The following is a 288,358-nucleotide window of genomic DNA, read 5'->3' as shown; positions in this document are numbered from 1 at the left end:
GTTTTTTCTGTTTCTGCACTAAATAAGCTACATAAGCCCATTGCCTTTCTCTGTCATCTAAATTTCAAAATTAATTAAAAATGGCAATTATTTCAACGTTACTAATTTTCCAAGAACATTTTTGTCTACACTTCTCCAAACACAACGGTTTTATTGTTTTCGCATGCCTAGTGGTACCATCTCGACTCTTATATTCTTGGCCTAAATTTCTTAACGTCTTCCGCTTATTATTAATCCAATCTGTAACATGCCGACGTACCTACGATATTACCTACATCCTTTCGAGAAATCTTCTTTCTTTTTCTGGAACAACTTGGCGTTGATTCGGAAAATGAAGACAACGGAGTGTGACAATGAATGCTTGTGATGTGGTTAGTAGATAGGTAGTCGGAAATGACTGATAAGGGTTCCTGTAAAGCATTCTCAATATACCAAGGACAGAAGTAATTTTCACAATCGTAGTCTAAATGGTTTGTAGCCCAGTTTGGGGAAGAAATAGGTGTAATATTACTATTTGGTATTAGTTTCGGATGAATCTAAAACAATAAATTGTAAAATTAATAATTAAGCACTTATAAATAATATAATTTACTAATGCATTACCAAGGAATTGGCATAGGTTCACCTTCTTGTGTACCATTTACTTTTAAATTAATAAATGTAAGTGCGTCGTCAGGGTGTGCATCAAATTTTTTATTGATTTCCGATATAGGACATAAAAATAAAAGTAACTTAAAAAATCTTCGTTAAATATTCTTTTTATAAGAACAGTCCACAAACTGCAAGAAAATGGTAAATAACAATAGGAGTACCAAAAATCAATTTGTTTAAAGAAATAAATTTACTATTCCGCGATGTACATTCTTGGACGTTGTTCTCCACCTCTATGTCAGAATCTGATAAAAAACACATCATTTGCTCAATTGCATCTAAATTTATATTTAAATGCAAAGGTAAAAATGCTGAAAAAAAAATTTGACGATTTTTTGACACGTATAATGTGGTAAGTCACATGCCTTACCGAAGTAATCTATAGGATGTAGTACATACGATAAAAAAACAAAATTAAACGCCGACGTAAAGCATCGTATGTACATGTTCCGATATAATACATTTTTATTTTTCCGGTGTAAAATATTGTATGTTACATATACGACATTTATTTTCTAAGTGAAAACGATGTAAAATATAGTAAGTATGAAATACTGTATTTTACATCGGCAAAGATAGAGAATTTTACTTTTATTTAAAAAAACCATTAATTTTACTAAGAAAGTACACAACTTATATATAGTACAAAATACATACCTTCATTTCTTTCTGATTCTTCAATCACAGGTGTTGTTTTAACTTGATTTTTTTTCCGTAATTTGAATTTTCAACTGTGTCTTCATTACGTACCGCATCATTTGTTTTGTCTTTTATAATAAAATCAAGGATTCTTTGTTCTCTAGACGACATTTTGATTATACTTTAACGAAAAACATGCAAATCAATGTAAAAAAGAACAATAATAATGAATTTAATTGCTGCGTGACGAACGTGCACTCCCCCCGCGTACTGTATGGTAACTGAAACATACGATGCGCCTGCGCGTGCCTTACGTCCCCGCACCCCCGCGTATTGTGTCGATAGTACAACATACGATTTTATACACGGGCAACATTTATTATACGATATTTTGTAGTCTGATTATCTAGACCTTCTAATAAAAATGTAACATTTTTTATTCTTGCAGTCATTAGTTGTTATGTTTAGAAGTACGAAAATGAAGAAAAGTTAAAAACCGCAAAATGTTGGTTACGACACTTTACGTAGGAGGTATCGATATACGCTCGTCTCAATATCATTAGCTGGATGAAAATCATCTTCAATAAACTAAAGAAATACTGAAAAAGTATTTTATGATGCGAAATAAAATATGCTATTTCTTTAAATTTAGAGTGAAAAATAAGATGGAATTTTATTATAAAATAAATAAATATATTAGGAGAAATCACACAGATTGAGCTAGCCCCAAAGTAAGTTCTAGACTTGTGTTATGGGATACTAACTTAACCATATTATATTTTATAACATATAAATGAACATCCAAGACCCGGGCCAATCAGAAAAATATCATATTCCATCATGACCCGACCGGGGATCCAACCCGGGACCTCTCGGTTCACAGGCAAGCACTTTACCACTGCGACACCCAGGTTGTCGTCAAAATACCCCGGTAGAATAAACAAAAGTAAGAAAATCATTATAATACTGGCTGGTATATAGTAAAAAATAATAATAATTACTGGCCAGTATCAAAGTATAAGTAAAACAACAATAAACACATACCTAGTCATCCGCGCCTCATCAAAATATCGCGTTTCACAAATTCGTTCCGGGGTGCCAATTATCTCGTGCCCAATTCCGAGATTCATTCCCGGGTGTAATCACGTGGAGATTTGACAGTTCATCTGTGTTCCTGACGTCATAATAACCATTTCCGGGCAAATTGAGATTATGTTCACAGATGAGATATTTTGTATATCGAATGTTTACGCTTTTAAATAATCATCTTTATAAAATGTTCCGCTCCTCTTTGGTGGACTGTCAATGTTAAAACGTGATAATGAGTAATTATATTCCTTCTATATTCTATGAATATATTACAGACTTATGAAGTAATCCAAATCGAGGTACCCATAAGGAACCTCGATTTGGCCATACATTTGATATGACTAACGTCGCTTCGCAGTTAGTGTCCGCTAACATATAGAGAAGCCATTTTGTCGAAAGGCAGAAGAGTTGCGATGCAAATATTTGAATAAAAATACCCTCATTTAAGTTGTGATTGTAGTACTTGAAGACAACTATTTCTATTTAATTATTCAGTAGGGTAGGTGTAGGTAATGTATCGCGGTACAAGGAGCACATTCTATATATTTGCAGTTCTTTTCTATAGCCATTCAAAGAAAATAGTTCATTCTTCCAACTATTTAAAATATAGAAAAATATTTATTTCAAAGCCGGGGCTGGGAAGTTAAATTAAAATAAACAACAATACAAAGACTACACAATTTTCCATTGTTAGAGTGTTTTACTACGTCTAGTGAATAAATAGTTTTGCCTTTTTACCCCAGCGTTCTGGGTGAGCGACTGAATGCTGCACGACGCTTTCTCTGCAGTATCTCTGAAATGAGAGTTCAATTATTTCGGCGGCAACACACGCAACACAAAATAGCAAACTCATTTTATATTCCATCACACCACATCACATTACCTTGTCACATTCGTAGCTCTTTTAAGACGCTGGGTAAATGAGGATTTTCGGTAATAATATTCGATAGCATTTAGCCACTTGACTAGTTAAATATAATATTGTCACGCTGCCTTATCCCATTCGTCACTTACCTAGGACGATAGTTTTATGCTAGTCTGGGCAACCATCTTTACTATAATGGTGTGTTTATAATATTTTGTTTGCATGCTGAAATTGCACTTTATTCCTGTGGGATATTATACCTCCCGTGGAGTCCCGGTTTCCGGGAGGAAAACGACTTTTTTCCTGTTTATCGAATATGGTTATTTTACGCTTGTATCAAGTCTTTATTGAAATGAAAATACACACAATGTTAAGTTTGTATTTTACAGTATATGGTTTATATTACGTTGACTTTTTATTTCCAGGTATATTCTATTGAGGTTAAGGTCTATTGAAAACAGACCTGAAAATACCTAAAGAAAATAGAAAAACACAAAGCTAAAATCTATATAATTGTTTATCTTCAGTAATTTATTCTAAAGAAGGCTTGCAGCTTTTCTGTATTGAATTGAAACAATGAATATACTTGTGCGAAAAATAATCAAATCTTGAACTTTATTCAAGACTTATTTTTGCACAAAATCGGCTACGCGTCAATGATTCTTATTAGTAAACATCTTGGAAGTATACAATTGCAAACTAAAAAAAAAATAATTTAAATAATCGGTCCAGCAGTCTTTGTGTAATCGAGTAACATACATAAAAAATAATAAAATTGAGAATTTTCTCCTTCTTGTTGGAGTCTGTTAAAAATGGCGATCTGTTAGGTAACTTCACTTCTGAATATTAATTAGTTTTTTTAAAGTTCCACTAACGCTACACGTGTGAACGTGTCAGCGAGTAGAACTCTCAGCCTGATGTTAATAGCTGATAGGCAACAATATAATTGACTAGATGTTGTCCGGGGCTTCGCTCCCGTGGGAATTTTGAGATGTACTAATTCCAAGCTCGCAGCGTAATTTTGACACGATTGTCAAAAGTCCGCCGCAGATGGCAGTTTGGACCGCTGCGGCGACGGCGCTGTCATCACGATCCGTCAATTTTCTTGACCAACGAATCATTTCCAAAATCAATCATTCATAAAATTTACATTACTATTACATTACAGATTAATTATTTGAAAGTCAGATACTAAAACTAATTCTTTTCTAACCGCAGCGGTTGAAACGTTCTGAGAAACACCCATATAAAACCGCTTATCTGCCTTCCTATCCTTACAAAATTCTAATGGAGTATTTAAAATATTTAACATTTAATTTGTTAACATCAAATTTACATGCCAGCGAAAACAAATGCGCCCGACCTGCAAACTGGAACCGAAATCAATCCCTCTCCCTCGGGAGTCGTCCCTAGCATTAATGTCATTGCATCTATTTATTAAATAGCTCTTTGTACATTTAGATTGTCCGTCTGGTGTCCTGCGGGGATGCCGAGATAGACTGAGTAATATAGTCTCAACGAAATTTTATGTGGATACCACGTGATTAATGTTTTATGTTGAATTATTTCTTTTCGAATGTGTTAAATTGCTAATACTGGTGTCAGATTTTATTTTATACGTCTATTTAAATATCCGTCTCTATTATCATAGAAATAACTATTTTTTCAGATTTTAGCAGACCCTAGGCTCCAACAATCAAAGGTAGAAGAAAGAGGAAGCAACCGGGTAAAATACTCCGATAAGAGAGAGATGTATTAGAGACAGTTTGACCAATGGGATGCCGAAATATTGACCTCTCTTTTCTTGTCAAAAAAATGTCTGATTTGAAAGAACCTTAATAATAACATACGGGTTCGATTGCCTACTCCAATTTAATTTTGAATCGTAACCACTTATATTATGAGAGAAGTTCATTACACAGGCATATGCCTGCCAACAGTATAATAAAAACCGCCTTTGTAGGCTACCCCTTCTCCACGTGGATGTACCGCGTTGAATTGCTCTTTTACAATTGAAGAGGTGTACAGTCACTAACAAAAGTTGTTAAAAATATTTCCTTATAGTCGAAAATATATTTTTTTTTAATAATTGATTGTGGTGTTATCAATTTTAAATTTTCTTCAATATTATATTATTATATATTATAGATATTTAGGATACCCGATTGTCCCCATAGTAGGTAAAATAAATTTGCCAAATTTCAAAACAAAATTAATCATGTTAAGAAATAAGGAATATAAATAACTTGGCGACTTTAATAAAATCTAACACATATATTAGGGATAACAAATGTATTAGCAACAACACACTCGAGAAGAAGAAAAATTAAAAAAAAAAAGAATTATGGCACATGGTTGCAAAATGCATTTTTTATTATTATATTTAAAACAAAAATAATTTGTTTATCATCAGTTATTATTAGGTACCACAATTGGGCAAAAGTTCCTTAACAATTTCAGATAAAATATTCCGAAATTAGTTTGCGACTGTACGTATAGTACGTATCGTCAAAAACAGACTGGTTCTATATAACCAGATATCTCTCTTCACAATACCTGTTTTGATAAATATAACGCTTTCCGATGTGGGTTCACTGCAGATTATAGAAATGAGAAAATATGGCCTTTTTTTTTTGTTTACCCAGGGGAATGCTTGTTACGCACTGAGTGTGGGACTCCTGGGCCGCTAGTCGGCCCAGCCTACCCACTAAACCCCTGGGGCGTTTTCACGCTGCCGTTATGGGGGACGTCACGGGGTCGCTAGGCATTCGACCGCACACCAGTCAGAAAGCTGACGGGGGAGCGGGCATCACCGACGGCTGGTCCTGAAGGGACCAACGGTCACAACACACACACAAAATCTTGGGTGCCACAGGGCACCCAAGTCTGCCTCTGTACGGGCGCAAGAGGTGATAGGCAGGTGACACCCACACATTGCACCCGATACAGAGGCAGCCACCCTTCGGCCGCAGAGGACAGGGGGATCGTCGAGAGACATACCGACTCTCCTCTTCCCCTGCGGCCCCACCGCACCGTGTTCAGCGCCACGGCCGCGCTGTGGTCGCGGAGGACAAACCCCCGCGACCCCACCTCTGGTCCCCTCTAGTTTCCACATCCAAAGGCTGGTGGCAGGTCACCAGCCAATGGCAGTACTACTGAGGGGACCGTCCTCCAGGCCCAGAGCACCCACCAAAGTCTTTGGGCCTTGGGTTCCTCTTGGTTCACCGGGGTGGCTGGTTGTGTCAGACCAACCCCCCCGGTTACTAAGCCCCACCATCGCGACAAGATGGGAACCCGTCGGGGGGGTGGCCTTACTATAACCTAACCTAACTTACTTAAGTGACTAAAGTACTATTTTAACTTATTATGAAGGTTATATCAATACTTTTAAAGTAGGCAATATAGATCTTAGAGAATCTCTCTTTGTATTTACTAGCCTAGAGACGTTTTTAAAACTAATAACGTGTCCTCGTCTCTACATATTACATGGTAACATGGAACTAGGCTTCAATAAGTTTTTCCGTTGGATTTATGGCATTTGGAAGCGACATCTCTCATCTGAAGTGAAAAGGCGGAACGTTTAAAACTTTGCTAATTTTTTTAATATCAAATGTTTTCATATTGGTAAATATCGTTTTGGGATATTTATATAGATATTTTTCCCCCTTTTTCCCCTTTAAATCTGAATTTGGATGGCTTTGTCCGTAAATCGGGTAAATTTTGTATCATTTTGGTGTATAAGTTTGTGGAATTTTTGCATTGCGCCTTTTGGCATTACTTTCTAATCTTCTATGTGTGTCGATGGCTATGAAAACTAAGCTAGTTCCATGCCGTAATTTATATTGTCTGAGTAATAATTTCTTATTGAATTGATGTGATGTGTAATGGGTACCTTTATGGGATTTTACATAATCTCCATACATCAAAGCGCACTATTCAAACTGACCCTAACATTTTCCATATCCAATCAAAGAGGTTTATGATATTACGTAGAAATTTACATCGTAAACAAACTTCCTATCAGAATTTCCCGAATAGTTCCTAAGGATTACCTTTCGTAAACTAAAATGGGACGCAATCAACATCTTGCGTACTAGGATTACATGAGGGCAAAGGATTATAGGAACTATCTTTGTATGTCACAGATAGGGTTGCTACTTCATTGTTTTTCCTTCAGCGTTCGACAGTTTTGCTTAAAAATATAATTCATATTAACGTCAGATCGACATTAATATGAACCATGGCGCGTCGCCTATAAGCATCTGATAAAACTTACTATAATTATTGTAAGTTGTAAAAAAAAACAGTACAAGTTTTGATTTTCTTTTAGCATCTAAAAATACGATTTCATCTATTGTTGAAACTTACCAAGGGACAAAAACTAATTATTTTATAAGCCTGGCATGACTTCACTATTAATTAAATTGGACTTTTACTGAAATTGAATTTTATGAAAAGCCAATTTATAGCAGAAATTCCAAACTGTCTGGCAATTTTGTACTAGAAATTATATTAACGCGGCAATTATGAAACTCAATCAAGATGTAGGTAGGTACTTAAAATGATATGATTGTAATGACTATGACCTGCAATATTTAATGTAAGAAAAATGATTGATGTTAGCCAGCAGAAGTTAGTCCCACTGGGCAAAAACTAAAAATATAGGCTTACCAAAAATGTCATTGTTGTCTTGAGTTGCGGTTCATAAGCAGACATTTTCTCACTTCTGACAACCCTAGCTTATTTGAGCCGCCTGAGGCCAGATGCGACCCTTCGGTCCTTAACAAATATTCCTCATAATGATTCGCTTTTAATTATTATTGCAGTGGCTAAGTTTTGTTTGAAGTATTGATTAAAAGCATGTTTGCGTTCAACCAATGCAACGTCTCTCGCGTTAATGTAAACTCCCTGAGGGTTTTTGATGTCTGGTCTTAAAAACGTTAGTTTCAATATTGAGATAGGATGTTTGTTAACCTAACTTTAAGTAGCACGCAGCGGTAAACCAAATCCAACCTAATCCATTTAGGTATAAATGGATCAATTTCTGTGATACACATGCGAACTAAAAATACATAAACATATTTTATAAAAGCCTGGAAGAAATGGCTTTTAGCGATAAGGCCGCCTATTGCATATTTTCGTGTACATTTGTTTAGTTTTAAGTTAAATGTATTATATTATTAAATTTTTGTATGCATAGAAATAAAGGATTATTGTATTGTAAAAATTATAGATAATATACAAAGATTTTGTAAAACGTAAACTAGAGATACTTAGCATACAAATAAATATTAACATATTTTTAAAAAAATATTATTGTGTATATATGAAATCACGGTGAGTTGTTGTAAGTACACCTACTATATTATTTTCTAAATTTATTCCAAGGACTTTAGAAAATAATTCATAACTTTAGTTCAAATAGTGTAGTATTCCTATGTAATAAATTCCTAACCAAATGGAAAAAAAGAAAAGAAAATTTTAATCACAATTTGGGCGTGAAAATGTTATTCTTATCGATATCATGTCTCGACTATAAACACCGTCCATTACATTGAAAAATATTCAATAAACACTTACATTGTTGGAACAAACGATCCTATTTTACTGCCACATAAACATAAAAAACTCATCGGGCCGAAATATGAAAACAGGAATACAACATATTGTCACCGAACGGCAGAAAGACGCAACTGTTTTTTTTTATATAATAACTAGTTGTATACATATTCTGAATCGGGAAAATTTGACGATTCCGAATATGTAAATAACTCAATTTCGAAAAAAATGTCAGATACGTCATTTTTCCAGAAGACGACAGCTATGTGTGTGAAAGTTTTTCCATTTACGGCCGCCGTTGTGGTATTTCCCTATAGATGTCATAAACACTGTAGTTAGTTTGTAGCACAGAATTTAGAATAAAATTACGCAAATAGAAGTGGCGTAGACGGGTGATATTAGACATTCAAGCTATTTAATCATCGCGCACTGAATCGATTAGAATTCACTTTCTTATTTGAATTTTGAATTACGAATTGTTTTGTACCGTTGCTTTCTTTTGCGATGAGGTATCAACTGCAGATTTAGCTAGGTCATAATGTGGTTAGTTGACGCGGTCGGGAAATATACCTACAGCAAATTCAACATTCTTTATTCATGATATACATCACTTATTGACGTCAAAAAAAATTACTTAAGTCTACTGCAGACTTCCAAAGCGCAGGTGAAGAAGAAGCGGCGCAACAAACTTCACCGAAGTCTTTTCTCCAAGGACGTCAATTAACAAATATAGGTTTTATACATATATTAAAAATTATATGCAGCTATTTATAAGATTATATGCAGCTATAATTTATATTATTAAAAATTATAAGCTGCTGATTTTTTTTTGCAAAAAGGTGTCAGATAAATGAAAATGAATGTGGACATAAAGTAAAGCTTTTACGTAGGTTCACTTATTTTAATGAGCTACAAAACTCCAGGATTTTTTTATAAGGCAGTACCTATATCGTTCTTTCTCATCTGAGCGCTTTTCAGATTGCATCTTCTGCAATGAAGCGTCTCGTTGGAGCCCGAGTCCACTTTCCAACTTTTCCATCTCCCTTTTGCTTGGTAGCATATAGCAGATAGAACTTCTATTGGCTTGCAATTCCAAATTCTGTGGTCTGCCGTCTGCCACGCTCTTACTACTTTAACGGCTTAAGTTCAATTGAATCCAGTCTTAAAGAGTGAGTTGCACCAGTCAACTATGACGTTAACTTAAACCTGATCGCCGCCCATAAGACAAATTGGTGTATTTTGCGTATTTCTGCGCAGGTTAAAGTTACCGTCAAAATTGATTGGTGCAGCTGACCCGGATTATGAGCTAAGTAAACAAACGTCTAGTACCTACGCTCGGGAGGATTTATAGATACTAAATAATATAATTTTTCGTACATAATAAATATTTATTTTTGCATTTTCAACAATTAAAATAATCCTCACAATGTTTTAGGTGTGTGGTCCCCGCCCTATACTAGATCCATATTCCTCCGGTGCATGCCATACAATGTGATTTGAGGATAAAATTAACCTTTATACATTAATAGCTTTAAATACAACAGCAGAATTCACAAAGAGAAGTGACGTCAGACAGGTAGCCGGTCGTAAAATTGAATATCAAAATTTCGTTTATTTTATTAACTAAAAGTGTTATAGAAAATTACAACCGAATCTTCAATATTATCAGCCTATTTTTTGGGATTCAAAGCAACAAAGCCGAGAAAGAAACCGGAATCTAGCTCAAAAAGATAGGGAGATTACCAATATGAACTAAGCAAAGTGTAACTGTGATTCCAGTATTCAAAGTCTGTGATCTGAACAATGTAGCTCGTTCCTGTCCATTAACACTTACAATTAGGGTTTTAATATTTAAAAAGAATTTATCTCAAGCGGATTCTGCTAAGTAACCTTTTTTAAACAAAAATAATGTTTTCACATTCTTTATACTTAAGAAGTATATTTTTTTATAAAAAGCCTTGTCAGAGTGTTTTATTTTGCATTTAATACGTGATAAAAAAAATCATGTCATTGCAGTAAACCGTTGAGGAGTTCCCTCGTCGGCAGCCGAACAATGCACTATTATAATAAGCACCATCAAGCGATGTGCTTATTATAATAGTGCATTGTCATTCAAATTAAACGTGTGTAGAAAAGTTCAGCTCAATCAGTTTGAAATATCTGCTTCAAAATTTAGCTGCAATATTCCACCTGAACATACATACTTACTTACGTGCAGTGCAATTTCAATAAACGCTTGTAAAAATGGATTAAATTACAAAGAAAAATACGGCGTAAAAATATATTTAAAACAAAAATTGAATTCATAAATCACTAAATTAGATAGAAAAACGTTTTGGGCTTTATTGGAAGCAATTTTTAATAATTACATTGTGGGGTGGAATGGAGCTCCATATTGTCTATTAGGGATATCAAGAGGCTGGTAGCAAGCAAATAAACTTAGTCCAAAACGCACAGTAATGAGAGTCCATTGGATTAGGCTCGGGGTTCCGTAAGCCCCAATAATAATAACCAAAAATGCACGTGGAAATCCGAACATCAAATAACTCAGTCAATATAGCGTAATTTAGAGCTCATGTGGTTTGATCCTTCTCGTCCCGATGAGTTTCGACCCTATTTAGGTAGTTAGTTTAAAAATGTAGAAGACTGATTTAAAATATATTGTAAGATATATTGTTACCTATCGATAGTTTCCTTAGATATTGGTAGTTTTAACTTTTTTTTTTAACTTGGTACGTATTAATTTGGTATCGAAGTGGTTTTTTAAAACTTTGTAGAACAGTTTTTGTTACATTTATAGTTTGAGAGGAATGTAAAAAATAAAAGTCGCTGTTTAGAATTTGATTATTTACTTATTGCGTTATGGGGATTAGTGATTTATATGAGTTTATGTAGTTTGCTAAGTGCTGACTAGCTCAAAACTCATATATATAATGTAATAAAAGAAATATATATTTCAATTTAATTATAAATCAATCTGAGATGTAATTACCTAAGCACAACAAACTGTTTATGCTCAAATACATTGTGATACGAAATAAATAAAGTTAATAAATTACATTTTCGATAGGGTCGAACCATTGTGCCTAACCGGAATACACTAGGGTTAGGCTGAATTCCGAACAAAGTAGGGATGGACTTGTACCGTTTGCGGAGCCTTTGTTTACGATTATTCCCATTACCATTTATCTCGAGTATATTTTTTACTTATTTTACCCTAATTTTTCCCCCCATTTACAATTTTATTTTGGTTTTGAATTATTTTAACGCTTTTTAATCTTAATTGCATGCTGTTTTAAATATTAACTTTTGTTCGCGATTTTTACCAAGTTTAATTTGAAATATAATGTCATAGAGTGATCCTATTTTAGGGCGGGACCACACGCTACTATTGCTAACACTGGTGCCCGATTTTGTTCAAGTCGCCTAAAGGCATCTGACATGACTTTTACGACTGCCTACCGTCATCTAGTGAGAAGTAGTCGAATACACAAATAGTGAACTGAACTTTCCGCCAATGTGCAGGTTTCCAATGTTCAGAGTCTAGAATAGTATTTACAAAGCTATAGAATGAGCTCAGGTGCCGTATCAGAACAATTTCTTGTCATTTGTCCCAGGCGAGAGCACAGAAATTACAGTAAATACCCAATAACAGAAGATTAACTTTAAATGCAATCTAAGTATTTCATTTTAGATGTAAATCAAGTAAGATAAGAATTATGTGTAGGTTGCACCGTCAACTTTGACGTTAATTCAAACGTGCGCAGAAAAACGCAAAGCACGTTATTTTGACTAAACATCAGTGCATTCACCCTTATAAGTAAGTGTAAGTGAACATTAAAGGTAATAGAATATTCACATCAAATTCAATTATTATTCATATTTAGATAATTATTCGTTTTAGCGTAAAATTAAACAGCAGTTTGTACAACACACAGTCTGTAAAACTTTTTCTTTGAAACTAATACACAAACCATACAATACGTTTTACCACTCAGGGATTTACGGTTCTTCTTTTTAATTTCAGATAGCCTATGAATGAATAGAATGAATTTGGCTATCATACACAGAAATCATTTTTCAATTCCAACTGTATAGAACCGGAGATTATTGCTTTCAAATAAATTAAACATTTCACCTTTTTATTTTTTGTAATAATAATAGGATTTTTATATTTACGTTACTAGCTTAGCTATTGCCCGTTACATCGCTCGCGGTATTAACCTATAGTATATAGTAGACCCTGGGTCATGAACTATATCTATTCGAAATTTCATCAAAATCGGCCCACCGGTTTAGCCGTGAAAGTATGACGGTAAAATTATAGCAATATAACATTGAGTTGACCAGATACAATTTTTTTTTCCAAATTAATCCTTGTAATGAAGTTTACCTTCTGGAAGCGTATATTTTTGTAACAATAACGTCAGCACGCGCCATTTGCACCTACAGCAATTTATTTTAAATTCACATGCATTTTCGCGACGCGCACTATCTTTTTCACTTCACTTGAGCAATTTAAAAGAGATTTCACATTTGTTTTGCCCGAAATAGACAATTCTGACTTTCCCTTACCTAACTAATGTTCTGCAAATTTTTTTTTGTTAAAAATTACTTCATTTAAAAGTAAAGTGTATTTTCATTAAGCGAAATTTGCAATGTTAATGATGTTTGCTTCTAAAACTGCATCTAAAATGAATCTGAACAGCTGTTTAAAATAATAATTGATAAAACTAGAAGGAGATTAAGACCTTTTTTAAAAATATATAACATAAACATAATAAAACGCACACATACATGTCACGAAGTCGATTGTAAGTTATCACAATTATTTGAGAAATGAACGGAATATCCCATATCGATTTATTATTTAAAATTGCCAACATAAAAGATTTTCAAAAAAAATACGCCGCCCACAAACTTAATAAAACGCACGATCCAAAGAATATATTACAAAAACGAGTCGATTGTAAACAATCTGGATTCGCAACATTAAATAAAGATATTCGGCACGTCGTTGGTTTATATCTTATGTTTCCGTCTGTAAAATTTCGCCCCATAACATTATGTTGATGGCGGCAATAACCGTTGAAATATTTACGAATAGTCTAACAAACGAGCCGGCGTTTGATAAAGTGGCGATACACGCCGAATTGACCGAGGAATAGTGAAACACCATTTTTCACGTAAACCTGTTCGGTACACAACCTTTTTTGTTTGAATGTTTGTTTCTTTGCCTGTCTGACCATAGGGTATGACAATTGATTGCTTCTCTGGCAATAGGGAATATTTATTTCCCAAACAAATTGCGATCTTACAACCCTTTGTTTAATGAATGATATGTTTCTGTTTCAAATCGAAGTTGAAATGTTATATTTTGTTTAAAATAGTTAATATTTTTCTTATGGGTTGGCTAAATGATCCTTGGCAGAATATTAACATAGACATACAACAGTGTCTGTCTGTCCGAGGAATTATCTTTATTACAAACTGTGCTCAATTTCATAAGTCCTTTTTTACATTTTCGTTTCAAAATATCTCTTTCATCGTTTTACCGATTTCATCCTCAGCCATTGAGCGTTGAAGACCAGGGTACGATTTTCTAAATTTTCGTCTCCACTTCGCTCAGTCATTGACATTACAAGTCAAAGCATAGGTACTACGGAGTACCTACTAATTCCATAGGCACGCATTTCAACATGACAAAACAAAAAATCTTTTTCAGACTTTCATATTCAAGAAAGACACGCAATACGAAAACGCAAGCTTTCATAATAATAATAGAATACGGTTCACACGTCCGTCGGTCACGGCTCTCATTAACATTGGATTTGGTCCGGCGCGAGCCCCTCATTCGGATTATATCGGATTCGAATCCCAGACCTAACAATGCCGTCCACTTGCCCCACCTTGCAGATGCTCATTTTGCAATTTCTTCGTGTCACACACTGCCTCTGAAAATGGGCAACAAAGTAAAATAATTATCAAAAAACCGTTAACAAATTTTCATCTCATTAAAAAAGAAAAAAAAATAATAAATTATTGTATATGATAGGAACACTTATTACTTCAAACTTCAGAAAACTGAAAATAAAATAAATGAAAAAAATAAAAACATATACTGAAAAATATATAAAAATATACTGAAAAAAATATATACAGATAAAGTTTATATAACTATTTCCTTAACTAAAATATTAATCAATTACAAAAAAAAAATCAATCATTCATATAAAATCGACGCCTAGTGATTCATCTGAAATTTAATAATGTCTCTAAATCAATCAGTGCGTAATGTTGTTAATATTATTTGTCCGTGTGTCCCAAACTGGTCAGTTCCAATACGATCGCCCTAGGAGGAGTCAATAGAACCCCAATTAGCTGGACATTCCCTTCATAACTGGACCCAATTAAAATTTTGAATAGTTACACTAATAAATGAGGATATGTTCTTTTGTACTTTACGTTGAGATGCGCTTGGTTGGGTTAACTAATTGGTAAAGGCGGACCATAATTTTAGTAGGTACCTATATAGCATAATATGCTTATGTATTTTATTATTACTGCGTAGTAACTGATCAATGTTACGCAACGGACATGTCAGACATTTACTAACAAAATGACAAATCTTATCCTCGCGTGTTCCCGTTTACATTCTCGATTATGACGCCCTGAAACCTAAAGTTATTGAAGATTTGAACTGTGATGATACGACCTTTGTGTCTGTCGTCAACCCTCTTAGAGAATTACTATAGCTCATCGTATCGCATATCAACGCTCTTAGGCCGACAACCTATATTTTTAACCACCAGACTTTTTAAACATATGCTATTCTTTGCGTTGTAGGTTTTTTTTTTAAATTTTAATTAAATTTTTATAGTTAATGCTCTTAGAGAAATACTAGTTGTTGCCCGCAGCTCCACCTATGGTAGCCTTTGTTTGAATCCGGATCATTAACCAATTAAAGCATTTATCACATTAGTTACTCCACATTGCAGATGCCCATTTTGCAATTTCTTCGTGTCACACACACTGCCTCTGAAAATGGGGAACAAAGTAAAATATTTATCAAAAAACTTTAACAGATAATATGTAGATTATAACAAGTGCTTTACTCCTTACTCGCCTCGTAAATAATATCGGAGGATATTAAATGGTTTTATTCTAGGGCGGGAGACATACGCCACATTAAGTGTACCAAGTCATTTGTAATTTATGCCGAGTCACGGTCCCAGACACAATTTCCCCGAGGACCGGGAGATATCTAATTACAAATTCGATCTTCTCAATAAATATTCCACTGTTTCGGATTTACATAGCATTAATATCTCAATATCGTCAAGTTATTGGTTGAGTTGACTCGAGATTGACAGTTAAACATTGTTATATTAACTTGGGTGTACTTCATTTATTATTTAATAGCAATTTGGTTTCGAAATTAAGTGACAAATTACAGTTAACGAAACATATTAAAGAAATACAACTTAGGTAGATAGTTAACTACCAAGTATTTTTATTTTATTTTAGAATTTTTTCGGTGAAATTTAGCTTTAATCATAAACAGATCACGTCATTATCGCTTACGGGATAGACATAGCCAAGAGTTGCGAATCTCAAAGGCAACATTTAGCTGTGGCTGTGTTTGAATAATATTTATTTTTTATTTTTTTAAAGGGATATTAATTTTCAACTAGTATTTTTGATTTTATTAAGTTTTTAATTTTTTTTATTTTATAGATACTGCATGGTAAAAGATATACCTTTCGGTATATCGTATATAACTTGATACATAATATAAATAAGTGAAAAATGTTTAGACTTTTACGACGGCCATAACTGTAAAAGGTAAATGGAAAATAGTAAATTGAAGTTTGTATACAAAACTCTGGCAACGAAGCGAGAAGATATCAAACATGTCAATACTTTATACATCAAAGAGCACAAAGACTCAATTACCAGTCAAATTGATAGTTGGAGGCGGCCCTTATTGTAGGAGCACCACGAAATAAGGTAATTTTGCGGACAAAAGCCCCTCGGCTGTCGGCGATTCAAAGTTTCCAGATGATGGACAAGGGGGGCTTCATGTCCGAATTTATTGAATTTTGTCCAAGTATGACCACATGCTTATTGCACTGTCTGGCTGTGATTAGGGTTACACGTTCCAGACATATTGTAATAGATTATGTCTTTGAAGAAAGTAAGGAGTGTGGAACCTAGGACAGAAACACTGTTCAGCGATTTCTTTTTATATCTCAAGTTACTAAGTTTTTTCTTTCCTAACCTAACCTAATTATGTCAAGCAATGTCTAAATTATGAGCAAATTTACCGATCATTTAAATTCAAACTTATCTAGATTTTGAGAAACAAAAAAAAATTCGGCCATACGTGCTTTCGGTGAAGATTGTTTATGTGAACTGTAGACACCCGGAAATATCCATACAATCCGTCAAATTCAAATTCGTTAATCAAAATCGCGTCTCAATAATACTCCTTACTGCATTTAAATAAGAACTACTATCGGGAAGCGACTTTGACTTAACGTCTACACTAAATTGCCAATCCCTGGACACAATTTGTGCGCGTCCCAGGGACCTTTTCAATAATAATTCCTCTATAAATTCTACGGTCACAACGGACAGACAATTAATTATTATATAGCTTTTTGAGCGCATTCCCAGAATAGTTGCCTTATTGGAGTAATAGAGGTGTAGGGGTAGTTTCGGGGATGAGATTTACGACATTTTTTTTATTTTATTTACCTTATGTTTGCTTTATATATGATGAAATATTTTGACAATTTGTTATGTTTTCGTAACTACACATATTAATCAAAATACTTTGAATGGAATATAAAGTATTGCATTATAAATTTTCTAAGCAAATTTTTATTTTTAAAAACAAATATTTAAAATGAGACTTCAAAAACTTGACATTTGAAACTGTTCAAAATCTAATGAATACGTACCTATGTATATAGAAAACTAATTACTTTGAAAATTCAATAAAGGCAACTAACTCGATTGGATTGCTTGTCGCTCCCAGGTAATTTCAATAATAAATAGATTGAAGATCAAACTCGTCTATAGACTAACTGCATTATTGTTCAGAGTGCATTCACCTCTTGTCTACAGCAATTCGTTATTGTAATGTTGGCAATATGTCCTTAAACCTTTGTTATAACTCAAGACAATATAAATGTCGCTCTTGTCAAATGAGCATTTTATATGAAAGGTTATATTGCAAAATTATAGTTGATATGATATATCTTCTGAATGCATATTGTATATTTTTTATACATACATCAATGTTTAAAACAAATAATTTAAAGACCTATGTCATATCTGCCACGGTTTTCATATATTTATTCAAATCATGATCATAGATAAATAATTCCCTTGTATCAAAGCCATGGAATTAGTAGTTGTACGAAGTACTTAATAATCCATGATCCAAGCATACCTTCTATCTCAGACTTAACGTTCTAAATTTAAATCGACTGTGGTTTGAAATTAAAAAGAAACATAAAACACATTCACAACGACCAGCACCGGGTGAAAATTTAAAAAGTTTCACGCGTTCTTCATACTCGAAGCATTATGGAGGACCTTATTAAAGTTTAAAGGTTTCGACCATTATTCATGAGTCGGGGTAGCTTCGGTTGATTCCCCACACGTAATAGTTGCAATAAATTGGGATAACTTTATTGGCTATTAAAATAGGTAATGAAACTGTGTGTCTTCCTATATGGTATGAGAGGATAAGGTAACTGTTATTTAACGCAAAAAAATGCATTGAAAAAAGGTAAATATGTTTTTTACGACTCAAATTTCATTCTCTACGACATGACACAATTACTTCTACGCGAGTTTCAAACATCGAAATCGGTCCAGTGGATTTAAGACAGTTAATAATATTTCACATCGAAACTTTATATTATAACCTGATGAAAATAGGTATTTCGAAAAAAATTAAGTCTATACGCAAGTTACAGAGAAATTTTAAGCTTTAAACATTCATTTTTATTGTCCTTTAAAAACTCTTTCATAATAACTAAGGTAGAAACTTGGCAATGTATTGTATGAAACAAACTAATTTAAAACCTTATTTACCATCATCTACTTTTTGCATAATGCTCTCAAAGTACTTATGTTTGCCGTAGCAAAATTAATACAACAGAATGTTAACTCGTTTAATTTTTTTCTTTGTTTGATAATTCAAATATCCAATACATGTATACAAAATTATCACGATTACAGAATCTTGACAAACTAACAAGATTTGAAAGAAAACCCATCATTAAATTCAATTAAAATACAAAGCAAATAACATTTATCCTTATTGAATAACATTTTCAAAAGCTGTTGTAAGGTAAACATAATGCCAAAGTGACTGGGAGCTGGTAAACACAGGATTAGACCAGATATGACCTTGAGCATCATAAAACATTTGCAACTGTTTCAACATTTTGGACGACCTCGGTGGCGCGTGGTGTGTAAGTGCTTGCACCTGTGATAAAATGCTTGCCTCTGAGCCGAGAGGTCCCGGGTTCGATCTCCGGTCGGATCATGATGGAAAATGATATTTTTTTGATTGGCCCGGGTCTTGGATGTTTATCTATAAATGTGTATTTGTTATAAAGCAGTATCATTGAGTTAGTATCCTATAACACAAGTCTCGAACTTACTTTGGGGCTTGTGTGATTTGTCCTAATATATTTACTTATATTTATTTTCATTATAAGTTTCTGATTAACTTTTGAATTGGTCATCTCAGGACCGGCAAAGTGCTCGCTACAAGCAATCTTCATGTACCCCTCTTTATTTACGTTTCACTATTCTGCACTATTAGTGAATTGTAGTTATGTCTTATTTAATTTTGAACTAAATTTGTGTTGTTGTTATTTTTAAGTTACAGTTTAGACCAATGAAGTTGTTTTGCTATATATATCGTGGTATTTTACGATTCGTTTTCACACATTATTTAGAATTTTGTTTTTAAAATATTCTTGAAAGTGTCCTATTATTAAGATGTTAAAATATATTGTTATGATATCATCACTATATAGTATAAATCAAAGTCGCCCTTCGCGTCTGACGCACGTTTGATTGGTATTTAGACAATTTATTCCCTAATACATAAAGAACCCCGTGTGAAGCCGGACCAGGTCGCTAGTACTATTTGTAAAATATATAGGTAAATAATATAGGTATTATAATTAGCAGTATCATCGACTGAGATATCGACTATAGTTTCGATATTATCAACTAAAGTTTTAATTAAATAAAAACAATATACTATTTGATGAAAAAAGTGGTTATTTAAATATAGTAAATTAAAACACGGATTGGCTTATGTTCATGTGATTTAACTAAGGTTTCATAGTCAATAAAGCCGAACGTATATCGCTTCTAATACGCTTATACTACAACATATATATGCTAATATATCTATAGAAGCTAACAATCAATCTCAATCGCATTAAGACTCAATTAAATCAAGCGTCGAACTTCAACCCGCTGAGTTTCCGGAATGCATTCAGGATTTCCATCAAATTAAGCAGCCTCTTCTTACAACTATTTGTAAAGATTCCCCGACTGGGGAAGCCATTCAGAATGTGAAATTTGACGTGTGAACCCCGACAGGATCAAATAAGTCTACTCTATAAGTCTCCGAAGTCTATTGTGAGATCGGAGGTGACACGCACCTATCGTTGCTTTACGAGAATCGCGTCCTATTATTCTGGATGTTTTCTTTCGATGAATAAAACCTGGGGAATTATATAGAGATGTTTGTCATATATGTAATTTAAGACGCATTTCGTATATACATTTTTCGAGATGAAATAGGTAGTAATATGGTGAGTAAAAATAATAAAAAGCGGTTGACCATTGTGTACAACACACTAACTAAAATTAAAAATCAGTTGGTGATATTTAATTTCGTGGACGTGTCAAATTATCGTGGCGATTATCTTAACCAGATCCCAAATGTAAATGAAACGAATTCAAAATAAATTTATTTAGAAGGTTAAACACTGGTGGATACATCGAAGTCAAACGAACGACACATACCTATTTTATTTATAAATATTTATTTTAAAACTAATCAAAAATATAGAAATAGGTAAATTTCGTTGTCTAAAGTATTATGTCCATTATTTTTTTTTGTGGAGATTCATTGTACCTCATATCGGTATTATTTACTCGATACACTTCATCAGCAAATCGTATCTCATTGCTTTTGAATAATACACATAAAGAACGCGCACACGACCCCGTATCTCGAACCAGAATACAATGACCCCTTTCATTCCCATAAAAAAATACTTTGATATCGAGACATTGGCATTATAAAGATCTTTTTACGCTGGTATCTTGGAAGGACAATCGGGAATGTGATTCACATTTATAAAGATTGAAAAGGTATCCCACAAATGAATACAATTTAAAGATAGATGCGTTTCTGTATTTGCAATTTGGATGAACATTGGATCCCTATTTCTCTGTAATGACGCAATATTTTACATATGCCTGGAATTGCGTTTCAAATAGACATCGTTTAGAAGAACTTGCTTTCCGTATCAATAATATTAAGGGACATACAAAAGAAAGGCTTTGTGATTGGAATAAACTCCTTTTGGTTTTTATTACGCTAGTTCGTGTATCGACTTAGTGAAGTGAGAAAAATAAACGCCGATATTCACCCTTATTCGAAAAATAGTTCCTGTATACCAATTCTTGGATAAATACTTATAATCTAAGCCATATGCACATACAGTAATATGTGTATGGTTAGTATTAAATTATACACATACACACACATCTGTAATACCCATCAAACTTCTAACAGACAAATTCCCATCAACCATGTTCCTCAATCGGCGAAATTAATTCAATATTTGATTCAGAACACGCAAGGGTGGATACGTTAAGCCGAAAAGCTATATTCCAAAATTTGCATGAAGTGGATACCATACACTCATAGGATTAATTCCCATACTTATTAACTATGCATCAAAGGGCCCAAATAGCATTGTTGAGTGCCCTTGTGATTTAAACTCGCAATACCGAGAAATTATAAGCAATCGCTACTACTGAGCACATCTTGACCTATTTCAAAGCTCCAGTCAAACGAATGTATACTTTATCCTCCTGCTTATAAGTCATAAATCCGTTCAAAACGGTTTTAAATTACGCAGTCAGATTCGAAATGTACTTATAACGGTTGTGCGCATGTAAAAGACTAACTTAAGAACATTCTAATTTAAGAGACGCTTTTTGATGTTCCGTTTTACAATGTTTGACGTCGTAAGTCATTGATTAAAACAAAAAAGAAAATAAAAATTAAATTTAAAACTTAAAAAAACCCCGACTCCGAAGTTGCTGGCATCATCTCGTTAACTATACAAATGCCCTCGCAATACGCCGATTAACTACATAATGTCCGTCCCCACTGCTCAGTCGTGCACTGTCGTATTGACGTCCGTCAACGGATCAACGCAAAAGTACGTAGAAATACGTCAACGCATGTCAGTGTCAAAACCTATAGAACAAGGGAGCTCGTCGGAGCTGCAACGTACTCAACGGACGGTGCAACGAACCCCGACTGAACAATGGGTACACGCTCTAACTCAAATTACAGGCCGCATATTATCCTTAGATGTAGTAATATTGAACTACATATAAATACATGTTTAGCAACTTAGTTAAATACATAATTATAAACTACAATCGTTTGATGTTACTCTAACCAATCAATGCAAGGTAATTATTTACAGGTTATTTTTTTTAAACCGCTTTACACATTTCGATTTTCAACATTCATTTTTATTAGACATGTCCCACTGTTGGGCAAAGTAGTCCTCCTTTAACCTCAATAATCTGTCGAGAGCATCTTGTTGGTAAACCCTTATGTTCCATATACTAAAGTTTATTTTTTGTTCTATTATTGTGTCGAAATTCATTAAAAGCAGCTGAGCGGTTGAGTAACAATAATGCAGTTACGTATTATGTATACACAAAATGTAGTTTTGTTATGCGTGTGGGCGCCGGACATAAGTATTTATATTTTAGGGCGAAAACTACACACCACACACTGGTATTTCACAAGATACGCTGTATCAGGAACATCGTATCATATGAAATATCTTTTCATAGAAAATCGCGAAAGACTTCATTCGCATTAAATATGTCGGACGCAACATACAAGCTTGTGAAACACGAGTTTATCCTAGAATTGGATTATCTAAGCTACATCGGACGAAAAATATTCATACATCCTTTCCTTAATCGGTCTAAAACTTCAGTAACATGTTACGCAATTATAACTGTACTTATTTCATTGACAGCCCTTCAGTTGTTTATAACTCTGTGTGTGACAGCCTTAACGACAACTAATTGGTTTGAACTCATAAACATAGCTCCGAATTTAGGTGTCGTCCTAATGACATTGACAAAATATTACAAAATCCATCAACACAGAAGTCTCTACGAGGAAATATTTGAACATTATCGCAAAGATATATGGACTGTTGAGATGGCCGATAAAGATTATCAAAATATCATTTCGCAGTATACGAAAATTACCAAAATTGTTACAAGGTTTTTGTTTTACTACTGTATACCATTGATAATAGTTGTCAACTCATTCCCGAGAATTATGATGTACTATGAAGTTAACGTCGCTAAAAAGGAGAAAGAATATCTATTGCCTTACGATGGCTGGTATCCGTTTGATAAAATTAATTGGTATTATATCGCTTATTTGTGGGAAGGAAGTATGACAGTCCTAGTCATTGGTATAGTATCAATAAGCAATTCAATCCATGTGGCTTATACTTATTTCATTTGTATGGAATTGAAAGTTTTAGGACAAAGCATTGAAAATCTTATTACAGTCGATAATGTGAATGATTTAATAGAAAATATCGATGTGAGAAATACGCTTAGAGTGATAAATAATGAGCTAAAAGACATTGCAAGGAGGCACCAGGTGCTTGCTGGGTAAGTTTTATAAAACACTTAAAAAATCATATTGTGAACAACTCAAAGACGAAGCATTTATTCAGAAATTCGACCTTTACAGGCAATTTTCGCCTATAATATTTATCAAAAAGCTATAAATTAAGTAAAAATATTCCAGAATGATCACTGCAGAAAAGAAATGCCAAAAATTATGATTGTGATCGAGTGCTGCTAAAATAAATAAATATGAAATACGATTAACCGAACAAAAAATATCATGATAGATGAACAATTCCCAAACCCGCGCAACTCGCAAACAATTCGCAAACTCCATTGCTCTTTGCTTTTCAGATTATCATCTCGATTAAATACAGTATTGGGTGACACCATGCTACTTACATATTTTTTCGGATCCGTGTTTATGGGTCTTACATTCTTTACTGCAACGGTAAGTTTTTAGTCTATAATTATATATTATAAAGAGATGTTTGAACTTAAAATCTTAAGTAATGTTGGCTCAAAGAATGAAACTTTATTATTTCAAGTTTTGATACCTTAAATTTTGTAGACGTAGCTTCACCCCGAGGTACACTTTAATAGGATTTTTGGAAAAGAAAGTATTTTATGAACTACTTCAGTTTCTACTGCCTGTTATACATGTACGGTATATAGTAGAACAGGTAGTGGAATCATCAAATTAATTTTGCGGTTTAGTCGTGAAATGTAACTAAATTCCAATAAATCAATATTTTTGCGTCTATCATATGTAGTCTCTCTCATCCTTGTGTGTTCTCGATTTCTTTTGGGCCTGTGACGTCTCAAAGTCCGGGGTATAGTAAAAAGCTTTAACATTTAGATAATTCGATTATAATTTTACAAGCAGTTGCTGCTTGAAGTAAACTCCCTTGTGAAATACTGTTGTTACCTTATTATCGTCATCTGCCAGTCCTCCGTGACCCACTGTTGGATGTAGGCCTCCTTCCGCCAACTATCTCTATCTTGGGTCCATAACATCCTTATCCAGGTTGTTGCCCGAATTTTCCACTACATAGTCAACTTATCTATACTATTTCTATAAAGAGGTAAGCGTTTGTGAGTTTATATATTTGAGGCGGGTAATCTCCAAAACTACCGAACCGATTTCAAAAATTATGTCACCATTAGAAAGGTACATTATCCAAGATTGCTATAGGCCATATTTTATCTCAAAATTCCCACGGAAGCGAAGCCCCGGGCAACATCTATTCAATTATATTGTTGCCTATCAGCTATTAACATTATGTGTCCTATTCTGGGGGAGAATATTGAGGGGTCCTATTCTAGGACGGCACCACACGTCAATATATATATCTATTTTTTATGTACCTCTCAGCTCCCACTGCTGGGTCTCCCCTCTTTGTTTCCAACCACATCTATTCCCCCTTAGTTGTTACCATTCCTTGTCGAAGGCCGACAGTTCGTCGGACCATCGCACCTTTGGCTTGCCTTGCGATCTTTTCTTCATCTTTCAATATATAAGTATATTATTAATGTATATTTTTACAGGTTGAAGATAATATTTACAAAGCTCTTAGATACTTCTTTATGTGTTGCTCGTTGGTGGTGGACAGTTTCTACCAATGTATGATCGGACAGGTCTTGATCAACCATGTAAGTTTCTATCATCAATATTTCCATAATATCTTTTTGTTATTTTTGGATGAATCTGTCCAGTATATAAGCTAAATTAATTTATATATTTCATAACAATTAATTTAGAGAAAAATATACTACCTATATTAATTAGGTAGGTATATGTTTACAGAGTGAAAACCTAGCACATTCGATTTATTCCGCCGACTGGACGTACGCAGACTCAAATACTAAAAGCAGTTTGTTGATTTTGATGATAAGAGCTCAGAAACCTTTTCAATACACGGCCAAAGGTTACTTGAGTATGAATCTGAATACTTTTAGTGCTGTAAGTACTTTTTATTAGCATGGCTTCATATTTTTATGTTATCTGGAGCTCTGACTTGCTCCCACCAAGATTAGTCAGCAAGGCCTCAACGCAAACGCAATTAAAGGAGACGCCGTATTTTCATTTTAAAAAAATAATGATACGCGGGGCAGACGCAGACGAGAGGGGAAACCGTTCGAACATGGCCACGAAACTTTCCGATAAGCCCCGCCTCTTTACGTGCGCTATTGTAGCCATGTTGATACACCGGGTTCTTCTCTATATTATTATTTATTATTGTTTATGTATGGAATAAATAAATAAATAAATAATAATATCTCCTCTGAATCATAACTTTCTTCTTCTTCACTTCCTTTTATGCTGATTACGTTTGGCCACAAGCCCGCGTAAACAGTAATTACCAAGATCGTGCTTGGAAGACTTAAAAACAAGATAAATATATAACAATATTTTATAGAACAAGATAAATATATTATAATATTTTATTTAGTTTATGGAAACAAGATTCACAATTTCAAAAACTTAAGATTACATAAAAATATTTTTGGTGTATTCATATTTTTGTAATAATTAGTTATGTTTGATTTCAGATTTGCAGTTTATCATTTCAATTGTTCAACTTGGTACGACGAGTGTACGAATAAAATGCAATACACCACAGAATCCACTCTAAACCTATTAATAATTGCATAATAAAATTATTTATAGACTCTGAGAAATGCCTTATTTGTCAGATCAATGGGCTTCGTTGATCTGAATATTAAATAAAACAAATGTCAGTGACCCTAACCTAAATAAAACAGCTGGAATTACACATAAATAAAACAGCTATTACTGACCCAGTGGAAATAGCTAATAAGTTTAATGATTTCTTTGCAAGTATAGGCGAACAACGCACGGGAATTAAAACGTCACGTACTGTATACTGCCCTACAGAAAATAGCATATTTCTCCGCCCTGTAGATGCCGAAGAAATATATAAAATTATTAAAAACCTAAAAAATAAAAGAAGTCGCGGTATAGATGAACTGCCCCCAAATTTGTTTAGGGAATGCGCGGAAGAATTAACTTTACCATTTACTATTCTAATCAATCAGTCATTAAACGAAGGAATATTTCCCGACCTTCTGAAAATCAGTGTCATCAAACCCGTTCACAAGAAGAACAAAAAGACTGACCTTAACAATTACCGCCCCATCGCACTTCTACCGACGGCTTCTAAGATCTTTGAAAAGGCTGTGGCTGATCGCGTATATGGTTTCTGCGAAAAATACAAACTCTTTGATGAGTGTCAGAATGGCTTCCGAAAAAACCGCTCGACCATTTTGGCAGTGTTTAAATACGTCCAAGAAATATTAAAAACGCTAGACGAGGGTAGATATGGCATTGGAATATTGTTGGATATGACCAAAGCATACGACAAGGTTCAGTATGATGTCCTACTGGACAAACTGTATGGCATAGGTATACGAGGAATCGCCCACAAATGGTTTCATTCTTACCTCAAAGATAGGAAACAGTACGTGGAAATTGAGTATTTTAACCACCAAACAAGCACGGTCCAAATTATCCGATCAAAATGTAAACCAGTCAATTTCTCAATACCACAAGGTAGCGTTCTCGGGTGTTTATTGTTCCTCGTATATATAAACGATCTTCCAAAAATAATCAAAGAGCACTGTGTCCTATTTGCCGATGATGTTTCGATCCTAACATCTGCTCAAGATAATACAAATCTACACGAACAACTTATTAACATTCTTACAAAAACGTCAAACTGGTTGAATGAGCACAACTTAGAAATAAATTATTTGAAAACAAAATTAATGGTCTTCCATCCATACCAAAAACAATCATTAAATGTTAAAATAAGTTTCAATGGGATGAACTTGGAGGTAGTAAATGAATTTACTCTTCTGGGTTTAAACATAGATAGCCATATAAACTGGAAGTCGCATATCCAAAAGCTATGTGCTAAACTATCTAAGTTCGCGTATGCTCTCAGAGAGGTAAAAAAATCCACTGACGCTGAAACGGCAATTATCACGTACTACGCCTATGCCTACTCATGGCTTAGTTATGGTACATTTTTGTGGGGCAACGGAACCGACTGTGATAGAATATTTACCCTACAAAAGAAACTTGTGCGCATAATTACAAATACACAACAAACGGACAGCTGCAAACCTTATTTTAAAAAGCACAAACTCCTAACTCTGCCGTGTATATACATCCTACAAGCATGCAAATTTACCCGAAAATATCCCGAGTTTTTCAAATCGCGGAAAGATATGGTAACCAAATACACACTCAGACATCAAAATAAGTTGCAGCTGCCTATTTCACGCCTCCGACTCCACTCAACTAGCCCCCTAGTAATGTCTATAAAAATCTATAATCAACTCCCAAACGCCGTTAGAGAAATAGAAAATATCAAAACGTTTTTACAAAAAGTTAAGGAAATCTTGATTAATAAATGTTATTACACAATTAATGAATATTTAGAAGATAAATTTACACAATAAAAATTAATTCAAATAATTAAAATACTTACTTGAGGATGAACTTTTGACATTAATTTTATTAATATTATTATTATTATTGACTTATCAAAAATGTATGACTGATAATAGATTATGCCTAAAGATGAAACATGAAGTAATTTATACTTATCAAAAATGATTAAATTTAATAGATAAAATTTATTCATGTTAATAATGTCACTTTACACTGACAAAGGTTCTCTAACATCGACAAATGTGGCCCTTCTCCCATTGCAGCGCCCGTCAGGGTCCTTAATTGCTACTATTTTTATAATGAAGACCTGTATTTGACATTAAGGAAGCAATAAACAATTTGAATTTGAATTTAAAAAGAAAACTATAACTTTATAAGCAAAAAGAAGTCCATCCCGGCTTACAAAGTAGCCTGTCTCTTGAATCTTTTATAGTAATAGTGAATCTTTTCTCTTTATACAAATTTTAGTATGTATATTATGGATATGAATAGACGGACAGATTGAACGGACGAATTTTTTGTATTTTGTGTTTTCACCAACGATTCCTGGGGACTTATAATTGACTTGATTAGATTTATAATTGACTATCTATTGGTGAAATCCGCATGAAAATTTATCTCGAACAGACGACGCAGCGGAGAACTTTATTTTATAACATGTAGAATAGATTATAATGGTAAACAAACATTGAATACTTCAACCAAAGATAAAAATATGTACCTCTATTTCCGACGTTGAAAAATGTGGAGTTATGATTGCTGCGACGGCGAAATGGACCTGCAAATGACAATAGGCAAGAATATTGAAATCGTTCACTCCACTTGTAGCCATAAAACCAAGATGTCTACATTCATATTGAGAGCTCGTATAAAACGAAAAAGTAAAAACTGACGGTAGAAAATTTGTCAACTTGGAATGTAATAAATACTATGGAAGAAAAATATATAGACTTTGTAAATATTTTGGTAAACGTCTTTGACAATTATATTATTTACGTATTGTATGTCTAAAAAATTACACATTTAATTTTATAATATTAACTAATTATATATTGAATTTTATATCACTCGATTTAATTTTATGAAATAGTTCGAAATGTAAAAAGATAGTTTTTTTTTTTAATTAGGTAGGATTTTTTTTATTAAACTTAAAATTTCATCGATTTCTTCAATGTATGGATATATTTTGGTAGTAGTAGTAGATGCCGCGTCTTAAATTTTTTTTCTGCGATATTGTGAATGCGAAGTGTAAAAAAGTAACTGTTATGGTCCTTAATATGCCAAGAAAGGCTTTTCTCGTGCTATGCGTTTTGTTGACAATTCAATAAGTATATTTTAAAATTCGAATTCGAAATTATAACTAATCCACTTTTCTTTTTCTTTCTCGTTGTTACACGTGTGTTTTTATTTTATGACTTTCTAAGACATGATCACGAAAAACTGGCGATATAAAACGGACACTATAAAACGTTTTACACCGTGTTTCGTATATAAACTGTATATTTTTAGTCAATCTTGTGTCACCTGCGCACACATGGCTCCAGCAAAATGGATTATAATACCAACAATATGGCTCGTAACACAATCTATATATGCATTCCAGTTTCGTAAGTTATTATTTCAAGCTTTTATTTAACTTGGCCTAAAGATTATAAATCAAATCTGACGCACGGTATTTGTACAGTCAACAGCACATCAGATCAGCACATCAGTTACCCTGCATGAACCTCTGTGGTGTTAATAGGGTGGTAAATAGGAAGAACCTCTGTGGCACGGTAATAGCGGCGAGTTTGCAATGAATTTGGGTAGGTTGATGTGCTGTTGACTGTACCAATATATTATCTATTTTTGTTGTTCATAATTAATATAATTTAAACTACTGCCCGGATTTTCATGCGGTTTTCACTAATAGTGTGATTCCTGGGGAAGGTGTATAATTTATTATGTTTTTACGCGAGCAACGCCGGGACGAACCGCTGCTAGTACCACGCTAACAACGCATGTGCATATTGTGGATGCTGTGTGCACCAAATTTAGGCACTTTATTTGTTCAGTAATGTATAGCTCTGAAGTATAAAAATGCGAAATTGTAATTTGTATGTGTAACTTAATAAATAAATAAAATATAAGTAATTATACACTTTTGAAAAAAATTCTGAAAATTTACAGGTAATTATAAAATCGGTCCAATACCTTCTGCGTTATCTTTTATTTTAATATAGAAACGATTTCTTGTTTTCATTAAAATATTGTTAAAATTAAAAAATATGTGATCCAGTCTAAGGTTCTTATGTTGCTTTTCCAGCATTCATCGGTTCGTCTTTTCCCGATTTTTCTTCTGAATGTAAGATTTTTTTCATATTTTATTTAAAACCTTGTCTTTCTTCTTTGTATCTATATATTTTTTAAAATCGATACCATTCAGCTAATGATTATTGTACGTCTTGGTGTCGATATCTTAAGCAGAATGGTGGATGTTTTTAATTTAATACAAATAATGTTAAGGTGAAAAAATGTCTAGAATATTACTGTAAACGATCACAATTTTGTGAATTCTCAAATTAGTTTCTAATAATTTGTGTTTGTTTTAGTTGACTCACTTGGTATGTATTTACTTCAATTATAGTTTTTAGGGTTCCTTACCTTAAAAGGTAATAACGGAACCCTTACAGGATCACTTCGTGGTCCGCCGGTCTGTCTGTCTGTACGTCTGTCAAGAACCTTTTTCTCAGGAACGCGTAAAGGTATCAAGTTAAAATAAATTTATACCAATTACCCAGGTCTATGGTCTCTTTCAGCTGTAAAAAAATCAAACTTATACGTTAACGCGATAAAAAAATATGACCGTTTATTTCGCACATTTCACAAGGGTAAAACCTATAGGGTACTTCCTGTAGACCAAGAATCGTGAAATTTGGCAAAAAGTTAAAACTAATATAGGAAAAAATCCAACAATTGCTAATTAATAGTTACATCACAGAAAAAAGTTGTATTTGTAATTAGTTTCGTACAAAATGAGTGCATAAATTTATTTACGGCCGCTTTTCAGTATTCCCCACTAGATGGCACTGTGCCGTTTTTAGATCGCGCTATGGAAATTTTTTAGCGACGTATTAATTAAGATAGCAAAGTATTTTGATGGTTTTCACATTTTCACTAGGATATGATTTCTTTCTCGATGTGATAATAATTTTGCTCCTATATTCCGATTCCCTCCTCCTAGGTTCCGATATTAGGAAATTTCGATTTCGACTAGGCTGCATAGCCTAGTTGAAATCAAAATTCACTTATAATTAAATAAAATAAATAAATTCTCTTCTTTCTGCTTATTCAAATTTAGAAAACAATGTCTAATTTGTAATTTTAATGAGATAAAAAATGTCTTGAGTGTGTTAAAAACATGTTCCATAAACAATGTCTTGTGTGCCTTTTGTTGAATGTCTTCAAAATTTTTTTGCTGGAGACCCTGGGCTTTACGAGACGACTAAGGGATTAATAGGCAACTATAGTATTCCCAAAGAGGGTTGACGTTAGGGTTACGAATCTTCAAAATGTTGTACGGAACCCTCTATGCGCGAATCTAACTCGCACTTGACTGGTTTTTTATTTTAAAAAACCGAATTTTCAAATTCAATACAATGTTAGTAATTAATATATATGTAATATATTTTTAGAACCACTAGCATAAATTAGAACCTTTTTACTGTTATTCTATCTGCTGGACTCCAACATCTCGAGTAGAAATATTTTACTCTATGAAAAGTTATGTGTAATCTAATGACAAGAGTGATATCAAAGAGAGCCAAGAGTGATATCAAAAATTAATGAATTTTTTACAACGTTATTACTTTTTAACAGTTCCTAAAGGCATTATTTTTCTATATTTTAGAATCAGAAGCCCAAAGTTCTGCGTCGGCAAATGCTGGTAATAATAAGAATAAAGTTTTATATTTATACTTACATTTAAATAATCTTCTATTAAATACAACAAACAAATATGAGATCTCTGAAGTCAAAGAATTTATTCATTTAAAAGGTATTTGCCACCAAGTCGAATCATTTACTTTTTAAAAATGATTAATTAAGTAATGTGTCATTTGATTATCGTGTGTCATTATGTGAATAACATTTATGCATTTAATTTATACACAGGCAACTTTGACCTTCGCGGACACTTTTTACGCCAATTTAAAATGATATTCAGAGTTATGACATAAACCTATATTTTAGAAACAGAATTTTTAGTTTCGTAATTTAGTTCTTCTTTATTGTACCATCCTTTTTTTAATAGCATTCGGCCAAGCATCAGCAATATCAGAAGCTGGTAAGGAACATTATTATATTATTCTAAAATAGTTTTTCGTACTTAAAATAAGTATGATTAATCATTTACCAATTTTAAGTGAAATGATGTTTATTTTAATTTAATTTCTTTAACATTATCAACGTAACAATTCCTAATAGTGTAGATGACTAATTTTTTTTTATTTTGATTTCTATGACCACACAAAGGCCCATATATTAATAAAAACACCGATGTAAAATTTACAGTGATAATGACAATGCTTTCATGGATATGAAAAACTAAAATACAAAATGAGCCGTAGAAATGACGTCACAATTTGGTAATATGTTAGCAAAAAAAGCTATGCTAGGTTTACGTAATATTCGCTGTTTTTGTGTCTAAATCTCAATTCTTTTTTTTCTTTTTTTTTCATTCAATCTCCAATGGAGGAGGTTCTTCAACAGCTATATCTGAATCTGGCGGTAATTATTTTTATTTAATTTGAAATATGTAATATAAAGAAACACTTTTCTTCAAGTTTACTAAAAAACTAAAAAATAAATAAATAAAACAAACAGAGTTATAACTCAAAGGGTTTTTTCCTACAGCGTCCGGCGGAGGCTCTGCATCGTCGGAGGCATTGTCTGAAGGTGATTACAAATTGACTGGTGCAACTGTGATTCTACAACAGATACAAATTTATTTACTTGCACTTGCACACTTGCACCTGGGGCATAGGATTACACCATCATGCAAATTTTCTTATAATTTGCTCCAGTAGATTCAGAGCGAATTGGCGGTGACAGATGGACGGACAGACGTATACACACTATTACATAGTAAGATCAGGCACGAAAACATTATAAATATTAAAGTTAATGCCCACAATTATCATTGTCTTTCTCTCTCATCTCTTTTGAAAATATGTCTCTTATTTACGTTAAATCGCAATACTCAGGAAGTGGCAGCTCAACTGGGTCAGGAGGTGGCAGCTCCAGTGGCTCAGGAAATAGTAAGCCCAGTGGGACAGCAACTGCCAGCTCTAATGGGTCAACAAATAGCAGCTCTAGCGGCGTCTCAGGAAATAGCAGCACTAGCGGCACAGGTAGTGGCAGCTCGAATAGCTCGGGAAGTGCCAGTTCAAGTGGGTCAGAAAGTGGCAGCTCTAGTGGTTCAACTGCCAGCTCTAGTAGGTTAGCAAGTGGCAGCTCTAACAGTACAGGTAGTGGCAGAATTAACGGTTCAGCAAGTAGCGAGCCCAGTATGTCAGGAAGTGGCAGCTTTAATAGTTCAGCAAGTAGCAAGCCCAGTGAGTCAGGAAGTGGCAGCTCTAATGGTTCAGAAAGTAGCAAGCCTAGCGGTACAGGAAGTGGCAACTCGAACACCTCAGGAAGTGGCAGCTCAAGTGGGACAGCAAGTGGCACATCTAGCGGTTTATCAAGTAACAGCTCTAACAGCATAGTTAGTGGCAACTCAAGTGTGACAGCAGCTACTAGCTCTAGTGGGATAGGAAATAGCAGCTCAAGTGGGATAGGAAGTGGCAGTTCAAGTGGGACAGCAACTGTCAGCTCTAATGGGTCAACAAATGGTAGGTCTAGCGGCGGCTTAGGAAGTAGCAGCTCTAGCGACACAGGTAGTAACAGTTCGAACAGCTCACAAAGTGCCAGTTCCAGTGGGTCAGGAAGTGACATCTCAAGTGGGACAGCAAGTGCCACATCTAGCGGTTCAGCAAATAGCAGCTCTAACAGCACAGGTAGTGGCAGCTCAAGTGTGACAGCAACTGCTAGTTCTAGTGGGTCAGGAAGTGACAGCTCTAACGGTTCAGCAAGTAGCAAGCCCAGTGGATCAGGAAGTGGCAGCTCTAACGGCTCAGCAAGTAGCAAGCTCAGTGGGTCAGGAAGTGGTAGCTTTAATGGTTCAGCAAGTAGCAAGCCCAGTGGGTCAGAAAGTGGCAGTTCTAATGGTTCAGCAAGTAGCAAGCCCAGTGGGTCAGGAAGTGGAAGCTCTAAAGTTTCAGCAAGTAGCAAGCCCAGTGGGTCAGGAAGTGGCAGCTCTAATGGTTCAGCAAGTAGCAAGCCCAGTGAGTCAGGAAGTGGCAGCTCTAATGGTTCAGCAAGTAGCAAGCCCAGTGAGTCAGGAAGTGGCAGCTCTAATGGTTCAGCAAGTAGCAAGCCCAGTGAGTCAGGAAGTGGCAGCTCTAATGATTCAGCAAGTAGCAAGCCCAGTGGGTCAGAAAGTGGCAGTTCTAATGGTTCAGCAAGTAGCAAGCCCAGTGGGTCAGGAAGTGGTAGCTTTAATGGTTCAGCAAGTAGCAAGCCCAGTGGGTCAGAAAGTGGCAGTTCTAATGGTTCAGCAAGTAGCAAGCCCAGTGGGTCAGGAAGTGGAAGCTCTAAAGTTTCAGCAAGTAGCAAGCCCAGTGGGTCAGGAAGTGGCAGCTCTAATGGTTCAGCAAGTAGCAAGCCCAGTGAGTCAGGAAGTGGCAGCTCTAATGGTTCAGCAAGTAGCAAGCCCAGTGAGTCAGGAAGTGGAAGCTCTAAAGTTTCAGCAAGTAGCAAGCCCAGTGGATCAGGAAGTGGAAGCTCTAAAGTTTCAGCAAGTAGCAAGCCCAGTGAGTCAGGAAGTGGCAGCTCTAATGGTTCAGCAAGTAGCAAGCCCAGTGAGTCAGGAAGTGGCAGCTCTAATGGTTCAGCAAGTAGCAAGCCCAGTGGATCAGAAAGTGGAAGCTCTAAAGTTTCAGCAAGTAGCAAGCCCAGTGAGTCAGGAAGTGGCAGCTCTAATGGTTCAGCAAGTAGCAAGCCCAGTGAGTCAGGAAGTGGCAGCTCTAATGGTTCAGCAAGTAGCAAGCCCAGTGAGTCAGGAAGTGGCAGCTCTAATGGTTCAGCAAGTAGCAAGCCCAGTGAGTCAGGAAGTGGCAGCTCTAATGGTTCAGCAAGTAGCAAGCCCAGTGGATCAGGAAGTGGAAGCTCTAAAGTTTCAGCAAGTAGCAAGCCCAGTGGATCAGGAAGTGGCAGCTCTAATGGTTCAGCAAGTAGCAAGCCCAGTGGATCAGGAAGTGGCAGCTCTAATGGTTCAGCAAGTAGCAAGCCCAGTGGATCAGGAAGTGGAAGCTCTAAAGTTTCAGCAAGTAGCAAGCCCAGTGAATCAGGAAGTGGCAGCTCTAATGGTTCAGCAAGTAGCAAGCCCAGTGGATCAGGAAGTGGAAGCTCTAAAGTTTCAGCAAGTAGCAAGCCCAGTGAGTCAGGAAGTGGCAGCTCTAATGGTTCAGCAAGTAGCAAGCCCAGTGAGTCAGGAAGTGGCAGCTCTAATGGTTCAGCAAGTAGCAAGCCCAGTGAGTCAGGAAGTGGCAGCTCTAATGGTTCAGCAAGTAGCAAGCCCAGTGGATCAGGAAGTGGAAGCTCTAAAGTTTCAGCAAGTAGCAAGCCCAGTGGATCAGGAAGTGGCAGCTCTAATGGTTCAGCAAGTAGCAAGCCCAGTGGATCAGGAAGTGGAAGCTCTAAAGTTTCAGCAAGTAGCAAGCCCAGTGAGTCAGGAAGTGGCAGCTCTAATGGTTCAGCAAGTAGCAAGCCCAGTGAGTCAGGAAGTGGCAGCTCTAATGGTTCAGCAAGTAGCAAGCCCAGTGGATCAGGAAGTGGAAGCTCTAAAGTTTCAGCAAGTAGCAAGCCCAGTGAGTCAGGAAGTGGCAGCTCTAATGGTTCAGCAAGTAGCAAGTCCAGTGAGTCAGGAAGGAGCAGCTCTAATGGTTCAGCAAGTAGCAAGCCCAGTGGATCAGGAAGTGGAAGCTCTAAAGTTTCAGCAAGTAGCAAGCCCAGTGAGTCAGGAAGTGGCAGCTCTAATGGTTCAGCAAGTAGCAAGCCCAGTGAGTCAGGAAGTGGCAGCTCTAATGGTTCAGCAAGTAGCAAGCCCAGTGAGTCAGGAAGTGGCAGCTCTAATGGTTCAGCAAGCAGCAAGCCCAGTGGATCAGGAAGTGGAAGCTCTAAAGTTTCAGCAAGTAGCAAGCCCAGTGGGTCAGGAAGTGGAAGCTCAATTAGGTCAGCAAATGGCAGTTCAAGTCGGACAGCAACTGCCAGCTCAAGTGGGTCAGGAAGTGGCATCTCAAGTGTGATAGCAATAGTAAGCTCTAGTGTGTCAGCAAGTGGGATAGGAAGTGGCAGCTCAAGTAGGACAGTAACTGCCAGCTCTAATTGCTCAAGAAATGCAAGCTCGAGCGGCGGCTCAGGAAGTAGCAGCACTAGCGGAACAAGCAGTGGCAGCTCGAACAGCTCAGGAAGTGCCAGCTCAAGTGGGATAGGAAGTGGCAGTTCAAGTGGGACAGCAACTGCCAGCTCTAATGGGTCAACAAATGGCAGGTCTAGCGGCAGCTTAGGAAGTAGCAGCTCTAGCGACACAGGTAGTGACAGTTCGAACAGCTCACGTAGTGCCAGCTCCAGTAGGTCAGGAAGTAACAGCTCAAGCGGGACAGCAAGTGCCACATCTAGCGGTTCAGCAAATAGCAGCTCTAACAGCACAGGTAGTGGCAGCTCAAGTGTGATAGCAACTGCTAGTTCTAGTGGGTCAGGAAGTGACAGCTCTAACGGTTCAGCAAGTAGCAAGCTCAGTGGGTCAGGAAGTGGTAGCTCTAACGGCTCAGCAAGTAGCAAGCTCAGTGGGTCAGAAAGTGGCAGCTCTAATGGTTTAGCAAGTAGCAAGTCCAGTGAGTCAGGAAATGGCAGCTCTAATGGTTCAGCAAGTAGCAAGGCCAGTGGGCCAGGAAGTGGAAGCTCAATTGGGTCAGCAAATGGCAGTTCAAGTCGGACAGCAACTGCCAGCTCAAGTGGGTCAGGAAGTGGCAGCTCAAGTGTGATAGCAATTGCCAGCTCTAGTGTGTCAGCAAGTGGGATAGGAAGTGGCAGCTCAAGTACGACAGTAACTGCCAGCTCTAATTGCTCAAGAAATGCAAGCTCTAGCGGCGGCTCAGGAAGTAGCAGCACTAGCGGAACAAGTAATGGCAGCTCGAACAGCTCAGGAAGTGCCAGCTCAAGTGGGTCAGGAAGTGGCAGCTCAAGTGGGACAGCAACTGCCACCTCTACTGGTTCAACAAATGGAAGCTCTAGCGGCACAGGAAGTGGCAGCTCGAACAGCTCAGGAAGTGCCAGCTCAAGTGGGTCTGTAAGTGGCAGCTCAAGTGGGACAGCAAGTGCCACATCTAGCGGTTCAGAAAATAGCAGCTCTAACAGCACAGGTAGTGGCAGCTCAAGTACGATAGCAACTGCTAGTTCTAGTGGATCAGCAAGTGGGATAAGAAGTGGCAGGTCAAGTGGGACAGCAAGTAGCAGCTCAAGTGGGACAGCAACTGCCAGCTCTACTTGTTCAACAAATGGCAGTTCTAGCAGCGGCTCAAAAAGTAACAGCTCTAGCGGCACAGGAAGTGGCAGCTCGAACAGCTCAGGAAGTGCCAGCTCAAGTGGGTCAGTAAGTGGCAGCTCAAGTGGGACAGCAAGTTCCACATCTAGCGGTTCAGCAAGTAACTGCTCTAACAGAACAGGTAGTGGCTACTCTAGTACATCAGCAAGTGGCAGCTCTAGTGGGATAGAAAGTGGCAGCTTAAGTGGGTCAGCAAGTGGCATCTCTAACAGCACAGGTAGTGGCAGCTCTAACGGGTCAGCAAGTAGCGAGCCCAGTGGGTCAGGAAGTGACAGTTCTAATGGTTCAGTAAGTAGCAAGCCCAATGGGTCAGGAAGTGGCAGCTCTAACGGTTCAGCAAGTAGTAAGCCCAGTGTGTCAGGAAGTGGCAGCTATAACGGTTCAGCAACTAGCAAGCCCAGTGGGTCAGCAAATATCAGTTCAAATGTGACAGCAACTGCCAGCTCTAATGGGTCAACAAGTGGCAGCTCTAGCGGCAGCTCAGAAAGTAGCAGCTCTAGCGGCATAGGAAGTGGCAGCTCAAGTGGGTCAAGAAATGCCACATCTAGGTGTTCAGCAAGTAGCAGTTCTAACAGCACAGGTTGTGGCAGCTCTAACGGTTCAGCAAGTAGTGAGCCCAGTAGGTCAGGAAGTGGCAGCTATAGTGGTTCAGCAAGTAGCAAGCCCAATGGGTCAAGAAGTGGCAGCTCTAACAGTTCAGCAAGTAATAAGCCCAGTGGGTCAGGATGTGGCAACTCTAACGGTTCAGCAAGTAGCAAGTATAGTGGCACAGGAAGTGGCAACTCGAACAGCTCAGGAAGTGGCAGCTCAAGTGGGACAGCAAGTGCCTCATCTAGCGCTTCAGCAAATAGCAGCTCTAACAGCACAGGTAGTGGCAGCTCAAGTGTGACAGCAACTGCTAGTTCTAGTGGGGCAGGAAGTAGCAGCTCTAACGGTTCAGCAAGTAGCAAGCCCAGTGGGTCAGGAAGTGGCAGCTCTAACGGCTCAGCAAGTAGCAAGCTCAGTGGGTCAGGAAGTGGTAGCTTTAATGGTTCAGCAAGTAGCAAGCCCAGTGGGTCAGGAAGTGGCAGCTCTAATGGGTCAACAAATGACAGCTCTAGCGGCGGCTCAGAAAGAAGCAGCTCTAGCGGCACAGGAAGTGGCAGCTCGAACAGCTCAGGAAGTGCCAGCTCAAGTGGGTCAGTAAGTGGCAGCTCAAGTGGGACAGCAAGTGCCACATCTAGCGGTTCAGCAAGTAACTGCTCGAACAGCACAGGTAGTGGCAGCTCAAGTGTGATAGCAACTGCTAGTTCTAGTGAGACAGCAAGTGGCAGCTCTAGTGGGATAGCAACTGCCAGCTCAAGTGGGTCAGCAAGTGCCAGCTCTAACAGAGATAGTGTTAGCTCTAGTGGGACAGCAACTACTAGCTCAAGTGTGTCAGGGAGTGGCAGCTCAAGTGTGATTGCAACTGCCAGCTCTAGTGGATCAGCAAGTGGGACAGATGGTGGCAGCTCTAGTGGGATAGCAACTGCCAGCTCAAATGGGTCAGGAAGTGGCAGCTCAAGTGTGATAGCAACTGCCAGCTCTAGTGGATCAGCAAGTGGGACAGGAAGTGACAGCTCAAATAGGGCAGCAAGTGGCAGCTTAAATGGAACAGCAAGTGGCAGTTCTATCGTTTCAGGTAGTACTAGCTCTAGCGGCAGCTTAGGAACTAGCAGCTGTAGCGACACTGGTAGTGGCAGCTCGAGTGGATCAGGAAATGGTAGCACCAGTGTGTCAGGAAGTGCCAGCTCAAGTGGGTCAGGAAGTGGCAGCACAGGAAGTAGCTCTGCAAGCTCCTCTAGTAGTAACAACTCTAGAGGATCGTCGTCGACTTCAGGTAATACTCAAATCTATACAGGGTTACTTATATCTATCGCATAATCTTCCATAACGCATAACATTTTTTGTTCTACGACTTTTGTCTAAACTTAATAAGTACAAAAAAATCCTTTTTTTAGTTTCAATGTCATTTTTATAACTATAAAACGTTAACTATATTCTATTCCGCTACTTAACGCTACTGCACTGTGTCGTGTTGCTTTGCTATTACACAGAGTTAAGATGTGTAGAATCGCAAATTAGATTGTATTTTTTTATATGAAAAGAAAACTACGAATCACGAAAAGTCGAATAAAAGTTGCTTGTTTTGATGTGCCCAAGTAGTCTTTACGAGGTTTCGCATCTGATACCAGTATGTTTTTCGTTTTTATATACAGGGTATATAAAAACGAAAAACACTCATTCACTCATCACGAAATCTCGAAAACTACTAAGCCCATGAAGATGACATTTGGCAGGTTGATAGATTGTGACTAGGAAACGTCCTCTAAGAAAGGATATATCGAAGTTCCATCCCTAAGGGGGTAAAATAGGTGTTGCCAGTTTGATGAAACTTCGTCATTCTTGAAGTGCCGCACTTCCGCTTCCCGTAACACATGCCGAAAAAACTTGCAAACTTTATTTAAATTAAAAATTTCATGTGAACTCAATACATGAAATTTTTAATTTTACATCCTTCTAGGTTTGAAATAGGGATTGCAAGTTTGTTCGGCACGCGTTACGGGAAGCGGGAGTGGGACACGTAGCGGGAAACGACATGGGACAATTTGTAGGAAACCGGATAGGACAAGTTTCGAAACGAGACACGTAGCGGAAATCGTAGCGGGAAACAGGGAATCAAACTAAAGATGACAAAAAATACGAATTTTAATCATAGTAAATTTTACCAGTCTTAGAATACGCGATAAAAGAATAACTGAAATTTCACATCAATGAAATTTACGGGTGCGAAGCCGCGGGCAAAAGCTAAGATTTGTTTACACACGCGCATAGTGGTGGTTAGTGGTTAGTATCACTTCATTGCTATACTAGTTGGATCAGAATTTTTGAACGAATTCACAATCATACTTTATTTTTATTTTCCAAAGACAGAAAAATAATTGTAGGCTGTAAGACAAAAGAAGAGAGACAAAAACTGAAGGAGAGGCTCAAGAAGTCCAAGCACTTCCAGGAGGAGATCAAAAACAAGGATTCTCTACCAATCCTAAAAAATGTCCTAAAGAAGAACAATGACGAAGAAATTGTTAATATAATAAGAAACCAAAACAAGGGCATTTTCGAAAATATTGAAGAGGAAGAACGGAGAATAGAGGTTAAATTTTGTAAAAGAGCAAGAAATCAACACCTCGATCACGAGATAGTTAAAGTGGCACCGAAAATATGGAACCTTGTATCGCACCCAGGATCGGATCCCGATCAGGGAACTCCACAATGGTTTTTTGCACGGACATAATTTTTTCTCACGCGATGAATGCAACAAGATCTCTTTGATGACAATAAAAGTTTGTTTCAGTTATGTAATTTTGGGTATTTACTCGTTTCGTACCACAAGGGATTCGAATATATATAGGATAGGTTCTTTCACATCACGGTGTGAATAGCCCAAAACTTTTTTAATGGGTGATATCTGACAAAAGTAATGTAGTTTAATTACAATCTCATTAGTACAGCCAGGCGCAAAATAATAGAACAACAAAAATAATATTCAAGTTACATTTTAATGTCATAAGCCCAATAAGTTTTTTTTACTTTATGAACATCGCCGCCGCCTTAAGTGGACGTAAAAAGATGCTAATATGCGCAAATACATTACAAGAAATTATCTATTGTTCAAAATTAATTTTACCGGTCATATAACAATAGAGTATTTTTTACTATGTGTATATATTGATCAAAATTTACCCATTATATAAACTTGATTGGTTAAAGTTTATTTTTTTATCACTATCTTCTTTTCTTCTTATCTGTACAAATAAATAATTCGAATCCTTAAAGTTTTGTTATGAGTTCAATTCGTTTTGCCCCGTGGTCCCAATCCCTCCATTCCAAAAGGTACCTTGGCTATTCACACCGCTCCTGCAGCTGCGGTGCGAAAGAACCTATTCAAAATAGGCTCTTGGCGACACACCATGGTACGAATCGCTTGTGGTGCGAAACGACTTAAGACCCGTAATTTTTTACACTACTTATTGTATATAGTGTATGTTTATTATGTGTGTGTGATATACATTTATATAAAAATAGACATATTTTTCTTCCAGCTGGCAAGTAAACTGCACTGTAAGTAATCTATCGAACAAATTATAATTTCTATGATCGCAAACAGCATTTGATGCCCGTACTATAAGGTGATTGTAAATAGCCTGACTATTATGTAGGTGGGTGGTTCCCGCCTGGAGTGGGACCAATTAATATCTTCCAGTAAATAACGTACAAGGCCACTAAGGTAGCCTTAATAGTTGAAAATACGACAACATCATGCCCGAAGATAATTGTTGTCAGGCATTCGACTGATCGTTAAATCAGAATTTGTTTAAAATGTATAGGATTTTTAACGGACCCTGGGCTTTGGGCACCACAGCCGTGAATGCAACTGGAAACATACGTATGAGAGAGGTTATGTGGTATAAAACTAGTTACCTACTGGTACAATTGCAGACGGATAAAACTATTGGCCTACTATCTACAACCCCAATAGTTCACAATCACTTCAAAAACTTTTGTATTAAAAAGGCATTTTATTTTATTCCAGGTGCGATCAGTTTCCCCATTTTCTTCACTTCACCGAAACACGGCTATGAATAAAGTTACACAAAAATATGAACAAGTATAAATTTGGTTCATTGTAATTGTATTCTAAAATTTCTATTTTAATAAACAAGCATCACTAAAATTTGTTTTGTTTCTTTATTTATTTCTTTATGTACACAACATAACAGTGTAAATATAAAACTTACAAATAGTAAATTAAGTGCAAAGGTACTATTTATTTCTATAGAAATTTCTTCCGGTAGACCCGCGAAAGAAAAATGGAAAAATGAAGTACTTTATACTACTGGATAAAGCATATTAAATCCACACAAATAAATTAAAGTATCCGAGCTGAGAGATAGCTAAACGTGGTCTGCAAATTTCACAACTCTTGGCCCTTTTTATCCCGTTATGGAAAAAGACGTCGTATAGCACCCATATGGGATGAAAGGGTTATATGAAACTCTAGGGTAAAACTACCTCGGAAATCACCCTATGTATATTACCAAACCTAATTACCAATTTCCATCAAGATATCATGCACTAAAGATATAGTAATATAGTCCAATGTTAATTTCATTTCATCTTTACATATTATTAAAATTACCGTCTGTCTGTATGTAAGTGATAAGTATGTTTAGATAGTTGGGATGGGACCTTATATTCCTGGCATAATGTCATGTCATAAAGGTAAAAACGGAACACTTTGTTATCCGTCTGTCGAGGCCCTATTTCTCCAGAATGCGTACACGACAAAGATGAAATGAATACCGCAGAAATTGTATGAAGTTTCGACGTACACGCACGTCAGTGTCAAAACCAATAGAAAACAATGGAGCAAACATGACTGAGCAATGGGTCATGGCTCATTAAAATCGAAAACCAAACTAGCACGCTATACGCTTTATTTTCAGACAGCACCATCTAAATTAACAATGGGAACTCTTATAATTTTATTATTAAAGTCGAATAGCACGTTTTATTTTCAGAGAGCGCCATCTAAATTTCAACGATGTAACTACTCTCACGGGTCCGTGCATGTCTGGATATATTTTATTGAATAAATCATGCAAGGGTGAGTTGCACCGACTGATGCAACTCACCCTTGACTGACTGACAGAAGTCGACTGACTTTGACGTTGATTTTAAACCGCACGCCGCTGACGTTTAGACAAAATGGTGTACTTCGTTTTTCTACTCAGGTTAAAGTTATAATTGTCTGGTGCAACCCAAGTAGGTAATGGACAGAACGATAATGTAGTAAAAATCATATTATATACAATTTAATACTATGTATGTCCTGCTAAAAGGTTTCTATATCAATTTTATTGTAAATACTTACATTGTTTCCAAATTTGCCTCACGATCTGAAATATTTTTTCATGGACAACTTTAACCGAAATTCGTCAGCAATTTTATTGGTAATAATTATCTTTACAACACCTCTGCCGTATTATAAACTAGCTGCGCCCCGGGGCTTCGCTCCCGTAAGAATTTCGGGATACAAATTACCTTATGTGTTATTACTACCATGTAATTTCATATCAATCGGTCCAGTAGATTTTCCTCGAAAGAGTAACAGACAGACATACATACATACACACATCCTCACAAACTTTCACATTTATGCACTTACCAGAGTAGAATAAGTTTATTTGTTAGACAAATTAAAAAAACCCCCAACTTTCAATATTCATTTCTACAACTTTTGAAAGGCTGAACCGATTTTAATCGTATACATGTCTAAGAACCACCGCATAAAAATTAGCTATCATATAAAAAAACTGCATCCAAATCGGTTCACCTGTTGATGAGCTACGGTGCCACATATACAGAGAGGCATACAGACAGATAGACACAATTGAAATGGTAAATACGATGAAGAAGAATCTAGGATTGGTACCCTAAGGGCCCAGCTCCGTTGCTCCAGCTCGTGCTCCGTTGCCGGATCAACGCAGAATTATATGGTGTGTCCACAAAATTCAATTGAAATTCTTGAAAAAATGCATACCTCTCTGAAAAAATTATTATTATTTATAAAGTCTCGGGAATTCCCGGGATTTTTATTGCTAGCTGTATCGTGTCCCGAGACTGAAATTGTCGAGAATTCCGAAACCAATAACCCAAGCGGCAACGCTGCTTTGATGATGCTGCTGCCGAGGTCGGCGGAGCAATGGGCTATGCTCTAAGAATTTGCTCTAAGATAAATGCTCTAAGAAAACCCAATCAGGAATTGTACTAGGTACTAGCGGCACGTCCCGGCTTCGCCCGGTAAAAACCATAGCAAATAGTACACTTCAACCTTCCTCAGGTATGACGCTATTTTAAAAAATCGCTTCAAATCCGTTGCGTAGTTTTAAAGATCTAAGCATACATAGGGACAGGCAGATGGAAGCAACTTCGTTTTATACGAGTACTATGTAGTGAAGTGGGTTAGCTCTAGTATCCATAACTAGTCATTCAACAATACAAAAATCTTTACCAAATATTGTGAAATTAGTTGTATTTTTGTATGACGTAAATTGTCACTTGGCACAAGTATCAATTTTATTATTCACTCACGACTCAAATTAAAACACTTTGTTTATTTTATGTAGGTATTCACACTTGTTTAATTCTGGATACCTTTACTTTGCAAATAACAAAATTTTAGTTGTTCACTTGAAACCCGTGAAGGTTTGGTAAAAACGTTTGTACTTACCTGTAGTACGATGAAACCACTACTAGGTTGAACTGGTTGAAAAATTAAAAACTATTAGACTATAAGATTATTTATTACACTTTCAAACACCTGTTAAATCACAAAAAGAACTAGAAAAATCAAGCATTACACATGAGGCTGTATTAGGTAGACCTACCTGGCCACTAAAACTTGATTAAAAAAATAAAGAGTGCTAAATTGATTCATTCATTGAAAAAAACAAGTCAAAATATCAGAGCAAATTTGATGAGACTGTACTTGTTTGTTTTGTAATAATGTAATAATTATTAATTTTTATGTCAAAAAGCATTACGTGTTGAATTAATATTAGAACAGGATAGTGATTTGATTGTAGTGCAATTCCAATTCAGCCGTTCTTTTTTTTTAAACCTACGTTTTAAACCTCCCATTTCATTTACCTAATTTTTGAACACAACGATTATCGAGAATTTAAAATTCCTCTGTTTACGTCGGAGGTTAAAAAGTGAAAAATACCTAATCAACAGTCAATTATAGCAAAAAGTTGTACGATTTTTATTATCAAATAGATACTTACTTACATTGTTTCTAAATTTGACTCACGATCTCAAATATTTTTTCACGAACAGCGATTGCCATTTCGGAAATCCCTGTGATTATACATTTTTATTGGTAATTATGATTTTTACGACATTTCTCAAATTATAAATAGTGAAGTACTGTCAAAATAATTATCATTCGTGTGTTATCGGACATAACTGATTCCTAGCCATGCTTCCCCTGTTTATTCTGGTTGTGCTTTCCTTGACGCCTCGGGTGACCATTGGTAAGAATTCATAAATACTATCATAATTATTGATTCCGTGTGGATAGGCAATAGAGATTCCACTTGCACTCTAATTAGTGAAGTGCGAGTGTTAGGTACAAGAGAAAAGAACACAATCTGGAACTCAGCTTAACTTTTTTCAACTTTGTTCAATGTTGTAGTTCAATGTCGAGGAATCCATAGTTATTTATTTATTTTATTTATTTATTTAGTTCACCTTGTGAATCATCTAGTCTATGATACGAAAATTTTAATTTTTTTAAAATCATTTTTTAACAAAACTTAGCCCTTATATTTTGAAATAAAACTTGTCAAGTGCGAGTTGAGTTCCGTGCCGTTTCTTTTTGTGTTTGTCGTTACAAATGTTTTTCTAAATGTATATTTATTAAAATTAAATTTACATATTTCATTTTAAGTTTACTTACTTCTTTACTTTGTTTTTCCAGGGACAGTCATCCCAACGGGTGAGACTTAGAACTAACTACAATTAATTTTAATACATAACATAGTAGTACTACTCACATACATCTCACCATCGAGTTGAGTCGCAGTGGGACGGAGCTAACCAATGACAGTGCGCAATTGTGACGCATGTTGATTTGCTCGCTGCGTCTCATTTCGAATTGATTGGACAGCGAGAAGTGAGATACAAAACCGCACTTCGTCCTCTCGCGCCTTCGGCAAACAGTTTGCAGAACATTAGGCTATTTCAACGTACATTGCTAATTTTTCCTTGCGAATCCTCATTGACCTTTCCTTCATTGTCCGATAGAGTGTAGGAGCGATGGAGTAAATACCTTTACTTCTTATTTTTTGCGAGTGGTAAAGATCAATAAGACTCTACCGATATAACAGTAAGGTATCTGTAGCGTCATATAGGTGAATAATAAAATAAAACCAGGGGCGGTTGATGAGATCGATTTTGTTACAGTCGTTTTGTTTCGTTACCAGGTGTTACTTCAACGAATTCTGCGTCAGCATCTAATGAACGTAAATATTGAATTAACATACCGAGCCATCTCCGTGTCAAAATTTAGTTAAATGTGACAGCCAAATAAACAAAACACATTCTTCAACTCCTTTTTTGTTCTTCAACTCAAAAACTATTTTTTGCCCATAAAACAATCCGAATACAACAATTCTTTATTTTGGTGACTATTCAAAGGTCCTTATATTATTAGAAACTCCAGTAAAAAAAGTGATAATAAAGATGATTTCGAAGATTTTGCACTCGTCCAAACGCTCCGTACTAAATGACACTAAAACGTAACGTTACTACTGAGTAATATATCTTAGCCAAAAAGTTTGTTTGCTTGAAAGCTACCATAAATATTGCATTTATGGTGACGACATTTTCATAATAAGTTAATAAGTACAAAATCCAAGTTTTTTACGACGGTTGAGTTTATATTTATTATTTTTTTAAATGGACTTTCTAACCAACTATAAATATTCGTAATGATCTAGCTATTTTCTTACAGTCTATGAATTATTACAATGATCTTAGATATGTCTATTTTCTCTGGAGTGTATAATATTTGTACCTTGTGAACCTTTTCATCTACCCTAGTATATCAGAATATTTAAGCATGTCAAATCAACATCAAATCGAATGTCTGAAAACAAAATGTAAAAATAATATATCTATAGTATTTTAGAGTTCCTATAGATTGAGATAAATGTTCCTATAGATTGATAACAATAGACTGATTGTATCCTTTAAATACAAATTATCCTTTATTCATTGAGAAATTAGACCATCGCAAACACTGTTTCATGTTATATTCTAAATTGAATAATATTTATTATAGCTACAAGTTACTAGCATAAAAATACTTAGTTTTATTATATGTCTAACTTGATGTTTATTTATTTCCAGGCGTTACACAACCAGTAGCGGCTCAACCACAACAAGCAGTAGTTGAACAACCACAACAAACAGTAGTTGAACAACCACAACAAACAGTAGCTAAACAACCACAACAAGCAGTAGTTGAACAACCACAACAAACAGTAGTTGAACAACCACAACAAACAGTAGTTAAACAACCACAACAAACAGTAGTTGAACAACCACAACAAACAGTCGTTAAACAACCACAACAAACAGTAGTTGAACAACCACAACAAGTAGTTCAACAGCCACAACAAACAGTAGTTAAACAACCACAACAAGTAGTTCAACAGCCAGTGGCACGTAAGTTATTTTTTATTTTATTTGGAATAAAGCAGATACACATAAAGTTTTAATATTAAACAAACCAATCAAGTTTCCATTTATATCAAAAATACGTTCAAATAAATATGTGAAATTGTTTTTTATTTGAACTATAATATAACTGAATTATTTGTAAGAATAGACTGGTATATCGGTATCACTTATTTGTAATGAAGGCTTTTTAATTTTGGAATTGAAATCTTGTAACAATAGCATATATATCCAAGGAGGGCTAACGTCAAGCAGGTTGTAAAAACACAGACGAAACATCAAAATTTTAAGTTTTGTTTTTTGCACTGACACCCGCGTAAATCGCGCGTGTTCTGCGTCCCAGTGTACCTACTCGAGCCTGTTCACAGGCTCGAGTAGGTACACTCATAGTTATGAGTTGATACACGCGTAGATGAGAGGGATATTATAATCTAGAAAGGATTTGCAGAACGTTCGCGGATTCGGAATACATTGCTGGTTTTTCATTGCTGTAAATAAAAGCTCTCATAGAAACAAAGCAAATAAAAAAGAGTACCTATATAAGAGCATAAAAAAATAGTCACAAATGAATAAGCTTGAAAGCGTGAAATGAGAATTGGGATTTACCCTTTATATTAGTTACTTCTTTCCTCGGTAGGTACATAATCTTTTTCTTGACACACCACAGCGTAACTCCTTACATTTAACTCTGTCGCTTCCCATTTCACTCAATCATCATCACTCAATCATCATCATTCAATCATCATCATCAATCATTCATCCGTGTTATTCATACTTTCTGTGATGAAATCCATATCTTTTTTGGGTTTACTCTATTCCTGATACCTACAACTTCAGTGTATGATTAATTTTTATTTTCATTATAGCTACAGGAGCACAAAAATCTGGCGAAGGTAAGCAAATAATTTCAAGTAATTATCGAATGAAATATGTCACGGTATTATAATTTAAAAGATTATTTAGAAATTATTTGAATTCAATTTTATCTTGGCACTTATAACGAAATGCGGATTCCTCGTGCTATTTTCGTACTTATACTGTAGATACCTAAAATATAGGAGTCGCGTGCGCCCTAGAATAGGATCACTCCATATCGTGGATGTCATACGAGGTGATTAAGGAACACATAGCCTTAACGTAGCCTATCAGTGAGATGGGAAAGAATAGCATTCCCAAAAAGGGTTCACGTCAAGCATGCGGCTGATTGTAAAACCATAGCCAATCCTTTTTACGCGAACCCTGGGCTTTGGGGCATCACAGCTCCAAATGTAACCGGAAACACACAAAAGTGAGAGAGAAACTGTACCTAAAATATAGGTATAATATTCGTAGGTAAAGCTGTTTGAGTCCCACTGCTGGGCAAAAGCCTCCACTAACTTCTTCCACGCAATCCTATCCTTTGTGTTCTCTTGCCATGTGGGACTCAAACAGGTAATAAATAAAAAAAAAGTAGGAATTATTTTATCAATATACAGTTCCCAACAAATAAACTAAGTAGGTACCTACCTACTTCTCTAAAATAAGTGAATCTCTTTTCAACTATGAATTAACGTTTTGATACAAAACACAATACAAAGTGATAGCTATCCAATCGGGTCGGACGAGAAGTGAGGGGTCAAATGATAGTTATTTTTTTTCGCCTTGATTTTTATATTTTAATTTTTTATATTTTACAGCCGGCTATGGATGTAAGTAGAAGCACTTATTTATAGGAAAATGAACTTACGTCTTCTATCGGACTTACGTTTAACATCTACTATAGGTATCAAGATACGCACTAGAAGATTCTACCAGTAATAGCGGAACACATTTTTTTTATTAATGCGCCATATTTGTTGTCAAAACTCATTGCTTTATCTATGAAATTATGTCTCTTATATAATTTTGGCCGTTTTTTTCATTCACATTTTGTACAGTGTAATACATAAATACAACTATTCGGAGAAATAGAACCTTGGACCAGGGACCGAACCGCTATCCCTTTCACGGGTTTTGAAGGGGTTTGCTTTCGAAAGCCATTCGGTGCTGTAACCCGTTCAATGTGCTTTGGTAAGCGCTATATCAACGACTACAAAACCCTTTCTTTGAGGTAAGTCATACGAAGGGGTTACCCGTTCAGATAGCAGGCTAAATTATGCTTTAAGCTCAGACCATACGGTCTTAATTTAAATAAATTGCAATGCACAACAAATACCTACTAAGCGCGTGCGGTAAAGCGGTGCATTATTATTTACACGATTCAATGTGTCGTTTCGTGTCTTTTAGGCTCTTCACACACGGAGCTACGCAATCTCTCCCCCCGCAGGCATTTAAGGGGAAAGCCAAACAGGGTAAGCGCTATAACGAACGGGTTGCCCCTTCTAAAGAGTTAGCCATATCATATGGGAAATCCTTTGAAAGGGTTAGCCTCACCATATGGGATAGTCGTTGGATTGGGTTAGCCATTGAACAGGTTACACAAGAATATGGGAAAGCTTTTCAAAGGATTAAGCAAACGAACGGCTTGTCCGGTCCCTGCCTTGGACTCCCATTGGTGAGTTAGTCCAAACACACGTATACATTTCTGTGGCCCCGTTGTCATTAGGATTTTTCCAATTTTAACAAAGACAAGAATTAGTTTTACTATCTGACTTTAAAAATATAATTAATCTGTATTGTGGTAATGTAAATTTTATGAATAATCGATTTCGGAAATGATTCCTTCCTCAAGAAAATTTACGGATCGTAATGGCAGCGCGGCCGCAGCGATCGAAACGCTCTAAGAAACCCCCTAAGTACCTTTACCCGGAATAAAGAATGATTATTATAATTGCAGCATGTGAATCAGGAGCAATAACTTCGGTACGTATTCTTATACAGAATATAAATATCTTAATGATAAGTGAATTGACCGGTTATTTGGTCAAGTGCGTGGCCACACACGCACTGTGTTGAGTTCCGTAATGGATAATAAGTAGTGGGTTAAATTTTCCATGGAGTTTTTCGAAGAATACAGTTAGCCGACTATTACTCGTAAACTTATAAATGCAACTTAGGTGTGATAGTTTTTCTTCTAATTTCGTTATATATAAGTAGTAGGTACCAATTCCGTAACGTTTGAATTCCTAACAACAACCGTTTCATTTTGACTTGACTCTAACTCTGACTGAGCATCTATTACAAGCTTTTATTTGGTTTTGCCTGCCCGATGTTTGTCTGTCTGTAATTAAAAGTAGGTGAAATTTAATTTGCAAGATTTGTCCACATTTTGCAAGATTTATACAGAGTTGAAATTTCAGTTCAGTTTTCATTGTCGCATCAGTGTCCATGACGTATTATTTTTATAATGTAGTTCGGATGGTTCGCACCCAGAATCGGCTCCCAACAAGGAAACCCACCCAATGGTTTACTGCACGAACATGATTTTTTGTCACATATTGAATGCAAATCTCTGACGACAATAAAATGTGTGTCCTAAGCCTATTTAGGCTGTGCTCTGAGAGAGAGGAAGTACGAGTACAGTCGGCTGAACTTTACAATAACATATTAACTTCACAAATGCATTGCAAATTCACCGGTATCACCACTGTACAGATAATTATTTTTAAATTAAGTACTTTTTTCATATAATTTATGTATACAATATAACATTTTCAGTTATTCTTTGGTATTAGTGGAAGTGTAAGTATTAAATATACTTTTATATTTATTTTGCGATACTGTTGAATGTACTTTTTTTTCATTTCATATAAGTATCTATTTCATTGCCATAAGTAACAAAAAAAAACATAATTTACCTTCCAGATTGTGTGAAATTACAATATTTTATGTTATTTTCAGACGTGCTATTCAGAAAGTGGTAGTCTTTCAGATGAGTTTGGTGGTTTCTAAATTAATACCACATTCTTGATAATTCCACTGGTTCATTGTGAAAGAATTACCTACAATAAAAATTTATTAAAAAATAAAAATGTATTTCTTTTTCATAGTCGTATTCCTCATGGCTGAGGATCGTGGTCATTATGTGGAATGAGACACACACAACAATTTTCTTGGCATTATTAATGGAGTGGTTTGCCATGGCCTTCTCCATTTCACACACAATAATAATGTGAATTACAATTACCTTAGTGACAAATTAAAACAACTAGTCTCATACACATGTAGGTAAGGAACATAAGGTTGTTGGAGGACTGGGACCACAATATACTGGGGCCAGTCTTCCAAACGATAAATAATTCATACTAGCTGCAACCCGCGGTGTTACCCGCGGTTTATCATGCATTGTAAATATTTTAATTGATATACAGTAGCGCATTCTACCTAATACCTACTTTATAAAGCGCCATTAATCTTGATTGACCAAAGCATACTAGAATCGCGTATTTTCGGAATTAAAAGTACCTTATGTATTAATCCAAGGTGTCAGCTACCTCAACGCAAAGTTTCATAAAAATTTGCCCAGCCGTTTGAGCGTAAAGAAGTAACAAATATGCTCACAAACTTTCGCCTTTATAATATTAGTGGGATACTTCGAGTTGACTTAAATATCAAAGTGGTGTTGCCCTAAAAGGGTGCCAATAACAATAAGGTAATATTTAATGGTGGCACAAAAGGGACGCGGTAGCCAACTACACATACGACATAAAAATAGCCATTCAGTGAACAAACTGAATTTAAATATACTTAAATAGAAAATACTTTCACAAAATATTGTGGATGTAACATCGCATGTTTTGGTGAACCTAGAAAACAGAACCAATCAGAATCTCCTACACCTAAGGTACATATAATAGTTATTGTTCTTCTCTCTTAATTCTCGATGAATGACCATCATGGCTAACCTATCTTTTGAAACTCCTGCATGGAAGAGAGAGCATAATTGTTAAGGTACTCGAATAAAACCAATATTTTAGATTCTTCAGCCAAAAGGTTTTTCTCTTACCGAATCTCAGTTTTCCATGAATTTTCTCTTGTATTACAAGCTGAAATCGAATAGTTATTATATAGATACTTTAATATAAACAGCTGCATCAATATTTTCAAATAATATGCCTATAATAAACAATGTGCCTATTTGTGGGTTAGAATTTTAGAAACTTTACGACTAAATCCCTGTTACACAATCTCAATCTGTTAAGAAATGACTATAATCGCAAATTGACTATACCGAAATTGGTGAAACGAATGGCAGTGCAAATACATGGCCGGATAGAGCACCAAGGGTCAGCTTCCAGGGCATATATATATTGCAATACAAAAACATATGACAACATCTATACATAAATAATTCATCTGAAGTTGACTCACAGACAACGCTGAACCAAAAACACAATATTGAAAAATAAACAAAGTTGTGATTTTAATATTCCAATATGAAATGACTTGCATGATTCAACATCGGGAAGTATTGGTAAATTATGCAAATTGTGACATACTTGTAATTTTGTAACCGACAGGTTCCACCCACCTGAATATGATAATTGCTCGCTGAAATCATTTTGTAAAACCACTGCCTTAGAAACGCCGAGGCTTACGTATATTTTGAATTCTTAGAACTCACCAATTCATTAAAAGACAACACTTTGAAGGTTGAAAGGTTGTTAGAATTTAATTATTTTATGTATCCTTTAGAAAGTGTGGTCCCACTCTAGAAAAGAACGATATCCTTCTGTGGATGTCATACGACGCCGCTAAGGGTCACGTAGCCTTACCAGCTTAGGCAACGAGAGCATTCTCAAGGAGGATAGAATTCCGGCTGTAAAATTACAGCCAAACGTCTACAATATACATATCTGGATATACAAAATTTTATGGTTTATTTTGTATCGGTGATCCTGGGTTTCGCGGCATTAACACCTAATACAACAACAGTTGATAAAAAATGAGATGCGGTTGAGAAATTAAGATAGATTTAAAAATCACACATTGGATCATAGTTGAACATGTTTACTTTACAGCGTACACATAGATAGTTACAGATAAGAACACAGACATACAGAACACCCTTCCTATTACCTCGGGGCTTATAGTAATAAAAACAGAGCAATCACATTTAGATTTAATGGTAATTTTATTTTGCTATTTACATACATTCCCATTCCTGAATTTTACACAACATGCATAAATTATATTTTTTTCATATGAACAGGCAAATTTATTAACAATAAGAAATTTTTAATTTACACTATCATTATATGTCATACTTGGCTGTAATTTTATCACAGTATATTTTGTAATTAATAATATTATAATTATTATACAAGGTACATTTCGGTAACTAGAAACTTATATATTGCACATATAAATTATAATACAAAAATCAATTTATTTACTGTTATATTCACAATTTTTTTATACGCTTAATTAAATTATTTGTACAATATTACTTACGACGTTTTACATTCGCCTATTTCATTATCTTCGGCCGTAAAAACCTTGGTAAAAATATCTGGGATGAGCTGGTCCTGAAAAAGATTTGATTTTTCATGATAAGAAAGATTTATTTGAAGTATACTTATAGCAAATGTATACCTATAAAAAGATATTGGTTATAGTTTCAAGCGGTCTAGTGGTTAAGACCATTCGCTTGTGATCTTTCCTTCTCTGAAAGCGAGTGGCGATCTATGAAAACTACTATATACGAGTCACATTGGAAACAAACCCATGTGGCAAGAGTAGAATTCGAACCTGAGACCTTTCGAATGGTCTCAGGTAGTAACCTGAGTATGAAAACTAGAAGAATTAGATCGCCACTCGCTTTCAGAAAAGGAAAACTTCGTGACGAAACCGGGACACTAGTTGTATTTCAGTAGCTCACTAGTGTGTATGCGATTACCTACTACTTGACGCGGTTGTAGACATAAAAGCTGAATAAAATTTGACACCAGTGTTACCAATCAATTCACTCGAAAAAAAAGTTTAGCTATCTTGCGCCCCGTCTATCACCTTCTCCAAGTGTCCCTAAGGTTTTCTGACAGACAATATTCTGTTGTATCACAGTACACTTTAAATTTTTATCTATAGAATAGAGCCACCAATTTTAAAAGGAAAAATATCCGACTGCAGAGCAAAGCAAGGTCAGGGATTCATGAAATGAAAGTAGGGAAGCCTGCAAGAATGTATAATGGTCACATTGAAAAATAAATTAAGTACATTTAATACCAATCCATTCCATTTCATTGTTCCTTATAAATAAACATTTTTATTTATCTAATACAATTGATCAAGAGCTGTGAATAGTACCTAGATGACTAAATGACAACGTTATTGTCATAAATTAAAAAATAACAATTTATGACATGCCTAATGTTATTATTTTTCAAACAATGTGCAAGTACAAGTAGGTAGATACTTATAAGTAACCCACAGTTTTACCACCACCGTTAACTCACCAATAAACCGTTCTTTATTCTGTAGGAAATAAGCGTAATCAAAGCCCATCCAGCCACCATATTTTATAGCGCAGTCATTATAATAACGCATTACATTTTCAATATGAATGAGAATAATCACTCAAGTTTAGTTGTATCGAACGGCGGCGTTCTGAAATGAAGTTTATGTGTTAGGTTTTAGAATACATATTAGGGTGTTGGCTAGGGAGATTTCACGCTCGCCGGTTCGGAAATGCACAAAGTTTCCTTTTGTGGCGTTTCTCATAACTTGATTTGTGACAGCGCAACCCGCGCAACCCTTCGTCGCTTCCGGCGCGGCGCCGCACTGGCTAGACGCGTCACTTCCTTCGAGCGGGTCTGGGTTGTCACACAAGAGGAGCGACAATTGAATTATATTTTGTTTCATTTAATACAATATTATAACTAATATAAAAAAAATAAGACACAGTTTAAGAATTAAACTTTTTTCTACATAATAAAAGAGCCTTTTCATAATTTACCTTTTTGATCTCTCGCGGCCCGATTGGACTGCTATCCTATTTTTGTTCAATAATTTTTATTATATCCAGGATCCGAAGTCTTAAAATTATAAACTGTAATTAGAATAATCTTACAAAATTGCTCCATAAGTCAGACAACCGGCAACATTTCTTCCTGTGACGTCATTTTTCGTCTTCTAAGCTGATATCTATCCGTCACTAAGTTCTATTCGTCATGTACAGATTATTTGGCACACGGTCTATTCGTGTTTAACTATAATATTTTTTCTATCAAAATCTCTATCTTCCTTTCATAGAATACAAAAAACGATAATATCATGATCATCTGCAGCCCTCCAAAATTTACTGCTGGCTATATGTCTATATATAGCTATAAATAAAAATTTATTCAACCTTTGAAAATCGCCAGGTGTTGTTGACCGGTTTAAAATTTCCGCTGCCACTCATCACTGTGTCCCTAGCCTAACTCACAGGAACATTGTCGTGCAAATATTACAAATGTGCAAGTTTTCAGACAAGAGCCCTGTTCATTTAAATCAGACCTTTCTTGTGCTTGTAACAAAATAACTAAGTATTAAAATTAAATGTTTTATTTATATAGACAGACAATGCTCAGCTGCCGCGCTAATTATCGGCAATGACCGATTTTCTTCTTGGTATAGTTAACTCTTTTAAGCGTATGTTCTTGTTACCATTACCATTTTTTATCTTATGCTTAGTACTATTAAAACTGTAGGCTGGTTCAGAAAAGCGACAATTTTTTGTCCGGACTTTCATGTGTAGCATATTTATTTGTGTTCAGTAATTAAGTTGGTTTTATAAATTACCTCTATATTAATTACCTACTAATGATTATCCCTTTGTTTTTGACAGTGGTTTTTGAAAAAACAAATCAATAGGAAGTTTACCCACTTTATTTATTTGACTAAATTTGGTTATGGATTCAACATCAAACAATTATACAAATTAATTCTCAAAGAAAAATTAAACTGTTTTGTTAATTTAAAATTGAAAGTAGCCATGCACAAGGGCGCACAAAGGGTCAGTTTATAACAAGATTTAATTTAACAAATACACATGACAGCGCCCTTCGGTTTCGAGAGAGCAAACATATAAATATGCATAGGATAAATATCGCAGGCTAGAAAAGGTATGATGTATGCTGCAGCAATTAAATTCGTAAGTCCAAACTCTTTTATTAAATCATAAAATGTACGCGCCAATGCACAGGCGGTTTCAGCCAGGGTTGGATTCAGGAACCCATTTTATTAAAAACGTTTAAAAATAAACTAAAAAGACATATTCTTAATATTCAAAAGACATAAATCGCAGCTCCATAAGTAATTACTAAAAATTTTTTGTTATATTTATTTATTATATAATAGTATATTTTATTTTATTGAAGTAGGTACATCACATTACAAATTGCTTCACCCAGCACAGTGTAGTATAGCGCCAAAATAACCTTTTATTTCTAGTTTCTGTGTTTTGTATCGTCAGTGTTTTTGTAGTTTTAAGGCATCCGCGGAAGACCAGCGTTGTAGCTCACGCTGCGACATATGCTGAGCGGAGACCTTTTTGGTGTTTTTTTTTTTTTAAATATTTCATTGTCATGTACATTATGATATGTTGGTGTTCTATTGTACATTTAAATTGCACCGAATAAACATTTTTCTTTCTTTCTTTCTTTCTATTTTAGATTAATAAATATATCCACAGATTACAAGTGTCGAGGAGGGACAAATAAGAATTTATAGGTTATGTAGGTTAGAGAAATTCTTTTAGTGCATTTATATCACGAACGTAGTTTCATACTAACGTACGTTGTCTTATTTTTATAAACCTATTTAATAAGTACTATCTATTAGATTAGATGTTTTAAGAATGGACAAAAAAGTATTAATTATATAATTTTTTATTTATGTTTATTTTTTTTCAAACTTAATTTTTATCACGAAACTCCATTCTATGTTAGGTCCGAAAGTTTAACTAGAAGAAAATGCATATTTTTTTTATTTGTGCAATAGAGTTTATCATAATAATTTTTGAATAGTAAATCTCGAACCTAATAGTCAGTTGGTATTCTTTAAGGTAGAGAGTTGTATCCTAAATAAAATATGTAATAATTTTTAAATGTCAAATTTCCCTGAATACGGCCCTGGAGACATGCCGTTGTGATATGTCAATTTCGTAATTAAAATGCTTCTGACCGTAGTCCGGGATCCCATGAGATTAAGAGAGAATGAAAATTGAATATGTGTATGGGTTTTCCGAACCCTGGTGATATAAATGAAGTTATCGAACGGCTAAAAATTCGAACAGTTGGTACAATTTAATTTTGTTTTATACTCTTATGTGAATACTTTTGCTTTAGTGAAGATTCTTATTTATTTTACTTACCTCATCAGCTGGTAGCGATGTTGTCAAAATCTTGATAAAATAATATACAAACAATTACTACTTTGTAAAAGTTATAATAGAACTAACATTGTAAACTATTAGAAATAAAAAAATCCGTTATTGTATTTACAATTGCATTTATGTTCCATTTATTTTAATTCTTGACACACATTAATTAAATAAGTAGTGTAAATATTACTATTTAATTTTGTAAACTTTATTTTTTTTTCCTTTTGGATACGGCATTTTAACATAAATTTCCTTCCACTTTTGTATTTACGATTAAGATCAAAGTCTACAGGTATTTGTGTACATTGCTCATACATACTAAAGTATAGATCTACTTAGATAACAAATTTTAATGTAAGTACGAGTAAATTCGTAACCAAATTCCAGGACACGAGCAAAAGTCATGCGTCACCACATTTTCGCCGTGACTCACTTTACCCTTGACTTGTCTTAAGAATGAGACCATTTCATAACTTTACAATTTCCGTCTTGGACTTCTAGTCTAAGAGGCCGGGCACAAAAATCTTTCTCCGATTGGCATGGATTTACCGGTGGGTGATGAACAACATTTTTAAAATAATTCCATGTTAAAAAAAACGGTATTTTTTCGATCATTACATTAATTTACTTAAGCATGTACTTAATATCTAATGCATTTATTTTTTATTGTGTCTGCAAGTGTATTCAAAGTGTTAATAAAAAATAGAGCTCTAGAACTAGATAAACTATTTAAGATTTAGGTGAATAACTTTTGTCCAAAGGTTTTATAAAAATATAGCTCAAAAATATAAAAGAAATAGGATTTCATTTATAAAAAGTATTCCCATGTGTGCTCTAACCACTAAGATAATTTATACGAGGCGATAAAAAAACAACATGTGCTGTAATGTCAGACACCTGGGTCTTTGTCTTTTTTGTCTGTCTTAAAGACATTGCTCTCGCGGACTTATCGATATAATCGACTTTTCAATAACCTTCACGCTACCGGATGAAATTAAACACTCGATTTTGTTTGACCGGTTAACACAACAACACAAACCTTTTTAGATTTCGGATAAGACTTGCAGACCTAAATATTCAGACTTCTGTTTCAGCAATTTCAAAATTATGATTAGGTACTTTTTATACAGCGCTTTTAATTCATTTGAAATTGCATGTGTCTTGAAATTGATCGGATGTCTCGCAAATCACCATCAAATGGCAAATACTTACACCTGACTCCATATTGATTATTCGTGGGTTCCAATTTCAGAAGAAATTATTTACAAAATCATATTTTCAATTATTTTTGCAGCGCTAGAGGAAGGATTCTGCGGTAAAGTTGGTGCACACTGTGCTTACACAATACTTACATGATGTGTGCGCGTACGCATTTAGGTACGTATGGAATAGTAAACTGTGCTGTGCGGAGCGAAGTTCCAAACAAACAATAGAATTTAATCACTTGTTTCTATTGGTTGTTCGAAACCCAGTTGGACACCGCTGAATTCTATATGTTTATATTTTACGGTCCGCTTCGCATAGCACAGCTTTAATAGAGTCTCTTACTCTTATAGTACTAACCAGCCAAATAGAAAAGGCTTTATAGCGCGCTAATAGCTTCAGGCATCCTTTTCAGTGTACTATATATTTTTAATGTGTATATTGCGTTACCTTATATAATTCAGGCAATGTGCAAACATGCATAATATAACAGTGCACTTATATCTAGATCCCCAAATAGACCAGCGCCGCGTACGTACGCGGACGCAGCGAAACAAGAGTGTAGATTGTACAGTCAACAGCACATCAACCTAACCTAACCTAACCTAACCAAACTAATTGAAATATCGTCGCTATTACCGCGCCGCTATAGAGCTTCATGCGAGGTAACTTGATGTGCTGTTGACTGTTCATAGATATCGCTTAGTCTTCATGAGTCTATTTGGGGCTTAAAAGGGGTTACGAATAAAACATTTTACGATTAATATGTTTATTATCATAAATTAAAATTACATTGGATCTATTTACAGCCTCATCCGTCATTTTCTAGGTTTATATAATACAAAATTAGTTTAAATCCCTGGTTACGTTTGTACAAAGCTTCCAACCCAGGGTATGGGGACGTACATGCAAACATTATCCATATCCATGCATTAAAGCTTTCATACTAATAAATTACATTAATATTAAACATATTGCTTGAAATATAATAATAACCGCCTATTTATTTCTTAGTAGCTAGAACTTAGTAGAAAACGTCGAATATTACGCAATGCATAGATGAGCCTTTTTCAAAGTTTATTTTATTGTTTTTGATTTATTTGCATGAGTTCGATCAAATAAATGTTCATTCTATATCCTAGATGGCGCCTCGGCACATGGGGTATACCAATATATAAACCATAAGGTTGCCCTTTTTTGTTGATATGCTTTTTGTAGAACAGACGCAAATATTTATTTATTTTCAATTGTCAATGCCAAACACAAAGGCTAGTGCTGCACTCTGTCGTGAGAACATCACAGTAATATTCCCTAAATTTATATTGATATTTAAAAAACGTGCGTTTGTACTTTTTAAAATTTAAATTACGATTTGATACTTAAATAGGTTATTATTTTATTTCCAGCAATATTTTCACACGACATTTTGGGTCCTTTGTATCGCATGAAATGGCATTCGGGGCTCGATAATCCGGATAATTAGGGTGGTTCAGATATTAGTGCTAACTACATGTTGACTAGGATTATTATCTTCTGTACGGTTTACCTTGGGAGCCGGGGGGAACGAAGCCGTATCCAGAAGCACCTACTACGACGCCGCTGGTTTGAGATGGGTCGCCGGGGGGAGACTGGGGGAACAACACGGGACCTGAAATTGATTAATTTCATAAAATTAGTAATTTAAAATTAGAAATCAGAAACTTGCATCAGGAGTCTTGTGAACCAGTTATCCGTGTCTGAATTAGTATATATCTAATAAGAAAGCTAACTTATAATGAGTTTTTAATGAAATAAAAATAATATTGACAGTGAAAACATTTTTTTAAATTATTTAATATATTTCTCATCAATGCCCCCTCGGAAATGAGCGTATCAATTCTCAAAACTTTCGAAAACAACACATCGTATTCGTAATATTACAATACTTCCAATCCCAATAACTCTGTCAGTAAATATAAAAGTAGGTATTTACACACTCAAAGTGGATAGCGCTTTCTTATTACATAAACCGAAGGAAACTAACCGGATTGAATCTTCGACATAATCCAATTGACGGCAATAAAATTAAACATACCGGTCGTAATGTTTTTTTTTATACACATAATTGGATGATTGGATTTATTGACATTGATTATCAGTGTCTTGGGTCATCATGTCATCCATAATTATATTACAAATTGTATAGTATCGATTAATTTCAGTTACTTTGGGGCAAATCTGTGTGATATGTCAATATATAGTTATTACTTTTTTTAATGCAAAATGCTTTTTTTTGTTATAGATTTCATTGAATACTTATGAACATATATATGTGCCAACTTATATTCGTATCGACAAAGTCAAAATTTATATGGAACAAGGCAATTTTTATTTATTTCTTTAAAGTTACTAGTAGTAATTAGAGGATACAAGGAAGTTAGTACTTCCTTGTAAATAGTTCCATTTACCAAATATATTTTGTGTGTGATACAAACGTTCTCGCAAGAACTCGTGCTAGCCCTGCTGCTCTATTTCGTCATTTAAGCCTGCTACGGAAATTTTGCTAATGAGGTAAAACTACAAACCAATCTTATTGTCTTGTTGACAATGAACTTGGGTTTTCCGGTCGATGTCGGCTTCACATCACAACTTGTGATCGAAATAAAATCGGCCAAGTGCGAGTCATACTAGCGCATGAAGTGTTCCATACAATCCTACTAACATTATAAAAGCGAAAATTTGTGAGGATGCATGTGTGTATGTATGTGCCAAAATCTATTGGACGGATAGTTATGAAATTTGGTACACGGGTATAATATAACCTGGAATATCACATAGGGTACCTTTTATCCCGAAATTCTCACGTGAGCGAAGCACCGAGGCGCAGCTAGTTACCTATAAAAACGGCCAAAAATCATATTTGCTCTATGAGAGCCCTTAAATATTTACTTTACCTTGTATTTGTTGTTATAGCGGCAACAGAAATATATCTGTAAAAAATTCTACTGTCGAACTATTACGGTTGTACCACGGTAATGTATCGATGTCTCTACCGTGGTTGTACGGAAATACAACAGCCTGGAGACAGACTGACGGATAGCTAATTTTTTGTAATAAGTTTATAATATTGTATAAGTAATAAGCAATTATTAATCAATTATGTAATAATAATACAAATGAGCGTTCCCATAATAAATCATAATGACCGTATAATATTTCAACCAAGTACCTACTACATTTTTACAGCTATCATTAATCAATACAAAACAACGTCCGTACAAAGAAATCATTATTGTTGAGTTTTGATAAGTAGTGTGTGTTTTTTTTTATATAATAAAAAATATTTCCTATTCATCATATTTATTTTTAGAATACCTATTAGTTTGTAGGTTTGTTACTTTAGAAACGGAAAAATAATAGTAAAACGTTTTTAATTTTTTAAAGAGAAACGTCGGCTGCTTCTCTTATATAACCTCATTACGAGTAGGTCCACTAAAATCTGAGCTTGACATTTAGCTAAGCTGACATTTTGAGAAAAGTCGCGAGCATACAGCATACAGATGCAAACATTCTGTTTATATACTCATTTTAAAAATCTTCAAATAATAATAGGTATATGTACTATGTTAGTAAATTTACTAAGAATCTGTCACTCACACAAACTACTTTACACCAACCAAATTCAGGTCAAAGATCTTGGTGTCTTGATTTTCCGTTTGATCACATCGTTTTTTGTTTAAAAAATCTATCTATTTTCCTCGCGCTTTTTGAAAATATATTTTTCAAATACGTTTAGTAGCTAGAGATTAGGCTTTAAACTTAGATCATTTAGTAAATGATCTAAGGGCATCAACCTTGTCATTTTCCATGGCTCGCCCAGCACAAGACACCTGACATTGACGTTGGGAATTAGAGCACTCATACTTGCAATAGCATAACTTACATTTATAACAATTAAAATGAATACATAGTCGTGTTCATTTAATTACATGATACTATCGCGTTGTGAAATTGATTTGGTATCTTTCCGTTTTTGCAAGAGACCGCTCGGAATTTGTGTTCTTAATTTGATTTTTAAATTGTTTATATTTTTTATTTAGTTTTCTTTTTTTAAACGCAAGGAAGAATTAGTAGCATCGAACGGGATTTAAACTACAAATGTCACTGACGTTTATTGATTTCGTATTATGTTTAATTTTTCTTACTTAACAAATATTTTTTCTTAAAGTTTTACAAGTATTTATTTACCTACAACAAAACTAACGTTTCAAAAACAATTTATAGATTACCTTTATTCAAAATCTTTTGATATACCTACGCATAATTTAATACAAATACGACAAAGTAGCTATTCATAGAATCTGAGAACCATCAGTATAAAATAATACCTCAGTCATAAATATACGACAAAGTACCAATGATTAATTTTCTGTGTAAATAAATACTCAGTTATTCAATTCACTTACAATATTTATGGACCTTTATGATTTCAACTAATAAATACTATTTATATTTGATTTATATGATGTCTTCTAGTAGATCCTGTACCTTCAGGAAATACGGGACAAAAAGCATCCTAAGCTAGCGCCTTTTAAGCCTAAATATAAGCTAGCTAGCTATCAAGCTGGGCTTAAAAAATAGCCTATTTATATTCAATTTTAAAAGCAAATAGAAACCATATATAGGGCCTATGTAATTTTCACGGCTTGCTGTGAAAAATTTGTATCGCAAGTGTAGGATAGGGCTAACTGGCCTTCACTTCAGTCACATCTGTCAAGCAAGTAGTTTAGCAATTAGTTTTTATATTTTCATCACTTTATAAAATCTTATCAAGATTTTATAAAGTGGTGAAAAAAGAACTTTATGAAATAAATAACAAATGCTTCGTTCTAAAATCTGTCATCGGCTAAAATTATTCGAAAACCTTACAGCATTGTGTGTAAATAAGCATAAAACAATGCATCTGTGAGTGAACCCCACGTCAAATGTAAAGGGCCGGCTAATGGCAGACTCGCGCTTGGCCGAGCGAAAACTGGCTGCTAGTGTTCACCAGCCTGTCTGTCCCTTTATGAGAATTAATTATGAAGTGTACACACGACCGAAAATAAACAATGTTTTTTTTGGTAACACTTCGTGATCACGACCTTACAACTTAATTAATAATTATGTGGATAAGATATTTTATTTACCAAAATGTGACAAAAATCGCTCGAGAAATTCTATAAAGGTAATATTATAGTTAAAACATTTATTATCACCCATTATATTTATGCAAAAATAAATTAACACTTAATTCACTCCTAAACCATAATTTTTCTATAAAACATTTTAGGTAGCACAAACACACATTTAAGTTTATTTTCATTTCGAGCACTATGACTATATCTAGACTTTTCTGTACTAATAATCATGTTATGTATCACGAAACAATACAGCCTAAAGGAAATGCCTACGTTATAACCGGTAAGTAGATACTACAAATTTATGTCCGCGATCGTATACATAGATAAATTGATAGTTAAAAATCAATTGAGTGCAGGATTTATGAATGTGATGCCAAAGATAAATAAAATTGGGAAACTATAGAAACGTGCGGCATATTTCACGTAATGGGTGGAAGTAATAACTAGACTAATCATATAATAAAAATTTAATAATTGAAAAATTTGTTGTAACACATTCATTGCTTATTATAATCACGTTGTGTAGCTATAACATAAAGTGGCAGTAATCATTACTACCGAGCTAAAAGAGATGTTATCAAGGAAATGTCCGTCTTAACTTCAATTATAGCTATCTCGGCTATCTATATATCTGCTCTAATTTAATTTGCATGTTATTTTTGATGATATAGATGCAGCCTCCACGCACACTATCGCGGAACAGTTCGCCGAACTTTGACAGATTCGGCATACATTGCTGATCTTTTCATTACTAAATCATCATTAAGATTTGACAATTGACATGATTAGTCAAATCATATACCAATGACAACACAGTGTTGGACCTTATGTCTCTGCGCTGCCATCTGGTGTAATCAGTCTTCAAAAAACAGTCAATAAACTAAAGCCACACGTTTAACTTAAAAATAAATAACAAAAAGTAAACTAGAGGTTGTTTCTATGACCTTAACCTTCGTCGTGTTTAGATCTTTAAAAAAGGTTAATCTAAGTTTTGCCATTGACCTCCGAACAAATCGCATGAGCTATAATCGTGAATTGTGTCTGTGACCGTATAAAAATGTAAATAGGTACCTATTACTCGGGCATTAATTTTATATTTATTACTATGAGGCATAAAAACTCATATAATATAATTGGAGTATAAACATTTTTCATTCTTAGGGCGTCGCATTTATCCTAAGTTAATTACGCCTAAAGTTATTTACATGCAAAGATTCATATAATAATCTTCTTCAAAGGTTGTTAAAATCATACAAAAAATATTATATTATACGCTACAAAACAACTAAATTCAAGGCAAAAATAAACGTGTTTTATGACGTTATAGAAACATAGACATAATTGCTTAGAAGTATGTAGATGTTGTAAGCAAAGGGCTATTTGAAGGCCCCCGTAGGGCATAAACAGCCACCTCGAGCCTTACATGACCCCTTTAACAATTAGACAATTTACTTCCCACAGCATTACTGACCGCGCCCTTAGGTACCAAGGAATTTATAACGAGTCCCGAAATATTTGGCCCGATTTCTTTGTCTCAAATATGTCTGTTATCACGCATACTGATCTCTCTTACCGAAGTCATTTAAGTGTAATGCTATCTCAGCGATTGAAGCATCAGACAATTTAAAAAAATGCGAGTCGCTAACAAACTCCAACTTTCGCTTATATTTCTAATAAAAAAAGATTTATTATATAAGATGTATGATATATATATAGGATGTAATGATATTTAGAAAATTTATTTTCTTTTAATAACTTGCAAAACGACTGTCAAGCATAGCACTACGCTATGTTTTCTTTTCTTGATTTTCTCAATATCATTATCGATACATCCTATGTAATAAATCTTTTTTTTCATTACATTTTTTCATTACTTTAATAATGTCATTTTTTTTTATTTTTGAACAGTATTTTAATAATATAATTCATTTAAAAATACATATATGTAATATTAATTAGGTATGTATACATGTGGAAATTTTCCAATAATATTGTTTTAATTACTAACAAAACCAATATCAAGTGTAGATATATTCTATTAATTAACCAACATTTTAAAAGCACGAATATGTTAAAATGCGAGGCATGATTTTCACTTCAGGCCAGGATGTAATCAAACAAATTGAGCAACAGACAAAACCAAACAAAGACAGTTTACTCTTTAAACTGACAGAGTAATTACGCAATGACAACACGGTTGTGTGCATTAAATACGTCAAGATATGAATCAAAAACCACGGTCAAGACATTTTTGACTATTATTGTGAAATCCGGAGTACCTAGTGATTGAATGCAGTTGTTTAGATAAAGCACGTAACCAACGTAAATCAAACTTTAAAATTATAATTGATAAATCGCATTGAAACATTATCTTTACACAAAAACGCTGTAATCTCGGATGTGTAGAATCTCGGATCTCGCAGTCGTGCTGCTCAACATAACTTAAAAACTTGCGAGCGGCGAATTTACTCGAAAATAAATTATATGAAAACGTAGACTCCAATTGTTAAGACCCAGGGGTTGGCTGGATGAAATTCTATTTGCGATAAGTCCACCTTTGCGCTCATTCTCCTTTATGTTTGAATACCTAGTTATAACTTTCTTATGATTTTCTGTTAATGATGCAATATAGTGTTCACTTATCTATCTAAATGACAAAGCAAGGAAGTACCAACCTGTTAACGCTAACCATGTTTTCCTGCCGCCCACGCACTAGCCATATTTTTAAATGCCTGTAATGGCTCCTATATTTAGGTATCATTAAATCCTACATTTATTTATTTATTTTTATTTTTTATTACCGATTTACGTCGAAAAACAGCAGTCATCAATTTAAAAAGCCACCCTATTTTCATGCAATCGAAGTTCTTATTACCAATTTTGTCATTTCAATCATTATTTTCTCTCATTAATTTTGAAGGTAAGAACCTTAGATCGATCGATGAAATGTTTCAATTGGTTTTTTTCGTGATTGTAAAACCTGTGTAAAACCTTTTAAAAAATTAATAAAAATTAACAAAACTAATCTCGATTGCATGAAAATCGGCCCCCAGGCGTGTTGCCAACCTCGACATAACTGATGAAGTACCACACTCACTTCCACCGTCTCAAATATGCGGTAGTGGACTTGTCATTGACCAAAATTTCCATATAATTTATGGTGCTTGAATTATTCAAATGAGTCTTACACTAACATTACTGACATATTTGAATTTCGGAGCTATTTCTAGAATGTTGATTAATAATAATTATTATTTCACTAAGAAATACTGTCATAAATCAACCTTCACATTAAAAAAATATTAGTGCCTATAGTTTTTGGTCTTCTTCTATGGCCTCATCGTATTGACATGGAATGAAACACACAGTGAGCGTATGCATGCATACGTTTTCGTTTGAAGAAAAATGTTTCCTCTGTCCAAATATATTTTTTTTCTCCTTCTAATCTCGTTTTCTATCAATCCCATTTTACTTAAGCGAAGAATTTAAACTATTATCAACAACATATAACTATTTCCGTAGATTTTTGTTTATTTTTTGTACTTACATAAATCTACTCAAATAGGCTTTTTGCCATCCTATTACAAACTGTGATTAAATACATGCTAATTTTAGTGATTTTTTATAAAAACTGATCCATTATTCAGTAAAAAATATTCTTACTGTTTTTCAAGGATTTAGAGGTTATCCGTCACTCCTCCTCACATATATGACCGAATTTCTGCATGGGTTTTACCTCAGATATACTCCGCCCAGTTCAAAATTGGTCTGGATATCCTTGACGAAATAAAGCCAGTGCTTGGTTTGGCTATACAGCCAGAATCAGTTTTATGTTACCTGTATCGACATCTATATATCATTGTGTAACGTGGGTAAAAATAATAGGATCCGTGAACGCAGTCTAGACCAAATATAAATATATGGAAATAGAGCACATAAATCTGTTATATATATATCAATCTAGGAACACTGAACGGAGATCTATAAACATGTCTAGTCGCATTGTTATCCTTCGAGACAGTTTTATTGGCGAATTTAAGTACTGCCTGTTTAGAAACTCTGAAATACAGTATACATACATACATCATTTTAATTTGTAGCAAATTCACCCTTATTTCCACGGCATAAAGCCCACGCATAGTAACTTGATATGAAGTTACCTGTTTCGCTAGATCGTAGTAATAAACTTTATTTCAATGATTTAAGGTATAATATTGCGTCACTCACCGATTGTTATACCTAGTGAAACGGAATTACTTAACTTGGCTATCTAGACTGCAGCATTATAAATTAATTGCAAAAATGCAAGTTATATTCCCCCCTTTAGCTATCATTAAACCATATTTATAGATTACTATCGGACATAATTATTATAATTAAAAAAGACATGTTACAAATATTTAATTGTCTTTGATATCGTCTAAAGAAAAAACCAGCCAGGGTCACAGGAAATAAATTAATTGTGTTTTCGCAGTTTTTTATTTGACTTATCTAGAACGGAAATATTACGAATCTTGCCTCGTATCTTTTGAGTTAAATTTGGTTATTTTTTGAACCGATTCTCAGGCAATCGAACATGATTTAATTAATTTTCAAGTCAACCAATTGCGTAAAAATATCGTGGCCGTAGGAATTTCGGAAAATCCTGCATATCAAATCTTGCGCGAATGAAAATCATTCATGAGCTTCTCACCAGTATTGGCCCTAGGGTCTCTGGCGGCGGCGGCGGACAGTCCTCCGAAGCCCGAAGCCCCGAAGCCCGAAGCTCCGAAGTTGGTGCCGAAGTACCCATCAGAGAAGTCTACGTCGTAACCGAACTGTGCCGTAGTCAGCGCTATGCACGCACACACTACTACTGCCTGGAAAACAGAAAAAGTGTTATTAAAAAAAAAAATAAAAAAATACGACGAGTGTCTACTTATGTAGTAAATGCGACATGTACCATAAAATGTCAACATCAACAGAAATGTTAAATAAAGTTAAAACAACTTCATTATCAAATTGACAATTCGATATTAAAGTCTTCTCGAATTCTTTCTTTTAGTATACTAAAATAAATAGTTACATTTATAAGGAGCCAAGAAAATCAATATACCTAACAAGAAATTATTGGTCATGAATGCAATAATCAAATAACGTTCAAAAACAAATTACAAGAGCCACAAGAAAGTTTAGGTCAGACAGACAATTATCAATGACGATGACGAGTCACTTTTTAATCCTATCTCTTTCGTAAAAATGACGCTGGGTTACAACATAATAACGTTGAATACATCCTGATTGTGAAAGTTGGTGTAACCAAACTACATTGATTGATATTTGATCAAAATAAACGTATTTAGTACTTAAATGGCCCTTGTGCAAATCCAATGTAGCAAAAAAATGTTTGCAAAGAAAATCTGTTCTATGAAAATCAACCGATTTTGTTTTGAAATTTACCAGTTAGCATAAAATACGAGGATATAAACTGCTTAATATGAAATATATTCAAGCCTCAAGGGACACTTGATAAATCAACTTCATTAGCTTATCAAATACCAACAATTACTATGCAAGTTTGTTAAAACATCATTTAAAAACAAGTGCAACCACTTTTGTTTAATTATGATTGTATAATTGAGTGAGTTTGCTCGAGTGATAATTGTAGCATCAATTAATAAAAATGATTAACAAGTCGGCGAATTGGGGTTTCATTAGTTTAGATATTGGAGTTACTCACAGAAAAAATATTTTAAAATATTTATTTTAAAATATTTTTTTTTCGAAAGTTCTGATGTAAAACAGGACAGACTTGAATTCGGTGAAATTTGTTACACCGATAAAATGTAACTGAGATCGCAGTTCTTCTTAAAAAGTATATCCCAGGATATCAACAATAAATGCATTTAATAGAAGTTAAATTAATCATTATTGGACGCTCTGGGGTCAACAATAATATCGAGAGAAAAAAATATCGATCAATGACAATTTCAACATAAACTAATACTTAATTGAAAAGTCAATGATTGAAACGTTACAAAATAGAGTGCTTAGTGAATTTAGCCAGTAAATATATAATTAAATAGCTGCCATATCATTAAGTATCTGCGATTGATCTATTGTTGTACCCGGCTGGTCTTCCGCGACCTTGCAGCACTTTCAAATCCGTTATGCTCAATACACATGGTTTGTTACTTTGGCAACAAGTAAATTGCTATTCTTAAAGAAATAGATCCATGTAGTTATGTATTGTTATGGAAAATATATTATTATGTACATTATATTTGAATTGAATTATATTAAATATCGTAAACTGCCTTAACCCTTTTGCGGACTGTTTAAGTAGGCGTGATACTGAACTGAACTGGTCGCAAAAGTAGTTTCAGAATTGGTTTTTTGGTTCCAATGTTCCTCTGAAACTTTCGCCTAATATAAGTAAGATTTTTATTATTAGGTACACATACTTATATATAGATGTGAAAATATCAGATTCTGTTCGTAATTAGTCAGCCAGACACAGTTAGGCTTTTAAAATTAAACCTGTCTGGCGTCTACTTCTAGTTTTTTCTTTTTGCTTTTTAGAAGTTTAGGGTAAAGCTCGTGTTGGAGCCACATTCAACTTGCTATTATTTTCCCTCTTATGCATAAAGACTTATTAGTAACTATAGGAAAGAAATGTTAAATTCAAGCTAATAGCCAAATATTGAGGCTAAACACTAAGCATACACTTTCTGAGAATACGTAAGGACATATTTTACAACGTAATAGCCGCCTCAAGCGTTTCCTAAAGCTTAAATCAGCATTAAAACATAAACAATGCAAGTTAGGTAAAGCTAACATTCGTAACTCTGAATAGATCAGCTGGAAAACACGGAAACATGCAATTACATAATGACACACGCGCGGCACTCATACGCCGAACTGGTTTCAAACCAGGTGGCGAACTTGCAGTCTGACCTCTAGTGAGGTCGGTGTGTGTGAACTTTGCACGACCACGTGTTTTTCAATTGCAACACGAGATACGAATACGCGCGAATGTGAAGGATGTTCGGAATCAGTTACTGTGTTTTACTTTCAGAGCTTTTTGTTAGTGATATGAGTATTTCTATTAAGAAGTTGGGGTATAGACCATTTGCTATAAGTAAATTCGTGTTAAAAAAATGTATTGTGTAGGCGACCCAATTAGGAAATGTAGGAAATTGACTGGTGCAATCAAAAATCATCAAAAAAGAAAAAAATGCGTGACAATTGATGGCATGTTTTTAACGATTAATTTATGAAATTTATTTCGAATTCGCTAAACAGAAATAAGTCCATCGACCTAAATAAAATAAAATGCATAATAAATAACATAAAATACATGAATTTTAATTTCAATGTTAGATACGAAATGTAGGTTAAGGATTCTCCGCAACCGATATCAGTTTCTTTCTAAGCCGCGTTGAACAAATTGAAATGCGAACACAGCAATTACCATGTCACGTTGTGCATTTATAAGGAGTTAAAATTCTATTACAAAACGCAAAATGAAACGCTAAAATTATTAAACAGCATAATAACACGATATTTTCAATAACCCGTAATATATTGAGTTATTACAGTTTTAAAGTTACGAAACGACGTTATTTAGTCTAGGTGTCACAACGGACCGGCCCTTGTAGGGCTGTATTAATTGCGAATGGTAAATCGTAATCACGAATTTTGTAACTTTTCGAATGAATAAGTCGCGTTCGAATTATATGCATTTTATGATCTAATTCAATTTATTGGAATTAGCCTCCCGTCCCGGCTTTGCTCGGTTAAAACCACAATATAAAAATAGCATAACTATATGCTAGTGTAGTAGCATCTGCAGCACTCTGTGCCAAATTTCATTAAAATCGGAATACACATCCTTTTTCTTTGTAATATTAGTATGGTTGAATAAAAGCTTGTAATCTAACATTTTATTAAGGCGAAACGAGCATAATACCACAGGAGTGTCACGTGAATTATTTCAACTAGTATGGCGGCAATATGCTCTAAACTATGCCATTGAGAAATATCTAGGAAGTGGAAGGAATTTATTAGCGTACATTTGACAGTACATCAACCTACTCAAAATCATTGCAAAATCGTCGCTATTACCACCGCATAAGAGGTTAATGCAGAACACAATCTACCTAACATGTGACATTTCAAATGTGTGACCTGTCTGTGTTTTGAAATAAATAAATAAGAAAATATGTTAAGAAATTAATATAGTTTAATTTTATTATTATTTCTTGTCTTATTACAAAACGAAACACTCGCTAAATACGCCCTGGAAAAACTTACTGTTAAAAGAAACTTACTAACCACAACCTACTAACAACAAAATCAAAATTTTGTTTATTCTTACTGCCAATAAGCTGTACAACGTTAGTAGAACTTAAAAGTAGCCATAATCTCAAGCTACTAATTTGAGTATAAAGAAATCTTACAAATGTTTCATAACAAAAACTTGAACAAAGGTTACCAAATTACTTTAAGTGTTAGTTAGTCTAGGATTTGTAATTCGCTTTAAATTGGCAAATAACTTGTTGCGCTGAACGATATAGTCATTATTGTTTACTTGGCAGTGCCAATGCAGCCAGCATGGCCAAACTGCATCGAACAATAGTCTGAAATGTGAACAACGCCATACAAATATGCTACTTTTATGTCTTTCATACTTGTGTTTCATATCAGGCTGTAATGTCACGAAGCCCCTAGATTAGCATAAAAAATAAATCTTAAATGTTTTACGGCTGTGATTTGACATCCAGCCGCCTGTCTGCCGTCAACCCTTTTTGTGAATGCTATTGTTGTTTTATAAGCTGATAAAACATTTCGGGTTACCCACCCTCAATGGGATGGCTATGAATGGGATATGGAATGATAGATGGATAGATATTCTAGATCGAGACCTCAGTCGTCGTTTGCTAACTTATATAGGTGTCATTTATTCAAGTCGCCTAAAGACATCTGACATGACTCGAAGAAATTGACGATAAGGCAAGGTCAGCTCGATCTTTTATTAAAAGTTTTTTTTTTGTTTGGTTAATTATAAATATGTGAAAAAGTGCCTGTGTGATATATATATATATATATATATATATATATATATATATATAGCTTTGGTAAACATCATTTAATTTAGAATATGACGTGAAAAAGTGCCTGTGAAGGCCTAATTTCTGAATAAATGATTTGATTTTGATTTTTGCTGTTACCGCGCCAAACATGATGTGCTGTTGACTGTACAAACATAAACTCTAATAATGAACGAATAAAGACTGATTTAAAAGATGCCATGTTCCACCCTCCATAATATGCTTTCATTTAATGTGGTCTGCACCAACCATTACCTTCATTTAAAGCCTGGAGCTAAACAACATTTCGTTTTAAATGTCGTTTATACTTCCTGATTATAGGTCTAAAATTGATACCAATTAAATTCATAGTTGTTTATTTCCAGACATGTGAATTGAAAAAAAGCATGTACATATATTACTAAATAAAAATTATTGCGAGTGTGTAGAAGTGTGTCTGAAAAATAAAGGAGCTCCAGGCTTTAGCTCCAGCTTTTTGATTAAAATTGTTTTCTCCACAACCTTCTTCCATTGAGCTCTGACCAGCAAAATAGAATCAGTTTTAATTCAAGACATTCTTGATGTGGCTAATATGTTAGTTTTAGCATTAAGTACTACGCACGTACTGTGTCGTAACTTAACCCTGGATGTGAAGATAGTGTACCACGTTAACGATTTGTGACGAGCTGACGAGCAATTAAGAAACAAAGCCTTGTACGTGCATGCGTGGTTCCTACTACGATTCAGTTATAGTCAGATAATTAGCATTAACGATAACCACGAGAATGTTAACTGTGTAGGTCCGTTTCTATATAAGTATTGTAGCTCTGAGTGTACTTTGCGTTGTTGTGCGTAGGTTAAAGTTAACGTCAAAGTCGACTAATACAACCGAGGCTTAAGTGATAAAATTTTTTTTTCTTCTTTTTAAAAACTATAACAAGTGAGCTAAGATGCGTTTGTGGTCTTTGAAAATAATAATTTTGAGGATAAGTGTTGGGCTGTTCCCTTTTACTCTAACCGTGAATTTCAACGGAATCAATTCAGGAAAACTTTTAAAGTAAAGCTGTTCGTGTTGTTTTAGAATAAAACAACTCGAACAGCTAAAGAAAGTTTAGATATAATGGTAAAAAATATATAATAAATATTGCTGCAATACTTAATGAAACATAATGAACTCTGTTGGAATTACGACAGGGTCGGCCAAAGTCACGTACACATGGACTCGCTTGAATGAAAATTTCCCATTCGGTGACGTCATGTGCATGAATGAATGCGACAAGGCCCCAGCAAAATGCATAGACCACGCGTATGCATGCCACGAAACCGAATCGAGTGTGCAACTTGCAACATTGCGTACAGAACTTGAAATTACACAAATTGTATAGAAGTGGATTTGTTAGTCCTTTTTACCAACCAATACAGTATTCTGGTGGGAGTTAGACTGTGGGAGAGTCTAACTCCCACCAGAATACTGTATTGGTCCAAGCCACAAGCAATTTTAACAAAGTTGCCATTCGGGAAGCGATTTGCTTGGCTATATTTTCTTTCCCGAATGAGATTCCTATGCAGTATATAGCCTAACATTTAGAAGCATAAGTTATGCTATACACGAATCGAGTTTTATTCGAATATGAAATTTCAATGGTCATTTTCTGACTAAGAAAAATAACTCTCAGTTGCACTAAGTAAATCTTCGGTCGATCAGAATGAGCCTTGGCCGAGGATTACTCGAGCGTACCACATCAGAAACCGTTCACGAGTTGACGCATGAATATGGAGCCATGGCGAAGCTAAAAGATTCTGGAATCGAGCGGGAATTGAACCCGCGCCCCTGTCTATCCGGGGCAGTGCTCTTAACCACTGAGCTATTACGTCTTACGCCGACGTACAGTATTTTCATTAGAGAGTAGGACTCTTAACTAATTAACATACCCCACTGTTACAAGTAAGAAGTTATGTTTGGCTGAATATATTATGATTACATTAACATGTTTTTAGGGAGCGTGCGAGCGGATTATACTTCTATTTCCCTTATGATTACAATTTCTGTGACTCTGACGCAACGCAACGCTGGACGGTGGCTATTGTGCCAGAATCTCGCTCGCCTTAGACTATTTAGCATAGCACTAACTGCTTAGTTATTAGGTACTTGGAACATTGTTTAGTACCAGTAAGGTTCACTTTGAGGGGCAGTTACATTTAACGAATTTAGTTTGCTTAAAATACACCATTTCAATTGTCAGTGTTATTGTACTTAAATTGCTAAATTAATACTCACTAACGTAATTTAGATATTTAAATAAGATAATGTTATAAACAAAAATAGGAAACAATGTTTTAATTCTAGAATTATTTTATCAAAAATATCACCTGACTAATAACATGTTAATATGTCGATTTCTCGAAATCGATTAACGACAGAAAGAAAAGTAGGCGTTTAAATTTAAAAAAATGCGTCTATCAAGATAAGAGGTATAAAACTTATTAAAAAAAAAACAATAATAATCCTGTATCTAACACACTGCATTTATCTTAGGAGTTACAACAAACATACAATTTGATTGCTGTATATAAAGTAATTATTGACTATTTGTCTATTCAGTAATTATAAAACTAATTGCTTTGTAACGAAGTTATTATGTTTATAATTATTCAATGATGAAATTTTCATTTCAGCTTTTGTTGCCCTACTTGTAGTTAAAACATTAATATTACTACAACTATGCAATTGGAACGAATACGTAATGGTGGCATTAGCTTTATAAATAGACACCCTAGACATTGCAAAACTGCATGAGATATAATATCAGTTTACATTTAAACGTGAAGTACTGTGAGATTTGTGACGACCTCGGCGGCGCAGTGGTAAGGTTCTTGCCACTGAACCGATCCGGATGCCGGGTTCGATCCCCGGTCGGGTCATGATGGAAAATGATCTTTTTCTAATTGGCCCGGGCCTTGAATATTTATCTATATTATGTATTTGTTATAAAATATAGTATCGTTGAGTTAGTATCCCATAACACAAGTCTCGAACTTACTTTGGGGCTAGCTCAATCTGTGTGATTTGTCCTAATATTATTATTTATTTATTTGATAATGAAATCCTTTCAGATATCCTGATATACAAATTGGATGAATGAATGAACTCTTTATTGTATAGATCATCGTAACAAATGTTCCTGGTCCCCACTGATAATATGGATAAAAACGATCGTCCTGTCGCGTGGTCCTACTAGTCGAACTACTGAAAATTCTTCCTAATAGACTTAAAAAGAAAATTATTTCATTTATCGATTCAATTGAAAATTTAGCTGTTTTTTTACATTATTTTATATTGAAACACTTCTTTATCAGGTCAAAATTGTCAGTTAATCTAAAGACAATGGCCCGACCTGAGAAAAATAAAACCATTTTGCACTCTTATATCCATTTTCCTTTCCACATTTTTTGAATATACTTTTTTATTTAAACTTTATTGCACAACATAAAAGTTCGGTGCACTTAAAGTCATAAGGCATTCTCTGCCAGTCAAATTATGTATATTTATTTTATATTAGCTAAAGCCTAGAGCTCCTTTATTTTTCAGACACACTTCTACACACTCGCAATAACTTTTATTTAGTAATATTTGTACATGCTTTTTTTCAATTCACATGTCTGGAAATAAACAACTATGTATTTAATTGGTATCTATTTTAGACCCATAATCAGGAAGTATAAACGACATTTAAAACGATATATATATATATAACATGCAGCTATAACATATATATTTATAATATTTAAATACAAATTTTGCCAAATTGTTAGATCGTTAAATTATTTGAATTGCTTTAGACATAATGGCACATTTATACTATACTTAGATAATAAAGCACTGCTTATTTCACACATCAACGGGCGATATGATCTAATCATAGACAAGGCCTCATTTTGCCATCAACTATGAGTTATGGTCGAGTTATCATAGTCTCGTTAATGTAATTTAGATATGCTTAATACGAATATAATTTAGGAAGACAATTGTGGTTATTAATTAAAACGGCGTAGAAAAAAGCAACGGAATATTTAACTTAATAATAAAAAGAAAACACTGATTGAACTAGAATGAGCTGAAAATGTACCTACACATTACCTTGGTCGTGATTTAGTACTGTGCAACATGTGTAACATGTCAAGTTCTGCATGAATCTCTATGCTACGGTATTAGGGGCGAATTTTCATTGAATTAGGCATGATGTACACCGTATACTTCGCCCGATTAGGATAATATCCAAATAGCGTGATTTTCTTAACATCGGATATCCCCAAAAATTATACGTCTAAGTCGTTATTACATCAATTTTTCATCTTTCGTGTACGGATGTGCACTAAACGTCGAAATGTGGGTATTTATTTATTAATTGTTGATATTATGTATACTTATACGTTGCAAGTTAACCACTTAACAGATGCAAGTTAAGGAAAAGCGGGTTATTTAAATGGTTTTGTTATACATGTCACACGTCAGGCAAGCGGCTGGTTGTAAAATCTGAGACTCGTCTTCAAAATTACAAGGTTTATTTTTACTCTGACTCCGAGCTTTGTGGCGTCACAGCCTCATGACCTACTTGGTATTATCAAAGTAATCTCTAAAAGGAACAAATATCCACATTGTCTCTATTAGAAATATATTCAACATTATTATATTACCTAAGCTCATCAATTTTATTAATCGACTTTATATATTAAGCAGGTATTACCTACCTTAATTAGAATAACTACCAATCATTTTCTTACCACCTAGCCTTCGTAATAATGAAAATATGCGCATGCGCCTTCAAATATTGTCGCCTAGATTTTGAAGGCTGTCAAACCACGATCATTAAAGATAATGACCACGCAACGAATACGTGAAACATCACGCGATTTGGACAAAGAACTTAATGATGTGTTGTGCTGTGGCGTACCTAGATGATAACTACACCAGGGCTCTTAAACTTAGGGGGGCCTCATGCCTTGATGACCTTACTTTTCGCGACAGCGATTATGAAGCTTAAATAGCTTAATTGGGGCCCTCAGATCTTTTTCCAAAAGGCCTACAGTTACCTAGCTACGCCACTGGTGTTGTGCCTAACCTAAGTACTCTGGTCATGGTCATCGATGACCTGCATACCGGTGCCGTTTAGAATGGCTATTTATTTGTCAAAATAAGTCTTTATCCCTTAATCATCTCGTACGACACCCACGGGGGGATATGAAATAGTCGTATACGCACTAAAATTTAAAACCCAATATTAGTGAATTGCCCAATATTAGTGAATCATCCAAAAACTTCAAACACATTAAAAACTCGTAAATAATTATTTACAAAATTTAAATTCAGATCATCATTGATGAGTCAATTAACATCAATATCCAATCATACAAAAAATAAAATCATTTTCTAGTTACGTAGATAAATCATACAATCTTGATGCTATCGCGGAAAGCGTCTACATTTAGGCTATAAATAACATCATTAAAAATAATATATTATTTTGACTGCGTGTAAGTAATATTCGTATCTCACAATCGTTTTATCGAAAGTACAGTCGACACAAGGTCATTTAGGACAGGACAATAGTTTTCTTCACTATTCATTGTAGCGGTAAATTTAGAACTGATTGTTACATTTATAAATTGGAATTAAACTGTCAGTTGATTGTGATTTTGTGACGAACTGAAGTTTACGAACGTGAAAGACTATACATAAATACCAACACATATACATAATTTAGACCACAGACACTCGCATTTTGTATATTGTTCACCATGTCCCTTTATTTTCGAAAATATCGCTTTTAATGCCTAGTCAAAAAATAAATAAATCACTGTCATAATTAAGATTTTCCGTATATTTCATACCACAGCTTGTACAGGTACTTTAAATAATTTCAGTGAGAGACAAAAACAATCCAACTGGATTCAAAATGTTTTGAAAATATATTTTTAACTATAAGTATAACTCTATCTATAAGAAGAAGAAGACTATATACTAGATACTATGTTTTCGCCAAAGATCGTGCAAAGTGGTGAAGAAAAAAATAGTAACTTAACCCCAGGGTTAATGTGTTTAATGAATGTTTTCGTGTCCAGACACGAAAACATTCAGAATAGAGAGAGAAGTGTAATATATAATAGTAAATAACGTGTGGCACAAAACACGATTTCAAACAATTATTTAAGTGATTTTTTTATGGCGACAGTCGTTGCCCGGATTTACCCGCATCCGTAAAGCAGTTTACATTGGAAATTTCCTCGCAATCAGTCAACTAAAATGTTATCCATTATCGATTAGCTTTTGCATCAACAACAAAATCGATCCTTATCATTTGTTTACGTCAAACCAACAACTTTTGGACTAAGTTTCATGCAGTTTATACACTATCGCTGAACAGTCCGCCAAAGTTTGGCGGATTCGGCAAACATTGCTGGGTTTCCATTGCGGTAAACAAAAGCTCTCGTGCTAACTACGCAATACGCGTCACTCGCGTCGGCATCCGTCAGAGCTCGGCGATAGTGTGTAGCCGACATCAGATTTCCACGTTAATGACTGAGCAGTCGCGTATCAGTTACTTTAGACAAATGACAAATTCTGAACCAGGATTTGATGATTTTCATGTTAATGGTCTATGTAGTATCTGTACTTTCATATTCATACTAATATTATAAATGCGAAAATCTGTCTGTCACGCTTTCGCGGCTAATCCACTAAATCTATACTATAATAAAAAGGTAAGCGTTTGTGAGTTTGTATGTTTGAGGCGAGTAATCTCCGAAACTACTGAACCGATTTCAAAAATTCTTTCACCATTAATAGAAAGACACATTATTCCAGATTGCTATAGGCTATATTTTATCTCAAAATTCCCACGGGAGCGAAGCCCTGGGCAACATCGAGTTTGAAATAAACATAGTAAATAACCCAAAATCAAACATAGGGTACCACCGGCGGAGCTACGGCCAACAGCTAAACTCTTTATAAATCCAGATACCATGACAGCGTGATATATTGTACGAGTTAATATTAGTATTAATATTGCTTCGCATTGGTATTTGTTAATTAGCAGAACGTCATAACATTTAGAACATACGAATCAGATTAATTGTCTGTCAGCAAAGAAATGTCACAGAGATGTCTATTCTTTAACTATAATGGCCAAACGAAACCGGTCTCTTATCTCTGGTATCTTTATCCATTACCTTTTATAAACCCCTTTTATAAACTTACAAGCTTAACGTGTATGAGTATCTGTATGTCTAACCGTGGTTTCGTAGCAGCCAAACGGCTAAACCAGAGTGTTCTTAGCTATGTTCGCAAAATGTATGTTCACTTTAACAATTTGGAAACTGTCAGTTCTTGCCTAGCAGATGAGAGGATGCCAGCAACTTGGGAGTCGGGATTCTTTCAATTTTCAATATATTTTTTATTAAATTTCAGTAAAGTATTTACAGAGTTAAATAATTTGTTGATCTACTTTGATGTTTTATATAATTATGACTGACATTTGTGATGAAAAGTACCTACCCAATGTCCTGCTTCGTACTTTAATCTATATATATGCATTTCAAGAAGAAGCAGATAAAGCGTGAGAGGTAACAAACAAATAAATTTACTTTCGCATTTATAATATTGTTAGGATGATACAATCGAGATAAATATTCAAAATATTCTGTGCCATGTAACTTAAATAATACTTATAAAGTTATATAATCATAAAAAATATATTTTTGTATTTCTCCACTAATCTCCAGTCTAGACTAATATCGAAGACGACATATAAATTACATATTAAAGTCTGCCCGTCATTAAATACCTTACTTAATTTAATATATTATACGTAGTTATACCTAATACATATTACAATCTCTCAGGCATTAATATCAGTTATGAATTATTGTTTCTATGATCCGTATTATATCAAAGAAAGAACAAAATGAAATATGAAAGGTTTCAAGTTACAGTAAAATTAATTTTATAAACCACAAGAATGTTATTAAAAAAGTATTTCTATATCCTGGTCCATTATACCTACAGTTCTGTCGAAGGAAGATGCGTCTTATTGTTATTTTTAGCACTGTCCTTATTCCAATGGATAAACATTAATAAGGAAGTGTGTTTTGTTTGTTGAGAGATCGTGGAAAAGGGTGTAAAGTGATATAGGCTACTTTTTGCCGCAAGCGGAGCCGGACGCAACAGTTAGCACATAATATTTTTTTAGAAGGTTTAGCAAGCTAGGCTCTTCCTCTAATACGATTGTGCGAGTTGAGTACATGTGAGTATTACATGTTATTCACATACGTGGCCGCGTAGACCGGTCTGCTGGCGGTGGCGCGGGCGCATGGACCAGTCGCGCCAACGAACTTCCGCCTTCCGGTATAGCCATATTTATTAGCGGATCATATGTTTGAGTATTTTTAGAACAACACGGTTAATTCGCGTAATCTGACGCATTTTTATCAGTGTTTACGAGATTTTACTCTCGGCTAAGTAGGTTCCGTTATCTATTAGATTATCCAACTTTAATTGCTGATAGTAATAAAATAACTATCGATGGACCGATTTGTAATAACTTTACTTTCGTAAGTTCTTCTCTTCAGTGCGGTTCAAATATGCCACCGCTTGAATATAATTAACTAAAGTTTAAACGATTCTAGTTAGAATACAAACAGTTGTTACTCAGGGACTAACATTATTATATCAGAAGTAAAATCTGTGACATTTCTTAAGTTCAAACTAAGCACTAGCGAGCCAATCTATGAAATGTGGGATATGCTGCGAGGCCGTCGATTATGTAAATAATCACAATGACAAGGCCTCCCTAGACATTAAGATACTAGAATATTTACTTGCCTTGACTCTCATTCTGAGGCCGACAGAGAATTCAAGTAAAGGAAACGTCATACAATGGGAAAATTGTCTATTCACTAGTGACTTGCGGTCGTCAAGGTCAATCGATAGCCTATTGGAACTCAAAAGTTAGATGTAGGACGGCGTAATCGAAATTTCGCAATAAAAAATTGAACATTAATTTGAATATTTTTCTGACATTGTAGTATTGAAAGGCGTATGAAACTTTTAGCAATGTGGCTTTAATCACGTAACTTTTAAATTGTAGTTATCCTTGATTGAAGTATCGCGATAGGTATAATGTGTCAGTGCATAGTAACAAGAGGGTTTAGTTCCTGTTCCGAGTTGGTTCCGATCATATATAAAATACACATAAAATCCCAAATCCACGCTAATATATCTAATAAATGTGAAGAGTTTTTATATTGCATGTCACCTCTTAAAAATTTATTTACTCGACCAAACTTTATGAAATTTCGTATACCTACATACAGTCTTCTTCTCGCTAAGAAGAAATGGTCCGAAAAAAACGTAGGGTAACTTTCATCGCAGAAAAAGTGACTGACCCCGAGGGAAACTCACACAGGCAAAGTTGCAGGTAAAAACTATTAAAAATTATATTAGTCAAAGTATTTCAAAGTCATTTTATTAGAATACGAACCATTAACAACGTGGTTATTAGTAGGTACGTTGTTATTATTTTGTATGTTACTTTTTATGTTCATGAATAAAACATAAGAGTTATTTATAGTAATTATGCCGTTTTTATTCCACTAGAATATTTTATTGCGCTAATAGTCACCTTAAATAATATTTACGATGAAAAAATTTACTTCAAGTTATTGTTTTAAGAAATAATATTGATATAAAGCTATTATTCTAGAATTACTTACATAACTAAAACAATATTAGAACCAGAAAGGTTGCTAACATTTTTTTTAATACAGATTAAAAATACAACTAATTTAGCAACCATAAATAGTTTACGCGTAATTAACACAAACAAACAGGAACATAAATATTATTATGTCAGTTTTCACTTTCCACGAAGAATATTGTGTGAAGCGCTCAGTTCTCCAAATAAATACGCTCTCAGCATTACACAACATTCGAACCGTACCATTAAAATAGTAATATATTTTCTTACATGGATGTTAATGTAACATTGAGTATATAACTTTTTTGGGCAGATAAATTATTATATTTTTTGTTCTTATCTATTATATAATATACATACGGATCGATTAAAAGTGAATAAAGTTTAATAAAAAACTAAATCAATATAATAACTAAACCATGATAAGAAAGATAAGATTTATCATGGTTTATTTTTGCGGGCAAAGTTAATATATAAATAGTTCAAAAAACATAAACATTGCCCCACTATCGGCGCATTTAGATAAAATGGCTTGAAGTTGAGTGGTAGAATGACTATTAAAAAAAAATGAACACTATTAGGGAAAAACATAAGAAGATTTGAGTTTCTTTCTATTGTTCTAAGTATTCAGTTACTTTAGGTTAAACACGTTAATATCTCTATTCTATGCTCACACAATAGTCGCATTTATTTAGAAGAAAAGAACAACTTGTGAAATTCTAAGATACCACATCGAGTTATATTTTACGTCACGTGTGAGGAAAAAAATAAAATTTCAATAAAGTCAGTCATTTCAGCCATAATCGACAAATCTAATAAACGTACATATTTATTTGTAACATAACATAACCTACAACAAATTTCATTTACAAAAAAGGACAACATTTTAGGTAGTTTTGCTTTTAAATATTCTAAAAAAGGTATCACACATCATGTACCATGCCTTGTCGCGGGGCCCGAAATTATAGTATAAATTATAGTACGAAAAGCGTATAAATTATAGTAGTAAGATAAATTAACATATAATATTCGTAATGAGCTCTAAGTACGTTAACTAGGTAATTTACGCCGTTGAATGGCCTTGACCGTATTTTTGTCCATGATCACGTCTCTCTTTTATAGTTTACTGACCATCTCATAATTCATAATTATTTTAGCGCATGTCTACCTGTGTGATGGGTAATCACGTGAACAAGTGGCCCTGAGATAGCGAGTATCGAAAGCAAAACATTATGAAGACAAAAGTCCGAAATTGACTCCATATCATGTATGCTCTCTCGTTTTAATTTCGTGCAACTTTGCCTGATTATTCCTATTTGTCAATTTCATTTGCTCAATGTATTTTCTTGTGTCAGAACTTTGCTCATTTTGAGGATTCCGCATCCACACACATTCCGCAAAGGCAATTTAAAATTTAACGACCAAGATTTTTTTGTTGACCTTACTGACTTCGACACTAAAAATGATCGAGTTTTTCAAATTAATTATTTATACTATGTCGCGTCAATTCAGTCATTTTAAATTTTACCTATAATCGAACACCACACTACTTAGCCATTGCAACTTTGATTTATTTGAATCAATTTGATTTTTTGAATAATATTTCATTCCAATTCGACAATTTAAATAACAACACAAAAACAAATAATATATAAAATAATAGACTTAATTGATGGTATTATTTATGCAAGTATCATTTCTATAAAATTAATTCAACTAATAAAATTAATAAATGTCCTGATGATATAATATTAGTCTACGAGTATCGTATGTAGGTTACCACTTATAGTTACTAGAACTGATAGTAGGTTACATCAAATTGTCGGAAACTAAATAAAACTAGTTAACAGTATAACGAAAAGCAACATAAATCACTACTTAAAATTAGGTACTTAATAAGAATCGATGGTTGATCGCATTCTAGCTATTTATATTCATTGAAGTAATGAAATTCGTGAGGTGGAACTAGTGTGAAAAGGTATAGCTAAGTATATATATACTTATGTAGAAATATTTTGGACCTCATATTGGTTCAAAATATTTCTAGGTATTCTGAGAAAAGGGCTGGGATGATGATGATGGCTCTTTTTACTACCAGATATTGTAACAATTATTTTTAATTATCTACATAAATATTTATATGGGATCATAGGTGAAGTACCTATATATATAAAAAAAAAATAAACGGTCCCAAACCCTGAGAAATAATTACTTAGTTATTGTCAAGTTTGTATTACTTTGTTACGACTAACTTCTACGGTTGTTAAAAACAGCTTAAGTAATTATACTGAGTATATAATTTATACTTACTACGCTGGCTCAGTGACCCCAAAGTGGATCTTGGCCTCCGAAACGAGAGTACGCCATATAATTTATAATAATTTCAAAAATTTATTAGTTACACGTAACCCAAATGGAAAAATATCTACTTAGATCCTTTATTTTCCCCAAAAAACTAGATTAAGTTTCATGAAAATCTAGGCTTTTTTCGAAATGCATATACTTAAGTAGAATATTGTCTGTTAAAACGAAACTTTAAGAAATACTTACTTAACCCTACTTTAATAAAAATTCCAAAAAAACTTGAGTGAAAATCTCTGAAACAACAAAAAGTAGTACACTTATATCTTTAACTGGATATTTATAGGTGATTCAAAGTCTTTGACAAGGTAATCTGACATCTAAATGAAATGAATTGTCCATTAGCTCAAAATTTTATGTCACGTCTTATCATTAAGGACTTTTGTGGGAACATTTAATTTTTGTTTATACCTGAGGACAGGTCGACAAAAGACTCCATTGTTGCAGTTCAAGTCATTATTCTCATGATTATAAATTTCAATCTTATCCAATTAATTATTCACGTTTCATCTGTTGTATAAAATTAAAATTCTGTTCTTCTGTTTCATTGCAGTTTTAAAACATTATATGATTTCAAATCTAAAATGATAATCGATATTTTTTTCTTATCTACTTTATCAATAGTTTTTGGTTTTGCCATAAAAACTAGTGAAGAAAAAACCTAGATATTTTTTTGTAACAACTCGCACATTAAATATGTTAATTGTTATCCATTTTATTTATTATATATTTTTATTATTATTTATTTCATCATCTTACTAATATATTATGTTTTTAATATTAGTTTGACTTTACCACATTTTTAGGAAACTAGGCAAATCAATTTCTCGCAGATTTTTATCAAGTCATCACCTGTCAGTTGTCCAGTAATTTTGTCTATTTTACAACGAAAAAAAATGTTTTTAACGAACTTACTAACGTAAATAAAAACGCAATTTTCGCGTGAAAAATAAACTATTTACTTACGATTTTAACGTAGGAATTCATGATCACTATTTCACTGTTTTCACTGTTCACTCCGGCCGGCTGGATACGGCGTGCGCGCAGACTGGCGTTCGTCCGGAAAGCGCGCGGACTGCAAGCAAACGGTGGTGGTGTACAGTCGCATGCGAATAACCCAGACAGATCACGTAACAGAACGTAATAAACCAACCTTTGGTGTGACGACTGTGAGAGTCGGGTAGTGTAGTAGTACGCGCTGGGCGGTGGCTTGTCGTTATATAGGACAGGTTCGACCTCCGGCGAACGCGGGAAGTCTCTTTTGAATTTGTGACAACCCTGATGGATTTTTTTAATAATAAATATGTAATGACAAATATTACCCGAAATCAACGAGACAGACATTGATTTTTTTCGTGTTTAAAATATCATGGCAAAATTATACCTAGGTACTAATATAATAAGTAGCATATTCTTCCTCCTGAACATGGTATATCGAATGTTACACTTGGGCAATATTATTTAAATAGAGTATAGGAAGAGAACGTGTATGGCACATTCTGGATACGTCTCCCGCATCGATCCCAATCGTATTCTTGTCTGTGACGCCCGAAACCCGACTTCTGGTAAGAAAGTGAACCTAGTTATAATTCTTATTTCCCTTCATTGATATGATTCGTCAAGTAGACACGCTAAGAAAAAAAATAATACTATTTTTCGCAAATGAAACCCATGAGAGCAGCGCATATAAAACACCAATGCTTAGATATGTACCTATCTAAACCTATATAAATGAGCAATATTTGTAAGTAGGTAGGTACCACGTTTTCAAAAATGGCACAAAAATCAATCTAGCCAGGTTTCATATCTGGGATAATTAGTTTTTCTATAATGTTATTGAAACTCTTAACTCTATTGATTAAGTAGTACTTTAACTATGTCTTTACTTACAATTTAATCAAGCTACTAAATTATCCACACGCCAATATAGCCACAGCTATTTGTTGACAAGCTAATAACCTATAGCCAATGCTAATGTTGAACGATGCATCAACACAATTAATATAAAATTAAAACATAATTTCTTGTATTTCGTATATAAATAACATTCGAAATTTGAAAAGAAAAATTTACAAATTGTACAATGTGTTCAAGTCAGAATAACATGTAAACATGTACCTAAACATGTCATCGAAATTGGTGATTAATCACATAACAAACATGTCCATATAACAAACATCCCGATATCAATCACGTCATTTAGAGGATTGTCCCTCCTGGATGTGTCCAAAATTTTGGATGAGGTACCTATTTGGAACTCTGATCCAGTTTTTAGTTTATTAAACCCAATAGGTACTAGGTACGTAATTCTACGTTATAACTAATAGTAATTATTATGGATTACTGTTATCGTAGAATTTAGTATAGCTTGACGAAAATTTATGTATTTCAAAAATAATCGGGTCTGCCAGCTTCCTGATTTCTTGATCCACGTAGATTCTCAGATCTCCAATTACGTAGATACTAAGTGAAAAAGCCGATAAAGGCCGGTACTATAAATACCATTACCTCTTTATTTATTTATATTTGCATACCTATATTCGGTGAAACATGTAGGTTTAATTCATTTTGACATCAATTTCTATATTTGTACTCATGTTTTTGGCAAATATTTTTTTTCTTTCTTTTTTACCTAAATAAGTACCTATCCATTTTTCATTATCATTATTTGTCAATATAGTAGAATAACAGGTAGGTACCTATTTATTCTTGCAGGTTAAGGTGACGATATAATACTTATATAACGATAAACGTACTTAGCTAATAATAAAATTGGTATTTATTTAAGTAAGTAGAACACTATCAAAAAATACCGCCTACGCTGGTACGGCCACATTTTGTTTAAACCGGTAAACTAGGACCTACTCGTATGTAGGGTATATAAGTCTGGTCATGCTGCGTTTAGGGTTTGCCCCTACCGCCAGATGAATCAGGATTCTGCCAGGGCAGAAGGGGGAAACCCAAAAAGTTACTGTCCAAAAACATAACGTGACTATCGTGTATAAAGTTTTTATTTTCAATACTCTCCTCTCATGCGTCTCTGCTGGAAGACATTTCATTTGAAATAAACATCACCTTTGTATTTACTTTCCGATTTAGTTTCAATAAGTAAGTAGGTATATCTACGAACATATTTTTATACCTTGTAAAAATATTTATAAGATGAGTCAAATGTTCGCGTGATCGCCTAATTGAACCTGTATCAAGGAGACACCACGTAACCTTCCGAATCACAGTTTCTACACGCATTATGAATCCAATTTCAGACAATTCATGCACCGACGAATGTACACCGTATTAAACTTCGTGGTCTATTAACTGCTGCGCTTACAATGCACCACAAAGTGCATAAAAATGTGTAATAATGTTAATTATAATTTTACTACAAAAAACATAAAGTACAGATATAACTAATTAAAATGGTGGCTTCTGATCTATCATATCTATCGTAATACTATATACCTACCTACTTCTCTCGAATCGATGTTTGTCAAAACCTTGCCAGTTTACATACCTACCCACGTGTAAATATTTTGTGTGGTCCCGTCCTAGAACCACTCCAAATCTTAGTCGAGGGGACTAAGGGAGACTTGCCTTAAAACTGATAGGCAGCAATGACATCCCCAAGGAGGGTTGACCACAGGCAGGTAGCCGCATGTAAAAGTATAGCCAAATCTTCTTTAATTTTTTATTTTTTACGCTGACCGTGGTCTTCAGGGTGTCACGCAGTTGCGAAAATAACTGGGAACATTCAAGGACAAGAGTGTAAAATAAAGAAAATTAAAGCAAAGGTTTCGAAAATAATTCAATATAATTTCATTCAATTACCACCACATTTATAACAAATTGTTAGACAAATTAAACTTCACCTTAGCTATGAAATAAAAAAACCGCAACTTAATCGGTTCACCCGTCGATGAGCTACGCTGCCACGTACACAGACAGAACTTTAACACTTCTCTTTTTGCGTCGGAGGTTAAAACAAAAAAAAACGATTTAGTTGTTTTTTTGTTTTCGGTGTGGTGATTTTTGATAAGTAATTGAAGAACTGGACACAGGCTACTTTTCCAATGGAGCCGTTCAGGGCAACAGCTAGTATAAAAATTTACCTACCTCCTCTGTCAAACTCATAAGTGTTTAACCTAGTCACAGATGATAATATAAAACTTCCAGTAACTTACCGATAGGTTTCGAGTCTTATTCGACACGGCGATTAGATAATCATTTTCATAAAGAAACCACTGAAGCAGGCAAAGCCTTCGTTCATTGAACCATGGATGTCACAAGTGGGTCAAGATCACCAACTCAAGTTCAATGTTTCATGATTTATCTATAACTTTGACGCGCGACTTCGCCCGTCGTTGTTACGATCACAAACCTTCCCTTCCCTAAGAGACTGGCAAATCACATCTGAACGGATAAAGATCCAAGAGTTAAGAAACTCAAAAGCCATGTTTAGGTTTGTAGGTGGTATTGTTAATACAATAGTATGATGACATCTTTAGCCTATAAAAAGAAACTCCAGTTCCGCTTGATAGAATTTTAAATTAAAATCAGCGCAGGGAAAATAATATGTCTTTACAGAATAAGTCAGATTATTTTCCCTGCGCTGTCAATAGTAGGTACTCTTACTATTGACACACCATTGAGACACGATTACGACTTAAACCAGAATTGACGCCATTGTGAAGATAAAGAGGAAAATTTAGGCGGTAACGATTATTAAAAATATTTCGTTAAAAAATTATCAATATAAAGAAGGATTTTTAATCCATTCACCTGACATTGTCTCGTTCGGTCGTTCACCTTCAGTATGCGGAAATTGGTGATATAACTTTTTTTATTGTAGACCAAGGTCTTGGCCCTTTGAGGATGTTGTATTGTGAGTGATCAGTCTAGAATCCAATGATTCAGAATAAAATCTACAAAGAAAATAGGAAGTTTCCTTTTTGTACTTTTACCTGTAATTTGCGGTTGATGACCAATATAGATAAACAAAAAGAAAAAATATGTTGATGACCCCAAAAACATCACGTGTGGGAAAATAAACGGTCGTGAGCTATCCTCACGGTTTATACCCAGTATTTTCCTAGTTTTTTTTCCAATACAATTGGGTTCGCGCTGGATTTAATCCCAGTTTAAATAAGACTGTTTACTAAGTACCTACTACCAAACGGTAACTACGGAAGACGATTAGTTTTTGTCTATGGTACTTCTTGCTGTTAGGCACGTATATTTTTGTTTGAAAAGATAATAATAGTACCTAATTATATGGCGACTGTGATCAACACTTTAATATACCTATAGTAAATTATTCACATAATAATTAATCTTATTGTGCCGACACGCAAAGAAATTAATTGCGGAAGCCAGATGAAACATTGAGAAATCGTCGAGCATGTTCATCTTTTGTAATTACATGATAATATGTTGTATGTACTGCATTAAACAAAGAATGATATAACGGAAATAAAATTATAATGAATATAAAAAATTAAAGATGCATTTTATTTATGAATGGCGGCAGCTACATATGAAATAACGTAAATTATAAGGTTTTTAGATCAAGAAAATCTCAAAGAATTAAGGGAATAGACGACCCATGCCGCATTGCACCATCATTTAAATTACTATGTTGCCCACAACTCTGTCCGCTGCAAAAATCACCCTATTTCACTCTCAAGTTCTCCAACTACTTGTATCCACACAAAAAATCACCTAATACAATTATTCGGTTTAACATGAAAGAAGAATAAACATATAAACACACATTTATATATAGGTATAATATTAGTACGGACTGTACCTTTTTACATGAATAAAAAAAGTTCTGTAGTTCTACCTAAGTATAGATACTTTAAGTACTATAGGTACTTTGTTTTTGTGCATCCTGTCTAAATACTTAGCGTTCTTCTTTTCTTAAAATCAACTTCCTGAATTTAAATCTAATGATAATTCAATAAACTTGGCCCAGATATTAAGTTATTAAGTAACGAGAGTTTTTGCAAACAGCACGACCACGGTTGAGTGGGAAGCGATATAATGCAAGCATAATGCAAGGTTTTTAATATTTTTATAATCAAGATACCACTTAAGTACCTACTACAATAATATAGGTATAAAATGGTACAATAAGGTATCAAGCTGTGTCTTGTATTGCCCTTCCGGCCGAAAACGTCTATCTATTCGGAAACTGTTGGAAACAGAAACAGAAACTGGCCGGCGAAAATATAAAAGTAGATGAACCATCTGCAGAAAAAAGCGAAGACTTTATGATCTTATGGTTTCGCAAATAGATGATCTTTATCTTAAGAGTAAGAGGGACAGTTACATTGTGACCATAGTTTGTTCCCAGCTGACCACGAATTATACAAGATACCATTAATAAATATTAGAAAAGTCATTCAAATATAGAATGTTCTGCTTATATAGGAACTAGCTTTGCTGTAAAACATAATTATACACCTTGAATACCGCATGAAAATCCGTGGTAGTTTTTGAGTTCATCACGAACAGACAGTCAAAGCCTTTATAATATGTAAGGATTTCTTCAATATTGCGTCCAATGGTTTTAAAACTAACCACTTATGGTAATTACACAGTCCGATAAATGAGAATAACTTGCAATTGACAGGTTAGATACTGCCCCGGAAGGAAGGAGGATGGAAGGTCTCGCGAACACTTCCGATTTGTTAATCTGATGTAGGTGCTTATTCTGACCTTATACCGCGCTAATGAAGTGAGTGAATATTGAAGTAATTTATTTATATATTTAACAGACCGCAGCAACATTAACGCGTGTTAAAAGTTGTAGTATGTAGACTAAAACCTATCCTAACAATCTGATGAAATTGTACTAATTTTATCCTTTCTTATTATTTTCATATTTCAACAACTTTCTTTCAATATATATTTTTATTTCAACGAGCGATAAAATAGTCGTTGATATAAAATAAAAAAAAAAACAATGCAATAAATATATATATATATATATATATATATATATATATATATATATATATATATATATATATATTGTATTGTTTTTTTTTTGTTTATTGTTTTATTGTACTGTTACAGTCTGTTATAAACAACAAAAATCTTTAAAATAAAAACAAAATTCCTATACGCCAACCTGAATTCCATACAAACCGACAAAGATCTGCTAAAACAAAATAGCATAAAAATTTGCACTGTGCATACGTGACAAACTGCACGGTATCAAAGCACTTAACTGACCGTGAAACAGTCGTCGCTATATTGAACCTTATGCCAACACAAAACTGTACAATTTGCCGTTTGTAGAGGGACAAGACTTGAATCAAACATTTTGAAAAAAATCTTCGTAGTTTTCTTCTTTTACAAATATGTGATATTTGATGACTGCTTTAAGGCAGTCATCAATTATTAGTCATCATCAATCAAAAAAAATTGATGACTGCCTTAAGGCAGTCATCAAATAAATAAATTAAGTTAGCAATTAAGCTGTCTAGACTAGATCATAGATCAGCACTAGTGTTGTCTTTATATATAGGAGTCACAGGTATAAATTAACTAAACACATGGAAATAAAAATTAGATTTTGAAATTGTTACAATATTATACTCAACCGCAGCAACATTCGATATCCGAGCACAATGTTTATGTAATATCATATTCTATAACATTTTCATACTTTCTTATCCCCAAAAAGATTACAATCGTACTCAAATCCTTACATATTATAAAACAATCTGCGCGTCTGTCTGTCTGCACGGACTTTCAAGCTACTTTCACCAACCAAGGAAGGCGAACCCCAGCGAACCCGTAAAACAATCGAATAAAATTCTCCGTGCCGTTAACGAGATGAAAAAATGTAGTAATGTTAAGTAGTAATTGGTACACTTCCAAGGTAGAAAAAGCAAAAAGTTGATGAACATCATTACTACCCATTAACTAGGTTAATAAAACTAGAATATCAGGTCAAATAACAACGATTGAATGGAAGGCGAACGTGGAATAATAACTGAAATGTAAAATTAGTACGACGAAGTACCTATTCCCTGAATCATTTTTCATTGAATTTGTATTTATCGTGCTTGACTTGGCGTTAAACACTTAACAGGGATTTGAAACAGATCAAGATGAAACACGCAAGGATCGAATAACCAAAGTAGTAAAATTGGCCGTACAAATTATTTCATAAATTAAAATAATTTGATTTATTTCAGACAATTATTGATATATTACAGACTTATGATGGAATCGCTTGAATTTTAGGGTAAGATTAGAGTTGGTCCCCTTCCCAATTGTTCTACTGAGCAGCAGTACCTAGCCTACGTAGGCGTAAAACTAATTCAATGGAAACAACCTAAATTATAACAAATTAGAAACCATTACTACATCATACTCGAATCAGTAATCCGTAAAACGAATCGTAACTATATGAAAACATACTAGAAGGAACAAAATGATCATTCACATAAATACATACGCAAATACATCAAAATTATTGAGAATCTTCAAACTGCTTTCTTCGTCACGTTTGTGTCTACTCTATGAGGTTAATTCTGATCGATTTAAATTTCCAACATGTTATATTGAAGGAGATCTATGATATTATAATGGCAGGAAAATTGCCATGGTTGATCTCGACAATACAATACAAGCGGTTCTAAGCTGGTCTTCGTGTGCATAAATAATACACAATAGGGAGGTTAAGGTTAAATAAATGGGACCACTTCATGGGAAATGGTTATCTTGATAATTTATTCCGCAGTCGACTGCTTTTTACGTGACGACCAATGTTTTATTTTTTCATCTATGATACAGTTCTACTAGTTCCAATGTTAAAATGTTTTTCTCCCTCAAGCTGAGAAGTACAACTTCCTACTTGAAATCAATATCTTTATTGACTTTTACAAGTGCATTTCAGAAAACTATCATGCTATAAAATAACATACTTAAATAGTGTTTTGGGATTTATATCCAGCTGTCAAAGACCTACTCTCTTCCACCTGTCATTGTCTAAGCCTAACTCTGGCCATTTTGGTATAAAATTTCATATCTCCTCTGTCTATCTACCTCTTCTTCAGCGACTAACCGGTATCCAGAAGATAACAAATTGCCCACCTTTCTGACCGCATACGACATAAAAACACAATTCGTTTTTCGGCTTGCGTCGACAAGGGATTTTTGTCGATGAATACAAAGAATAATTTATTCATTTAGTTTGAATACAGAAATTTCAATATGAATAGCGAAAAGTTAAATTTTTGGTAAGTCCCTCGCCTTCGCAAGCATTTTTATTCTAATAACAATACCAAACACATATATATAATATACATTACAAAGCGAAAGTTGTGTACTTGTTTGCCTAACTTGATTTGAAAAGTGTGATAGCCACATTCATTAAAAAGGTAAAGCAGGGCCTAATTAGTTGGAATTTTGAGAATCTAGATGACCTTTATAGGCCGAAACTGCATGGTATGGCTAACAATAATTATATTTTTTATTACAATCATAAGAAAATAAAAAATCAAAGCCATTTCATAATAAAATCAGAGCTCGACACCTAGTTATGTCTAATAACTAACCATTTCCGAGCGGAAATATTGCAAGCATTTGTTTTTCACAAGCTCAAGATTTGTCAATTAATTCAACAATGCCCTAACTGAAAATTTGAACAAAATCAAAATCCTTCGACTAGAGGCCGAAATATATGAGTTCTTTCAAAGTCTGATAATAAAGAAAAGTTCTTTATAAATTGAATGGAGATCCGTACGAACAGGTTTAAAAAATAATATTCGAAAGCCGGATAAAATAGAATGACTATACCCTATTCATCTTGGACTGAGACAAAAGGTAAACAAACCTTGAACAAATAATCATTATTTCTCGTTATTCTTTTGTTAATTTTGTTCTTACTTTCTGTTAATGTTAAATGTTGTTGTTTTATGGAGTCATGTCGCTTACTTAAATTTTTGGCTTGTTAAATTTCTCGTTTCTTTTTTGTTTACTTTTTGTCTCAGTCCAAGATGAATAAGGATAGTTTATTTAGCTCTTAAAACCAATTTAAACAATGGAGTTTTATATTATTACATACATTTCTTTAGTCTAGTATATAATTACATATACGAAATCTGGAAATCTTTTATCTGTAAGATGTAACATTTTATCTACATCATCTGCTATGAAAATAGCAACTTTAAATAAACAAAGACAGTTGCAGACTTGACAATTGCAGCGTATGATACGCAGGATTATTTACTGGGTAAAGTATATCTCGGCCTGTAGATAGGAAATTTAAACTTTGGAAAGTCAATTGTGTCATTTTATTCAACTGTAGCGACGAGAACACCGAACCAGATAAGTCTGTTCATGTAACCCGATCAGACATGCAAGTGAGCCAAGTGCAAAATTTCAAATTTGTGACTAGACATAATTTATTCTGGACATTTATTTACGTAGTAATTAATTTATTTTTTCTTTTCACAACAATGAATACCGTTAATATATTTTTTCAAAAGTAGCAAAGTTAATCTATTATATGGTTACAGATCAATATTCAGGATATACACTAGATGCAATAAGTCTTACTATTACAGTCATAACCTACATAATACATAACAAAAGTAATTACACCTATTACACATTCATCTATAAACTACAACGATTTCTTACAAACCCTGTTATAAAATTGGGCCAGAATCCAAAATAAGATCTTACCAAATGTGTCCTATTACTAAAACTGTCAGGTCGCCTAAAGGCATCTCTCTCTCTCGTCTGAGAGTATTCCTGCGGTAGCTTCCTCAGCCATTGAGCGTCGAAGCCGGAACATTGCCAGTCTTTTAATAATTCATAAATCCAATAGTTCACTATAAATCATTAAAAAGGAACCTACCTAACATTTACGAATAAAACCTTACTTTTAAAAACAAAATGCAAAACAATCAGTACACAATTAATTAGCCTTACAAAGATGTAAGACTAATTAATCCAACATCACAGATTTTTTAAGCTGTTGCTAAAATACATCGGTGATTTTGGGACAGTTTAAAAAATATATACCTATATACAAGCATATAACCCATAAAATTATAATATTTTAGATTTTTTTTATTTTTTTTTTCATTTTAATGTTATAATGTAAAATACAAGCAACTGATAAAATTAAAATAGGTATTTTAGTGGATTTTGTTTTTTTTTTTTCGTTTTTTATTTACGATTATTTCATAAAATTGTTTAAGTAATTAAAATAAAAACACAATGATTTAAAATTAAAACGTTAAAAAAAGAATACTGAATATCTAGACAGATCCATCAGACGAAAAACATTGGGCTGACGTTCCATATATTTTCCAAGACGCGCAAGCGATGCGGATTCCTCTCCAACTCGTCGTTGTCAAAAGTCTCGCCACTGCAAATAGAAACTTATGTCAAACCATACTAATATTATAAGGAAATAAAAATAAATGATTTGTATTTTTGTATTGAATAAACTAAAAAACTACATTTTGATGAAATCCGGCACAGAGAAGAAACCTTCATGAAGAACATGGGTTACTTTTTTCAATCATAGTTGACGTAGGGCCTCTGGTTGTACAATGGTATTACAAATAAAATAAATGGTTTCCATAAAAAACATTTTTTTTTTAATCGCACAGATTGAGTTAGCCTGAAAATAAGGATGTCGTCAAACCAAGTCAAATCGGATCACGGAACTACAAAAGGTGCTGTGGTCCATCTATTATTAAAGTCGGACAATTGTCCCTTTGCTAGGGATCTGAAATAAATGATTATTATTATTATAAAAAAAAAACTCATGGTACAACTAGTCGGACGGAGCAGTCGGACCACGTCAGTAAGAACTGTGTAAGAGTAAGTAAATGAACTCACTGCGTAAGAGATCTGGCGCGCAGACACGCCAAATGGGCATAGTAAGTGGGCGTGGGGTAGGACACGGAGCGGGAGCAGCGCGAGAACAGATGGCAGAGGTAGAAGGTGAGCTGCTCCACCTCGTCGTGCCGGATGTTGCCGTCGTTGCAGACCGCGTGGTAGCGCGTGGGCCGCGCCGTGCCCTTGATCGCCTGGTGCGACACCTGGCGGACAACTCCTATATATAATCTGATACCCTACCCTCTACCATCCCTCTTCATACCGTTACATAACCGTTTTGAGCTAATTATCAGGAAAAAGGAGATTAAGATTAGTTTAATGAAGTTTTCAAGATTTTTTTTTAATAACAGTGTGAGTACAGTCCATTTTTATTTAGATCATATAGACATTAAACATTTAAGAATTGATTTTGGGTAATCATTCAAAATATAAGTACCTTATGCGGTATTTCTCTGACATAATAATATCAAACATTATTATATCGTGCGTGACGTAACGCAAACTTTCACCATTTGTCATATCATTGAAAGCATTGTCATTATCACAGTATGTTTTTTCAATGGTGTTTCTAATAACAAACAACAAGGGCCTTCGAATAATCACCAAAAATTGTCATCTACCCTTGAATTATAAAGTCCTACACACATTTTTCAATTAAATCTTATTTTATATCAACCGACGTAAAAAACAGAAGAGGTTCTCAATTCGACGCGTACCTATATATATTTTGTTTTTCGTAAGTTTGAAATGTCTACAAAATTATAACGAACAGATAAAAAATACATACCAAGTAAAAGTCCAGTTCGCTCGCATGGACGATGTCCTTATCCACCACAGTGCCCGGCTCCACGTTGTAATTTGGACAATTCTTTTGGAACAATCTGTTAAAAAGTTTACAATAAATATTGAATGCTTAAGAGCTTATTTCGCCGCTTGCTGATAAGTATCTGACAGCCTGTATGTCGGAACAGATAGTGTTAAGCAATGTGTTTTAGAAGTGCTGAATAGGGTTAACTGTGCAATTAACTTCAGGCAGATTATAGCTAGCTAGTTGATCGATTACCTAGCTGATGGTCTGTCAGTTTTATTATTTATTGCAACTGTTCAATCATCACAAATTCTCATCAAATGTAGTAGAATAGGCCCTAGTAACTCACTATCCGTAACCGTTAATATTACTTGCTTTAGTTTTTATGCCGTAAGTACGCAATCTCCGTAGGATTTCGTCAAAAAGTCTGATAATCAAATATATACCACTGCACATGTTAATAATTTTAAAATCAGTAAAATTAATACTAGTTTTGAATTTAATATAAGATAATATAATTATATATTATATACTATATATTATATATTATATATTATATATTATATATTATATATTATATATTATATATTATATATTATATATTATATATTATATATTATATATTATATATTATATATTATATATTATATATTATATATTATATATTATATATTATATATTATATATTATATATTATATATTATATATTATATATTATATATTATATACCTCGTGTGATGCCGCTTCTGCACCAACAGGAATAGCACCTCAGGCTTCGTAGTTTTGCTCAAGCGTGCATACGCGTTGTGGACTGCTTGCAATTCACTATTCATCACCTGAATCAAACAACTTTTTCCATGAAACTCAATTGCCATTCTTTATTCACTGATACAGTATCGCTCGTCTGAGCGTTTTGCCGTCGAGGTCAGGATCCGCTTTCCTACATTTTTTACCAAATAAATTGCAGTGGTTTTACGACCGGCCGCCTGTCTGACGTCAGTCCTATTTGGGAATATTATTGTTGCCCATCAGCTGTCAGGCCCAAACCAACGATCTCCAGATGGCGGGGCGGTGTGACATTACGGTAATAGAGATCGTATTCAGCAGCTTCATTATTATCAGTTCATGAGATAAACAATACTAATACCAAAATCTGCTCGGCGGTTTAACCGCGAAGGCGTGACAGACAGACTTTCGCATTTATAATATTAGTATGGAGTATATGGATATATATTTTACAATGAAAAATTGTTGTGTGTACACGTTTTTAGGTCACAGTCTGTCTCATAACTTTTGTTATATATTTATTCAATTTAATTGTAACCTGTTGTGTATACCTTAACAAATAAATAAAATAAATGACAAACAAAATTACCTCAGCAAATTGTCCTTCAGATACACCGTCGCGGAACACGAATATTTTCCTCGGGAGCACCCTCAGTCTCCTCGCGTACATCTTGAGATGGTCCACCATCATATCTTCGAACTGAACGATCATCTCTTTCTACAACAAAAACATAAATAATATATGTTTAATTGTATAAATAACAAGGGAGGCATTGTGACAAAGTTTTTTGAAAATTAGTTTTTTTTTTCTTTGGCCTCAATGGATAAAAACACTTGTTTTCCTTACTTCCACGTTAACAACTTGTATGGCTATGGGCTTGTAAAACAGTAGGAAAGAATGACGTTACATCAATCCGAGTGTAATGTATCCGGTGAAGGAAAACATCGTGAGGAAACCTGCACACTGGTTGATTACATTAACTTGTGTGTGAAATGGAGAAGGGGAGAAGGCAATGGCAAACCACTCCATTACTAATGCCAAGAAAGTTATTATGTGTGTTTAATTCCACGTAATGGCCACGACCCTCAGCCATGAGGAATACGACTATGAAGTGTAATGTACACTTTGATACTGACCTACTAGTATAACTTGGCCATAAAGGGATGACAAAACATGAGGGCGCTAGATTCTTCGTAGCTGTCACATTTTTGAATTAAAATGCAAAAGTATGGCAACAATTTTGTATGGAAAATTTTTAGTTCCACTTTAATTAATGTCTACTCTTTGTGGTCAAGCTGTATAAAATTCTTTTAAAATTTAAATATAGAGTATAGTCTAAATTGAATGCCTAGATGTAAAAGACGTTTAATGGCAGTCTTTCGTTATCTCTCTCATCTGAGCAGCCGGTTTCTTCCTCAGTCCTTAAATGTTGGGACCCAGGGTCCACGACGCTGCTTTCTCTTTTTCACTTCGCACGGTCGTAGGCATTCTTAGTCGTAAGATTAAACAGTTGCTTACCTTTGGTGTTTGTATGCTGAGCTCGATGTTGTAAATATAGCATTTCGGATCTATAGAAGCGGTGACCGCGGCTATACTCGGAATAGCAGACTGAAAATATAATTTGAACATCAGACCTTTTTTAAATAAGTTTATGGTTAAAATAATATCATCAACAAACACACGAAACATCACGAAGAAACAGTGATCAAAGTAAAAAACAAACAGATAAAATGTTCAAGATTCAGCTGCGATTTTACAATAAGCTAAACAGACTTCCCCCTTGAGACTGATTTTGTTGTTTATCTGCTTTCTTGCCTTTCTTGCCAAAATGTTTATTGGTTTCCTCGCAATCGAAGTGAAAAGTAGAGGTATATACAGGGTTAACGCATAACTTTCCAAAGGCGCATAAGGTACACAGAGACTAACATCTTTTGTTCTACGACTTTTAGACAAAAGTGTAGAATCGCAAAGTAGATATGAAAATAAATAAAAAACTACGAATCGCGAAAAGTCGTAGAATAAAAGTTGCTTATTTTGATGTACCCAAGTAGTCTTTAGGAGGTTTTGCGTTTGACACCAGTAACCCTTTGTATACTTCCATCGTAAATATTTAAACATCTCGCTCATAACGCTTCGATTAAAGACCTCGATGTATAATCTAGTATTCAGTGAAGCAACAAGTTGCAAGTAGTGACCTGGTCGGGCGAGGGATGCGTGACGTCGGCGCCGACGACCATGACGCCGCCGCCCTGCAGGCAGCGCGGCAGAGCGCGATCCGGAATCGCTTGGTTTATACCCATCAGCTTCGAGTTCACCTACGATACAATACTATATTATAAATACCTACAATATTATAAATGCGAAAGTCTATCTATATGTTCCGTTTTTTTCGAAAATTAACCCCCAACTGACAATATGGGGGGGGGGGGGGGGGGGGGTGAAAGTTTGTATGAAAATCTTTCGCAGAGAAATTCACGCGGGTGAACCCGCTGGCAAAAGCTAGTTTGCAAGCGAGCCTGTGATCTGCAGGCCCAGCACGATTCTTGTTATCGTTATGGTAACCGTATTTGCTACAAATATACACAGAAAAAGTGTAATTAAAAACCAGCCTTAAAATTACAGTAATAAGATTTCTTTTCAAGTGATATTAAAGTGGGGAAATACAGATAGAAAGCCAGGGGCTGACATACCACTCTAATTAGCTCCTCTACTAATAGCGAGGAAGAAAGGGGAGATGGAGAAACACTCTGTTCATAGTAATCTATCAATCCAATGGGAATTTGTAATTGGCATGGATAATCGAACTTGTCGAATGTTGAATCGAATTGGTCTGGATTGTAAATTTTATCAAAAGGTGTTTATTTGAAATATAAAAAATGATACCTTGAGAAGTATATTCTGTATGGTTTGCTCGTTGATACGCCTAGACGCTGTGTTTTCTTTGATGCACTGCGTTAGGATCCCAACTTCGCGCTCTGCTATCTGTTTCACCTGGAAACAAAAGCAGATGAGATTATTATTATAATTCAAACTGGATATGTCAAGTATCTGACTTTGGAAGGTTCCAAATTCGAATCCTACTCGTGCCACATGAGTTTGTATACCAATCTGACCCATGTATAGGTTTTCAGTGACCACCACTTGCTTCCGGTGAAGGCAAACATCCTTGAGTAAACCTGCACATTGATGGACAGTTTAGTTCACTAGTGTATACGAACTAAATTACAATAGTAATAGTATATATAGATAGTAGTAGTAGTCGTAAAAGTTATGTCAGATGCCTTTAGGAGACTTGAATAAAAAAAAATTAATTATTTCCAAGTTGTTTACCAAATTTGTTTGTTTGTAATAGGTACCATTTTTGTACGACAAATAAGTATATAAATTAACATCAATACAATAATGTACATGTACAACGGAGAACTTGTTCCATATAGGTATCTCTTACAGTCAACCGGCCACAGGTTGACAGGACATACATATACACCGTAACACGCTAGTTACAATTAATTAGATTAATAAAATTTCATCGAAATGAGTTCAGAAGATTTTGCTTGAGTAAATTTACCTTTCGCTAATTTTGAAAAAAAAAAAACAAAATCACTTACTCTATGGTATATGTCTAGAGCACGTGCCAACGATAACAAAGAAGAGATTGGCTCCTCTCTTGGCCGCATCGTCCAAATTAAAGGTTAGATTCCTCATCATGACGTCAATGCGTCTCAATTTCTCATCTGCTTTTATTTCTATCTCCCGACCAGTGAACGAACCCTCCCGAACTATATATCGAATTTTGTGTACTTACTCTATGGTATAAGTCCCTAGAGCGCGTGCCAACGATAACAAAGACGAGTTTGGCTCCTTTCTTGGCCGCGTCGTCCAAGTTGAAGGCTAGATTCCGCATCGTGACGTCAGTGCGCCTCACTTGCGGCTCAGCTACATTCATCCCCAGTTTCCTGGCCACTTGTACGATCTGTATTACAAATGTCGCAAAATATTAACGAAATAGGTAATTTTTGTAAATTGCCTATTTAGGATTTATTAAGGACTAGCTGCGCCCCGACTAAAAGCACCCTTATTCCAAGGTACATTCTACCTGAGTACCGAATTTCATAACAATCGCTCCAGTAGATTTTGTGTGAAAGAGTAACAAACATACATACACACATCCTCACAAACTTTCGCATTTATAATTTTTATTTATTTATTTATTTATCATTAATCAGGAAACCTATGCGATAGTGAAGTCTTAATACTATTCTTATTAAATTATTTTAACTACTTGTATATAATTAATAATAATATTAGTAGGATATATGCCTAAAAAGGAAGTAACAGATCGATTGACATAAAACAAGGAGAAATGTAGGAGACCGACATGCTGTAACGACCCCACATACAGTGGGATAGGGGTAGGCTGATGATGATGAGGTAATTTTTGTAAATTATCATCATTGTGCATCAGAGGCCCCTCAATGAAAATTGAGTACGGTCACCCATAAAAGTTGATTTCACAACGACTACTTACCATCTGTTTAAATGGATTTGTTATACATGTCACACATGCTTTTAAACTTATTTTTGAAAATAATAATGAGATGAAAAAAAATCTAGAATCGAGCGGGAATTGAACCCGCGCCCCTGTCTATCCGGGACAGTGCTCTTGACCACTGAGCTATAGAGACCATGCCAATTCGACTGAATTAATTCATCTCTTTACGTCTTACGCAGAGGTACAATATTTTCATTAAAGAGTTGTAGGTACTCTTAACTAATCAACATACCATACATGTTACAAGCAAGAAATTATGTTTTGTTTTTTTTTTAATGGATTTGATACTTACCATCTGGTTTATGGTGGGGAAATCGCACGAATTCGGGGCGATGTCCACGGCCATTATGCCCCAATTCTGCATCGCTTCGGCTCTTAGAAGAGTGTTAGTTCGCCATTCACCGCGCCTAAAAGGTTTTATCAATTAATCAAATTTATCACCAGGTGTAATCAAATAGTTAAAAAGGAACAGAATTAATAAAATTGCGAAAAAATACTTAGTAACTAAAACTAAACATAGCATTCATTCAGAAATTTAACGTTTACAGGCATTTCCATGTCAAATTTTAAATTGCATATAATTCTCAAAAAGTTACTGACGATGCGAAATGATAACTCCTGAGAAGAAATCCTGAGAAGAATCTTGTTTTTCAGATTCAAGAGTTACCTAATTACAAATCGATATTGAACAAACATAGATGTAGCAAAAGGGGTAAATAAAGTGCTGGCTTGATGTCGTCAACGGTGCCAATGTTCTGACAACCGGGGATGCCGACAACCGTGCGAAGTGGAGACGAAAATGTAGGAAAGCGGACCCTGGGCTCCTACGCTCAACGGCTGAAGAAGCAAACGGGAATATCCTCAGATGAGTGAGAGTAGTGTAGAAACATACTAACTTGGGCGTGATAACTTTCCCGGCCCCTATTTCTAATTCCGGGGGGCGCAACACCTTCGCTTCGACTTCATAGAACTTATTGGAAATGTTCAAGCCGAACTCTTTGAAAAACTGATTGTTTGAATAGTTCATCTGAAAAAAAATGTGTTTAATTTAAATTCAGATTTCCCATAAACTAATGGCTACACATTATCGCCGAACACAGCTGATGCCGACGCGTACACATTAGCAACGTGTTTGTATGAGCTTTTATTTACCGCAATGAAAAACCAGCAATGTATACGAAATCCGTAATGTTCGGCAAACTGTATAGCATAATTACTAGCTGCTGCCAGAAACTTCGCTTTATGCTATTCTAGGATATAATCTACATGTAAACAAAACATCGAAATGCGCCCAGTGTAATTTACGTGTCTATATATTTATTTCGTAACAGTGGAGAGATTCAGAAGGCTATACGCCTCATACGCGGTCCGAAGCCAAGCGTAATAGGGAAGAGTTTTATATGCTGAAGGTAGATGTGAGGGTAGACGAAGTTAGGAATTTACGCGTGATTCGGCATGTATTTAGTATTTTCGCCTTCTAGATCAAGGAGAGTGTATAATACAAGCTATGTTTCAATGATGTAGGTATGATGCCAGTTGAAGACAATACTATAGGTATAATGTGAACAGTTTGGGCTTTCCACTGAGTTTTGATTTCGATTGCTAGGTCTTATTATTATAATTATTAAGATTAGATTAAATTATACTTACATCTTTGATGATCTCTTCAATTTTCCTCTTGCGTTGGTCGGGCGGAGTCGCCGCTTTCATCACCATGGTACGAAGCTGGTTTTCATTCAACTGCCTATTCAGTGCCTGTACAATTATATTTATTGTAATCTCACATATCATAACAAAAAAAAAATGTGAAAATCGTCTGACAATTGACAGAGAAATCATTGAACACGAAAAAATAACCCCTTTTTATAGAAGTCCGTTAAAAATTTGTACAAAAAAGATATAATTGTAAATTAAAAAAAATAAATAATTTAATAGTTCTTACTTGTCCGAAGGCAACTTCAAGTAACTCCATTGGATAGTATATGGACTTGTCTCTCGCGCCGACCCAAACACAGTTCAGATTTGGATAGCGCAGCCTTAAAGAGAAAAAATATAAAATGAATTATCATTCAATAACTCTTTGCGAAAACAAAACAGGATGTCTTTCTAACAATCAGATTCAGTAGTAATTTTACAAAAGATTAAAGTCTAAACTAAATGGTCCTTCTAGTGTTTTCAATTTTTTTAAAGTTACAAGCATTCATTTTGCTATGTTACTTTCCACCAGCTATACTGACCAACAAAAATTTATGTTATTTTTCATTTCTGGGTTTAATTTTAACTATTTGAGATAACACTCTACCAGTGTATCAACTTTCATCGAAATCCATCCGCTAGAATTTGCTTGATTGAGAACAGATACAGATCCAAACTTTTGCATTTCTAATATTAATGAGATAGTAGGATGAAATGATTGTATGAACCAAACACTAATAACGTTATACATATAAACGGACAGTAGGACATTTCACATATGCTAGCTCTTACAAATTAAAATGCTGATTGTTCATGAATTATTTCCAATTATCATGAACCGAAACAATTTTGGTTTGGACGCACAATGACACATTCGCAAAATGACACATCTACGTTTAACATTCGCAAAACGTCATATTACATATTAGCCAAATTCTAAAAAACCTTTTTGACAATATCACTTTTGAACCTGCGAAGTGCATCTTTCTGCAGTAAGCTGAATACTGAATTCGAATTTGAGACCTTACAAGAGCTAACTTCGCTTTCTTTAGTGTAAATATAGTTCATAAGCTTCAATAGCAATCTAAAATTATAACTTTTAAAATCTAGAACGAATGTGGCATTGAGCAGAATTAAATAATAAAATAATAAGCAAGTATGAAGCGGTCACAAATAGCTTTGAATAGGATTACTAGCAGTGGTGAAAATCATAATGAAACTGATATCATGCAGTTTTCATTCGGCAACTTTACCACACTGGTATAAAGCTTTTTTTAAACCCGGGTATAGTATAGTCAAAAATGTTATTTAAAAGCAAATGTTATATTGATTGCTCTGATTGCCAATTGGTGTCGGGTAAATAAATAAAAATCTGGTCCAACAAGTTAATTATGGTTTGATTAAAACAAAGATGCTAAAATCCTATTAATTTTGTAACATTTCGTACTTTTATTGCTAACATGTTTTTTTTACCGTGTGCATTTCGCATGTAAACGTATTTGAATGAATAATTTCATTTTTAAACTTTTCATATACCCGTATAGCTTGCAAGTCGATGGCAGTACGCACACTAGCAAGAGCGCAGCTTCATGGTTTCGTCGTCTTCCGTTGTTTAGACGTTCTTAGACGGAAAACAACGCAGAAATTGTATGCAGATGCGACAACGCGCTGTGTCAACGCAACGGAGCACGACGAAGCAAAGCGACTGTACCCTAAATGGCGACAGAGGGGCTCGTCATTTCATAAACAAGCTACACGTAACATAAATGTGATCATCCAGTAGAAATCACATTCAAATCAAACATTCAAATACTTACCCCCTAGCCCCGTAGAAGCGACAAGAAAATGTTAAAAAATCAAATCTACATTTGTTTTTATTAACATAGCAATGATTTATGCAGAGAATATAATCCGGGATCCCGACTCTTTTACAAGGCCCGGGATTATATCCCCTAATTATGCTTTTTTAACCTCCACTCATAACTATTTAATATAATTTTAAACTGCTAATATTGCCTACGTGATAATAGTGCTAGATAATAGTGCCTATATACGAGATTATAAATACAAAGTTTGTCTACGGTGAAAAAAAAGAAAGGCATGAAATACAAAAATATTTTTTTATCGATCATTTAAACATATTTAATTGCTACAATTTATTATGACGTTAATTAAGTTGTAAAATATTTATTATAAAATACTTTTCTCTAAGTAACAAAATATAATGCAATATTTTTGTAAAATCCACACATATTACATAACGCAAAATTGTTCCTTCATATTTCTCGCAGATGATTACAGGTTAGCGCGTAATAATTCGAAAGAGCTTTATATTTTTGGCTTATTATTACATAGATAAGGCAATATATGTAGCTTATAATAGTGTGTAACCATAATAAACATTTCTTACCTAAATCCTTTCTTCTTGATGAAGAATTCAGCGACAGTGATTCTTTCACATCGGTTAGTATTGGGGTCGGTAAAATCGAATTTCTCAACGGTAGCCGGCTTCACGGTGCTGTTGCATACAAATTCTCGCCTTTGACCTTGAGCGGTGGTGTCGCCACCTACTGCTGCTACAACCTATAAATAATATATATATTTAATCAAGAATAATATTAACTTGTAAACTTCGGAACAACTAAATCTGAAATTTAGTTACTGAAGATCATGGCTTAATGTCCTACTAATAACTAGTAAACAAAACATTTTCTAAATATTATCCTCATACTTTAAGATGGCATGTGCATAGCATGCGCGGACGCACGGCGGTTATAACAATTAAACTTATATTGTGTCTCGTCGAGCTTCCGGAAAAGTGGAATTTCCTAGTTTCATTAGTGACAACTGTCACTGTCATTTTTACCATTGTCATAAAAATGGTGAAAATATGACTTGTATTGTGCGTTTATTATTATTTATTTGAACACATACCCTCAGTCCCTTCAGGAATTGCTGGAACAATTCAACGTTGCGTCTGTTCTGTTGTTCCAGTGCAATGGACGGATCCAACTGAAAATCCCTGGACAGCGTTATTATCAACGGCTGGTATTTAGGAAACCCTTTGTGAGCCACTGTTGAAAAAATAATAATTTATTGTAGTATATGAGCTTTTTTTCTATATTTCTTTCCCTACCGTGCAGGGGGGTGCAATGCACCAGTTTTGGACCAATTTTGATTAAATTTGAATAGACCCGAAGCAAAAAAGAAAGATTTAGTTGTTGAATTTTCGGAAATATACGATAAATGTTACATTGTACGATTCCATATTTTGTGAAACTAAAACAATTATATTCTTCTATATTATATATCTATTTTTCGTAAGATAAATAGATAGTCACCATCAATATTGATGAACGCTTTCGAAGTAAATATGGCGGACTGGAACAGACCAGTCCACATCTCTAGGCCTCCGGACAAGTCAATAGGGTTTGATGGCCTCTTGAAAAACTGTCGACCCGCCTGCAAGAAACAATTTAATTATTTATGAAACTAACGAACAAAAAATAATTTAATAAGAATTCACTGAAATGTGAAATGTAACATAGTCTTATTTGGAATTTTACTGTACCGGAAACCTTTTTGCAGTAAATAAAAATGAACAATGCGCCATGACAGCTGCAACTCATCGATCGCCCTGTCGACTCAGTTTATGTAAGAATCTGAGTATATCTAGTTTTATTACCCGTGCAGGCATGAAACGGCCAAAATTTCACTTTTGTAACAAAAGCCGCGAAACGTGCTTTCGATGAACAGTGTTTCTGTCCTAGGTTCCACCTCGCTCGACACATCTGAATCGACTGAGCCTATTCTCACACAGCGGCTCGTTATATACCTGAGTAGCGGAGTGGGAAGGATGACGTACGTCGTGTGTACGTACGTCACAAATTGATTTAGGAAACTCAATTCCATTTTAAAAGCCTAAGAGCGAATTAAAAACAGAATGAGCCTCCCAATAAGAATGAGTAAAAGTCAATCGAGGGAAAGGGTTAAAAATGAAGAGATACTTCACATAAGCGATGGGCTGGCAACCTATAACTATTAATGTAATCTCAATTTCAACAATAAGACCGTCATAGAGCTAAACGAGCCCGAGTTTCGCAACTCTTAGCTTTACTACCCTTTAAGGGGTAAAAGTAATATTCTTTATCTTTTTTTTAACAGTGCAAGACGTACCTTTACGTAAGATTCCAATGCGCCTTGCCTTAATATTACATCGACACATTGGATCGCTTCACTCGGTGGGCAGAGCGACGTCCCACCAGTAGTCATATACCTTAAAGTTATATATATATTTTAGAAGAAATACATATTTTTTAAGCCCGTATGAATGGTTAATCTCACTCCTTGATATAAGAGCAGAAATACATATTGTTATATTTTGATATTACATTTTATTTATTCTACTCTATATAACATCCGAATCTATACTTACTGTCTTATTCTGTTCAAGCTCACGTTGCCAGTGAATTTGAAGGATATCTCAAACTTAACTGTTCTGCCATTATTATCAATGATGTCGACCTAAAATTATAAAATAAATTAATCAAATAAGAAGTCACGTTTTTGCAAAAAACTATTTTGGCCCCAAAGCTCAGAGCCGAACTCTGACTTTACCAATTGCTATTAGTGCAAAATTCTCCTACTCATTAGGTTTTTAGTTTTACAATGGAATCGACTATATTACGACGAATCTGGAGTACGTGGAATTCGAAATACAACGAACAGAAATTATTTTTAATTATTAGTTGGGGCCCTAATAATTTTCTTGCTACAGGGTCTTTGGATAGCAAGTTACACTTTACAAGCCCGGTAGGCTTGTAACTAAAAGAATACGGTTTTTGACCGAAAAATAATTATTACAAAACATACCGATGTACAAAACCGTTCAGTTTCAGGAACACCAGGCAGCGGTTTGAGCGTGTAGCAATTTTTCACTTGATCAAAAGCAACCAAACTTTTGGGGAAATGCTTCTTTTTCACTTCTTCAAACGCTTTCGGTATAAGTTTCTTTACTTCCGGTTTAAACGATATGTCGTAACGAGCCTGTAAAACATTATTTTTAACTAGGATTCTGAACAACCAAACTATAACATGTATCAAAATGTTTATTATTTAATTTGGTACAAGCAGTCATTATAAGTAAATTATTACTATCAAACACAGATTTTATTTTTCAACTGTATAAAAACTAGCGGCCAGTCCCTTCTCCGCTCGGGAAAAACTATAATTATACACAATACAACTACCCTACCTTCAGACAACTACACATTTTGTGTGCAATAATTTTAAAATAATTATAGGTATAACACTTACGATGTTCAAATCCTTGAAGTTCATTTCCAAGTAATTACAATAAACGCTCGTCGCAAAAGACGGTACTGATTTTCCTTCAATTTTCTTCGGCACCTTGAATCGACATATGGGTCCACTTGGCTTTTCGTATTTCTCTGACTGATGTACGTCTCGATGACCTTGATCATGGGGTTGGTGAGATGCGGGGCCGTGACGCGAGGTGGGGGGTTGGTATGGAGGGGGTTGTTCAGCGGGCGGTCGAGTTTCCTCCCTCCGGAAACTTGGAGGACCCTGGAATAGACAAACAAATGTACTATATAATAAAAATAAAGTAATTTACAAAACATGAGGATTTTTTATAAGCAAAAATATAACTGTGTTAGAAATCCTCTATATAAATTTAAAAAAATTAAAAATTAGACATCCACATGCACATTTCATTGTCAATAAAAAATAATGGAGATGAAAAAAATTTTGCCGGCATTCGAGCGGGAATCGAACCCACGACCTTGCCTAACCGAATCCTGATTTCTTCATCTGAAAATCATAATTTTTGTCCTTTTCTCAGTAGAAATAATGCCTATAGGCTAGACAAAAAAAAAGTCAAGCCACAAACTACTTACGTTACATCATAGTCAAGAAAATCTCATTATTGGATTGTATTCTTTCTCATCTGAGCGTATTTCCGGTTCTTTCTAAGCCGTCAAGCGTCATAGCGCAGGGTGTACGTACCTACTTCTTTTTTCATAGCCACTTAACATGGTCTTCAGCATCATTGGACAGCTCACCCTTTTCCACTTAATATTATGGATATTTGTAATAAAACTAAGCGTCTACGCTACTACCAAGCCACTAGACATATAGTGCGTGCGACTAAACATACATGGCGCTATTATCTAAGCCACCACACATATATGGCACTAACCAGGTATACAGGTGGGGATCGTGGCCCCGGCTCATCGTGAGAATACACTAACGGAGCGCGTCTCACATCTTGGCTTACAGGAAAACCGGATCCCCTTGCCCACGGGTTAGGCTAGGAATCCCATGATATCAATATTAAGATAGATAATTTATTCCTTAGAACATGATAAAAAGTTATTAAAAAGTTAGGAGCATCTTGTTTTTAAATTATTATTTAGCTATACACTATATATATAGCTATATATTTATTTCAGCAGCTTTTTCTTTATTCGCATATTCTGCCTATTAACATACCCAAACTATCCCCACCAAAACGAGTGTAATCGGAATTGTATTGTTGGCTGCAACATTATCCTCGGCCATACTATGTTAATGCTAAAGAAATTAGAGATTCTGCTAATTATATTTAAAAAAATCATTAGTGTTCTTTTAAATACGAAAATTTAATCACAGGAATAAAGTAATTCACTCTTTATAAAATCTCTTTTAAAAAATTAACCGCATAGTATGTGTGTCTTTGTGGCGATGGTTAGTAAAGCAAGCAAAATCGAGTTAGTAATCTAGTATTAACAACAAATGATGATACAAATGGAATCGCTCTCATATTGAAAGTTACTAAATTCAATAAATAAAACATTTCAATTGGACTTTCAGAAAAATCATGATGTTTCTTCGCCGACGGCTGATTCTGGATGCGGTGGCTGATGAAGCTTCACATGTATAGTAAGCATGTAATGTAAGCTTACCACGATAATGCAATTAGAGTTAACGAAATTGAATCGACCGCTAGGGGCGCTGGCGTCGAGAAAGGTCCACTAAGATAAATTTCAATACTTGTGTTCTGCGCATGTTCTGCGGGCTTTTTTATGATATCAACCATAGTAAAGGACCTTACTCGACCATTAGTACCAACTAATGAAAGTATTGTACCAACATATCATAATTTCAACTCTGTGATAAGAAAAAAGTTTTAGTTTCGATTTAAAAACGTGGCCCAAGCTTACCAAAATATTATAAAAATACATAAAAGCTTAAATATTATCTAGATTCCCATGAATTAGTATTGAAAAGGCGTTCATGGCGATCTAAATTACTATAGGCAGTGTATTAATAAAATATTATTTGAATAGCGGGCACTAAGAAACCTCGTAAATCAATACAGCATGTAAGCTACATTACTTTTTGTTATTACATTACTATTGTAATTCATATGCTATTGTAATTCACAGCTATGTGCGTAGTACGATTTTGCAATTTACATCTCATCATCGACGCCACGACAACCACACCACAATGTGATTGGTTCCCTGCGTATCACTTCGAATAGACTCGATGGTGAGAAGTGAAATCCAATCCCTGTACTTCGGCCTCTGTACTGTACCTTTTTAAGATACTCCAACGTATACCCCATACGTACGCCATTAGAAGTTGGGAGTAGAGATGAGTTTACGCCCAATATTTTTCCACTTTATTCCCAAAAAGTCCGGCGCAAACCCAACTTGTAGATCAATTTGCGCCGGGCTTTTTGGGAAGAAATTATGAGATGGGAAGACCCAGCTTTATTTGGAAATATTTTTTTATAACACTACACCAGTACCTTGTACTGCCACTCAGGTCTAACTATAATTCTATTCTATACTATGAAAGGCGCCAAATTTTTATTAATATGTATTTGTACTCGCATTTTCAAAAACGACTAACGTTTTCGTTTTAATTAAAATTTGAAACACTTACAAGGACAAAAAATGATCTGGCTAAGTCTCATGTCTGGGAAAATTCCTAACAAAAGCAAGTAACGACCGTAGCTCAGTCGCCCAGGTAAAGGTCGGCTGCAGAAGTCCTGAATGTTGAACCTTATGCCCTAGGAATAAGGTTCAACAGTCTGGACATTCTGTAGTGTATCAAAATATGCACAGACATTTGCACCAACCGCACCAACCGTTCATATATTAGACGTGTATAGCGCTTCAGATAATGCTGTCAGTGACGTCGTATTGGTTCTCACAAAGACACTAGTCGAAAATCCAAAAGAAGAAATTATAATAAAAAACATAAGTACCTTAGGCTGCTTAACAAATTCCTGATCTGATGCACTTTGCACAAGTTGAGGCCTGGTCGAGGTTGGGTGTGGCTCAGCCGGGGTTACAGGTGCAGTGGACGGTGCTGGTGCAGGAGCTCCGCGTGGCGGCGCAGAAGCAGGGGCAGCAGGTTGGGCTGCCGGCTTTTTTTTTGGTTTTTTCTTCCTTCCGCCGCCCACACCCAAACCCAATCCACCTTCATCATCATCCTCCTACACAAAAATTATGTTAAGTAGAATAGTGTAACAAAGTTAGTGTCTCAAGTGAAGAGGAGCAGAGTGGAATGAAGCACCAGCACCTCACCAATGCCCTTTGTTCATCCTCACCAAACAATAACTAGTACTCTGTGCGACCCTGTTGCCATCCACTGAATCTCATAAATTAAAAAAGAAATACCTGTTTTGTTTCCGGACCAGGCGTAGATTCTTTTGACTTTTCAGATACAAGCTCGGATTTTAGTGCAGATGCCTCTGGTTGTGAAGCAGATGTTGATGGCTCGTTTAGACTCAAGCCTGCAACTGATGGGGGTTCATCTTCTTGTTTCTTCTTGTTCCTGTTTTTTCCTATAACATATCAGTCATGTCATGTCAGCATATAAGGATGAGATGATATATGGCATTAGACAAGGAATGGAGGGAAAAGACTAAGGACAGGCATGCATTTCATTTCTGTCTGGTACTGGCAGAAGGGGTAAACTTAAAAAGTGCTGGGTTGATGTGGTCAATGTGACGGCATATGACGTATGCTAAAAACCATGCTAAGTCTCCACCTGGCATTTCTGCTGGCTCCGCTAGTAAAGATAAAAATAGTTATACAACAATTTACTTACCACCTCTCCCCATATTTTCTTATTGTTTTTGATGTGTATTGCTGAAACAACACAGCAATTAAGAAAATCAGGTTAACAATATAATCATAGGAAGTTTATGAACAAAGAACAAAAGTATGAACAAATATACAAATTTAATAACACTTCGGGATATCCAGTTTTGTCTCAAGTTGCATTGCTGAAATAAAAATCAAGCAATGTTGTACGATACAAGACGAATAGGTATATTATTAGCACAACGTAAGAACCGTGTGAACGAGAACTTATAATAAAGTTTCGCAAGCAATTGCGTAACAGAAATCAAATGCATTTTAATGTAAACAAAATAGTGAATTGATCTAAGTTTAACAAAGAGTTATGTACCTATTCGTGTATTCAGTAAAATATTTTCACTTTGGCCATTACACTATCACTGCACATTTTACGAATCAGTCTTATGTTATTAGATAAATAGGATCTACTGTACCCGGCAGTAGTACTAGCAATTTAGATATTTATTTAAATAGGTATATTGGTGAAATACTCACGATTTATTTAGATAAATTCAAACAAAATTTTCAGCTTGCGACTTAGCGAGCGAGATTGCTGTATTTTTTCTTCTCGTTATGACGTTTTGATGAAATCCAATCAAAACACAGCACCACACAACCAACACACACAAACACGACATTACAATAGAGAAGAGATGTTTCGATATTTCATAGTAGTTTATCGACTTCAAGTGTGATTCGATAACACTGAATTATAATTTAGAAGCTATTGTCCACGTGAAAATAAAAATAAAATTATCACGTTGAAAATATGACATGTTAAATTATTTTCTTAGTATCAGTATGGTATTTCTTGGTTTCATAGGAGAGATTCTTTGCCTTTGTAAAGATGCTTACACTAAACCTTGTTCAATTTATTCTTGTTACTAACTGTTGTTCGCAGCTTCCAGCTCCAGCTGCAGCAAAAAATTGCCAATCACTCTTTAGCTTTCTGATTATTGTCACACTAAAAACTTCAAGATGAAAGAAGGACAAACAAACAATCACTTTTAGAATAATATTATGGATAATACGAATTTGTAGATAATAATCTCAATAAAATGAAGGCAGCGTTAAACTATCGACAAATATTGTGGTGTGGAATAAGTACAGACATCCCTTTACTTCACGATTTCAACATTATTGTATTTCATCATCAATTCTGAACCTTCTGGAAAATAAACAGCAATTTCCAAGAATAATATTCATTGCATCATCACTATCCAGTTATTCCCCTTATATAAAGCCAATAATTTTCTCATTTATATGTACAGTCAACAGCACATCGAGTTACCCTTTTGTTTACACAGCTTGTTACGCACTGAGTGTGGGACTCCTGGGCCGCTAGTCGGCCCAGCCTACCCACTAAACCCCTGGGGCGTTTCCACGCTGTCGTTATGGGGGACGGCACGGGGTCGCTAGGCATTTCACCGCGACGCCCCCCCGGCTGGCCTTGCCCCGACCTGGGCGAGCAGCAAGCACAAATGCTAACCACCCGCCCCTTATGCCACGCGAGCGTGGCGCGGACCATCAAGCCCGCTCCGCGCACCAGTCAGAAAGCTGACGGGGGGAGCGGGCATCACCAACCGCTGGTCCCACAGGGCACCCAAGTCTGCCTCTGTACGGGCGCAAGAGGTGATAGGCAGGTGACACCAGGTGAGACTTACCTCGCTGAGTAAGGAAGCTGTCAGTTCTGGAGTCCCCCTATTGCTTCCTCGATTAAACGAGGCGACAAGTCTTTTAGAAATAATTTAGCTTCGGGGCCCCACGGACCTAAGGACTCGAACACTACCGACACTAAAATAAAAATCATGAAAACAGCACAACCAGCACAGCCGTAACTTGAACAGAACTTTTATAGTTTTTTTTTTATTATTTTGACTCTTTATTGCTGGCAACAATGATTAGTTGCTATATGCTAAATTGCCAACCAAAAGAATAAACAAAAACACAAATTAAAAATCTATGGATTTGAGAAAAATGGGAATTCAGCTAATTTTTAATTGTATTAATGGTTTGGTTGGTTATGTAGGTACAATTATATCGAAAATAGATGTCAAATTATTCTCCATCATCGTAGAAAAGAAGCTAATAATCACTTATTTTTAATAGTAACAATAACAGGCGTTTTCGAAAAAGAAAGTGCATAGCAAAGTTATGAACTGAATGGTCGGTCTAAAGATGCTTGAAACTTTGTTCACCAGTTGGCCGCCTTTTGTGATGACTGCTGTAAAACTATGGCTTTTTACGCATCTAGCGATGCTGTGAATGTTAGTAATTCAATTGACTTATCGGAGGAGAATAATATTGTTGACCACCCTTCTATAATACCGCTTGAGAAAGACAGTTTTGGTGAGTATTTATAAGTATAGCCCGGCGCGGTGTTTGTCAATTATACTGTTGGATACGATCGAAATTACGTGGGTTTGTTTCAGCAATATGTGAATTTTGTGGGTTTGTTGGCCGTAGAGGGCAGTTTTACACTCGTAATAATAAAGTTTGCTCTTTGAGATGTCACGTAAGTAGTACCAGACGTCGGCATTTTAACTGGCGGTTTAAACTAATGGAAGGAACCGAGCATATGGCTGGCATGATTCCCTTGGAACCTTTGCCTCAGCTCCAGCAATGGCAGGCTACATATAGTGACTTACAGGTAATTAATCATATTAATTGAATAATCCAACATGCAGTTTACTTACAAATCTAATTTTGCTTTTAGGCTGTGACCCTTAAGAATTGCTTATTTTACATAACTATCTTGAAAATATAAATAAATTTAATTATTATAGTATAGAATAATAATTTCTCATTGTCACTACACAAGTATCTACTTTTCTTTATATGTTATTATATTTGCTACTTAGTATTAGTTCCTACTTGCTATTAGTTAACAATGCTAAATATTTGGTCTTTTTTTAGGCTGGTCCTATAAAGCAGTCTGCTTCAGTTGTGGCTAATAGCTACGAGTGGAAGGATGAATTATTTGGCTGTGACTTTCTTGCCGCACCAGTCAGTCTTTTCAAACACGCTCCTCTCCATGAAATGTGGGATAGCACCTTTGAAGGCATGAAAGTTGAAGTGAAAAACAATGACTGTGATAATCCAACTGATAAACTGAATGACTATTTTTGGGTAGCTACTGTTTTAAAAGTATGTATTTCTATTGTATGATAAATATTTAGTGATTCTGGTGCTAACATATTAGTTACACTGAACTATAATAGATAATGTAATACTGTGTTCACTATGAATAGTGTATATTTTAGTGTAAGTAACAAAGTAAGCAAGGACAACCCCAAATTGATATCCCAAATTGATATTGAATACCAAGTAAAAAAGCTTAAAATATGAATATCTTAAGCTTTTTTACTTGGTATTCAATATCAATTTGGGGTTGTCCTTGCTTACTTTGTTACTTACACTAAAATTCTGAATTAGGAGATAAAAATATAAAATGTATCCAAAGGCAACCCTTTATTTTAAAAGTTATAGTATGATAAAGTACATATTTGATAAAGTTTTTTTTTATTGTTTTTTTAAAAATAATATACATAGTATAAATTTGAATGCAATTTTTGTGGCTAGGTTTGTTCTTAAATGTACATACATGTACATATTTAAATATTTATAATCTTTTATTAACTATAGTGTCTTGATTCTTCTCTATTGAGAAATCAATAGTGCCACTCAAAAACATATACTTCTGTTTAATTCTTTTAAATTCAGGTTAAAGGATATATGGGACTGTTACGCTATGAAGGATTTGGCAGTGATGACTCCAAGGATTTTTGGGTGAATCTGTGTTGTTCCGAAGTGCACCCAGTGGGCTGGTGTGCCACTCGGGGCAAGCCACTTATACCACCTCGTAGTATTGAAGACAAATATGCTGATTGGAAGAAGTAAGTCAGAATATGGTTTAAAAGTACAAATATAAGACACTCTCTGGGATGGGTAATTAAAGTGTTCTTAACCAATGAATTAGTTTGATTTTGAAAACTGAATTCATTTATGTTTAGAGTTTCATATATGTCAAGAAAATACTGTTCTTCTGAACATTAACTAATTATCTTGACAAAAGAAATGTATTTTTAATATAATTCGAATGTGGTTGGCTTAATATCTTAATTTGAATCACAGGTTTTTAGTGAAACAACTTACTGGAGCTCGCACATTACCAGCCAATTTCTACACCAAACTCAATGATAGCCTTGCATCAAGATTTTCTATCGGATCTGTTATGGAGGTGGTGGATAAGAATAGAATTTCACAAGTAAAAGTAAGATACATAACATTTTTTATTTTTACCAATATATGAAAATCTCCTTTCCTTCCAGAAAGCAAAACAAAGACTCTTTCTTGTATTGTGAATTTTATTTCTCCCCTTTGTCTCATTTCTCTGTGGTTCTAACAAAGACACAATTAATAAAAGGTTTTCCTGTAAATAATTAGGTGAAACTTAGTATAAATATGTATAAAGTAGACACTGAAATTGAACAAAAGCCACATTTAGCACTGACCACCTGTCTCAGGTTGTAGACCGCAAAATAACATGTCAAAGTTATTTTCCATTTATTTTCAGGTTGCGAGTGTGTGTGAAATAGTAGGAAAGCGGTTACACATAAAATATTACGACAGTTCACCTGAAGACAATGGATTTTGGTGTCATGAAGACTCACCTCTCATTCATCCTGTGGGCTGGGCTTTCCATGTAGGACACCGTTTAGATGCTCCAGCGAGCTATTGCCAAAGGGTAGCTACTGGAAGGTTGCTGCCTAATGACACAACTCCTGATATGTTTTATAAATATCCAACAAATGAACCACCATTGTTCTCTGAAGGAATGAAGTTAGAGGCTATCGACCCTTTGAATCTTTCATCTATATGTGCTGCTACAGTGATGCAAATACTGAATGAAGGGTACATGATGATCAGGATTGATTTTTATCCCCCTGATGAGTCCAGAGCGGATTGGTTTTGTTATCACCAGAGATCACCGTGCATATTTCCTGTTGGCTTTGCATTAGCTAATAATATTCCACTTGTGCCTCCTTCTGGGTAAGTACTGGACAGTCTCATCCGCCATCTCGGTGAATAAATAATAGATTCAATTTTTGTATACCTACCAAGATAGTAAAGTGAAGTGTTTTGTCAAGGGTTAAAATGTTAGGTGTATTAATTACTCCGTTATTCACTTCAAGTGCGAGGAAATTGTCATTAATATTATAAATTAGTGTAATATTATAAAATCTAGTATACATATATTTTGTAGGCCACTTATAAACAGATGATGAATATTTTACTTTGAAGCATTTTACTTTTGATTTTATTTTACCCTATTGAGCAGTAAATGAATTCATACATAAAGATTTGACTTTATGCTTTAGAGCCTAATTTTAGGTGGCTTACATCCAACACAAAATACTTCCTCTTAATATATCTAATTTAAATTATTGTGGAGTAGCATAGAAGAACCTTAATCAGTCTTAAACCTCATCTAGGCAAATGTTTTATAACCTTTGGGGTAGAAAATGAAAAAAAAAATAACGTGATTAATGCAATTCAGATATACAGCAGAAGAGTTCAACTGGGAGCAGTACCTGTGCGCGTCGGGCAGCTCAGCGGCGGCGGCGGGTGCGGGGGCGGGGGCGGGGGCGGCGCTGTTCGCCGCTCGCGGCCACGTGGTGTCGCACGGGTTCGTGTGCGGCATGCGGCTCGAGTGCGCCGACCTCATGGACCCCCGCCTTGTGTGTGTGGCCACCGTCGCCAGGGTCGTCTGCGATCTGCTCAAGGTTATATATATATACACACCAGTACAGTTCAGCTTTTACGCCACAAACGTAACGCGCTGACACAACATTGACGCAATCCAAATCAGCATAGTTTACAGACAGAAAGCACGCCAAATGGTAATTGACAAATTGAGGTAATAGAAAATATAAGAATAATGCTTATATAATTAATGACAGGTCCACTTCGACGGGTGGGGTACTGAGTACGACCAGTGGCTGTGGGCGCACAGCACGGACATGTACCCGGTGGGGTGGTGCCGCGCCGTGGGGCACCGGCTGGAGGGCCCGCTGCAGCCCGCGGCGCCGCGCGTGCCCCGCCGCCCCCATCCCAAGCCCAGCAGGAGGAGGCGTCGCGCGGCTGACGGTGAGTGCAGTGCGGGGGCTGTGGGCTGTGGCCACGTGGCGCGGCTGATGGTTATAACACATTATGGAACATCTCCTATCTTGCCCCTTGTGCCCTACCTCTGCACTGTGGAAGATTAGGGACCGGCCCTAATCTTCACCACTTGTGAGATCATACTATGAAGCAGCCCTCACTATGAACACCCCTCTAATTTCTGTACTCGGGAAAATGTTAATTTAACCAGTTTCACCTAAATAACATAAACTTATTGCTAGATAAATCGGACCGAAGTTGTTTGCCAGTTAACGCTATCCAACACTTCGATAACATTTGTTCGATATGTTACATATAGGCTATCAGATACTTTATCAACAAACGGTGAAACAAGCCTTTATATTAGCCATCTAAAAAACTGAAATCGTAGGAGAACGCAAAGAATAAGGCTAAAGGCGAGACAATGTAGTCAGGCGTGTTAAATATGTTAAAAATATTAGACTCTTCTGAGCCACATGTTTTTACTTATACTTTAAATAGTACGTGTTTGATAAGCTGTCATTTTTTCATGTGCCGCTCTTTGCAGGCACACCCCTCAGACTTGACAATTTGATGGAGTGGTTTGCCATTACAGTTTTCATTTCAAACACTAACTGATAAACTGTTGAGTGCAGTTTTCATCAAAAACTCTTTTGAGAGAAGTGCTAGTTTAATATAATTGCTGATGTAAATATCAGGACCGAAGACCGCGGCCCAACCGCCGAATACCACTGAAGAGAGTTCTCAGAATTCCGACATGGGCGATGTTAAGAGTCTATCTCCACCGACAAGTGTGTCGGAAACGTCGGCCGATGTGGAGCCGCTCGAGCCAGTTGTAGTGAAGATGGACGTCCAGCCGGTAGTCCAGAACGATCAGGAATTGAAACAGTTAGAGTTGCATGAAAATGATAGACATGATGACATGGTGAGTTGAAGAATATACTTTATCACGTCTTTATCCCTTATAGAACCGACAGCGCCTATCATCCATCTCTTGTCGAAATCCCTAAGTTCAACCGACCGCCTAATACCGCCTCAAATTCAAATTCAAAAGAAATTAGACCTTCACAGGCACTTTTTCTCGTCAATATTTAAAGTTATTTCTCACAAGCTACAAACTACTGGCATTTCGGAACGACCACTGCTGAGAAGAAATGCCGAAAGAAACTCATTTGAACAGTGTTGGTCACTATCATGCCAGATCGGCTTACCATTATTGTTTCTTACAATGTTTTTTTTTTCTTTCTAATAATATATAAAAGTACATAATGTAATAATGTACATAGTCAAAAGGTATATCAAAACAGGTTATGATTGTGATCCGAGTGCTGATTATAATATATATATATATATATATATATATATATATATATATATATATATATATATATATATATATATATATCGCTTTCTATGTACGTCAGTGGTACCTAACAATGTCCATCTTTCAGAATGCATACCGCAAACGTGATCCGCCCTGTTCCTTCTTAGCCTAGCCACCATTTCTTCAATATATATAAGTTTCTTGATAGAACGCAGCTTAGTATTTCTAACTCGGTCAGTCAGTTTAACACCGAAAATGCTGCGCTTTATTTGTTCGTTGGCACACCGTTAACTTAACCTCAGCTCTTGAAAAAGTGATCATGATTGGGCACCATAGGTTAGGACGGTCAGGCCTTGGAGCATAACTTCGAGCTCAGATGTGGAACTGGCAAATAGTACAATATCGGATGAATTACAAGTCCGAAATTACAATTTACAAGTCTGAAATATATATAAATCCACAAATATAAAATAATATTTCATGGATATAGGCCCTAGCTCCTTCCGTCTACCTGGTCCTGGGTGATTGTTATATATATTTGGTGCCAGAAACTTTCTTTACATCATCATAATTACTTGATATAAATTGTATGGTATTAACTATTTACAGAAAGTCCCCGCAGACCCACCACAAGATACCTGTGGAACTCCCAATGAACCTCCGCAGATGTCAATAGAAGACACGTACGACTCCGACAAGGTGATACCTAGACTAGTCAACACCACAGTGCCCTTAGAAATACTAAACACAGTCGATCCAGAGAACTGGACTACCATGGACGTAGCCAGGTTCTTAACTGTCAACGACTGTCAACCCTACTGCGTCAACTTCAATAATATTGATGGTCATATGATGCTGCAGTTGTCAAAAGATGAAATAATAGAACTCCTTGAGATGAAGGTAGGTCCCTCACTCAAAATATTCGATTTGATCCAGCAATTGAAGTGTAAAATAAAGCAACCTCAGTGTAGATTATTAAGTAGTTATAAGTAGGTTATTCGCTTATTAGGTAGTGATCGTGCGCAATATTTTTTGCATTGGAAATTGTGGCCTTTGACGTTCTTGCATATGCGATGAGAATATATAACAGACTTATATAAAATATTGACTAATTCAGATTTAGAAACACAGTAATTGGTCGATGAAGCTATAGGTAATACTAGAGCTAGTACTCCCAAGAACCCTAAGTAGGGTCGGTCCATACATAATTGTGAACCTTATTCCTAGGGATTAGGGTACAAAAGGTATGGATTTTTGCAGTCAACCGTACATGTACTGCTATTTCTTTCATCTGCCCGACTTCTTGTACGTTAAAAGGTAAGGTAACTAACTGCACGATATCTACACTACATGTTATACCTACGTATTATATTGCAATGCTTAAGACAGGTTCTTGGGAGTTCTGGCTTCAGTACTATCTATAGCTTCATGTGCATAATATTTATTTTATATAAAGTTAGCAAAACAGGTTATAGCCATTACATTATGAACTGTAAAATTGACACAAATTAATTTTAGGATTGTGTTTGTAATGATTTAAATGGAAAGGGATGGGAAACAATTTACACTGTAAGCTTTTAACACTAATGTATTCTATAATTTATATACCGCCTATGTATTAAAAATCCCTGGTTTTGTCTCTTCTAAAGCAAAGGGCTGATAGTCATCAGCCCTTTGCTTTAGAAGATCCCATTGATCAGTTTTTCACTACTATTAGAGCCAGGACATTGTTTAGTCGCGCTGCATCGACGGCAACGCAGAAATTGTATAAAGTTTTCGACTTACGTCAACGCACGTCACTGTCAAAACCTCTGAACAATGGGGCACGTTTCTTATAATTCCTTTGCAAGTTTATTTGAAATCACTAATGGTGATTCAATACCACCTGCGTAGTAAAATATATTGAAATAATTTAAAACAATCATGTTTTAATTAGTATATCGTGTTTTAGAAACTTGACAAAATATTTTAAACATTAAAATCAATTGGAAATTCGTATATTTTTGCTTCGTTTCGAAATACTTAGTTAAATTATTTTTCTAGTCTAGTATGTTTTGGTTTAGTTTCAGTGGATTAAAACTAAACTTGCAATTTAGCGTACTTTGTAATTTATATGCTATGGTGCTACATAATTTTTGTAATAGGATGATATTCCATTTATCAAATGTCTTTGTCCGACATACTAGTGTTTCCGAAAAATCTACAATTTTACTATATCGACATTCCAATTAATTATCGATAGTAAAGAAAATTTTTAAATGCAATATTTATCCCCTGTAGTAACTTTATGTGAATTGTCATGTCTACATATCTGATTTTATTTTTTTATGTGGTGTTTGAGTTTACAGTACGGCTAACAATGCTTTTTATCTATGAATCTAAGAGAAAATTTCGTTTTTCACCTTATTTTTACAAGCTTTCAAATCGTCTACACATGTTTTAAATCTGTCGCGGCAACCGAAAAGGATGACAGGTATATGAAAGAAAAAGAACTAATAAGGACTTCCTTTTCTGTTAAATATATGCGCATCCCTTTCTATTCCAGCAACAGTACAACGTAAGAACATATTTTACTAGCTGTACTTCAAGTTATCACTAATTGTTTGTAAAACTATCGGCTTTAATTGAGTACACAATCGAATTAGATACTTAACTAGCATTTCTGTAATATTTTTTTTCTCATATTAGACATATGAGAAAAATTCATCCATTTATCATAAAGGATTTATGAATTTACAAAACAAAAGAAGTTATAAAAATATCTGCATTTGACTCAAATGTATGTATGTACACTATACGATTTAGTCAACATTGTATAATGGAAAACTAGAATACTTTCTAATCATTATTTATCTGGCATTATCTGTTAAAAATTTTTTTTTTGCTAAGAATTAAAATAAAATTATTAAGTGTGTTGGTGGCGCTAGTGTGCGGGTAAAGCGCTTCGTAATAAATAATATCCATGGGAAGTAAGGAAGGAAATTGGCTGGATTCAGTGTTAAAAACCTCCTTCACAAAGGCTTCGAAGACTGAAAACACATCACAGGCTCACACGTGATAGGTAATGCTTTACAACACCGAATATTATATAAAGTTGGTTAAATATTGGAAATGAGGGTATGCATCTGTATTAATCGTAGACAGAGAAAACTAATAGACATCATCATATCTTTCATTTAGCTTATACAAAAAAGGGAACTGAACATTAGAAACGGGATATAGTGTAATATATTTTGTCCCTCATTGTGTACCCGGCTTTTTACGTTTACCTTTCCAATTTGTATGATACAGGCCGGGAAGTTGTATGGAAATGTTCTATTTCATTTAGCTACGCTATTTCGATGTCTTTGGCATTGATATTAAAATCACATTTTTTCCTTTATGAAAATGAGGATGGATATTTGTTCTTGGTTTGAAAATATCATATTATTTTTACATTATGAACTCAACTTTTTAATGGCGATGTGTCTTTTTTATGTAGTCCTTAATTGCGTTTGTACAGCGCAATTATTTTTTAATTGTATGAGTGCTCCACCCACATTCCACCAAATTAAATATTTTAGCGAATCAGAACAGATTATATGCTGTCTTGCCCTGAGTGTCCTACCACCTGCACGTTGAAGGATCAAGATCTACCACAGATAATGCTGTATCGGTGGTGTCTTATTAAATACATAAAAACATGTCTAGTCCTATACAAGTTTTGGTTGAATACAGGTGTGTATTTTGTTTCGTTATCCTGGTTCTAAACAAGATCTCTATACTTAGTTTTTAAAGAACATTATTATATATTGCCTTGAAATTGTGACTTACAGAAATCAGTGTGTGAAAGATTTGGATTTTCTGCTATTAAATGAAAGGGAAAATGAAAATTGTTTTATTTATGTAACATTACCTTTTTTCATGGGAAATATTTAATAGTACAATTATTAGTAAATTAAAAAATAAAACCATATGTACCATGTAATATTATAAATGCGAAAGTCTGTCTGTCTGTTCCGCTTTCACATTTAAACCGCTGTAATGATAACATTTGGTATGCATATAGTTAAGACCCCCGTTCAAACATAGGCTTTTATTACAAAAATCAACCCCAAGTGACTACGATGGGACCTGAAACTTTGTACAAAAATCATGTCTATTCCGCATTCGCAGAGAAATTCACGCGAGCGAAGCCGCGGGCAAAAGATAGTTACTAATAAATTAAAGCATCATAATAAAAATATACATTTAATATCAAGTATTTACACTTAGAAAATATGGACGGGGTTTATTTAAAAAAATGTATGCTTATACTACACTACCAGTGGATATCTTTGTTTGTGGTTAATTCTTGCAGGATTTGATTGGTTATTAACCTGAAAAGAAAAATGTAGTGTTTTTAAAATTGTGGGTTTGTTGACTCACAATCTATATAGCAGTACACTGTAGAAATATATAGCAGTACACTGTAAAATTACATTTCTTCTAACCTACACAGATATATAAAAAAATATGTTCCTCTTAATCCACCTAGGTGGGAAGTGTGGCACCAGGTGTAGAATAGGGGAAAATTACACGACACAAACTTTAGAGAAAATATATACTATTCTACATATACTTGAAATTATAACGAGATTTTATTTGTATCTTTGTAAGTTAGTAACGAATAAACTCGAAAACTACTGAGTGCGAAGTGCGGGTTTGCAATTAACTTCTCACAATCGAATCGATCCGAAGTGAGACGTAGCGAACTAATCACATTGCACTGTGGTTGTCGTTGGGTCATAATGGCGCAATATGATTGGTTCTCTGTGTCTCACTCCGAATCGATTCGATGATGATAAGTGAAATGTAAAGCCGTACTTCGCCCGCTGGAATGATTTCGAATCAAGTGCAAAAATAAACTAGACCTTCAGAATTAAAATATGCTAACGCGAAAATACTCGTGCCGTGACAGCCACTAGCATGTACCTATTTATGTTATTACAACTTCTCATGATTACAGGCTAACCCAATTTGATAGTTTAGTCGTTTATAAACTGGCATAATTACCGGGTTGTATGCGTAGGCACAGAAGATGCATAAAGGACGCAACACAAAATATTTCCAGACCTCATACCATAACATTTATGATATTCTGAAGACCAATATGTTTCATTCATACATTCTTCCAAATTATCTGAAAGGAAAAATATTTCATATTACCTAATCAATCTCTAGAACACTGTATGTTTTGCTTTTTTATTGTATTTTTTAACTTGTTTCATTCTATGCTTCTTAGGAAAATTTGGCTGGTAAAAATATAGCAATACGTTTTTTTAACGGTATGAAAGGTGTGTCCTTCCCCGTATTCTGAGATATATTTACGTAAAATTCGAAAAGACGGTTGTGTAGATAAAGCGTAAAGAGGCAACAAACAAAAAAATATTCATAATGTTAGTCAGGATGGGATTCAACTGATTTTTATAACTTTTAGTTGCATCCAGAAAAAGAGTATATCTAGAAAGGGTAGAAAATAAATAGGCGCGCTGTGACCATTTGGCTGAAAACTCTGGGTGGTGACAATCAAGCATTCGATTTGACATTGCAATGACAAAAAAATATAGTTCATTAAAAATTCACTATTTATAAACAGACTGTACCTTTATCAATTTCTTTCATCTTCAACTCCGGGGTCATGTTTCTCGCTGTAGTCACATAGAAAGTGCGCAAGACGTCTATTCTATGCGCTCCGGACATACTGCGGCCTTTTTGGGTGGAGGAGTGTAGGTGGCGGGAGAAAACGCACTGTTTCTTGCTTATGTTCACCACCAAGATGCTAAAATAAACAGACTACATTTTATTATACATAATATAACAAATATAATCATACAAATATAATATAACAGCAGACGAAATTATTTTAAAAAAATTAAGCTATGTACGGACACTCTCTACCTCCCGCTGAATTCAAATCGTCCTTGCCAATATTCAGATAACCATTATATGCTCCGTGCGAGCCGCCTCATAGGTTCCCGACCGCAAACCTGGCGTCTTATCTAACTCATGTATTCACCTACACGAAATTATGACACTGCAAAACAGTGTTATAACTTGCTTATTAGAATAAATTAGTCTAGTCTTCTTTGTTTATGTTGTACGTTATTACTGTACGTTATTAGCAGGCTAGTTAAATAACCTGCTACTGTATACATGTCCTCTCAACCCATCGTCGGTTGACTGTAAGAGATCCCTACATGGGATAAGTCTGCTGTTATACATGTATACATATTTCTTGTATTAATTTGGATGAATGTACTTATTTTCGTGCAATAAAGTTATTACAAACAAATAAATTAGGTAGTTTACACCTTACCCCAACACACTGCTATCGAAAGTAACGCTCATAGGAAAATTCCTGGAATACACAAGTTTAGCTTCTTTTATAATCTGTGCATAGCTTTCCCAACACTGGAGCACAATTTCATCAATTTCCGACAGCGGGGGCGTGGCTCCGCACACCACTAGGGCGTACACGTCTGCAAGTAGCTTGCATGTCACAGCTCGGAATGCTACCTGAGAGCAGACAAAATATCAATATACATACTATACATGGTTTATGGTTAAACTGATGGGCTGATCCCGATGCGATATATTTTGATCGCCTCTGACTTACGTACTAATTTGATTTTTCTCAGCTGACTACCTTAAAAATGTGCTGTAGACGCTAGAATTTGATACTATACTTATTGGGATATTAGGCTTGATTAAATCTGAAATTGCGTTATACCTCTTTCAATCCTTATTTTTTATCAAGAAATCAATTCCCACAATGCCTTTATATTAAGTTACCAAATAAAGAAATTCCCAAAGTAGCACACCTAATATTTAAAACTAGCGGTGTGTCACGGCTCCGCACAGTCAAAACCAAAATAAATTAAACACTTAATAAACCTTCCTCAGAAATCACACTATAAAAAATTCCCGCATCAAAATCCATTGCATGGATAGGGACAGCCAGACAGACAGCGGGAAGCGACTTGTTGTAGTCAAGTGATAATGAGGACTAGTGTCTCACATTAGGGCTCATGTGGGGCAGATACACCGGCGTCTCCCTGAGCGGAGCGCCGTCCTGCGCCGCCGCTAGCAGCAGAAGCAGCCGAGCCTCGCGAGCGTCCAGCGACCAGAAGTCCGAGCTGGTGGCCACCAAGTGCCCGTGTATACTGAGACACGCCCAACGACCAGTCACACTCTCAGCGTAGTCGTCTAATGCTTGCTGGGAAAAAATAATGGAATAATCTGAAGTCCAAAAATTCTCTAAAGAAAATTTAAAACTTGGTGTTATTTTTTGTTATGGAGTGTTGTTCATGTTAATTACTAGAAAAATTCCATACACAGAAATTTAGGAAATGGCTATGGTTCTGCATGCTTTTATTTGGATTGTAACTATTTTCAGTAACAGAAATAATATACTAAATGAACTACTTATTACGTAGGTCTATGCTCTTTCATCCTCACGTTATCCTGGTTTTATTCTTGGCCATGACGCCAAGAAGTACAGTGTCCGCGTAATAAAAAAATTGGCTATGATTGACGCCAAGCTTATTTTGAAATGCAGTTGTTGCCTACTAGCAGCTGTCCAGGCTTTTTATCACAAGCGCCTATTCTACAATGGAACCAAATGCCTTGGTATCTCAATGTCCATTTGTTAATATTCTCACTGTTAAATGTTCTATATATACATATAGCTGTATGTGCGTGTTGGCAAAGTTGGCATATGTATCAACTATTTGTCTTCTTGTTAATGTGGTGTACATCCATCTGATTGCACACCTTTGGCGGTTGGTAGTGCAGAATAAATTTATAAATGCAAAACGTCGGTGCAGAATTTATTCACAAGAAAGCAGCTGTTAAATTTTACCTGCAATTGTTGAGCTTGTGGACATAATATGCTCTGAATCAGATCTAAAACCAATGTCGGCAGTGGACTAGACACAGCATTAGGGTCTAAGGATTCCAATAGATAGTCAAGTATCGGATAACACTGCCTCAGGTCACGTTTAATTTGGTCAATATTTTTTAGGTTTTCCAAGTCTTTTTTTCCTATACAGAAAATCATTAAGTCATGCACACATGACAGTAGCAGCTCAAGATCACATTCCAGTCCACCTGTAGCTATCCCAATCAGAGTAACACTGGGAAAAAATGTAAAAAAAATAACAGGAAAATGATGAAGATAATTCAATTTTGTTTCATTTTTGTAAATTTTCAATAAATTATTGAATAAGCTAGTTTTCAGATGATTAAATTATGACTTTATAAATAGCCAGTGGCCCGCCCTGGTTTTGCTTGGGTAAAACTATAATAACAAAAGTGGCCTATGTTACTCATGAAGGTTTTGTCTATCTCTCTATATATTTGACATAAAAAGTGATGTTTATCATATCTACTATATACATTAATATGTATGAAAAACACTGATATATAAAGTTACCTAAGTTGAAAAAAGCATTTTGAATTAGAATTAGAATCATAAAAATACAAATATAATAATATAGAGAAGGATAATAGGTATTGTCCAGTATTAGCCCAAGAGAAAATAAATATAAAATTTACCTTTTACAATACTCTTTCCATACAATACTTCCATTATCAACGTTTGTATTAATCATTGATAAATTGTGACATTTAGTGAACATATTGATGCCATGCAGAGAGGCAATTGTTGAGAATTGTATCTGAAAGAAAGAAAAATTATTGTACTGAGGCGTGTGGTTCCATAAATCCCATAAGGTGTTCCAAATTCTTAATTTAAGAAGTTCCTATAAGTACTACTTAACATCCTATTTTTATCTTAACTTATATCATAAATGCGAAACTATTTTTGTTACTTCTTCACACTTTATCTGGTTAACCAATCTTCTGGAATGTAGTTTGCAGTATGAAGAAGAACTTTGGTACTTTTCATCCTGGAAAAATAAATGCTATCATGGGAAATTCACGCGGGCAAAAGCTAGTACACAATACATGTGCAAAGTGCTTTATTGTGGTGCTATGGTGAAGTATAGAGAGATGCTTATTTTGGAGCATTAAAGTATGTATTCATTGGGGTTTTTAAAATACCAATCATTGATAATGCATCTTACAAAAATGAGTAGGTAGGTACAACTTACATGTTCATTGTTGCCGCGTTTTCTTGAAAATATTGGCACGCCACTTTCGCTTGCAATCGCTATTATTATAACAGACATTATTCAATTTTGCTGATTAACTGTTGTTGTAATTTGTAATGCCCTTATATCGAATCGCATCTGAAAAATTATAACCATCACAACAAACCACATTCATGGGAAAAGTAAGTTCCTGGGAAGTACCTAAGTAGGTACTTGAATTCGAAATTGTATATTACTCATAAAAGAACAAGTGTTCAACAAGTTTTCGAAGTAGGTACGACCGACCCAACACTTTTCAAACAAAACAACAAAAAATAATTTAAAAACAAAAACAAGCAAGCAGAATAAACAAATGTTGTTTTTTTTAGATTAGACATTGGCAGCTGACAATGACGTGACCTATTTTTGTTTTGGATAAACGGAGTACCTACCTAAGTACCTCTACTACTCAACCTACTAATTCCATGGATAAACACATCACAGCACAGACCTTGAAGCTGTAGATATAATATTGGAGCACGCTCTTTTTTGATGAAAAGTATACCTACTTGTATCCCTTTCTCTATCATCTGTGGCCCTCACGGAATAATAAACTGGTGGCCCCTGACCCTCCTTCTTGCGAAAGGAAAGATCAAGGGCAGCAAGTAAATTATTAATTAAAAATAGAATTCATTGTTAATCGTCCTCGAAGGGCGGCGCGTCACTTGTAGTGGTTATAACCATGATCTCATGAGCATGAATTTAGTAATTGTACTTCGTATGAGTCAATGTATCATCCCTCATGTCAGTTTGCTAGGGAAATTCAATCAGTGGCACACTCTCACAGATTTTGTATTTCTAAATCTGTGCATATAAGTATCTCGTCTCGCCATTGATTCGTGTAGCAAAGAATACAGACCTAAAATAACTATCTACATACCTTCGGATATGTACAAAGTACAAAATCGGAAAGATAATCTGAAAACGAAGGACCTTGAAATATGATAGATAATTAGATATAATATATTGTATATGGAATAATTGATTCGGGCAAAGTATACAGTTAGATGTGTCGTTTCGCTCGTATTTTACACTTGTTTTAGCTCGAAACAATTTTACCTACATATAATATATATTCGAGTTGAAGTGATTTTATTTTCCGCGGTTGGCCTTTAGATATAAAACTGATAGAAATGTATTTTAATTGTTTATATAGGTACTAGGTAATTAGAATTATTACAAATTATAGTTTAATGATTTGAGTTGCATATAGTTACAAGATGAAAAATAAATTGACGAAGGAGTGGTTTTTCAAAACAAAATGGGGAAACGTTGCAAGTGAGTACCAGTGTTATTAAAGTCAACGATGCTAATATTATAAGTTAAATTGGTAGGTAAACTACCACATGTACCTACTACCTACCTATAAAAATTCTCGAGATTTATTTATTTGCCCTTTCTACATCCATGTAATGCTATTTCTTGCGCTCACTAAGCGCCTTAAGATAGGTACCAATACCTTTTGATGCGCGCATAACACGAAAATAAAGAAAAACTTTTAGCAACCACTTTGTTAAATAGGTAGGTAGGTGCTTATTTTAGAATAATATGTTTCATTGTTGCAGTGATCAGCTGGGGTGATAGACATCGGCCTGGGGTCTTACTTGTACATGGGTATATGGACTCAGCTGCTACTTTTGAAGCGCTAGTCTCTTTGCTTCCAGACACATACCATTATGTCAGCTTCGACTTTCCTGGTAGGTATGTTTTGAATAATAAATACCTAAGTAGATAGGTACCTACATATCATAAAAACCAAACTAATGCGATGCCGCATTAGGTAGGAGAGCGACCTCAAGTAGACATGGGATGAGGCCGGAAGGAGAAGAATATTCTACTAATACATATTATAAATGCGAAAGTTTGTGAGGATGTGTGCTTGTTACACTTTGTAAAACATATACAGAATCCCTTGCCTTGAGTACTAAACTATCTATGAACTAGAGTTTTTTTTTACAATGTTCAATTTGGTTTCTATCAGTTGTGCCTATGGTTGAGCTTCTCGATGGCTGACCACGCGTTAACTCGTGAATGAATATTTAAATAAATATCTACATAATAAAATACACTTTATTAGTTAGTTATCGTATTTTTTCATCTTTCAGGGCATGGAAAGTCGGATCATGTGCTGAGTAACCTGCTAGTTCCACAGGGGCTTGTGGTTGAAATAATAAAGGAAATAGTAAAACATTTGCAATGGAGAAGCTTTGTTTGTATCGCACATTCAATGGGCTGTGCGATAGGTAGGTTTGACCTTATTAATAAACTAACGGCCCGGCACGGCTCCGCTCAGGTGAAATTATAATACCTATATTGTAATACCTAAACCTTTCTCATAAATCACACCTATCTACCTATTAAAAAACCCCGCATCAAAATCCGTTACATACTTATAATGGTACCTGGCAGAACTGTCTTCATTAAAATTTAATTATTGAATTTATCTTTTTCAGTTACTCTATATCAGCATCTTTATCCCGGCAGAATCACGAAGATGATCCACATTGATCCTCTGGTTGCATTGACTGTGTATTATTATTTCAATGAAATCCATGGTTTTTGGTTTCAGTGGTATTATGAGTATTACTATGACCACTACTTCTTGTACAATAGGTAAGTCACAAACTCGTTTATCTAGAGCTAAATAACGCTGCGTTGATCAGGCACGTTGTTGTTGTAGACGCTGACGAGCCGTCGTCTCTGCGGGACTTTCTTCATGGCGAGAGTTAGGATTGCTCGTACTTTCACTAATATTATTATGTTATTTATCTCTTTCTCTGTTCTAACTGTTTTACAAATTCTAAGATTGGTTTTACAAATTTTTTATTACCTTTTACTACTTAGTTGGTGAATATTATATTTATTAAAATTAGAGGGTGCTCACTCAACCCACACGCACACATAAAATGTGTATTTATCCATCTTTCATGTGAAACCGAACGGTACCTAGTTCACTATATTAGTCATGTCGGTTGCCTTTAGGTGACTTGAATAATCTGACACCAGTGTTAAGAATCTACCTTCGATCCTGAAGTTATCTAATGAAAACAATTGAAAAACAATAGGATAGCTATCTGCAATCAAAATTAATGGCCGCAATGCATGAGAACGTTTACCATTAAGATTGGCTACATAAGCCAAATGCACACCAGCAAGTTCACAATCGTTGTCGCCATGACCAAAATCGATCGGACATCATAATCTATATCTATACTATTATATAAAGAGGTAAGCGTTTGTGAGTTTGTATGTTTGAGGCGAGTAATCTCCTAAACTACCGAACCGATTTAAAAAATTCTTTCATCTTTAGAAAGTTACATTATCTAAGATTACTATAAGCTATATTTTACCTCAAAATTCCCACGGGAGCGAAGCCCCGGGCAACATCTAGTCATCATATGATGTTCATTTTCAGCGCACCACCACGTCTGTATACACGAGAGCAGCTCATAGAATCTACTATGGTCACACGTCATTTGACTCGCGAACAAGCGGAAATTGTACTGTCCAGATCACTAGTGCCCGTTGAAAATGGGTTATTCAGGTAGTCTTCACTAAATTAGTCAATATTTCTCAACCATATTTCCACTAATGCGGTTAGTTTTTTTTGGCATAATAGTTTAAAACTCAAACGCCAACGCGAATGCGCGAACATGACGGATACGGCACACATTGCTGGTTTTTTATTGCGGTGTATAAGAGCACTCATACAAACTATGCAATGTTCATGCATTCGCATCGGCATTCGACGGTAACGTTAAGCCGGCATTACGTATCTATTTACTTCTATTATATATTACAGGGTATCAACCCAGCCAATAATGCGCCGAATGATCAACTTGCCTGCATTTAAAGACGCCTTTAGCCGGATTCTTCAACACAACATTCCACCAACACTATGCATACACGCAACTAAGTCTGAAATTCCTAAGGCAGAAAGAGAATTTGTGGACAAGTTCTTTAGAACAGACAAAAAAAGATTGAATGTCTATTTTGACGCACATCACGACTTGCATATAACTCATGCTAGTGATTTGGTCCCAACTATACTCAATTTTTTGAATAGGAAAAGTGTTGAAGCAAAATTATGATGAAATGAAACAAAAATTACAGTGTATTATTTGTTCTTATCTTGTGACATATTGGCTGTACGTAAGCCTTGTAAATAAATAACGTTAATTACACCACTCTTTATAAGGTTTATGGCATAGAAATATGAAAGCGAATAAAATTTACATCCAGTTATAACATGTACATGAAGCTTAAAACCTTGGACTAAAGTTAAAATGTAAAATTTTAATGGCTCTCTTGTTTGCTATGCAAGTAATTTTGTGTATAAGAGACGAAAAATACTTTAGATTGTATAAACAAAGTTGTTGGGTTTCTTCAGTTAGCCTCCTTGTCTAGTCAAAACCTTCACAAAATTATTTTTTATTATTATTTCTTAGTCGGAGACGTCAGCGTACAAGGTACCACAAAACTTTATCTAAATTGACTTCTGTGAAGGCACTAGACTAATAATAAGTCCTCACATACTGGACCATTTCAACTAATTGCCTTATTATGATGGGATGTGGATAACCCTAAGTTGGAGGTGGTCAGTATTTGCCCTTATCTTTTAGATCATCTTTAGATACCTTGTACATAATATATAACCTAAATAAATGCAGCATATACATAGGACACTATGTACGTTTTAGCTAGGATTGAAAATTTTTGAAAGTGAGTGGTAAAATGTAATTTTAATCTTTTATTAGACAATTAGGTAATAGGGAAACATGGTATTACTATATGATACTTAAAATAAATTTTTGTAATATTTTGGAGTATTATTTAGTCCTACCATTTATTAAGTTAATGAGACTATAACATAATCAGTGGTTAAAGAACCAGTATAATAATGGTGGTTCTTGAACCACTGATTACTGAGCTATGTTAGGATAAAATATCCCTCGACAATTATAGTAGTTGTGGAACATTATCCTTACATATTACAAAATAAAGTCCTCTGTCACATGTCTGTTAATGATAAACTGCAAAACTAATGCATGGATTTTCACTTGTTTTATACTAATACTTAGGACTTCTTGGTGTATAATTTATTATGTATTTACTCGAGCTGATAAAATCATCAACTAGTCAGCATTTTAAACCCTGCAGCAACATTGAAATATTAATACTGAAGATAAAAAGTATTTTAAAAAATTAACCTTTCCTAATTCATGTTTAACATTTTGATTATATATATAATAGAGTAGACTATGTACTGCTTGCTTTACTGACTTTACAAACATAAATGATATGTATCAATTTAAGTTCTTTAGTTTAGCTTTTTCTAACATAGCTTCTGCCGTGATTGGATCCCGCAGTTGCTTGCCAACATTATCTGTTTTCAATTGCAACACTACTTCTTGGGTATTTTTTAGCCTTTTTCTCAGATTTTCAATTTTTTGTTGTCTTTCCATAACTTCCACTGCAAAATTCTCCATATCGTTGTTGTCTTCCATTAGGTCGGGCACAGTGTGTTTTGGCTTAAATCTATGATTGGATATTATCTCTAGTTGTAACTTTAACATCTGATTCTCCATCAGTGATGATTTCAGTTCATAGTCGACACACATTTTGCCAAATTTTTTTCTTGAATCCACAACCACATTCATAAGCTGTTCACACTTTTCTTCTATATCTTCATCTGCCATGTCTAAAACAACAAACACAATTAAGTACCTGAAGTTTATACAATTACAAAATAGATCAAGCTTTAGATGTTAATTTAAGATTAATCTAAATTATGACCAGCTGTGAGTGGATATCTTGTTGTTGAAAGTTTGATTTCAATCATAATGCAATGTGCATTCAATGAACGAGAGAGAACTATTTATTACAAGCTTAAATATTATTTAGGAAAAGCGCATTATTATCTTACTAAAATTAAAAACTTAAGTCAGTGAGAAATGTTTATTGCTAGTTTTTGCAATTTATGTAAATGCCTGATGATTCTACATGGATTTAAATGAAATAACGTATGTACTATTTCATTAGGCAGTGCTTTTATCTCGAAATTACCAAACCACAGCAAGATTGAATATCAATAATTCAATAGAGGGAAATTAGGTACTAATTTTCTAGTCTAGGTACCTACTTACTGTTTTAATGTGTGGATCAGATTGTTTATTCAATACTTAAAACGTAGCACAAAAATAAAACTTTCAAAACTAAATTTAAAAACAAACGGAGTATTTTCAAGATAGGTAGGTACCTACTAGCTCGTGTTTGTTTGCTACCACAACCCAACCAAATTGAATTTGAAATTGAATTGACAATCAAAAACAAAGCCGTTAGATTTGACATTGACATTCTTAGCTGTCAGACGTAAAATGTCAAGTGAATGCATGATTGTGAATAGGATCACAATCACGCATTTAGGTATATATAGTTTTTCATCCCCACGGAGAAAGAAAAAACCTTTATTTGCTCAAACATATTAGTACATATAGCACAGTACAAATAAAAACAAATGGAATGCTTGAGACAAATTGGTCTCCGCTCAGAATATGCCGTGGTGTGAGCCACGGCGCTAGTCTGCCTTCCGAGCAAGCATATGTAGGTAGGTTTATTTCTTGTATTTAGGTGTCAGATTTATGACCCTTAGAATTTGTTGTAGTTTATTGGCATGGGTCACTTCTACTGAAAAACGAAGAACTATTCTAAAGCAGGACTTCTTTTATAGAACTGGTTCACTAACAAGTGAACCAGGTAGAGTAGATTCCAAAATCCCAAATGTGTTTTTTTTAATCTAAAATATTTGGCCAGATATTATGAAATAAAAATTAAAATAGATAATAAATATACTTAGGTATAATTACTATAATTTGTTTTATTATCGAAATAAATTAGTATATAAATAGCAGCTTAAAGTGCACTAAAGTAAAATATCTAGAAATGTAAAACTCATGGAGTAACAATATGAACGCTATTTTTAATCATTTTCATGAACTCCTGCACATTTATCTGAAAGAAGAAAGTAAGATGTTATTCATGTTAAAGTTGTAAAATAATCTTTGTGTCACCTTGTAAATTTATGTTCCAGTTATATATACATCTACTTATATAACTACTTAACTTAGGTATTGAACCACTGGCTGTTGCCCGCTCAAGGCAAAACTAGTGTCTTTACCTAAATAGGTACAAATGTATAGGCATCAAATTTCATAAAAAATGGTTTAACGGTTTATCTGTGAAAGCGTGACAAACAGAGAGACTTTTTATATTTTTGATATTAGTATGAACATGGATGTACCTATAAATTAGTCTCTGACATCAACGATAAGGTCTGACAATTACAACGTGGCCGATACTTACAAAACCGTCGAAGTCTTTGTCAGCGTCGTCTATCATTTCCTCAATTTCCTGGTCGGTGAGATAAGTGCCAATTATTTCAGTTACTTTTTTAACATTTTCGAAACTTATTAATCCTGCACGGAAAATTTAAAATGCTAAATGGTAGTATGATCAACATTAATTATGCTTAGGTAAGTAGTACTTTAACGTAGTCAAAAACAAAAATAGTTTAATCACTTAAAAAGCAATAACGAAAGCTTGTATTTCATATTATAAATAAGTACAGTACTTATTTGATACTATATTCTAGGATGCGACATATGTCGAGACTAGTTCGTAGCAATTTGAAAAATATTTAATTGCCTACCGCTATCATCCATGTCGAACAAACGAAAACTCTTCATAATGTCGCCGTCAGTATCGAGGGACATGATCTTCCTCATAATGGCAGTTTGGAAGTTCTCAAAGCTCAGCTTCCCGGTATTGCCCTTGTCCACCGCATTGACCATATGTAGCAACTCTTCTTTTGTGGGCTCATATCCTGGGAAACGGTGGTGGTGTAATGGTTAGGATCGGAATAAGGTTAACTTTCGGTTCACAGGTGGGCACCTGTGAACCGAAAGGGCCCATGTTCGAACCCTACTCGTGCCACATGAGTTTGTATAACGAGCTGACTTATGTATAGATGTAATGTAATGTAAAAGATTAAAAATCTTTATCAAAGCCTATTCAAAGATAATTACGTTAACTCTCTCTTGAAGATTAACTTTGTGTGCTAGGTCGCACTTGTGGCTATAATGCTATGAAGCCAGGGGTCAGCGTGGAAAGTTGAAGATTCGTTAGTTATATTAACCCCCCTTGGGAATGCTATCACTGTGCTATGTCAGTTTGAACTACTTTGAAGTCGGCAGTAGACAAGGTTGTAGCTACCTAGTTTTATGCCAATAAGATTGATGACTTTATGCCAATAAGATAGGTAATGATATTTCGAATTCTATTACGACCTCAGGGGCGCAGTGGTAAAGTGCTTGCCCTGAACCGAGAGGTCCCGGGTCCCGGGTTCGATCCCGGTCGGGTCATGATGGAGAATGATCTTTTTCTGTCTGATTGGCCCGGGTCTTGGATGTTTATCTATATATATATATATATATATATATATATATATATATATATATATATATATATATATATATATATATATATATATATATATATATATATATGTTATAAAAGTTAGTATCCCTTACTTTGGGGCTAGCTCAATCTGTGTAATTTGTCCTAATATTTATTTATTTATTACTAGAGATACCTGAAACATCATTCGAGAGGTTTTTATATAAAGCAGTCTTGTACTGGCGATTACTCTCCGCACACTAGCGCCACCTCACATTTTATCAACTTATTTTATTTCTGACAGAAAATTAATAAAATATTTTAAGAATTTTAGTAGAAAGTATAGTTATTCCTTTTAGTCTACCGATTATAGGTTTATTATAGAAATGATACTACATTGTATCTTTAATAGGCACTTTCTACTAAAATTCTTAATGTAGAGTGGCATAATCTGTTAAAATAGGTATAAAAAAGGTAGGTACAAACCTAGCGCTTTTATGACTACGCGGAAATCATCAGCTTTTATTTTTCCTTCACCGAGATGGTCGAGGGAGTTAAACGCTTCACGTAGATCGTTTTCCTGCAAATGATTTCATAGACAATGAATATTGCTATAACAAGATAATTTATCAAAGGAAAGGGCAAGTTTTCTCGTATTTTAACGTTACACTCAGCTTGGTAACTTTGCTGGCAATCTAGCTACGCCTAAAAAACCTACCTAACCGGTATGATGTCGTTCCTTCAATGAACATAGGTACACCGAGTCCATGGATTTAAATTGTCTAATTAGTCAGGTTTTCGTAGAACGATCAAAAAGGTCTCGCAAACCGAGAATATCGATACAAGTATGTATCGATATTCTCGCCATTACATCTAGTTTTGAAAATGTTGACAAATGAAGATAACCCGCTCCAATTCTCTATGAACTGAGGAAAAAAACGGGAAGCTCAGATGAGAGGAAGAGATGAATGCGGATAAAATTTTTACGGCAGCGTAAATTGCGAGATGCCTAAGCACTGCAAACATTAAAATTTCACTACCTGTTCCTCAGTAAAAGTCAACTTTGCAAACACCTCTTTTTCATCGTGTGGGGTGACACGGCGCTGGTTTTGGATCTCCTTGTGGGACTGGGAGTGATCGGAGGCAGCGAGTGTCGCAGACCATTCCGGCCAATCTTCACCAAACATTGTGTTTGCTAAGATTTATTAACTGGGACGTAACAAGCCCTTATTATGACGACAAATCTATAAGGCTTCGAATTACTTATTGATATAACTATGGTTCGTTGCTTAGCGAATTAAATGTAGTGTTGTATGCATTGCATTATGGTTAGGTCACTAGGTATGTGCGTGTGGTTACTACTAAGTAAATTGTGGTATGGTAGAATGTGTTAAATTAAGTATGATTAAACTTTATTTCACCCAGGTACCAAGTTTTAATTATTTTTTTTTAATTAAAATTTATTGCCTAAAACGTGTAATGGTGGTCAATTGGTGTCTATATTTGAAGCAATTTAGTACTGACAGAGGGGTATGTTACTAAATTATTGTGCTAATTATAATATGTTGCTAAATTATTTCATATATAGATATTTAAGTACTTATTAAAACTTTATGGAACAACAATAAATATGATTTGGGATGAAACCATTGAATAATATTAAATACCTACGAAACAGAATGCAGATTTGTCTGAAAACAAAATTGTGTATTGATTTCATTAATTGAATGGGCTATTTTAAGCTTTTCCTCTCATCTGAATGCCTTCACGGTTTCTTCCTCAGCCATAGAGAATTGAAGCCACAGGACCCGATTTCCTACTCTTTCTTTTCTACTTCTTACGGCCTTCTGCAACCTTGAATATCAGACTATTGGCAGACAACATTGTACAACAAGTACCTAAGTATTTTTTGGTTTTGTCCGTTCTGTCAGGATAGAGCTGGTTATTTTAGATTTACCTGTTCTGCAGTAAGGATTAGTCTAGCACACACAGTCTTCTCTTTCTCTTCTTTTGGAACTTCTATATCAAGTTCGACTTCTTCCAAACTATCATCAGGATTCATTTTGTAAATATTTATAAAAAAAACTTATATTGTTGTGTACCTATGTATAGCACGCGCTTTGGGATGTTAGCGGAGAAGTGAAAATAATTTTTGAATGTCATCCAACATGACAGAATAGACAAAAAAAATAATTAAAAATATATAATTGTAAGTAGGCAGCATGGAGGTGAGCGCACAGATTAAAAAAAATATTTTGAGAGTTCATCGGCAAATGCTGAGTGCATGCATTTTTCTTACACATGAATCGTGAATGAATCCTGCGCGCCTGGGGTCCTTTCTAAATCTATAACGGCATCTATAATCGCGGCTGAACTTTGACGGATTCGGCATAGGTACATTGCTGGTTTTTCATCGCGGTAAATAAAAGCACTCGTACAAACTACGCAATGTTCGTGCAATTACGTCGGCATCTGTCTGAGTTTGACAATAGTGTGGAGCTGGCATTGACCTACATACATAATACTTAGATGCAATGTATACAGGGGAAATAAAAAACATTACTAACAAAAATAATTTATATGTAAGTACATGGGTTAATCAACTTTTACTTGCCTTTGGACAACTGCACTCGGTCCCAGATTAGTTAAAAGGTAACCAATACGAAATTGGTGAATATTATCATCTAACCAAGAAACTTCAAAATAAATCTATATACTAGCTTTAAAAATTATTTATTAACTATATTTTTTACCAAAATATAACGGTTGTCCGAGTGACAAATGGGTTGTTTTTATGTTTAAGTCAGTGTCCCTGGACTACTTTTATGCATTGAACTCGTCACCGCCGAAAAAATTTCCTTTAAGACAATAAATATTACAACACATAACATACTATGAATTTATTATGTGTAAGTGAATCATAACTAATAATTTTTAAAATCTTTTAATCTATCTTTTTTTCTCAAGTTACTCTTGTCCCACAAAATCGTTACTTTTTGTAAATCCATCGGACAACCACTCTTAAATTACGATGCTAATATGGAGATGGCGCTGAATTAGCGAATACAACACGTGACTCGATGTAGTTTACGATGGTAAAGCAGCAAGTTTGAAATTGCCAACGCCCCCCGCGTTAGTCGGTCAAACTCTAGAGCGCGGAGTGGGTGTGTTTATTGTGTGTCCCCCGGACCGGCGTAAATATTAGGTAAGTACGATCGCTATATTACTGTATTGTTATTTAACAGTTGACAATTGACCTTGGCTTTATGTTAGTGGTATAATCCTGTAGAATAAATATTGTTTTTTAATAGAAAGCTGAAATTATAAAATGTCAAGTGGACAACCAGTCTTCTGGACCACTAAATCGGTTGTCCGTGGGACAAAAACGGTAGTCCGAGGGATATCTAGAGTTACCCGTGGGAATTTTATAGCTGTCCCAAGGACAATGTTACAAAACCTTTGAATTTTATTGGACTGAAACAGTTATATAATTAATGTTCATTAATAATAACTACACTGTGATTTTTATATGTCATTTTTAATTATATTTTTAATGCAAGAGTAATTAAACATGATTAACTAACTAAACTGATTGCCTTCGTACTTGTATTGTATAGAGATTGTTAAAGCATATTCAAAGTTTGGAGTCTCGTATATGCACCATATACGAGAGCACAAACTTTGAAAACCTTCTTTATATTAAACTTTTTCAGAATGGGGATGTCTGCAAAAGAAAAATTAAGACGCTATAGAGAGAAGTTGAAAGCAGATCCGGAGAAATATGAAGAACGAAAAATAAAGAAAAGGGAAAGTTATCATAAGAATAAAAGATTAGTTTCAGATTTACAGCCAGAAGAAAAAAAAAAGTAGAAGTATTTGGACACTCAAACAAAATCAAAGACAACGTAAGAAGGCAATTGAAAATATACTTGCAGATACACCACCTAGCTCTCCAATAGTCTTTCAAGAAATTAACGTACCCCAAGATTATAAACGCAAAATGCACGGAGGAAATTCAAGCGCATCATTTTGGTGGATCTCGAAACCAAATCACTTTTCATACAGTGGTTGTGTACGTGCATGACAAAGAAAAAACATACAAAGCCTTATCATTTTGCTCCGTTTCACCATGCAACGTTCATCAACCAGCTGCAATCTGGGCCCATTTACATCCGATACTAACATTGATTCGCCAAAATTACCCACAAATTGACATTATTCACTTTTTTTTCGGATGGGCCATTCTCGCAATACCGACAAAAGCTTAATTTTTTCTTGGCTTGCACCAAGACGTTTGATTTTGGTTTCCAATACTTTAAATGGTCATATTTTGAGGCTGGTTATGGAAAAGGACCTGCTGACGGGATTGGAGAATACTTGAAAAGAGCAGCAGACACCAAGGTGGCAACTGGCACAGATATAACGAATGCCTTAGAGTTTTATACAGTCTTAAAATATTCCAGCAAAATCAAGTTATATTATATAACTAAAGAAGATATCGATTTTATACAGAACAGTATTCCAAAGATATAGTCCCACTTAAAGGAACAAAAGAGGTGCACCAAATTTTTTCGAGAGTATACGGCCAGTTAAAGTACAGATATTTAAGTTGCTTCTGTGCCAGAGGATTGTGTGAATGCTTACATCCTAAAGTGTACTTACCGTTGCCAGATTTGATAGAAAATTCTCACTCTGCTGAAATCCACTGCAGTGATGATGATGATATGCCACTAATAGCTTTAACTTCTAAAGCCAAAGAAAGAATTTCAATAGAAGATTTCCAGGGGTTTCACCATGAAAGCGTTTACAAAGCTATTTACGACTCTTCAGAGAACTCTGAAGAAGATCGTGACTTTGTACAGCCAGGGCCTTCAAACTCAGGGCAAAGTAGCAAGTTACCTATAAAAGGCGATTTCTTACTAGTCAAAGTTCATGACACCAAAAGGAAATCGTACCATACCTATGCGTGCATTGCTCAAGAAGATGATGGTGAAATTAGAGTAACATTTCTGAAATGCGTTAAAGGAGGAAAACTTTTTGTGATCAATAAGAATGACATATCGTACGTAGCTTATGAAGATATTGTACGTAAGTTACTCATGCCTGAGTTACAATGTAAGAGAGATGTAAATTACTATAAATTTCCCTTTGATGTTAACGTTTTTGAAAAATAATTTGATTGCTAAATTACGAATTCATGAGTATTATTAGGTTTAGGTTCAAATATTTGTTTTAAGGTTACTAGATGCAGATGGTATGTTAACTTTCGTCGAAAGTATTGTGTTAATGAATGATTACATAAAAATAATATTTAGATAAGAATTACTGTAAATGATGGTGTTCAAAATATTTTTAAGACTGACATAATAGTTATATGGTATGTTGATTATTAGATTGTAAAAGGGTTGATAATAGCCATGACTGATTTTATACGTAGTATCTTATACAGCTTATAAAGCCGTGTAGCTTAAGCAGTCAAAACCATTTAAGTTTAAGAAACTGATTATTTTTGTTAAATTTTGATTAAATTTCTTGGAAAATTACAATATAATTTTGTTTCGATGAATTTTAAGTGTTTTATTATGCCTCATGATGTGGTATTTCCTAATTCCCTTTTAGTTGTCCAGTGGATTTACTGGTTGTACAAAGGAAAAGTCCTTTGGACAACTAAAATGTCCCCATGAAAAGAAAACAAGTTTCAAGTTTTTTTGCAACAAATACTTAGAAATTGTATGTTTATTTTTTATTTATCTGTAGTTAATTATAAAATATACCACCAGTATTGTCGATTTTGTAATATTTGGAGAATAAAACTATTTTTATGAAATAATTCACCAAATATAGTAATGGTGGTTGTCCAACAGTTATATTTCTTAAAATAATTATGAAGTTGTGCATGTAATAAAGAGTGAATTCTCAAAATCTTATAAAATGTACTTCATTTTACACATTCAAAGTATTTTCTTTAACATAAAATACATTTTACCATGTAAAAAAAAATATAGAACTAGTTGTCCTGGTGACTGATTTTTTAGGACTTCAGCACGTTTACAAGCCAAAAATTAACAAATAATAAGTAAAAGTGCACTGCTCTATACAGAATCATAAAATATAATAAATTTTCTATGTTCTAAGACATTTAAATAAGCAAAACAGATTTTTTTTAAAAAACTACAAAAATTTTCGAACTTGGCACTAAAAAGTTGATTCACCCACATACCTAATAAGTAAAAAAATATTTTTCTCCTAGTTATGGATTGCGTTTAAAATGATCATATAATATTTCATTCATTCATACATGAGTATCAAAATTATCATTTGTATTTTCTTCATTATTCAGATCTGTAGTTTTATTACCTGAAAAATAAAAGTAAGAAATAAAAACTTTGAAATCTATAAAATGAATAAGTGTCTACCATGTAGTAACGCCAATTACTCAAGTAAAAGAATCAATTAATTTTATAGGGAAGAATTTGCAATAAATTTGGGTACTTAATTGATTGCGTTATGGACTGTATGACACTGTTCCATAGTCCGTCCTAACGTACAGTAAAGAATGAAATAAAGGAAAACGTTTAATCTTAAAAAAAAGTAGAGTTAATCAATAACTAGAAAAATATATTATTGCTGAAGGCTCAGCATCAGAAACAGGAAAGGTGGATAAATGATCAAAATTAAATAAGCATCAGAATACAATATAAAATAAACTTATAGGTACTATAAGTAAGACAAACTTATCATAAGAAAAAGATTCCAGTCTAAGGAATTCTGCTTCTCTCTTCCCTCTAAATTGATCCCTTAACTACGTACCTACAGAAGTATATCAAATACGCCATTATGTATGGTTATTAAGCTTCAGTTGCAGGTCTGGTTGCGAAGGTACCATAATTGCTAGGAACGGCTCCTTTGTTAGCAGTAGTGGCTTAAAAGTTACTCAAATGTTAGTAACAAAAATAGGAAAGAATTGTTATAAATAACTTATTAAAGAGTGTAAGGGAGAAAAGAAAATTATATGTTAAAATAATGCTTAGAATATGGACTTAGTTAGCTGTCTGTTAATGGCATGGTATGCGCACGTTATAAAAAGGGAAAAGAAAAATGTTGTAAGAAGCTTACAGGATATTAATTTGAATGAGAAAAGAAGTAGAGGAAAACCGAAGGATGGAGTATGTTTGACAGGACATAGCTAAAAGGAATGTAACAGATCGGTTAACATCAGACAGAAAAAGTGGAGGAGGCTATGTTTTACCGACCCTACATAAAGTTGGATAAGGGTAGGCGGAATGGATGGTGACGAATCGACTCGCTGAGATTAAGACTGTGTGGTAGCTACTATATATACATATATAAATTGAAAATCATAATAATGTTCTTGTATCTGCAATGACCTACATTGATTATACTAGGAAGCGAACACCCAATCAAGCAAAGCCAAGTAAAATAGCAAATGCCATAGACACAAAAGAAATGAAGTGTTTTTTAAAGTAAGCTAGCGACTGGATCCGTCTACGCACGGTCTAAAAGGTCGTTTTGCATACCTTCGTTTTAATAAATTGTCAACAGCGAAAATTGCTTCAAAATCCAGTGCTAAGTTTAAAAGAAGAAACCTTCGTAACAGACAAACGCGGCGTGCGACTTTGTTTTACTATGTAGTGATGATGTATATGTCTGTCTGTATTACTTACCGTCATCTTTGCTGAGTAGCCTGGGGCCGGTGATGGCAATGAGGAGCGCCCCTAAAGGAGCTGATATTATTACGCTTAGAACACTCATGGCCAGAATAGCTTTCGCATTGTAAATCTCATCATCTACGGGAAGACCTGAGGATTGGCCACTTTCGATTGTGTCTACAGCTGCTGGACCAAGTGCTGCCTGAAATTATTTAAATGTATAGCTAAATTAACATTTAGGAAAGGCGATAAACAGCAAATTTTGGATCTTGAACATCCAAAAAGACCCTGATGCTCTATCTTATTAGGGGTGGGAAGTCTATTCAATATATTATTTATTAGAAATCTGATGGCTCGAAATAAATATAAAGGGACCATCAGGGGGCTTACGGTAATCTCTTAACGCGATCCACTTTATGACCTAAAGTGAACCGCAAATTCGTACCATCGACTTAATTTTTAGTATAAATGCGATTCATTTTAGGTTCCTAAATTGAACTGAGTTGCATTGGAATCCTTCTGTAAAAGTTGATGGTAGGCCTACAGGTGTCCCACTGCTGGGCAAAGGCCTCCCTCCATTCTTTCCATTTGGTCCGCACCTGTGTATAGTTGTCCAGTTTTTGCGAAGTCAATCAATCAAAATCTGTCCAAGTCAATTATGAATCAAACATACCTGCACAGTAGCTTTAGCAAGCCAGGTGATGCCTATGAACAACTTCTCCTTCTTATTGAGACCGCATCCGAAACTGAATATAAGCGTTGCGATCATTCTTAACACAAGGCACGCGATGAGGCAAATCGCACCCATTTTTATAATTTCTGGGTCTAAGGCACTGATCTGAAAGGTAAAGATTGTTTACTACAGATAACATTGGTTACAGTATACAGTACCTGGGCCGTTGGTAAGGATCTATGGGGCTACCATGAAACATAAACACGTAGCACGTCTTTGCGTTCATACATTCTCTTTCTGTTTGTATGTTTCGTGCTGTTGGGTAGGTTGGAATGCAAAGTGAAAATTTTCAGGTTAGAAAACAAACAAATTCCAGCGATTGTAAACATTTTTGCTTAGGGAACCATCTAATAAAACTATAAGCAAATGTACCGACCGTTACTTGAGCACCGGTAAATGCAAATAGTATTGGCTCAAAGAATATCCACAGAATCCTAAATATTTCGCTCACAGGATTTTTGTTTACCACCCATCCCTGCTTTTCCCAATAATATGCTGCTACAAAACCCGCCGATACTATAGCTAGCGGCCCTGAAAACATCAATTATAATGTAAATATTTTTTTTTACAGAATTAGGTACTATTAGTGTAATTTATTTAGATTTTTGTATTTTTACCTGCACCACTCCACCCCACCATATTAGAAATGAAAAGTGCAAAGAGTCCTCCTAAAAATAGGGCTAGAAATCTTAAAGGTACTAAGTACTTGTCGCCTTTCTCTGGAATTATCGACAATATTGCTCCCCATGCTGCCCCTAAAGCAATGCCGACAACTATGGATAGTGGACCCTGTCAACAACAACAATAAAATTAGTACTTAATACATCATCGCGCGTCGCACCATGAATAGGTTTCAAAAGAAGCTAAGCCGATGGTCGAACGGCCAGACAGAGATAACGAAGCCGTAAGGGTTCTATGTTTACTTCGGAACCCCAAAAAAGACGAAATGTAAAAGAAAAAATGTGAAATTGAAGATGAAGAATAGGAAAATACCTTAATAACGTTAAAAGTCACGGATCCAGTTGAAAATATAGCACTTAAAATTATGGAGAACACAGCTACACTGATGGAATCGTCTATTGCTGCTGCCGCTAATAGCAAAGTCGGAATGCCCTTAGCTACTCCATAGCCGACGTCTCTGAGTCTGAAGAGGCAGGGTACCACCACCGCAGGGGATACTGAAGCTATCATGGAGCCTAATAGGAAGCCTGTAAAAATAACATAAATAAGACTTAAATTTGGCGATAGTCCACGAGTATATCGCAATGTCAAATGAAGTCTTGTTGCATATAGTAACGAACAATGTTGCATATGGATACATTAGTGTAGGTAAAATTCAAAATTTTAAGTCAATATAAAAGAGAAGTAAAATATATAAGAGAAAAACAAATATAAGAGAATAAATACTTAAAGTCCTACCCCAAATCCAAGGCAAGTTAAGCAAGTAATGCGTGGAGATGCTGATAGCTACGCACTCCGCAAGCCATGGCAGAAGGCCCAGCTGTAACACTGCGGCATAGTGTTTCCTCAGGATGTCTGCGTTCAGGCCGAGACCAGCTCTCGTCAATATTATCACCAACGCAACTTTTCTGAAAATAAAATCAAGGAGACGAAAATATTGAAAAAAAAATAGGTACGAATAGGATATTTATTCTAACTTATCAAAAGCTATTTTAATTATTTTCCTATTAGGAGTGTAATAAGATAATATAAATAATGATATTTCAATCTATTATGAAGGGATATATTACTCTATAAATTTATAGATTCTAAAACATTGTGTGGGTACTCAAAGCCATTACATTAAATAAAGGTAAACTTGAGACGGAACTAGATATCAATTGATATCTAGTTCAGACTCAAGTTCATTCATTTAATCTCGACGATTTATATTATTTCCGGGAACAAAATATGATTTTTGAATATTAATTCCTTTAAATCTTACCTCAAGTCCTGATTCAACTTCCTATATTCGTTTGTCATATGTACCAACTTCAAGTTTTGGAAGAGGATTCCAGTGACTAGCATCCCAATCAGGGCCGGTAGAGTGGTTACCTTTAGCCACAACCAACCCACTAAGTACGCGGCTACGACCAGCAGAGTCATGCTGAGGAGTTCTCCTTGCAGACCAATGGACTCTCCCAGTTCGCAATATAAGATTCCCCATGTCAATAGAACTGAAAACAGGAATAAAAAATATGTGTTGTGGTTTTACAAAGAGTGGGTAAATATATCAGTACCTTTCGGTTTGTACGATTCGGTTTGGGTATCGTGATCATGATCGATTGTTTGAAGTTGGCTTCTATCACGCCATAGTAGATTACGTTTTTGACAAAGTATATAATAAGTTAAAGCCAGGCGGCCACTTCCCCAAATAACGATATATGTCCATATGGGTTTACTCAAACTTAAATCGAACATAAAGGTAGTATTGCGCCAGATATTTCGGGAATAAATTTGGATAATTCCCGGCGAAAACATGTCTATGATTGTATTTAGTATGATACCCCACAATATAGCCGTAGCTATTCGTAAATATCTGAAACCAGTATATTAGTTAAAACACACTCTAATCAGAGAATCACAACATAAAGTTCAACATGTTTACTAGATTAAAATACTTACAGAAGCTAACAATACATAATTGTTGGGATGCCTGCCGAAAGGTGGAAAAGTATGGGAAAGGAAAAACTTTGGACCACCAGTTTGGTTCCCAAGATGGCGGTGGATCCCTTTGGTGACATCTCAGACAGAATTTTTGCAGCCAACTGTAAAAGTTAAGATAAAAAAGTTATATTAAGAAGTAGATGTTGCCCGCAACTCCACCGGCGGCGTGGAAGCAATCCTTTTCTGGGATCTGGGTCTCTTTTTTCACTGCCTTTTTTGTAGGTGTTTCCATTTTATAATAAAGAGTTTATGAACAAATACCATATTCGTAATTTTTATGTCACAGATGGAAAATATAAAATACAAGCTGCGCACAAGGGCTTCGCTCCCGTGGGAATTTCGTGGTAAAAAGTATGTGTGTACCAAATTTCATAACAATCTGTCTAGTAGATTATGCGTACGTAGAAGTGTAACAAACACATCCTCACAAACTTTCGCAATTATAATATTAGTAGGATGGTACATACTTACGATTTTTGGGTTTTATCGCTTGTATTTTCTGTGAAACATATAATAAAATTATTATAATGACCACTAGTTTATTAACGTAGAATTATGTTAGTTACTAGTGTACAACGAAGCATAAAAGCAGCATGTTCCATTCGGTACTATGACGCTGCAAAGTCGGGGATCGGTATAAAAAATAAATAGATTCATAAAAAAGTCGGTGGTGATTTTACAACCAGCCTCATACATGACGTCTAACCTCCTTGGGAATGCTATAATGGTCTATCCAGGCTATGTATGTATGCTCTATCGCCTCGTATGACACCCACGGGAGGTAATGGAACGGTTCTATTCTCGGGCGGGAGCACACGCTTAAATCCACTGTAGGTACTTACCTGTCAACTGTAATACAGGTAGAACCATTGTAAAAAAAATTAAATCACATAGACACTACACAACATGATCTCCGGACTATTCAGAAGCAACTAACTACTTCAATGTGTAGTCTAGTAAGTATGATATTTTACAGAGATTAGATTACTACTGTCAACAATACAATTTAGTCAATTTACACGTGTGTAAGTGGTAACTTAAATAATCTAGGAAGTTTATAGGTTTTGATGCATCTTGTAATGGTTTATTTCATGAAATTGCGACATAAAGCGGGATTCCCTCCCGTGGGAATTTAGATTTATTATTGGTATTATATAATATATAGTATAATATATAGGTAATATATGAATGAAGAAGTAAGGGTAAAACTTAAATAGAAGTCGGGTTTTTATTTACAATAATGATATTTATTGAGTGGGATGAAGAATTATGTCATACCAAAGCCAACATTATTGCGATACACCTATGAAGCATATGCCTGCTCCCAGTCGTCGGATAGTTTGCCAAACTTTGGCGGATTCGGTATACATTGCTGGTTTTTCATTGCGATAAATAAAATCACTCATACTAAATACGCAATGTTCACGCATTTGCATTGGCATGTGTCTGAGTTCGGCGAAAGGGATTACAGAGATTTATCTTTCAAGATTGTGATAAGAAAGGTAAAAAAAAATACCTGTGAATATATAAACTCGAACACCTACAAAGAAAAACTTGTTTTAAATATAGGTATTAATTAGACTCTTATTCAAATTACGTACTTAATTGATAATTAATAAGGTTAAGTCTTCATTAAGTACTTGCTTCTGGTTGGAAAAAAATCGTATATTGAAACCTGAGTACCTACCGATAAACACTGTACGCGTATTCTACCACTAGATGGTGATAATTCGTAAAAGTCTTGTCAGATGCTTTAAGACAACTTGAATAAAATTTGAGACCATAACACGAGTGTGTTATGTGTTATAAGAAGAAGAATAAAAACAGTGACAGTATGACAGTGAGATATTCGGCTAGTATCGGTTGAGTAATTTTTTGTCTCTGTTTTAGTACAAACATGGTAAGAGAGAGATTAACAGAAACATTTGAAGATCCGAATGTCTCTTTCTTTAGATCGTCTTCTGTTTTTTTACATTGTACTTACTTTTGTTTGGAACGGAATTATCTTCCATCGTCGTGAAATCTTATTGGAATCTGGAAGATAAATTTCAAGATCTTAATGTGTAAGAATTTCAAGTGCTGAATCTTCAAGATGTAAAAAATAAAACAATCCAAAATGTAATAAATATGTAATAAATATGTCTATTTCATAGTCGACGACAGTTATATACAATTTATCTCGCTGAATAGCAAAGTGCGTAGCTACGTATTAGTCCTTGCAATTTCTGAGAGCCTTGTTCCTAATTTTGGTCTGTCTATCAACTAGGTATAGTTAAAAAGTAAATGTGAAACAAAAACATTTCAGAAGTATTTCGACATTAGAGGAAATCAGAAGAAATACATGACGCCAGTTCTGTGTTACTTGTTTACGTTGATTCAAGGCTGGAGCAAAAGTCAATATGATAAATTGTCTAAACTATACAAACGCGGTTTTACTTACTGGTCACGAGAAATATAACCAGATTTTAAAAAATCATAACAAAATAAAGTTAGTTTAATAATTACAAATCCTAGTAAATAAGAAAGTTTGATATGCTGTCTATACTTCCGGGGTGATTTCTTATAAGTACATTTAATTGCATTATTTTGTTGAATAACATTTTGTATGGAAGCAACCCTGAAATCGCGAAAACAAAATCAGCTGGACCTTTCGTTTTCCTCATGTTAGGTTCGTTTTGTATGGAACAACTGATTTTTTTTTCGCGATTTCGGATTTACCCCCATTTGAAATGTTGTTCAGTATCATGGACGGAGCATGTAGGCAAAATACTCGTATTGCCAATGTATAAAAAGTCACCAATATATGTTACCAATGTGTGTTATAGCTAAACCCTGGAGAGCGGTTATATCGAGGTTTAGCTTTCATCATTTCGAGTCCTGCGATGCAGCCGGTTATCGTTGGGGGCAACTTTTATTTGCACGATAACGGATGACGTGTGAAATCAATACACACTTTTTTGATACAGCCGTTTGTCTACCTTGACCTATTTCCGATATTGAGCTTCCCTTTTTGTGAATTGTATACGAAAATTTTCATATGTTTTCTGAAATTTTGCAAAAACGAATTGCATATTATATAGGTACGAGTATCATTAATTTTACACGACTGTTTTTTTGAGTGTTATGTTTTCACGGTTAATATTTTATTTATCGGTGTATGTGCGTTTCTAATGATAACCCAAGTATCAGTAATAGGAGTTTAAAAATACACATGATTATCTCGTTCTGCCATTTTATGTATATTATATATACCTAACTAATATAATATGTATATAACGGGTCAAAATTAGAAATTACTTATTTTTCTCATAGCATTTCCTATCTTGAATTTGAAACTTTCCCGCATTTAAATTTATGGGCTTAGAACTGAATGAAGATACTAAAACAACATTCAACTTTGCAGTTATGAAATCACAATTTAATTTCACAATTGGTTGAAGTAGGTTCTTAATACATTTTATAAAATAAGTACCTAACATTTCGTGCGATTTTTAATGATAAATATTTCGTGTAATACTGGATAATTAATTTATACATACCAACTCTGCAATATCTTGTATCCACACTACCAACTGAAATTAAATGATGATACAAAATATGTTTAATTTGCATACTAGATAAAACTTTTGATAAAACATGTTCAGTGTGTACGTTAGTGTTTTACAAATCAATCACTTAGTGCAAACAACACTCGATCTGTACAAATGTTAACTATTTATTGACATAACCTACTCTATACAACATAACCTATAAATTGTAATCGTTTTGTTTTATTAATTAGTTACAAAAAGCACGCAGAAAGCAAACAGATCTGAAGATGGCGCCACATGTTATTGTTTGCTGCTGCAGCTGATTGTCTTTTGAGCATTCTGAAAAAGCAAGGTTTTTTCATATAGATGGACACCTTCCCTATATAATCATCGCGTAGGTATGACTTAAGATCGCTGTATTTCAACGACATTCTCAGACATACACACTATCGCCAGTCGGACTGAAATGGCGACACGAATGTAAGAACATTGCGTAGTTTGTGAGTGCTTTTATTTAACGCAATAATAAATCAGCAATGTATGCCGATAGTGTGGATACACTATCGCGGTCATTCGCCGAACTTGGAGATTCGGCATACATTGCAGGTATCATCTGATAATGATGATAATTCAACACATTCGTACTTTTTTTTTGCGACCTTAGAAATTCAACATCAATTTGAAAGCAGTTTATTAATTTTAATTTTGATAAGAAATACCTACATATATATTGTTTTGTGTTTAGACGCAGTAGTCTAAATTTAGTAGATTTAACCTAACTGTTCACGTGGGAAATGTACGAAATTTTATTCACACAAAAATAAAAATTTCGTACATTTTCCACGTGAACAGTTATTTTTCCGGCATGAAAGGACCAAAGAGTAAATTAATATAAGGTACTCTATGTCCTTCTCCATACTCCAAACTACATGTACCTATTATGCAAACAAACAAAACTTACTTTCGAATTTATAACATTACTTAGGAATAGTATTTATTGTAACAGTTGGTTGGCGAATAATGAATAGATACATTTACACAAGGGAAATGTAGGTACATACGTCACATAAATATATTACAAAATTAACGCACGTCAATATGTGAGTAGCGTCGTGACACACATCCAAAAAAGTAAGTTATCGAATGCAAATCTGTTTTATAACAGGTATTACTTTCTGCGGATTTGGGCCGACCATGGCCGTGGTCGCGGCCACCATTTCTCCGCGAAGAATCCGTGGAACGCGCGCGTGCGCATGTTCGGGCTTCTCAGCACCGCTCCGATTCTCTTGCGGTGATTTTAAAACAGCGGTTTATAATGTGAAAAGTTGTGACATAGTTTAAATTATAGGTATTTATTGTAAAGATGTGCTTGAACAAATTTGGTTTGGCTGTGTTTTTAGTGTTAATCATGAATAATGAGATCGGTAAGATATTTTCAGTTATTATAAGTAGAATGTATTTTTACTAAAATAATTAGTTTTTTTATTATTAATTTTCTCTTAGTTCAATATTCTTACCTATAAGTACCTACTTAACTAGACTTTTTTATAGATGATATAGATGCTCCCCAGGGCTTCGCCACCGTGGGAATTTCGGGATAAAGAGAGCGAAGACCCCGGGCGCAGCTAGTCTACAATAAATATAAGTCCAGTTATTTGAAATTGATAAAAAGTAAATTATTTTTACGTTGCATAGTAAAACATCACGGAATACAGATCAAACAATGTCACGCATTCACATTGAGTTCTTTTTCCGCTCTGTTACTGCAGTAGTGCAGAAATGGGGAAATTATGTTGAACGATTGTTTCAATATGGACCACTTTGGGTGTTCAAGATTTTTCTCGCTAAAAACGTAGGAGACTCCGACCCACTTGTACAAAGACCGTTATACCTCATCGAAAGAAATTATATTGACCCAAAGACTCAACTTGATCAAAGCCGGCTTTAAAATGGGCAGAAGGCTTACAGAATAATATTTGTTTAGTGTATCTATCTCATTTCCTAATTAATATTATAAATTGCGAAAATAAGTTCGTTTGTTACTTCTTTACGCTATCTGCTTAACCAAACTTAAAAATTGTCGCAATTGCGCATTAATCACACATCGTAAACTTAGAGAATAGAACCCCAAAAAAGTGACTCGCTTGACGATCATTTTCAAATAAAGAAAGTCAAAACGAACTCACACAAAGTTCCAAATTTAGGTGTTCATTTAGTATAAAACCTAGATTATCACATAAGTGTCATTGGAGAAAACTTTTTAAAAAGATTTCCTTTTATGTCGCAATTTTTCCATTGTCCTTTTTCCTAGATTTCACTGAAGTGTCGAGTAGGTATATTTATTAAAGATCTAATAAAAACCTGACGTCGACATTCATCTTCTTATTTTTCTTTGAAAGACTCCCATGACGTGCGTGTTAATTTTTTTGCGATAGATAGGTAGGTAGTACGAGTATAGGTAGATGATATAGCCGATAATACATATTCACACGATAATATACTCAGAAAAGGGTGTACCTATTCGCGAAAATCTCTACTGTATGTTTATTACGTTTTCACGGAAGCCGATTTTACATTACCTATATTTTTATATACGGTTCTTGTAACTAAGTAGTACTTAAAGAAGTAAATACTTAAAAGTAAAAACGATTGCACACATACTCGTACAGACATAATTACAAATCACCGTTAGCAGATACTGCGGTTTTCTGGATGCAAAATTCATTTGTTTTATGTCTTTTCCGATGGTTAATGTTTTATATAACTTTAGCTAACAGTACATAGTTATCTTGATTCTTGGCAAGAAGTTTTTACTTAGTAGCTAGGAAGTGTTCGCGCCGAGAGATCAGCTTTCACCGTAGCTATAATGTAAAATCTATAGATCTATAAACTTTTCTTGAGTCTTAAGAAATAAACAGGTCTAATGTAATTTATTTCCTCCATGAGAAAACATACATACCTAAATTGGTCCATCCTTACTTTACAAACTTTTAATGTTAAAGTAAAAGTTATAGATGTGCGTCTATAACTTTTGCGTTAACAATCTTATTCCGTCCGTCCATCTTATTTGTAGATGAACATATTTTGATGTAATTTGGAACCTGGGTAACTTTAACCCCGATGGATCACTGTACGTATGTAGTTGGATAAAAATATTATATAATTAACATTATTATTTGTATGTTCTATATTAATATTAGTTCCAGAAACAGAAGCTAGTTTGATGTCCATGGTGGATTTCCGGTACTGGCGATGTGTTATGAAAAACGACTGGGTCTGCCCTAATAGCGAAATCAATTTCTATTTGTTTACACCGTAAGTATTTAGGTATTTCTAACCATTTATATATGTTAGTATTATAACAATAAGAAATATGTATTACTTAACATAGGGAACAATGAAAATGTCGTTAATATTAAATAGTAAGATTTTTATACAATTTCCTTGTGAAAGTGTGACTTTTCACGCGATTTCCTTTATAATTTCGTCATAATTATCATTTTCGTTATCATCCTATAAAGATAGCACATTATGATACAAACTAACTTAAGTCTGAGTAAATATATAATAAATCAATATACACACTTGATGTACCTGTAACACAAAAGTCTAATAAAAACCTCTTGCTGTAAAATTTCCAGCGTGTTTGAAAATAACTATAGTCTATTCATGTGACTTCATTGATCGTTTCTTAATTTATGTATATTAGTTGTCCATGAGCAGGGAGCACCCTCGCGCGCAGTGGGTAGACGTCAAGTTCACGAAGTACCTTAAGGAGTATGGCTGGAAGAGGTCCAGGAAGAATGTCCTAATCATCCACGGTTTCAACGGCACACACTCCAAAACACCTATGTCATTTATACGTGATGGTAAGGGAATTGACTTGCTTCTATTAACTCCTCTGGCTCTGTGACGCTAAAGTTAATCTTGGTCTCTGAAACAAGAGAGCACCAGTCTGCACTTCTGTGCAATTTTCCAGTTGACAGCTCCCAATTAAAGCAGATCAGTCACCACAGTGCCCCTCCAGTTGTCACTGGGTTAATGTTATATCCATATTTTTATTAAATTCCACATTAATGTACAAGTAATAAACAACAAGTGTATTGTTAATGAAATTACGAGTCACTCGCGACAATATCAAGACAATCGTGATAATTACTTCAAAAGTGGCATTTTAAACTAAAAAAAAAGTTCACCAAGCGATTTGTTTCACATGGTGACCTTTTCCTTCAATAACCTTTATGGCGTGTCAAGTCAAACTTGTTAACCATTAGGACAAACAGAAGAAAAAATATCGTAAGCAAGTAGGCCTATATTATTCTATTTATTCCTATAAGTAAGTTTAGACTCAGATTTATAAGTAAGTTAGATTAGTAACTAAGTTGAGTTAAATCGTCATACTGTTACTCCACTTATCCGAACCAATGGTTAATTATCTCTACCGGAATCCTACCGGTCTGGGGCAGGCTGTCGAGTCGTATTATCGATATAAACAAAAATAGACTTTAATGTAATAGGAATAGATATGAAATTGAACAAACTGCTCTTTAAGTTACACGAAGTAGCACCATAGTTTACGAGATTGATGAGATTTTTTTCAACCAACGATCCAAGCATACGTATACGTATAAGAATCTTCGTATTTCGAAAATTTCTTCAATGAGACGTAGACTATTTTTTAACAACAGTATTTAAGCCGACTTTTATGTAGATAGTTGAAATGTTTTAGGCATCATCTATATTTAGTACCGAAGTGAATTTGGACATAAGAATATGTTCTGATGTTTCAGCTTACTTGTCTCGGGGTGATTACAACGTGTTCATGGTGGACTGGTCGCCGCTCACTAGGTTTCCTTGCTACCTCTCTTCGCTATCCAACATGAGGTTGGTACAAAATATCATATATGAAAGCAAAAATAAGAAGTAATATAATATAAGGAAGAAATGATAGCCCCGCAGCAATATGTAGCGTATTGGCCACGTTGATGTCAGTGACTCAGTCAGACAGTCTTCGACGGAGTTGAAGTTTTCTTATTCAGTTATCTATATATGTAGCTACCTATTACTTAGTTAGAAAATAACAATGCTTTATTTTATTATGAAGAAATTCAATAATTAATTGTTTACCACGTAATATTGCGTGATCTAGCTTAATGTTAGAAACTTGTTGAATATAATTACTTAGGGTGCGTTAGCCCGGTTAACTTTTACGTTGACTTTAACTCGCGCAGAAAAACGCAAACTACACCCATTTATCTAAACGACGGCGGCATGCTGGTTAATGTCAAAATTTACTGGTGTATCCCACTAATATTTACATTAAAACATAGTTACGAAATTTTTTTACCCATGAGTGGAGATTTGAGCGAAAGTGGCGTAAATAATGCCAGGTGGAACTAATATTCATGAGCAGATCTCGACGAAATCGAAATTGTTGTCCGAGTTATATTTTTAATAGCAATCTTACTAACGTGAAAAGTTCTGTGAACATTAAATATACAAAATGATTCACGAATAGGTATAGCTAGTTTCCGGACATGTGATGTTTATAAATGGGAAAACTCAAAAGTTGCTATACTAATAAGAAATCCAAGGTTTGTTCCCAATCATTACTCAGGTGAAAATGTCAATCAAATAATTAGAACCTCCTGGCACTATTTTTTAAATTAGCCTTTTGTTTTGTCCCATTACTGGGCAAAGGCCTTACTCCAAAAAAATCTTTATTGATTGCAGTATGCTGCCAACCCCCCAAAAAATAATTTAAAGTAATCCCGCCATTTCTTTCGCGTTTTCCGTTATCTCCACGCCCATAGACTAGTCTTTTAAATAATAAATCTTTTTCAGACTAGCGTCGCAATGCACAGCCCAGCTGTATTCGCAGATCACGCAGGCTGGAGCTCTAGCGAGGATGATCACGTGTGTCGGTCACTCCCTCGGGGCTCACATCTGCGGCATGATATCTAATCATCTCACCGAGAAGCAGTATAAGATTGTTGGTGAGTGAACTGGACTTTCAAAGGCATTATTATAAAAAAAAAAATGAGTGTGTACGACCTCAATATAGCCTAATTGAAGCAGATATGAGATTTAGGGTCTTCTATTTACATGTTGGTGTCAGATTTTGTCACGTCTCGTCTCATCGTCAAGTAGCGACAACAGTTGGTGTAATTATACAGTAACATTTTTTGGACTACTTCGGATACAGACCAGCGCGCCGGATTATTTTATACCACTTGGAGATATTCCGAGTGATTCAAGATAATGAACTTTGTGAAGTTATTATTTTTTTCACTTTCTTGAGTCCATCAGTTATGTGGACTTTGTGGCTGAAATAATGATTCCTACCGAGCATGAATCTCTAACACTGGTGTATGATTTTATAGATTTATTTTAAGTCACTTTCGCCATATGATTTTTTTCATTCGAAATATGGTTAAATAATTACGACTCCGTTCATAAAAACGTTAAAAGCAATCTAAAAGACAATAAAACTGATATAAAAAACGTTCACTTTTTACAGTTCGTGTTACTATAAGAATCTAAAAATAGTTAAATGGACAACGGGATTTCTCGTTTTCTGTTCCAATCACAAAACCAGGTCAAATTTGATATTACCAAAAGAACTAATCTACAGTTAGTTGAAAACACGTGTTTATTTACAGTTGAAGTTATATATAGTTGGCGTAAAAGCAATATAAATAGATGAATTTGTTCCACAAGTTCATTTTAAAGCATCTGTTAAAGTTGAGGGACCTTAGGTAATGATAGAGTAACCGTTTTACATTCTAAGTACTGATTGATTCCTTCCTCTCCCCTGAAAAAGAAAATTATTTGTAAAGCACTAAAAGTGAAAATAATTAATCATTAAATAGAACGAATTAATAATAGAACTTATTATGCGAGCTACGAAAACTTACATTTTGATAAACTCAAATGTAGTATAACATATATTTTTGATCGTTTAATTTTTTATCTGAATTTATTTGAATGAAATCTTTGTCTCATTGTTTGAATTTATTAGAATATTTAATTATAAATATAAGTATATTAAGAGTAGGAAAAAAGGAAAATAAAGTTTTGAAACTCACAATTCTCTGCCAAGACCGGAATCCTTGAAACCGCCGAATGGAGTTTGACTTGTGACATGGTCGTAAGTGTTGATCCTGAGAAAATCGATTATTTTAATGACGGATTCGCTAATATTCATTATATTCTTTAAAATAGGTACCTGATGAATAAAAAAAAAATCATATTTGTGTAAGTTTGTGTAAAACAGATAAAATGATGGTGTTAGGATCTTGTCAAATTCCAAAAAACTGCTGTTTATAATGTATTTTATTTTTATATTAATTGGGGCACATGACAGAGTTCGTAGCCGTAGATTTTCTTCTTTTTTAGAACAACAACCTTATAAAAAATAATAAAAAAATAAAACTACTTGTGTTGCCAGCAACAGATGGAATAAATCAAAGATGTATGAACAGAAAATTTAATGAAGAAAAAAAAAAAGTTTTAAAACAAATAATGAGAAAATGACTAAACTTACCATACTGAACCACTGCGGATTTGCTTAGCGAAAGTAAGGGCAGTAGTGATATCATTGGTGACTACTCCAGCTCCCAATCCATAGTTGGAGTCGTTGGCGCGGTCGATGACCTCCTCGAATGTGTCGAACTTGAAAATGCTTTGGACCGGCCCGAAGATCTTGATAGGAAAAGTAGCTTGATTATAAGTAATAAGAAGTGATAGTAATGTTGGTTTATATTAGTTCTACGAGGTGACTAATGGGATATAAAAAGTATTGTTAGCTGATAAGTAACAATATCATACCCAAAGAGAGTCGACGTCAACCTCACAGCCAATTCTACTTTTTACACAAGAAATAGCATTACAAATCAAATATCGACAATAATATATTCGTAGGATGTTCTTGGCTTATTAAATGTTCATAAATACTTAGAGGAATAACTATGTATGTATATAGGTAACACATAATATGTATGTGATACTAGAAAAACGTTCCTTATAAAATCGACGTTTAGTTAGATATAGTATTTTTAATAATATAGCGTTACCTTCTTGTAGCGTTGATAGTTATCGCTACAGTGTTCCTAAAATACTAGTCATAGATCTTTTTAAATTCCACTCACTTCTTCTCTAGCGATCTTCATGTCATCCTTGACATCAGCGAATACTGTGGGTTTGATATAGAACCCCTTATTCCCCATCTTCTCCCCCCCTGCGATGCATTTGGCTCCAGAGGCTTTACCAGCTTCGATGTACTCTAGCACCCTGGTGTACATGTCTTTGTCGATCTGCAGAAAAAAGTCTCTTCATAAAACAACAAGACAAATTGAAAATTTCATATTCATCTCTTCACCTAAAGCCTTCACCGCCATCTACTGCCAAACATGTAATACTTAATTGATAGTACCTGTGGCCCTTGCTGTACATCATCGAAGGGATTCCCTACGGATCTCTTCTTGGCGATTTCTGCGGCTTTCTGGACGAACTGATCATAAATGCCGGACTGGACGTAAGTCCTGGTGCCGGCGCAGCAGCATTGACCAGCGTTGGCGAACGCGGCGGCGTGAGCTATTTGAGCTGCCTTTTCAACTGAAATTACAATTAGTTTTCAAAAAATGTAATTTTCATCACAAACTTTTATTGTCGTCAGAAAAATAAATAGAGTAAAGGTGTGAGAAATCATGTCCGTGCAGTCACAGATTAAATTATACTTCATTAAACCGTTGTGGAGTTCTTACATTGCACAAAGGCTGATTTTCTAACGAAAAGTTGATAGCCGCGATCCTCTGTCTGGACCATTCGGAGCATGTCTTGTTACCATAAAAAAATATTGTCATCCAAACTAAAAGTGTACACAAAATTTTAGTTTTCATATATTGAAAACTGAAATTCAAAATTGAGTTGCAAGAATCCACTCGAACAAACATAGTTACCCTCACCCACAGACTTATATATTAACCTCAAGCCCTCACCGTATGCCTTGCATGCATAGTTAATAATAGCGTGTAAAAACATTAATGGAGACTTACCATCAGCATCATTGAAGACCACTAAAGGACTCTTGCCGCCCAGCTCCAATGTGACTCGTTTCAAGTTGACTGTTGAGGCCGCTCCTAAAATTATGCGCCCGACCTACCAAAAGTGAAATCATCGTAAGATTTTATAAATTAGAAACCATATGTATCATATTGCACTTTCATGTTCTTGATTCATAAAGGTCTTATGTCGCATGTAACCATACCATATGAAATCATGTTATTATGGGGATGCTCACAACGAACATTAAAAATAATGAGAGCGTCCCGGCCCCGCAAAAGATTGAGAGTATTAGAGTAGAGCATAAGAGTAGAGTCTATGAACCCCACATTATATTTATCTTAATAAATAAATAACTACATCTGAGTGATTTCTTCCCCTGATTTATTACAGTTATCTTTGTAACTAAAACTCGTTCTGTTTGATTGTGCTCGACGTCACTCTGAAATCGCAAACGTCGGCATCATCTACAAGTTAGTTGTCTGCGATAAAATAATCAAGGCATGTGTATGTGTTTGACCCGGATGTCATAAACTCTAATACATCACAGATTTTGTTAAGTGCCATAGGTATTTTTTTTAAAGACAGACTGTGGTCACGGCAGATTTTTCATTTCTAGCGACCGATAAAATATACTTAGAATTTAATGTACTTATCTTAAAATCTCGAAATCAATTGTCGAGCCCATATTCATGGCTTCCTAGCCAAGTTAAATAAATAAATAATAAATAAATATATTAGGACAAATCACACAGATTGAGCTAGCCCCAAAGTAAGTTCGAGACTTGTGTTATGGGATACTAACTTAACGATACTATATTTTATAACAAATACATATATAGATAAACATCCAAGACCCGGGCCAATCAGAAAAATATCATTTTCCATCATGACCCGACCGGGGATCGAACCCGGGACCTCTCGGTTCGGAGGCAAGCACTTTACCACTGCGCCACCGAGGTTGTCAAACCCAACGTCAAGTTAACATAAAGAACAATATTTTTTTTTTCTTATATGGAACGATCTAAGAGCATTCCAGTGGTGAATGCAAAAGAATGAGCCTATATTAAAGCATTATTAGTAAGTAGTGAAGGGTCCGGCTTCACTACTTATTAATAGAAATTAAAGAAATGGCGAACTCACTTCGTTTGCTCAACATCGTCCATAAAATAATTGTTGCACTCACTTCAGTAGATCCAGTAAAAGCCACTTTATCCACATTAGGGTGATGTGTTAGGGCCGCGCCAGCCGTAGGGCCGTAGCCAGGGATGACGTTAATAACTCCTGGCGGGAAACCAGCCTCCTTCACCAGGGCTGCCACAGCGAGGGCTGTTAGCGGAGTCTGTTCTGCTGGCTTCACTATCAGCGTACAACCTTGGCAAAACACTTCAAAGTTTAATTATACTCTTATCAAATATTACATAATAATTGTATTAGGCAATTGCGATAAGCTGTAATCCGACTACAGTGTATAAGCTAAGTTTAAAGTGCAATAAAGATATTTTGATATTTTGTCGAGCGAGACTATCATAAATCAAAAGATCATAAAGACTGAGAAATAAGTAAGTTTAGGCAAGCAGGAATTGGCTTGACTGCTGAAAGGCGATAATAGGATTCCCAAGGAGGGTTGACGTCAGGCAGGCAACCGGTCGTAAATCGCAGCCGAATTATCAAAATTTAAAGGTTTATTTTTTACGCTAACCCCGGATTCGCGTCTTTACATCCCCAAATGTCGACACTCGAAGATGAGAGAGATGGTTATTAGAATCTGCGTTATAAGTATCCCTACATATACACATTAATTTAGTTTTCTTATTTTCGTGCATTAAAGTTATTACGAACAAACAAATAGATACCTGCAGCTAGAGCTGGTGCGATCTTCCAGCTCATCATAGGGATGGGGTAGTTCCAGGGTATGATCTGTGCACAGACTCCCACGGGCTCCTTTAATGTGAACGACAAAACTTCTCCGTCTGAAAGAATAGGATTAAATTCCTAACGAAAATGTTGTTGACATTAAACTTTCTTATATATGAGTTTCAATTGTGTAGACTATAAATAAGAGGTAGTTTCTAATAAAATGTTTTATGTACTTAGTCTAGTATAATTTTAATAAATTATTTTTTTAGTTTTCGCTAATATAAAAAACGAATTGACAAAATGTGATGGCAGCGCTAGGTGTGAGTTAGCGGAGTTGGAATACTTTATATAACTAGTTTTTTAACGGTAGTAACTGTTGGGATATTATAGATAAGTAGTTTTAGGCAAAAAAATCTGTTTTGAAAGTTTCTTTCTTGGCATGTCGATTCTATTTCAACAGATTTTCCTAAAAAGTTTTATTATTTTCACATGCTCTTAACTGTCTATAAAGCTATTAGTGTGGCCGACACGAATATTTATATAGGTAATAGAATCCGACAACGTTAATTTATGTGGAAATTAACAGTTTATTTTATATATTATAGAGGTACTGTTCATTTTCCATATGAATACGATGAAGGTTGTCTCAAATGCAGGTGTTTTTAAAGAAAATACTAAGTATGTATGTAGGAACCTATTACGATAATGCATTCGTTTTAAGAAAACACAATTTGCACATTGTTATGTAAATAAGGCGATATATTTTTAATTTGTATTACTTAGCATAATAAACGAATCAATTTCCTTGTTTACTTATACATCAGTCGATTAGGTTATTACAATTATTTTTTAAAATAAATCTTATTTTAATTGGCAATCATTCGTAAAAAAATTGGTTTGTAAATTTATTTTGAATTAGAAATAAATCATAATGTCTGTCTAATATAATAATACACTCCATACAAAATTAATTATTCTGTAACATAAAATACTATACTTAAACTAAAATATATTATAATCAAAACTTGAAAGTTAACTAGTAACGTAAACAATAAATATATTAGTTTTAGAGCGTTTGTTTTATTGTTTTCTTATTTTTCCAATTAAAACCATTAGCCAGGGGAATATAAAGACAATTGAACAACAATAGGATCGCAGTCCGAACGGACCGTGCGAGAACTAGTAGTTAAAGCTATATTATGATCAGATGTGTTAGATATTTTTATATATAGATATTGACCGACAGCCGTAACACATGACCTATATTTCACGCCACATCACGATCACGCCCCTCATGGTCCAGACAGCGTGGCAATTATCACAAAAACTGATAACACAAAGGCAAAATTAGTAAATAAAATTATACATAAACATGTTATGCTATTGGTATATAAATAAACGATGATACTAAACTTTGTAACGGTCTACGTATATACTTAAAACAAAATTTGCGAAGCAATAAAATTTAAAAATAATTTCTTATCATTGAAAAATAGTCATAAAATAAGGGAGTAAATCTATCCATATAATAAAACTGTAAGTGGGATATCTGTACATACGAGATATTAAAGAACAATAATTCCAGAAGTCTTTATGGGACTAGTAGAACACAAAAAAAAATTTCGGACTTTCTCTATCAGTTTGTTCGCGGATTGTTTTATCGCGACGCGATAAGTTAATAAGTACCAGTTTAACGTCTCGTATAGGTAACGACAAATTCGTAATTTTGTTACACTTTCTTTTTCAATCATAATAAAAATTAATAATTAGTCAAATTGTGTTAATGAATGACGTTCTAATATTTTTATCAGATCTAAATCCAATCAATGATTAATTCAATTAATCATCACTCGTGCTTGTCTCTAACTTGATAAGGCTTATATTTACATTCAGAATTTAACCCGGGTGAAATGATTATCTCTAGTATATGATATGTTATAGAATTCTGCTTTTTAAAAATAATTTTATTTTAGTTTTAGTTTTCTTTTTCGTTTTATTTAGTTATTGTGATAGTAAAAAAACTATAACCTAGAGATAATTTAGTTACTTCCCTAATTGATCAAGTGCGTGTGTCGAATCACGCGCATGTTAGTGTTCTTCTAAAGTCGTATTTTTGTGAGCAACAAAATGTTAAAATGCCATACAAATTGATTACTTACGTCTATTTAAAAAAAAAAAACAAAATATATTGAGTATGAGAAACCGTTAAAAATGGAAAAGTAGATCTATCTCACCTGCTGGTATAGTACTGCCCAAAATCTTATCAGCTTTGCCGGCATAATATCTCAGAACAGTCACAGCATAGTACACTTCAAATTCCGCCTCTTTTACTGGCTTCCCGCAGTCCAAGGTTTCTAGTTCTGCTAAATATCTGGCCTGGGATTCGATCAGGTCTGCCAGCTTGAGCATGAGGAGGCCTCGTTGGGAAGCGTCCATTGTCCGCCATGTTGAATACCGGTGGAAGGCTTTTTTAGCTGCCGCTACGGCTTTGTCTACATCAGCCTGGAATGAAATTGCCATATGTGGGATCTAGATAATCTGACCTTATTACTTTTTGTAAAGGTAGATTGGTTCTATTTTTCCAATAAAATTTCCTATAAACTATATACACCTAATATAAATATTTTTGTCCATTTCAGTGGTGAAGTTAAAAAAAAAACTAAAAAAAAAAACACTTTTTAAGAGATCGAGCTGACCAGTTCTCCTTGGTTGCACCCGTTCCCGAGTTGACGCATGAGTCAGCCATCGCCAAGCTTAATATTAGTAGTTCAAAGATTTTTATAAAGACTGTTCGACCCTGTGATATTATATCTATTTTGTTTTTAGTGTATACCAAGTATACAAGTACTTTGAGCTTAGATTACACTACCTTATCTCCTTCAGCTACTTGAGCAATGACGGTCTCATCCTGAGGGTTGATCGTGGGGAAGGTCTTCTTGCTGACAGCATCCACAAATTCGTTGTTGATGAACAACTAAACAAACGTGGCATTAGTTATTTAATTTCTTCTCTAAATGTTATAATTATATAAACTTGGTAAATATAATTTGATTCCTAGGACAGATGTCAAATAGTATAAAAATAAAACATCTGTCTTTGTCGCTCTCATTTCGAATGTATCGGTTCATCCTGCTGTTATGTAGGACTCCAGTTATACATATTTTACAATGTATTTTGGTGGACAAACCATTTTGTTATCTAAGTACGAAGCTATTTATTATATACGGGACTTATAATTTATAGCATTTCACGTTATAACTTAGTACAAATGCTATGGGGCCGACCATTAAACACGTGATGTTTTCTTAGCGTTTTTAATTCGGTACATAACGATTTCAGGATAATTTTAACTATTCATGTTAGGGTTAGGCCTTTACTTTTTTTATTAAATTGTCAATTAACTGAAGTGTACTTTTTTTTACTTGAACTTTACCCACGATTACCCATATTGGCGCGACCCTTGCTTATATGAATGTTCGAATTACCAAAAAATCGATATATAAAAAATCGTGAACCGTGAAAGGCAAGTGCTTTTGCTCGCGGTTTCGCCCGCGTGAATTTCCCTGAGAAAGCGGAATAGACATGATTTTTATACATAATATAATGGGGCTCCCATTATAGCATTTGAGGGTTGATTTTTGAAAAAAAAGTAGTCTATCTTTGAACGGGGTATTTAAGTACGCACGCATGTAATACAAAATTTCATCAACATTGGTCCAGCGGCTAGCGGTTTAGCCGTCAAAGCTAACAGACAAACAGTCAGACTTTCGTATTTATAATATGAGTATGAATAATATGGAAGTTTATAGTAATATTAACAAAAAAACGCGAACCTAAGGCAATGTAATTAATGATTTTTCATAACGAGGCAAAAACGGCTATTCTCGGTCGGTATTAGCATTTTCCCGGTTTCCTCTGCTATTAAGCGTCGGAGCTAGATTCTGCTTTCAAACTTTTTCTCCTCTAATATGGCACGACATCAAGCTAACATTTTTGGGTTTGTCTCTTCTGCCAGCGCCAGGCAGAAACGGCATAGATGAATTTGTTCCCTACTTAATTTACGCAAGCAGCGAAGAGAAAAGAGCGGAAAAATTGTCATCCTCTAATTAAATTAATACAAACAAACTGGTTTTATCGTGAATTTGACGTGATTGATGCCCACTTTACGTAATTTTTTATACTAGTGGCATTTATTTAGAACTAGATTTTGCCCTTGGCTTCGCCCGCGTGATTTCTCACGGGAGCTGTTATTTTTCCTCGATGAAATGTACCCTGTGTGCTTCATCGTATTTCAACCTATAGGTACCTATGTATGTAAAACATTTAATATGATTGGTTGAGTAGATAGTGTGTGATAACAGACAAACAAACTTACTTTCGCATTTGAATTAGTTAGGATTTACTTCTGTAAATTTATTTAAAAGTAACTACCTATATTTAAAAGCTATAACAACGAAGGATTATTTTTATGTAAAGATAAAGCAATATGATGGTCTAAACAAGATCTAGGGTATACTATAAGGTCTGAATAAAGTAAGGTAGGTAGTACCTATCTATCTTTAATGATAAGGTGATTTGAATTGAAAAATTTGACTTGATTTTCTTAGTAACTAATTGGTAGTTAGGTGAGTTAATTTTGGGTTTGTTGTAATGCCAAATGATACATAATTTATCTGGTTGTTTTGTCACCTTAAAAACAACACAAAGCTAGGAAGAATGAAATCATTTCTGTCATATCGTTGGTGCCGATAAATTACTCGATATACATAGTTATAGTGGTCATAATAATATTTGCATTCATTAACGAAAGTTTTCACTTATCATGTGTGTTTAAGGTCAATTTAGTCATGGTTCAATGTGTTTGAGGTCAATTTATGCATGGTTTATGTTCTTGGTCCAAGTTTTTTGATTGCCTCGCAAGTTTTGATATGTTTTAGGGTGTAGGTAGACATACAAGAATCTAAATGGGCATGGTTACACGTTCTAAAATGTAGTTATTCACAGAATTTCTTGAATACATCAGTGTAGATTTATAATAGCTTACTTATATAATGTTAATGTCTGTATAGCAATCATAATTGCAACAGTGTGTAGTTGACAACCGGTAAGAGCCGGTACGCCATATGTGTATGTAGTTTATACAAATAAGATAAAAAATACATGCGACAGTCATACACGTCATCCATTTCGTTATTACATTCCACTTACCTTTGTATATTTGACGTCAACTTTCACCATATTGAAATCTATATTTTATTAGTAGCGCTAAATTCAGTAAAATTTACGTGCGCACTCACAGTCCCTCGGATATGTACTGAGCTGAGCTGGTCTGTTTAGTAGTGATACCGCACGATAGGCGACTATCGATAGTTCGCCTATAATCAAAATATCGATACGACTACCGGCACTATCGAATGTAACCAAATTACGATACCATCAATAAAATAAATATATCAATCAATATATAAATAAAATAAATCAATAAAATAAAGTAGATTGTTCAAATTAATGTAGAAGATTCAAAGAACAGAAATGAAGTTTGCTTTGAATTGTTTTGGTCCTGTAAATATGGACTGTTTGTTTAGACTAGCATCGAACTCATGATTATAATGTACATTAAAGTATTGTCTCGCCAAGTCATTAAATTTCGATTACTTAATTGATATAAAAACTAAAATAAAAATTTAAGAAATCCCCGACTACAAATTTGCTTTCGTCATCTCATCTGCTGAAAGAGCTAACAGTTTCCAAACGGCTGAACGCACGCACATTTGTCAAACATATACCTAGCTAGGAAGAGTTTCGATTAAATTCTCTTTTAATCAAAAAATAAACTACCTACTTAGATCAAAAATTTTGCAGCCGTCTGGCTGATACGATGATAGGACAGACACACAAATATACGTAAGTAGACACTTTAAATTCATGAATCTTCCGCCATCGGGGGTTAAAAAATGATTTTAAAGAATTATTTACACCGAAAACTAATTTCTAGATATTTATTTCATTATTGCCTCCGGTGCTGTAAATTTAATTGTAACAATTCGAACAGAAATACAAACGATGGTTAGTTCTTGGTCTGAGCAAATTTACTGGCTTTGTGTCGTGTAATCATTACCTAAACTAAACCTCATAGAGGGCTTCTGATCGGGTCAAAATAAAGTAACTACCTATAGGAAATGTACATACAGTCGGGGCCAGGTAAATCTAACCTCCATCTTTCTAATTTACTACCACTGGGGGTAGGTTTATCTGCCCTCGAATATACATGATTATGCCTATACATAGTTAAGTATATATCTGCCACATGATAAGATAATCATTTACCATAGGTAGATCTTGGTACAAAGGTCATCTGTATGGGCACCTCACTCTCATCTATATCTGCCGTCAAACAGCAATGCTTGCATTGTTGAGTTCCATTTTGAAGGATGAGAGAGAGGTAGTGTAATGATAGGATAATATGGCAAAAGATCCTATGCCATAAAGTAGGCAACGAGCATGTGTTTGCACAGGTGCAGGCGTTGATAGACTGTGGTAACCATTGACCATGAGTTTAATAAAATCTAGTATTGTGTTTATTGTTTACGTAGAAATTCAAACAGTTCCTGGGTTGGCAATCAGTATTCAAGTTAGCGCTGTTTAATAAAATTTTAAAATAAGTATTAAAAACGTGGCGATAATTTTATTTGGGACATTAAAAGTACAAAAATAATTTTAAATGTTAATAAGTAAATAAATGCTTTGGTTAACTGTTGTTTGGCTCCGGGTTGTTTAAATCAAGGGTTTCTTTGGCAGATTGATGGTCACAGTCTTATTTTCCAAGTATTGCTGGATGCCGTCTTCACCCCTGTGTTGAAAAGAGAGAATTATATTAATATGCCTTAGGAATAGGTATAAAACAAATTACAGTGATAAGAAATAATGATGCCCTTGGGTCATGGGAAAATATTAAGATGATAGAACTTTTGTTTATTTTCAGTCCAATTACTAATAATTGGACTAATAAGCGAAACAATTATTGCTTCGAATCTAAATTCGAAGCTCACATTCATATCTCGATGCTAATCTAAACTGAAAGAATTTGAATAAATAAAAATAGAAATAATTTGAAAGTATCACAATAATAAATTGGTAGGAAATCTTACAACTCGCGTCCGATGCCAGATTCCTTGAATCCTCCGAATGGAGTCTGAACTGCCACGTGCTCGTAAGTGTTGACCCTGAAATTAAAATAAGTATTATGACTTTAAACAGACAAGGCTTTTCTTGGTAAAAAATATTGATAGTCCTACGAAGATAAGAAAACAACAAATATGTTGGAGGTGTGACCACAGTAAATTACTTACTTCCGCTTGTTCTACAGAGTTAAAATACAGTCGCTTCAGATTTCATGACAATGCATTATTATGATAACATGACCTGATTATGTACCAGGATTAGCTCCCAACGAGGGAACGCCATATCGTTTTACATTTACATGGACATAATTTACGACAATACAAGCGTGTGGCAAAAAATCAATTAAAAAATATTTGCTAAAAACTTGTTAAATTTGTTATTTCGTGAATGTACGAACCACATAGAACCAGCCCTGACGTGTTTGACGAAAGCGAGAGCTGTGGCGATGTCGTTGGTGACCACGCCGGCTCCCAGGCCGTAGTTGGAGTCGTTGGCGCGGTCCACGATCTCTTCGAACGTTTCGAACTTCAAGATGCTTTGGACAGGCCCGAAGATCTGAAAATAAAACATGGTTAAGCAAAAAATTTATATTAGAGTTTTAATATTATTCGTATTATATGACATAGATTCTTCAGCTACAAAGATACATTAATTTTATAATACCAACCTAATATTATATATGATTCTTAATGAGGTTAACCTTGCAGCAATAGTAAGGGCATTCTTATTAAAATACCGACTTGACTCCAATAGCACTCGGCCACTGACATATCGTCACAAAAACCAATGATTGCCGCTAAGATGAAATACCTGACATAATGCATAGGATATTAATATTTTTGATGCTTCTCAGTAATCTGTACTCACTTCTTCTCTGGCGATCTTCATGTCGTCCTTGACATCAGCAAACACTGTGGGCTGGATGAAGAAACCAGCAGTGCCATAGCGTGCACCTCCAGCGACACACCTGGCTGTCTTCTTGCCGGATTCAATGTAACCCATCACTTTGTCGTACATCTCTTTGTCTATCTGAAGTAGGCAAGAACGTATAATTTTATGAAACGTAATTAACTCACTCGTCCATCTGGCGATCATTTTACACTATCAAGTTCATTCCCCGGGGAATCAGTGCTAGAGGAATCTAGTGCTTAAACTGATATGATAAAATAGGTAAACTACAAAAACAAATATTTGAAAACTGAGTATAACAATTTTACAAAATACTATGGTTGGGTTTGATTTTATATGAAACTTTTTTTTTCAAAGTCATTAACGTGTTTGTTGAGTTTCCCTTGATTAGGAATATTCTTCTGGTAGTAGCTTCGTAAACAAGAACTGAACTGGGCATTCATAGATTCTGACAGCATTCAATAACAATTATTGTAACATTATCTTTACCAACCTGAGGGCCTTGGTCGACGTCCTGGTACGGGTTGCCGACAGATCGCTTTTTAGCGATTTCGGCGGCTTTAGCGACGAATTTGTCGTAGATTCCTGATTGCACATATGTCCTGGTCCCGGCCACACAGCATTGCCCGGCGTTGGCGAATGCAGCTCTGTGAGCCAGCAATGCAGCCTTTTCCACTGTAATAATATTTTATTTTAAATCATTTACCTACTAGTTATATGATGTTTCTGCTATAATTATTTATTACGACTTTGTCATATTATAAATTAAAACTCATTAAGTTAGACAAGGTCTATTTAGTAAATTAATATCAAAAACCCTAGGCCTCAAAGTCAGCAACAAGCGAGAGACACCTCCGGTGTTGCAGACGTTCATAAGCTTTGGTGACCACATCCTATCTGGGTGGATCACATGCTATGCTGCTGAACTGCGATAGCCAAGGATAGAGAAATTTAACGAGTAAAGAAGAAAGCTTATGTCCAGTACTAGGGTAGCAAGTAGGCTGATGATGATAGTGGTAGCAGCAAGGTGATGAAGATTGTAAAATTACTAACCGTCAGCATCATTGAAGATGACCAGTGGACTCTTGCCTCCGAGCTCGAGAGTGACACGTTTGAGGTTGACTTCAGCGGCGGCCTTCATGATGACACGACCAATCTTGAAAATTTTAAAATATATTAAAATGTATATATAATAATAGATAAAATCTAGCAAAAGAGAATTCTTAAACATTCCCTCAACATCATCATTGAAACGTAAATTATGACAATTATTATTATCCATCAGTGCTAATAATAATTCTAATAATTGAACATCTCTGAATGACAATCTCTGTCAATTTTTTTTATAATTAATATCATTTTCAATATAATATTCGTTGCTAAAGCAACTAATTTTATCATCCTAACTAATGAGTTCTCACTCTTCCATTATATTCAAGCATACCCTCACAAATTAATTATTTTCAATTTCATTTATAAACTAGCGATAAATAAAAAAAAGTCAAATTATGCGACACCACATAAATAATTTAATCAATTAATATATAGTTTTACAGTTGATTAATAGGAATCAGGTGATCACCGATGCAGTTGACGTTGAGATATATAATTACGAGGATTAGTGCTTTTATTATTTTCTTTATTATACTATTTTTTATATTCTTTTTTAGAGGTTTGATAAACCCCTATATTAATGTTACCTATCTGTGAGGGCCTATAAATGGCCGAATTTTCTACTTGTATCTATAGATGTTGGCCTTCAAATAAAAAAAAAAATAGTGTGCAGCTACCTATGTAACATTACCTCTGTAGATCCTGTGAACGCCACTTTGTCGACATCAGGGTGGTGCGTGAGCGCACCGCCGGCAGTCGGTCCGTACCCAGGGACAACATTGACAACTCCTGGTGGGAAGCCAGCCTCCTTGACCAGGGCAGCCATGGCGAGAGCCGTTAGGGGAGTCTGCTCCGCTGGCTTTACCACTGTTGTACATCCTAGAAAAGATAAAAATCTGTATTACATTACTATTTTTAAATAACGTACTTAGTACGTAAGTAGTACGTATTGGTTTCAAATCTTAAAACAAAAAATATATTTTTAATAAACTCACCGGCAGCTAAAGCGGGGGCAATCTTCCATATGAACATAGGAATGGGGTAGTTCCATGGCAGAATTTGTCCACAGACACCCACCGGCTCCTTCAGTGTGAATGACATTACTTCTCCATCTGAAATTAAATTAACATTTTTTTTTCATTTTTATACGAAGACCAGTCTTAAAATGTATAAGAGTTAAAACAACTGAACTAAACCAAAAATAAATAAGAAATGTACCATACAAATACAAAATTTTATCTGTCTGTTAGAGACACTTTCTGAGCATTTTCTTTTGCTATAATTGTATTCGAGCTAGAGAAGTCAGATAAATTATGTACCTTTTGATAACCTGAGTTTAAAATATTCGAATTTATGAAATTATCAGCAGTGATAGTGACTATTTTTTTGCACCTACATACACACAAAAACAAATTTATCATCAAGAGCAACGTCAAACAATTTATATTTAGGTGTTTCACATCAGTTATTACCTGCTGGAATGGTGTTCCCCAGAATTTTATCAGCTTTCCCCGCGTAATATCTGATAATGTTTGCTGCCCAGCTTATTTCACCAACGGCGTTCTTAACTGGTTTCCCATTGTCCAGAGTCTCCAGTTCAGCAAGGTACTGGACGTCTCTGTCGACGAGGTCAGCCAGTTTCAGCAGGAGGCGACCTCTTTCGGAGGCATCCAAGAGACGCCATTCGGAGTAGCGGTGAAAAGCTTTCTTTGCAGCTGCAACTGCTACGTCTATGTCAGCCTGGAAGTCATTAATGGCATTTTATAAGTTACAAGCACCTAATCACCAATGTTCCAATTGAGGCCCCCGTTTGGACTCCCTATGTCCCTCCCTTGTTTTCAAAAATAATGATCACGCTAATAACTTCAGCTGGATAAGACCTTGAATGTTCTACCTTGAATTTTTTTACCGTTTCGGTAACGCGAAATAGTTTGACAGATTCTTCGACATGTTTCGATTCGTTGCCTTTATCACAACAACAAGTTTAAAAGGGAAACACAGAAACCGTATACAATTCTGGAACGGAAACGGAAAACGCAAAGACAAGAAAGGGGGTGAAAGTTTGTATGATGAAGGCACCCAGGACATTTTTCCGCGGGCGGCGGAGCTGTAGGTACACAATTAATTTCATAATATGTTCTTATCATATCGTCTTTATTATCTTTACCTTTATGATATGGCTTGTTAGGATTTCTGTAATCTTAAATGTGTGATTCTCAGAAACTTATTTGAATATCATTTGCATCATTATAGTTTCCACTGTAGAGTTATCGTCCACTGGTAACTCATATTAGGTAGATATAACAAATAACATATTTTTATGTATTACTAGCTGTGCCCCGAATTTCCCCATTAAAAGTACCCTATTCCAAGTCTATTCATTCCAGGTTTCCCTGGCAAGCTGGAGGAGTATTCGAACCTTGAACTTTCTGATTACACGACCGCTTCATTCACAGATTGATAGTGATGTTTACCTTGTCACCTTCGGCAACCTGAGTGATGACGCTCTCATCCTGAGGGTTGATGGTGGGGAAGGTCTTCTTGCTGACAGCATCCACCCACTCGTTGTTGATGAATAACTAAAAATATTTTGTATTAGATTTACATTTTCAGTGTAAAAATGTGCGAGTGGTGTGAGGGAGGGCCCACTTTTGACGACAGATTTACGGGATATTCGTGTTCAAATAAACTACTCGTGAATATTAATTTATTCACTCTCATGGATTAGATTTGTTTTTAATGCACAATTGCTACAAGATTGTTAAAAAGAAAAAAAAAGCAGGTGGCATTTTTCAGAATATATCCAATTGTATTTTCAACTCTATTAAGTAGGTGCTATCAACATTTCTTTCTACCAATTACAAAATTTAAGACTTTCCCTGGCGCAAATAGCGCGAAATAAACACAATTCTATATTTAACGTAACGTTGGAAATATCGGAATATCTCTTGTTTGTGTTATACTCGTCGTCTCGCCCGAGACCTTGACTGTGACATATGGTATGGATGGGTGTACAATTTGTGCCTAAAATTAAAAATAATTTAGAAATATAGCTTCCATCTTTAAATAGGACATTAGCGTAGCAAATATCTGTTCTTGTAAATTAGTTAGTCGTCTAAATATATGTTGTAAACAAGAATTAGAACGGTCCACTCGATGAAGAAGAAGAAGTATGAAAAGTTGAAGTTTTTCGTTCGTTATTTCACTGATTATTTCTTTTGGAAGTTGTTGTATTTCGTGTACTGAGTATAAAAATAATGTACAGTGAATATAAAAAAATACTCTGTAGATATTCGATTTCATGTGTTCTTTTCTTAGTACCTTATTGCAAAATAAATTTCTGTGATCTCCTTATTTTGTGTGTGTGGGCTGTTGCCGGTTGAATATATAGCGATACGGTTAGCACAATAACAATCGTTAACAATTGACTGAACAAACGGACGGACATGGAATTTATTAACCAATTCAGATTATACTTGTGTGCTCTTTTTGAATTATTAGATTAAAAGTCAGTGCTATTATTTTTTTAGGAAATGAAATTAAAAATATATTCAACAAACATTATGAAATAAAAGCTGATATGAACCTATATTCAGTAAAACTATGGTTATGTATAGGTCTGATAACAATTGAAATCGACAATAGGCAGTTAGCTACAGTACCAATATGGCTAACCAGAAAACACGCGGAAGTTTGAAATTACAGCACGTTATGGTTTGTACTCTGTTAACACACAATGCAACGTTTTTTATATAGGTATTATTGTCATCAGCCAAGATATTTGAAATTTCAGAGTCTGAAAGTAGGTATATAATTTTTATTATCATTATAATGTCAAAAAAAGAACTGACATTGTGTAAGTACACCTGCATTAGACCAGAGTTCTCTTATTGTTTTTAGGCGATCAGTTATATCTGTTGTAAAATATTTTAGTAGGTTTTTCTTTTATTTGGGGAGTTACGTTCACTATTTTAAAATTTGAAGAAGATAAGACACCCTTATGTGAAAACTATATCCACAAACATCGTATCTATATTGATATACAATTTTTAAATGATATGTAATCGGTAATCATTAAGTAAAAAACAGCTATTGTTAATGAGCTGTGATAAATTTATTAATTATTTCATTGTTTCATCTTTTGATTTTGGAACACAGCCGCCTTATTATGTATATGTATTTTATAAATCTAGGTAGCGAACTATAGTTCGCTACCTAGATTTCAGTAAACATATATGTTTACTGATTTCTCACAAAAAATACATTTATACATACAGTGAAGCCGGGGCAAGATGGTTCGAACTCTCAATATTTTTTTCAATTTAAAATAAAGCAAACTGAATATTTTTGAATTAATTTATAACTGAATATAGAAAATAATAACTTACCTTAGTGTATTTTACGTCGACTTTCATTTTGTAAGTTTGTTGAAAATACGTAAACACACACTGAATGCCTCCCGCCGAGTGCGCGCAGTGGAGTGTGGTTTGTACCTAAATAGAATTCAAGGGACAATCTTACTTGACATTCGACTGGCTACTTGAAGATACGCCGGAGACAGTTATCAGTTCACTGCACTAGCTTATCAACCCGATTCCTGTTATCTATTTAAATTTTTAAATTAATCAGTTTGTGGAATATTACAAAATTTTGCTACCGTTTGAAATACTTTTTTTTTCATTTTTCTTTTCCACCTAATTTAACATCAAAATAGTTTTTTGTTTTCAGAAAATTTTTAAAATATTTTTTGTAGTCGTTAACTATTTTATAACTTACATATATATTTACCCAAAAGAAAAACAAAAAAAAAGTTAGTAAAATTAATAATAATCATCGGCCTATTACTTTATCTAAACTGTATTGCATTCATTTGTATAAATTTTTATTGACATATCGTTTATCTAGACTACAATGTTTCATACAAACTTGAGTACCTAGTGCTCTTAAATTAAACGCATTAATTAGCTACCTACTCATTATTTAATTTTTTAATCTCGAGCTAAAGGAAAAAACTCGAAGAGATCATTTTGTGTCTAACTTTCACATGGATTACGTACTCTCACTTTCTATATTTTTTCTAAGCTATATTGTCCAAGTATATATTACCCTCATCAATAGGTAGTTTATTTTTCATACACAACATCTTTAGCTAATTTTCGAAAAAAATAGCCTTTTTTTGTAATTTAATCTTAGCTGTACTGCCAGGGTTTTAAAACTATAGTATATTTTCAGTGTTCCGTCTATATACTATTTATAATAAGCAGATGTTTGTATGAATTTATCGAAAATTCGCGACTAAATTAAATAACACATTGGTATCGATTGCGCAATCATACGCAATGTAGGTATTCATGAACCATACTCCTATTTTTCTCGTAAAACTTTGCGTGGTACCTACCTACATTCACTATTTTTACGAGTATACTGTGGAATGAAATGATATGAAATCTTATATTAAATCGACCACGAAATTAAATAATATATTGGTATCAATTGCACAATCATACGCAATGTGTGAACAATACTTGCCTATTTTTCTCGTAAAATTTTGCGTACCTACCTAAATATACTATTTTTACGAGTATACTGTGGAATGAAATGGTATGAAATCTTATACTTAATAGACCACGCAATTGTTTTGGCAGATTACAAATTGCATTTTTCACAGGGATTTATTACTATATCTTTACTGCTAGGATTACCTTTTGATTAGGGCACTTAGAAAATTCTGCCGTTGAAGATATTCGTTTGGATTTGAAAGTATAATGCCACCTCCAACATTGCGTAGTTAGTATAAGAGCTTTACTTTTTACATTGCTGGTTTTTTAATGCGGTAAATAAAGCTCTCATTCAAACTAGTTACGCAATGTTAATTCATTCGCGTCGATATCAGTCTGATATAAGGATATGTTCTCTCTCATTTGGCTACGTTAACTTCTCTTTCTTTGCAGTAAATGCAACAATAAAATACTTTCTCTGGTCTTCTTCACTCATATAATCTATCCAATACTGAATTGTATTGATAAATAATAATACCAAATTGGTTTAATTGAGTGTTGTTTATTAATTTATCAGCTATAGAGTAACAATTGAGTACTGTATTGAGAAAAACAATATTTGTTTGCGTTATCTCAAGTAAGTACTATATAAGTTTAAATATTAATTACGACCCAGTGGTTCAGACTTTTGAGACCGGAAAGACTTAGGTTCGAATCCTACTCGTCGTGTCATACTCGTATAAGTTTTATGCCAGCTCCACACTGTCGCCGGACTCAGACACATGATATATGCCGACGCGAATTTACTTGTGGATATTGCGTAGTTAGTATGAATGAGTGCTTTTATCTTGCCCTTTTGTCTTTTGAAAGCTATATATTTATATGAGTTATAATATTTCGTTTGATATAATATATAAATAAATTATTATTATTATTATTCCTTAGTAATATTATAAATGCGAAAGTAAGTTTGTTTGTTACCTCTTCACGGTCTAGTTTGAAGTATGGAAAGGGACATAGGGACAGTAGTAGACATACCTTTCATCTCGGAAATATAACTGTTCCCGCGGAAAATTTACGCGGGCAATAGTTAGTACTATTATAATGTACAAATTCCAGGCCTGGATCCCGCTCGGCCGCTCATCAACTCGTATGGCTCCAAAGAGTTCCGACTTGGCAGGAGCGATGCAGAAGTCGTCCATGTGTTGCACACTAATGCTGGCTTCTTGGGGGAAAGCGGGCAAGTCGGCCATGCCGACTTCTGTATCAACGGCGGTCGATGGCAGCCGGGGTGCAAAGGACATTTCATGCGTGAGTCTTTCATCAAATATGTATTCAGTAATGAAGCCATTGTGGCATGATAAGCCCAAGCTGTTCAAATAAGTTTCATTCGGCATTTCTGCTTAGCAGGGGTCTTCCGAAATGCCAGTAGTTTGTTAATTAAAAAAAAAAAAATTCATGTACCAAAGTGCCTATGAAGGTTTTCTATATTTCTAATACTCGTACTTGCTTTGTCTTGACTTGACATAATGTCGATATGATAAAGTATTAATTACAGACCTAAATTGTATCATGTTTATGTTTAATGCTAAGGTTTATTGCAATAAAGAAATTAATTTATTCTATAGAGTAGTGTTTTTATTGTGAGTCCCGTTAATATAATAGATCTAAGTATTCTACAGAGCTCATGAAAAATCGAAGAAAAGCGCACGAGCATATCGTACGAGCAAATGTGCGATTTTAAACGGTGGATCCGCTGCATAGATATAAACATTTGATCGGTACCGGCCTCAATTCTTGCAATTTTCAGGAGTCTCTCGGTGCAGCCATTTCAAGAGTTCGTGTTACTTCGCGGCCAGTATCAGAAAGCGCCTGCGCATAGTCGGGGTTCCCTGTAATACGAAGTGTCCGAAGGAGGGCGGACATTGGGGTGTAAGGTTTGACAAGCGCGCCGTTAGGATCGGGGAGGATACGCCGGATGGGTGAGAGTTGAAATATAATAAAATAATAATTAAAAAAAAAATAAGTATGTTCATGGCTTTTTGTCCAGATGCGTCTATGAATCTTCTTGGCAAAATAGTGGGTATACAAACATATGACCAACTTTGGCGCAAACTATTATTATCTCTTTATGCTGGTGCCACACTATTGCCGAACTAAGATGCGGACGCGAAGGCATCAGTTGTCTCAATTCAGCGACAGTGTGGAGCTGGCATAAAACGCGACGGGGCGTAGCTGCATTATTAAAATAGAGTAGCTTCATCCACGCTTCCATTATATTCTGCACACTTTGTTTTTGTATTTTATAACCATCGAAATAATAAATTCTTATATACCGTCACCCTATTCAATTAAAACTCACCTGGTAAATTAATAACATTGATCTAGATGATTCGAATTTTTCATGGCTTTTTTGTTTCTTTGTTTCAGCTCTCGTGGAATGTTTTGCGTTAGCATCGACCATGATGAAGATTGTCCATTTGATTAGCAACACCGACTTAATTAAATTAAATTAATAAATTGTAATGCACTCTTTGATATGTTTAGTTATAAAAATATATTTGAATAAATTCATATTGCGGCTTTTCAGCCTAAATTATAGCCATGTGCTGATTTCAGAATTTATGGAAAATTCAATTTTCTGCTAAAATGTCATACAAATATACGATTATTATTAAGGTTCTTGGTAATTTTTTCAATTGGGATTATGGGTATTTCTGCGACTTTTTCACTGAAGATTCTATAATTGTGTAAATAAACAAACAATAATAATGATAATTCAATTAATATCTGTTACATGTAATCAATGTTTTACAAAACAAAATTTATTATTACAATTTATTTATTTAATTTCAATAATAAGTTGGTGAGTGTAACTCACATTAGACTTTACTTAAGTATTTATTGAATTTAATGTAAATAATTATTGAAACACATTTTTTATTAAAATCAAAATATTTGCAAAATGAATCAATAGTTTTTTTAAACTAGATGTGCCTCGGTACTAACATGCAATTTTTTATTAAATCTATTACGTATAATAGATTTAAACATAATTAGCTTAATCTTTTCACCGAAATCCTAATATAATCCTAATTCCTATACTAATCCTATCCTACTAATATTATAAATACGAAAGTTTTTGAGGATGTATGTGTGTATGTGTATGTTTGTTACTCTTTCACGCAAAATCTACTGGACCGATTGTTATGAAATTTGGTACAAGGGTAGAATATAACCTGGAATAACACATAGGGTAAGTACGTTTTATCTCGAAATTCCCACAGAAGCGAAGCCCCGGGGCGCAGCTAGTTTTACATAGATGTTACATTATTCAGGATTTCGGTGACAAGATAAGTTTTAAAATCGAACATGAAAAATTACACTGGTTGTTGTTCAAAATAGAATGAATCGACACGTTGCCATAGAAGAATTCTCCTCCATAATATTTTTGGACAATGTTTTCGGTATCTATCATAAATTTGTAATTGCCCTGAAAGAAAACAATGACATACATTACGTAGATGATTTATGTGCAAGCATTTAATGAACCTCGGGTTTTCACTCCCGTGTTAGACATTTCGGGATAAAAAATCCCTCCCGTCGAAATTTCGGGATACAAAAGTCCCCTACGTGCTAGTCAGCAACCACCCCCAGGTTGTTTGGGTCACGGGAAAGCCATGTATGACTGGCACAGAACACCGTAGGAAGTGGCGAGGGAGGAGACCCAGCAGTGGGTTGAGTGGGTTGGAAGTGATGATCTCAACAACCAATTCCGTGTGTTCCCGTAGTAAATAACACGAATCACAGATTAAATTTCTTACTTTCATAATGCTGCAGTCATCTGTTACGTTCAGAATGGTTTTCATGAATGGTTTCAAAAATACATGGTCACAGACTTTATTAGTTTGCAGTCTAATCATATTGTTTCCATTTGTTCCCACCACTATTTTAGCCTGAAACAAAAAAACTACAAATTCAATAGAAAAAAACGGCTCGGGAGCTGCGACATCACAGGCGTCTAATATACAAAATCCCACCGTATGTCTCATTTTCTCATCCTAGCATTTTCCAGGTTTCTTCCGCCGTCATTGAGCGTCGGAGCCCAGGGACCACTTTCTTACTTTTTCTTCCCCACTTCACACGGTCATCGGCATCTTTACCTTTTAGAACAAGGTGTGTGTCGGGAGTCAATAAAATGTATATAGTCAACAAGTTTATTTTATTGCAAATACGCCGCTATTACCGCGGCGAAGAGATCCATGCAGAGTAACATGATATGCGGCCGATTGTACGTACATTAAAATGGTTTGGATATAGATACCTACATACTTTCACATTTATATTATGATATACTATAGTACTGTTGCCATGTGACACTCTCCAGTTCTCCACACCAAAAATCACCTCCTACCGCTGCTCCGTTTTGACGTAAAGATGGACAAACACACTTTCAAATTTACAATATTAGTATGGATGTATGGAAAAGGTAAAAATACTCACCCTCAGAGGTGCTACATTCTGTGTGGCATTCATGTTAACGTGTAATATCTTTTCGTTTACAATGTACCAGTCCATCGAGCAGCAATCCACTCGCTTTGGACCTTTGCATCTGTCCGCACTGATCAACCTCAGCGTAAATTTACCCTGTGAATTTATAATAATTATTACAAGTAGGTGTATCGTTTTTTGTCACCATGAAAATATACCACAGATGTTTTGATATGTATATTAATATTGTACAATAAAGAAACTTCAATTTAAATAAATCAATTAAACTAAACTTTTGATAACTTTGTTTTGGTAGTCACGAAATTGCATCTTGAACAATATAGTGCAAATATTGGTCTAGTCTCAAACTCAAACTCAAATATCTTTATTGCAGTAACTGTGTAGTACAAGGTGTGGCACATACAATACATATAGTTTCAACAGTTTACCCTTTCAGGCATGCAATATTAGCGTTATGTTACACTTTTAACACATACTATATTTCTATATATGTCTATTTCTATATAGTCTAGAGCTATTTGAACTACTACATAAAATAACCTTCCATAAGAGGTAAAAATAATTTAAAGAATGTTCGAATCAACCAGTTCATAACTTAAGTAGAACGAAGGGATTATTAACTACAAATTTTGACGGCATAAATGCCGAATCAAATGTTTTGAAAATATCCTTACTATATTTTAGTACTTATTTCCACTCTAATCTCAATATATGATTTAAATTAATATTATTTATATTAAATATAGGTTACAAATGTTTAACCTAATCTTCTTTTTTTTATAGTAGTACTAAGTTGCGGTCCACCTGACGGGAAACGGTCACCGTGGCCTATGTGCGTCTGCAACACAACGTCTGGTGTTAACGCGTATTGCTATTGATTCCTATTTTATTCTTTTTAGGCTTTTTGAAGTTCGCCATGTTGTATTGTCTAGCGAAAACCAAACAAAAAAAAACATGGAAAACCAAACGACAATCTTATATCCTAATTAAACAAATGAAATGCGTTTATTCAGCAGAACGAAAAGATTGATATCAAATAAATATTGTGTCTCATTGTCAGAGCGAAAAATTTGGCTTATCAATTATGTAGGAATTGAATCCGAAAATAATCACATTTTATATACTAACGTCATTTAACATGAATTTACGTCATTTAACATAGAAGTATGCATATAGTGATCCTTAGAATTTATTAAATATTTCAACGCCAAACACAAGTCTTTAATTTTTCTTCTCTCATTTATTTACTTGAATTACTTAAAAGAATAGACTTACATATCGATTGCTTTTCTTAATAGTTAGACTATGGGTAGTACGGTCCCGTATGGTTTAATCAGTTGGACAATGCAATTAGGATTGTGACTCGTTCTATTCCAGGGCGGAATCTCTTTTTCGTTTATAATATTAAGTAGGATAAGAATAAAATGCTAGGGTAATAACAATGTTCAATACCTACTCATCCTGACTTGTGCTACGTTTTTAAGAATTTCTATACTGTTATGTACGATGCTCTCATTCAATCCATGGTGTAGTAGTGTTTTTCCTTGGACCTTTCTTCTTCTTCATAGTCGTATTCCTCATGACTGAGGGTCGTGGTCATTACGTGGAATGAAACACACACAACAACTTTCTTGGGAGTGGTTTGCCATTGCCTTCTCCATTTCACACACAAGTTAATAATAATCATCAATAATAGTGCAGGTTTCCTCACGATGTTTTCCTTCACCGGAAGCAAGTGGTGGTCGATGAAAACTACTATATAAGTAGGTACATGAGTCAGATTGGTATACAAACTCATGTGGCACGAGTAGGATTCGAACCTGGGACCTTTCGATCCACAGGAGGGCGTCTTAACCATTACACCAACACTGCTTGAACCTTTACGTTTATCGAAACATAAACTGTACTCTAAAGCCTTAAACATTGCAATGAGCATGGTTCGGAAAAAATCCCACCTTTTCGTTTCCAGTTAAAAAATATTGTTTATTTTCATTAAAAAAAAAAAAACAATTTTCGGTGTATTATAATCTATATTAAGTGCAAATATTTAAAGAATAACCACTTAAAAATCTTACAAGTTGTGTTTTAATAAATTAATAATTATCTCAATGTTTGACGTATATCAGGAACTATGCAATAAATTTATATCGTAATATTTTTAAACTGGGTTTCTTAAATCTTGTTTTTATTTTCATTAAATGCCATTGTTGCTATTATGTTTTTATTGTAAGTACGTAACGTAATATTAGATTAGAATTATTAAATAAAAAAATCAGCAAGATTACTTCTTCTGGAAGGTTATTATGTAGGTTCTAATAGATGTATAGTATAGTAAAAGTACCAAGTACTTTTTATTATACTAATATAGTAAATTTAAAGTGTAGTCATGTCATTGAAAAAAGTTAAAACATGCTCAAAGCTAAAATATGTTTTGTCACTATTGCACTTTATAATATTTGAAATTGTCAGTGACAAAACAAATGTCATGTCATTTTTATGCAAAAATGTGCATTTTTATTTTATCGATTAGATATTTAAAAAAATTGTGAGTAACTCAAAACGGATAATATTTTTACAACTTACGAAACCTTTAGAATTTCTGTCAATGCAATCACAAACAACAACAAAAATAAAAAATAAAAATAAATAGTACTTGTTTTTCATCATTATTGTTTAACTAGATGTCAATTTTATGACAGATGTGAACTCAATGTCAAACAAACGGCCACATGGTCGGAACGCAAAACGGATAATAATTATATCTAATTGTGTGTATGAATACAGACGTGTATACCAATTATATAAACGAGCTACAGTTTTGTGATAAATTGATTTCCCACTTTGACTTAAACGGTTTATGTACTAGAATAATCGTAGTATTTAGGTACCGATCTTTGATTCTATTATTTTTTATTTTAGTGTTCAAATCTAGCATCTTAACGGTGTGATGCCGCAGTCAAATTTGACGTTGAGTTTTTCGATCTCCGCCGGCGCGCTGTCGCGGGGCGTTAAGACAAAATCGCGTACTTTGTGTTTGTCTACGCAGAGTCTTCGAACCTCTCACTTTCCTTATAAGGATTTACTAACTTTGCTATACGACGAATTTTAAATCAGTCTTATATTATTGTAAGTACTTACCTACTACAGTCAGTTCATTGCAAACTCGCCGCTATATTACCGCGTCCGCCCTAGAGGTTCATGCAGGTAACTTGATGTACTGTTGACTGTACGTACATATAAAACAATAGTCAACCGATATTGTTATTGAATTAGTTTTATTTTTCATTTGTCTTTAATTTCTAATTACTGTTCTTATTTGCGTGTCAATTGCAAATCCGAAAACGCTACACCACTACGAAATCCTTTCTTGCCAGAACCGATAACATTATCAAATTTAATGGCAACAATAAAACTATAATATAACTATTTTACAAAAAGTAAGTCTGTAGTCGTAAAATAGGTATGTTAACAATTCGCCCAACTATGATAATTAAGTATAGGTACAATAAAGTAAGTATGTTTTGTTTTTAAGATTTATTTGGCGCAAATGTAACGTTTATGACAGAACACGAAAAGTTACAATCGTCATTGTTTATAACTGATCTAAACACTGCTTTTCCGAGAAGAAACTCCCCTCCGTAGTACTGTTGAAATATTTCTTGCATGTCCAACTCGTGGTGAAAGTATCCCTGTAAGAATAATCGTATTAATTGATATAATATTTATATGTAAGGAGTCTATAATATACCAATTTCAGTTTTCTAAGTTCAGTGATTATGTGCGATTTATGTCAGAAGTAATGTATACATATAAGGATAATATCTTTGGTGAATAAAGTTATTATTGTTAATGTTATTATTACAGACTAGCTTATGTTTCATATTGGGTCATTAACTATATTTATTCCAAATTTCATCAAAATCGGCTGAGCGATTTAGCCATGAAAGCATGATAGACAGAAAGACGGACAGACATTTATAATATTAGCATGGATCAGATCTAATCAGTCAAGTTTAGAATGTCAATTTCATGGCAATGCTCCCTTCCTCTACCTAAGAACGAGCGCCTGCCACTACCCGTCCGGAACTCCTGCCTGGTTGCGATCTGAAATCGGGAAGTATGACGTCAAGTCTCTAATTTCCTATTTTTGTTGGGGCTGTGATGCCGCGAAGTTCGGAGCCAGGGTAAAAAATAACCTTTAAGTTTTAAAATTTTTAGTTTAACTTATAACTTTAGAACTGACGGCAACCTTCCTTGTGATTTTAAATCCTTTAATATGTAATATTCAAACACTAAAGCGTCTTAAGGTACTATGTGAAAATATAATAATCTTAAATAGTACTAACTTTTGGAATAACGCATTGTTTTGTAGCATTGAACATTGAAGTAAAAAGAGGTTTCATAAATACGTTTTCGCACACTCTGGCCATTTGCAGCCTCACTAATTCTTTCCCATTAGAGGAAATAACCACTTTTACCTGAAAAATGTATCAAGTACAATGATCGTATGTATGTGATGAAAATGTTGAGAATTCGCTTGTTAGAGAGTGTGTTGTACCAGTCAACATTGACGTTAACTTTAACCTGCGCAGAAAAACTCAAAGTACCCACGCCATTTTGTCTAAACGTCAGCGACACGTAGGTTAAATTCAACGTCAAAGCTGACTAGTGCAACCATGGAATTAGTAGGTACACGGAGTATCTACTTATTAATTCCATGAGTGCAACTCACCCCAGATTTTATTAAAATCTGTCTACTACTGTCTGTAAAGTGACTACTAGTCAAACCAAAGATATAAGAACATCAATGTTTTAATGTTATATCTTATTTAATGAAAAATTAAAAATTATAATATATATCAATTATATAATTATTGATATATATTATAATTTAAAATCAATCAATATCAATGTTATGTTTTTATATCTTATGAGCCAAACTGATAAACCAATGCTTCCTCTCTCTCTCTCTCTCTCTTTCATATCTGCGTTTTTCCATTAGTTCATCTCTACTGCACACGATATTTGGTATGACAGCAAAATATTCTCATGGCGAAATTTTGATAAATGTAGATGTAGTCAATATTTTTTAGAGGTGTGGCGAACACCTACTCTACAGACAAAAGCATAGCTCTTAAAGAAGAAGATATTTTTTCTTCTACTGTTAAGGATGTCGACGGAACATCTATTTACTTACCTTTAGTGGTGCAACGTTTTGGGTAATTGTTAGGTTGTAGACGAGAATCCTCTTATTATCAACTTTCATATCCCATATGGTACAATCTTTTCGTTTGGGGCCTTTACACATTTCCAAATTGTCTATTATTATTTCAAACTTACCCTGTAAATGGAAATAAATGCCTTGAATTGTGACTCATAAGAGTGGGTTGTCTCAGTCAACTTTGACGTTAATTTTAACCTGCGCAGAAAAACGCAAAAGGTGCTATTTTGTCTAACCGTCAGCATCGCATAGGTAAGAGTTAACGTCAAAGTTATGACTGGTGTAACTCTTACTAAGGAAAATGTCTCAGATTACTGGTCTAGAAAACCACAGTTTGCTCGTATATTTGATGTCTAATAGAATTTTGAACAGTGCAGTTTTAGTAGCCTAGAATCTGTTAAATTAAAACGTGTGGCTTGGCCGTTTTGCTACAGTTACGTAGATTTAATAGGCATTCTTTATCTTATTTCTAGAATAACGAAACGGCCACGCAACACGTTTTAACTAGAATGTTGAGTATGTGAAGTTAGGTTACCAGACCTAGATAGAGCCAAGCTTCTTGATATCAAGGAGCTTGGCTCTACATGAGTTCTGACCACTTTTTCATACATCTTGACTAAAGTGTAGAGTTTGTGAAGCAAACTAGTCTATGAATTTATCTAGAAAATGTTTTTGGTAGGATTAAATTGTGCTTATAATACTCACAAAACTGGGTGCAGGTGCAGCAAAAACAAAAAATAAGCTAAACGAAAATATAAAAAAGAAAAAATTGAAACACATTGTAAAATAAACAGGTAAACGCAATGTGCACAATTGCAAAAATAACGCGCAATTATGGCCATGGATCGTTGGATATGATTATATTTGGTAAAAAGCAGTATTTAGTGCGTTATTATATTTTCAATACAAATGAATAAAAGCCTTATTAAATTGATTTACCGAAAAATTGGCCATTACTTATTATCATGATTTAGTTCATTGTTTGATCGTCCGGTGAATCATGAAATTGTTCTGAGTTGGATACACAAATACTGAATGTAATAAACTACGAATCGGAGGATTAGCATATTTCTGCCAACCAACCAATCAACATCCTCTGAATTTTGAGTGGATTTTGAGCATGTCTTTTCCACACTGGACAGTGGTCCAGTACCATTTACCACTCCAAAACTCATGAGGTCCGAGGGTTTGGAGACGGAGCTCTGGAGAGGGTTTCGTACCTTAATTATATTCCTACGCCGTATATACGGTACCTTAATGTGTCTGTCAGTCCGGTCTTGAGAGATAGTTTGCTACAAAACTACTGAACCGCTTGAGTTGAAACTTAAGCAAGTCTGTAAGCCAAAGACGGACATGTAACTTAAATAAATGAGCTTTTATTATGGGGAGTTATAAAAAATGTTTCGTAAAATCACAGGTATAAGAACATTACATTATTCTTACATCTTTGCCCAAAATATATCTTGTGTGACGTCTCAATGGAAAGGGCTTGTAGACTAACAACTTAATCGTTTTCGATAGGTTATTAAAAATAGATAATTTATCTATGGACTATATACCTTTTTCAAGGGTTAAATGGCGCGATGACATAAGTGAAATGACAGCAGTAAATTATGAACTACAGAAATAGCCATGAAAAATTATATCAGAGCTATTACAAATGAACAAAAGATATATAGTTGTTTTCCTAAAATTGTTTACGCTGTTGTCGTTGATGGGAGCGGCCATGTGCTGGTCTGCTGCAATGGGGAGCCGGCCTAAGTACAGGAACCGACAAACATTGGTCGGAGGCGCTATATGGAGTCAGATCATCATATCACTTGGCTTGATGATATCAATGAGTGTCAAAGAAAAAATAAACGACATTGTGCTCGCATATTTTCTTATTACTGGGGTCCTTATCTTACTCACAGCAGGTGTGGTATTGGTTGGTATTATGTTCATTGTTATTTTATAAAGGTCGTTTTTAGACTGCATGAATTTGGCGGGAGCCACAAGGCTCGAAAACACCTGCCTTAGGTGATTTTCACGGATGTCGTAAGTGGCGATTAAGGTATGAAAAGCTTTTACAGGGTATAAGCGACAACCAACCGAGCTGGATTTCCTATGTAATTATTTTTTATTAATTTTCAAATTTCATATACTTAATAATATAATGGTTGCCCGAATATTTGCACCAATTTTTAGCTCTAAACGTATCTTGACTGGGATAATTCAATGTGAGTTTTTACAATTTTTATTTTCTTTAAGGCAACATATTTCATAAAGCATTTTGTTGTAGGTGGTGGGTGAGTGGCCAGTGTTCAAAAAGCGGGTGCCTTTAAGGACATCACGGCCTATAACATTGGGATCAATAAAAACGCCCCATCAAGATGAAACCCTGCAGATTCAAATACAGATTAGTCCCACACCGAGACCCACACGACAATACAACTTACTATATTTCGTAACAGGAATACTATGTGTGGTGGCTGGATTATTTATATTTTCTGAGCTATTGGTGTTTTTTTTACTTACCTGATTTATTCATTATATTTTTTACTAATGTGTGACTCTTAATTGTATGTGGGTATTTCTTTAATGCACTTGCTTACATTTTCTGAGAAAAATCCAACACTTTAACAATTCGCATATGTTTGTACGTACCTAATTGATTCTGCATAACAATTTTCATAATTAGACGAAATTTTTTATGTCATCGTAGGTAAATGTCATCTCCATTATAATTTGTTTCTAAATAATGCATTTACAATTAATAATTTCTAAATAATGCGTATCGTGTCCCAAATTTCATCTAAATCGATCTAGTAGATTAAGCATCATAATACACATCTAAACTTTTGCGTTTAATATCAATAGGATTTTAATTGGCAGCTGAATTAGATATTTAAGACTTTCTGAACGAATGAACCAGGCGTCCGTTGTTAACTAAAGCTTCACTATGCAAGAATATTTGTTTAAAATCCTATTGTATATTGGTTGATGTCAAAATAATCGCATGAGAATCAGCCACTTAATACTATATGATAAATAATCATATCACTTATATTTACCTAAAGATGTGTTTGAAAACATTGTAACGACGTTCAAAAGATTCTCACGATAAGAAAGATAACATGTGAGGTCACTGAATATTATGACTATATCATTTTGGAGAACATTTCGTCGAGGTTTTGAACTTTCTCGCCTGATTAGAGTGAGACTGAAGATGAAAATGCCATCGGAGAAACAAGTCATCGCGCCTATTTCTCGCGGGATTACAGAGTGAAGATGAGATTGCCTTTCCAGAAACTTACACAAACTCACAAAAACTTCTCACGTGGTCAAGGAGACACTACAATCAAAACTTTCTTTACACATATTTATCGCGCGATTAGGGAGAGATAAAAGATGGAATCACATATGGAGAAACTTCATCACATATTTTTCTCGCAGGGTTGATGAGATACTGTACGAAATCAACTTTGGAGAAACTTTCGCCATGTTTGTTTCTCGCGGGGTTAGGGAGAGGCTGAATGAGAAATTACATTTAAGAGAAACTTGCAACACGTCTGTTTCTCGCGGGGTTAAAGAGTTACTGAATATGATATCACCTTTGGAGAAACTTTCATCACGAATGTTTCTCGTGGGGTTCCAGTTAAAAATTCAAGGTATGACTTTGACGGGCATTAAGAGCGGTGTCACACTTTAACGTGCCTATTTAGCTGCCAGCATTACCAATTATTTTTCATTCAGTTTATTGCGGTTAGCAATATTTAGCCTTTGGTTACAGCGACTACATCCTATATAGCCTTTGGTCACAGGATCCCACCACGATCAGTCTTTTAGAAACACATTTGAAAACCTGATCTTCCTTTCGAGTGTGTTAATTGCTAACACAGAAGTCAGATTTTATTCCAAGTCGCCTAAAGGCATTTAACATACTGAAGACTAGGGGCAAACGCATACACACTAGTGAAGAAATAGAAGAAAAAGGTGATTGACACTATAGACCTATCGTGCCCACCCCGAAAGGCTTAAACGTTTAGCTATTGGCAATGTTAAATAAATTTTGAGTTTCCCAGCATCATTATAGTTATGCAACAGGTGCAAACATGAATAAATTATTTATAACAGCACAATGCGATGACTACTGTAAATATTTATTAACTTGTGCAAACATCAAGTTAATCTGGTTACCTATGTGGCTTTGTTATTATTAATATACCATTCCACTATTGGCAGTTGCAGGAGTAACACGCGCTTTTATAATTCCGCGATATGGCTATAGGATTGTAAGTTTTTTTTTTTTAATTTTGTACTTCATTCTTCCATTCTTACTAATCAATGTGAAGAACATAAGTTTACTGTTTTAGAATGGAGTATTCCACTAGCAAAAAGTAAAGTTTACTGATATGTAAATCTGTCAAGGGCGAATCGAACGAACCAAGGGTTCCGTAATATTGGCCCTTTTTTAATGATTAATACTTATTTACGGTTCTTGGTCTTTTTCCTATATCTGTATTGTTTTCACCTTCTTGCTTTTAATGAGTTAATAAGTAATTAATTAGTTAATTTTTAGTTTAAGTCAATGGGGAGTACCCTACGCCTTACAGGTTTATATTTCCTTGTGAAATACCTAATTATGACATAAATAACCTTATCTTTTTTAAAACTGATCGAAATTGTAGACCTGAACATATGTTATATCTACTTATCTTGAATGACTGTGACATACGAACAGACGAAACTATAGGGGTTCCGTTCCGTGTCATTTGGTTACGAAACCCTAAAAAAGGTCTTAACATACCATCTTAGGTACTGAAACCTGAAAATAGTCTCACTATAACAAAATTAGAAAAATAAATAATTTGACGAAAAACAAAGGAGTTATACCTAAGTATATAAAAGCTGTAGTCTGGTTCTGTCTTGCAAAACAGAGTTTTACTTATAATTGATATTAAAACGAGCATTGTGATGTCATTATGTTAGTATCTTCAAGCACCCAAAACTTTAGCATTTTCCGAATTATATTTTTTTCTGAAAAAAAAAAACCTGGAGTTTCGTTTGTCCATATTTCTTTTATCTATGGTTTGTCCCGATGTTTGTCTGTAATCAAATATTGCAAGCAAATTTTTCCTTACTTCCGCTATTCCTACTCGTCCTCTTGATTAACGTCACTTAAATTTCCAAGACAATACGTTTTTACACCGAAGCTTCGGCTCCCAACGAGGTAACCTCATTAATGTTTTACCGCACGGACACGATACTTTTTGTGAATGCAACAAGATCTTGAGGTTTCAAGTCAATAATAAACATTTCTTTCATTCACTCTCCCTTCGACGAGCTTGTGGCTAATAATACATGTTTGTAAAAATATTGTTTTATGTTTATATTTCAGCATTCTTATCACAGGTCTGTTAGCTTTTGGAGCTTACTGGACGACGAAGTATTTGATGAACATGCCAGAATCGGATCGTCACTCGCTCTTGACCGCCACCGCCTCCAGTAGGAACTTGCAGACGCCGGACATGATATAAGGATAATGCCGCATTGGCGTAGTTATCGGAGGGCTAGACTATGCCGTGTTCGGGGCATCAAATTCAAGGAGCCCTAAATCCCTCCCAGCGACATTTTTTCGTCGCAATCTTCATTTCATATTAAAAGTTAAAAATTAATTTAAAATAAATGTTAGAGAGTAAGGATTAAAGCAAAGAATAATTTTTACGAGCCCAATCTCAGTGTAACATTTTTATTGATAAGGCTTCCGCTTCATTACAGCTAGTACAGCGGTTCTAAAACTTTTTTCAGTATTTCCCCTTTAAAGTATCTAATTTGACTAGTTGGAGGATAGCCAATTACAAACGAAACAAACACTATTTTTACAGTTATAATAAAGCTTAATAATGTATACATTATCAGCACTAATAATAAAGCTTAATAATGTATCCTATCTGAATGAATACGAGTATGTTACCTACACCGTCACGTCACGATATTTGTGACGTCACAGGTTTAATATATGTAAATGTGTTGCTGTAAAACGAAGAATTATGAATTATGAGCTTACAAAGTTAACGATATATTTAAACTGAAAAAGTATTTTATGTTTTTACATATTATAAGCTAAATAAAATTAAAATTATCGTTTACAATTAAGTAATTTTTAAATATAAATGTACCACCTTGAAGTGACTTTTATTACACTCTTTAATTATACAATTTAAAATTTGACAATATTTTTGATAAGTAGTTATGAATGTCTCATACTGGACAAAAGCCAATAGAACTTATTTTTTCTATTTCTTGCCTTTTCTATTTTTTCTTCTGAAATCATCATGCCATCTAATGAGATGAAGAATGCTAGGGCTTCTATATCCATTTGGTGGAATACAGCCTATTAATTTTTACGTCCATTTATTTTCATCAATCCTACCATATATCGAATAAGATGCAATAAATCGTGGAGGAATCTTTTGAGGTATATTGGTAAGGTACCGAGGACCGTAATTTCTCATAATGGAAGCATTTTTGAGGTTCGCAACTCAAAACGGGGAAAAAGGAAACGTCATTCGGCTAGGCCGCGTTTCGTAGTAGTAGAGGAGCGGAGATTTGACGACCATGGTGGCGCAGTGGTAAAGTGCTTGAACCGAGAGGTCCCGGGTTTGATCCCCGGTCGGGTCATGATGGAAAATGATATTTTTCTGATTGGCCCAGGTATTGGATATTTATGTATATAATGTATTTGTTATAACATATAGCATTGTTGAGTTAGTATCCTATAACAGAAGTCTCGAACTTATTTTGGAGCTAGCTCAATCTGAGTGATTTGTCCTAATATATTTATTTATTGCCACAGTATGTATAATAAAAAGGACTAACACTGCCCTGTACTTCACATCACCCCGCTGCCCTCTAACCTGCACTATCAGCATCAAGACACCAACCACTCAACTAAACTCAATCCCTCTCGGCACATAATCGCGGGTCGCTCTGCTGCTGGTTCTAATTCCGTTGAAGCGGAGACTTCGAGCTTTATAATTGGTCAGCTTATAATGAGTACTCGTAGACAATTCATCTACTTTTAAGCTCCAGTGTATCAGTGGAAACGTAGCCTTAGAAATGGTCATAACTTTCCCACTATACTGTGATTGAATGGCAATGTTTACTCCACAGATACTATCTTGTGTACCTATACACTGCTTGTTTATCACGAGATAAAGGTTGTTGCCCGTTCAACATAAGGTGTCATATTTTACCCCACGGTTATCGGGTAATTATATTCTTTATTGTCAATTAAGTTGACAATGTATTTAATGTATCAATGTGTTTGGTTATACGCTTGTGGGTGACACTGCGGCTCGTATTCATTAACATTCTCTCTCTTATCGCAGCATGTTTCAAGTTAAATTTTGAAGATTCGGCTGTGATTTCACATCCGGCCACCTGCCAGGTCTCAACCCTTCACGCTATTGTTGTCGATCAGCTGTCTAGGCTATATACCTATGTTCCTTAGTCGCATCGTACGACATCCACGGGATGAAATGGAGTGGTCCTATTCTAAGGCGGAACCACATGCTACACTACATCATAACCTATTATTATTTTATCGATTTATTAATAAGCTCTTTTTAATTTTTTTATAAAGCTATACAAATATTTCTAATACTGATACATTTTATTTTTGTACTAGCTATAGCTTTTGTCCGCGGCTTCGTCCGCGTGAATTTTCCACGTTGACATTTATTTTTCCGAAATGAAAAGTACCCTATGTCCTTTTCCGTACTTCAAAATTCCACCATTTTTCATGAAATTTCGCATACACGTAGGCACGTGTATGCGAAATTTCATGAAAATTGGTTGAGCTGATAAAGCTTTAAGAGGTAACAAACAAACTTACCTACTTTCGCATTTATAATATTAGTTAGGATTAGGTTTAAAATACCACTAGAAATAATATGTACCAAATTAAAACCTCTGTCATACAATAAATCTCATAAGATAAATCTTCGTTTAAAGAATCGTCCGTTCCAGTATGAATGCTTCTTAACTTCCAGCACTGAAGGAAGCACCCATACTTTGGGTAAACACTTATGTAGAATCTACCGAGAATTGTTAGAAGATTGTTCTTATACGGAATGGTGGCTGGATTAGGAATGTGAGTAATTTTTTTAATTTATTGCGCAAATTTTTATATGAGTGTGTATGTTTATTTCTCGAAGCCAATTCTACTGGAAGGATTTAGATGCAATTTGGTGCACGGGTTGAATATAACCTGGATCAATCAAACTCTAAATCTCCGCATCGCTTCAACGGAATATACCTACCAGCGGATCGAAGCGTGGAAATGTATAGGTTACTTTTTATCCTGAAATTCTCACGCAAACGAGTAACATATGTATTGATTTTAGTTCTGTTCCGCCTTGCGTACATTTTCAAGTAATTGCACTTCTTATCGCATAGACTCACCCGGTTTGGTCACTGAGTTGTGATGGTGAGATGGATTGACCAGTTGTTGCTGACTTGCTGTCTTCGCTGACTGGTGTCCAGGGTACTACATTCATGGTTCGGCCCGACGTCGAATCCTCCGGTGCAAATCTCCTCGACGTAGTGTCGTCTTGCGTCAATTATTTTAACGTCGAGGCGCTTTGTGACGACAATTTGTGATAAAAGCAAGCAAAAAGTACAGCGGACAACATTGCTCACCTTGTTTTCATAGGCTACTTTTAGGTACATCTTTTATCCTGTGTGCTCTGATTAAATTTACGTACCTGTTGCTAATGTCAAGATTCTGTTTCTGTTTTTCTGACTACATATTTGCTGTGTTTAGACATGTTTGTTTTTTCCCTGACAAATCGCTTCGACGTGGAGGGAATCGGTACCGAAAGTGCGGATTCAACTTTCATGTCGGGAGGGGTCATATATTCGAGGTTTAATTAGGACCAGAAATGAGTCTATGCCCAATTTGTGCTCAAAATGCCCAACGTACCTAAACTTATTTCTGTAAAATACAATAATTGATCGATATTTAGATTATCATTTTAAGGTATCTATTTAACTTCTCGGAGCCTGTGCAAAGAAAGAAATAAAGTAATATGACGCTTGTTAAGAATTTGTCAATATGTCATATTTGTTTATTGAATGTAACAAAATATTTGTAAAATAAAATATTTAAAACATCTGAAGTAAGCGAATACATTATTCCATTAATGTGTTGAAGAAATAAGTAGGTTTTGGTTGTGTTCATTGTTGCTAGGCTGAAAAACATTTAAATAACATTTGAAATTAAACATGGTCGTTGCAGGAGCGTGAGTACATATTTTAATTTTAATTCAAAACCCAAAAAGGTGCATCGTCAATTTTTTAAACGTAAAATGAGGGACAGAAAATCTTTCAGCATGACTTGTTATATTTACATACTAGCTGCGCCTCGAGTTTTTACTCTCGTGATTATATTGATTTATTCTTACTAGTTCATACAATAGTAGAAGTTAGATCTCATGGGAACAACCCAGAATTTTAGGTTAAAAAGCAAACTTTGTGCTATTTCAGTTTATATTTTACCAAGTACCTAGTTCATAGCTATTGTGCTTGTCTTGGCACAAATTAACAAATTTGTCCTTGTCCTTTTGTGTAGTGCGCTGCTGACAGGAGCAATAATGGTCACATTATTTTTGGGGGGAAAATTTCTTCTGCAAATGGACCGGGAGAATAATGCAATTCCTATTACCAACTTGACAGGCTTAAGTGAGTATCTCCTCTTACTTTTGTCTTTCTGCTTCTTTTTTTTAATGCTTGTGCCAGATTTTTGTAAAGTCGTCTGAAGGCACAATAATCAATCAATACATTTATTCAGAAATTAAACCTTCACATGCACATTTCCACGTCAAATTTTATATTATACTTATAGTAATTTCTGAAAAAGCTACAAACTACCAGCATTTCGCATGATACCTAGCATGCCAACTAACGACTACCACTGTCTAGTGGCAATTGACCTAGTGAACTAAAGAATCAGTGTGCAGGTTTTCCCAACCAGAAGAATCGAAATGGTCAAAATGGCCAATGAAAAAAAAAATCAAAAGGTATGATAGAATAAAGATACGATAGAAATGTACCTACAGTTGTGGAAGGAAAATACATTATGCACCGACCCCAGTTGAAAATGGGATTTGGCAAGGGCAAGAAGAAGAATAGTAGTTTAACTAATTTATTGCCACTGTTATTAAAACAAAGAAGAACTGTTTACAATGCAATGTCGAGAGCTGCATACAACTATTACATTACATAGATTGATGAATTTGACATTTCTATCGTGCGTTAAGCTTAGGCTACACGTTGCTAAGCGAGTTTTTATTTCGGAATTGATCGCGTTAAATTTTCGCAGCCAGATTAACTACACATATACACTTAATACTACTACTACTAACTACACATTTAACTTTCTTTCATATTTGTATGTTCTCATTTACATTCGGGGCTATGAAGCCTGGGGCTTGCGATGAAAAATCGGCTTTTATCGGAATTTTACAATCGGCCGTCTTCCAGACGTACATACACCATCCTTGAGAATGCTGTTATTGTCTACTTATAACAGCTGTTAAGGTGTCCTTTAGTCGCCTGGTACGACATCCAGATGACAGAACTAAATAAGTGAACTAAAAATCTAATAATTCGCATAAAGCATATTTTTGATTTTACATATGACGAATGCTACTAACTTGATCGAATTTGTATTTCAGGTGAAGATAGAATCCTGAAACTAATGCGTGGAAAGATTTTAGGACGATAGGACAGCACGGAAGAAGAGGGAATATTACTGTGATATTATAACGCCAGAGTGCAGCACTTCCCTTTGTGAACAGCTTATTTTCATAGCACGGCAAATAACATCGACTTGGGCATCATGACAACGGGTTTGTTTATCACAGATGCTGGTGCCGCCATCTGTCAGCTTTGCCTAATATTCCCTTTTAGTTTTTATTTTTAATTTAAATATAAGTCTTGTAAATTTATTGAAACTTGTGTGTACCCATTGCTTTGTTGTGCTCCGATACAGTACCTACGTTGTAGCTCCGTCGTGCTTCGTTGTTTTCTATAGAGTTTGACACTGATATGCGTTGACGTATGTTGAAACTTCATACAATTTCTACGTTTTTCCGCGTTGATCCGTCGACGGATGTCAACGTGACGGAGGACGTCGCAGCGCAACTGAGCAATGGGAACACGCTCGAAATCGTTTCTAAATAAATGTGTGAATCTTAATTTATTATAATTTTATTTTGACAATGTTGAATGGATTGTAAGAAAACTTCGATGCTCTGTGGTGGAGGAACGAACCAGGAAAATGCCCAGTGAGGGAAAGAGAATGTAGACGATGAATCTTATCTCAGTTTCAGCAATCAAATTTGCATGATTTAAAAATTAAAATTACTTACATACGGTCTGTAGAAAATAAATGAGGACACTCTTTTCTAATGGCTGGCGACATTGGGTGCTTATTAATCAATTTAGAGTATAGTATTGCAGTGGCAAAAAAATTTTGCGCGTTAGAAATTCGTTTTCTTCATTTTCTTGATAGACTGTAAAATCATCCGCTGCTTTGTTTCCATAGGACATTCGGGATACCTACTGGTTAACCTGTAGCCTAGGTACGTATAATAGATGGGATTTTTATAACGGAATAACTTTTCAAGTCCAATCAGAAGTTCCAGAGATTAACATGCTGAGTTAATTGAAGTAGTAAAATGATTTGGCTGGTAGAAAATAAACATTAAAATAAATACTCTGTAAATAAGTGCGAACTTATTTGGTAAGTAAATAAATTATTGTTAAAAATTGAGGTAGGGAACACTACTTAATTGTTTTATTTATACTTAATTATAATTTGTCAATATTCCTTCGATCATGGATAATATAAAAACAATTGAACAACAATAGGATCGAGTTAGGTCGGGCCGTGGGGGAATTAAATATTTTTAATTTTATTCAAGTTTTGCTTGATCTTAGTTTTTTTACATCCTAAGTGAAATACTTCTAGGAATGATTCCTATATTTAACCCTTCTATATGAGTAAGTATAATTATATACTAAAACTTATATATTTTTATTTTAAATCTGTGCTCGTGTGAACTGGGCTTTCTATTTAGTAAACAACATATTGATTAGAAACCAAACTAAAACAACATTGTGTTTGTTTGTATTGACATTTGACCGTAGGAACATCGCGCCGAATCATTCTAGTGCGGGGCGCTCAAAATGGTAACCGGATTGTAAGTAATACGTTTTGTTTTTAGTTTTTATTAGATTTTCAAAGTTAGTATTATTTTTATGATTTTTCTTTTTTCTGTACGTTAGGCTTGTAATGCCTCGAACGCGTAGAATCGAGACATAATAGATAAACAATTGTTTATCCAGTTGCACAGGTTTGAGGTTTTGAAGTGGTTTTATTAGATTATTTGCTCTAGTCTGATTAAAACTATATAAAAAGGTCATTTTCGTCTTATCCAGAGCTAGCCTGAATAATTGTTCTACTGTTTTGACTCCCGTCCACTCTCTGATATTTTTTCGCGTCTTTTCACTGCGTTTCTTTCTTGTATCTCTGTTTATTTAAATCTAATATCTATAGATATAATATCTCTAAATAATCTATTAAATAAACAACTAACATTATACCTTTTTATTTGCAGTATAGTATTAGCGTGTGCAGCTGCTTTTGCGACAATTTGGACTGGATTGTTTCTCGCTTTTGGATCTAGTTCCGTTTACTTCAACAGTGTCGCGACCACCACTGAAAGTGTTCCGATTCCTATAGAACTAAGTATAGAGGGCCGCGGGTACTTGAGATATATTCCCTCATGAGCCATGTATAGATGCGTTAAGTCTACTGAAAATTTGAAAACGAATTGGGTAAGTCCATGTACTTAATAGTACCTTCCGAAATTGAAATGGTCTGACTTATCATCTGAGATGTAAAGAGTATGCGATTAAGCTTCTAAAATGTTCTATATAGGTCTTGTGAGGGAAAATAGAGTTATAGGTATTCAGTCACAAGATAATGAGTTGAGGCTTTGGATAGATCAAACACTTAGAGGCCCTTTGGAGAGAATAGGTGTTATGTTCGTCTTCCACCAAAATAATAATTATCATTGTAATATATTTCAGTGCACTGCCGCGGTAAGAGCGACTGTCTCTGTTTGATCACAAGAGGCAAGGTTTTCATCGAAGATTTGAATCTATCATCATCCTCATCATCATTGGAGATGACGATGATTATGCTTGAGATATTATCAAACGCAGTTGGTACTGACGCAGACCGAATCGAGGCGAATCCATAAAACGAAATACGGCAAAATAATAAATATAATGATGTTAATTAATACTTAAAAAATAGTACAATTTGTTAATTTTATCAATACTTATTATATAAAATGGATTAAAAGGTGTTGTTTATTTCAAATCAAATCCTTTTGAATAATAGGTTCACCTAAAGATCTAACAAATGAAATACTCGTAATATAAAGCATTTTGAATTAATGAGATATTAGTGAAAAAAAATTCTAATATAATTCTACATTCTTTTGCATTACTAGAGGATACAAGACAACATGACAATTATATTCTGCACGTATATGGTGTACTGAATGATCGTTAACGTGGTTATTAGGGTAGATAGATTGCAGCATCATTGATTTATGAACGCGTTCATTGTCGTGGGAACTGGAGAAAAAAGGGAACAAGGAAATGGGCGTCCAGTCTAAGGACGATATAGCGTAAAATACGTCGATATTTTTGTGCAATTCCAATATTAAAGCTGGTTTTAAACCTATTGTATGTGACATATCTATCTTTTCTGAAGGCTTTTAGATAATAATTGTTGTACTTAACATGTTTGCCTTTTCAGATTCGGAGCCCAAAAAATAAAATCTTGTCTATTTGTTAAAAGTTTCGCGAAATATCGTATGACATATATAAAAATGCAAGGCCGTTATGAGGGTATTTTTCTTATAATTTCTAAAATACTCAATAAATAATATTAAATATTCATAATAACTAGAAATTCTCAAAACAAGCCCTTTCAATTGATATGTCACAAAAGTATTTTGCAAAACATTTTTAAAAATTTTTACATTTATCAAATGGATCAAAAATGAAATTTCATTTATTTAGGTTACCTATCCGTCTTTTTAGGTCATAGACTTGCATATTTGCACTAAATTTCAACTCAATCGGTTTAGTAGTTTCAGAGAAAATTAGGTGTTTTCAGTTCGAACAGTAATATATATGTACGGAACCCTCTGCACATGAGTTCAACTCGCACTTGAGCGATTTATTTCTCATCGTATGAGCTAAATTTTCATTCAATAATTGCCTTATTTATTTTTATTTGCTAGAACTTAACTGAGGGGCTACCATGAAACATAAAACTCGTAACACGTTATTGCGTCCACACGTTCTATTTTTACACGATGCGTACACGATATGGGAAAAATGAAATAGCATGTGAACGTTAGTAAGAGTAACGTGCTACGTGTTAGTACGTTTCGTGGTAGACCTATTGGGCTATTCAAAATATTATTGTTTGTTTGTTTTGTTTGATAGTCCAAAAACAATTGAAATTTGTCTCATTCATAATACGTACGTGCTAGGAAGATGGAGCCTGGATTGTAAGTGTATTATGTTCATATGTATTATTTTACCGCTTACTGTTAAAATATCTGATAGCCTAATGTGGAATATTGAACAGAAATCGTTAAAGTTTCACAAGTGTTGGATAGAGGTACCGGCCAATCACATCAGGCAGATTTATCTAGCGGTTTATTTGTCAGATTACAATATGATATTTTATTAGAAAGTGGTGAAACAGTCTCTTAGAGTAGTATTACATTCCGTTAATCTAATGTGTTTCTCCAGTTTTATTTATGAAGATCGTCAACTTGAAGCTCAATTTCTTTGAAGCTGAATTGATTTGAGCTCAAAATAAAATAAATTGAACAACATTTTAGTATTTATCTACGTACATAGAAATAAAATCTGTTAAATGGTAACAGGATAAGTAAGTATTATTTTAAATTTATAGTAACTAACTATACACTTATTTCAAATTACATAAAAATCAGCCAGTTTACCCGTGAAGCGTGGGAGACAGACTGACAGACTTAATCCTTTATCATATTAGTATGGATGTATGGTGTAAAGAAATGGCGTTATTTTCAGGGTGCTGTTAACAGGAGTTTTGTTTTTTGCCTTCTATTTGATGACAAAAGACGTGAGAGACGTCGCCATTGGGAAAGTGAGACAGACACTCAATTTCATTGCAAGCGACTCGTACGAAGACGACACACCGGATTATATAAATAAATGGCTCGCTATGAATGATAGCACAGTGATATTCTAAACATCTCCATTTGTTTTTCCACTCCATGTGTTTCAGCACTTTAAATGCCCTGGGTGAAAATTCCACGGCGCCACCTATTTGCAACTCTTGGGCCCATATTTGCATATAGTACATGTAGTATTGTCTCAGTTTATACTTAAGAGTCAAATTTTTAATAAGAAGTTAAATTTTGCACAGCAACGATCACTTTTGTACAGACATCACTAAAAAGACGGGTCTAACTTCATTTTAGTGTTGATTTAGCGACGGACTAGATGTAGGCGGGAGGGCCGCGGCGGCGCTGCCGCGTTTCCCAAGCATCTATCTCCCACCCCGCGTATCGTGTATTGCTAGATGTGGCAATAAGTCAGCTGCTTCTTGGCATAAAACAGGACCTGCAGGGCCCGAAATTCGTTCGCAAAAATAATAGTAAAATTTGTACTGACCCTTGTGTTTGCGAAGGACAGTTGTGCATTGCCCCTTTGCTTCCGTAACCCTGGGTGGTTTCCGAACTGCGCATTTTGGGTAAAGGTTCTGAGATACAAGCTCTGCTTGGTTCAATGTAAGCGGCCAGTCACAATTTTCAGTATATTTAAGAAATTCTCCAATCATATCATGATACAAATAATATTATCATGTGCAAATGTTATTGTTTAAGGATTAAGGACCTTTTAACGGTTTAATAAAAAGGTTACAAATTGTTCACTATTTTATTTCATACATTATAATTTCCACCAACATTTTTTGTAAAAGTTATATAATTTATGGTACATTTATAAATATCTAACTATATTACATCAATACATATAATGTTCACGGCTACACTATCTATATTGTGATTATGAAATTTCAAAAAATATAAAACGTATAAGTTGTGAATGCATATTATAGACATATTTTTATCGTGATTATCATTCACATTCATTTGAATCGTATTTTAAAATATATACCAACTATAATATTATTACTGTGATTTTAAATTAATAGTCCACTAAACCTACCTAAATATATGGAGTGTTGATATTATTTTTGATATTTTACTATTTTCCAAGTAGTAGGCCATAGAAATGTGAACCATAGGTACAATACACAAAGAAATCACATCTGCTTATTATACGACTATCATGCTACCTAACCATTTTATATTCAATATGTTCCACTAGTTTTTGTCCGTAATTTTGCGCAGAAGCAGTTTTTGCGGGACTAAATGTTACTCTCCGTTCTGTATATTCAATAATATTGCACGACTATTTGATTGTGTGATGAAGATTCATTCATCTTCACGCGTTATCTACTTCACCAATATTTTAACACAATTAAATTTATTTTGTTTTCGCAATGTTGGTTGAGAAATTAGGCCCAAATTATTGAACAATGAACATGTTTGACTATTTTTCTTAATTTTTTCTACTATATCTAGAGTTGAAAAAATTACAATCTCGTAGCTATTTACCATGAAATTGGCATGTATTAAGTATAATTTATTTTTCTATGGTATTTCTACAAAATTAAAAGGTACAAAATTAGGTAAAATTGAAAATATTTTACACCCAGTTTTTTCTACACCTTAAGTACTAATTGAACACTATTAAATGTATAAGAAAAGGTTATAATAAATTATTATTTGCAACCCTCGCCCTCATAGAAATTACTTAATTTTTTTATTTTTTATTTAACTTTATTACAATAACATGTAGATACATTCAACAGCACAACAACCTACCCAAATTCAATGTAAGCTGCTATTACAGCGTCATAGAGGTTGATGCAGGGTAACTTGCTGTGCTGTTGACTGTACAAGGCGGACTTAAGCCTGAGGCTTTTTTTATCAGCCAATCAAAAGATGATGCAGAGAGAAAAGAACATTTTTGGGATGAGTGCGAATGTCCTACTCAGAAATGTCAGATTCTATAAATGCCAGATTCCAATAAAGTTATATTGTTGTTATTATCAGTACAATTTGGCATTCACAGAATCTGGCGGTTTAAACTCGTCTGACATTTCCAGATTCTACAATTATGTTTTAAAAAAATCTGAAGTATTGATTGAACGCAGTGGTGTAACATTAAATAGGCTCATATTAAATTGACAGATTTTAAAAACATTATCTTGACTCAGTTATTTATATTAGACATGTAGTTATTATTTACAATATTTACTGATAGCCATCATGAAATATACGATTAGGTACATAAATATATAAATACTAGTGGCAAGAATTTACCATGACAACGCAAATGAGCGACCCCCACAACATGTCATAGCCATTTAGTGTAATTCCAATTTGGTCCGTTATGTACAATTTCTCCATTAATGTCTGATCCTTTACTGATCAAGCAAGAAAAAAAAATTAAAAACACAACTGATATTTAGATAATAAGTTTTAGGGGAACTAATAGGAATGTCTACCAAATTGTGCCTGTATACTTAGTGAGATACATCATACAATAACATAAATATGAATAAATAAATGATGTAATTAAGTACAAATTATTTAATACATGTAGGACCTATACATTGAGAACCTACAGTTTTCATCACTTTGTGATGAAACATCTAAAGCTTTTGGACAACACAATAAAACAGATTAATTACTTAAGGTACTTGTGTGAGGTACACATGTCTAAACGGCAGTGGCGCACAGGTTAAAGTCAAAGTTGACTGGTCCAACTCACCCTTTATCTCCTATATAACGCTTGGCAGTTTCTCGATATGTATTTTGTATTTTAATAAATACATATGGACCAATCTCAAAGATCGAGTTTTTTAGATAACTATAAAAAAATCGTGCAGATCTGAAGACAATTTGAATACATTACCAAATGCGAAATTTCGAGCTCGCTGTCCTTGTAGATAATTATTTTTTTGTGACACAACGAGCGATTGACGTCATTACGCTATTCGCTTTATTACGTAGATACATACATAATATATTATACCATCGTCATCGTCTTCAATTTGCTTGTGACAGGTATATAATCACGTTAGTTGTACGCATCTACAGTAACAAAAATCGATATAGGTATTTTAAACAATTTCAAAACTTACAATGTATCAAACAGATCCTATAAAAACCTGTAAAAACTGTCCGAAACAGCTGCCAAGTGCAAAAACACTCTTATTCATAAAAAAGTTGATAGCCTGTGTCAGTTAAAATATCCTTTGTCTAATTTTTTCAATGTCAGTTGCACACTTGCTTAACTGGATCGGAAATTGATCCAGTATGGGCGTCGCTATTTTTGAATTAAATGATTTTTCTAAATGACTTTTGAATGTTTTAGATTTTGATCACCATATCAAATATTGAACCTGCAGAGTGCTAATTCAACTAATTACATATGCACCCCTAAAAATTCTTATTATTTGACATTGACAAATTAATATTAAAATCAATATTTATCCCGAGTTTTTCCGAAAAACATGCAAGCATAAGTATTTAAAGTTAAATTGGGACAAAACACATAACTAAGCCTTTTAACTAAAATATGTAATTTTTTATGAATAAGAGGGCTAATAACTTAGTTATCAAATTGTAATTGTAATCAGGGCTCTTTACTTTGAGTTCTTCAACGAATGCTTCTTTCCCTTCGAATAAAGTCCCTCCATACCTTTTCCAAACGGGCTTTGTCCGTTCGTCGTCATATAGTAAGATCCTTGGGCGCTGAAATAAATTAAAAATTGTATGAAAGCCTTTTTTAGAATAAATTCATTGTATTATATAATACAATATATATATATTGTGTGACAATTTTCAATAATTTTATTGGAAATAAACTTTAGATTCATTCAAATTTTGACATTTTTAATAATGATGTAAATTCGTCCTCCTAATTTTTAATATATGTATAAGACCTATATTTGTTAATGGACGTCCTTGGAGAAAAGGCTGCGGTGAAGTTTGTTGCGCCGCTTCTTCTTCACCTGCGCTTTGGAAGCCGGCAGTAGACTTAGTTTAAGTAATTTTTTTGACGTCAAAAAGTGATGTATATCATCTTAAATGGAATAAAGAATTTTGAATTTGAATTTCAATTTGAGCATCTTTGTGTGTCGTAGGAAATATATACTATAATATTATACTAAATAAAATGGTGGAACCAAACATCTTACGGGAACTCAAAACGTATCCTTACAATGTAAGGATAAATGTCATATTATAAAGCAATCTTCTGCCGCGTCTGTCTGTCTGTTCGGGACAATTAAAAAACGTTGGGTGTTATTGTTGTTACCAAAGCGAAGCTGGGAGGGGCCGCCAGTACTTACTTTAATAAATAACTTTAAGCTCTTACCTAGTATCACAGTTGAATCCCATATAGACCATCCCAACTTCTGGCGTGGGGTTTTCCCTAAATTTCTGGTAAGATGAAGCAGGGGAAGCTGGGAACGCTTCAGGGTTCCGTACAGACTCCGCGAAGAAACGCCACGATCTCCAGTGGCTGCAGAGATCTGGAATGTTTGCGGTAGATTGTTTAGAATGAGGCTTTTCAACGCACACTAGTTGGCGCCACTGGCGAGTGAGGTCCTGCCTGTGGCCGACATTTGATAAAACTCGTTCACAACAGCAATTTTCATATCTTGTGACGTGGACAACGCATCTAAACGAATCATCATAGCGGCGAATTCAATGGCACTAGAAATGATTGTTACTGCTTTGGCCGCCATCGAGGCGGCCAAAGCAGGTTCATTTAGATATAAATATAATGGAAGAAGATCTTCGTGCGCAAACAGTTTTAAACCCAAGTTTTTTTTACGAAATTAATTGTTAATACAATACTTGAAAAGTAAATTGTATGCGCAAAAAATATACATACAAAGATTTTATTTTTTATGACGCGATCGAAGTTTGGTCACGTATTCAGCCTTGGACCTTACCCTACAACAACGCCCCTAGCGGCAAATGAAATCTTGTTAGCCTAGCCAATGACTGATTTGATAAAAGTAGTAATACAAAAGTTGTTTGTCTGTTAGATTATGCTTATACGAGTATTAGGCGAAGTACGGGTTTGCATTTCACTTGTTATTATCGTGTCGATTCGAAGTGAGACGCAGCGAACCAATCACATTGCGGTGTGGTTGTCGTTGCGTCACAATGGCGCACTGTGATTGGTTAGCTGCATCTCACAGCCAATCGACTCGATGGTTAGATGGAAATAGCAAAGTCGCACTACGCACACAGCATTAAGTCCACCCAATGTGCATTTACTTTGAAATTTGTACAGGTTAAATAAATCCCGTGCAAGTTAGCCCATCGCTGCGAGTAACTGACGTACAGTCAATTAATTCATTATATTAGTTATCCAGGTCAATAATGTGACTTATAAAAAAAATCAAAGGTGCTTGTGTTAGATGCTTTAAGAATTAATTCTGTCCATTGTACCATTACAAATTGTATTTACAACGAAAAACGGAAAATTCTGCTGTATAGCGAACTTATCGAAAATAAAAACTACCTATATTTGAGCGATCTGGACAACTAATTGTTGTTGACTGTACATTACTTAGTTTTTATGTGAGCTATCTATATGCATCATATCATTGTCCTTTTTGATTTCTCCACTGCTGGGTCATTGGCGATCCTTATGGCCCTCCGACGCACGGAGGAGTTGGAGATAAGAAATATTTGGTCACCCATCCTATTGGTGGTTGTTGCGAAGGTTACTTAACAGTTGAGGCCATACACGATAACCACTGTACCATCAATTTCCTCCAAGAAAAAAAAACTAAGCAACGTACAGTCATGGCCACAATTATTATATTATAACCAGAATAATAACTCCCAATAAGCATTTTTCTCGCAAATTCGTGACAATAAAAAATATATATATACACGATTACTTGTAAAAAACTTAATAAAAATTGAATGGTAAGGGTTAAGTCATAATTTATTAAAACCTTTAACCCACCCTAGAAATAAAACATAGGTAAATTATATTAACGTTTTTTCTACGTCTCGTCATCTTTATTATTATTATTATTATTTTTTAATAGAACCTATAGACAGTTCTATTTCTGTGTTCTGACCAAAAAATAAAGTAAAACTTAAGAATGAAATGTATGGTATGTATGAAAGTTATGTATGTACTGGTAAGATTTCTTTTAAAAGTAAAGGCATAAATGGAGTTCTTTAAAAAACTTGTTGGACTCGAGAAGGATTTGAACCTAGGACCTGTCGTTGACAGGCTTGCGTTTTAATACCACTGGACCATCGTTCTTTTTCAGGTTTTTTAAAAAACAGAGGTTAATTTAGCGAATAAACTGTCGGGCACGTATTCACGTCACGATGAGTCATCTGTCTCCATCGCACCTACTCGTAGGCTGTGTGACAGAGACGGGCGGAATACGTGTCAAGATCACGCGTAAGGCTGCATAGCTAGATGCATGCTAGATTTAGATTGTGCGTGCAAATATTTGAATTATGGTGGCATCCACAGATAATGGTGGCATCCCTGAATAATCAACTAAAAACCTTTAAATTTTTAATTTCGTTACGAATGTTTTCAATTTGTATATATTACAGCCATACCCCGAAGTGCGGCTAGACCCAGGTACTGCAAGTTTTAGTTGTTACACCTAAGTCTAGACGGAATGATAAAATCTAAATCTAGGTTTAGCTGAATATAAGTAAGCAACACTTAGGTATATAACCAGAAAATAGAAAACGAATTATTAACGCAATTAATTTTTTGCCATTGCAATACCGTTAATTAGAATAGTCAAGATTGGTTGATAAGGTTTATTGTCGCAGCGCCCTCATTTATTTAGTACTTTTTATAGACAGACGGTATAGTGTTTTGTTTACATAACATTAAAAATATATAAGCGAAATATGTAAGTACCTACTATACAAACATATTTAGTTCTAACAATATGTACATTTATTGTAATATATACATTATATGTTCATGTTATATTTAAAGCAACCTACACCCAACGAGAATCGAACTAACAACACAGAATGTTAGGATGAACTGTCTTACCCTTAGCACCACGAATGTAGTTAAAATTACAATACAAAACTTTATTAAATATAATATTAAATAATCCATAAACAAATAAATAAAATTTAAGTGTCAGGCTATAATTTCAAAATAACTGCATTCTAATTGCAGAGCGTCCATTACCTACCTAAACACTTTTTTTAATTTTTGTGAAAACAGTGCGACGCGACGCGAAAATATTAAATGTATGCACGAAGTCCTGATGCGATGCGACGCAAAAATAGTATAATGTCCAGTATGTAGCTATAGTCTTAACAGGACACAGGAATATTCGTCCATAATATACCTGATATTTTACATAATTACATAATATTCCTGATATTTGCCAAGTGTAATATGTAGGGGCGACTTTCAATTTGGCCATTTTAACATCTTGGTTATAAGGTTTCAAATAGTATTTGATGAGGACATTATAATATATATTTAATTATAATTACATATTTTTTTAAATAAAAAAAAAAACTTTTTTGCGCATGTTATTTTGATTTTGGATAAGACTGTTTACCCGAGCATCCTATGTAAGAAAGTATTAAATATTGTACATCCGTTTCAGATTCTCGCTTACTTATTACAATATTTTGGAACATTCAATATGCATATACATTTGCATATCATTTGAAAATCATTATTTAATGTCGTGAAGGGCTATGTCTGTTATATTATTAGCCAATTTAACATTTTTGGCACTGTATATGAATATTTGAATTATTTCACTTATACAAAAGTTTTAATAAAATAAAGCATTATTCCCGTAATTTTGAAAGTAAAACCGTAACTGTTTTGTTTCTTTTCCTTCATTCGAAGTTTCTTCTCAGCCGATGACCTCTTGGGAAATATGGAAGAAGCCGTTATTTCGGTCAAGTTCGTTAGGCTGGAAACTTGGAAGAAACACAGATATCTTATGATAAGTCTACACTGGGCCTACCAACGCTAACGAATGAGTTTCTATCTCTTTTTATCACTATAATGCAAAAAGAGATAATAAATAAATACATTCGTAGGCGTTCGATTGCTCAGTGTAGGTATAGGCTTAAGAGATTGAAGCGGAGACAAAAATGTTTATTATATATTAAGCAAGCATTTAATATAAATACATACATAATTTTATGTAATATACTACCGGCCCGGACCGGCTTGCTTGTCACATACAATTTTCACCTCAGATTTTGGTCTTTGGAAGTAGATAATTAAAAAAAATATGCTATCTTTGAATAGCATACGCAAAATAAATTTCATCAAAATCGTTTAGCTGTGAAAGTATGACAGAAAGACAGACTTTCCCATTAATGATATTATGTAATGAATATTAGTATAAAAGTATGATAATGAAAGGAAAATTCTAAAAAAATTCTAAAAATTAGCTAACATAATCTTTATAAAGCTGTCAAAAAACTTACTATCTTCGGAGAGCGGTATAGGCGCGAACCTGGGACACCCAGGTTGCACGCTCTTCCCCCCATTAGGCCAGAAGTCGGCAGTGCCCGTGCGCACGGGCGCGCCGTACCCGCCCGCGTCCGTGTGTATCACGTCCACGAACTCCGCGTCTTTCGCGTTGATGTGCTCCATCACTATGCCATCGGGATAAAACGCGGGGAATGCTGGGTCCAGGGCTGTCAATCTGGAAATACAGAGGGCTGTGATTAACATTTGAAAATTCCGATAATTTATTAAATAATAAACATTTACTAATTATTTTTAGAGTAATATTTTCTTTTTTGGTTGCAACCTAAGTACTTATAATATCTACATTTAATGACTGAGATGAAAAAATGCAATGCAGAATATATAGTAATATAAAAGGAAGGAGCCTATCCTATAACTAAGTATATACCTATTCTGCATTGCGCTAATACGGTGACAGCACACGAATACATCCAAGCTACCCAAAGTCATTGCAAACTCGTCGCTACTCTACCGTGCAGGTTTGACATGCGATTATACCTTATACTCATTTTAGTTTCACAATTGTTTTTCTTTTTAAGAATCAGTATTAAATGCATAACGGGTTGGGATGAAATTAAAAAGAGCAAAAGGGAATAACATTTTTCAATATTTTTCTTCTTGGAAGGCGAATATTTGCTGAGACAGTAAATGGGCTCTTCGAATATTTTTCTAGGCACAAAAATAGATAGCAGCGTCATGCAAAAGTTGAGTAACAAGGTAAGAACTAATCAATAATTAACACAAATTCATATTTTTAGGAAATAAAATAGTCTAGACTCTCTATTACTAACAACTAACCTCTTAATGGTTTTGCTATATTTGGCCCGAAGTTCCCTCGCCGCATAGCCGGCCACGTGGCTTCCGAGAGAGTGACCAATCACGTGCAGTCTATCCAATAGCAGGCCGCCTTCTAACAACGAGTTCAGTTGTTCCGCTGCTGCCAACCCTACCTGGAAATTAAGTGGCATGATGGTTTTTAAGAAAGTTTGATCTTCCAACCCTACCTGAAATTACAAGGTTTACGTACAAAATAATTTATGAATGGATAGAGAAATTTGGTGCAATGCATAACTATAAGAAATTATCGGGCTAAATACTTAGAAGAAACTAGTTAAAATTTATACCACCTATAGAGGAAGTGGAATGGGTGCTGACTTCTCGTCGATAGATTATAAATCTTGACAGCTGATAGGCATCAATAGCATTCCCTAAGAGGATTGACGACAGGCGGCATTTAATGAGATTGATTAACAAAATTTTTTGAAATATTTTTTTTTCCGATCAGCATTTAAATATTATACGATTAGTTATTTTTTTCTTACGAATACATTAACATACTTTAATATTCAAATCGGTTATTATATGTATATTATGTTACCTTGAATACCAAGGACATCGATACAAATACATGTTTATCCAGTGCTTAGTAATCTTACCAGACAAGTTTTACTTGTTGTCAAACTTCCCAAGAAGTTAGGCTCATTATATAATATATAAGTACTGTTAGGCAACGCCATCCGCATCGAAATAATAAATATTAAATAAAAAAAATATAAATAATATTATTAGACCTTTAATCCTACTATTGTTATAAATGCGAAAGTTTGTGAGGATGTTTGTATGTGTGTATGTTTGTTACTCTTTCACGCAAAATCTACTGGATCTATTGTTATGAAATATGGTACACGGGTTGAATATAACCTGAAATGACGCTTAAGCTAATTTTTATCCCGAAATTCCCACGGGAGGGTAGCTCCGGGGCGCAGCTAGTTTAAAATAATTCCTGAGTAGGTATAAAAGTATATTTTGATACGTAAACGTTGTCGCACCAGGAGATTTTGATTTCAATTTTACCTTTTTGGAATTCCGAACAGCATTGACTAGATATGAGCCGTGTGACATGTTAGACCAATCTAGGAGCACTATGTTAGTTCCGGGCCTAGCTTCTAAATACGCGCTGACCATCACCTGAAAATTGAAAAACTTTAAATGGAAATAGTTGTTGTAGTTGTACAAAAGCATGGAAATTGTTAAAAAAAAATAGATCTAGTATTATAATTATGTAAATAAATGTTATTGAAAGAATAATTTCTTCTTCGTTTGATAAATTAGAAGGTTGACCTTCTGCCACTGTTAAATTACAACAAACACTTCACTTCCAGTGGATTGTTTATTTATTGTATGTGAATAGAAAATTTGCAATATTGCTATCTAACATTGGCTCAGAACTTTTTTAAAAAAACCTTTAAAAAAAAACTCTAAAAATATGTATATCAACTTCAATCATTTCAATGTAAGGGCCGCGTCGTACACACCTAGGTACACCAGTGTGCGTAGTGCGACTTTGCTATTTACATCTCACCATCGAATCGAGTCGAAGTAAGACGCAGCTAACCAATCACAGTGCGCCATTGTAACGCAACGATGACCACACCGCAATGTCATTGGTTTGCCGAGTCTCATTTCGAATTGATTCGATAGTGTAGTGAGAAGTGAAATGCAAACCCACACTTCGCCCTCTGATATTGACAGTATCGACCAAGCAATATTATCGATATATTATTTTATTTATATATATAATCGATGTATTATATGTTTATTTTTAGGTACATAAGACTTTGTTTAAAAATAATGCAAGATTTTGCATTGTTTGCTCGTTTGTTTTTGTTTGTTCGTTTTTTCGTTAGAAGTCATGAGATGTTTCTGATAGATAGTAATTGCAGCTTAAAGAGTAGAAAACTAATTTATAACTAAATTCTGAGACTAACGGGCACTTTTTCACGTCAAATTTTATATTACTGTTTTATTATACATATGTATTGATAGATAGTAACTACAAACTGCTGATATTTCGTAACGACAACAGTTGAGAAGAAATACCGAAAGAAACCTGATCATGCGAAAGGCTTACCATTATTGTTTCTTACATATTCCTTTTTCTAATACCTGGTATAATAAAGTATCTGAGCTCGGCGATAGTGCTTAGCCTTACATCACAAAATCACAATTGATATTTTCGCGTCGCGTCGCATCGCATCCAAAACCGCTTCGTGCTTTTTTATCTCAATGAGGACGCGGGCCTATTACTCACCGGTATTCGATTAAAAAATATTTTAGTAAAACTGCTTCTCGATATTACATAATTATGATTTTCAAGGATAACCATGATCAACCAGTTGTTGCTATCATTTTAACATAACGTGTCGGTAAGAGGTTTATCTACATATACGTTTTTTAAATCATAAAATTAAAATATATGTAAAGTAGCTGTATTTCCATACATAAACTGGAATCAATTTTATCAAATCATTCACTCACAATTAAAGAAAAGACATATTGAAGCGGAACATATAAAAATTCTAATAACGAAAGATAACAAGTACGTAAGTAATTAGCAATATTTCAATTTGATACAATTTATTGTCCACCGATACTGACACTGAATACCTAAGAAATTGACGTATGTTATTAAGAAATAGTCCTTGCACACATTTGACAGAGAATATGAATATAATATTATACCTGAACGCTTTCTTGTTGAGCTGTCTCGATAAAGCCATGAATGTATAATACTGTGGAGTTATTTTTGTCGAAACCTTTGATTTCAAAAAGCCGACGCGCCTGAGACAGCGGGAAATCGACATAATCTTCGGCCGTATTCCTGTAAAAGAAAGTAATTTATCAATATTATAAATAAATATGTTTTAATAAATAAATGATTGGATTATAAAGTAAGAGGATGTAAAATAGCCACATATATTGTATAATAAGTAAAAATAAATTTTGAGGGAAACAAGCATTTACGAGATAAATGTCTCAAGAGTACTCCATGTACTATTCCAGGTCATAATAATAATATTCTATCCGTGTACAAAATTTCGTCACAATCCGTTCAGTAGATTTTGCGAGTGTAAACACTCAAAAATATGGAATTGAAAATGGTTTATTATATTTAATTCAAGTACTAGTAAGTAGTACGAAGGAATATTGAAAAAAAAAAAACAATTCTTTGAGAACCAAAACATGTTTTGGCTATTCGACAAAAACAAATAATTCCATGCGTATCTCATTAACCCTTCAAATGACTGGTTTACTTAATAATTGAAGCCGTTCCGATGCGACCTTGTCGAAGTAATCATGCGTTGTCCGCCATAGCGTGATGTTGATGGAAAGAAACGTGTATTTATTACGATATATCTATATACATATAGTCAAATAGTACAAGAAAAAACTATATAATTTGGTATCTTAAGTATTTTTGTTTATTATATTATTTACTTAAGAAACTTATGGAACGTTGAAACTAATTTTTTAGTTTCCGTGGATCCATTTTTTGAGAACAATGGATTTGCGGAGCGCTGGGAATCTGTCCTTAAACAAAATAATAGGCAAAAACTATTACAAAAACCAATACTAATATTATAAATGAAATTTGGAACAGATATACCTAGTTAATGAACCGGGATCAGACATAGCCGGGCGGAGATGCAGGCAACAGCTAGTAAACAATACAATTGAAACTCACCCGTTATAAAACCGCAGATAAATGTCCTCGACTCGATTGCTTCTGTCTGGTAGTATGCCTGAAACGACATGAACAGTTTATCAACATGCCAATAAATTGTTTGTTTGAAAAAGAAAACTAATTTATGTTCTAATTAGTTGCGCCCCGGGGGTTCGCTCCCGTGGGAATTTCGGGTTAAAAATACCCTATATGATATTCCAGGTTATTTTCTAACCGTGTACCAAATGTGTGAAAGATTAACAAACGCCGACGGACGGGCTTCTAAGTACAATTTTATTATATTTTAGTAAATTATGTTTACATATACCTATTTCTCCTTGGCTTCTGACCCGGATATTCAGAAATTGAAACCAAGAGATACGAGATACAATATTGAACAAATTGGTACAATACAGTCTAGTTCCTATTGAGATTAGTATTAAAGAAATGTATAGGCTTGGATATATGTAGCGTGTGGTTGCGCCCTAGAATAGGTTCACTCCATATCTTCCCGTGGATGTCTGATGAGACGATTAAGGGACACAGCCCAGGCAGCTGTAAGCAACAATACATTCCCAAGGAGGTTTGAGTCAGGCGGCTGGTTGTAAAATCACAGCAGAATCTTCAAAATTTTCAAGATTTTACTTTACGCTGACCCCGGGCTTCGCGGCTATGACACCTATATAATACAAATATAATATTAGCTATTGACAATATTATCGAATTTTACGCTACGCGGTGTTGCCGAAAGCCAACCTGTCGTAACGTACAGTCAACCGCACATCAATTTACACTGCACTAACTTTTATCGCGCGGTAATAGCGGCGAGTTTGCAATGAATTTGGCTAGGCTGACGTGCTCTTGACTATACCTAGTATTTTTTCACCTTCCTCGTATTTGTTGCAAAGGGATATGATGCAATTCTATAGTCGACTTCATAAGGTACAGATATCATTTCGAAAATTTAATATAAAAGCTACAGTATTTTTTTTACCAGAGGCAGACTTTGGTGCAAAGGTCGTTTGCCCCACTCTCGTCTATTTCTGCCGCCAAACACCAGTGTCTGCTTTGTTATGTTCGGGTTTGGAGGGTGAGAGAGGCAGTGTAATTACAGGGTACTGTAGTAGTGATCCTAGTCCACATAGTGAGTAGGCAACGCGCGTGTGACACGACCATTGTGGTGACCACTTACCATCAGCCTGACTGCTTGGTAGGTAGTTTATATATAAAAAGGAATAAACTGAACATGTATTTATATAAATTTAAAGTATATTTTATCTAAGTTGGAATATGTTGTCACTATCGCTCATTGCTATACATATTTTGATTTGGCACACAGAGCGAGACAAAACATACTTTAGCTTAAAGTATATTTATTAATATTTTATACATATAAAACGATTAGTATATAAAAAAGCGGTGGTGGTGTAATGGTTAAGACGCCCGCCTGTAGATCGAAAGGTCCCGAATCCTACTCGTGCCACATGAGTTTGTATACCAATCTGACTCATGTATAGTATCTCATGTATGTTTTCATCGACCACCACTTGCTTCCGGTGAAGGAAAACATCGTGAGGAAAACTGCACATGGGTTGATTCTTAACCACTCCATTAATAATGCCAAGAAAGTTGTTGTGTGTGTTTCATTCCACGTAATAATCACGACCCTCAGCCATGAGGAATACGACTACCTATGAAGATATAAAAAATTGTCAAATATATTTTCGTAAAATATATTTTTTTTATTTGCCCGTCCCGGTTCCACACGGGTAAAAACATAATAAATTATATACCTAAACTTTTCTCAAGAATCACACTATGTATTAATGAAAACCGCATGAAAATCCTTGCATTCGTTTTTGAGTTCATCGTGAACAGACAGATAGATAACAGATGCGGCACGCGGCAGAGGACGTTATATTATTAAATGTAAGAATTTCCTACACGTGTGTTAATAGTACTACCTACTAGCACTATACATAGTTACGTGTAATAAATAGTATAGGTAAATAAGCACCTGTTGGTCATGTTGTGGTACTTTATCGACATGACCTAGACCTGTTCGGTAATTTGAAGGCTATTGCCAGTTGTTTTAGTTAATTATGTAGATTTTGTAATTTTATGATTTTGTACTTGAAAAAGTACGTTACACTGAAAAACATAGATTTTATCAACATAACCTAAAAAGGTGTTGTCCTCTTCTACGGAATGAACAATCGACTGATTTTCAAAAATACACAAGCGATCCAACCGAAATAGTAACTCAAAATTGGGACAACCGTGTAATTATTGAAAAATTGAGCCAAGCCAAATAAACTACTTATACAAATTACAGATGACTTTATAATTTCAAGGGCGACAAACCATTGCGCGTTCTGAAATCAAATTGCCATCTATCTAAATAGTAACATAAATCTTAAATTTTAATACTGGCGACTAAACAAAATTGTTTTCTCTAAATACATGACACATATTACATTTCATTTCGACACCCCTTCATCACAGAAACAAAATTAAAATGAGTACAGAGGTGAAAGTCCTGTCAGACATGTAAATATTTTCAAAATGCTATTTCTCTGTGAAACTGAGTGTATTTGGTTAAAGGAAGACTTCCCCTGTTCTATCACAATATATTTTACATTGACAGAATGAGACAAAACATAGGTAGGTACTTTACATTAAAATAGACACTACAATTTTTTTGCTCCTGTGTTCCGTTCCGAACTTCCGACCGATTCCGATATTAGTATAAGAAAGATTCGATCGATTTCGATTTAGACTTATTCTTCTTCTTGTAGTGCCTCTCCATTACTCGAGGTTGGCCGTCAGTTCCGCAAACTTCTCCCTGTCTATCACCAGACGAAACAGGTGTTTCACGTCTGATTCATATACATTAATCATTTGAAATTGAAGAACATGAACCATTGCATGCATTCTTACGTGCACGTACTATAAATGTATCTGTCCTGTACCATCTATATTTGGATTCTCATGTCATCAAACATGACAGGCTGACCTGCCTCGCAAGGGCCACTCTGACCTGGATTGTGCAATTAAAAATTCATCTTAGACGTCTTTCGTCTATCCGTTTATAGAATCGACGGCTAAATGTAAATCTCTTTGTATTCTGTATTTTTAGGTACTTATTTGAAGGCGGAATTGCAATGATCCACGAAGCCGACATTGACGTGGTAAAGTGGATTGGTAGCCTAATTTACATTCTTTACTTTTTGCTTCATAGAAAATCATTGGCAAATAATAATAGTATTTTAAAATTTCAAGATCTTGAAATTGCACCTGGCGTAAAACACGTTAGGCGCGTTTTTCTTCAACAGCTTGGAAGTGACCTTTGGTTACCTTTAAAGTTAGATTTTCTTTTTATTACATAAATAAAACAAAGATACTTCTGTTCTCTGTCTATCCTTATTTATCTATGCTGACGGGCCGCTAGTTTATAGATATTATACAAAACACTAAGTTATATGTTAAACATGCGTAAGCCATAGCTACTTAATTTCTGAGTGACAAATATTTTTTATCCAAATATCTCCGAAGACAGCTATTTTTATGAACAAAATTGGGTCCGAAATAGTACTCTGAGAAATATACTTAGGGTTTTTACAATACATGATGGAAATTCTGTGTCTTTCATCTGAGCATTTTCCCCGTTTCTTCCGTTGTTCCATTGGAGCCCAAAACGGACATTTTATCAAAAGAAAAAATGAATGATCATCATAAATTTGATGATGGATATATATCATAGACTAGAATGGTAATCTTGATATTACTTATAATACGCTGTGACACAGATTTCGATTGTCTATTGTCATATTTTCCATTGGGAAAAATATATATAGCCGTTATATAATAAGTATGAGAAAACGGATGTTTACGTATCTGTCTGTATACATATAATAATGATAAAGTTTTTATTATTTTACAAGCAATCGACGCTCTGGGCGTGTCGTATTTGGAATGGGACCTATGTTTAGACGTATGCCATGAAAAATATGTCACCTGAGAGATTGACATAGATTGTCGTCTTCCCTGTCTTCCCTCAAGGTCAGGCCAATGCGCGGTTAATTCTTGCAATTTCTACCCCGTGCGATATTTCATACGAGCGAGTATGCACGTGTGTTAAAATTCCATACAATCGTGCTGTATATTCGGTGTGCACAGGACTTTATGTTGGCCAGACAAATTAACTCGTAACTCTAAAGATCTTGTGTGGGCCAACTTCATAATCATTAAACTGGAGAACAAACAAGTTGTTGTATGAGAGTTAATTTATCAATCGCTACTACATCCAACAGTATGGTTGGCCGCCATTGCGCAATGAATATAGGAATGCAGTAAATTGTCTCCAATGAAAGGGACCAATCGATTCTATTAGCCGAGTGTAAATACTTGTGCTGCGTCCATGTCCATACAGGAACATTATATTTTTGTAAGCCCTAATCTGTGGGATGTGTTAATGGTCGAGTGGTTTAGTCACGACGACAAAAGGTCCCAGGTTTCAATACTTATGAGTTTCTACTCAAGCTCCACGTCGGCGTATTGTGAATCTGACTCATGTGTCTAAATTAATAATAATTAATGAATAATTCATTTTATTTTCGAATCGAAAATAATAAGAAGTTGGTAACATCGTAAACTAGTTGGTTTTGAAGAAGAAAAGGATCAGAAATATGCACCATAATTGATGGTTTATCACCCTAAGTGTGGAAGGATAAACTTTCCAAAAATGATATTTTGTGTGAGACCTCACATTTCAAGTTTGACCCTGCTTTGATTTCTATGAGGCGGTAATAGGGGCGAATTTGTAATGAGTAGATTGATGCGCTGTTGACTGTTAGTATAATCAGCCCATAAACCTACCCATTCATTCCAATTCTATTCATATAGAGCTTCGATCTATATGAAAAGGAATGGGTCGTAAACAAGAAATATCGTATGTACATCATTGTTTACCATATTTTAAACATAGCTTATGTTTAAGATTGAGAAATATTATACAAAACAACAGGTGTTTATTACACTATAATGTTTTGGTTATGGTGATGCAAGAATAATGTTAAAAATAAACGACATAGAAAGTAGACTATCACTATGTTTTCTTCCGGCAACTGATCTTACGTTCGGGATTTTGATTTCCACGACCGGTTACACTGTCACTTGTGTAACTTTCTTAAGTTAAAAATAAAGTGTACCAACGAGCTTAAAACATAATTATGTATTGGCTGTGGGCGTTGCTTGCGTAATGAAATATATATGCCATATTTGATCAATGTTGCGGCCAATCGAAATAGGTACATTGTTTTGTATGAATGTTAGCGCGGTGACGGCGCGGCGCAGTTCGCGCATTTTCTGTAACGCGACAGTAAGAGTTGGGTTGCACCAGTCAAAATTGACGTTATTTAAAAATGAAAATTAAATATATGTATTTAACTTTGAATTAAATAAGCGTCACCAATCATTGCGTTGTTTATCCTACCTATGTCTTTAGCTATTTTATTTTAAAGTAACGGCATAAAAAATATACACCTATTATTGAAAACCGCATGAAAATCCGTGCACAGTTTACAGACAGACGCGGCATATATTTGTTTTTATAATAAAAGCTGTCACTCTCCGGCTCTCCAACTATTTAAATCAAACTAGATTGAAGTGGCAATTTAATGCTCCGTTTTGACATGGATAAATTATAATATTAGTATGGATATAAAAATCTTTTGGACTAAAATATATAAAATTTGGCACACGGCTAACACGGCTGGTACATTTATGCCGCAGTTCCTACAAGAGCAAATCCCCGGTATTTAGAATAATACTCGTATTCCTTTGTCCCATTTCGTGTAAATAACCTAATTACTGGAATTTATTTTTCTGAGCACTGCAAGCATTAGCGGATAAAGAGAAAGCCGTAAACGCTAATTGGATTGGGCTTTTGCCTCTGTACAGTCACCGTCACCAGCCCCCGACGTACGCAAGTTTTGCAAATACATATCTATTACCAACGCGTATAGGTCGGTGTAGGGTTACTCGTCAAGCAGTTAGCTGTTCTGTTGACACTTGAATATTTACGCGGGGCAAGAATGTTTTTGTTCGAATAAGTCCAGGTGGGTATGTGCCCGGTAAGTTAGAAGTTTGGGTAATTGTCCAATCAGTTAAGAGACATCACCTTCATAAAATCTCGCCTGCAGACAAGTTGTACTTTTTATTACATTACTAAAGGCCTTCCTGATTGGGGACGCCAGTGCAAGTACCAGAAGGGTGATCTGGTCATGGTCCTACCATTCTGGGACCATTTCACTCATGCTATGGCCTTGCTTTTACCCTCAAATTGTAGGCTGTATCCTAGTTGTACTTTTTGGTAAAATTTTAAAGCCACATTCGTCCTATCGTATTTATACGATAGGCCAGACTGGACGACCAACTTATGTAGGTTCTTATGTTAACCAGTGGTGAAATGTCTTAACGATTAGATGATATTTTTTTCCTGACGTTTATATTTGTATAAAATTTAAGGGCGTAGTTTATACCCGGGCATAGACCCAGTTCTGTTTTGCCCGGATTAATCAATGAAATGTGCATGCAATGGCGGTTGTCAAGGTAACATATTAAGGGAAAACCAAACATAGGACAAAATCACCAGCAATACGTATTTTGGCTCCATGAAAAATACGATTTTTGTAATATTAAATTTACTTTATTTCTTCTTGTTATGGTGTGGTTCATATTTTAATAAGTATTTGTTATCCTTATTCTAATTAATATTATAAATGCGTAAGTACGTTTCTTTGTTTGTTACTCAACCAACCTTCTTAATATTTTGCATACATGTAGTTTATAGTATGGAGAAGCACTTAGGGTACTTTTCATCCCGGAAAAATAACTACTCCCGTGGAAATTTTACGAGGGCGAAGTCGTGGGCAACATCTAGTCCTTACATATTGTAAAAGAACGTCAATTTTGTTCGCGATAAACTCAAAAATTACTGCACGGATTTTCATGCGGATTTCCCGAGGAAAGTTAAGGTGCATCATTTATTATTGTCTTGCCCGAGCGAAGCCAGGACGGGGCTCTAGTATTTCACGTAATAAAGTAGAAATTACAGCAATTTAATTAGTCGAATGGACGTCACTTATACTAAGCGCTGAAATTTATTTCAGTAAATTAAAGACTACTGACTCGTCTATAAGTATACTATTATTATAAATAGGTTAGCGTTTGTGATACAAACTCACAAACGCTTATCTCTTGTTTGAGGCGGGTATTTTCCAAAACTACCGAACCGATTTCAAATTTTTTTTCACAATTAGAAAGGTACATTATCCAAAATACTAATATTATAGACGCGAAAGTAAGTTTGTTTGTCACACATTAGCTACTGGACCGATTGTTATGAAATTTTATACACGGGTAGAAATTAACGTGGAATAACACATAGGGTATTTATTCCGAAATTCCCACGGAGCGAAACCTCGGGGCGCTAGCTGCGCCCCGTAGGCTATATTTTATCTAAAAATTCCCACGGTAGCGAAGCCCCGGGCAACATCTAGTGTAACATATATGTAGTAATTTTTATTGACAACAACTTGCTTCCGGTGAAGGCGAACATCGTGAGGAGACCTGCACACTGGTTGACAGTTTAAGTTCACTAGTGTGTACATACGGTTACTCACCACTAGACGCGGTTGGTAGTCGTAAAAGTCATGTCAAGTACTTTTGCGAATTGAATAACATCTATCATCAGTGTTAGGAATTGACATACATGGAAAGTGTTCAATTAAAATTCACCATAGACAACAAAAGTTGCTTTAATAACATTTGCATATGGCAACATATTTTTGTACCTATATGGCAACTATTAAAATATTCTCTTCCTCTTCTGTGCGAAGAGAATGGTCCGGAACAAGATGGTTCATTAATATGTGATTTAAATAATAAAGTGCTTGTTTAACTACAAAATTTTAAGTTTTTAATTAAACAGAAAGATATTAATTATCTTCACAATTAAAATTATAAACAAAAAATTTGAATAATCAAATATAAAAATAATATAGATATTATTGTATCTGTAAATATATTTGTATGGCACACAAATGTACTTTTATTTTATATATAAAACCATATCAACTTTGTAGACGCAATAAAGTGTTGAGTATTGAAGGCCATGCGCGTTTCAGCAACGTTGTTGCAGAGTGCAAATGCTCATTCGATAAATTGTCGGTTAAGCCTAATTTTCATTACGAAATCAGTAGCAAGAAAATAAATTCATAGCGTTAACTTCGACAGAGATTTACTTGTAAATGTTAAGTTTTATGGTTGAATCTGTATCGCGCGTGCGGTTTGCGATTTTTTGATAAAACTAATACATATAACTAACTAAATGGCCCGTGATAGCACAGATTATATAATACTTCCAGTAGCGATAATGTAGATGTGGAGTTTGGAGCCGGCATAATAACGAGATAAATTGGTGTCGCGAAAGAGCATGCTTTCGATAATTTGAAAAAACAATCTACGTGGAATAAATCTGTAATAGAAGAATTTAGCCGCGGCTTAGCCCGCGTGAAAATCCCACGGGAACAGTTTCCGGGATAATTAACAATATGTCCTTCTCCATATAAACTACATGTATGCAAAATTTCAAAAAGATTGGTTGAGTAGATAAAGCGTGAAGAGATAACAAACTTATTTTCACATTTATAATATTAGTTGGGGATTGGGATATTTAGGATTTTATTATAAAAATCTTACTTTAAATATCATGTAAATTAAATAATTAAAAAAACTATAAGTACTTCTACACTTGTCCGATTTAGAAAAAAATATTTCTTCACGTGGTAACGAATCTCACAATGAAAAATTTTATAACATAACTAAGTAGTTAGGTTATAAAATATTTACGTGGAAAACTTGGTATCTAAGTAGATACCAAATTTTCCACGTGAGTGAAGTCGCAGGTCACACAGTAGAAGTAAGAATTTTCTCAACGGATCGAAGACTATAAATTAATAATCGAAGTGGGTAGGCAATCTCCTAACACTGAAATAATTAGGAACTCAAGTAAGTAATTAGGAAAGAAAGATCAAGAAAGTTTTATTAATTCATTAGTAAATGGTAGTGGCGTCGATATCTATTATTGATCTCATCGATTTCGTGTGAGACAGCTATAAATAAATTGTCTGAGTGATTAGGCTCTGCTGGAAGTAATTTGAATTGACATTATAACATAAATTGATTGTGATTTATTTGATTAACTTTAAAACTCTGTGGCGTGTAGTCCCCGCACTAGAATGGACCATTATCCTTCTGTGGAGGTCATACGACACCCCTAAGAGACACACAGACTTGGAAGCTGATTGGCAACAATAGTATTCCCAAAGAGAGATGACGTCAGACAGACCGGTTGAAAAATCACAGCAGTCTTCATAATTTTTAATTCTTTTACATTAACCCTTGGCTTCAAGACGTTACAGCTTTGAATGCTATCGGAGATCACTCACTCTCGAATCTCTTTTCATATAAATAAAAATATTAACAATAAACAAAATTTAAACTCATATGAAATTTAATTGTTTAGCGGTGCGTAGCCTTAATAACTAGTTATCATCTATCTTAATAGTCTGATTTTCATTAATTTTCCAGTCCAATTTTGAGATGCTAATATAATTAGTTCTATCATACTGTTACCTAAATTATTCTCATTATTGTACCTAGTTTTCAGCTCTTTTTTAGCGCGGGTAGATACGTAGTAAAAAACATTACTATAACATTGCGATAGGTAACTTTTTTACGAGTCAACCATTTTTTTTTTCAAAATCTTCTTTTTCTTCATTTTCCCTTTATTTGGGATCAGAGCCCTCCTTGTACGTAGGCGTTTTTTGAAATGTCAATAAACAATCGTACATCGAGGTTTTTAATTGAGGTGTAGTGTAGAGAAATTGTATGGAGAATGTGTGACCAGATTTCAGTATAAATCACTATTTATCACAGGTGTATTAATAATATAGTAAGACATCTGTCGTCTATTAATAAGTACACTAATACATCTGTATTGTATTAATTAACAAAGATTAGTGATGTTGCATGATTGATTTAAAAGCACATCTAATAATCATACAAATGTGGCGTATTTTGCTTTGTTCTTCTGGATCCATTGTTATGAAATTTGGTACACGGGTAGAATATAACCTGGAATGACACGTAGGCTTTTTATCTCAAAATTCCCACGGAGCGAAGTCATATTAAAAAAAACATGTCTTGGCTTCTGTTAGACCCATAAAAACTATAATTATTTTTGGACACGTATACGACATATTTTTTATACGGACACAGCCTACTTACAGTTTTATTATATGTATACACGAAGACGGTATTTGTACATAATTTTTTGTATTTTTGTGCAACACTAATCATAAATAGATAAAATAAAAAGTAAGACCCATAAAAACTATAATTATTTTTGGACACGTATACGACATATTTTTTATACGGACACAGCCTACTTACAGTTTTATTATATGTATACACGAAGACGGTATTTGTACATAATTTTTTGTATTTTTGTGCAACACTAATCATAAATAGATAAAATAAAAAGTAACTTTTTATTTTATCTATTTATGATTATTTTTAAGATACAAGAGTAAAATATATTTGTGATGTGATTGTGACTAAATTTGGGTAAAAATTTCGACATAGCAGAGTCGGCAAGGAGCCTTATGTAAATTAGATGATACCTTTTTTAACAAGGATAAAATCGGATTACTGTTAGGATATTCCCTTTTATTCAATTTTAGGAATCCAATTGTCAGTATGAAAATGATCATCTAAAATATATTTTTAATCCCCGAATACAGAAGGTTTTTATTAAAAATTGTAGTGCGTTAGACCTACTATCAATATCGTACCTTGCTAAACCCATTTAATCAAGAGTGTGTTAGCTATGTTTGTTTGCAACATGTGTGTTCAGCCGTTTGGAAACGGACAGTTCCTTTCTAGCGGATTCTCATCCGCTATGATGGATGCCAGCAACGGAGTCGGGGGGTAAAATATATAATTTGATTGTAATCTGTCTTTGAATTATTTATCTATTTATTCTTCTTCATGGTCGTATTCCTCATAACACACATTACAACTTTCTTGGCATTAGCAATGGAATGCTTTGCAATTGCCTTCTCCATTTCACACACAAGTTAATAATCAACCAGTGTGTAGGTTTCCTCACGATGTTTTCCTTCACCGGAAGCAAGTGGTGGTCGATGATAATTATTGAGTCAGATTGGTACACACACTCATGTTGTGGCACGAGTAGGATTCGAACCTGGGACCTTTCGATCCACAGGCGTCTTAACCAACATCACCACCGCTTCATTCTATCTATTTATATTATACTAAAATTTAGTATTCATTCCCTTTGAATGCTACATTGCGGATATATATATTTTCTCTTTTATTTGATCCAATTTATAACAAAACGTCGTTACAGTTTGACTTTGATCAATTTAAAGTTTATTTACCTAACAAGCTGATCAATCAATTCTTTTGCGAAACAATTACAGGTGTGTTATAAAAAAACTAACGAGTAATATAGAAATGTAATGTTTTAAATATTCATACATGGTGATTTCTAGTTTTGATAGTAGGAAGTGATGTAGCACCCTGTATATTTGACCAAGTAAACAAACTGTTAGCACCTTACTAACTGATCAGGGCTCAAGTTACGCTTTAAAACCGTAAAACGCAACAACAGTAACTTTGAAAGCAAAAATTTTGAAAGAAAGTTATATTTGATATAATTGAAGGAAAAAAATTGATTGTCTTTGAGGACAATTGAGAGACAAAAAATATGTTTGATCAAAATCGGTTCAGCCGTTCAAAAGCTGTAGCGAAATTAATATTGAAAGTCGGGGGCTTTTTAGTTTGTCTAACAAAAAAACTTGTATAGGTACATATAACTGTAATCATGCCTTGTAACCAGCATCCGCGGAAGACCAGCATTTGGCTCACACCAGGGTCCATGACATAATGCTGAGCGAAGGTCGCTTTGGTTGCATGCTTTGTGTGTAAATTTAATTTTTTCAATGTAATTTGAATTATATAGAATATTACTAGCTGCGCCCCGGGGCTTTGCTCCAGCGGGAATTTCGGGATAAAAAGTACCCTATGTGATATTCCAGGCTATATTCTACCCGTGTACCAAATTTAATAATAGTCTGTTCAGTAGATTTTGCGTGAAAGAGTAACAAACAGACATACACATCCTCACAAACTTTCGCATTTATAATATTAAGTAGTAGGATAACCAAATAAACGATTTTTAGTTCTTATTATTGAAAACCATTTTCTAAAGGTCGTGAACTAGATGGTTATTACAAGTTACAACTTGTAGATACATCTAATTCGATAAATCCCTTAATATTAAAGTTTTAGTAACTAACTTTATCTATTAAAAAAAATATCTCGTTATAGGTATCTCGACAACTTGTGTATTTCTTGTATTTTTTACGGATGACTAATGATAGATTAAATCGTGAGATAAGACAAGTATACGAAATTATATATGTTATTTATAAATAAGTAACGATGATCATGTATAAGATATACAGACTAGCTTTTGCCTGCGGCTTCGCTCGCGTTAACTTCATGCGTTGTGTTTATGTTAACCATTATTTATTTTTGTCCGTATTTCAGGTTCTAAGTAACGTATCGCGATGTAACCTATACAAATTTTAAGTTAGATCATCCGCTATACAACTGTGAAAACCGTATCCAATTCTATCTAGGAGAGTTTGCGTGATGCGCGAACAAACATACAGACAGATTACTTAATTACTACTTACGATTTTATTATACGTATAGATATAGATAAACTATCAAGGGCGGAAAGCAATTTGACATTTTAGCAACACCAAATTACGAACGCCTGACTTTACTGATTAACTGATAAGATGGACCACGTGCTCCGAACACAGACGAAGAATCACGAAGGTGCCCGATACGACTTGGCAGACGTAAATAGTTATGAACTTTTGAAACAAGGCGTACTTCGGACGAATTCGAGTACACTCACAAAGTTGTGAGTTTTCATTCATTAAAATAACATAGTAAATAAACAACATTCAAGAAACTCGCTCAACGGCCGACGCGAAAACAACAAAACATTGTAAACATACATAAATTCCTTATTGTATCACGTTTAACGCGGCAAAGGTATGTTACGAGGAAACCGTTGCAAGAAAACTCGAGTCCATAACACAAAACCTGCCAGAATTGTCAAAAATATATTAGCTGGATCACTGAGATTTATCGAACATTGCTACAAATAATTAGGTAATGTATTGAGGAAGCTGTGATTGCTTGTTCCGTACCTGTTCCCCACCAATACCGCTTCCAACTGTCTGTGACCGCGCGGAACATGGCGCTTCTACCGCACGTGCGTTGCCGACAGCGCGTGACGGCTAACTGTCTCATTCCGATTTACCTCCAATCGGCGGCGTTCTAAAATATTTAAAATTCGAACATTAACTTCATAAAAACTAAGGAAACAAGCCAAGTGTAACAGTAGCACGATCTTGAATCATCAAGCACTTATTTTTGGGGTTTGGTTTGATGAAGAGGGTCTTATGTAGTAACCGACAAAGGGCTCTTCGCACCCTGATTCAATTAATCTGTAATTAGAGACGAGAGTGCTCTTAATGTAGTCCGGATTTGACAACCTGGCTGTTACTGGTTTAAATGGAAATTTGACAGCTTTCCACGGTGTCAGTCAGGATGTTTCAATTCAGTACCTATATTAGATATTTAAGTTGATATTGTATTTTGTAACTGCTGGCATGTAAGATTTAGAATTGAAGAAAACTAGGAATGATTATAAGCATGACTCAATAATATTTTCATTTAGATTTGTTATACATATCATACTTTAATTTAATTTTGAAAATAATATTGAGATGAAAAAAATCGGGAACCAAGCGGGAATATTTTCATGGTACTATGGCTTTTTAAAAAGTTTTTTTGAGAGTACGGCCATAATGATCGTGTCATCGTTCGTTATCATAAAATCAGTATTGTTAAAAATAATGACGGTTTTCAAAATAGGCATTTTTTATTCTATCCCACATCAGGAGAACAAAATTCTCATGATCAGAATTTTTCTATAAATACTATCCTAAAAATAAAAAAATCTTCAAAATTGTATTTTGGCAACTAATGCCAAATAACAACTTTATAGCAACAATAGTTTTTGAGCTAAAGTGCGGAACAGTCAGACAGATTTCTTTAGAACCTGTTGGAGTAATCAAACTAAAGACGAAACTATAGAAGCATGAAAAGTAATACAATATTTCATAAGTACTAGCATCCGCTAAGAAAGGATTTAGGTACGCGTAAAGGGAAATGACGCTCCTGGCTGCAGGAAGAGAACACAGAAATGGTGTGATACCGTACACGGTATTGTGTAGTTATGTGCCGCTGAGACTGAGAAATTTGGTTCTTGGAATTAATTGCCCCTGAAAATTTAAGGACATTTCGTAATAAAATTATCATTTGAAATTTTATTAAGAAATTTCTCGAGAATTTCCGAGAATATTGCCCGACTGTTTTCGTGTTTTCGTCGGCAGTTTAGCACGCTAAGCTGTGAGTGAACCACAACTAAAGAAGTGCTGGTTTGATTAAGTCAAGGATGATATGCGTGTCAATGGACTGAAACTATGATGCCGTGCTTAGTGGAGAAGGAAATATTGGGAAGCGGACCCTGGGCTCCGACGCCCTATGACGGCATAAAAAATCAGAAATACCGTCAGATGAAAAGACTACCTAGGCTGTTAGTAAACTTACGATTTACTTACAAGTTTACTCACAAATAAAACTTGTGAGTAAACAGTATTTCCATTCAATTGAATAAATTTCGTGTTTTTCGCTCTCAGAGTTTTCTCTGAGAATTAATTTCGTATACTTGATCGGACTAATTACGTACCTACCTAAGAGCAACACGCGTTGAATCATCAATTTTATTATACCTAAGTAGTTCATAGTTTTGTATTGCTTTCATTTAGTGTACCTACATATATATTACCGACTAGATGTGGTCCGGAGCTTCGCTCCTATGGGAATTTCGGGAAAAAATGTTTACATTTAGAGATTGTTACTCTGGCTCCACACAATCATCGAACACCGAGACGAATGTACTCTTATGAACATTGCATAGTGTGTCTGAGTGCTTTTATTCAACGCAATGAAAACCCAGCAATGTATGCCGAATCCTTTAAAGTTCGGCGAAATTTTCCGCGATAGTTTGGAGCCGGCATTGCGCAATCTATATCTCATTTGCTACATCTACATAAAATGCTTAAAAAATGTAGTTACATATTTATTATCTTGTAGCGGTGCCTAAGTGATCATTTTGCATTGTTTATATATAAGATATGTAGGTATACAGAATTTACTGAAGAAAGTTAAAAAAAAACTGTTTTTTTTGCAAAAGATTCGAATTGATAAATTCGGTAAACCGATATCAATGTCAGGAATAATTTGTATTGGAAAAATTTCAACCAATATTGGTATAATCATTTTGAAGGACAGAATAGAAAATTAAATCGAAATTATTATTTCGATTTAATATTATTATATTATGATCCCACGGTGTCATAATGGAAAATAAATTCTATGATTAATTAGCACCTACTAGTATTACTATACTATTAGTATTACTCGCCCTCTAGCGGTATTATGACGAAACAGAAAATATATTTGGTCGTACAGCACGGGCGCGTAAAGTAGATCTACTTTACAATGGTCGTGCTGTACCTACGACCAAATTACATGCTTTGGTGAACACTGTGTAGATGGCGTACGATATCAAGGTTTTTAAGAGCGGGTTCCCATTGCTCAGTCGTGCTTTGTTGCGACGACGTCGCACGTTGTAGGTATTCCTCCGTCGTGTTCCGTTGTTTCCTATAGGGTTTGACACTGACATGCGTTGTCGAACGTCGAAATTTTTTTTTTTAATTACACGGCTTCGATTTTGCCAACGTTAAGGTTGAAATTGACACGGAATATAATATGTTATAATGATATTATAAATACGGATCAGTGTGTAACCTAAAATATAAAAGTATATAAATATATTATCACACGTTCTAAGTTTTTCGATGGGTGTCAAAATCAACATGACTGATGACGTCGCATCGTAACGCGTCTGAGCAATGGGAACACGCCACAGATTACCAATTAGTTACTACGAACACGCTATTTATACTCAAGCTGTCTTAGACAAATTTTAGCATTATTGCATTCAGTCCTATACTAGGGAAGGTCTATGCCCCGGCTTCGTGCGGGTGCAATATTATGCACGTTAACCTCATCCTGAGTCACTCTTATCTATTTAAAAAACCCGCATCAAAACTCGTTGCGTAGTTTTAAAGATCTAAGCATACGTAAGGTCAGACAGCGGGAAGCGACTTTGTTTTATACTATGTAGTGAAAAATCACTACAAAAGTAATAGTGTAGATGTTTTTCTTTATCAACTGATATTAACAGGCGAAGTCTTGTAATTAGCATAGTTTTATAAATAATATCTAATCATTATGATACATACTTTATCCTATATTTTGCTGAAGACCTCCAAAAATTAAATAATAAAATAAACACATTTTTATCACTATTCCCGTTCCGATTTGTACTGTGCTATTTTGTACCTAGTGATAATGTTTGAGCAAATAAACGTTTTGTTTCTTCCTTCCAGTTCATACTTACTCGTTAAAACTTCGAAAAAAAAATGTTGTGTGTAAAATACAGTGGTTGGTTACTTCACAAGTTTCTTTGATGTTTCCTCTCGGACACAAAGGGAACTACGCTTTTCACATCAAACAGGGGCTTTTTTTAATTTTCTGTAAACGGTGGCACAGTCTCTTTATTTGTTGTAACTTTGCTTTTTCTTAATGTATTTTGCAGTTACATTTATGACATTAGAGTTTTGAGCCCTGAGGATTATTACGGCTTTATAGCCAAATGGTAAAGCGAAACCATTTTACGAAGACGCCGTATTTTTGTTGCCGATACGATGTCAAAGTATTTGGTCCCTTAATCGCCTAACACGATTCACGTGACCACATGGAGCGGTCCTATTCCAGGTCATAACCACGCCACTGGCGCAGTACATCGAATGACGAATCTTTATAGAGTCCTCGTAACGTTTGGTGTATATTACTGTACCTATATGTACAAAAAGCTAGAAAGAATGAATGAATTAATAAATTAAACAAAAAAATACGTGGGCATATTACACATGTTTCTTTCACGCGTGGGTTTACCTGTTGTGAACGGTACATCTACTTCTCCAAGAAATTATTTCTCATTATTATTTTTCTTCTATTAGTGACAAAACCAATTAGCAAGCGGTGTGACTGCGCATGTTTGGCGAAAACTGTTGAGCATAATTTAATTTTTAGATGATGTATGCTATTTACGTAATTCACACTTTATATAAACAGAAGACACTGGAAATAAAAATTATTAGATTATTTCACGTCCTAGTATAAACAACAAAAAATAAATGACGTAGGATTATGAAGGCGATGTCACATCAAAATGATGACGAAAAGAAGTGTAAATAAAAAACAAAATAGATTTACACAAAACATCGGACCTCTTTTTCTTTTCCGCCTGACTACTACATACTACATCTGAATGGGTTCTTTAGGACAATCACGCGCGCGGGGCCCTTTCTAAATATATGGGACCACCACCGGTCTGATCAATCATAACTATCTAGATTTGGTTGATATTTTACATAAAAAAATACTATAAGAGGAAAAAAAAGATTAACAATCCTTTTTTTCCTAGTGGTCCAATCCTGGCACAGTGACATCAAAAAATTCCACAAGAGGAGGAGGTTAGAGGAGGCTTTTGCCCAGCAGTCAAGTGGGTCCTCAACAGCTAAAATACTAGTGGTCCAATCTCTGCTAAAAATGCACATGACATTTTATTATTAATCTCTAATGGTATTTACGTATTCTTCCTTCCATCTACCAAAAAACTTTTTGTTTAGTTTTTTTTTGATGTTGTTACCTTGTGTAGCAGCACTCTAAGGCTAGGTGCAGGGGTCCGAATGGACGGACCCCTACACCTAGAACCCTCGGATCCCTACACCTTAGGGCTACACAAGGTACTACATTTTTGAGGGAAACTATTCGTGGATTAACCCTTCCACCGCGGATGTCTGATTAATCCAACAAACATTTTCTTGCACATTTCGCTTGTGTGGTAAATATCCGACTGATCCAGTATGCTTAGCGCTGGTACTGGGAGCACGACAGTGTCGCGATAAAAGGGTTAAAAATAATTTAAAAAATATATATGCCACAGTTATGTACATGCTAGGTGGATACCTAGCTCGCCAACGCCTTTTTCTTCTTTCTTTTAACTCTCCTTCTGCCTAAGGTTATCTAGAATGGGTTGATTGTATATTTCTCTCGTGTGGCTGTAAAACATATTTTGTTACTCGGCTTGGGATACTGCCGTGCCCCCAGATTTGTATTGAATTGTATCATACCATGTTTTTGTTGAACTATGCTACAAACACATTAATTATAAAGACGTCATCACAACTTTTTCATATAATATTACTATAATTTGTAATAATTAGTAGATAATAATGAATATTATCTACTAATTATTATAAATTATAGTCATTATATCAAGTTTATACTTTAAATATTTATCCAGCCATATTATGATGTTACATGTGTTTCAATTAAATTGTGCATAATTGTACATAATAACTATAATACCGTATATATAATTATTTTACGAAATTATGAATACCTATGTCATATAGATTACCTATGTATGTGTTATGGACCAAGTAATTAATAGGACGCTATCAAAAATGCCCGCGCTACTTGAATAATGCCTAAAATGAAAGGGCAACATGCAGGTATAATCAAATTGACCAGGCATTATAATTACGCTTGTCATCTATTGTGCAGACTATAGCACAGAATAATGAAAACAGTTTATAACACTATTGTTGACTACATCACCGTACATACAGAAACGAATTGCCGTAAAGCTGACTCCACTTAGTTTTGTCGCATCTACCCCTAGAGTATTCTTAACTACGTAGGCGCGTAATGGTGGCGGCCAACGAGCTTGAAGATCAGGTGGTTTTAATGCTCTCCGCCACGGTTGAGGCTGGCTGGCGAAGCTGACCAGCAAGCCGAAGCTGCGGTGGTGAGCGACAACCATATGCGACGACAAAGCTCGCGTGGGGCCGCCATAGCCCCGCAGCGCCCCGGATAAATAATAATAAATAACATGGTTTGTTTTATTCTGCCCGAATTGGCTAGGCTGCATTCAAAGTGTCCGGGCATTATGATTAATCACCATATACGAGTATATATACGATATAGACAAAAAATATTGACTTATATCCACGTCTTTATTATTATTTTACAATAGGATTATTATAGAAGCGTGCAAATATTGTGTGCGTCATCCCATGACCCTCCAACCCAGCGTTTACATGTAAGAGCCATGCCACATTGCTCGGTTGCGTTCCGTCGTCCGTCACGTTTACATCCGTTGAGGATCATCGCAGATATATGTATGGAGATAACCTGTAGAAAACAACGGAGCACAACGGAGTCACATGGTGGTGCGTCGTCGTAACGGAGCGCGACTGAGTAATGGGGCTGTCACAGAATATAGAATAAATAGGTGATTTATATTTGTATGAAAGTAAAATGTAAGGATTTATCAATACTTTTAAAACAAACGTTGTTAGTGCTATGAGACTCATACTCGGGTTTACTTGTAAAACTACAAGTGTGAACTGTATGAGCCTTGAATTGTGGTTTTGTAATATAAATAGTACCTAGGATTTCCCAAAATATCGGAAATCGTGAGTTCACGGCGAAACACCATTCATTAACATATTTTTTTTATATTGTAGTCTTTGTAAAATGTAATATGACCATATAGGTATATGTCGCTGGACGGGATTATCCCGTCTTTATCTGTCACGTCAACACACGTCGTGTTCATATTGATTTTTAATATAATTTAGAACCTCTTATTTTTTTTAAAGATAAAAAATTACTGTGAACAGTTTGATTATCTAATACTTCTACGCATGGATTTGTAAGTACTTTGTAATAATTCCATGCTTCTACGTTATAGATGTCTGTCACAATATTGAACATCTACATAATTTAGAATCACTCATATCCTCAATCCACTGGACGAGTTGTTATACGAAATTTGGTACACGGGTAGGTAGAATGTAACCTGGAATAACATAACATAGGGTACTTTTTATCCCGAAATTCCCACAAAGCGCGAGGCGAAGCTAGTTTTTTAATAAGAACCTCTTACACTGAGATTGTCAATTTTTATCATAAAACTTAAATTTTTATTATCCTCAGCCACATAATTTTGCTGTCATGAGATATTACTAGCCTGGTGTTAGATACATATTCTACAAAAATTTACTTCGCAATCAAATAAATACCTAAAGCAAACACTTGAGTCACAAACCGAGACGATGCGATAATGGTATGATAGTATAAGTAGTCGATTTCTAATGATATGACTACTAGATGCTGAAAATCGAAGTGGGGAAGAAAAAGCAGGAAAGCGGCTCTAACGCGTGAGAGAATGAGAGAGAGTCGATTTCGCCATATCCCAGTAGTTCAACATCACAGCATCCTGAGCATGAGTCAAAATCAAATCATTTATTCAGAAATTAGGCCTTCACAGGCACTTTTCACAAGCTCCAAACTATTGAGTGTCAGTAGGCTGGACTGTGCGTCACAAATGGGTATGACCGGCAGTGAATGACTACATTTTTGTTTTTGACTGTACATAGCCAATAGGTATGCTAGCTATACTAGAAATAGTTTAATTGTATGTTTTTATTTAGTATACGAAAATATGGAGCTAGAAAAACGAAATGTTGTCAATTGCTTTTTATTGCAAACCTAAAATAGTTGTATACTTACTACCAATTTTTTTCAGAACGTCTTTTCATGGCAAGTTTAATCTATGTAGTGACTTCTGTTCTTGTACCTGTTATAATGAAACAAGTTTTAATTACTTTACCTTTTTACAATTATCTAATATATTACATAGAAAGTTACCTAACCACCTGGCAGCCAGACCATGTGGCCAGAGGGATATTTTTCATGCAATTGTTTTTTTTTTTATAAAACAGCTGTCTACAATGAGAGTCGGAGCTAAGTATACCTATACTCTGTAAGGAAAATCTTGTTGTTAGTACAATGACGTAACGCTAGCCTAACAAAACTCATCCACTCACAGAGTCCAGTGCAGAACCTCTTAACACAATGCACAGTGAGGTTCCTTCACACTTACTAAGGACACTTACGTGAAAATGTATAAGAAAAATAGTGATGTACTTACCAAATGCAGGCTGTGGTTGTATAGTTTGGCCTATATTCATTTAGCTGTAATGTCGGTTAAAATGCTAAAAATTGACTTCCGGTCGTCTGCGCATCCTGAGGTGTGGGTTTACCAGGATATAAGGTTCAAGCTGATCACCTGTTGGTTCAATGTAAGTATTTAGCGGATTTTTTGTTGATGTGTTTTTTGTCTCTCTCATCTCCGAGTGGTCGTTCTCGACTGTGATGCCCTGAAGTTCGGGGTTAGCGTCAAAAATAAAGCCTTAAATTGTGAAGATTCGACTGTGCTTTCACGACCGGTTTGACCCGCTTTTGGAATGTTTTGGAATATATACATTTTATGTAACACTGATTGAGGCAATGTGACAAAAACGTTTATATTTATTATATTAAGAGGATCCTGCCTCACTTTATTATGTTATTTTCAGTACCCTTCTATTTTTTATGATATTAATATGTCAACAAATGGAGTTTCATCATTGTTTGTTTATTCATTTTCTTCATAATGATATCATTATTTCGATTGTAGCTGCAGATGAATATATACATACATTATGTCTGTCTGTCATGATTTATGTCTCATTTTCTGGCTTCCAAAGAAAAATAATGCTAGTAGTTACATTACAATTACAACGTTTGTTTCACAAAAGTAATTACAATAACATTACAATAATATAGTAAAATGACGTGTTTTTGCACGCATTTATTGAAATGAATATTTAAAAAATTACATTTATTTGATGTCACCATTACATACTAATTATACACCACAGTTGTAATGGCAATGATAAATCTCTTAATATTAATGCAAATTTTAGTATTCTTTTTTGCAGAAAAAAAAATCCGCAAATAAGTTAAATTACAGAAAATAAATCTTAGTCAATAACTTCACAGGAAAATATTAGCTACAACATGTTTGTTTTGTTTTTCCGCAATTTGAAAAACCTTTCATTTTTTTTCAGTTGGCGACTCTCGCGTATTTGCCCACAAGCCTGTATTGCGAATGGCGGGAACTACACTCCCAAGGAAACCTGAGCCACGTTAGGGTGTTAAACAAAATGAGGAACTTATGTTTCACAAGCATCCTTCTACCGGTCACAATTGTAAGTTATATCCGAGAAATAGTTCCCAATTTTCTGTGTTGTCTCAAGTTTTGAACTAGATTGACGCCCTAAACTCTTTGCCCGCTGTCTCATTCGCGTGTTGCATTCTGGGTTGTGATGACGCAAAGCCAGTAGGAGGTATTCCTCGATGCGTACACATTCTAAAGGGCACCTACCAATTGTAACCCTAAAATATTCGTATTTACGCCAAAATGTTTTAAAAATGGATAGGTTGCACGTTGCATTTCACTATAGAACAACATTTAAAATGAAAATAAAAATGCAAATTTAAATTTAAAAATGAGAACAAAAAACTACATATATTTACTATATAACATATATAATATTTATGCTTTAAGGGTCATTACAATATCGCCAATATCTCAAATATCTCAATATATTAACGCATTATAATCCTGACATAATGCACGATCTTGTGACGGTGTCCTTTCTGAATTAGGCTCTCATTATATTCATTGTCTTTATATAGTACAGTCAACTTCACAGCGGTGATGATCTATGTGGTGGTAATAGCGGTTGACTTGTATCCAAGCTGGGCAGGTTGACGTGATGTTGACTGTACGATCGGTACGTAAATAAACATTAAATATGCGTAGGATGGGCTCTGCGTGTGGTCAATCGACGACTATCGAATTTTGTACTTTGAGACAATCCTAACTAATATTATAAATGCGAAAGTATGTTTGTTCGCTGATGACGCTTTATGATCTTCCTGAAATTGCATACATGTAGATGAAGTACGGAGAAGGAAATAGGGACATATAGGGATATTAATCCCGGATAAATATAATAACTGCTCTCGTGAGAAAGTCAGAAGATAGTATTAGTAGTATACGAATAATCCTACGTCGCTGCTGTCGAATAAATTTGACAAGAAAATAAAATACAATAAAAAAGAAACTTTCCAGATACGGTACTTTGTGTTTAGCCGACTAGCTAGCTAGCTAGCTATACATATAATCTCATTTCCAAATGAAAATGTATACATAGAAAACCTAATAAATTTTTCATAATGAGTAGTGTCTATGTGCATTTTTTTGAATACAATGCAATGAAATACGTGTGATGAACAATTAATTATGCTACTTGATTTAGAGATTTAAATGCGAACTTCTATATAAGCATAAGTCTGCTATATGTATACCTATCACATTAATATTAATTATAATCAACGTAAATTAAAACACGCCCCTTAAAAAAATGAACGGGAGTTTGCTAAATGCATTTGTCTCGTTGAGTTTCCTAATCCGTTTTCAATTTCTATTTCTTGTGTAACATTCTAGAACTAATGTGGGATTAATTAGTGTTTTGTTTTCTTTGCAGTTTTCAGATTTATTGTTTTGGCGGCTTTGGAATAAAGATAGGGAGTTGGTGGCTCCAGCGTCCGTTGATGAGTTGGCGCCATTTTGGACACAGCATTGTATGCACACAGTCTCCTTGGTGTTTGTGGTTCTAGACTTGATCCTGTGTCCACGAAAAATACCCAAAAACTTTACGCTTGGCCTCTCTCTTATGTTTCTGTTCTTAGGAACCTATACTAGCGTGTGAGTATTAATTTTTTTTTATTATTTTGGAAAACTTACAGCTTATAACATGGTGTAGAGCTTAATTAAAAAAAAAAAACGATAATTAATTTAAAAATATTTTTAAACTGCGTAAAAATATATGGGAGTATACTGATTTTTTGCATGATTGTATGTATCACGATATGGTCTAACGTAATAGTGTTCAGTAATACTTATTTGTTTACAGATGCGTGCACGCCCTATCTCAAGGACAGTACGTGTATCCAGTAATTAGAACACTAAGTCGACATAAACTTTGTCTTTTAGTGGTGTATGTATTTCTGGAACACTACTTCTATTACTTACTTCAGTGGAGAGTCATAGATATACTCTGGAGTAAAGGTACCAGTAGAAACAAAAGCGAAAATAATAATTCTATTTTAAGTTACATCCCAACATGCAAATTAGCTTTAAACAAAATTATACCAATTTTAAGACTAACGAAATCTGCCGCGAATACGCAATCTTAATTATTTTTTTCTGTTTTACCATCTGATTGGTACAGCCTATCAGTAAGTTATCAAATGCAATCGAGGTAACTATCTGATGGATAAAAACAGATCTCGTATCAGTTAAAGTCCTCTGCGTAAAATTAGTGAATTGAAGAAGGTAACTTAGTAAAATTTATTTCAAAATGGGTAAAGATTTTGATATAAATCTTTGCTTCAAACTGAAAACTGTTGAATCAAATAAGACTTTTTTTGTAGTATGTATTATAAATTCTGTGTTTTTGGTATATTATTATTAACTGTTGTTATTGTTTTATTTGTTTATTTGATTAATTGATAGATTTATTTTCCTAAAAATTAATTTATTTATCTATAGAGATCAGCGTGTCTTAATGTTTGTAATTAAATGAATGAATGGATAGATATATACTGTGAGTAATAAACGTATTAACGTTTTTTGTAAGGATTTAATAGATCCTTGACATTGTACATAGCAATTTCCCAAAAAGTTGTCTGGAAGAAATTGCTTACAGCGATAAGGCCGCCTTTTGCACAATCTATCTATACCATAATGTCATGCTATGTGTGATTATACATTTTGTACTTATGTATACTATGTAATTAATTTGTGCAATAAAGAATTTTTGTATTGTATTGTACATAGCTGTTTATTAAAAAAAATAATTAAAATGAAATTAGAAAACCTTGTGTGTTTTTTTTATTTACTAGAGAATTGTCAATGGAGTAAATAGGTGAGTATACTTGTACATCCTTACAAACATGTAAGGGTACAGTACAACACTGTACAGACAGACATACAAAGAGATGCGAGTATGAAGTGACAAGTGACAAGACTGCGTGAACGCGATAAACTCAAAAACTACTATAGTATAGACGAATTTTTGTACGGTTTTCACCAATACCTATATAGTGAGAACGAAGAACCTGCCGACAAACTGTAAAACAGTTTGGCAGATCATTTAAATCTTTAATGTACTGTTTTTGTTGAATAAATAAAAAATAAAAAAAGTTGATTCTTGAGAAAAGTTTACGTGTATTTATATTTATTTTGGTTTTACCCGAAGCGAAGCCGGGAAATTATTATAGATTAATTAGCCTTATAATAGCGTAATTATTGGCTTTGAGAAACGTCTCACAGATTCGAAAGTTGAATATTTTTCAATTTATTACTTTTACATGTCATTTGTTAAACATTGAAAATAAATAAAGGTATCGTATTGCAAGTTTGTTATGTACTTCTTTGAAAATGTGTATTTGCTTTGTTTATAGTCATAACGCCTTGTACACTATACTTATATACGTATGTAAATATTGGTTTATAAAATGTGTAAACGATTCTGCATCATCGTACAACCACAATGGCACTAAACTAACCGATAGTCTTCGGTATATTTATATTAGCATTTTCTCGGTTTCTTCCTCAGCCATTAAGTATCCCAGTCCAGAGTCAATTTCGTACTAAAGTCAAACTTTTTATTTGGTTGTAATTCGTGTTAGATGTTTTGCTTGTTTTAGTTGATCTTTCTATTCGATTTCAGTTGATTGGGAAAGATTTTAATCTGTTGTAAAATTTTCAAAATGCAATGCAAGGATTTTGTATAAATTTTGATGCCTATGTGACTTATTACGCAAATAGTACAGATAAATTATTTTCTCTCTTTCTATTATAACCAGGCGGAACCACAGGTTTGTTGACATTTGTGTACCTTGTAACTAATACAATTTGAGTCAATATTCGTGCCAGCTCATATCTTTTCGTATAATTTCTTGCAATCAGCAACAAGGAACAAAACTAGGAAGCTTCGAGATTCTTTTATCATTAATGTCTCAATATCAGTTGTTTTCACCTTTGTTATTGTCGTATTTACTAAAATGTCGGCAAATTTTACTTTGATGATAACGTTCCCCTAATTATATGTGTCACAATCACAAGCACAATCATGTTTTGATCGAGGTTCATATAAATACTGCTTCGACTAAAAGTGCGAGATATTTTATAAGGATACTTATTAAAAGTTAGTGAAATCAATATGTTGAAGAGTGTTTTATTACTTCTAGGTCTAGGTAAGTGGCGCTTATTAATAAACTTCGGATGTACCTGTGATTTTTTCCCTTCTTCTTCTTCTTTGTGTTTAATAAGGTACTTGAGTACAGAACACTGGCTACCTTTTTTGGTTTTCATTTTTGTTACATACCTATTTTTACATTATATAACTTTTACTACGAGTATTTTGTCATGAATAATTCACTACTGATTTTGTTAGAAGTTGCGTATATAATTTCTATAATTGCAATAAAATTATATTGCAGATACAATATTAAAACTAAATAACCTTGTTACAGCTGTTGCCAAGGGTAACCCTGATGCAGAATTACAAAGAAATGGAGAGTTTAATAGATATTACTTATATAACAGGTGAGTTCGTTAACATCATCATTTTAGACAAAGAGAAAGACAAAGATAAATATATTTTATATACCAATAACATGAGTTTAAATCCTACATGTTCAGGACATTCTATCATCCCACAAAACAAAATTGCAATTAACTAACGGCCCGTCCCAGTTTTGCTCGGGTAAAATCACAAAAAGTAGCCTATGTTACTCCTGAAGGTTTCGTCTATCTCTCTCTAAATTTTATCAAAATCGGCCCTGTAGTTTTTTAATACAAATCGTAATAAAAGTACAAATCTTCTTTTTATAATATTATAGTATAGAAGTATGAATTAATTTTACTTATTATCTATTTAATCTTTAATCAACAGTTTCTATCAAGGACCCAACGTTACTTTTTTTAATTCAATTACATCCGTATTACTATACATGGTACTATATTATAAATAAAACAACGAAAAAATGAACAACAATATGAAATATAGAAGGACCATACGACTTATTGACCTGTTGCAGAATTCATTATAATTTTTGTATATTTTCAGGCAAATATTAGGCGAACAGCTAGGTTTTAATACAACTAGCGTGAATATTATAGTAGGGGTTACCACTGTCGTCATTGTGCACGGTCACCAGGGCACGTATCTCACTTCTCTTAACCCTGATCTTAGAAGAGGTAAGAAATATTTGTTATTTTTTTCTTCAAGTCAAAATTGTATAATATATAAAATTAGTATGCACTTATAGTGTAATAATATTTTTATTAATATTATTAATAGACTGGAAAATAACACTGTAAACATTGACCAAAAATTAGGATAGGAACAAGTACTTAATTTATGGAGTTGTATTTTTACATATAATTACGCCATTTATATTTAAGTACGCCATTATGATTAATAATGTGAATTTCTTTGCGAAAGCAAAACAGACATGATTTTCATACAAACTTTCATCCGTCATTATGGTAATTGGGGCGTTAATTTTTGGAAAAAGTAGCCTCTGTTTGAATGGGGATTAAAATCGATCGAATCGAGAAGTGAAAGCAGAACAGACAGACTTTCGCATTTATAATATTAGTATGAGTACCTGTTGCATTATGCATTTGCATATGTGTTGAAATTACTTATCATGTGATTTTAGAAAAAATGCTGAACATGTATAAACTTCCTCGAGTTTAAACTTAAAACGACTTAATTACTTGTTGATTTTTATTACAGAGCTATTGAAGACTGAAAATGTCAACGTAATAGCCGTGGATTGGTCAATATACGCAGCTATGTCGTACTCACTTGCCGAAAATGCGGTGTTGAGTATTGGCGAGCACCTGGCTACTTTCTTAGCCAATCAAGAGATATACCCTGCAACTCTTCACTTGATTGGTTTCAATTTGGGAGCTCATATAGTTGGTGTTGCTGGTAGAAGGCTCGGCGGTGTTGCTAGAATTACAGGTAAATACTAGGAAAATCCGCCCAGTGATTATCGTAAGAAGTGATTAAGGGAACACAGCCGAACTATCTTCATTTTTAGGTTTATTTTTAAAGCGAACCCAGGGTTTCAATGCGTCCCAGCGGTGAATGGAATTGGGAACATGAGTATACGATGAGATAAAGTGAAAAAACCTAATTAAAATTTCACTTCACTTTCAATGACAAAAATCAGTTTGTAACATACCTAATATTACAGCTACCGTACGGAGGAGGGGCATGTAACTGTAGGTCACGTCCAGACTGACAATGTTCTACACGTTCCAACACACGTAGGTACTAGGAATTACTCACTGACGTTATCGGAATCATTTGCCGGACAGGACTTAAGTTTATTTGTGTAGAAAGTTATTTATCATTGACCCCATTTACTCGTATTATCATCATTATATATTTCATCAAATCTCAGCCTCAAAAATTTTATGCTGATTATATTTCTAATAAATTTCTAATAAAAACAAGATTCATTATCAGACATAAACGACTCCCAAGGTCCGCCACTGCTTGGTTTTTAATTTTAAACATCCAGTCGTAAAAACAGATTATATCTAAGTACCTAATTAAAGAAGCAATTATCAATAACTAACCTAAAAAACAATTTCAGGACTGGATCCATCTAGGAGCACCATAAGATTAGCCAGAACCGACGCGTATTACGTAGAGGTAATCCATACAGATGTGAGTGGAATATCCTCCAACGGTCTGGATGTCCAGTTGGGTCATGCGGACTTTTACCCCAACGGTGGGAGCTACCAACCAGGGTGTTGGGGTGGACATGACTGCAGTCACAACAGAGCATGGATGTACTTAGTTGCGTCGTTTAGAGATAACACATTTAATGCTAACTGCTGTAACACAATGCTTCAGAAAAACTGGAATACATGCCGTGGTACATTTCTCTCGATGGGAAATAATGTACTGATGAAATTTCCGTAAGTATTTTCATCTTGTTATTTTATTTCAAGTATGATTTCATATATAAATAAAAAACTCCTGTCGAAAAAAAAAATGCATTTAGACAGTGATTTAACGTTCCAGCTTTGCTCGGGTAAAACCATAATTTTGTAGTACCTAGTAGTCGTCTCTGAGTTATTCATTACAAACAAATTACTACTTTAATACACATAAAGATTATTCCGACACCAGTGGAACAAAAATAGTTACTATGTATAATTACTGAGTCAGAATATAACTGAACTAATGCTGAAATCCAATTTCTGTATTAGTTCAGTTATATTCTGAATCTATGGTTTCTTATGACATAATTTGGAAATTTTCTTTGTCAAAAATGTTTTCAATTATAATTATCGACGTTTCAGGTGTCCCTCCGGAATCTACAGAGTCAACACACGATCCAGTTATCCATTCTAATAAGTTCTAAAAATGTTAATTTTAGCCGATACTTCCAGCATTGTAGTTTTATATTATAAGAGGAAGTCGTTATATTTTTAATAAATAAAAAAGAAAACATGTTGGCAAAAATGTTTTTTGTATTTTTTCCCCTAGAAATACTGCAGCGCTTACCCTAAAATTTCAAAGACTTACCGCAAGTAATATAAATGGATGTAGCTCAAACTGAATATCACGTGCAATTATGATGTTGCCATGAGCCTCGTGTTTAATTAATAACAGTGACAAACTGACATAGGTATACATACATAAAGCACACTACTCGGATTCAGTGCGAATTGGATACAGACGAGAACACTTTTGGCCACCCAACCAATGACCATGCAACCGCCAAAGTGGCTTTTAATTCCCAAACTAATATTATACTAAACTATACTGATTGTTGATTATTTAAGGTAAGGTTTTTTTAACATTAATCCAGCGCTTCTCGGCAGAATGGCGGGAAACCGCATTGGATCAACACTTGTGGGAGCAGAAATGGTAGGCCTTTGCCCAGCAGTGAGACATGAAAGTAGCTTGAAAAAAAATTCTTTGTCACCATTTTAGGTGACAGTCGCAAATATTTTCATATTTTGCGTCATTAGAATTAGTACAAACCATCTGACTTCCATACAAACCAAAAAATAAGTACACACTACCGTACTCATGATTTTAATTGGTTGATGTTATTTTATTTGCTACGGATAAACATATTCTACCATAAATAACACACAAATTGTAGTTTAAATATCTTTTTATTGATAAAAAGACATTGTAACTAATTGTAGCCCAACTGTTGAACATATCAGTAGGGATAAGTGTCTTTTGTGTTTACTCGATAAAGTCCAGTTGGACATCTGAAAAAAAAAGTTATTTGGTTAAGGTACTACATACGAGCACACTAGCAACATCATCTATCTGTAAATGTATCTTTGTCTATGTCTCTAAATGTATCTTTTTTTATTTTTTAGCGAAAACGAAAATATGTACTAATGTATTGCAACGAGTAGTCTAATAGAGAGGAACATGGGGTCCGATGCTTAACGGCTGCAAAAGTAATCAGGAAAATGCTCAGAGAGGAAAGAGAAAGTCTAACTGCCCTTAGTTTTCGAAGAATATATGAAATCACTAGCTGCGCCCCGGGGCTTCGCTTCCGTGGGAATTTCGGGATAAAAATCTGTATTTCATAACAGTAGATTTTGCGTGAAAGAGTAACAAACAAACATACATACATACATACATCCTCATAAACTTTCGCATTTATAATATTAGTAGGATATATAATTACGACCAGTGTATCGAATATTGTTTATGAATCATTTTTACGAGATTATGACAACATTTTTTATAAATCGATTAAATTATGAGTAGGTAATACTTACGCCATCTTGATAAGTTTATTATTTCCCATTGGGAGGTAAGTACCCTTGCAGGCATTGATATCCTTCTCAAATTTGGAATTACAGCAGTTGGCATTAAAGTTATTGTCTTTGATTGATGCAACAAAGTACATCCAGGATCTGTTCTGGTGGCACGTGCAGTCTAGACACCCTGGTTGACACGTTCCTCCATTGGGGTAGAAGTCTGCATGTCCTAATTTTTCTTCTATTCCGTTAGGACAATCTGTGCCTGTGTGGATCACCTCTACGTAAACTGCATCAGTACTGGCTAATCTGACATTACTCGTGGTGGGACTAAGACCTGAAATCATATTAGAAATATATTCAGCCTCTCTCCTCATGTTACAATATGTTTTGAATCAAATCTAGTTTGCATATCAAGTCTAGTTTGTCGTACCCAATAGAATTTCAATAAGTTCAGTTATGTTTAAGTCTTAATCTTATGATATAAACGACAAAGTTGGAAACAGATTTTTTCATTAAATAGATTTGAGAATATTATGTTCTAAATGTGTTTCCAAACCGTTATTAGATATCTTTATCTGATCGCGGTCTTACGCGGCGCATGGATTCTTAGTAATAATCTATTGAAGGGATCAAAACTAATCGGTACCGTCGATGATTGGGAGCAGCCCGTGTATTTCGAATATTTTATACTAAAAGATTAAAGTGGATCTCATTAGTAATTTACCTGTAATTCTAGCCACTCTTCCACCCATCTTTCTACCAGCTACGCCAGCTATATGAGCTCCCAAATCAGCTCCAACCAAGTGAAGAGATGCAGGATTAAGGTTGAGTTTCATTAAGAAATTAGCTAAGTAATCGCCAACACTCAGTACAGCGTTTTGGGCAAATGGTAATGACATAGCAGCGTATATAGACCAGTCCACTGCTATCACGTTGACATCTTCATTATTCAAGAGTTCTGTAAAATTTTGAATAGTTCAATTATTCTGACCCGAACATTTTAAATAATAAGCCATTTTATTTCAGGATAAGAAATTCAAACTTAATACTAATTCCAGTGACCAATAATATAAATCTATACAATTATCATAAAGAGGTAGCGTTTGTGAGTATATAAGTTTGAGGCGGTTAATCTCAGAAACTACCGAACCGATTTTAAAAATTTTTTCACCATTAGAATGGTACTTACATTATTCAATATTGCTATAGGGTATATTTTATCTCAAAATTTCCACGGGAGCGAAGCCCCGGGCAAAGTACCTTATATACAAACATACATATAAAATAGATTTAAATACACGTAATTGAGGTGGGTCAGCATGAATCCTTCCGCGTGTCCTCCGAAACACGACTCCCTGCAGCCAGAAGTCCTTCTTCATGAAGTTCTCCAGATGATGGGTCAGCACCCTCACCATAAATGAACTGACTATATATAAGTCTGTGACTGAACTCCATTTTGTAGCGAGAAGTCAATCGCTCGGCTCGGTGAGTGAAATTGGACTTCTTCAACACATACTGACTGAGGTAGTATTTTTTAAATAACTAAAGATAATTAAAGTAACAAACATACATTGATTGTCCCCGGATACCAAAGTTAGAAAGCTTTCTACCGAAAATCTTTTGAAAAGGGAATGGAAAGAGTTTTGTTAGAAGAACGCAGTTATATCTACCTCTTCTAAGATCCGGGTTAAGAGATGTGAGGTGTGATTCCATATATCCATGTATTACTACCACTGTTTTGCCATAATAATTTAAGAGATTTGAATTCTGTGAGGGAGCTAGTTCCACTCCTGACACTTGACTGAAAATGGAATACATTGATCAAATAAATCTTAGAATAGACTTGCGTAGACCGGTAAATTACGTAGGAAAAAATGTCTGCTTATGCCGCTGTCGCCTGGCCCTGGCAGTAGGGGCACACCCAAGAAATGCTGGCTTAATGTCTGCAAAGATGATTTGCGTGCCAATGGTCTGACAGCTAGGGATGCCGTCGACCGTAGGAAGTAGATACAAAAAAGTAGGAAAGCGGAACCTGGGCTCCGACGTTTAGCGGTTGAGGAAGAAACTCTCAAATGAGAGAGAAAAAGGTTATCTTAGATTATAGAAATGACAACACAAGAACTGAATATGTAATTCAGTTCTTGTGTTGTAATTTCTATAATTTTGAACATCTAGTCTCTTGGTTAGTGTATTTTGAATATATAGAAAGCAGTTATCAATTTTTTTTTCATAATAAATTTCTTTTCGCTATTGAAGGGCTATGTTTATTTATGGGTTTAACTTTTATTTAAATTAAAAATAGTAATTACCTGTTGTATAAATAATACCGGTTATATTCACCATTCCTTCGGCTTGAATTTCTTAATAATGCGGCCGGCGGCGGCTCGTCGTTAGCTAAAGCTGTATCAATATTAATTGAAAAGATTAAGAGAAAAAATACGTTTCCATGAACATTTAGTTAATATTCCTTATGATTTGCTGCGAATCAGTAAATTGTTAGTTATTTGTTAATTTTGCCACACCTCAGCAAAAACAGGGTTGCTTTTAAAACATTGGGACTGGTATACATTCTCTGTTCACTGGGACCGCATAAAGTGACTCCCGTGGGATCTACAGCAAATATTTTTGCTTCTGAACACTTATACATGCTTCCATTTGACGAACTAGCAGTACAAACGTTGTTATTAACTCCCGACGCAAAAAGAGGGGTGTTATAAGTTTAACGTGTCTATCTGTGTATATGTATATCTGTCGGTGGCATCGTAGCTCCCAAACGGATGAACCGATTTTCGTTTAGTATTTTTTGTGACATAGATTATTTTATCCCGAGTGTTCTTAACCATGTTTCATGAAAATCGGTTCAGCCGTTCAATAGTTGTAGCGAAATGAACAAATTAAAAAACGAACGCAAAAAAAAAAATAGAAATTAAAAACGCCCGACTTTTCAATACTTATTTATTGAAAAGTCGGGCGTTTTTTAATTTGTCTAACAAACAATTAGTATTTATTTTATGATAACGAATGGTCTACCGATGCGTGATCTAATTTACTTTCTATTGGCTTTCTAGTCCTGTGAGACTATAGTGTATTACATCATTGAAATCTAGTTCATGTAACGGCCAACAATTTTGTTTGGCCAATAATTCAAACGAAACTTTCAATCTGCCGAAACTAAGTTTTTACATCAACAAAGTTGAAAAAAAAAATATTTTTCTTTGTTAAAAAAAATGGTTCAGCTATGGCCGAACATCACGACTTCGTTGTTTTGGTTGGAAGCTACTTTCTATTTAAAAAAACTTTGTGACTTTGCTCATACATATTGTGTAGTAAAATTATTCATAATTATTCGCAATAACACAAGGGCGAACGAATATGCTCAAACATGTACCTTTGACTAGAGCGCTGAGCCTAAATGAAGTTGCAATTCAAATCGACTTATTTGGTTGTCCATTGACAGAGTTCACAAGAGCTACCTACATTGTATATTGTGTTATGGTAGAAACCATGTGTAATTTTAGATCTTAACTATTGAATTTGGAGCACATATAATGATAGTGCAATATATAATGTATGAAATAAATAAATAAAAATTTTGCCAAGGGCGATTATTTATTTGGAAATTAAAGAATATTTGGAAGTGACTTACCTAAAGCAATAGCAAATAATATGGAAACGCACTTCAACATATTGTTTATTTCCACTATATTTAACGCAGTATTTATATAAACAACTTCAATGTTGTAATGGTTTAATGGTAATAATCGTTAACACGTTCATTGCAGCTGATAAAAAACTATCCCGAATTCTATTCTTGCGAGATTTAATCTAACTAATATTATAAATGCAAAAGTAAGTGTGTATGTTACCTCTTCACACTATCTACTCAACCAATCTTGTTGAAATTTTGGATACATGTAGTTTGAAGTATGGGAAAGGACATAGGGTACCTCATCCCGGAAAAATGCTCCCGGAAACTGCTGTTCTTGTGGGAAATATACGCGGGCGAAGCCGCGGGCAAAAGCTAGTGTTATAAAACATAACCGTAGTTCTTTACGCTTAAACTTTCTTAATTTATGAAATTTTTAAATAGACTTTGCAAGACTAAAGTCTGTTTTAATATTTTTAGGTTCCATTCTCTCTTTCTCATCTGATCGTTTTCCCGGCAGCTTCCTCAGTCGTTAAGGGTTGGAGCCCGAAGACTGCTAGGAGCAGTGCCATGTGTAGTTGTGGATCACACAAATCACTGTCAACCATGTTTCAACATTCCCTATATCGTATTGAAATTTTTTTTCCGGATGACGGAGGGTTAATAAGTCGCCGTGTATATTTATATTTTACTTGATTAAATTAAAAATTACAATCCTAATGTAATAATAGTAGCCTCAGAGGACATGCTGGTACTTAATTCCAATTTTAGAGTCCCGGAATCGACTCCCGGTAAAGTTGAGGTAGGAAATTAACTTCAGAGAAAGTTTGTCTTTATACCTATGTATTTGTTTTTAGATGTCATCGCTAAGTTAATACTTTGGAGATAGATCTAATGTTATGTTATCATTTGTTTAGTTTAAATTATAATTGTGTCATAATCGTCACACTTCACATAGAGTGGGTTGCACCAGTCAACTTGGACGTTAAGTATAACCTGCGCGCCGAAGTCGTTTAGATGAAATGGCGTTCTTTGCGTTGTCCTGCGCAGGTTAAAGTTAACGTTAGAATTGACTTATGCAAACCGAACCTTGAGTGGGTTGTACTAGTCAACTTTGACGTTAAATTTAATCCGTGTGCCGCCCCCGAATAAAGTATGACGTACTTTGCGTATTTTCTGCGCTGGTTAAAGTTTGCGTCAAAGTTGACTTGTGCCACCCACCCTTTTCCAACCGAATGTAAATTTAGAGACAACCTTGAACGCAAATGCCATGTCAAATTCGAAAATGAAATGAAATTTGCATAAACAAATCAATTTTATTTTAAATTTCTCGCATAAGTTTTATAACTTCATAATTTATGTTAGCTACAGTCACATAATTTTTAAAAAAATATAATACTCACTAAAAACTCCGAGTAAAAGCAATGTAATTTCCCAATGGAATTTCGAATTGTATGAAAGGGCAAACTGTTGGTTTTTATTTACCATCTATATATACCTGTAACTACTTCCTACTTCCATATTTGAGTTTTAGTTTAATATAAAAAAATGTTGAAAAGGACTACAGAAAAAAAATTAATAAATATATTAGTCTACTGTTTATGAATGTATAATTTATGGGTTATTAAATGCTGAGATAATAAATATGTACAAAAAATACATACCTATGCAGGTATGTATTTCAGGCGATTAGTGTTGTCATTGAAAGACCCTATAAATGTAAAAGTGTGTTTGTCTATTAATTTATTTGTTTGCACTTCTTAAAAATATTTGATGTGGGTATAGTTAAGAGCAAAAGAGAGAGCAGGGAACTTTTTGCAACGAGAAAGTCTCTCATCTGAGCGTTTTACAGGTTTCTTCTCAGCCATTGAGCGTCGGAGCCCAAGGTCCACTATCCTACTTCTTTGTTTCCGTAAAATATTTGTTCATTAAACTGGCAGAATTGCCACAGTCAATAACTAGTTATAAATATTTCTTATTTATGTACTATAAATCGACAATGGATATTAATCACACCGCAGCGGGTGGTGGGAGCCACGTTTCCGAATGCAATTTAAATAAAAATGTTCCAATTTCGTCCGGGTTCAATTTGCAATTGCGCTGCGTGGCGTGGCTTGGGTATGAAGACCTAGTATGCTAGTTTGAAATATCGAATGGTATTTATTTAGGTTTACTTTTAACATGCAGCATTTTTCACCAGCTATAGTGATTATACAAGTTTTTGTCTAATTTTGTGTGAAGATGTTATGATAAGTTACTTACAAAAGCCACAAAAGACAACAGAATTTCCAAAGAAGGTTCATATAAATAAGACAGCCCAATCAAATCACTGTCAAAATATTTTTTTTTGCAACTAACTTTGAGATTTATATCTCAACATTTAACAACCAGAAATGTAAAGGGTGTTTACAGGTGCAGAAATAGTGATGAATACATGGAAAATTATTGCGTAATGACGCTGTAAAGGCGGCCTTACTTACGGAAAAGACGGTTTGGCCCTATAATGTACTCCAAATTGGTAACAAAAACTGGTACAAGTTACTTAGTGTTATCTCTTATACTTTACTAGCGACTTGGCCTGGCTTCGTACTATATACTTTCGGAAATAAATCGGATATAATCTTTCGGAAATAATCGTTATCTGTTTGTAAACCTTACCTACGTAAGGTTTACAAACAGATAACGTAGTTAGGGGGATCCCTGTGCTATCGCGATTTTAATAATATTATTCATAGGTATACATATCAATAACATCAATAAATTATTCATAGATAAAATTAGCCTCTACAGTAGCTTGTTTACAACAAATTATTATTCTTTGGAAGATAATATTAGCTATAACTTTGTTATTACGTTAATTAGGTACTTATAAGATTTATGCGGTGGATTTATGTAATTTCACCCTAATTTGGTTAAACAATCATATATTTGACAGCCAAATTATTGGAAAAAGAATTAGAATGAGGGGTGAACGAAATCGGCATTGATTTTACGACTTAAAATGTTTTATGTCGGGAATCCAGCTTAATTTACCCAACTACGGAGATCTAATATGTTACTAGGTTTATCTGTCTGTCATTTTCGCTCAGTTCATAAACAAATGATATACTTACATAAACTTAATATCATAACTAAACGCGGAAGTTTGTGAGAATAAATGTTTGTTCATTTTCACGCTAGACAGATTTTGATGAAATTTAGTGCACTGTTTGAATTTAACCTAGAATATCACAAGATTATGAGAAATACGTTCTGAGACGAATACAAGTCGAAGCTTTGAGCCCCGAGCTAATGAACTTTCAAAGCTCAAGTCTTAAAGAACAGTTTGTTTTTCTTAGCATCGCTAAAGATCACAATCTTAATCGATCTTTAGATAAGAATTGTACAATTTAAATAGGTACCTAACTTCATCTATATTGCATTACATAGATATATTGTTAAACTTATTTTGACTTGTCGATTGTAGTGTTGCGCTGAATCAGCTCATTTGAATTGAAAAATAAAATGTTAGTTATCTCCTAATCAGTAGGTATTATGTACAATAAGAACATAATCACGTTTAATCGGTATGTATATAAATACTGCGTGAAATATAAATAAAAGCAAAATAATAAGCTGCTGTATGTTATAGTCGTCGTAGTGAAAACAATAATGTTGAACAGTATTTCAATATTATTCGGAATTTCCTTAGGTAAGTGGCTGTATTTTTCGCCTATCTCAACTCTGTCTTGCCGAATTCCAATGGAGGTGCAGATTCAGACATAGTGTCACGTCTTTTTCGCTTACTGGGTAGACAGGTCCAAGAATCGTGATTCTGAAGAGTCTAGGCGGATGGGAAAATCATATGGTTAATTATAGACTATATTTACACCCATCTCAAACGGAATTACTCTGTAAAAGTAATGTGTGTATGCCACCTAACATTTCTAACAAAACTCCCCAACAAAATAAAAATTTTAATTTAAATTTATTTGAAAAGAACATATTGTTAGTCATTGATAAATGATATTATACTTAATTTTTGGAATGCCCAATCAGATGTCATGCCTGATCAATTTTAAATGCTAAGGTAAAAGTTATAGGATTATCCATTTCACGTTTGACTTTCAAATTTAACCAAAATATGGTCAGTAACGGAAACATTTGTAAATGGTTTTTCAGTTTTAGCTACCACCACCGGTGACCAGGTCTCAGAGGACCTTCCAAATGGCCAAGTACATCGGTACTTCTTGTACAACAGGTAAATCACTAGGCTGTGCGACATCCGATAAAAGACTAGGACAGCGGATTCCATCGCATTTTAACGTGTTGAAACAACGCTTAACATATATGCATTTCCCAAAACTAACCCGGAGTCACCACCAAGTGGTATAAACTGAATTAACAACTTATTATTTTCAGGAAGATATACGGAGAAGAGATTAGTTATGACCCACAGGATAGTGGGAACAGTGGCCTTATAGAGGATCTTCCTACGGTGATAATAATACATGGACATAGAGACAGCTACAACGGATCTTTTACCCAGTATCTTACAAATGGTATGTAAATTATGCCTTTAGTTCTATTGCTAATCACAACATAGTATAAAACAAAGTCGCTGCGGCTGTCTTATTCTAAGCGTTCTTCTATTAAATCACGCAGCTGATTTTAAGCAGTTTTCACCGTTATTAAACAATTTATTCTCGAAGGTTTACACATACGTAACTCAGCTCGTACGAAGACGGGCCTAAACTAGATGATCTTTCCATCTAAACGTAACCAAGGCGACCAGCCAACGCGACTCAACCGAGGAGAGTGTCAGGGTACCTACCTTAAAAAAAACGCGTATGTACCGCGTTTTCGTTCGATTTTAAAAGACGCGATGAGCTTTTTAATTCCTGAAATATTAATGAGAAATTTTAAGAGTGTGAAATATCCTTGATTGTGCATTTAGGGCGTCGTACGGTCGTACTTATGATCAGTTTCATATATACGTATTAGACACATAAATATTAAAGATTTCTAATATAACTGACATCATTAATCGGTGTGATTTGATATGAAGTGCTTGTTGCAGTTGTCGTTCCTACTTATTTGGTTATTAGGATCATCCTATAAAGATAGATGTTTGATATATCAATAAAATAAAATATCTCTCGTCTAAGTACAGAGAACTGTCACTGTAATTTATTTGTCATGATAAATATTGGGTGAATTGCACCGTCAAATTTGACGTCGATTTTAAACGGCGCACCGCTGACGTTTACACAAAATTTTCCAATTTAAATTATGGACTACTTTTCCTTTTTCTGCGCACGTTAAAATTAACGTCAAAGTTGACGGTGCAACCCATCCATATTTATCTGATAAATAAATAAATTACATTGACAGATCTCTTAAGTAGACATTTATTGATATAACTGGATAAAAACATGTACTTATTAAAATTGAATTATTATTTTTCTTGTATCCTATTTCATATATATATATATATTTAATTTTGTAACAATTTGCAATTTCCTAGCATAGGTACCTATAGATAATGATCGCTAAAATTTCTCGATAAGTGATCTTGTTTAAAGTATGTAATTTTGTTTTAAAGATAACTCAAAAAAAATCTCTTAATGATAACCTCGTAACTCAGAGATATAAAGATTTAATATTCGAACTTAGCCTATTTCGAATTCGAATACGAATGCGGAGGCGCTCAGGATAAATTTATACCAAAGACGACTGGTGCAACTGAGCCTAAGGGTTAGTTTCACCAGTCAACTTTGACATTAATTTTAACTTAAGCCCGCCGTCAATTCGGTGAAATGGCAATCTTGTGTCGTTGTGCCAAATTTAGTAAGTATATTATATGTGTGGTGTTTTTATATATATCAAAGTTTTATACATATGTATTTATTTTAGAACTTATTATTATTATTTTATTTTTGGCACACACAATGGTTTACTGTTAGATTAAGTTCACCTTTCGTAATTGTATTATCTACAAATTGTATATTTTGCGACAAAGTTTAAATAAATAAAGTTGACGGGTGCAACGAGAGTCTTAATTATAATTATAATATTAATCTTAATTATAATATTAATCTTAATTATAATATTAATCTTAATTTTAATATTAATCTTAATTATAATATTCATCTTAATTATAATATTAATCTTAATTATAATATTAATCTTAATTATAATATTAATCTTAATTATAATATTAATCTTAATTATAATATTAATCTTAATTATAATATTAATCTTAATTATAATATTTTTACAGAACTTGTAGCGAATGAAAATATTAACGTGATAGCATTGGATTGGTCAGAAATCGCCTCGATGCCGTACTCATTTGCCCAAAACTCAGTATTGCGTATCGGCGACTACTTAGCAGCATTCATCGCCAATCATGGAATCAACTTGGCAACAACACACTTGATTGGACTCGATTTGGGAGCACATATAGCTGGTGTCTCTGGTAGAAGACATTTTGGAAGGATTGCTAGAATTACAGGTAATAATTTTGAAAACAATAAGGGGATATCTATTTTTTTTTTCCAACAGATTAAGCTTTAGAAACACAACATACTGCGGAAACTATGGGAGTTAGCATAAATCCCGTGAAGAAACTTATCGGATTTTCATTGTCCAGGAGTCAATTTAACAGACCACTGGATTCGGACAGAACGAGGAATTTATGCCAAGAACTGAGTATGAGCTGCGGTACAGGACATTGCACATATATATTTGGAGCAGCAGACCTGTTCTCCCTGGAAAATGATGCTACTGAATTTAGAAATTAAATCATAGATTGTAATTATAATGAAACAACTGTCCAAATTGCCATACGAATAAATAAATGAAAACGCTATAGAAACGTGGGATCCAAGGTTATGATTTGAATTTGACGGTTGGGCATGAGCGACTTTTTAATGACTCGAGAACTTGAGATTTTTGCCCCATCTCTTGCTGCACTGGCCATTGTGGCAAGTCCAATTCTTGAGCTAAAGCTATCAAATAATGGTAGGTAGATTGATGTGATGAAACTCCTCCTTTTCAGGTCTTAGTCCAACCACCAACGTCGTCAAGCTAACCAGTACCGACGCACGTTACGTGGAGGTGATCCATACAGGTGCAGCGTGCCGTCATGGTCTTACTGACAAGCTGGGTCATGCGGACTTCTACCCCAACGGTGGGGGGTTCCAGCCAGGGTGCTGGACTTGTGACTGCCACCGCAACAGATCTTGGTTATACTTCCTTGTATCAATAAAGACGACTATGTTCAATGCTAATTGCTGTAATTCAATGTTGGAAAAGGACGAAGATATTTGCAGAGGCACTTTCCTTCCATTAGGTACTACTAGGCTTGCAAAGACACCGTAAGTATTTTTGTTTAGCTGTGTTATTAATAATTTCTTACATATCTCCATACATTAGTATGTAAAAAAATATTAATATTATAAATACCAAAGCCTGTCTGTCACGCTTTTACGGCCAAAGCGCTAGACCGATATTGATTATCTTTTCAGTTTTAGATATATTTTTAGTATAGTTTTTTTAATAGGCTACTATTTTTACAAATTCCCGAAAGACCTGAATAATCGAGGCATATACTTAGCAGTGGGTTGATGTGGGCTGAAAATGATAATGATTTTTCAAAATAACCTTTTTATAGTCGCCTAAAAATGTTTTAATGATGATTGATGAGATGTTAAAATATGTGCATAATATATATATATATATATATGTATATTAATTGTTTATTATGTAATGTAACCTAGTTACAAAAGCCTGTATATACAGGATAATATGTCTTCTTTTATTATATTTGCACAATTTTTTTTTCAGATGTGTATCTGGAATTTATCGAATAAACACACGCGAAGATTTCCCGTTCTAACAAACATTGTAATTAAATGTAGCTTATGAAGACATAATGAATTGTTAAAATGATTATGATTTTTTTACGGTCCCCTTGTAATCACCAACATAGTATAAAGCGTAGTCGTTCCCGTTGTCTGTCCCAATCCTAACTAATATAGAGATAATTAAATAAAGATAATAATCAAATACAGTACAAATGCTACTGTTCTGAATATTAGTCCAACTATCGATTATCGTGATCAACGTGTGTAGATATATATATCTACTTATAATAATACAAGAAAATAGATACGTTGTGTCCGATATAATAGATAATATTAAATAAAATAGATCTGTACAAATTGTAATTTGTATAGATGTAATTTATTTTATTAATTATTAAATTATTATTATGAATTGAGATAACTACGCTCCTACTACGTGTTAGACCCATGGGCCATTGCGACTCCGCTGCGACGACGCAGCATGTTACAGCTTCATCCATTTACAAAAAAATATTTTTTTCTATAGGTTTTTGAAATTGATGTGCATCGAAACTCTAAAGTTGTTTTAATTTGATCCGCGTGTCAATATTACGAAGGACGACGGAGTGCAAGAACCAATAGGGCTTGGCTCCTAATCTTAAACAGACCCCATGTCTTATACGATTATTGTAATATTATAATTGTAATAGATTTTAGATTAAAATATATTATTTTTTTATTCATTGCATTTCACATACCTAATGCTCATTATATGGGATAAAACAACACCCAAAATAAATTAACAGTGAAGAACAAACGTTAAATTTCGACTTTCTATACTAAATAAAATTAGCTGATCATCCAAATTTGTATTCGAGACCTGAAAGTTTTTGTAATTAATCGAGATCGATTTCTTTGGAAACCAACTCAGTTTCTTCATCTGTTCACAAAATTTGTATGTCCCTGTATTTTTGGTTTTTAAATTTAATGTAGATATGTGCTGGCCAGCCTTATTTAGTTGTTCTTAATCTAACTAGATAAAGAATTTTAGTAGAAAGTATTATAGTTTCCATTGCATAATGTAGTCACTGTTGATTAAATTGAAAACGGTGAGACAACAGATAGCGGGAAGCGACTTTGTATTTATATTATTTAGGTTTATTTAGCATTCTGAAGAATTTATATATGCTGCTATATCTGAAATAATGAACATTTGAAACGTGTCCGATAAAATTGAAGTAATAAAATTGATTTGGATATGGCAAGATGCTAATAAATTAAATTTGATACGGCTGCTATTTCAGGGCTGGCACATAGCTCGCGTGCATTCAGATTTTACCGTAAAATAATTGGACACTGTCATCGTCGGTCAAATTTTTAAGATTTTATCTTTTAACGCGTTTTAATCTCAACACCACAAATTTTGACTGTATGCCATTATGTGTGTGTCTTTCTAATCCAGACATTCTACATTATTTATATGCTGTCATCAAAGTTGGATAGGAATTTCATAAGAGGCTTCGCCCGTGTGAATTTCATAGTAAAATCTCGGTCTTTAAGAAAAATTATGAAGAGTATGTTTACAAACTTACAGATTTTAATCTAGAAAATTGTTTAAGTTCCATACAATCTTTCACCTTTTTGAAGGGGTTGAGGGTTAATTTTCAGAAAAATCTGAAACACGTATTCAATAATTTGTTGTAAGTAACTAAAATCCAAATTTTCAAGTCACTAACTTCAACGATAGTAGAACTTTCATATTAAAGTTTTTCACTCCTTTCACCCCCTTCGGAATGGAATTTCTAAAATTACTCTGTTAGTGCTCACCTACACTCCCCAGGGAACCTACATGCCAAATTTTAGCTTCCTACACCCAGTAGTTCGTTGTCTATCAGCCAGTCAGTCACTCACTCAGTAACGGAAGAGTTTTATATATAGGTATGTATATGTATGATTATGTAATAAGTAAAAATAAGGGATTTGTTTATAATGCAAACGCTCCATTAATAATTATAGGCAACTTCTTTCAAAGTATTGAATTTATAATGTTAGTAGGTTATAGAACTAGCTATTGCCCGTAGCCCTGCCCGCAATAGCCTACCTATATGTATTTGACCGCGGTTCATGATCTATCATCATCATCACCTGCAGCCCTCCGTGACCCACTGCACATATACACACATATGGTTGGCGTAGACGGAAGAAGGCATTAACTATACCTTTTCCTAATTTCAAATCGGCCCTGAGGTTTGACCATGAAAGCATGACAGACAAACTTTCGCATTTATAATATTATAATTTGTACAGATGTTAGAGAATTGAACCATAACTACAGGCAGATAAACCGGATTGTATAACACAGAAGTATAAATGCCGTATTAAATCAAACAGAGTGGAATATCAGCAAGCATGTTGAATGGTGTTGTTATATTTGCTATTGGCTTAGGTGAGCATTGGCTTAATTTTTTTTAAATTTTAAATATGTATATGGATTCTGAAAACTGACAACCAATATAGTGTGCTAGACAGCGAATAATCAATGATCTACACTGCGCGATCACTTTGTACTATCCATAACGTTAGTTTGACAATACTAGAGATGCCGACGGCCGTGTAATGTGGAGATGAAATACTTTTTTCATCTACTTTTCCTATTGGAAAGCGGACCCTGGGCTCTGACATGCGACACTCAACGGCTGATTTGGATAAGAGAGAGAGAGAGAGTATAATGTTACTTTTCCCTGTTTTACCTAAAGACTACTAAATAAGTATATACAGGTTACTGGTATCTAACGCATAACCTTCCGAAGGCGTATAAGGTACATAGAGACAAACATCTTTTGTTCTACGACTTTTGTCTAAACGTAATAAATACAAAAAATTGCTCCTTTTTTTAGTTTGAATGTCATTTCTATAAAACGTTAACTATGTTCGATTCCGCTAAATAACGCTACTGTACTGTCTCGTGTTGCTTGGCTATTACATAGAGTTATGATGTGTAGAATTGCAAATTAGATTGTACTTTTTTTTATATAAAAAAAAAACTACGAATCACGAAAAGTCGTAGAATAAAATTTGCTTGTTTTGATGTACCCAAGTAGTCTTTAGGAGGTTTTGTGTTTGATACCAGTAACCCTGTATATATGGCTAGAGCAGGAGAATGTTGGACGACCTGCAATGAGATGGGCAAACCTTTTCTGTCTTCAAAAAGATGGATCGCGTATAAAGAGGCTTCTGATGAGAGAAGAGCGGGTGGACGGAATCTGTAATAATGATGATGACCTAAATATTTATATATGTCTACATAACCCATCGTAAAGGCTGAAGGAAGGCAATGATAAGGTCACCATTACCAACCATAGGCCTACACTGTGGTCAAACACACTCAAATGTTTAATAATAATAAATCTTATTTATTGAATATATGAAATTTTGCACAAAAACCTTTTTAAGTTCTAGCTAACGCCGAACCGGAAGCAAGACAAAAGAGAAATGGTGAATTTACTCAGTATTTTTTGTACAACAGGTAAATTAAATTATCAAAAGAAATATATTTGTAATATAAAATATATTTTCTCAATTAGTTAGGTAACAATTAACTAAATATTTAAGTAAACATTTCCAGAATTGCGGAAGGTGCTGAACTTAATTTGAAAACACCGAGTCCAGACGTTTTAAGATACCTGCCTACTGTGGTAATAGTACATGGTCATGAGGGATCCTACGACACATCGCTTAATCTAGATCTCAGAAGAGGTAGCTATTTTTTGGTTACCGATTTTATGCTAGACTTGATCTTAAATACAGTGCCTAAAATGTACCGTGATTTTTGTGAAATAATACGTACTTATTTTGTGTTTTGGGGGTAATTTTTACGTCGACTTAACGTTGGCGAATTTAAGTTTTATTCTTGCTACATAAAATTTCAGACCAATAAAAAATAATAAATGTTTGCTCCAATTATTTTAATTTAATTTAATTATCAAACAACGAATAGCACTTTGTTATGCTGTGACAATAGTTTGGCATATGTAGGAAATGGTGTGAAAGCGGAGGAGGTCTACTAGTTGGTTACTGTGGGCGAAGTGGTTGTCGTTAATTCGTAAAGACCGTCGTCCGCCTGTGATCGAAAGGTGCCAGGTTCGAATCCTACTCGCGGTTTGTCTTTAGGCGACTTTAATAAAATCGCCAATGTTAGCAATTAGCAATTAACTCTCGAAAAGAAGACTGTGGACAAAAATAACGGTAAATATAAAAGTTTACTTTTGGAAAAATATGACGTTTCGTTATCCCAATCGATCACAGATCAACAAAAAGAGAAAATTACATCGACACGCAATGAAGACACGCAAAGGAGACACACTAGGATGTCACTTCTATTATATAATAATATTTACAATTATTAACAATTATTGACAATTATTTTTTAGAATTTCTGGAGTCCCAAGATGTTAATGTGATATCAGTAGATTGGTCGATCTACTCACACATGACATATGAACAAGCTCAAAACTTTGTGTTGAGTATAGGCGAATTCTTAGCAAATTTTCTAAGGAATCAGCAGATTAATCTTGCGTCAACTCACTTGATTGGATTCGATTTGGGAGCGCATATTGTTGGAGTCGCTGGCAGAAAGCTCAATGGTGTTGCCAGAATTACAGGTAAAATTATTATAATATTATGTTTTATTCAATATTATGTTTTATTCAATATTCTCTCTATTAGCTTTCAAAGTTTAATCTAAATACCTATTTGAAAATCACGAAATTTTTAATTCTCGGAGTCGAAATCGGATCACAGAATAAATATATTACGGATCTTCTTGGTATAGGCTGTATTTACAATTTTTATAACGTACCAATCGACATTGAGCTTGTAGGCAATAAGAATGTCTCTGTTCCCGATTGTATCCGTGGCTGTGAGGCCGCGAAATCTGGTGTCAGAGTTAAAAATAAATGTTACTTCTTCAAAAAAGTTTATTTTGGAATTCAGCACAATTTTACGACGGGCGCCTCTGCTTGACGTAACCATATTCTTGAAAATGCCATTAACTATCTATATTATCCCTTAGTCACCTCGATCACCACGGGTGGATAAGAATTAGTCCTAGGTACGGACGGAGTGGTACGGCGCATGCGAATAAAAATATATATCTCAAAAATAATTTCAGGTCTTAGTCCAACAGCCAATGACATCAAATTATCCAGTACTGACGCGAAATACGTAGAGGTGATCCACACAGGCACAGGCTGTTCCTCGCGCAAGGGTATTGCCGACAAGTTAGGACAAGCAGACTTCTATCCTAATGGTGGAAACTGCCAACCTGGGTGTCCAAACAGTGATTGCCACCACAACAGATCTTGGATGTACTTCGCTGCGTCAATCCGAGACAACACGTTTAATGCTAATTGTTGTAACAATATGTTTGAAAAGGATGTCAATATCTGCAAGGGCAGTTACATTCCGATGGGGAATAATAAGCTAGGAAAAATGCCGTAAGTTTTAAATTTATAAAAAGTTTTATAATGTCATATTATTTGCCTAGACCTGAATCAGACAGAATCACAATTCTATTTAATTTATTTTTCAGATGTCAATCTGGACTTTATCGGGTGAACACAAAAGACTCATATCCATTCTAACATTGATTCGATCGTTCGATCTTTTTATCGTTTTTCAAGATTGTATTATTAAAAGATTTCGGTAATAAACATTATTTATTTACCCTGTATGTTGTCTGTGTTTTATTATTGTCAACCATTGAAAGAAAAACATGGTTACTTAAATATGGTGTGATAATGAAAATAGAATTGGCAGGAGTTAATTAGGCGATAATTACGCATTGAGTACATCACTGCACGATGAATACAACGCATGAGGCACAGTGCGTTGTAGCTCCATCGTGCTCCGTTGTTTCCTTTAGGTTTTCACACAATACACATACAATTTCTACAATACATATACTTGTTCTGTGTTGATCCGTCGACAGATGTCAACGTGACCGACGCGACTGAGCAATGGGGTATGGCTCTAAAGCTAAAATGAAAAAGCCTGCGAAGGTCTAATTTCTGAATAAATGATTTGATTTGTTACCGCAAGCTCATGAATTTTGCTCAAATCAAAATATTGTTAATAACAATGACGAGCTGTTCCGTGAGATTGTAATTTAGTACATTCAACAGCACGGCACATCAACCTGTCGAAATTAATTACTAATTTGTCGCTCTCAATTCCGCATAAAGGCCATGCAGGGTAACAGGGTAAAGTTAATTAAATACATTGCTTGTATGCGACGAAGAGTCATGTCCCATTGCTCGTTGTAGATCTGTCGTGTTCCGTCGTCTTCTATAGGTTTTTACACTGACGTGCGTTGATGTACGTCGAAACCCCATGAGCTCCATACAAAGCACAGATTTATATATTAGTACCTAACTCGAAATCTGTGATACAAAGACTACTCATTATTATTTTTAAAAATAAATTAAAAAAATGTGTGACATTTATAACAAATCCATTTAAATACTATTATATTGTTGTTAATTAACATCTGTTTATTAATTATAGATGTTGCCTGGGGCTTCGCTCCCGTGGGAATTTTTATTTGGAAAAAATTCACCCAGGTACAACATAATTTAACTACTATATTGATATTATTATCAACGAGCGCTATTATGCTAATGCACTCAAGTTTAAGTGTTCCTCCTTCGCTAATGACACAAGCTATGGTTAATGGGTCTTCAGCGTTGTGATATTTATATAGTACTAGCTTTTAACCGCGGCTTTGCACGCGTGAATTTTAGTTTTTAAAAGGAATCGAAATATAAAATTTTAGTTATTCTTTTATCGCGTATTCTACGACTGGTAAAATTTATCATCAATCTATATATATATATAAAATTCTTCCGTTACTGAGTGACTGACTGACAACATACAACCGAAAATGCTGGGTGTAGGAAGCTGAAATGAAAAGAAAGCATGTAGGTTCCCTGGGGAGTGTAGGTGAGCACTAAGAAAGGATTTTTGGAAATTCCACCCAGAAGGGAGTGAAAACCTTTTATATGAAAGTTCTACAGCGTTGCTACTGCAACAGTGTAGAGCCGGAACTACCACCAACAACTGGTAGTGGTTCCCCACCGGTGGTGGTGTCACCAACTGGTGACTTGAAAATTTGGATTTTAGTTATTTACAACAAATTAGGGAATACCTGTTTTAGATTTTTCTGAAAATAAACCCTCAACCTCTTCGAAAGGGGCCGAAAGATTGATTGTATGGGAATTTATAAAATTTTTAAGATAAAAACCTGAAAATTGGTAAACACACTCTTTGTAGTTAATACCTTGAAATGTTAGGTAAGAGGAAGGAGAAGAAAATATAATAATGTATTATACATTTTTTGGAAATAGCTTTTCTAGGAGATTGACGTAGGGGTGAAAATGTATATGAAACTTCTTTATTTTTTAAGAAAGACTCGTAATATGTTTGATTTACGTTTGTGGTTAATAAAAAAACGAGAAATAATACGTCGTGATAAATGGGACAGCACGCGTTGCAGAAAGCGGGAGTGGGAGGCGTAGCGGGAAATGGGACGGAGACATGTAGTGGAAAATGGGCGAGGCAAGTTGTGGGAAACGGAAAACGTGATGGGACAATATGTAGGAAATGCTACGGGATCGCTGCATGGAAGGAAACGGGAAGCGGAATTGGACAAGTTACGGGACGAGAGATGTAGCGGGAAACAAAAGATGAGAAAAAAATACGAATTTGAACCAGTGTTACAAAATACGCGATAAAAGAATAACCGAGATTTTACAATGAAATTCACGCGGATGAAGCCGCGGGCATAAGCTAGTCAATATAATTTTTTTCCGTTACTGAGTGAGTGCTGACTGACTGACATGCTGTAAATGATATGTTCGTTTTTTTTCTTTCATATTTAGTTTCATGGGCTGAACACACCCTTTCTCACCCTTTCCATTATGTACAGTTATAATGATTGATTCTTTAACTGCAAATGTAACTTTGTAATTTTCTATATTTATATGGGATTACAAAGATTTTCATGCAGTTGGTGTATCTAGAAAACTGTACCAAAATTACAAAATATTTAAGTTTTTCCTTAATTTAGACACTAAATACTAATAGTACCTATTCTAAATTTGAAGCTTCTATGTCTGCTAGAAGTGCCTTGAACTTTTGATGATCTGTCCGATCCTCGATTTTTTGATGTTGAGGTGTTTATACAATACCTGCTTAGTTACTGAAAATTCAGGCTTCCTGCTTTATCCATAACGAAGTTATTTGGGTTCGAAATTGGCCTGAATTAATTCGAGAAGAGGATGGTACGGTCAAATCGAGGATATGGAACATCTGACGATGAACTTCAACATACCAGCTACACTATAACAGATATAACAAAAGCGCCTTAACAAAAGTTGATCAGCCTAATGAGCATTTTTAACATAGGTATTTATAAAAAGACTCATTTGGTCCACGTTTTTAACCATGATTCACACCCATCTTGACACTCTCAAAAATCTATTTTATTCCCCATATCTTCTTTGCCGCGAGCAACAGCTCTTCTATAATCTATATAAAAATGACGTCTTAGTAAATGTTTACCAATCTGATAAGCATTTTCTGTTAAGTGAAGTCTTAGCACAAATAGTTCAACCTGAGGAGCAGTAACGGTTGCCGTATTAAAATAGAAAATTTCGAACATTTCTGAAACGGAAGTTCTGTAATAAAGATAATCTTATATTTACCCTATACTATTATAATATAAGCTGGGAGTACCTCCACGTGGTGAAGGCGGAATCAGTTTCGATGACGACGGATGGTACTCGTTGAAAACTTGCCTAAACTGGCTCACATTTCTGTATAGGATATGCCTCCGGGCTTATGTTATTTTCTCTCTAATAATTTTGATTCCTTACCAAAAATGGTTGGGCTACGCGAACGAAGTCGCTGGCATCAGCTAGTATGTAATATTGGCCGGTGTGACTCAAATCTGAGCGATTCAAAATGGTGCGCTTAACGGATTTCTTCTAAATATTTATCAACAGCTTCTACTTTCGTTCTAGGTAGCAAATTGCTATTGTTTTTTAAATAAAACAAAAAGTTAATTGGGTCCAAAAATGTTTATTTTCCTTTTCAAAATCAAAGAGTAATTTAAAAGCCATACAAAGACATTTTGTAAAAATTTAAGGTGTAGGTTAGACTTAGAAGGGGTAGGTGTTTCCCGTGTTCACACGATAAATTCCGGACCCACACCTGAAAAAAAAAATCAATATGAAAGTTTTTATCTTATCTGTGTGTCAGTGTCCGATGAGTGTCCGTCGCAGAAAATAGTCAGAACTAAATTAACTTGATCGAATTTTTATCATTATTATTACAAGTAATTATCTATATATAACATAGTGATACGAGTATATATCCTCTATGATAGATGACAGATAGTGTATTATTAAGCTGATAACAGCTTGATGTATCAAGCTGTTGCTGCTGTATCTGCTAGACAATAGTATGCCCTACCTTATTCAGAAAATCTCGGTCTAGGATAATATTTTCCCATCCCTGGTAGGAAACTATCGAGTTTATCAAGGCAATTAATCCCTTCGTTTAAAAATTCTACATAAAATAAAAGCGACTCTCGACTCTTTAATAAACTAATTTAAATGCTTATCGTCTTATAACATATTAGCCTTCCATCTTTTATCAATTATCCCATATTTACATATTTCCATCGATTATCAGATAAACGATGAAGCCGAAAAAAGTTGTGAACAATTTTATTCCTCGTGAGACAAAAGTATATGAAGTAATACTTACGGTGTTTTCGAGAGTCTGTTAGTTCCCATAGGAAGGGTAGATAATCTGCAGGTATTGGAGTCCTTCTCTGATATGGTGCTACAGCAGTTCGCATTGAAAGTCTTGTCTCTAATCGAAGCAGCGAAGTACAACCAAGCCCTGTTATGGTGACACTCGTTGTTGGCGCACCCAGGTTGGGTCCTACCACCATTGGGGTAAAAGTCTGCGTGGCCCAATTTTTCACCAATGCCGTTGGATAGAACGGTTCCTGAAGCGTCTGTATGAATCACCTCTACGTATTTTGCATCAGTGATGGACAGTTTGATTGGGCTTTGTGATGGATCAAGTCCTGCAATTATGAGAATAGATTTAGTTTCTTTATCAGATGAAAACTTTATTACTCAAAAATTCCAGACCAATGAAAATGCACTACTTTTTTGTCATCTACATGTTAATTTTGTCATCTAAATTTATGTTTATTTCTGCAGCTGTCAAGACTTTTCATTCTCATTTGCAAGGAGAAATTCTATGCAAGTAGCATATTTATCTAATGATAACTACCTGTAACTCTAGCAACACCGCCTATAAGTCTACCGGCGATGCCGGCAATATGAGCTCCCAGGTTGAAACCGACCAAGTGAAGAGATCCAGGGGGAACATCGTTATTTCTCAGGGCATTAGCTAAGTACTGCGCAACGCTGAGTACCGCGGCTTGCGCTTGCGCATATGTCATCGACGCGTATATCGACCAGTCGACTACGATCACATTGACGTCTTCCGACTCCAAAAGTTCTGTAAATACATTGGCATTATTTATTTACACCAAAATTTAATAAAAATAACAACAACATGGTAAAATCTATTAATTTTCAAAAATATCAATAACTAGCTGATGCCTGTCACTTCGTTCGCGTGGCCGAACAATTTTTGGTAAGGCGTCAAAATTATTAGAGAAATTTAATTATACAGACAAATATAACGATACCTATACATACAGAAGATGCTAATCAGACTAAAAAGTATATTTTCTATAGTTTAGCTGAACTATTATGACTCTTCTTCAGGTGTTCTTCGATTTTTATACGTAAACAGAAAATGCTCATCAGACTGAACAACTTTTATTAGAGCGTCATTTCTATATTCCCTATAGTTTAGCTGTATCATCATAGGTCTACATCATCATTCTCTATCGATCAATTTTTTTTTTTAATTTAAATATCTTCAAAGTATAGAAACACTTTTTTTTACTATTTTATTATATGCATCGATTAGCTAATATTGTGCCCCATAAAGCTTACTGCATTTCCTCGCTGAATAGCTTAGACGACCTAGCTATGCTTGGAATAAAATGTATTGAGCGATTCACATAAATTTATGAACAAAATGATCTAGAAGTCAATTTTTCTCAGTAAACAAACTGTTAGAAAGTAAAAGAAAACGAAAGTCTATGGTATACCGGTAAAGCAAAAATATTTATTTATGTTATAGTTAATAATACGATTACACACAAAGATAAATCATGCGCTTTTAATGCGCTTGAAGCAAACAAACATTTTATATATAATTATACATAGCTTGCTTTCTGATTGACTTATAAAAAAAAGATTGTTCTACTAAGGTGGTGGTCAGCATAAAAGCAAACGGATAGCTTAATTTTTTTCTATCTGTCACCTCTAGAATAAAGCAGAGTTTCAGATTGATTGTCTCGATCATTGCACGTAGAAAAAACAAGTCATTAGAACATGACGATAACCTTCATCAAAAAGGTATAAGTGCCTAATGTTCACATCAAATGCAATACCGAGGTTGTACTGATGTAGAAAACCTACAATCAGTTCATAGTACTACATTGTACAATAGACCTCTTTTCAACATACCTCTTCTAACGTCAAGATTAAGCGATGTAAGGTAGCTTCCTCCATGCCCATGTACCAACACCACTGTAGGAACGTTTTCTTTAAGATCAGTGGAGGCAGGGCCAGCCTGAAGTAATGGCACTCCAGTCACATTGCTGCAAATTTGATACGTTATCGATTTATTTAATGAATTGATGACTAATGAAATAAATAGCCAATTATGAAGTGGATTGCTCATACAAAAATTTTCGTTTTATGATTACGTTTTCTGCTTATAACTATTAAATTTAAAAAGGTGAAAAATAATTATAAATGATTTAATTCGATTTCAAGTTAATGGTTAATTATTAAAATTAAATTAATCTCAAATGTTGCTACAAAAATTGGAATATAAAAAATACGCTAGTGCTAGTTTTTTTTTTTCAAGAAAAGCGGGGTAAAGTTAATCAACGGATAGGAGAATAATAATTTACCTGTTGTATAAATAGTATCGGCTAAATTCACCATTTTTTTGATTTCTTGGGATAGGCTCGCCATTAGCTAAAACTGGAACAATGTCTAATTAATTTTTGGATAAATAATAAATAAGTAAGATTTAACGATTAAGATTATCTAGAGAACTTGTAATACATTTGTGTTTGTTTATTTCTGAGTAATGTTTATCTATCAAGATATTGACATCTTCACTTACCTAAGGCAATTGCAAAAACTACGGACACACCCTTCCACATGTTGACCTATTTCACTGCAACTAAAGAAGGCTGAATACTTTTAATTTTTGATTTGTAGCTGTATTTATATCACTGATTAAAACTTTATTGTGAATCGATAGTGAATCATCCGATTAGGAGATGCCATCATTAAAGAAGCCGACAATTTTAATCCGACATTTTTAATTAATTTATGGACAGTATCTATATGTTAAAACTATAGAGGGGTACAATAACACATTTACAAAAAATATTTAGGATTACTTATAATTATTTTCATGAAAGCTGCAGATAAAACTTTTTTCAGTTCCATTTATTTATAAGAGAATTTATAAGAAATTGTACCTCGAATCGCATCTAAAAATATTGGTTGGTGGTGCGAATCGTACCACGAAACCTGCGAATAGAATCGGTGCAATTCCAAATGGTGCGGAATACCTTTTTTTTCATTTTCTAATACCAAATTAAGCTACCAAAAAAATGTTCACTTATGCATCCGAATAAAATTATCTGTACCTTGTTTCATATTGAGCGCTATCACTGGTATTAGATTTTATGCAATACCAAATACCCAAATCATCAAAACTAAAAAAGAAATTAATAAAAAGAATACGAAAACCAAATTAAAAAGTCACTTCTTGTTTAATAATCAGCAATCTCGTCATTTGTTTTTCGGCCAGCCTTCATCATAGGTATAGATGCATTGCCATGCACGATTGTTGTTTACCTACATTTCACAGATGTTTGACGTGAGTGATACATAAGGTTTTTCTTATCTTGTTAGAATTTTACGACTGCCGACATCTTGTTGTAAGTAGTCTGATACACTCATGAACTTAAACTGTCAACCAGTGTACGTACATGTTTGCTCAGAATGTTTTTTTTTCACCTTTATTTATTAAACTGAAAAAAACAAACATGTAAAGATAATAAAAAACACAATAAAAATAATCCCGGTTTTATTATGCCCGCAAGTAAAACTTGTTGTTTTAGGTATTTATGTAGGTATATTGTAGTAAAAGTGATATAATATTTTTCTTGTATAAATAGAAATAGTTTATTGAAATCGCGATTAGCTCAGGGATTCCCTGTTATATACGTTATATTTACATCTATAACTCTTATTAAAAAAATACTTATTCAAATCATTTTATTGGATTTCGAAGGTTAAATAAGTAAAAGTGTTGATAAGTTATGACTTTGTGATTTCCGGAAGTATATACCCTTAGAATGTAGATATTACACAAGTTTTTCATTTTTCTGGGTTGTCTGCGGCTCGCATATACAACCTTATTTAATCGTATGTCATGTAAGTTTAGAAACTGCCCCTCGTTTATCAATCTAAATAAGCTTTTTACAAAGATGTCATTTTTGACACAAGCTTTTATTGTCGTCAGAGAGGTCTTGTGGCATTTAACGCCTGACAAAAAACCTATATCCGTCCGTGCTGTAAACGGTTGAGAAGTTTTACTTATCATAAATACATTTCATAATTGTCATGTAAACTGAACGTGGGAAATTTCGACTCTGTAGGGTTACTGGAAGTAGGAAAAAATCTAACTTGCAAGATTTGATTACAGATAGACGGTACGTGTGAAACTAAATATAAAAGCTTGTAATTATATTGCACAGGGTACCTATTTTATATTTAAACTGCACAAATTTTGTGAGTAGATTTAGATGATAAAACTGAGTCGACATCCAAAGACATGTTCAAAAATAACAAATTTTTGGTCTTCCATTGGCTGACCCACTGATCTTACAAAATATTAGGAAGTAGACGTTTCACGTCAAGCATACTGTAAAACTGTGTGCAATGAATAAAAAATTACCATATAGAGGATGTCAGTTGTGCTTAATCCATTGGATAAATCGCCATTATATTTAGTGAGAGGGCAGAGACCGATTTGTGCTCCATGTCTTGGACGTAGTCACACGTTGGCAAGGGCTTACATAATCTCTCGGCTGGTATCAAACGCAAAAACTCCAGTTACCAGTTTTTGTAATTCGTAGTATTTCTAATTCATATAAAAAAAATAATCTAATTTTGCGATTCTACACATAACACACTCTACACTCACATAATACACTCTATGTAATAGCCAAGCAACACTCAGACAGTATAGTAACGTTATGTAGCGGAATCAAACATAGAGTTAACGTTTTATAGAAACGACATTAAAACTAAAAAAAGGAAAATTTATGTATTTATTACGTTTAGAGAAAAGTCGTGAACAAAAGATGTTAGCTCTATATACCTTATGTGCCTTTAGAAGGTTATGCGTTTGATACCAGTAACCCTGTAGAGCTCCAAAGTTTTACCAGTGGCAGATCTTGGTAAAAAAGTATTCTACATGGGTATGTAGGTAGGTAGGTACCTCACTCTAAACAGCAGTACTTGCATTGCTGTAGTCCGGTTTGGTGGGGCGTGAAAAGCAGTGTAATTACAGGGACTTTGTCAAAAGCTCCTAGATCACAAAGTAGGCAACACGCGTGTGACACCCCTGGTGATGCAGGCGTTAATAGGTATTATTATACCATCAGGTGGGCCGCATGTCTATTTGTCCTAACCTAGATAAGTACGATATACGTAGGTGTAAACTCGAGGACTGGCTGCACCTAGATCTAGTCGGAATGATAAAGGGTAAAACTGATCTAACCGAACTTAAGCAGGCTACACCTTATTTTTTGTTTTCGCAGGGGGGAATGCGTTTAGGTACCAGCCGTCAGGAATGTGGGACTCCCAGGCCTAGTGCCCGGACTGACTACCCACTAAACTCCCCTGCGGCGTTTCCGCACCTGCCCTTATCGGGGGCGCCATGGGATCGCGGACATTCTACCACGACGCTCCCCGGCGTTAAGGCAGGCTACATCTAGGTCAAGGCAATAAAAACCGGCTGTCCTTAGATCTAGCCGGCTACTAAACTAAACTACTACTAAACCTACGAGTAACTTTGTAGTTTAGCCGTAACATATTCATATACTGTAAGGATGTGAAATGTGGTTATCATTTGACCACTGATGGCTTTACACCCGTGGGAATTTTGGGATATAAAGTACCCTATGTGTTATTCGAGGTTATATTCTACCCGTGTACCAAATTGCATAACAATTGTCTTTTAGTTTTTGCGTGAAACAACATGAAACACGTACATCCTCAAAAACTTTCGCATTTATAACATTCTTCTTCATAGTCGTATTATTCTTGACTGAGGGTCGTGGTCATTACATGGAATGAAACACATGTAACAACTTTCTTGGCATTATTAATGGAGTGTTTTTCCATTGCCTTCTTCATGTCACACACAAGTTAATAGTCAACAAGTGTTGCAAGTAGTGGTCGATGAAAACTACTTTTATATGAGTCAGTTGGTATTCAAATTCATGTGGCAGGGGTAAGATTCGAATCTGGGAACTTTCGATCCACAGGACCTTTAGATCTTAACCATTACACCACCAAGTACAAGTTTATTTGTTAGACAAATTAAAAAAAAAACCCACTTTCAATATTCATTTCGCTACAACTTTTGAACGGCTTAACCGAATTTCATGAAACATGGCTAAGAACACTCGGGATAAAATTATCTATGACATAAGAAAAAACTAAACTAAAGTCGGTGCATCCGTTTGGGAGCTACGATGGCACAGACAGATACACAGACAGACACGTTAAACTTATAATACTCCTCTTTTTGCGTCGGGGGTTATATTAGAATTACGGAAGTCTGCATACTAAGCATTCAAACTTATCTTGATAATTTATTACAATTTATATCTTGATTCAAAGACTGAAATAAGCGAAATTAATTAAGTTAAAAGCATGATTAGCTCTGGGATCCCCCTAGCTTGGACATTCATTTATTTATCCAACATTATCTGTCCATAAATCTTATCGATGATAATGTTTTAATCATTATCATATGTCTAGAATAGCCTTTAATAGACCGAGATGATTCGCCGAAGTTCAACGGTGTAGTAAATTATACTACCACTCGCTGTAAACAGAGTTCACTGCAATTATGGCGCCTGGGTAGGCATCTTATTTCACTCACACAAATACTGTGCTTCGGCAGTGCTGATTGCTGATGGTGCATGTGTTCCAACGGTCCCCACTTCGAATCCTGCTTGTATATCATGATTTCATTAAAGCTAAAATCGTCAGGAAACCTGCGCAATTGATAATTTTTAACAGTTTTTCTGTGAATTGAAAACTGAAAACCACTCCAGTACCATATGCAATGCATTGTGTATGTTTCATTCCACTTAGATTCCACGACCCATGAGATAAATCACCAAAACTGCTCAGTTTTAGTCCGTTCCTTTGACTATTTGCAATTCTTGGCTCGTAATTCTTTCGTAATTCTGAGCCTCATTACAAACAATGCATATAATATAAGAGTAGGTATTTTTGTCCTGTATATTGAACATATTTACATAAAAACAAAATTAGGCGATAGAGTCATAGTAATAGAGTAAGAATTTGACAAAAACTGTCTGTATGTCTGTTTGTACAAGCTAATCTAATGATTCGAATAATTTTTTTTTGTTATATAGCTATTAAGCCTGGGCACCATATAGGATATGAATGATTTTGAAAACTGGAACACCTGATGGAGAATAATGATTTTCCAGCTAAACTATAGAAAATATAGAAATGACGACGTAACAAAACTTGTTCAGTCTGATGAGCATTTTATTTTGAGGTATAATATAATCGAAGATATGGAACACCTGATGCAGACCCATAATAGTCCAGCTAAACTATAGGAATTAAATAAATGGCGCCTTAATAAAAGTTGTTAGGCCTGATGAACATTTAATTCAAGCCGAGATTCTCACTGGGAGTGGTGCCGGTGAAACTGTACTTATGCCGCGTATACCGCTTATTGCGACTTTATGAGGCTTTCTCCAGGGTGAGTAATCTTCAGGTCTTTTTATTTTGGCACCCGAAGGAAAGACCCCCAATATATTATATAAAGAAATTTTTAAATTTCTTTAATAATTTTGACTCCTTACGAAAAATTATCCTGCACGCGAACGAAGTCACGGGTATCAGCTAGTCTTCAATATCGAATTCGAATATATTTCACTAGATATGTTTTTACAAGCTTTTCCTTAACATGCAATGTTACATAAATTGTGTTAATATGTTCAATTGGAATCTTGTAACTTAATTGGTGGATCCAGCGATTGCTTATCATACCTACCCGATGGGCATTGTAACGCTTGTTTTTGTAAAAAATATTTTGATCGATCGTATGAGTTCCTTCTATTGTATTTTTTGTGCGTTTTGAAAGCCGTTTGTAGATAATCTCTGGTCGTGCCTGTTGACAACGTCAACTATCACGGACTTAGTATATCTGTCATTGTCACACCTGCTTTGGTCATCTCACCCTGCGGGCGGTTTTTGAACTCAACGAAATTTAATATTCCAATGATAAATAATATTGGCTAAATTCGATAATATACAAGGCTTGTCGAAAATTCAACGCACACAATTTGGGAATTGTTTATTATTCCCTACCTATTGTCTTCATCATAACAACCCTGCAAAGTAACCACTTAATTTCTACTTTTACAAAGTTTTCCTATAGAAATTCATTTAATTTTTTAAATTAAATATCTCCCTAAATTGGTACGGATTTTGAAAATATGAATCTCGTTTTGGAAAGTCTTTATTTTGTTGTAAAAATATGTTGAAGGTAAATCAAAATTGCGCAAATTCTACACAAGGCAATACATTTAACTAAATCATGATTTTGATCCATGTTATTGTAGAGAGAATACTAACTATCTCGAAACTTAATTGGTGTAATTTTTCATGTTTGAATCTTCCAAAAACAAAGAAATGACATTTTGTTCAACCTTGGGTGTGGTTATTACTCATCATTGTAACCTACCTTTTCCTTATTACTTTGTGAAATAAAATTACTTTTTACCTAACAATTGTTTCATATTAACTTTTTTACATGACGGCATACAAAATTTCAACCCTGAATGGTTGCCCTTTTCATGATGCCCTCACCAACTATCACTCCCGATGGGTATGTAAAGTTTCATGTCCCTACTATTAAGCGTTGAGGATCTCTCGTCTAGAGCTGCAGCATCAGTTCATGCGTATCATCAACAAGGCAAGGTTACCGGTACCGTCGCTTGTGGAATACATTTCAAGCCAAGAAAATCTATGGTGATAGAGTGTGCAAACAAACAAAAAATACATATCAATAAGTTTCACTTATCGCCGTCTACGCCAGAACTTGAACTTGAACTTAATTCTTTTTTCAATTTACCTTATTTCATTGAAAGTTCATACAGCCGGATGTTAGAAAATTGGTAAGGTCGATGAATAAAGAACCTTTCCTAAATCATAAAAACCTAATATTGATTAAATTTTATTCTAGCACCAACTAATTTTCAAATTTCATATTCATGAGCTCAGTAGTTTTCGAGATTTCGTGATACGTGAGTGAGTGAGTGAGTGTTTTTCACTTTTATATATATAGATAGATAGGTAAAGAAGATATATGGTAAAGTGCTGCATTTTTAACGTTGAACTATTTGAATGAATAGTTACACATTAGTGAATGAGCATGAATCTCGACAAGATTCATGTTTGTTTATTACACGTATCCTGTGCGATCCTTTTTTTATTCCATCATAATTCCTGAAAGTCATCGTTGGAGTTAAAATTGAGGTATTCCGTTTAGCCCACCAGGAATATTTTCCAGGTGCGATTTGTGAAATAAATTAAAATGTATTTTTTCAAGAGGCCCGTAGTTACTAATGATATTTGTGTTGAAGAATTTAAATTACGTATAAAATCTTGAGTATACATTTCTATAATAATGTAATATGTAATATTGGCCAATGTGACTAAAATCTGAGCTATTCTAAATGGTGCGCTTAACGGAATTCTTCTAAATATTTTCGTTCTAGGTAGCAAATTGCCATTGTTTTTTAATAAAACAAAAAGTGAATTAGGTCCAAAAATTGTTTATTTTCCTTTTTAAAACCAAAGAGAAATTTTAAAGCCATATAAAGACATTTTGTTAAAATTTAAGGTTCAGGTTAGACTTAGAAGGGGTAGGTGTTTCCTGTGTTCACGCGATAAATTCCGGACAAACACCTGAAAAAAAAAATCGGTATGAAAGTTTTTATCTTATCTGTATTAACAAGTGTCCGTCTCAGAAAATAATCAAAACTAAATTAACATCAAGTAATAGGATTTATAAAGTAGTGATCTATATCCTCTATGATTATCAGCTTGATACACTATCTGCTAGACAATAGTATGCCCTATCTTATTCAGAAAATCTCGGTCTAGGATAATATTTTCCCATCCCTGGTAGGAACAATCGAGTTTATCAAGGCAATTAATCCATACGTCTTACAACATATTAGCCTTGGATCTTTTATCCATTATCCCATATTTACATATTTCCATCCATTATCGGATAAACGATAAAGCTGAAAAATTTTGTGAAGAAATTTTATTACTCGTGAGACATAAGTATATGAAGTAATACTTACGGTGTTTTCGAGAGTCTGTTAGTTCCCATAGGAAGGGTAGATAATCTGCAGGTATTGGAGTCCTTCTCTGATATGGTGTTACAGCAGTTCGCAGTGAAAGTCTTGTCTCTAATCGAAGCAGCGAAGTACAACCAAGCCCTGTTATGGTGACACTCGTTGTTGGCGCACCCAGGTTGGGTCCTACCACCATTGGGGTAAAAGTCAGCGTGGCCCAATTTTTCACCAATGCCGTTGGATTGAACGGTTCCTGAAGCGTCTGTATGAATCACCTCTACATATGCTGCATCAGTGATGGACAGTTTGATTGGGCTTTGAGATGGATCAAGTCCTGCAATTATGAGAATAGATTTAGTTTCTTTATCAGATGAAAAATTGATCATTCAAAAATTCCAGACCAATGAAAATTCACTACATTTTTGTCATCTACATGTTAAATTTATTTTTATTTCTGCAGCTGTCAAGACTTTTCACTCTCATTTGCAAAGAGAAATTCCATACAAGTAGCATATTTATCTAATGATAATACCTGTAACTCTAGCAACACCGCCTATAAGTCTACCGGCGATGCCGGCAATGTGAGCTCCCAGGTTGAAACCGACCAAGTGAAGAGATCCAGGGGGAACACCGTTATTTATCAGGGCATTAGCTAAGTACTGCGCAACGCTGAGTACCGCGGCTTGCGCTTGCGCATATGTCATCGACGCGAATATCGACCAGTCGACTACGATCACATTAACGTCTTCCGACTCCAAAAGTTCTGTAAATACATTGGCATTAATATTTACACCAAAATTTAATACTATTGAAAGTAAAAGTAACAACAACATGGTAAAAACTATTAATTTACAAAAATATCAATAATTAGCTAATATGTCACCCCGAATCGTACCCGGCTCGAAGGTGCCCGAAAAATAATATCGTTTGTCAGCATAAAAGCAAACGGATAGCCTTATTGTATTCTATGTGTCACCTCTAGAATAAAGCAGTGTTTCAGATTGATTGTTTCGAAAATTCCACTAGAAGAAACAAGTCATTAAAACATGACGATAACCTCCATCAAAAAGGTATAGGTGCCTAATCCAACATCAAATGCAATACCGAGGTTGTACTGATGTAGAAAACCTACAATTAGTTCATAGTACTACATTGTACAATAGACCTCTTTTCAACATACCTCTTCTAACGTCAAGATTAAGCGATGTAAGGTAGCTTCCTCCATGCCCATGTACCAACACCACTGTAGGAACGTCTTCTTTAAGATCAGTGGCGGCAGGGCCAGCCTGAAGTAATGGCACTCCAGTCACATTGCTGCAAATTTGATACGTTATCGATTTATTTAATGAATTGATGACTAATGAAATAAATAGCCAATTATGAAGTGGATTGCTCATACAAAAATTTTCGTTTTATGATTACGTTTTCTGCTTATAACTATTAAATTTAAAAAGGTGAAAAATAATAATAAATGATTTATTTCGATTTCAAGTTAATGGTTAATTATTAAAATTAAATTAATCTCAAATGTTGCTACAAAAATTGGAATATAAAAAATACGCTAGTGCTAGTTTTTTTTTTTCAAGAAAAGCGGGGTAAAGTTAATCAACGGATAGGAGAATAATAATTTACCTGTTGTATAAATAGTATCGGCTAAATTCACCATTTTTTTGATTTCTTGGGACAGGCTCGCCATTAGCTAAAACTGGAACAATGTCTAATTAATTTTTGGATAAATAATAAATAAGTAAGATTTAACGATTAAGATTATCTAGAGAACTTGTAATACATTTGTGTTTGTTTATTTCTGAGTAATGTTTATCTATCAAGATATTGACATCTTCACTTACCTAAGGCAATTGCAAAAACTACGGACACACCCTTCCACATGTTGACCTATTTCACTGCAACTAAAGAAGGCTGAATACTTTTAATTTTTGATTTGTAGCTGTATTTATATCACTGATTAAAACTTCATTGTGTATCGATAGTGAATCATCCGATTAGGAGATGCCATCATTAAAGAAGCCGACATTTTTAATTAATTTATGGACAGTATCTATATGTTAAAACTATGGGTACAATAACACATGTACAAAAAAATATTTAGGATTAATTATAATTTTTTTCATCAAAGCTGCAGATAAAATATATTTTCATTTGATATAAGTTATTTGATATTTGTTTATAAGATAATTAAACATTAGATTTTTTGAGTAACACACATTTAAATTGTACCTCGAATCGCATCTAAAAATATTGGTTGGTGGTGCGAACCTGCGAATAGAACCGGAGCTATTAGAGCCTAATGATGCTGCCAAAAAACTGTTCACATAAGCATCCGAATAAAATCATCTGTACCTTCTTTCTTATTGAGGGCTATCACTGGTATTCGTTTTATTCAATACAATATAAATACCCAAATCATTAAATAGGTAACTTACCATCAAAACTAAAAGAAGAAATTAAGAAAAAGAATACGAAAACAAAATTAAAAAGTCACTTCTTGTTTAAAAATCAGCAATCTTAGATCACCTCGTGTGGAACGGTGACGCTCGTCATTTGTTTTTTCGGTCAGCTTCTTAGATATAGATGCGTTGTCATGCACGAATGATGCTTACCTACACAGATGTTCGACATGATATGCCAGTGTACATTTAAACCTATACATAAGATTTTTGTTACACTGCTAGCAGATACATTTATTGCTAAATCTTTACTAAAATATAAGGATATAATGAATACAAGTAACTATTAATCTTCTAGTACTTTTGATGGGTTTTTATAATCGCTTCTTCGCGCACGTACCTAACCACATACATAGATAGTCTAACCAGTAAGTGGGTGTCTTAATACTAGTTGGCGATAGTAAATATAGATCTATTTTTCATTGGTTTTGAACTCACAATACCTATTTTCTGTGTTTCAAGGATAATACTTTTTACCCTAACCTCTATATAAAAATATATACCCAATATTGATTATAATATTATGTTCTTAACCTTTCCCTAGGCAGTGGATACCAGGATGTGATGTTTGGCTCATTTCTGGTCAAGACCCTCCAGACATAAACAAGGAAATAGCACCCAACGAAGATGATGCTGAACTCCCACATATGACAATTTTCACTGAATTCGGTGATTTGAATCTAAGGCAAAAAATCACAGTATTTAAAAAGTAAGTATTATTTGTACGCTATCTTGTTCCCCGCGCCCCGCTCCGCCTCCAAAACGGTGGACGAACAGCGCGAGGTAGCGGCCAACGAGAGTATGGTGAAAACATAACATTACATTTACTTTACAACTTTTTATTGATGTATTAAACGTCATTGTTCCAAGTATAAACATACTTATAAACAAATAGGAGAACTTAATTCTAGAAGCATTATCTCCTAGCTAACCACTTTATAGCTTGTGGAACCAAATCTACAAATCTATGAGTGGCTACTTGACTGGGTAAAAATTAAAATGCATATAAATAGCCTATTATAATCTTGTTTCAGATTTGTATCATTGCCAGAGTTTGAACAGTGCCCTTTCAAAGTGACTATGGAAAGCAATTTGCCTAAGTTTGTGGTGCCTTTAGACGACGACGACAAGGACAGTATGGTCACACACATAGACGATATGGATAATTCGGATGTAGAAACTGAAAGTTAATGAATAAAACTGTTTATAAGGATAAATTAGTTTATCTCATATTTACATTATACATCTAGTGGTAAGTAGTCTGATACACTCATGAACTTAAACTATCAACCAGTGTACGTACATGTTTGCTCAGAATGTTTTCCTTTACCTTTATTTATTAAACTTAAATTAACAAACATGTACAGATAATAAAAAACACAATAAAAATAATCCCGGTTTTATTATGCCCGCAAGTAAAACTTGTTGTTTTAGGTATTTATGTAGGTCTGTAGTAAAGATGATATAATATTTTTTTTTGTATAAATAGAAATAGTTCGCGATTAGCTCAGGGATTCCCTGTTATATACATTACATTTACTTCAAAATATACTTATTTAAAAAATACTTATTTAAATAATTTTATTGGATCTCGAAGGTTAAATAAGTAAATGTATTGATAAGTTATGACTTTATGATTTCCGGAAATATATACCCTTAGAATGTAGGTTTCACAAGTTTTTCATTTTTCTGGGTTGTCTGCGGCTCGCATATACAACCTTATTTAATCGTATGTCATGTAAGTTTAGAAACTGCCCCTCGTTTATCAATCTAAACAAGTTTTTTACAAAAATGTCATTTTTGACACAAGCTTTTATTGTCATCAGAGAGGTCTTGTGGCATTTAACGCCTGACAAAATAACGTCCGTGCTGTAAACGGTTGAGAAGTTCCCTCGTTTGGAACCGATCTGGGCGGAACCATCAAGTCATGCTTATCATAATAATACATTTAATAATTGTCATGTAAACTGAACGTGGGAAATTTCGACTCTGTAGGATTACTGGAGGTAGGAGAAATCTAACTTGCAAGATTTGATTACAGACTGACAACGGGAAATGTGAAAGTAAATCTAAAAGCTTGTAATTATATTACACAGGGTCCCTATTTTATATTTAAACTGCACACATTTTGTACATTAGAGATTAGATTAGTAGATTTAGATGATAAAACTGAGTCGGCATCCAAAGACATCGATCGTCATGCATACTGTAAAACTGTGTGCAATCAATAAAAAGTTACCATATAGAGGATGTCAATTATGCTTAATCCATTGGATAAATCGCCATTATATTTAGTGAGAGGGCAGAGACCGATTTGTGCTCCATGTCTTGGACATAGTCACACGTTGGCAAGGGCTTACATATTCTCTCGGCTGGTATCAAATGCAAATCCTCCTAAAGAATACTTGGTCTACTAGATTTCGTAATTCGTAGTATTTATTATTCATATAAAATAAATAAAATCTAATTTTGCGATTCTACACATCTTAACTCTATGCCAAGCAACACGAGACTAGTATAGTAGCGTTATGTAGCGAAATCAAACATAGAGTTAACGTTTTATAGAAACGACATTAAAACCAAAAAAAGGAAAATTTATGTATTTATTACGTTTAGAGAAAAGTCGTGAACAAAAGATGTTAGTCTCTATATACCTTATGCGCCTTTGGAAGGTTATGCGTTTGATACCAGTAACCCTGTAGGGCTCCAAAGTTTTACCAGTGGCAGATCTTGGTAAAAATTATTCTACATGGGTATGTAGGTACCTCACTCTAAACAGCAGTACTTGCATTGCTGTAGTCCGGTTTGGTGGGGCGTGAAAAGCAGTGTAATTACAGGGACTGTGTCAAAAGCTCCTAGATCACAAAGTAGGCAACACGCGTGTGACACCCCTGGTGATGCAGGTGTTAATAGGTATTATTATACCATCAGGTGGGCCGCATGTCTATTTGTCCTAACCTAGATAAGTACGATACACGTAGGTGTAAACTCGAGGACTGGCTGCACCTAGATCTAGTCGGAATGATAAAGGGTAAAACTGATCTAACCGAACTTAAGCAGGCTACACCTTTTTTTTGTTTTCGCAGGGGGGAATGCGTTTAGGTACCAGCCGTCAGGAATGTGGGACTCCCAGGCCTAGTGTCCGGACTGACTACCCACTAAACTCCTCTGCGGCGTTTCCGCACCTGCCCTTATCGGGGGCGCCATGGGATCGCGGACATTCTACCACGACGCTCCCCGGCGTTAAGGCAGGCTACATCTAGGTCAAGGCAATAAAAACCGGCTGTCCTTAGATCTAGCCGGCTACTAAACTAAACTACTACTAAACCTACGAGTAACTTTGTAGTTTAGCCGTAACATATTCATATACTGTAAGGATGTGAAATGTGGTTATCATTTGACCACTGATGGCTTTACACCCGTGGGAATTTTGGGATATAAAGTACCCTATGTGTTATTCGAGGTTATATTCTACCCGTGTACCAAATTGCATAACAATTGTCTTTTAGTTTTTGCGTGAAACAACATGAAACACGTACATCCTCAAAAACTTTCGCATTTATAACATTCTTCTTCATAGTCGTATTATTCTTGACTGAGGGTCGTGGTCATTACATGGAATGAAACACATGTAACAACTTTCTTGGCATTATTAATGGAGTGTTTTTCCATTGCCTTCTTCATGTCACACACAAGTTAATAGTCAACAAGTGTTGCAAGTAGTGGTCGATGAAAACTACTTTTATATGAGTCAGTTGGTATTCAAATTCATGTGGCAGGGGTAAGATTCGAATCTGGGAACTTTCGATCCACAGGACCTTTAGATCTTAACCATTACACCACCAAGTACAAGTTTATTTGTTAGACAAATTAAAAAAAAAACCCACTTTCAATATTCATTTCGCTACAACTTTTGAACGGCTTAACCGAATTTCATGAAACATGGCTAAGAACACTCGGGATAAAATTATCTATGACATAAGAAAAAACTAAACGAAAGTCGGTGCATCCGTTTGGGAGCTACGATGGCACAGACAGATACACAGACAGACACGTTAAACTTATAATACTCCTCTTTTTGCGTCGGGGGTTATATTAGAATTACGGAAATCTGCATACTAAGCATTCAAACTTATCTTGATAATTTGTTACAATTTATATCTTGATTCAAAGACTGAAATAAGCGAAATTATTAAGTTAAAAGCATGATTAGCTCTGGGATCCCCCTAGCTTGGACATTCATTTATTTATCCAACATTATCTGTCCATAAATCTTATCGATGATAATGTCTTAATCATTATCATATGTCTAGAATAGCCTTTAATAGATCGAGATGATTCGCCGAAGTTCAACGGTGTAATAAATTATACTACCACTCGCTGTAAACAGAGTTCACTGCACTTATGGCGCCTGGGTAGGCATCTTATTTCACTCACACAAATACATGCATTTATTTTATTTCATACATTTTGTTGAGAGTATCTGAGCTTCGGCAGTGCTGATTGCTGATGGTGCATGTGTTCCAAAGGTCCCCACTTCGAAACCTGCTTGTATATCATGATTTCATTAAAGCTAAAATCGTCAGGAAACCTGCGCAATTTATGATTTTTAACAATTTTTCTGTGAATAGAAAACTGAAAACCACTCTAGTAACATATGCGATGCAAATCATTGTGTATGTTTCATTCCACTTAGGTTCCACGACCCCCATGAGATAAATCACCAAAACAGTTAAGTTTTAGTCCGTTCCTTTGACTATTTGCAATTCTTGGCTCGTAATTCTTTCGTAATTCTGAGCCTCATTGCAAACAATGCATATAATAAAAGAGTAGGTATTTTTGTCCTGTATATTGAACATATTTACACAAAAACAAAATTAGGCGATAGATTCATAATAATAGAGTAAGAATTTGAAAAAACTGTCTGTATGTCTGTTTGTACACGCTAATCTTCGGAGC

General features: G+C 34.6%; 21 protein-coding genes and 5 long non-coding RNA genes across 53 annotated transcripts; 14 read left to right on the top strand and 12 right to left on the bottom strand.

The window, feature by feature from the left end:
• The first annotated feature begins 22,991 nt into the window (after window positions 1-22,991).
• LOC128676535 (putative odorant receptor 85d) lies at window positions 22,992-26,461 on the top strand. The gene is made up of 5 exons (XM_053756688.1): window positions 22,992-23,806; window positions 24,119-24,215; window positions 25,313-25,417; window positions 25,572-25,727; window positions 26,318-26,461. Exons 1-5 carry the CDS (start codon window positions 22,992-22,994, stop codon window positions 26,369-26,371), a joined length of 1,227 nt encoding a protein of 408 aa, XP_053612663.1. The 3' UTR covers window positions 26,372-26,461.
• Window positions 26,462-29,726: 3,265 nt separating this feature from the next.
• Window positions 29,727-42,666, top strand: LOC128676720 (pneumococcal serine-rich repeat protein-like). Of its 9 annotated transcripts, none has more exons than XM_053757009.2 (11): window positions 29,727-29,851; window positions 30,550-30,588; window positions 30,836-30,847; window positions 32,134-32,169; window positions 32,536-32,568; window positions 32,994-33,011; window positions 33,138-33,179; window positions 33,488-39,787; window positions 40,878-41,291; window positions 42,051-42,069; window positions 42,542-42,666. In XM_053757009.2, the coding sequence occupies exons 1-9, from the start codon at window positions 29,779-29,781 to the stop codon at window positions 41,240-41,242; spliced, it is 6,918 nt and encodes a 2,305-aa protein (XP_053612984.1). In that variant the 5' UTR covers window positions 29,727-29,778; the 3' UTR covers window positions 41,243-41,291; window positions 42,051-42,069; window positions 42,542-42,666. The 9 variants fall into 9 exon arrangements, with proteins under 9 accessions (XP_053612984.1, XP_053612983.1, XP_064292555.1 ...); XM_053757008.2 differs by having other exon boundaries at window positions 32,982-33,011; XM_064436485.1 differs by having other exon boundaries at window positions 32,979-33,011; window positions 40,896-41,291.
• Window positions 42,667-45,915: 3,249 nt separating this feature from the next.
• On the top strand, window positions 45,916-52,205 carry LOC128676553 (uncharacterized). Of its 2 annotated transcripts, XM_053756716.2 has the most exons (9): window positions 45,938-46,046; window positions 46,493-46,510; window positions 46,998-47,036; window positions 47,926-48,243; window positions 49,122-49,148; window positions 49,932-49,943; window positions 51,071-51,096; window positions 51,892-51,915; window positions 52,075-52,205. In XM_053756716.2, exons 1-9 carry the CDS (start codon window positions 45,992-45,994, stop codon window positions 52,123-52,125), a joined length of 570 nt encoding a protein of 189 aa, XP_053612691.1. In that variant the 5' UTR covers window positions 45,938-45,991; the 3' UTR covers window positions 52,126-52,205. The 2 variants fall into 2 exon arrangements, with proteins under 2 accessions (XP_053612692.1, XP_053612691.1); XM_053756717.1 differs by lacking the exon at window positions 46,998-47,036 and having other exon boundaries at window positions 45,916-46,046.
• Window positions 52,206-54,167: 1,962 nt separating this feature from the next.
• On the bottom strand, window positions 54,168-90,539 carry LOC128676555 (uncharacterized protein). Its single transcript, XM_053756720.2, has 6 exons — window positions 90,465-90,539; window positions 87,240-87,364; window positions 87,053-87,161; window positions 69,596-69,761; window positions 61,287-61,388; window positions 54,168-54,701 (listed from the first exon to the last, which is right to left on the bottom strand). Exons 1-6 carry the CDS (start codon window positions 90,537-90,539, stop codon window positions 54,652-54,654), a joined length of 627 nt encoding a protein of 208 aa, XP_053612695.2. The 3' UTR covers window positions 54,168-54,651.
• Window positions 90,540-95,228: 4,689 nt separating this feature from the next.
• LOC128676543 (protein argonaute-2-like) lies at window positions 95,229-116,766 on the bottom strand. Of its 4 annotated transcripts, none has more exons than XM_053756695.2 (25): window positions 116,628-116,766; window positions 114,932-114,972; window positions 114,499-114,665; window positions 114,084-114,314; window positions 112,026-112,136; window positions 111,122-111,391; window positions 110,678-110,851; window positions 110,241-110,329; window positions 109,982-110,081; window positions 109,147-109,267; window positions 108,740-108,879; window positions 108,216-108,388; window positions 106,053-106,146; window positions 105,761-105,865; window positions 105,007-105,137; window positions 104,403-104,517; window positions 103,364-103,531; window positions 102,442-102,549; window positions 101,754-101,873; window positions 101,077-101,166; window positions 100,147-100,275; window positions 99,501-99,607; window positions 98,751-98,844; window positions 97,964-98,166; window positions 95,229-97,484 (listed from the first exon to the last, which is right to left on the bottom strand). In XM_053756695.2, the coding sequence occupies exons 2-25, from the start codon at window positions 114,942-114,944 to the stop codon at window positions 97,388-97,390; spliced, it is 3,150 nt and encodes a 1,049-aa protein (XP_053612670.1). In that variant the 5' UTR covers window positions 114,945-114,972; window positions 116,628-116,766; the 3' UTR covers window positions 95,229-97,387. The 4 variants fall into 4 exon arrangements, with proteins under 4 accessions (XP_053612670.1, XP_053612669.1, XP_053612671.1 ...); XM_053756694.2 differs by lacking the exon at window positions 116,628-116,766 and adding an exon at window positions 115,459-115,605; XM_053756696.1 differs by lacking the exon at window positions 116,628-116,766 and adding an exon at window positions 115,295-115,313.
• A 161-nt stretch (window positions 116,767-116,927) lies between these two features.
• LOC128676544 (polycomb protein Sfmbt-like) lies at window positions 116,928-126,321 on the top strand. The gene is made up of 10 exons (XM_053756698.2): window positions 116,928-117,312; window positions 117,396-117,613; window positions 117,880-118,110; window positions 118,687-118,859; window positions 119,098-119,236; window positions 119,540-120,015; window positions 120,524-120,749; window positions 120,927-121,113; window positions 121,824-122,050; window positions 123,059-126,321. The coding sequence occupies exons 1-10, from the start codon at window positions 117,198-117,200 to the stop codon at window positions 123,440-123,442; spliced, it is 2,376 nt and encodes a 791-aa protein (XP_053612673.1). The 5' UTR covers window positions 116,928-117,197; the 3' UTR covers window positions 123,443-126,321.
• A 342-nt stretch (window positions 126,322-126,663) lies between these two features.
• fy (fuzzy) lies at window positions 126,664-132,430 on the bottom strand. Of its 2 annotated transcripts, none has more exons than XM_053756704.2 (9): window positions 132,132-132,430; window positions 131,584-131,721; window positions 131,027-131,148; window positions 130,332-130,605; window positions 129,489-129,686; window positions 128,787-128,986; window positions 128,074-128,249; window positions 127,484-127,610; window positions 126,664-126,807 (listed from the first exon to the last, which is right to left on the bottom strand). In XM_053756704.2, the coding sequence occupies exons 2-9, from the start codon at window positions 131,659-131,661 to the stop codon at window positions 126,750-126,752; spliced, it is 1,233 nt and encodes a 410-aa protein (XP_053612679.1). In that variant the 5' UTR covers window positions 131,662-131,721; window positions 132,132-132,430; the 3' UTR covers window positions 126,664-126,749. The 2 variants fall into 2 exon arrangements, with proteins under 2 accessions (XP_053612679.1, XP_053612678.1); XM_053756703.1 differs by lacking the exon at window positions 132,132-132,430 and adding an exon at window positions 131,820-131,969.
• Window positions 132,431-132,532: 102 nt separating this feature from the next.
• LOC128676551 (serine hydrolase-like protein) lies at window positions 132,533-136,324 on the top strand. 2 transcript variants are annotated; one of them, XM_053756711.2, is made up of 6 exons: window positions 132,533-132,900; window positions 133,195-133,319; window positions 133,728-133,865; window positions 134,076-134,235; window positions 135,038-135,166; window positions 135,425-136,324. In XM_053756711.2, exons 1-6 carry the CDS (start codon window positions 132,884-132,886, stop codon window positions 135,711-135,713), a joined length of 858 nt encoding a protein of 285 aa, XP_053612686.1. In that variant the 5' UTR covers window positions 132,533-132,883; the 3' UTR covers window positions 135,714-136,324. The 2 variants fall into 2 exon arrangements, with proteins under 2 accessions (XP_053612686.1, XP_053612685.1); XM_053756710.2 differs by having other exon boundaries at window positions 133,188-133,319.
• A 21-nt stretch (window positions 136,325-136,345) lies between these two features.
• Window positions 136,346-142,622, bottom strand: LOC128676552 (uncharacterized). 5 transcript variants are annotated; one of them, XM_064436449.1, is made up of 5 exons: window positions 141,117-141,991; window positions 140,563-140,656; window positions 139,331-139,504; window positions 138,985-139,097; window positions 137,166-137,323 (listed from the first exon to the last, which is right to left on the bottom strand). In XM_064436449.1, the coding sequence occupies exons 1-5, from the start codon at window positions 141,261-141,263 to the stop codon at window positions 137,303-137,305; spliced, it is 549 nt and encodes a 182-aa protein (XP_064292519.1). In that variant the 5' UTR covers window positions 141,264-141,991; the 3' UTR covers window positions 137,166-137,302. The 5 variants fall into 5 exon arrangements, with proteins under 5 accessions (XP_064292518.1, XP_064292517.1, XP_064292519.1 ...); XM_053756715.2 differs by lacking the exons at window positions 137,166-137,323; window positions 141,117-141,991 and adding exons at window positions 138,480-138,633; window positions 142,034-142,622; XM_053756713.2 differs by lacking the exon at window positions 137,166-137,323 and adding an exon at window positions 138,480-138,633 and having other exon boundaries at window positions 141,117-141,989.
• A 44-nt stretch (window positions 142,623-142,666) lies between these two features.
• Window positions 142,667-145,642, top strand: LOC135309863 (uncharacterized). Its single transcript, XR_010370098.1, has 2 exons — window positions 142,667-143,281; window positions 143,790-145,642. It is a non-coding gene; the product is annotated as an uncharacterized LOC135309863 (long non-coding RNA).
• Window positions 145,643-146,883: 1,241 nt separating this feature from the next.
• LOC128676545 (sodium/hydrogen exchanger 9B2-like) lies at window positions 146,884-155,289 on the bottom strand. The gene is made up of 13 exons (XM_053756699.2): window positions 154,686-155,289; window positions 153,131-153,180; window positions 152,663-152,686; window positions 151,614-151,645; window positions 151,105-151,247; window positions 150,425-150,656; window positions 149,899-150,068; window positions 149,473-149,687; window positions 149,097-149,268; window positions 148,856-149,010; window positions 148,420-148,584; window positions 147,762-147,948; window positions 146,884-146,998 (listed from the first exon to the last, which is right to left on the bottom strand). Exons 1-13 carry the CDS (start codon window positions 154,756-154,758, stop codon window positions 146,925-146,927), a joined length of 1,692 nt encoding a protein of 563 aa, XP_053612674.1. The 5' UTR covers window positions 154,759-155,289; the 3' UTR covers window positions 146,884-146,924.
• A 626-nt stretch (window positions 155,290-155,915) lies between these two features.
• LOC128676549 (uncharacterized protein) lies at window positions 155,916-182,984 on the top strand. Of its 4 annotated transcripts, none has more exons than XM_053756706.1 (8): window positions 155,916-156,100; window positions 157,883-157,991; window positions 158,400-158,545; window positions 159,467-159,560; window positions 160,521-160,672; window positions 181,421-181,612; window positions 182,112-182,283; window positions 182,732-182,984. In XM_053756706.1, exons 1-8 carry the CDS (start codon window positions 156,040-156,042, stop codon window positions 182,787-182,789), a joined length of 984 nt encoding a protein of 327 aa, XP_053612681.1. In that variant the 5' UTR covers window positions 155,916-156,039; the 3' UTR covers window positions 182,790-182,984. The 4 variants fall into 4 exon arrangements, with proteins under 4 accessions (XP_053612681.1, XP_053612682.1, XP_053612680.1 ...); XM_053756707.1 differs by having other exon boundaries at window positions 158,386-158,545; XM_053756705.1 differs by having other exon boundaries at window positions 157,877-157,991.
• LOC128676546 (aldehyde dehydrogenase X, mitochondrial-like) lies at window positions 161,311-171,032 on the bottom strand. Its single transcript, XM_053756701.1, has 11 exons — window positions 170,808-171,032; window positions 168,469-168,573; window positions 167,834-168,101; window positions 165,596-165,712; window positions 164,926-165,113; window positions 163,733-163,835; window positions 163,111-163,292; window positions 162,827-162,991; window positions 162,223-162,380; window positions 161,765-161,839; window positions 161,311-161,490 (listed from the first exon to the last, which is right to left on the bottom strand). Exons 1-11 carry the CDS (start codon window positions 170,835-170,837, stop codon window positions 161,415-161,417), a joined length of 1,467 nt encoding a protein of 488 aa, XP_053612676.1. The 5' UTR covers window positions 170,838-171,032; the 3' UTR covers window positions 161,311-161,414.
• Window positions 172,259-179,362, bottom strand: LOC128676547 (aldehyde dehydrogenase X, mitochondrial-like). Its single transcript, XM_053756702.2, has 11 exons — window positions 179,192-179,362; window positions 177,278-177,382; window positions 176,276-176,543; window positions 175,799-175,915; window positions 175,495-175,682; window positions 174,744-174,846; window positions 174,184-174,365; window positions 173,649-173,810; window positions 173,179-173,336; window positions 172,748-172,822; window positions 172,259-172,449 (listed from the first exon to the last, which is right to left on the bottom strand). Exons 1-11 carry the CDS (start codon window positions 179,216-179,218, stop codon window positions 172,374-172,376), a joined length of 1,461 nt encoding a protein of 486 aa, XP_053612677.1. The 5' UTR covers window positions 179,219-179,362; the 3' UTR covers window positions 172,259-172,373.
• A 5,288-nt stretch (window positions 182,985-188,272) lies between the features above and the next one.
• LOC128676519 (uncharacterized) lies at window positions 188,273-198,645 on the bottom strand. 5 transcript variants are annotated; one of them, XR_010370116.1, is made up of 5 exons: window positions 192,681-193,087; window positions 191,288-191,368; window positions 190,011-190,154; window positions 189,160-189,291; window positions 188,273-188,502 (listed from the first exon to the last, which is right to left on the bottom strand). It is a non-coding gene; the product is annotated as an uncharacterized LOC128676519 (long non-coding RNA). The 5 variants fall into 5 exon arrangements; XR_010370118.1 differs by lacking the exons at window positions 191,288-191,368; window positions 192,681-193,087 and adding an exon at window positions 192,552-192,668; XR_010370117.1 differs by lacking the exons at window positions 191,288-191,368; window positions 192,681-193,087 and adding an exon at window positions 190,740-190,963.
• On the top strand, window positions 198,123-201,542 carry LOC128676556 (uncharacterized). 2 transcript variants are annotated; one of them, XR_008405426.2, is made up of 3 exons: window positions 198,123-198,171; window positions 199,651-199,760; window positions 200,756-201,541. It is a non-coding gene; the product is annotated as an uncharacterized LOC128676556 (long non-coding RNA). The 2 variants fall into 2 exon arrangements; XR_008405425.2 differs by lacking the exon at window positions 198,123-198,171 and adding an exon at window positions 199,175-199,321 and having other exon boundaries at window positions 200,756-201,542.
• Window positions 201,543-201,597: 55 nt separating this feature from the next.
• On the top strand, window positions 201,598-203,428 carry LOC128676557 (uncharacterized). Its single transcript, XR_008405427.1, has 4 exons — window positions 201,598-201,664; window positions 202,233-202,285; window positions 202,703-202,922; window positions 203,178-203,428. It is a non-coding gene; the product is annotated as an uncharacterized LOC128676557 (long non-coding RNA).
• A 2,657-nt stretch (window positions 203,429-206,085) lies between these two features.
• LOC128676567 (inactive pancreatic lipase-related protein 1-like) lies at window positions 206,086-231,853 on the bottom strand. 2 transcript variants are annotated; one of them, XM_053756744.1, is made up of 9 exons: window positions 231,711-231,853; window positions 218,353-218,410; window positions 217,350-217,488; window positions 215,682-215,795; window positions 214,626-214,777; window positions 213,782-214,002; window positions 213,161-213,262; window positions 209,676-209,832; window positions 206,086-209,050 (listed from the first exon to the last, which is right to left on the bottom strand). In XM_053756744.1, exons 1-9 carry the CDS (start codon window positions 231,811-231,813, stop codon window positions 208,942-208,944), a joined length of 1,155 nt encoding a protein of 384 aa, XP_053612719.1. In that variant the 5' UTR covers window positions 231,814-231,853; the 3' UTR covers window positions 206,086-208,941. The 2 variants fall into 2 exon arrangements, with proteins under 2 accessions (XP_053612719.1, XP_053612720.1); XM_053756745.1 differs by lacking the exon at window positions 213,161-213,262 and having other exon boundaries at window positions 231,711-231,840.
• Window positions 231,854-239,661: 7,808 nt separating this feature from the next.
• Window positions 239,662-243,599, top strand: LOC128676568 (androgen-dependent TFPI-regulating protein-like). Its single transcript, XM_053756746.1, has 4 exons — window positions 239,662-239,915; window positions 240,726-240,866; window positions 242,211-242,431; window positions 242,640-243,599. The coding sequence occupies exons 1-4, from the start codon at window positions 239,736-239,738 to the stop codon at window positions 242,920-242,922; spliced, it is 825 nt and encodes a 274-aa protein (XP_053612721.1). The 5' UTR covers window positions 239,662-239,735; the 3' UTR covers window positions 242,923-243,599.
• A 1,202-nt stretch (window positions 243,600-244,801) lies between these two features.
• On the top strand, window positions 244,802-248,285 carry LOC128676744 (pancreatic lipase-related protein 2-like). The gene is made up of 6 exons (XM_053757049.1): window positions 244,802-244,986; window positions 245,266-245,338; window positions 245,862-245,992; window positions 246,537-246,767; window positions 247,408-247,735; window positions 248,123-248,285. Exons 1-6 carry the CDS (start codon window positions 244,953-244,955, stop codon window positions 248,172-248,174), a joined length of 849 nt encoding a protein of 282 aa, XP_053613024.1. The 5' UTR covers window positions 244,802-244,952; the 3' UTR covers window positions 248,175-248,285.
• A 643-nt stretch (window positions 248,286-248,928) lies between these two features.
• Window positions 248,929-253,317, bottom strand: LOC128676752 (pancreatic lipase-related protein 2-like). The gene is made up of 6 exons (XM_053757063.1): window positions 253,206-253,317; window positions 251,869-251,959; window positions 251,230-251,360; window positions 250,284-250,517; window positions 249,575-249,893; window positions 248,929-249,049 (listed from the first exon to the last, which is right to left on the bottom strand). The coding sequence occupies exons 1-6, from the start codon at window positions 253,243-253,245 to the stop codon at window positions 248,998-249,000; spliced, it is 867 nt and encodes a 288-aa protein (XP_053613038.1). The 5' UTR covers window positions 253,246-253,317; the 3' UTR covers window positions 248,929-248,997.
• Window positions 253,318-256,739: 3,422 nt separating this feature from the next.
• On the top strand, window positions 256,740-261,140 carry LOC128676723 (pancreatic triacylglycerol lipase-like). The gene is made up of 6 exons (XM_053757017.1): window positions 256,740-256,896; window positions 257,367-257,445; window positions 257,607-257,746; window positions 259,468-259,701; window positions 260,248-260,566; window positions 261,036-261,140. Exons 1-6 carry the CDS (start codon window positions 256,857-256,859, stop codon window positions 261,085-261,087), a joined length of 864 nt encoding a protein of 287 aa, XP_053612992.1. The 5' UTR covers window positions 256,740-256,856; the 3' UTR covers window positions 261,088-261,140.
• Window positions 261,141-263,330: 2,190 nt separating this feature from the next.
• LOC128676724 (pancreatic lipase-related protein 2-like) lies at window positions 263,331-266,765 on the top strand. The gene is made up of 6 exons (XM_053757018.1): window positions 263,331-263,480; window positions 264,488-264,560; window positions 264,660-264,790; window positions 265,465-265,695; window positions 266,205-266,529; window positions 266,625-266,765. The coding sequence occupies exons 1-6, from the start codon at window positions 263,444-263,446 to the stop codon at window positions 266,674-266,676; spliced, it is 849 nt and encodes a 282-aa protein (XP_053612993.1). The 5' UTR covers window positions 263,331-263,443; the 3' UTR covers window positions 266,677-266,765.
• Window positions 266,766-270,152: 3,387 nt separating this feature from the next.
• On the bottom strand, window positions 270,153-273,520 carry LOC128676733 (inactive pancreatic lipase-related protein 1-like). The gene is made up of 6 exons (XM_053757029.1): window positions 273,389-273,520; window positions 273,171-273,243; window positions 272,719-272,852; window positions 271,403-271,633; window positions 270,863-271,190; window positions 270,153-270,304 (listed from the first exon to the last, which is right to left on the bottom strand). Exons 1-6 carry the CDS (start codon window positions 273,426-273,428, stop codon window positions 270,253-270,255), a joined length of 858 nt encoding a protein of 285 aa, XP_053613004.1. The 5' UTR covers window positions 273,429-273,520; the 3' UTR covers window positions 270,153-270,252.
• A 6,864-nt stretch (window positions 273,521-280,384) lies between these two features.
• On the bottom strand, window positions 280,385-282,914 carry LOC128676745 (inactive pancreatic lipase-related protein 1-like). The gene is made up of 6 exons (XM_053757050.2): window positions 282,782-282,914; window positions 282,564-282,636; window positions 282,112-282,245; window positions 281,464-281,694; window positions 280,938-281,265; window positions 280,385-280,533 (listed from the first exon to the last, which is right to left on the bottom strand). The coding sequence occupies exons 1-6, from the start codon at window positions 282,819-282,821 to the stop codon at window positions 280,482-280,484; spliced, it is 858 nt and encodes a 285-aa protein (XP_053613025.1). The 5' UTR covers window positions 282,822-282,914; the 3' UTR covers window positions 280,385-280,481.
• A 769-nt stretch (window positions 282,915-283,683) lies between these two features.
• On the top strand, window positions 283,684-284,616 carry LOC128676542 (uncharacterized). Its single transcript, XR_008405424.2, has 2 exons — window positions 283,684-284,108; window positions 284,434-284,616. It is a non-coding gene; the product is annotated as an uncharacterized LOC128676542 (long non-coding RNA).
• The last annotated feature ends 3,742 nt before the right edge of the window (window positions 284,617-288,358 follow it).

Source organism: Plodia interpunctella, chromosome 16 (assembly GCF_027563975.2).
Source record: "Plodia interpunctella isolate USDA-ARS_2022_Savannah chromosome 16, ilPloInte3.2, whole genome shotgun sequence".
NCBI lineage: Eukaryota > Metazoa > Arthropoda > Insecta > Lepidoptera > Pyralidae > Plodia > Plodia interpunctella.
Note: the sequence above shows the minus strand (reverse complement) of the source record. Positions and strands in the feature narration are given on the sequence as shown.

Excerpts from the sequence above, each read along its gene's own strand:
- LOC128676535 (XM_053756688.1), top strand. The coding sequence starts at position 22,992 with ATGTCGGACGCAACATACAAGCTTGTGAAACACGAGTTTATCCTAGAA. Across the intron at positions 25,418-25,571 it reads GACAGGTCTTGATCAACCAT|AGTGAAAACCTAGCACATTC; the intron begins GTAAGTTTCTAT and ends ATATGTTTACAG. Across the intron at positions 25,728-26,317 it reads ATCTGAATACTTTTAGTGCT|ATTTGCAGTTTATCATTTCA; the intron begins GTAAGTACTTTT and ends GTTTGATTTCAG.
- LOC128676720 (XM_064436484.1), top strand. The coding sequence starts at position 29,779 with ATGGCTCCAGCAAAATGGATTATAATACCAACAATATGGCTCGTAACA. Across the intron at positions 33,012-33,137 it reads AGCTATATCTGAATCTGGCG|CGTCCGGCGGAGGCTCTGCA; the intron begins GTAATTATTTTT and ends TTTTTCCTACAG. Across the intron at positions 33,180-33,487 it reads GTCGGAGGCATTGTCTGAAG|GAAGTGGCAGCTCAACTGGG; the intron begins GTGATTACAAAT and ends CGCAATACTCAG.
- LOC128676553 (XM_053756716.2), top strand. The coding sequence starts at position 45,992 with ATGCTTCCCCTGTTTATTCTGGTTGTGCTTTCCTTGACGCCTCGGGTG. Across the intron at positions 47,037-47,925 it reads TGCGTCAGCATCTAATGAAC|GCGTTACACAACCAGTAGCG; the intron begins GTAAATATTGAA and ends ATTTATTTCCAG. Across the intron at positions 48,244-49,121 it reads AGTTCAACAGCCAGTGGCAC|CTACAGGAGCACAAAAATCT; the intron begins GTAAGTTATTTT and ends TTTTCATTATAG.
- LOC128676555 (XM_053756720.2), bottom strand. The coding sequence starts at position 90,539 with ATGGCTTTTGAGTTTCTTAACTCTTGGATCTTTATCCGTTCAGATGTG. Across the intron at positions 69,762-87,052 it reads TGAATTCCTACGTTAAAATC|GCAGTAGTAGTGTGTGCGTG; the intron begins GTAAGTAAATAG and ends TCTGTTTTCCAG. Across the intron at positions 54,702-61,286 it reads CGTTCCCCCCGGCTCCCAAG|GACCAGCTCATCCCAGATAT; the intron begins GTAAACCGTACA and ends AATCTTTTTCAG.
- LOC128676543 (XM_053756695.2), bottom strand. Across the intron at positions 105,866-106,052 it reads TTGAAGTTGCCTTCGGACAA|GCACTGAATAGGCAGTTGAA; the intron begins GTAAGAACTATT and ends ATAATTGTACAG. Across the intron at positions 98,167-98,750 it reads GCGAACTGGACTTTTACTTG|GTGTCGCACCAGGCGATCAA; the intron begins GTATGTATTTTT and ends GTTGTCCGCCAG.
- LOC128676544 (XM_053756698.2), top strand. The coding sequence starts at position 117,198 with ATGGCTTTTTACGCATCTAGCGATGCTGTGAATGTTAGTAATTCAATT. Across the intron at positions 118,860-119,097 it reads AAATATGCTGATTGGAAGAA|GTTTTTAGTGAAACAACTTA; the intron begins GTAAGTCAGAAT and ends TTTGAATCACAG. Across the intron at positions 120,750-120,926 it reads TCGTCTGCGATCTGCTCAAG|GTCCACTTCGACGGGTGGGG; the intron begins GTTATATATATA and ends AATTAATGACAG.
- fy (XM_053756704.2), bottom strand. The coding sequence starts at position 131,661 with ATGTCTGTTATAATAATAGCGATTGCAAGCGAAAGTGGCGTGCCAATA. Across the intron at positions 128,250-128,786 it reads TTCGATAGCAGTGTGTTGGG|CATCTTGGTGGTGAACATAA; the intron begins GTAAGGTGTAAA and ends TGTTTATTTTAG. Across the intron at positions 127,611-128,073 it reads GATGAAAGAAATTGATAAAG|ATAATTTGGAAGAATGTATG; the intron begins GTACAGTCTGTT and ends TTTTCCTTTCAG.
- LOC128676551 (XM_053756710.2), top strand. The coding sequence starts at position 132,843 with ATGAAAAATAAATTGACGAAGGAGTGGTTTTTCAAAACAAAATGGGGA. Across the intron at positions 133,866-134,075 it reads TTCAATGGGCTGTGCGATAG|TTACTCTATATCAGCATCTT; the intron begins GTAGGTTTGACC and ends TATCTTTTTCAG. Across the intron at positions 135,167-135,424 it reads GTTGAAAATGGGTTATTCAG|GGTATCAACCCAGCCAATAA; the intron begins GTAGTCTTCACT and ends TATATATTACAG.
- LOC128676552 (XM_064436447.1), bottom strand. The coding sequence starts at position 141,263 with ATGTTTGGTGAAGATTGGCCGGAATGGTCTGCGACACTCGCTGCCTCC. Across the intron at positions 139,505-140,562 it reads CGTAGTCATAAAAGCGCTAG|GATATGAGCCCACAAAAGAA; the intron begins GTTTGTACCTAC and ends ACCGTTTCCCAG. Across the intron at positions 137,324-139,330 it reads GTTCGACATGGATGATAGCG|ACATGGCAGATGAAGATATA; the intron begins GTAGGCAATTAA and ends TTGTTGTTTTAG.
- LOC128676545 (XM_053756699.2), bottom strand. The coding sequence starts at position 154,758 with ATGCAAATTAAACATATTTTGTATCATCATTTAATTTCAGTTGGTAGT. Across the intron at positions 150,069-150,424 it reads AAGTTGAATCAGGACTTGAG|AAAAGTTGCGTTGGTGATAA; the intron begins GTAAGATTTAAA and ends TTTTATTTTCAG. Across the intron at positions 146,999-147,761 it reads GCTACTCAGCAAAGATGACG|CCACTACTGCTAACAAAGGA; the intron begins GTAAGTAATACA and ends GTAACTTTTAAG.
- LOC128676549 (XM_053756705.1), top strand. The coding sequence starts at position 156,040 with ATGTGCTTGAACAAATTTGGTTTGGCTGTGTTTTTAGTGTTAATCATG. Across the intron at positions 156,101-157,876 it reads AATCATGAATAATGAGATCG|TTCCAGAAACAGAAGCTAGT; the intron begins GTAAGATATTTT and ends TATTAATATTAG. Across the intron at positions 157,992-158,399 it reads AATTTCTATTTGTTTACACC|GGAGCACCCTCGCGCGCAGT; the intron begins GTAAGTATTTAG and ends GTCCATGAGCAG.
- LOC128676546 (XM_053756701.1), bottom strand. The coding sequence starts at position 170,837 with ATGGTGAAAGTTGACGTCAAATATACAAAG. Across the intron at positions 163,836-164,925 it reads CTTTTACTGGATCTACTGAA|GTCGGGCGCATAATTTTAGG; the intron begins GTGAGTGCAACA and ends CACTTTTGGTAG. Across the intron at positions 161,840-162,222 it reads ATCCGCAGTGGTTCAGTATG|GATCAACACTTACGACCATG; the intron begins GTAAGTTTAGTC and ends CGATTTTCTCAG.
- LOC128676547 (XM_053756702.2), bottom strand. The coding sequence starts at position 179,218 with ATGAAAGTCGACGTAAAATACACTAAG. Across the intron at positions 176,544-177,277 it reads AGGTTGCCGAAGGTGACAAG|GCTGACATAGACGTAGCAGT; the intron begins GTAAACATCACT and ends AATGACTTCCAG. Across the intron at positions 174,847-175,494 it reads CGTTCACAGGATCTACAGAG|ATTGGTCGTGTCATCATGAA; the intron begins GTAATGTTACAT and ends AAAATTTTCAAG.
- LOC128676567 (XM_053756744.1), bottom strand. The coding sequence starts at position 231,813 with ATGAGACAGTTAGCCGTCACGCGCTGTCGGCAACGCACGTGCGGTAGA. Across the intron at positions 218,411-231,710 it reads GCGGTATTGGTGGGGAACAG|GCATACTACCAGACAGAAGC; the intron begins GTACGGAACAAG and ends ATGTCGTTTCAG. Across the intron at positions 214,003-214,625 it reads TATAGCAAAACCATTAAGAG|ATTGACAGCCCTGGACCCAG; the intron begins GTTAGTTGTTAG and ends CTGTATTTCCAG.
- LOC128676568 (XM_053756746.1), top strand. The coding sequence starts at position 239,736 with ATGTATAAGAAAAATAGTGATGTACTTACCAAATGCAGGCTGTGGTTG. Across the intron at positions 239,916-240,725 it reads TGATCACCTGTTGGTTCAAT|TTGGCGACTCTCGCGTATTT; the intron begins GTAAGTATTTAG and ends ATTTTTTTTCAG. Across the intron at positions 242,432-242,639 it reads TTAGGAACCTATACTAGCGT|ATGCGTGCACGCCCTATCTC; the intron begins GTGAGTATTAAT and ends ATTTGTTTACAG.
- LOC128676744 (XM_053757049.1), top strand. The coding sequence starts at position 244,953 with ATGTTGAAGAGTGTTTTATTACTTCTAGGTCTAG. Across the intron at positions 244,987-245,265 it reads TTTATTACTTCTAGGTCTAG|CTGTTGCCAAGGGTAACCCT; the intron begins GTAAGTGGCGCT and ends ACCTTGTTACAG. Across the intron at positions 245,993-246,536 it reads TAACCCTGATCTTAGAAGAG|AGCTATTGAAGACTGAAAAT; the intron begins GTAAGAAATATT and ends TTTTTATTACAG.
- LOC128676752 (XM_053757063.1), bottom strand. The coding sequence starts at position 253,245 with ATGTTGAAGTGCGTTTCCATATTATTTGCTATTGCTTTAG. Across the intron at positions 250,518-251,229 it reads TAACCCGGATCTTAGAAGAG|AACTCTTGAATAATGAAGAT; the intron begins GTAGATATAACT and ends AAAATTTTACAG. Across the intron at positions 249,894-250,283 it reads AAGAGTGGCTAGAATTACAG|GTCTTAGTCCCACCACGAGT; the intron begins GTAAATTACTAA and ends ATATGATTTCAG.
- LOC128676723 (XM_053757017.1), top strand. The coding sequence starts at position 256,857 with ATGTTGAACAGTATTTCAATATTATTCGGAATTTCCTTAG. Across the intron at positions 257,747-259,467 it reads TACCCAGTATCTTACAAATG|AACTTGTAGCGAATGAAAAT; the intron begins GTATGTAAATTA and ends ATATTTTTACAG. Across the intron at positions 259,702-260,247 it reads AAGGATTGCTAGAATTACAG|GTCTTAGTCCAACCACCAAC; the intron begins GTAATAATTTTG and ends CCTCCTTTTCAG.
- LOC128676724 (XM_053757018.1), top strand. The coding sequence starts at position 263,444 with ATGTTGAATGGTGTTGTTATATTTGCTATTGGCTTAG. Across the intron at positions 265,696-266,204 it reads TGGTGTTGCCAGAATTACAG|GTCTTAGTCCAACAGCCAAT; the intron begins GTAAAATTATTA and ends AAATAATTTCAG. Across the intron at positions 266,530-266,624 it reads AATAAGCTAGGAAAAATGCC|ATGTCAATCTGGACTTTATC; the intron begins GTAAGTTTTAAA and ends TTTATTTTTCAG.
- LOC128676733 (XM_053757029.1), bottom strand. The coding sequence starts at position 273,428 with ATGTGGAAGGGTGTGTCCGTAGTTTTTGCAATTGCCTTAG. Across the intron at positions 273,244-273,388 it reads AGTTTTTGCAATTGCCTTAG|TTTTAGCTAATGGCGAGCCT; the intron begins GTAAGTGAAGAT and ends ACATTGTTCCAG. Across the intron at positions 272,853-273,170 it reads CGATACTATTTATACAACAG|CAATGTGACTGGAGTGCCAT; the intron begins GTAAATTATTAT and ends TCAAATTTGCAG.
- LOC128676745 (XM_053757050.2), bottom strand. The coding sequence starts at position 282,821 with ATGTGGAAGGGTGTGTCCGTAGTTTTTGCAATTGCCTTAG. Across the intron at positions 282,637-282,781 it reads AGTTTTTGCAATTGCCTTAG|TTTTAGCTAATGGCGAGCCT; the intron begins GTAAGTGAAGAT and ends ACATTGTTCCAG. Across the intron at positions 281,266-281,463 it reads CGGTGTTGCTAGAGTTACAG|GACTTGATCCATCTCAAAGC; the intron begins GTATTATCATTA and ends TCATAATTGCAG.